Consider the following 288,358-nt stretch of genomic DNA (forward strand, 5'->3'; position numbering starts at 1 on the left):
GCTGCACGTTGTGAGGTTCATACTGCGTATCAGAGGCTTCAGGTTCCTTCCAATTTTCCACGTCGCCATTTAGAGGGACAGTCACCAGCCAGTGCACAACAAAGACACTCACAGCACAGCACAGAGGTGAGACACTCTGTCCAGGGAGATGCACTACAATGGCAGCAGGCCAGCAGACCAACGCAGAACATAAAACTGTGTCATTTTTAAGGTCTTGTTCTAATAGATTCACGCAAGGAGGAGTTTGAAAGTAAGCAAATTACAGACAAAAGAAAATAGTTTTAGTGAACCAACCAACTAGCTTTGGAAGCTGAAATCCAGAAAAAGTTCCAAGTTGTGAGTTGGAAGTGAGGGTGGTGAGACCCTGGCCCAGGCTGCCCAGGGAAGCTGTGGCTGCCCCATCCCTGGCAGTGTTGAAGGGCAGGTTGGATGGGGCTTGGAGCAGCCTGGTCTAGTGGGAGGTGTCCCTGTCCCTACATGGGGGTTGGAACTGGACGATGTTTAAGGTCCCTTCCAACCCAAACCACTCTATAATTCTGTAATATTTATTTCAAGTGTATCATGAGTTGAATGACATGGAATTTTGTCTCAAAATACATGATTACATGGAAAGTCCTAACCCCTTCTCCATAATGACTGACAAAACAGTGTTTTACTAATCTCTAACATGTGCCAGTGCCTGAAGAGTTAATTAGTAAACAAGGAAGTGCAAGGAAGAATGTTAACAGGGATTTTATACCACTTGAGGGGGCCAACAGAAAACAAAACAATTCTGCCCGTGTAAGCAGACTAGATGCAACACAGGCAGAGCTCATATGGATTCTTACACAAACCCCTGTCAAAAATCACTTTTCATACACATAAAGGCGATTTTTCAGGAAATGACAGTGCTGTGTTCTCTGACATAATTATATATCTCTGTCTTATAAGGGTTTCTGCTTCTAATAATGTCAAGTTGCTTGGTTTCAACATACCTCCTTTCTGCAGCTATCTGAGCTGACCAGGTGTTTGTAATAACTATAAGAAGTTCAATGCACAGTGAAAACAAATTGGTCAGGGAAACGGTTCCTTTTACACTTTTAATGTTCTGTCCTGAGTCTCAAGCTTCTAATTTTTTACCTTTACCCCTCCAGCTTTCCCTTCAACCTGTATTTTCTTCTCTCATGCCACTACCACCATGTTAACTTTCACCTTACACTTACTATCATTATCTATCCATCAGAAAACCCTGTTTTTAACTCTCAAGGTACCACACAGCAGTGTTTTTTGATATTTTAAACTTGATGGTTTTATTTTCTCATTCAAAATATGAAATAAACCACAAGCATTCTTGCAAAAAAACCTGACCCTCTTCCTTAATTGTGTCCTTTTCTTCATTTTTTATCATCATTTGCTTAATTTTTTTCAATGAAGCAAAGAGGTTTGATTGACCAGGGAATAAAACCACAACCACAAGATTTTACTTTAAAAGGCATACTTTTTAAGTTTTTCAGAAAACGTTTCAAAAACACCTTCAGAACTTGTTATTTCTCTTCAAAATTAAAAAAACAAACAAACAAACCAAAACAAAAAACCCAAAAACGAATCAAATGTATTTGTTGGGAAAAAAAAAAAATTAAAAATAATCTCAACCTATCTCAACCAGTTCTAGTCAGCCCTCCCTATTGTGTGGTGGTCAAAATTGCTCACGATGACTAGCAGTATTTTAAAGAAGAAATTAAAATTACAGATAGGAAATTAGATGTTCCACTTTAGAAGGTTAGTGTGGAAGAAGAGGGAGAGAACCAGACTGGCAAAAGCTCAGGACAATGACAGGGAGTGGTTCATGTGCAGGAACAGAAAGGAAGAAAAAGAAAAGAATACATATATGCCAATGCCTTTTTTGTAATCTTTTTGGGTTTTTTTTCAGTCTACTTTGATTTCCTTGTGTCATTGCAGTCATGTGACAGGGGGCCTGTGAAGGGCCATCCAGAGCTGCTAGTGACCAGGCAGCAGGTGGGACTGAGCTGTCCCTAAGCAGTCTGTTTGTAGGAGGATATTTAGGTAGATTTACATTACACATCAGGAAGAAACTCTTCCCTGTGAGGGTGGTGAGACCCTGGCCCGGGTTGCCCAGGGAAGCTGTGGCTGCCCCATCCCTGGCAGTGTTGAAGGGCAGGTTGGATGGGGCTTGGAGCAGCCTGGTCTGGTGGGAGGTGTCCCTGCCCATGCAGGGGGGTTGGATCTAGATGATCTTTAAGGTTCCTTCCCACCCAAACCATTCCATGATTCTATGTGGAAAATATTTTCCTTCCTGACTTTGAGGAGGTTGGAATGGAAGGAAGTCTCATTTTTAATCACTTTTATTTTTTCAAAGATTTAATTCCATTTTTACTTGAAGCAGGCAATTCATACTCAGTTTTAGGAATTCTGTGAGTCATCCCATCCTGCTAACTTGAAAATTCACAGGCTGCTCTCAGGGAAGATCCTGATTAAATGTCCTCAGCAGCCCCACAGCTTCCCGGGTAGTTTTGATTACTTTTATACACTTAAGGTGGCATTTTCAGAAACTATGACATGGTCCCAATTTTGCTTCTGTTAAGACTTAATCTATGTAAAGTATCCCTCTGGCTTTTTTGTGTTCAAATCTAAAGAAAATGGTAACTTGCCTAGCATGCATGATGAATGCAGGAAGCATGGTAGAAAATAAAAGGAATTTTAATTTCCACTCCCACCAGACTCTGAACTGTCTCATGAAGACTTTCCAAGCTTTTCATATTCAAGGCAAGAGAATATTTTTTGTCCTCACTTTTGGGGTGTATATAGCAAAACTTATTGTTGGTCCCTTACTATTAATTTTTCCATGCTCTATGCAATCCCTTTCATCCTTGCATATACCCTTTCTGAATGACCTTCCATGTCTTGTTTCAAGAATGTCAGACACTATTTGAATTGACAAAATTCTCAAATGATGGAAAATTAAAACATTTAGATAACAGTTCCTGTATGGTTTGAGCATGCAATCAAGGAAATAACACAAAAATTAAGCCAATCAACTCTATAGAGGTCAAGAAAATTAACAACATAAAAAGCCTTCATGGAAAGTTTAGGGTTCATTTTCAACATCATGGTAATTTTATTCAAGGGAAGAGTAACATCGGATAAGTGCCTCCAAAATAATCTCCAGAATATTATCTTTGTTATAAATATTACTATATAAATCAAATACGTGTTTCTATGGAGAACACATCTGGTGATAACGTGAAATTTAAACTAATTCCAGTAGCCCTACTACCAAAATAATTCAGTCCAGTGATGGGAGGAAATGAGTCATAATCAAAGAGGGAACTGCAAGTAAAAATTCTTCAGATCCTGTTTCTGATCCTGATATTCTGTGTCATCTTCTGGAAAGTCACTTAACTAGTTTGATGGATGATAAAGCAGAGATAAGGATAGTTTCTTCAGGGGGGAGCTGGGAAGATGCTTATGAAGTGCTTTGTATCTGCAGGAAGAAAGTCACCCTGCAAGTACAAAGTATCAACAACTTCTTATTGTTTCTCTTGTAAATAACAGAACTAGTTGCTTCTTCCTATAGGACAGGTAATCACTCATTCCTACTTTATGGAATACAAATTAGTTGCCCTGTTAAGTAATAGTGAAATTTAAATCGTGCAGATGTTTTGAAGAGTATGGATATGGAAAAGGAAGAAGGAAGAAAATCAAACTGCCCCCACCATCAAAGTGTATCCCTTTGCACATTCCTGGCACCACATCAAGGTTAAGTTAAAAGCAGCACTTGGAGGCAGTTGCATGTGGTAGATTGTACAACAAGGCTCATTAGCCAATGGTGAGTCTTAAGTAAAGGTCTTTAATGTGGTACAATGGCATTTTCCAGCCTCCTTTAAATGGGAAAAAGTTAATAATGTGAAAGTTTTATTACTTTTCTTCTTTTAAAGAAGTGGCTTTTTGTAGTGAAACGTTGTGGCTAGTTAGGGCAAAAGCTGAGGGAATTTCCTTCACTCTGGGAATGCCTGTAGTTATACAAGGGGAAGGGACCACAGCAGTAAACTGGCAACATACCAAGGTCTTAACCTTTGAGACAGGAGGTGGAGAAATAGGTGTTAAGCAGTCTTACACAAGTCCTTAAAGCATAAACATATGGTAAATCCATTACCTAAACTACAAAGAATGGAACCTTGCTAATAAACCCATTTACTAGGTTAAATAAATACTGAAAGTGTTTAAAAAAGGTGAGCTGTGTGACTTTTCGAAATCAAACATTTTTCACTTGTCAGGATTTGTTGTTGGGAATCTGTGGAACAGGATGGCCCTTCCAACCCCACGAACACACACAGTCATGTTCTCCCCCTCTCCCCCAGCTCAGTGCTCAGCACCACCACATGAAACCAGCACCATTTACTTGTGAGCTGCCTCTGCCACTCTGCACTGACACTGCTCTCCAGTGCTCAGCTGGGCTGCTGGCACTCACTGATGAAAAACAAAAGGAAGGTGGGATTCCAGCATCATTTTATCACCTTGTTGTCCAGCCCTGGGCTTCATGGCGTGTTTTGATTTTATCCAGCACAAATAAGGTCTAACTTCAGAAGCAATAATATTCAGTAGGAAAAAAAAAAAAAAGACAAGTCTTCTAGTGTCTTTAGAAGTGGCATGCTGCCAGCAGCTCTAGCAGCAGTTCCAGTGAAGATTCTTGCACCACCCTTATTAAAAGAATGTTGTAGGACACTTAATCCAGGACACCAAAGCTCAGGAGAACTGTGTTTTATAGAAGTGCTACCAAACTGGCAATTGCTTTGCCTGTGATTCTACGGAATAATTACCCCTCTGCAAGATGTGGGCATGGGATATCCAGCTGTATGTTTTAAAGCCTCTGGGAGCAGTTTCCTGGATTTGTAGCAAAGAGGCAGCATTGATCTAAAGCCAGCTGGAGTCAGCTGGGCTGCTTCCCTGCCCTTTGAAACTAGGTGGTGCAGGTAGTTATTCGAGGTGGCAGTGTGGGGGTTTTACAGACAAGAGTCTCCCTACCGGGGTGGCTGCTCCTTCTCTCCTGCAGAATTCACCTGAATGTTGCCCTCTCCTTTACCAGCTCATGGTGGCTCATCCTGTCCTGCTGCCAGTGAGTGACATGCTTGTGATCCAGCTTGTGCTGCCTCAGGTTCAAACAAAGTATCAGTAGGGAAAAAAAAAAAAAAAAAAAGGTAAAAAAGGTTTTAAATGCCGTGTGCCTTTGGAAGTCCAGAGATTCTTGGTTGAGTATCCAAGTGTATGCCCAAACACAAGCCACTTGTTGTTCTCAAGCAGTGTTTATGGCTGAGGAGGCAAGGTGGGAGATCTGTTACTTCTGCCCATCAAAGCACCCTCTGTAAATACACAGTCAGACATTAACAATGACCCTCATCTGCTTCAGGTTCATTAGCTGAGATTCCTGTGCCTACATGGAATGCCACTGACACCCAGCATGGAGCCCTGCTGCTAGCACAGTGCAGAGTGTCAGATTTAAAAGCACTGAATCAGTGTAATTTAAAAACATGTTATTGCAGAAGATGGGTAACAAGCTGCAATTTGAAGAAAGTGCTTCAAATTATGTAATTATGACTGTTTCGTTTGGAAAAAAGGTCAGTATAAAGTTGCAGTTGTAACCATTAGTTATGTGATTTTAAAGAGGGGCAATATATAAATAGTTGCCTTGTGGTAGTTTTATGTTAGGAGTAATCTATTGTTTAACCAATGCTGAAGAAAATTGATTTGGTTTTGTAATAAATACCTATCAAAGCAGAAAACAACCCATGTAGATTACAAGGGTCATTCTTTTAAACAATGCCATCACTTCTGATGAACTATTACCCAGCTGCTGATCTGACTTTCTGAATTAACTCACAGCATCAATATCACACTGCACTGAAAAAGAAACAGGTAAATAGAGAAGCCAAGTGCATATTTTAACAAATTTTAACTAATATCTTAACTATTTTAATAGAGCCACTTAAATACTTTACATGTCTGAGCACACCAGAAGCACTACAGACAGCAGCTGGTAGTGGACAAGAAGGTATTTTGTTGCATTTTAAAGTTATGTCAGTATGGCAGAACAGAATAACAGATGCAGAGAAAACTTTGGAGCCATTTGTTGAATATGTCTAGAAAGCTCTTTGACTTTCTCTCTAATTTCTGGTTTTTTTTCAGAATTTGCCACTTTTTTAAACAACACAGATTCTTGATGCACACAAAAACAAACAACCCTGGAACTAAACACAGAATAATCCAGGGCTGTGCAAGGTGATCAGAGATCATCAGGAGTTATAAAGATGCAGATGGCATCAAAGCATCTAAAAGATATAAATGATTCTGCATATTTTTCATACCACACAATAGTTGCAAACGTAGCTGTGCAGGGGCTTGAGAAACCTGACTGGGAGGGCACCACAGCCTTGGCTGGTTTCAAGTGATCCTGAGCAGACAGGGTGTTGATGGAGGGGAAAGGGCACCCTCCTTTTACCACCTTTTACCACCTCTCCCTCCAAACATGCAGGGGCTGGGAGCAGTGGTTTGCTCAGCAGTCATTTGAAGCTGTCACCTCAGTGTGGCACAGAAAGGTGGGAACTCTCTGACCAAACATTAACAGCTGCACCTGAACCAGTCAGGTAATAAAATAGGGTGTGATCGACCCAAACATTAGGAAGAGATGGATGGCTTGCTGGGAATGCCTGTCTCTGTGGAGACACAGCCAGTGTGGGTAGCCCAGAGGTAACCACGAGTATCATGGACTTCTAAAAGTAACATGAATCTTGCTTGGAGTGTGGAACAACAGACCATGTTTCCACGAAGTTTCTTGAAAACTTGGGAGGTAAGAGAAATTAATCTCTTTTCTCTCTTGAGGGATTGTCTGCCACAGGCAATTCCTACACAGGGCTAGGGCCTACCAGCCCAGGAAAGCCCTGCTGGGACAAAAAGTTGAGTAAAAATGGACATGGTAACACATTTAGTTATGGAATTGTTTGTAGGTTATTACAGCTATGCCTAAAAACACTGGCAGAGCTTCTACGAGCTGAATACCCCGTAGCAAAGTGCTGAGAGGGTCTTGTTACCGTGCACAGGAAGCTGGAACCAGATGGACACTACAACAGATTTCTTTCAGGCTCAACAAGTGAAACCTGAAAACAGCTGTTTCAACGAGTGACCCACAGAATCCCCACAGAACCGCTCAATCCCATAGGAATGTAGGTTGGTGGATGAGAAGCTCAACGTGAGCTGGCAATGCGTGCTGGGGCCCAGAAAGCCAGCTGTCCTGGGCTGCAGCAGCAGAAGTGTGGGCAGAAGGTCAAGGGAGGGGATTCTGCCCCTCTGCCCTGCTCTGGTCAGACCCCACCTGGAGAGCTGTGTCCTGCTCTGGAGCCCTCAGCACAGGAGAGACATGGAGCTGTTGGAGAGGGGCCAGAGAAGGGCCAGGAAGGTGATCTGAGGGCTAAAGAAGAGAAGGCTCCAGGGAGACCTCACAGAAACCTCCTACAGACAGGGCTTTGGGAACAGAGGGGGGTTGAGCAAATCCCTTCCCTTTGCACGGGGCCGGGCTGTGCTGTGTCCCAGTCCCTGCTCCCCCTCTGCAGCAGGTTCTCACACCCACCCCGTGGGGACAGGGGCTCCCAGCAGCACAGGGGGCTGCAGGAAAACCTTCCTGGAGGGGTTTTGTGCTCAGCACTTCTGGGGGACTCAGCTACTCAGGTGTCCAAATGCAGATATGAAACTATTCCTGGTGTCTTGGCAAAAGAGTGATTGAGACAAACATCAACAGTCTACATGAGTTTGAGGTTAACCCTAAACTCTGCACTGCAGGAGCCTCTTGTTTATTTTCTCCTCAGATTGTTTTCACAAGCACTTTTTAGGGGGCTACCAGAGGCTCCTTTTTTCAGGTTTCCATACAAAACCCCAAGGCTCATCTCCCTGAATGCCAGGGCTGACAAATCACCAATGTCATCAGCTATTGATGCGTGTAATTTTCTGGGAAGGAAATCATGTTTTTCTAGAATAAGCACTTATGAAAGGATAATTTGTTTAAACAGCTCACATATTTCAGAAGGAACTCTTATATTCAGAAATTCAAATATAGTTGTTTGTATGTTCTGAAGAGTCTGTTCTTTTCTCAAGGCACCTGTGCTGCTATATGTGATCACTTGCAGTGAGACTCAGCAGGTGCTAATGAAGCAGGAATGTTACTGTAGTGTGATCTGAAGCAAAACAGCACAAGTAGAAAATCAAATAATATGCTAGATATTTTGGATGGGTTTTAGGTTTTTAGGATTGCTGTTGGTTTCTACAGCTACACCAGTCTGAAGTCTGGTTACAAAGAAAATCTATAATCAATTTTCTTCCTTGTTTAACTCTCTTAGGGACAGTGAAGTTAAGGCAAAGAATGTATTTATCTGAGAATTCTTATTATTCTGGTATGGATGCCTTCCGTGAAAAAGAATAAAGCATGAATTCAGCTGATGGCAAAGCAACCCTATTGGTAGACATTTTAAACACTTGAAAAATAAATAACTAAAAAGTCTTAGTTCCTAGTTTCTTTGCAAATCATGGAATCATAGAATGATTTGGGTTGGAAGGGACCTTAAAGATCATCCAGTTCCAACCCCCTGCATGGGCAGGGACACCTCCCACCAGCCCAGGCTGCTCCAAGCCCCATCCAATCTGCCCTTCAACACTGCCAGGGATGGGGCAGCCACAGCTTCCCTGGGCAACCTGGGCCAGGGTCTCACCACCCTCACAGGGAAGAATTTCCTCCTCATGTCTCACCTCAATCTCCCCTCTCTCAGTTTAAAACCATCACCCCTTGTCCTGTCACTGCCTTCTCTGGTGAAAAGCCCCTCCCCAGCTTTCCTGGAGCCCCTTCAGGCACTGGAAGGTGCTCTAAGGTCTCCCTGGAGCCTTCTCTTCTCCAGGCTGAACACCCCAACTCTCCCAGCCTGTCTACAAAGCTCTTGCTGATTTTGCTGGGCAGTTCAGATATATGAGGAATGTGTGACTGGATCCTTCAAATCAAAATTATAATCATGTCTGTGGATGTAGGTTTCAAAGAAGGAAGCACACCCCATCAGTCACAGGCAGTGAGACACACGGTCAGTCTAAGGACACTCAGTTTTTCCAGTGGAGGTGCTGGTTTTTAATGGGTAGACTCTCCTGCTCAGTTACATTGTTACTCAGGGATGCCAAGGCAGGTTCAGCTGTTACTTCTTCAAAACAAACACAGCTCTGCGTTTTGCACCTTGGTCTGATCATGTGCTTGGTGAGGGGTGTTTATAAGTAGCTCCCCTCATACCTTGGGTTCAGGGATAGCATCTGGCTCATAGCACGGGTACTGGACTGGAACTGAGACTCAAGGTTCCAGCAAAGGTTCTGTAACACAGGGATGTCAGAGAAGCTGAGGTCAGGCTCTGGGGTTTTAGGTTCTTTGTTCCATTTCCTTACTCGTTGTGCTAGACTGCTTAAGCAATTCAGGCAGAAGACTCTTCTGAGACTGATTGTGATTTTTCTCTTATTTTATAACCTTTCTGGGTGTCTGCTGAAAATCACATTATGCTTCTAGGAGGAAATGAGTAGGTGCTGCAGCAGGAACAAGGCTTAAAATTTTAGTTGCTGTGAGGGGCCACTAACAATATGTGTAAGTAATACAGTTTTTTAACAAGAATAAAATCCACTGGATCTTTGTTACCTGTTCACAAATGACCATACATTCAAATAGCAATTATCAGTCTTCCAGAGAAATTCCTGACTCCCCAGTGAGAACTTTGTGATGCAACTCCACCTGTTTCATTTCTCCATCAACAGGGGTGTCCACACAGCACAAATTACTCCTCAAGGCCTAGATTGCCAGATTTGGCTGCCAATTTTTGGTGCCTCCATAGTGCATTCATAGCTGGAGGTTTGGAAGGGTCCATTTTCAGAGGTGCTGAGGAGTCACTGTCTCTACTGATACTAGTTTATTTAAGAAAGTCTTCTTGGATTCAATCCCAGGTGAGATTTCTGTTCCTTTTCCTTAGGGACAGCTCAGGACTGTGTCCACTTCCTACTTATGACTGGAATATGCAGTGAACTATCCCTACCTAATGTAGAATCATAGAGTAATTGTGGTTGGGAAAGACCTCTCAGATCATCAAGCCCAACCATTAGCCCAGAACTGCCAAGTCCACCACTAAACCATCTCCATGAGCACCATATCTACAAGGCTTTTAAAGGACATCACCAGGGGTAGTGACTCAACCATTTCCCTGGCAGCCTGTTCCAATGCCTGACAACCCTTTTGGTGAAGAAATTTTTCCTAATATCCCACCTAAGCCTCCCCTGGCACAACCTGAGGCCATTTCCTCCTGTCCTGTCATTATTCACTTGGGAGAAGAGCCCAACTCCCAGCTCCCTGCACCCTCCTCTCAGGCAGGTGCAGAGGGCAATGAGGTCTCCCCTCAGCCTCCTCTGCTCCAGACTGAACATCCCAGCTCCCTCAGCTGCTCCCCATCAGACTTGTGCTCCAGCCCCTTCCCCAGCTCCACTGCCCTTCTCTGGACACGCTCCAGCCCCTCCATGTCCTTCCTGCAGTGAGGGGCCCAGAGCTGCACCCAGAGCTGGAGCTGCAGCCTCCCCAGTGCCAGCACAGGGCACCAGCCCTGCCCTGCTCCTGCTGGACACACTGCTCCTGATGCAGGCCAGGGTGCAGGTGGCCTTCTTGGCCCCTGGGCACACACTAGCTCACATACAACCCAGATTCTCCTTGACTTTTGACATGAATGCTTCTCTTGCTGTTTCAGTCTGCTAAAACTGAGCTCAACAACTGAAGGTAACATCATCAAGACTGTATAATAAATAATACCCTTCAGTTTTATGACACAAAGATTTATAGCAAATATAATTTCCACCAAGACATGGAATTGGATCTTGCAGACGAAGGTACAGTAGGTTTTTTGTGCAAATTAGGACCTGTGTGCATTCCTTATAAAATGCCAGTAATTAAAATGAAAAGGCAACATGTATAGCAGCTTGATGGGTTTTCCTAGCAAGCTGGATTACAAGGAGTAGAACATACTTGGCAAAGAAAAAAACTAACCAGCTTCAGCAGACTCTGTAAATCCAATTGCTAATAGATGATTTGTGATTGTTTTCTTGGCATTCCATAAAATACATAAACAGCTTCCACAATAGGCTAAGGGTAAAAAGGAAATAAAAGTATGTTACAGCAGTACACGAAAAGCTATAAATTATGTTAGAAAGGGACAAACCTCAGAACTACCCTGTTGTTACTGAGACTAAGCTTCTGTCAGCTCCAGGATGAAGCTTTGACTCAGTAAGGATCAGGGGGTTTGACTCCAGAAATAGATGATACAATTAGGTTTTATTATTGTGTGAAATGTAAACATATATACATCTACACAAGGGAAAGAACTACTGAATGCATGGAATCAAGTGAGCTTTGAAGTCAATATGGTCTTCAAGAAAGTACTGGTGTTAATTCAGCAGCAGATTTTTCCACCAGAAAGCAGTTGTGCTGCAGAATTCACATTTCTATGTCCTTTTCCAATCCATGCTCTGTAGAACTTTTTCTGCCCTTCTACCAAGCAGTGTCAGATTCACTAGCAAGAAAAAACGACCTCCTGCTGCTACAGAAGAGAAGTGGGAGGGAGGGAATCTGAGGTGGCTGATCAAGAGGAGATGGGTGGACAGAGCTGATGTTGAGTGTCCTGTTGCCACTGTCAGAGGCAGTGTTGGCCATTATTCTGAACAGCATGACATTTCTTGTGTTCCAGTGGCACGTTTCAGGTGTGAGTGGTACACAGTAAGAAAGCTCAACACAGTTAGGGACCGTGTTAAGGATGAACGTGCAAAGTTTAATCTGCTGTTCATGGCACAGGCACCATTTGTTGCCTCAGATTTTGCGTGGAGGAAACTGCCTACAGGAACATCCAGACTCTGCACAAACAAGAATGCTGTGCTTGAGATAGGGAAGATCAACCTGCAGGACCCCCACCAGTTTAAAACAGAGATTCATTTTCAGTGTTTTGGTCAGCTGAGTGTATTATTTTGTCGCTCTTCTACCAGAACTCCGTCTCAGAAAATCCCAAGAGTCTGGGAAAGGTCAGTGGCAAGAGCTCCTTTAGCCACACGTGCAGCAATTGCAAAGGAAACCAGAACCTTCCTCACCCTTCCCAGTTCCTTAACTAGACCCTGAAACTCTGCAATAAGCTTATCAGTGACTCACAGTGCCAAGTGTTACCTCAGACTTCAGCACAGCTTCTAGAAAGGACTGACTTTTCCCTTCAGCCTGCAAAAATGAATGGAACCCTAACCCTAACCTTATGCCTTCAAATACTGATCCCTTTGCATTTGCTTAGAGCCAGTCTCCATTTTTTTCCTTGCAGATATCCCAATATCTGAAACAAACTCACTCAGCAGCAACTGAAATTTTCCATACTCTTTTTCTCTGTTTGATCTTTGCTACTGGGCGTAGGGAAAACATGGACAAAGGGGGGTATTTTGGAAACAATGTTCTTTGCTCTCATAGGTGAGATGTTAGATTGATATGGGAGGTGTGTCCTTTACTTTGATATGTGTTGGAGCCACCCCCATCCAGTCACAGCCTTACCTAGCAACAGAGGAAGTTTACAAACTGTACAAGTTGTTCTTTCAATATCTGCAAATACGAAAAATAAAAAAAAGATTTGCATATTTAGTATCTATAATATATGTAATCTATTTTCTATATTTCCAAAACCTTTGCTGCTGAATACACTACTGCACTGTAAAAGCAGTAGAATTGAACACCTCTATATAATTTTAATAATTAATCAGTAACATAAATTAATAGCAGAGCATTTACACTCTAATCTAGCATAATTAAATGCTCCTCTTCTTGTATCTACACCAACCATAAATAATAGGTTTTAACCAGTCCTGACCAGTTGTAACCAGTGCTTAACATTTTAGCCTGCCTTTTCCTTAATGAACAGCTATCAAGTATTTCTTTGCAATCCTTCCTTTTAGTTGTATTTATTAATTGTTTAGATAATTGCAACTGTAAATTGAATGCTTCACTGATTCTGTAATTAGGGAGTCTGAATTTGAAATAATTTATTAGGTCTTAATTTATGTGCTGTGAAATCTGTTAGATCATTTGCTAGTCAGTGTGTTGTCTAGAATAAAGGCATTTCTACAAAGGGATTTTAGGGTGAGGGTCACCAGCATAATCAGAAACATACCCAGTCTGGCCTCCAGCTAAAGATTATATGCTTTTAAGTGTACTTCTGTCTTGCAAAATGGCCTTTTGAAGACTTAGCCATTTCAACAAAATTCCTTTTTTCCCCCATATAAAAAGAGAAAGAGCAATTATTCTGCACTGCTGTTTGATTTCTCACCACCACCACCCTTTCCCCTAGATGGAGATGACCCAGCTGATCCAGTGTGAGAAGCACACAGCTCTCTGGACTGAATTCTCTGAACTTCTGGAAGGAAATCTTCAAAGTCAGGAGCAAAAGTTTCCATTAAGACTGAGCAGGGGCTTGATTAAAGATTTGGATTTACCCTCACGACAAATGGAGCCGAACCAACTCTTGTCTCACACAAAGGCACACTTATGTTTTCCAGAATGTCAGGGAGGAAGTGACATTGGTTGGCTCTCAATTGTCATTTATTGTATTGTATTCATCCACACGCTTATTAGAACACAGGGGATTTGTTACTGTGTCCATTAGAGAAACAGGACTTTTTTGTTGTTAAACTCAGCTGATACATGTGATATTTGACTGAAGTCTCAAAGCTTTTCTGCTTGCACACACGACTCTGAAATGGCAACCTGATAATTGAATGTCTTCAGAGCTCTGTGTGTGTTGCTTGGGGCAGGATCTCTGACCAGATAAATACGTCCATGTATCAATGTAGGTGTGTGTAGAAGCCTCTGTGATGGACTCAGGTCGATGCCCATGTGTAGATGTCAGTATTTCAATGAGTCGCCTGCCTGCATAACCAAAGCAGAAAAGATGCACAGTTTGGTTTAACCCCAAGAGGTCAATGAGAGAGTGAGGTAAATGGTGCTACAGGCACACCAACAGCACCTGAAGTAAGGGAAGTAAAGCTGACCCAAGTTGCAGTGATCTAAAGTGAGGTGAGATGGATTTCACTCCCATCAGTGTGGCAGACTGGAATGACCTGATATTTGATGCTTTCCAGGTACTTCTTTTATCCTATTCTGGATTTCCCTACCCCCCTCATTGTTAATGACCTTTTAATATTCAAGGGTCTTACTCTTCATTAATCTCATCTACCAATATTCTGTCTCTGGACAAGAATGGAACTTGCCACTTTTGGATCTATGACCATGCTCTTGAAATACGTGTATTCAGCTTCACTGTCTTCCATGTCAATAATAAGCTTAAAATACAGAACAGGGGCAGAGCCTGAGCTGCTCACTCCTTTTTTTTTTCTCTTTCCAAAGCTAGATCTTCATGTACTTCCACTCATGATCCACTCACCCTGCTTTTACTCTATAGCACACATTGAGAGAAAACTCCCAATGAACACCACCTACCCAGGAATATCAATGCTTCAGTCAGAGGTGAGAAGCAGACTATTTTCTCTCAGGAGTCTTTTCCTTCAGCATGGAGAAAGTTAAAAATAGTTGTAGTGGAATATTGGGAAAAGGGGGGAAATGTGCATAATAGTAATACCTTAGAGTAGGAAGCAGAATTCAAGGCACAAAGAAAAATGTGCAGAAACATTTTTAAATGGGAAACATAAAGGATATATTAAAATTCATTAAAAGCATTTAATTTAGTTTTATTTGTGCAGTCATTTGAAATTTCCCTCAAATGCAATTCTACTCTTGGTTAAATGAATAGGTTCTACTGAAACCAGTGAGATAATACTAAAGAGCAGAACTTCTCTGTTAAACTAAATGAGATGCTTTTGATCTCAGTGCAGTCAGCAAGCAGGGAACTCCTCTTCTGTAGGAGCTTTAAGATTAGTTCTTAAAAGGGTATCCGAGAAGGCAGAGCCAGGAAGGACATTAGTAAGTACAAAGACAACTGTTCTTTACATCATCAGGTTCCAAAAATTCACTTTATCAGAATAGCAAACTGGCAGAAATCTGGATTGTGGGTAGCAGTTGTCACAAGTGTCCTTTTGGACCTGCTGAGTCACCAGTGGATTTTATTCCATAATTGTACCAGTCATTCCTGAACTAATTGTGACTCATTCTTCTTCTGCCCTTACATCTCCTAATGTTACCTTCTTTAAAGAAATATGAGCAAAGCCATCACCACCACTCCAGGAGGTCACCCAAGAGTCTGGATTACCTTGGGCCCAAAAAAATCACAGAAGCACAGAATCACAGGATATCAGAGGTTGGAAGGGACCTTCAGTCATCGAGTCCAACCCCCCTGCCAGAGCAGGACCAAAAAAACCCACAAAAACAAAACTGAAAAAAACCCCAAACACACACAACTAGGGCAGGTCACTCAGAAAGGCATCCAGACAGGTCTTGAAAGTCTCCAGAGAAGGAGACTCCACAACCTCTCTGGGCAGCCTGTCCCAGGGCTCTGTCACCCTCACAGGAAAGAAGTTCTTCCTCATGTTGAGGTGGAACTTCCTGGGCTCCAGTTTGAATCCATTGCCCCTTGTCCTGTCACAGGGCACAAGTGAAGAGCTTGTCCCTGCCTTCTTGTGCCCTCATGTATTTATAGACATGAGTTAGATCCCCTCTCAGTCTTCTCCTCTCTAGACTGACAAGCCCGAGGTCTCTCAGCCTTTCCTCATCAGGCAGATGTTCCAGTCCCTCAATCATCCTTGTAGCCTCCGCTGGACTCTCTCCAGTAAATCCCTGTCCCTCTTGAAATGGGGAGCCCAGAACTGGACACAACACTCCAGGTGTAGTCTCACCAGGGCCAAGTAGAGGAGGAGGAGAACCTCCCTTGACCTGCTGGAGATATTCCTCTTAATGCACCCCAAGAATGTTTATCACAAGAAATGTTTATCACAAGACAAAGATCATTATTATTCCTTTTACACGCTTGCTTTTATCCCCCAGCTGACTGGCTCCTTTCTACCCTGTTCCTGCATTGCCTGGATTCCCAGGAGTTTCCTACCTCCCACCCCACAACCCTTCCCAAGGAGGAGGAGGAGGGAGTGTCTGTGAGAACCTTTGCAGGCTGGTGCCACCTAGTGAATGGGAACAATCTCGCTTCGAGGCAGTGCTTGATCCACTCCCACCCGTCCCGCAGAACCTGCTCTGCTAACTCTGTTTGATCTCCGGAGGGTCGAGTAGCTTAGGGAGGGTCTTCACAGGGAGGTTTCATCAACAGCCGGTGGGTTAACCTGGCATGAGACCTGCTTCTGCATTTGGATGCTGCAAAGTGGGGAGAAAAGGGGGGGGGGGGAAAATCTTTAATTGGTTTCCTTATTTCCCAGTTCAGGAAACACCAGTCATGCTGTTAGAGAGAGTTTACTGCCTATTTCCTTCTTGTTTTGTTGTTGTTTTTTTGAAGCCAGTGCAGCAAACAGAATGGAGGGCTGCAGTTGAAGCCACTCAGAACCCCTGATCACAATATTTGAATTCTGGCAGCATGAGGTGGATCAGAAATCAAAGAGAACATGAAATATCCAACCATAAGCCCTCGCAGCTTGGATATTCAATCCAGTTTAGTGGGACAGGGGATGCAGGGCTAGAGGTTGCACTTTTTGAAGACAGCAGATGGGTGGGGGATCTGACCAAGACAAATGGTTGATCCAGTTATAAAGCAAAGATAAAGAGCCAAGTCAGTATCAGATAACAATATGACTATTGTTATCAGTGGGAAATTTTGAGGTATTGGAGGCATATGGTTTTGGAACAGAATAACCAGTTCCAGCAGTGACTTCCCCCAATGCACTGGGGCTCTGAGCTGTACAGAGCAGGGATGTGTTACTGGTGAAGGGATGAAATTCAGTGCTTCATCATATTCTTAGAAACCGAAAGGCTGGTTGCAAACCAGTGAAGTGATCACAGTAGTTTTGCAGTTTATAAACTGATGAAAGTACATAAAAAAATGCTAGTTTCTTACCAGGCTGGAGAAATTGGAATAAAATAAGTATCAGTAATTTCTGGGGAATACATGAAAAAAGTTGAGGGAAGAACTGGGTGTGCTTATTAGTTGTAACAACAACAAGATGGAAACGTTTTGCAGTGGTTATTACTATTTATTTCAATTAAAAAACACAAAGGTCTAATGCTGCCTCAAATACAAGCTATCACAATCTTTGAATCCTTAAAACATTTATCTGTTACTAATGAAAACCAACAGTCCCCTGGCCCTCAGACTTCCTACCTACCATACTCTCTCACCTCCCAGATGTCCAGGAAAACAGATGTGCTCCTTGACATGCCCTGATATTTAAATGATAACAGACTATTTAGTACAAAGTTTTGGAAATTTACTCTCTTTCATATCAGGGTTACAATTCAAGCCTCACTGGCATTTGCAAAGGTGGTGATAACACACAAGAGAGAGGGAAAGAGATTGCTGGAGGGAAGGGCTAGATTTAGAGCTTCATGGATTAAAAGCAGCAACCTGAACTGTATACAGAATGTTACTGGTAGTAAGATGCTTTTCCTGCTGAATTTTTTCCTGTTTCCTTTCCCTTTCATTCCCTTTCTCTTTTAAGCCTTTGCAAGAAACAGACAACAGTCCTGTCACCAGTTTCCCCAAATCAGCAGTGTCTTTTTGTGGTGGCAAGGCTGTGGGCACAGCTGCTGCCTTAGTGACCAAACCACAGCTCCTTCCAATCCAACAGAACCCCAGGAGATGCTGCATCCATCACAATGATTTTGTATCTGTTAACGGTCACATCCCTGGATGTGTCTTCATTCCCCATACACAGATATCCTAATCCATCCATATACTCCTCATGAGATCTGGAATTTTCTTCTGGTTTCTACAGTGACAGATTCCACAATGTCAGCAGCAACAGCCTGAATGCCCCTCTGGAACTAACACTGCTAACACATGCCCCTCTTCCTCTGGTTTTTATCTTCCTTACCTGTTTTCTGCTGTCTTATATTAATCATAGTTACAACAAACCTCTGTGTACCTGGGGCTGACTCTCTGTTCTGGACGGGCACCCTGCCTGGGACAAGAGGCTTTGTCCTTTAGCAGGACACAGAGTTACAGGATGGGCAGTTCATTTTTGGCAAAAGTCATTTGATTCCTGTGTTAGGAGACAGGGAAAGAAAAAGGTCTATATTTAATTTCTATTTCTTTTATAGGTTTGTGTGAGATTGAAAGGCATGCGAGGACAGGGAGTGTAAAATCTTAAAGAGTGATTTTTAACAGCTTTGTAAAAGGAATGTATTTCCTTCATGGGCTCTTTCCCTGCTCACGTTGCTCATTCCTCTTAACATGCTTTGACTTCATGAAAAGCACTACATAAACAGCATTTGTTTCCTGTCTTGAAACAGCTTTCCATGATAATTAACATGAGCAGAAGCTCTGTAAGTAGCTCTGCAAGTAGCTTCTGCTCCAAGTCTTTGGAGATTTTATTGCCAGAACAAGGAATGGCTTCCCTGACCTCTCCTGGCTGTCCCAGGCTTTGAATCTAGCCTCTTAGATAAAGTGCATGGGCAGGAAATAATGGGGTTTGTTTTCATTTGAAGTTACCAAAGTTGGATACTGAATGGTGTGGATTTGGGGTAAAATCTGAAACTTTTGGTGTCTTGTTTGAACCTGACATTTTAGAGTGGTTTGTACAAGGATTACTACTGGGAGCTGAGCAACAGGATGCACTGGCTCCTTAGGTTTCCCTTCAGCTGGAGGTGACTCCACAGGCTTCACAGAAAGGGGCTGGGGAAAAGACTGGAAAAAAGCTGTTAATCCAGCTGGGCAGATGGAGGCAAGAGAGAGAGAAAGTTGTAGTCATCAGAGAGAGAAAGTTGTAGGCATCAGAAAGAGGAAGTTGCTGCCACAAAGTGACACAGGATGCCTGGAGTATCCTGCCTGAAGCTGGGAGCACTCAGCCTGAGCTTTTACTTTGGGAATGAAAACAAAGATTGCATCCACTTTGTATAAAAGGTGGTGTAAGGTTTTGCTTTTTTGGTTTTTCAGAAGACACCCACCTCCATCCCCAGCCAGCTCCCACCGAGCTGGAACAGGGGCTGGTGCAGAGATGGAAACAATCAAGAGGAGCAGGGAACCCTCAGCCCTTCTCAAACACATTCCTTTTCCAGCCCATCGGCTGCAGCAGCAGCACGGGAAGCATTCCCTGATCTGAGCACTGCTGAGGGGCAGCTTGATGGTGTTTGTGGATCGTGGGACCCCACTGGTGAGGAGAGAGACCTGCAGCCCCAGAGCACCAGGAGTGACCTGAAGAGAAATGAGGACCATCGACAATGGAGCTGCTCACAGCAGGAAGGCTGGGATCCCACCAAGCATCCCCCCTATCACCTTTATTGCTCATTACTCAGTTTTAAAGACACTTTTTTGTCCTGGAAAATGTAACTGAAATATTTGCTTTACTGATGTTTTTCTTACTCAGCAAATGAACGTGAGGCTCAGCAGACAGCAGTAGGTTTAAGAGTTCACAGGTTACACTGATCTTACAGCTGTGCTGCAGGGCTTCAGCAGAGCTTCAGGACAGGCTGTCACACTTATTGTCCTCCCCATTGCACTGACACTGATGTGCCACTGGGCACCTTCTGTCCCCTTTTCAGCTCTATTAGGTGTCTCTTATACTTTTATACGCCCCATATCTGAAAATATGCTCCAGGAAAGCTAGGGAGGGGCTATTTACAGGGGCTTGAAGTGAGAGGACAAGGGGGAATGGATTAAAACTGGAGGAGGGGAGATTTGGGTGAGACATCAGGAAGAAATTCTTTGCTGTGAGGGTGGGGAGACCCTGGCCCAGGTTGCCCAGGGAAGCTGTGGCTGCCCCATCCCTGGCAGTGTTGAAGGGCAGGTTGGATGGGGCTTGGAGCAGCCTGGGCTGGTGGGAGGTGTCCCTGCCTGTGCAGGGGGTTGTGACTGGATGAGCTTTAAGGTCCCTTCCAACCCAAACCAGTCTGTGACTCTTTGATGATTCTGCTTTGGCTACATCGTATCTGATGCAGAAACCATACAGAGACTCAAGTCTTGCCTGGGGCCTCCAGGTGAGCACATAACTATGAAGTTTACCTCACAATTTCATCCTCTTTCCCTCTTCTCCTCTGACACTGCAGCTCTGCTGCTAAGCCTGGGCTGGTACAGTGATTTTCATGGCAAATGGATGTCAAACACAGGAACAGGCTTTTGCTTGATTCTGTTAGAGAGTTCTTAAGTTCTTTGAGTCTGGCAGTCAAATTTTTTATCAAAAGATTAAGCAAGTATCTGTAACAGAAATAAATAAATCAATAACAGCAGTGAAAAGGCAGAAGCATTTCCCAAATATTTCCAGAGTACATTAATGAGAAATGCCTCCCAGCATGTTCAACTGATGGGAAGATACTTTCCATTTTCATAGTAGCTTAGAAAGACATTACAAAGTAACCCCTAAACACAGACATCAGCATGTCCAAATAACTTCCATTGAAAGGTTTCAGAGACAGCTCATGAAGGGACTCCCTGGGCCATTAATGTTGATTTGCAATGCACTGTGGAACACTAGGGACCTTGCAGAGAGCTGGAAGACAGCAAATATTTTAAAAAGGGCAAATAAGAAGACCCGGGTAATTATAGGCCTGTCACACTGACATTGATCCTGAGTGAAATCACTGGCTGATACAAGACTTGATTAATAAATTAAAGGAGGGTAATATAATTAATGCCAATCAACATGGGTGTGCATCGGGCTACACTGATATCTTTTGTGATGAAATTACAAGTTCAGTTAAAAAGGGAATAATGGAAAATTCATATATTTAGACCTCTTGGTGGCATTGATTTGGTGCTCCCTGATATATTGATGTATTAACTAAGGAGCCAGGGTGACACAAACAGCAGCACAGCTCACATCAGTGAAGCCATCTGACAGGCAGGTCTCCAAACACAACTGCCAAGGAACAGGCATCACTGAGGATGTGAGGGTTTGGGTGGGGTTGTTTTGATCTCCACAAGTTTTTTGTATCAAAACCTGGAAAAAAAAAACACTAACAAACCCTTTCTCTATAAACATAGACCCACACTCCCATATGTATGTGAATTCTTCAGGGTGAGTACCTAAGAAGAGAATGGCACAGTGGCACAAGCTGGGCAGCTCCAGCCACTCCTCCCCAGACCTGTAGCCTTGCCTGGGGTTGTTGTGACCCAAGTGCAGGACCCAACATTTGGCCTTGTTGAAGCTCATACAACTGTCCTTGGCCCATCCATCCAGCCTGTCCAGGTCCCTCTGCAGACCCTCCTGCCCTCAGGCAGATCCACATTCTCACCCAACTCAGTGTCCTCTGCAAACTTACTGCACATGATTTTCCAAAATCCACCCCCCCCCCCCGCCCCATAATGAAATAAATGCACACTAATGCAATGATCTACAATCCTGCTTCATTACAGAAACAGATCTGAGAAGCAGTTTCCTGTCAAGTTCCAAATGCAAATTTTAAATCTTTCACTTAAAAAAAAACACCCTAAACTTCACCAATGGAACTTACAAATGGTTATTCCCAGGTCAATTCAAGATTAGACAGAGCTCAGTAGTGCTCTTAAAAACCCTAAAGAATACAACACAGACCAGAATTTCCTCTCTGAGCTTTAATTTTCTTTGCTTTTACATTTTAGTCAAGAGTCTTAGCTTTATTTAAATGTTTTATTGATTGCATCTATAAAATATTTAAGTTTTAATATATATAGCATCATTACCCTACACAGTGAGAAGCATAAAAGCAAATGAAAGCAACAGCTTCCTGGGCATGCAGGAGGATTCAGAGGTAGGAGCTGCATTGTTGTGTATTCCATGAACTCACATTTCATGGAGAGACCAAACTTGTAGCTCAGGAAAAACCCTCATCCAGTTTCAACATCACAGGAGCTTACATGGAAAGGTGTGTGGTCCCAGTATCACCTTTGCAAGTTACATTTCAAGATGGAGCTCATTAGGGAGCATTGCTAGCAGGAGGGAGTAGTTTTGTTCACGGGGCAATTTCCTTTCAAACGTGGTTTCCCCTGGACTGCTTCAGCAAGCTGCAGGGCATGGTGCAGAGTAAAGCTTTTTTAAAGAGTTGTTCAGCAATACAGAAAGTAATTTGAGTTAAGGAATGTGCACTTCTGTTCATCAGCTTGTTACTATCTTCCAGACCTCTGTGACTCGAACCTTCCACTACAAAATACCCTGCTCAGGACACAAGCATCTAAAGTTGATTGTCATTGGCATTACTAAAAGATCCTGTGTTTGTGGAAGAACAACAGAACAAACCACCAGAATGACAAAGCCCTTTGGGGTACATCCATGATCCAAATACCCCCCCTGAATAAAATGCAGTGGCACACAAAGACCTTTTAAAAAGTGATCACACAGACCTGGTGTCAGTGCTGTCTGAAGAAGAGTGGTGGCTACGACTCCTCATGAGGATCCTTCTTCCAGGCACTCCTTTTTCCTTAGGAGAACTGACTAAACTATTAGTCAATTCCTGATACATGAATAATAATAGAATCTAGAATAGTTTGCATTGGAAGGGACCTCTAGAGGTCAGCTACTCCAACCCTCCTACAATAAGCAGGGACATCTCCAACCAGACCAGGTTGCTCAGAGCCCCATCAAGCCTAACCTTGAATGCCTCCAGGGATGGGGCCTCCACCACCTCTCTGGGCAACCTGTTCCAGTGCTTCACCACCTTCAATGCAAAAAATGTCCTCCTTATATCTAGTCTAAACCCACCCTGCTTTAGTTACAACCATTACCCCTTGTCCTATCACAACAGGCCCTGCTAACAAGTCTGCCCCCCTTTCTTAAAGCCCCCTTTCAGTACGGAAAGGCCACAATAAAGTCTCCTCAGATTCTTCTCTTCTCCAGGACAACCAGCACCAATTACCTCACCCTTCATCCATAGGAGAGGTGCTCCAGCCCTCTGATCATTTTTGTGTCCCTCCTCCAACAGCTCCACAAATTTCCTGTGCCAAGGACTGCAGAGATGAACACAGTACTCCAGGTGGGGTCTCACCAGAGCAGAGCATCACAGAACCACAGAATGGTGGGGTTTGGAAGGGCCCTCTGGAGATCATCTAGTCCAACTCCCCTGGCAGAGCAGGATCCCCTAGAGCAGAACCCACAGGAACACATCCAGGTGGGTTTGGAATGTCTCCAGAGATGGAGACTCCACAACCTCCCTGGGCAGCCTGTCCCAGGGCTCTGTGACCCTCACAGTAAATAACTTCTTCCCTTGCCCTGCTGGCCACACTTCTTGTGATGCAGCCTAGATAAAGGTTGGTTTTCTGGGCTGTGACAGTTCATGTCCAGCTCTTCATCTGCCAGTAACCCTAAGTCCTCCCCAGAGCTGCTCTCCACCTCTTCACCCCCAGCCTGTACTGGTACCAGGGGTTGCCTGGTATATCCTGCCTTTTGCTATGGATTCTTGGCAGAATAAAGCCTTGCAGAGCCTATCTGGCAACCATCCTGTGAGTGCAACAACAACTACCTTCCCATGTAGCAAAACTGCTCCATGGGACACTTGGAATGCTGGAAATGGTGTCTCATGGCAGCAGCACATGTGGAAATGGACTCATTCTTTGCAAAAACTTTCTTTCTCCACATCCTGTGCTTGTCAGGAGTGCTGCAGCTTCTCTCTTAGCAAAGAGAACCCCCTCTCCAAGACCTAATTTCTCTGCACAGGTTAATCAGTTTAATGCAGGGAATAGCCAGAGTTGGGGATTCCTTCTTCAAACAAATGAGTTAAGAGATTCAAGTTTGGTAAATATTGCCTGGGAAAGCATGACTTTTGGATGAAACACTGCACAGGGTGTCACTGCATGAAAGGAGAGAGAGTAACATCCCAAAAGTTCTACCTGGGTTGGCAATTTGTCAGGCAAACACCCAGGAAAACTGGCACGGCCTCATGTGGGGGGTGGAATTGCTTCCTGCTTCCCTTTGTTACACTCTGTTCTGTTCAGTACAAACCTAATCTGAACCAGAAGAGAGCTGAGGCTGGGGTTTCTGGATGAGTGGCAGGGCCTGACATCTTACTGAGCTACAGATGCTGCAGGGAGAGGATTTCCCATCCTGGCCTATCAAACCACATTACTTTAATGTGCCCTGGACAATGGCAGGAGAGCAACCAGAATCTATATTTGTTGAGTATCAGTTTGCACAGCCAAGATGATCACATACAGTTAAGATTGTAAGACACTGATCTCCAAAGCTCAAAGCCCTGAAAACCACAGCTTATTTGGGCATCACAGACTTAATTACCCCAGACCATGTCACTTATGGAAACACTTATTCAGATTATTCTCAAATTGGCAGGTCAGGCCTCAGGATTTGGTTTCTGTCCCGTCTGTCATTTCAGGGAGTTTACAGTTCTTCCCCCTCCTACCCCAACATTCCCCTCCTCAGCCCCAGCTGGTTTTCAGGAGCTGTAAATTGAAAACTGCCCTGCAAATATTTCTGGTGATAGAGGAGGAAAAGTTGACTCACTTCCCATCAGCAGGGTGACAGGAGAGGCAGCTGGGTACACGCGTGGTCTGACAAGCAGAAGGTCACTTTACTGGATGTCTTCTCAGCAAAAAACAACACAACAAACACCTTTTAAGGTGTTTTCTACAGGCTTGATGAAAACATTTCATACCAGAATTGCCGATTGTTTCTGTAGCCCGTGCAGTGTTTATTTGGGAAGTTTCCCAGGGATCTCCTGCTACGTTAAGGAGATGACATCCCAGGGCACAGCACTTCCATCAGTCACCTACAGGATTACACCAGGGAAGGAAAGCAGCAGAGGCTCCTCCAAACTCATGAATGCATTTGGTGCAGGGCTACTTATAGAATCACAGCATGGTGAAGGTTGGCAGGGACTTTAAAGATCATCAGGTTCCAACCTCCCTGCCATGAGCAGGGACACTTCAATATTTATATTTATATAGATACAAATTAAAAAATACTTAAAGCATAACTGTGTACTAGTGTATGCAAAAAATTTCTTTACTATTTTGAAGCACTTAATTTAAGAGTGCCATTATTGTTCAGAGAAACTGTCATAACCAGAAATCCACAAGAATATTTCAATAGTGTGTTGCTTAAAACCTAAATAACAGAGAGCCATACAGAATAGTGATAATATAATAATATTGAGGATACAATCACAAATGCCAAACCCAGCAGTTTGGACAACATTTTCATTGGCTTTTGTTATCCTTCATGTTACTGCTCCTAACTCATAGAATAATTTGAATTCTAACCCAACCAAAGCTGCAGATAAAAGGGTGCTGGTGCTCAGGCCCAGCTCTGCAGAAGGGTGGCTGTAACTGGCATCCAAACTGCTGGGTCTTGCAGCAATCAGCAGCAAACCAAAGAAAGTGCCCACAGGACAATCCTGCAACACTTGGTTGTTTTTTTACTGAATCAGGAGACAGCAAAGAGAGTGAGGCTGCAGTGGCACCACAGCTTATGAAATATGAGCACTATGGCATTTCCATACATGTTAGAACCTTTGAATGAAACATCACAGAATTGTCATGGTTGGAAAGGACCTCTGAGACCACCGAGTCCAACCAGCCACACAAAAAAAATACCGAAACAAACACAACCAGCCACACACACTCCACCAAAAAACACCCACAACAACCCCACAACCTCAGCCACTAGAGCATGTCCTGAATTGCCACATCTACATGTTTCTTGAATTCCTCCAGAGATGGTGACTCCACCACCTCCCTGGGAAGCTGTTCCACTGTCCAACCACTCTTTCAGCGTAGAAATTCTTCCCAAAATCCAATCTAAACTTCCCCATTTCCTCCTGTCCTGTTGTTATTTGCTTGGGAGAAGAGCCCAACTCCCACCTCCCTGCACCCTCCTCTCAGACAGGTGCAGAGGGCAATGAGGTCTCCCCTCAGCCTCCTCTGCTCCAGACTGAACATCCCAGCTCCCTCAGCTGCTCCCCATCAGACTTGTGCTCCAGCCCCTTCCCCAGCTCCACTGCCCTTCTCTGGACACGCTCCAGCCCCTCCATGTCCTTCCTGCAGTGAGGGGCCCAGAGCTGCACCCAGAGCTGGAGCTGCAGCCTCCCCAGTGCCAGCACAGGGCACCAGTCCTGCCCTGCTCCTGCTGGACACACTGCTCCTGATGCAGGCCAGGGTGCTGGTGCCCTTCTTGGCCCCTTGGCACACTGTTGTCCATACATAGGGTGGCTCAAGTGCCTAAGCATAGACTCTTGATACTGTTCAGATGCTTTAGGCTGCCTGAATTCTCTGTGCAGCAGTGGCAGGTGCTGATTTCCAGCAATCTGCTCTCCATGTATCAGCCAGCTCTTTGTAGTTTTAATTTTTCTGCCAAATAGTAGATTGAGCAAATCTTTTCAGGACATGAGAAACATTCTGGAACACACCTTGGGAAGTGCAGGAAGCAGCAGTGCTCAAGAGACATAAGCTGAGCTTCATGAATGTGCCTTTTGTGTTCTCCAAGAACAACCCCCATTATGAAAAATCATTTTGTTCACAGGTTGAGTATCATCAGACAGTCTTTAACACACACCATTGCTGCAAGGAAATGATGCAAGTTACTGCCAGTCTTGGCTGCCATTCAGGTTCCTACAGCCCTTTACCCTCAGTTTCTCCACCTGTGGATTTGGCCACATTTGTAAGAAACCAGGAGCTACAGCCAAAAAGCTCTGCAAGATGCCAAGTGGTTTTTGAAGACATCTTAAGAAGTGATTAGGAGCCCACTCATCATTCACAGACCAGGTTGGGATCTGCAAGTAGCAGCAACACTGCAAAGTAGCAGCTTTGCTGCCAAGTACCTTGTCCAAGCTATTAGCTTGACTATTGTGAAGAGGATGCCTCACACAAGCCAGAGGGTTTCCTCTCCCTCACCCCTTGCATTTCTTTCTCTGTTTGGCAAGTGTTGGTGTAACTGAACCTGTGCACTGTTCCCACCTCCCAGCTGAGCTGAAGGCAGGAGAGTGCACACTCCTTGGTAAAGCTCCCCCTTTGAACTCTGCTCCATTTCTCCCCTTCCTTCCATGCAGCTCCTCTGCTTGAGTTGCAGCTCTTTTGCTCAGCGGCTTCACCAGCCCCACTTCTCTTACTGCACAGATACTCACATATGGAAGTGACCACAGGCCAATTACCTCCTCAAACAGACCAGGCATGTTTATTTGTGTGCGTGATTCCATAAACATTAGAAGTCTGGAGTAGAAGTTTGTTGCCAGCAACAATTTCATCTGCCTTCACAGTAGCAAAACAGAACCATTCTTAAAGGCTAAGAAATCAGTGAGCTCCTGCCTTTGGAGTGCACTAAAAGGGGGCCCCAGCTCAGCAGTTTGGAGGCTGAGTGGCAAACACCATCTGTATCCTTTTCCCTTCCATAAAAGGAACCTTTATAGGAGTGTAAAGGAAAACAAAGAAAGATTAGTACCAGTAGTTATAAATACTCAAATGAATAATAATTCTCAATACATTGTATTAAAGCAAATTCATTGAAAATACAAAGCTATGGAAAAAGGGTGTTCCAGTAAGTGATAAACTCAGAAAGTCAAACAAAAATCTCCCCCTACCTCAACTTCACAGCTATTAATAAAACTAGGAAAAAAAAGAAAGCTTAAAACTAGAATTTTGAATTCCCCACGTTTTCCCCTTTTGGCCAGAAAAGCTGAAGCACAGTGAACATGCCAACATGGGATTTGCTTGCAGAGTCCCAAAGCCAGCCAAGTGTGACCCATATTGCCAGCACACTTCTGAGAGCCTGGTTTTTTGTGCTGCTTTCCTTTAGCCAGCCCTAGAAATCAACAGTGAGAAGAAAAACAAACAAACTTCTGACATTCACAGCAGTAAGAATTAAGTTTGGATCCAGGCAAGGAACAGGCCATTTAAAACAGAGCTTAGTGGATTAACCATCCCAGCATCTTCAACTGCACCTTTGTTCAAGCTGGGAGAAGTCACCCAGTGAAGCAAGGGCCCTTCCTTCGTTGAGAGTCTGAGTTCCAACAGCTTTAAGTTTTTTTTGTTTGAGAGTTTGTTTGTTTATAAAAGGAAACAAACAAACAAACAAACAAAAGGGTAAGAACACAGCTGACCCAGTTGGAAGCAGTCCGATGTGATTACTGATGGTCTCTGCAGCCGTACGTGAAGCACCAGCACCACCACGAGGCGCTCGGTGGTCAAATCGCCCACAAAAAGCACATGGAATCCTAGAATCATTCAGCTTGGAAGAGACCTTAAAGATCATCAAGTTCCAACCCCCTTGCCATGAGCAGGGAACCCTCCCACTAGACCATGTTGCACAAAACCTCATCCAACCTGGCCTCAAAAACCTCCAGGGATGGGGCATCAACAACCTCCCTGGGCAACCCATTCCAGTTCCTCACAACCCTTAGAGTGAAGAATTTCTTCCTGATGTCTCACCTAAATCTCCCCTCTGTGTTTAAAACCACCACCCCTTCTCCTCTCACTGCCTTCTCTGGTGAAAAGCCCCTCCCCAGCTTTCCTGGAGCCCCTTCAGGCACTGGAAGGTGCTCTAAGGTCTCCCTGGAGCCTTCTCTTCTCCAGGATGAATACTCCAACTCTCCCAGCCTGTCTCCAGAGCAGAACATCATCCCCCCTCAGACACATAATCAGAACAGCCTCTCTGTATATACACACATCTGCATAAAGAGACACAATTAGGTGCTCAATTCCAGTAAGAAAAATACTTTTGCACATCACTGGGAATACTCCTCATGCCACAATGCACATCACCACCAACTCCTGAGGAATGCTGCTCTTACACACCTGTTGACTTCAGCTTCTAATGTGAAAACATCTCCATGTCTTGACTGTGGACACAAGCAAGTGGGTGCTTGGTTGAAGGCAGTGAAAGCTTTTATTGCAGCCATGCCTGTCCAGCACCAGGGGGGCTGTTGCTTAGTGCCACCAGCTGCCAAGGCACCTGCTTTCTGAAAGGAAAATTATAAAAGGCAGTGAACACCCAGGGACATTATGCCAGGGAAAACTGCCTGAACTTAACTTGGTATAATTCCATTTTGCTTTCCATTTATTTCTTTAAGGTTTTTTTTTTTTTAATAACCTTACTTGCTTTCTGAAGAAATGTGATGTTTTCCAGAAAATTCATATTTTTAGTGTTTTAAGACAGCAGCAACTGAAAGTGATATAAAAAACCCAGATCAGATCCTTCAAAAGAACAGCAAGTAGTTTATGTGCCATCTCATCTAACACATCTCCTAGAGGTCACTCATCAGGGCAGTGGGGATTTTCCATTATTTAGCACAAGATCCAGTTAAGTTCTTGACAGCTCAGCCAATCTTTAAAGTTCCTTACCCAGAAACTCTTTCCCCCTGGTGCCTCATGCTGCAGTTTGGAGGCACATCAGCAAAAACCTTCTGAAAGCAAGTGTCCATCAGGCAATGTAGTGTTGCCAGCTCCTACACCAAGGAAACACGCATTTTAAGTATTGGAATGTCTAAGTTTATATGCCTAAGGCAACTTTCATTTTTAGGACTAGATATCTGCTCTTGTAGTTGAAATTTGTAATCATTCCCCAAAGCTTGGATACCCAACAGTTAATCCATCAGCACTTTGAACTGGTAGCAGATTCAGGACAAATATTGCACTCCAACAAAGATCAGTGCTGGTATAATTTTAATTCCATGTACCCACCATTTCCCTCCTGATGTAAAAGTGATCCCAAATTAAATATCTATCTCCACTTTAAACTAGATGGAACTTGTTTCCACTCTCAGCTTCAACTTGCAAACACACATGAGCAGTTTTCAGCTGGCTCTAGAAATATTTTAGGCACTGCAATAAGTTAATTTTGATTGATTTATGGATTTCATGACTGTTGTCTGACAAGTGAAGACCAGTACAGGAAATGCTAAATTTTTCTTCCCAAGTTCTAATGATAAGCGTCCTGTGTGTCCTCCCCATCCCATGCTCCCAAGGTTTAAGGTATGTAGAAGGTATGAAAGGATTCTACAATGACCTATTTCAGCTCAGATAACACCACAAAGTCATAGTACCCTTAATACTTACCTTTGTTGAACTTCATGAGAAATCTGTGTCTTTTGTTCTAACAGTGAGGACCGGCAGTTTCATCTGGTTTTCACCATTTTCTGCAAGGTGACGGGATGTTCTGTGACCAGAAGTCTTAATGAGGAAGGCAAAATGGTACTTTCATTCTGGGTTGTCAGGCATTCCAAGTTTGGTATTTTAGGTGACTAGTTGCAGGCACAGTGACTGAAATGTCTAAGAATCAACAGAGGAGTCAGAAAAGAGAGATAAAGAGAGGAAAAAGGCAGCTAAAAAGAAGGAATTCAAGTCAGGAGCAGGAACTTCATCTGAACACATTCAACCTGCCTGAAGGCAGCAGAAAGGCACTAAACACTTCAGCCCATCCTGCTGCATGAAGCTTTGCCTGAAAATTAACAAGCTGCTTTGATACCAGCGTGTTACTTCCCTACTAACTCCAGAGGATTGTAGGATCCTGTGTACAAAAATAAATTTTGGAGAGTCAAGACACATTAACATTGAGCAGTCCAGTGTCACAGAACTGAAACACAATTACCAGCTCAGATTCAGGGGTTTAGGAAAACCAAGAGCTTCAAACACAAGTGTCAGGAAGGTTTTTTTTTTTTCTCCTTCAGTATCTTGCATACAAACAGCTGGCTGAGTATGGATGCATCTTTAAAAAGCCCAGCATGAAAAACTGCAGCACACAGCTGGTTCAGTAATTTTAACATATATTCTGCAAGGAAAGAATTAAACTCTCCTTCTTCTAGATCTGCTTAACTATATTTGTATTGTGAATAAATCAAAACACTCTGTAAAGAATAATCCTGCAAACTAACCCTCAAGGTAATGCAAAAGAAGAGCCAAGGAAACCATTTCATCTTTGACTTTTTTATTTTATCAAGACAACAGCTCACACAGTTAGTGCTGAACACACTGTTCATCACGCAAGAAGTGTATGAATGTTAATCCTCTTCTAACTACTGCTATTCAGAGATGGGATTCTTGTATTTGCAGGGCAGGGCATTTATTAACTCAAGCCTTGCCTCCGAGTGTGGCACAATCAGAATGTTCTGAACAGCTGGTTAGGGAGATAGCCAAGATGCAGGAAAGATGTCTGAGCCTCCTTTTCAAGGGCAGCCAATTCTTGTACTGTAGGTGCCAGAATATCCACGTGGCCTTTATACAGTCCACCTGCCAAGAAAGACCCAATCTAAGTGATGTGCTCAATGCCACCTTTCAACACCGCTGAGAATGCTCAACCCCAGTCTTTCAGAAAGTTACTTTGTTGACTTGTTAAAAACCACCCCCAGGAACAGAACAAAAGCACAAGCACAACACTTGGGTCACTTGCAACCCACAGACTGCACCTGACAAATGCAGCAGACAGCAAAGAAGGAGCAGGGTTTTAAATCTATCACCCTGCAGTTACAGAGCAGACAAGCAATGCAAGGCAAGAGCAGCTCAGTGCTTACCACCCAGAGCTCTTTTCTGCCCATATGTAACTTTCCCATCAAAATCATCTACAGGTACTTTTATGTCTGGTTCAATTTGGGCAATAGTGCAGTTTAAGTGTTCTTCGATCTCCCCCAGCAACTGAAAAACAAAAAGACAAGTCTCACAGTGCTCCCCTGCTCTGAGGCTTCAGTCAGACTCATGTTCTGAACAGCCCCACTCAGGTGCTTCCACAGCACTGTGCACAGAGCACACCTGTGCCACAGATACCAAAGACCAACATGTCATTTACACAGTTCATTTCCCATCTCAGAATGTTTTCCCCCTATCTAGAGATCTTCATTTTACATACTACCCTCCTTCTGTGAGTGGAGCTGCTTCATTATAAAGAGCTTATTTTCCACAGATGATCTAGCACTCACCCTTCTTCAACGTGGACAGAAGGGAAGCCCTGGGAATTTAACAAGCACTCCTACTTGGTAAACAAATCCCAGTAAACACTACTGAAGTGACACATTATTTCCAGGTTAGAAGAACAATAGTTTTAAATTACTGACCATCTAAACAAAAATGTCTAACTAACATTCTGTAACTCTTAACAGCATTTGATTAGGACTACTGAGAAGCTGAAAGCAAGACTCCAACAGAAGGGGCTGGGAGTATTAAAATTAGCTTTATAATTAGAGAAATAACTTATATAAAGCAAAACTTGCAAAAGTTCACTGCTTTCTTCAAATGATTTCCAAGGTTGTAAATACACCAAGTGTACACCTTTGTATTTCAACCACACAGCTAGAACAAGAACTCTAACCCACAGTTGTTCAGAAGAATGAGAACACTGTGCTTAAGCAAAGTGTTTACCTGCATCTCATTGTACCAGATGGTACAACCTCCTTCTTCCTTCAGCCTAGTATTGTAACACCCTTTTCCACGACTACTGCATACATGGTACCAAACCTACAAGGAAAGGAAAACAACTTCTGAACCTGGTGAAATACAGTTCAGTATATTAATTTTGGTTAATTATAACACGAACAAGAATCCAAATATGTAAATGCCCTTTCAATTAAGCAAGACTAAGCAAGCAGGTTTCCAATACAGGATACTGAAGTCAGCCAACAGCTGTGGTTATAACTTCAGCAACTCATCTCTGTTCAGTTTTGCTCTGGAGTAGTTACCTTTTCTTTCTCTTTGGCCACAAGAGAGATTGCCAAACCCATCCTGAAATATTAGGGGAGAAGAGAAAGAGACAAAGTGTATTTCAGTAACTGTTGGCAATTTACGAAACAACAACAACAACAAAAATCATCAAGAAAACATGGAGCTACTCTGAACCCCCCCACACATACCTCTCAGCTCTGCCTACTCTCCCAATCCGATGAACATAGTTCTGTTTTTCATCAGGGAGTGTGACATTGATAACTGGGTAAGATACAAACAACAGAGGTTTTATTTTTTTTTTTAAATAAATGAGCTAAGTCACATACCTGACACCCAAATTAACTATGATATTGATATCACAATCCTTCTCCTTAGCCCATGCACATACTTTATGCTCTATTACAGCAGTTACAGGTGTCATTACCTGCAGCACTCACACTTAAGACTTCCACTATAAATCTGCTTTCTCCATGATTACTGTTTAACAAGAGTGGGAAAATAAATGAAGAATCCCCATCCATGCTGAAAACCATCAGGTGTTGGAGAAGGTGTGGTGAGCAAGCAAATTAAAAGCTGCCTAGTTCAAGCCTTCAGCATCTACAACTTTTTAGAATAAAGCTGTAAAACAGACACCTCTTTTAACTATTTGACAGTACTGCAAATGCCTTGAAGTTGTATGCAACTCAACAGCTCAGGATGGAAGTTCTGTCTTACCATAAGGAACCCCATGGATATCAATCCCTCTGGCAGCCACATCTGTGCAGATCAGGAAGCGGACGTCTCCTCGCTACCAAAACAGGGTTGGGAAGAAGGTTTGTGCCAGATACACCCAACAGAAACAAATGCAGTGCAACACTTGTCCTTCACATGGACTTCAAGTTGAGGAACACTTCCAATAAAGCTCTTCAACATCAACAGCTTTGTCAGTTTACAATCCTTATTTCTTTTCCCAACAGCACGAGGCAATTATAAAACACTAAACGGCTTAATCAAAATCAAACTCTCTAATATTTAAATACTTTTTAATATTTAAGAAGCAGAGACTTTAAAAACAATGTAATCTGTTACAGACCTTAGATTCAGGTTTTATTTAAAAGTAAGTCCACCTATCCTCTCAAAGAAGACTCAAAAGATCCTGTTAACTGACACCTGCTGAAATGGTGCCTCACAGAATTTTAGGAAGTGGGTCACAGAGCATTTCAATGCAATTTAATTTAAATGGAGAACTAACAGCACATGACATACGATTTCAGGTATCAGGAAGTGAGGGAAAAGCCTTCAAGAATCTGCTGCATCACCTTAAATCTTTCCAGGTTTTGCTTTCTTTCTTGAGGTTTTCTGTCACCATGGAGGCAGACACATGAGAACTGATGCCCCTTCCTATCAGGGCCTGGAAGAGAGGCTACGTATTAATAACATCACATTTAAGGTACATGAAAACACTATACAGAAATGGAACACAGCACATTTTATGGGCCAAAGTCTCAAGTCATGGGAATTTCACTTCATTTCTTACCAGTTAACATACACTTACAATTACTGATACAACCACTGTGGAAAAACAAGACACCAAATACCTTTCCTCTGCCCTCCCCAAAGGAGGTCTGTGCAGACATGTCTCTTCATTCCTTCCTAGTCTAAAGCTTCCCTTGTTCCTCCAAACGTGTCTTCACCTTTCTCCTCACACATCCCCTTTCAGTGTTTTCTCTAATGTCTCTCCCTCTTGTCCCCTTACGTGTGTACTTTTGTGCACACACATTTCTTCCTGTCTTTCTTGCCCCTAGCCATGATCACTTTTTCTTACACGATTTTCAGCAGAGGCACCACACTCTCTTCTCAGTGCTTCAAACTTTGGTGCCCAGTTGGTTGTTTCCAGCCATTTCAGAGCTGTCTAGAACAGGTACAGGGCAGTTTACTGCCTCCTCCCAGAAAGAGCACCCCTGCAGCTCCATGCTACCAAGCCCTGACTTAGGTCCAGTCACTGCAGCAAAAAACTGAAGTGCAATTTTATTTCTGTCTGACTATCAGTGACCTCATTCATACAATTTTGGCTTTGAAATAAACAGGAAAGTGAGTATAATAAGGTTTTTGTGAAAAAAAAAAAGATATTACCTCCACCCTGCTGGATGAAGTACTGCTCCATATTATCACAATCTATTTTAGTCCTGCAGAAAATAATGGCCTGGTCCATCTTGTGTTCTTTGATTGCACGAACGGTGTATTCTCCCTTTAGGATTTTAATAGCTTCAGACCACATTTCTAAGGAAAAATAAAGAAGTGGTTTCACTCAAATTGTTTAAAAAGCCTTTGAACAGCTTACATTTGAAATTTTCTCTAGCCTGCAGTAGACAGTTATGCTTTTATTAGCAGAGCAAGTGAGCTAGACCTTCAGTTTCTTCTTCTGCCATCATGCTCCAATGTAGTATCATACAGAAAGAACAGAACTACTCCAGGTTCCTGATACACACTGACAACTGCCAGTCTGCACAGCTGCAAAATATATATTCAAGTCTTTTTCTCTCCCCCCTCATTACAGAAACATTTCTCCTCACAGTGATAAAAATGTAGAAATACACATGTGGAGGAATGTGACTCAAGGCCAATTCCCACTACACTGCAGCTCCACTTCATAACATAACCAAAGGACTCTTTCACAAGCTGTTACTGAACTGGGGGGCTGGTTACCTGGAGTGTTAGCACCAGGACGGGTGTTGTCTTTTGCATGTACTTCATCAGTCTAGGAAAAACACAAAGAACCCCAAGTCATTAGCTCAGCCTTCACAGAGGGAACACTTAACTCCATTAACTTACAATAAGTGTGAAATTAAATACTCTTTAAAAGCACCCTTAGCATTCTGCTCTCTCGCCAGACAAGCTCATCTAGCTTTATTTAACAAGAAGTCTTGAGTGTAAGCACAGAAAACTTAAAAGGAGAATAAAATTATTTATGTAAACACTGGATAGAAACCACTTTTGAACAAAGTGCTTAGAAAACCAACAAAATGGCAAATCTGAAAACAATGTACTATAAATGTGGATAAATCATACAAACACAGTTGCTCTTTAACTATTTCCCCTTGCTAGGCTGGATCAGACACCAGCCTAAAACCAAAGAGAAGCAGAGACTTAACGAAAAAGCTCTAAAAAGACCTAACAAAGGGAGAGGCTAAAAAAACCCCCTACTGATTGTAGGTTACTGATTTTTTAATTATTTTTTTTTGAGTCGCTGAGAATGAAACAGTCCCAAGTTACTCAGAACACAAAACCTAAAGACTTCAAGAACATCAACCACCACCTTTTCTCACGAATAGGTGTCAGGTTAATGTAGAATTTCAACTAGAGTCTCAAATGTAGTCTGAGATGAAATCCATCCCTCTGAAAATTGCTAGTTTCACATAGGTTAGAGACAAAACTACTTGACAGACTCATCTATGCTAGGAGGTCTACCTCCTACTGACCAATCAGACAGGTACTCACTACAGCTAAGCCACAGACCATGAGCTATGAAAGGAGTGAAAAAGCAGTGCAGTGCCATTATTCTCCAGTACAAATCAGAATGTACAAATCAGAATGTTCACGTTTGCAAGAATGAGCTGTTCAGAAACAGTGTTACCACATCACCAGCTCCATGCTGCTGACTGCCATGGAACAAACCTTTCCAGATACACTTGGCTGCATCAACAGTCAATGATCCTACAACATTAGGTCTCAATTCTGAATGCTAAAGAAGTAAGCATGGGAAAATCATCTCAATTTTCACTTATAGACCACTTACTCTGATATGATTCTTGCCAAGCCTTTCCCAGAGTTTGTCAGCTTTTGGGTTTACAGGCACAACCACATGGTGTACAGTTTCAGGGACAGAATCTTCTCCTTTCAAATCAACCCAAGTGGGAAAATGCATGATCTTTTCAGATAGCTTTTTCACATCAAAAGAATGCAGTGTTGCAGAGCATACAATCACCTGAGAAGAAAAAAAAGCCATGTGGATACCACTGGAGATCAAATTCTCTCAGCAAAAATGGTCAGAGTAGAACTGGAAGTATGGTATGTAGCTGAACAGTGTAATGCAGCACACAGTCCTTGACTGGCTTCACTCAGCACAGGAACCACCCACCTGACAAGAGTCAAACACAATATAAGTTACTTAACTATTCTCTTACAAAAATCCAATCACTTTAAAAGAAGAAAGCAGAATTACTGGGAGCTGATGAATCAAGATTATTACAACATTAGAAATCATAATGCACGTAGTAACTTCTTTTTCAGACGTGTTTATATCTAACTAAATACTGCTGAACACTGCGCTTCAAGATCTAGGGTCCTAAAAATACATGTTGATAGCAATTACTGAACCCAACCACTACATGTTAAGTTTTGGACAAGAGGTGTAACAAACTCTACTTCAAAGAAGCAGGCTCCATGCCATGTAACAGACAACAACTGAAAGAAGCGCACACCACACAACAACCAAAACCCAAAGAAACCCAAACCAACACAAAAAAACAAACCAAAGCCACTAATGAATGGGATACCTGAAGTCTCTTTCCATCTGAAGTTATCTGAGGAATCTGACTGTGGATCCTGTTTATGAAATCTGAATAACCTTGGAGAAGAAGGCCATCCTACATGGGATTGAAATAAAACAAAGCTGCAATACTTATTTCTCAGTCTATACACTTCAGTTAATTAAGCAATACACTTGTAGTCTCAGAAGTTCTCCCTTTTAGCTAGTCAAAGCCTAGTATTATTACTAAGGAGGAAAAAAAGAGTAAAAATGTGGAGTATTTACAAGTACAGTTGCTGTGCTTCCCAAGAAATTGAACATTTGTCTCAGCTGTTTCTCCTAGCTAATACTCCATAGCATTTCAGCTTTGTGGATGTTCAGTTGTACTATAATGCATCAGAGAGAGGGACTCATTTCACAGCATCTTGCCTACAACTTTCATTGCCTCAAAGACCTGCTGGGTAATAAGAAATGCTTATCCTGTCTTTGACATTTCAAGTTCCCTCTACAGAGGCAGGGGAGTCTGTCCCTGCCTTGTGAACAAAGCCTGAAGTGCATTTCTCTGTGAGAAAAAAAGTACATAGCTTTATCAGAGAAGACTACAAGGGAAAAACAATGCAGGTTACTATGGCTACAAAAAACAAGGTGAAGAACCTGGAATAGCCTACAGGTTGTTCCACTGAAATACCAAATGCTACAGAACAATGATGTTTCACCAACTCTTTTAGGAAATGCCATATTGCATTTCAAACAGAACTTCAGTATCATTTAGTTCTCTACGTACAGCTTCATCCAGAACCAGGAATCTAACTTGAGATAAATTCAGCTTTCCTGTTGAGACCAGGTCATCCAGCCTTCCAGGAGTTCCAACGACAATATCCACCTATGAAATACATCAGAGTATGAACTGGTGTCATAAGTAACTAGGCACTACCAGCTTTGTCTAAATTTAAGATTATGAGACTGTTCTCAGTATGATGCTCTATTTTCTATTCATTATAACTTCATAGCAACCTACAGCAATTTGGGTTGGAGGCGATCTGGTCTCCACTCCCACCATCATATGCAAATCAAAGACAATTTTCAAGCTGCTACTGCCCAGTAAAATTTTCAGTACCTTCAAGGAGAGAGATCTCACCACCCCTCTGGGAAACCTGCATTTCAGTTTTACAGCCATTTCATCAGCAAAACCTGCTTTAGTTGTGAAGCCTGCCCTTGTTTTGGGAAGTGCTGTGCCCCTTCTCCCACCACCCCAAGCTGTGTAACCGCTATCTGAAGCCAACAGATTTGTTCTTAAATGGTGGATACAATGAATTGAACTTTTCTCACTGTGGAAACATACATATCAAGTCTATTAGCTACAGAAATGACTACACATTTTGACAGATTCACTGTTGGGAATTTAGCATTCACATGAAAGCCTGGCAATCTTTCAGGTCAAACCTGCTTAGGAGAAAATTTGTATTTTGGCAGCTGGAATCACTGAAAACACTATCAATAGTGATGTTGTCTCACTTCAAAATCAAGTCTTAAAAAAACAGAAGACTATGCTATCCCTGAAGTTTGACTGGATTGACTGTACATCCCATGCTGCTGAAGCTAGAGCTTCCTGTGCAGGACTTGGTCTGTGGTGTAGGTTGACCCTGATAAATGCAGACCAGTTTTATACACATAAAGGTGAGGCAGAAATTAATAAGAAAAATCTCTGCCTTCTTAGTTAAGGACAAATGGCAAAAATGACACCTCTGTTTTAAAATCTTCAGAAGCACTAGGGCTTCAATAGAATTTGACCAAGGGCTACAAGCATTTATACTGACAATTGCCACGGAAGTAAAGCAACCAATACTAGAGCAGTGCAAGATGCACGAGCTATCAACTGCATTATTTTTCAGCAGGTTTACAGGATTTAGAAGCAGCACCATTACCACTCTCTAGCTACATCATCAATTATTCAGAACCCAAACTAAGGACAAAACCACAACTTACTCCTTGTTCCAGTACAGAAAGTTGATCTCTTGCAGCAACCCCACCAATAATCAACAGTTCCCTAAAATTATAACAACATATTTTAACATTTGCATATTTATTGTGTGTAGAACATATATTAAACATCAAGCTGAAGACTGATTATTTTATTAGTATTTAACAATGAACAACTCTGAATAGTAATTTTAAGAATAGGAAATAATGTAAAAATGCATCCCTTCCTATGTAGTGTATTGTGTTTTAATCCAAGAAGTGCTTTGTTACCAAACTGCATTTTGATTACCTTAGCACCTGATGTATTAAACATTAACAGCTTAACCAATATAATCTTAAATAAGAATGTCTTCCTTCAAAATACCAGACATAAGTTAGTTTAATAAGTTTCTGTATTCTTGAAAGCTAGAAATGCAAATACCAGTGACTAACTGAATCTTGCATCGTATCTTGCAGTTCTGCATTGCTACTCTCCTGCAAGTCCAGTACAAGCACCCGTGTAAACTGGCTGCAGCTTAGAATATGGAGACACTCATTCAAGTTTTAAGAGCACAGACAAAAGAGAAACAACTTCAGACAAAAGCAGCTTGCAGACAATTTTTCAGAACTGCCTGCCCATGCTAATCACTGCAACATCTGCCCCGTGGGCACACTCATGTAATTAGAGCAGACCTTGTACAGAACTATTGGTTGGAGATGAAATACAAACAAGATGAGGGCAGGAGGAGGTGAGGGGCAAGGGCAGATGCTCAGAAAAGAAAGGCAGTAAACAAATGTGCTTTGCTTCATTAAAAACATTTGAGTATCATAAACCCTTGATAATCTCAAGAAAAAAAACCCACATAGATTTGTCTAGTCAAAAAGATGTAGGCCATAGATGAAGTCATGAAGTCATGTCCATTCATAAAACTGTAAATACAATTAAAACAGATAAAGTGTTACCTTAATTTGGGATTATCAACATATTTTTTGAACTGCTTCACGTTGTTCAGAGTTTGTTCTGCCAGCTCTCTTGATGGTTCTACAATCAATGCTTTTGGAGCATTTGGCAGGTTCTGTGTTTGAACCACTTGTGCATTTCCTAAATGAAAACATATGCCATTAAAATAAACTACCTTCTTATTCTGGAATTCCTTACTGGAAAAAAAAGGATTTCTAAATTCAAAATATTAGACTATTTGTCATTTAAGACAGAGTAAAAGGCACTAATATTTCTACCAGTAAGATCATTGTAAGACCTTGCACAAGACAGTAATGAAGCAATTAAAGATGTTCTGTAACACTATTTGAATGTAGAACTAAGAGAAGTTAACAAAGCAAACCTACCTGAGTGCTGTGATTTTACCACACTACCATCAGGAGCCTTGCAAAGACCAATATAGCCATCTTTTGGGGGAAACTTGAAATCTTCTTCACCAAAATTGAATTTTAGTTCAGCATTCTAGGTTTCAACAAATTTGTGTCAGAGATAGATTCAGAAGACCTTGTAAAATGTGACAACTCTGTAACTGATTGCCCCATGAGAAACCAGTTAGCCTAGGAGAAGGGGCTGTTTACTCCCATTTTAGTAATTTCCCTTCCCCAAGTCATCTAAAACCTACAACATTTTTGGCATGGTTCTAACTCTTAAAACTATTTTTTTCTACATCAAAATATTCCCACATTTACAGATACATAGAAACCTTATTTGAACTTCTGTGTTCCACTCATTTTCAATGCCAAACCATCACTTAAAAAAAAAAACACAACAAACCACATTTCTTTTGGACTCAGATTTCTATGACTGCCAAAACATTTTGCTAAAACCTTAATTCATTAAGAGATCATCCCAGAAAGACTAACTCCAGAAAGATATAATACTTCACTACTGCAATGTCAAAGCAGAGAATGAACAAAATGGGAAATTTGGCATGTTCAAGTTATTTGCTTGTATCTGATGTATCATAGTACCTTGAAGCACTGGTAGTAGGAAAGAGTTAACCATGCTGTTCTACCCTTCTATTCAAATTTAAGTAGTTCAATTTGAATTTAAACATTGGATATTTAACTGGAATGGTATTGGTCAAAGGTAACAGTGTGGTGGCCACTCCAGTAGTGAAATACTCTTAGATCAAAGGCAACAGAGAGGTACAAGCACAACTGTACTAATTGTAGGTCACTATGTAAATTCTAGATAAGGAGCTAATTACTAAAACTAGAACAATATGCATGACCTTACACATCTGTGATATTCTTAAGTTACCTTCAGTACACAAGCTGCAAAAAGTGCTTGGTTCCTTATGTGTGGTGGGATTTCAAAGGCCAGGCCAAGGTCCTTCCCTGAAAGCAGGGTTAGTTCAGTCAGACTCCATGTGCATGTGCTTTCCTCTCCCTGCCCCTCCCCAGCACAAATTCCAAGAAGAAAGTGAATAAAACTTACCATTTTTGGAAAACTTTATTTGTCCTTTATCTATGTCTAGATAGCACCCAATGGTATCATGCATAGTGAATTCCTGTAACAGAAAGAAGTTTGCAAAGCTAAGTTTCTGCTCCTCACTAAATGCTCATGGGAGAGAAGCAAGTTCAAATTATTGAAGTAATACCCCTGTAAATACTTTGTATATTTTTATTTTATTACTAATCTTCACTAAACTGCCCAATTTATCTTAGACATTTAAACATGTATTGCTGTTTTGAAATTATTTTAAAACCAAATGCTTTCTGGGCTCCAGGAAAGCTGGGGAGGGGCTGATACAGGGGCTTGAAGTGAGAGGACAAGGGGGAATGGATTAAAACTGGAGGAGGGGAGATTTAGGTGAGACATGAACAGGAAATTTTATCCAAAAATGCTTCAGTGTTTCATGGTACCTTTGCTCAGTGACCTTCCCTTGAAAGTTAGCACTATTACAAGAGTTGATTGTTAGAGCACAGAATGAACCAAAACTTCTAATACTGTTTGTACCAATAAGCTTACCTCACCATAGCTGTCAAATTGCTTGTTGTGAGACTTCTTACCAGTGCCACCAAAGCCAAAGCCAAATTTATCAGTGCCTGAAGACAAGACAAAGTGCAGCTTTTTATCTTTTGGTGGACAGGTTATGTTTTTAGCTCTTGGTATCCATAACTGTATTTTTTATCACTACATTTGTTGATTTTACTAGTCTTCAATTATCTTCATTAAAATATTGAATTGAAAGGGAAAAAGTCAAGAGACAAAAACCACTGCTTTCACCTAAGCAGATTTCCTCTCACAGGAAGAGCAACATCTGCACAAGAAGTTTTAAGCTTCCTGATACTGCTTTTCTTCCCAAGGAGCCCATTCTCTGCAAGCCTAGGACTCCAGCTATTCCATGTGAACGTAACAACTGTCTACGGGATTCTTCCTTTGAAGGAAACTCACCCAAATCTAGTGAAGCCTGCATAGTTGACCAACCAACTCTGCACAAGCCTTGGTCGTGACAGGAAACTTCATAGTAGTACTTCCCTTTAAAAGAGAAAGAAAGGATGTAAAACATCACCTAAATTTCAAAGGTGGTTCAGTCTGGCTGCTTCCAAGACCATGCAAGTCTGACATTTTCACCCCTGCTGAAAGCACCATAAAATCCCCTGTTGTGTCAGTGTGAAAAGGACCTGTAGGTACTTTTGTGTGTAATGAAGAAAGAGATGATCAGAGAACAGCAGGCAAAAGACAGACAAGCTGAGAGACAGACTGTGAAAGGCACCAAAGGAGTGATAAGCTACAGACTCCAGTGGTTCTAACGAATCCACACTGACAACACTGCATGAGTAGCTATTTCCTATCAATAACACTTCAATAAAATGTGTTTTAATGAGTATTAGTTAGGATCCTGTCTCCTGACTAAATCCCCTTTCAGGAAAAAGGTAATTCACCACAAAGAAGAGCAAAAGGAGGTATTTGTCCTTCCTAAGCTTTTGGCTGGCAGCAAACTGCACAATGGCACCTTTGCTCAGATGGTTCAGTTTGCTGGTGTAGGTGGTTGCATGTACATGTGTGACAAGCAAGTGCCCCAGCTGGAACTTCTGCCAGTCTCCAAAATCCATCGTTTTATACGTACCTTTAGTCACACCTCTAGTTGCTCTGCATCCATGCCATTCCTTTACCTCTCTGCTCTGACAACACAAACCATCTGATCCAATTGCTGAAAATTACAAGACAATCTTAGTTAAGGACATTGCCTAAGTGCTTTTAAATAAATGTGTATGCATACTTTCTTCTAGTTTATTTTTTTCACCAGGTGAACATTTTCAAAAGAACATGTAAAATAGCACTAGGACAACTCACCAAAAGCTGTTCCTCTATCGTATGGGTTCATTTGCCATTTATTGAGCACTAGGTGTGAAAGACAGCAACAGAAAAAAGAATTAAACCAACAGGGTAAGCATGGAAAACTCAAATCAGAAGTTCACATTGGCCCTAGAGTGTTTGGCACAGCTTTCTGGGGAGACAGCTTTGTTCCAGTCCAATTTGTTGGAGGTCAAAATGAACACTTATAGCTTGAAGGAGGACACAGATTCATAATGCAAAGGTGCTACGTGAAATGTAGATTATTCCATTCAGGTGAGCGCAGATTAAGCTACCTCCTGAGTGTATTTACATTACATTCTTACAAGAAGGATCCCTTTTTTTTCAAGTTGACTGTGCTGTCACCACTGCAGCAGTAGTTACACCAGAGCTGCAAGATGAGAACTTCTGTAACACCTTCAGAGTGTTGTTGGTGCAGCTACTGTGATGTGGATAAATCTCAGCCTGTAAATACCACAGATTGGACATGGTCACTAGCTTTCAAGCTGCAAGTTGATTTAAATGGATGTATAATAGATTCTCAAATACTGTGAGGATGCTGTCATGGTTAGAAGCCATCCCAGATCAGTGGATTCTGGCCCTGTGCACTTCCTGCTCAGTTTAATGTTTACTAGTTCAAATCAAGATGTTGTTATTCAGCTTCCATTTCTAGCCAGGTGTCAAAAGGATTACAGTAACTTTATTCAGCACAGCAGGACTGAATGACACACTGCAGAGCTACCCAAGCCACACAAAATTCAGTTTCAGCCTATAACAGCTTTCAGCTCAAGCTCACTGAAAAGGTCCCAACAACTGTGTGTTCTCACTGCTGATGGTCTGGTCTATCCCTGCAACTGGAATATTTTTTTAACTCCTTTTTTTAAGCTGGACACTACTCCCACTTCACATCTTGCAAGGCACTGAACTAGTACACCTCTAAGAACACTGAAGAGTGTGGTGTGGACCAGCCAGCCTCAAGCTGAAGACAACAAGCACTACTAAGAGACTGCACTTAAATGCACCTCACTTCTTCCCATGACTTCCCAGTATATTTATATCCCCTTTTTTATAAAATCTGAAGTGATATGCCATTTACATTATCCCAAATAACGGAAAAATACTTAATCTAATGGCAAGTTAGGTTAACTTTACTTTGAGAGGTGATGGAATCAACATGAATTAACAGTGTTCCAAACATGAGAAGTGTGATGTTAAAAGCCTTACCTGCCCCACCCGTTTTAATAGTTGTTTTCCCTTTCTTGCCTTCCATCTGGTCCTTCAGTGTTTCATAAACAATCTGGATCACTGGAATGCTGAAAGCCTAAACCAGAAAGTTATCTTCACTTGACAATTTGTTCAGATATTTGCAGATACACAGTCAGCCTAGTTTTCAGGTGCAACATTCAGAAACCCTTTAAAACATGCCAACACAAACATTTGTAAAGACTATGAATATGACTGCTTAAACACATCCACAAACATACACATGCTCTCATTGTATGCACACACATCCCACCTCCCTCCACTTACAGACCTGCACTTTCTGCCAATTATTACTTACACCAGTTTTTCCACTCCCTGTTTCAGCAGCCTGGAGGAAGAAAAATATAAAAGTTTAACCTGCGTTGCAATTCACACTGTATGAATTGTTCCACAGTTCTATTTTAATAAACTATAAATTAAGTTTACTTTTACTTCTATATAATACAGAAAACATCAGAGAGTAATGTCATGGCTTCAAACAAATTAGATGCAAATACAAACAGGGAATAACTGCACAATATACTTCAAAAAATAAAAACCCAAAGCTTACAGAGTCCACTAGAAAAACTTTCTATGTCTGTCAGAATTCTGGAGGTGCTACAGAAGGTTACAGGAAGCATGACTTTGGTTATGGAATCAAGAACAGAAGGATGCACAAAAGACCTGATGAACAAGGCACCCTAATCTGGTATCTTCAAGGTTACTGGTAGTGAAGCACTGGGTCAGGCAGTACCAGTCCTGCCCCATGCAGATCTATGTCAGTGCTTATGACAAAAAGGAGAGCAGGTGAAATCAAACAGCTCTCATGCACACAGAATCACAGAATCATTTTGGTTGGAAAAGACCTTTAAGATCACTGAGTGCAGCTGCTGAGAGTGCCTGTCTAGCAACTAAAAAAAAGCCTAAAAAGAATTACTCCAATTTGCAAGAACAGCTGGAAACACACCAGGAACTCAAAGTGGTTCCCAGATGAAGAAGAAGAACAGAGACCTAGTCTAACTGTGGATCCTTCTGGAAAGAAGGGAATTGAATGCACAAAGGACAAAGACATAAGCTTCCTAGGAACAGAACCATCTTGTATACATACCATCAGTACATCACCACCTCCCAGGATCAGGGGGATAGATTCTGCTTGAATATCTGTAGGAAGACTACAGGAAGGAAAACATTAACACAAATCAACATCATCAGTAGAAAAAAAACACGTTTATGCTTATACGGGAACTCAAAGAAGCCACAGTCATTTGCAAGACAGAACAGCAGGTAAATGTTCTTCTTCCAGGCATGCAGCTAAGGAAGTGAAAAGGATTCCCTGTACAAGGAGAGCTTGGAAACAGAGATGTAACTTTAGAGGAAGTCACTAGTGGCCCACCTTATGAGAAGGCTACATCTCACATCACTGTGCTAAACTAAAAGAGAACAGGTCAATCATATATTCCCCGTTTTCCTTTCTTCAAGAGAGTTTCACATTTAAAGCCACTTGCACAGCCCTGATTTACAGTATTTGTCTGCAAAATGGAGAAGACTGTAAAGATAACTAAATACAATCAGCAATTCCAGACAACCACAGCTAATTAATACCAGCACATGAGAAAAGGACTACATGCACTAAGATTGTTCTGAATGACAATTCAAAACAAACTTTCAAGTGAAATATTTTAGCCAAATTACGAACTAAAACCAGGAAGAATCACTTTTGTAGAAGATGATCACACAAGCATCAGTCTGAAGAACACAAATTCCAACCACAATCTGGAAAACATTTACTACACCAGGGTCAAGTATGTGACGGTATTCCATCCAATAATCCCACAGTACATAATGAACAAACCATAAGCACAGAGGCTTTTATCACCAAATGGCACTGAAGTATAAGCACTCATGATTTGCTTGTCCAAGATTAAATGCTGCCACTACAGTCACCATTTGTGTTCTTCATTCACACTGAAAAGAAGTGCATGAAACGCAATGACAATCAAAGGAAAACATATCTGCTCTCCTCTGATGTGACAGCAGAGGTATTTTAAGAACCGTGTCATGTGTTGCTGAAGAACAAAGCAGATTCTGCCAGGCCCAGACACATTCCTACTTACAGCCAGTCCATCTCCTCCACTGCTTGAGCTATCTCAGGCATAACACCCATTTCTGCAAGACATGAAAAATAAAACAAGCAGTTATTTACCTCAAGACAGCCCAAAAGACTTGAAAGGGACAACACTTCTGACTACAGGCAGCAACAAAGTAGCACTATTCGAGGTGAGAGGCCACACAGCCTCCCCTACAAAGCTCAAGGGACAGATAAGAGGTATCCTCCCTTCCCCACACTGGGCTTTGACAGTTGTCCCCACTTAAAACAGAGCACATCAGACACAGAGGCTGACACAAAAAAGCAAACACACTGAGAACTGAGTCACGTGTCAAGGATAAGGCACTTGGCACGTTTAAGGAAACTGCTTGTTTAAAAAAACAGGGAAGACTGCTCATCACAAATATCCTGACAGAATCCACAGCTGAGACACAGTTTTCTAAAAAAGAAAAAAAACCTGCATCATATAAGGACTCCAGTTTGAGATGGCTACATTTCTTTTCACCACATCTTGCCTTACACACTTCCAACAGGTCTATGAACAAGACAGGGCTTTTATTTTCATTGAGCAACTAATCGCATCACATCCATCTTCAAAAGGGTCTTTCATTAGACTCCCTTCTGGCAAACTCACACCAAGGCTTGGTGGCTGTACCTCAAACACAAACTAAATATGAAGCCACACACTAACATTTGTATGGTGATAAGCAAAATCTATTTAAATAAAAAAATAAAAACCAAATGCAAAACCTGCAGCTATTCAACAAGGACAAGGGGAAAACAAATCTGAACCAACACAAACAATATTATTATACCACCAAAATAACAGCTTAGCTGCTGGTTATGTTTCAGGTGCACAGGCTTATTCCAAATCAATTTGTTTAAAATAGAAATATGCATCTTTCTAAAGAGAATTTCTACACTGTCACACGCTGGGTCCCACATACACCATGCAGATGTACACACACACAGAGCTGGGCTGGCATATATGGATGGATGCAGCCAAAATTTTGCTATAATATAAGCACTGTAAGAAACACATTTTATTCATAACATGATTTCAGAAAGCATTCATCTTTTCAAGCATTACCCAGTTATTCCTACAAAATCAGACAGCTGATAAGTAAAAGGCTTTTTCCATAACAATAAACATAGATATTGATTGCCATTCATACACACATTCCTACAACATTTTTTTTCACTTTTCATGTACTTCCAGTTCACACAATTTAAATGAACAAACAGTGCAAGAGTTTAATCCACGACACGATGCCATTTTCAGCAACTACAACTGCTGTCTTGTATATCAATCTCATCTCTACATGTACAGAAAACATTTTGGCATTTTCCCTCATGATTAGATGTAAGAAATTAGTTAAAAGGAAAAAAAGATGCGTAACTCCACATACTGTAAAACTGGACAATGCCCTGATGTTGGCTGACTGCCTGTAAGCCTTCCTATATGTAGGGGGGGGAGGCAAACAGTGATGCTTCCTCCTTTAGATTACAGTTTACCCCCATATTTCAAACCGTATCACAGAACCGAACTACTCCTACTAAAAAAAAACTGGCTATTATCCACTGCAATCCACAGAAGAGCTACGAGGACGCCTCCTGCCAAGGAAACCAGCCAGCCCGAGGAACAACCCTGACTTTTAAGCAGCCCGCCGGACGCAGACACACCACGTAAGCGCTCGACCCAGCCAACCCGTCTTGAAAACCGCTCCTGAAGGCCGACGAAAAGCCTGGGGAGCCGGGAAGAGCACGAACATCCCCGCAGGCCTCCCCACCCGACGCCAGCTCCGCGGGCTCGCACCCGGGGCAGGCCCGGGGAAGCTGCGGGCAGGCCTGCCCGCCGCTGGGAGCGCGGGGGAGGCCGCCACCCCCGGAGGCCAGAGGCTCCCCCGGAGGCCAGAGGCTCCCCCAGAAGGGAGAGGCTTCCCCGGGGCCGCGCTACCGGCTGAGGCAGCCGAGCCCCCCGCCCGCCCCAGCACCCGCTACCTGAGAACGCCGCCATCTTGGCGCCCCCGCCCGGCAGCGCGGCCCGCCCCGCGCATGCGCGCCACCTCACCGTGCTCAGGCGTGTCCCTCCGCGCTGCGCCTGCGCAGAGAGGCCCGGGCCGCGCGGGGGGTGCGGGGCTGCCCCGGGCAGCCCGGCCTGGGAAGAAACCGCTCCTGGCAACCTGTGCGGGGCTGCCCTGCTGCGCCTTCAGGCCTGCCCTCCTGTCCTGCCCTCCTGTCCTGCTGCAGGCGGCTGTAGAGAGGGCAGAGCGTCTCCCTGAGGAGGGAAGGCTGAGGGAGCTGGGTCTCCTGAGCTCGGAGGAGGCTGAGGGGCAACCTCATCCATGGTTACAAACATGTTCAGGGCAGTGTCAGGAGGGCAGAGCCAGGCTTTGTTCAGTGATGTCCAGTGATAGGACAAGGGGCAGTGGGTGCAAACTGGAACACAGGAGGTTCCACGTAAACATCAGACAAAACTTCTTTACTGTGAGAGTGGCAGAGCCCTGGGACAGGCTGCCCAGAGAGGCTGTGGAGTCTCCTTGGCTGGAGACATTCCAACCCCCCTGGACACGTTCCTGTGTGATGTGCTCTGGGTGACCCTGCTCTGGCAGGGGGGTTGGGCTGGAGGGTCTTTCCAGGTCCCTTCCAACCCCTGAGATCCTGTGACGAGGTCTCCCCTCAGCCTCCTTTTCTCCCAGATGAACACCCCTCACCCGCTCCTCATAAATCATATGCCCCACACAACCCTTCATCAGCCTTGCTCCCCTTCTTTAGGACACGTGGTCAGCTCCCCAGAGCAGACGGCCCAGTTTACACCCCCGGGTAACCCATGTTTTGTGACAAATGACTCGTTCCCAAGTGGGATCTTTATTCAAATTAGTGATTTATTAAGCGAAGGGGAGCAAGCAAACAGCGCTGGGCGCGCCGGGAGTCTGCGCTCCACCCAGACGTGCGCCAGACATTTTCATCTCTCAGTTTTTATCCTTTTTGATATACATATGCATTACTATTTCGAGAGAAGGGTCAGCCTATGTTAATTATTTCCAAGAGTCTGTTTTATACTCTTCTCATTGTTTTACAACAAAGCCGGTCTATGCTAAAAAATAACTTTTAAGATGTTTGCCCCATGTCTGCTACACAATACAAAAATCTCATGCAATGCAAGCAGAAGATACAAATTTTGTTACACTATACAAAAGCAGGCAGCACAAGCAAAGATACTATATACAAAGGATTATTCTTCATTCTATGACTCTAACATTGTTCCATAAAGGATTATTCTTCACCCTGTGATTTTCCATTTTAACATGAATCAGGTGAACACATTCTCCATTTTAACACAAATCAGGTGAACACATCTCACATGTTTTAAACACAAAGACTGTGTTTACAGTGAGAATCTGCATGATGTTTGCACACAGCCTTGTCATCTCTTCATGTCACTGGCGTGATTCACGCTTGCACAAACATACCTGGCAGAAAGTACTCAGGGTTCTACACAGGCAAAAGTACCTTCATGCACAGATAACACACCAGTTTGTTTTTCAGACAGACATGAATGGGGATGCATCCTTTTACATCGGTTTCCCCAATTCCTGCACAATCTTTTTCTAGGGTAGCTTCTAGTAAAGCTAAAGGCAAGGATCTCTGGGGTGCTATTATAAAAATAAAATCAGACTGCAAAAGAAAAAACACAGCTTCTACAGTCATACCATGAATTAATGGTGCATTTGTCTGCTAAGTGAAGGCACAGCATGAAATATTACCTACTGTTTTCTGCTGGGAAACACAGCTTTAATCTTCTCTCAAGCAAACCTTGGATCCAGACACATCTGGTCCAATGGGCAAACAAACAGCAGTTGTCTCTGACAAGGTATTTCTCTTGACTACTGTGTTGCAACTTGAGTCCTGGTTTTATCCTGGAGGTTTATTTCAAAACCTTTTTTAAACCCCCCCACTGAGCCCTACTGACAGATAACTTATGCTGTAGAAACCAGGTGTTACGCAGAGAAAAATACAGCAGGTGTTTTGTATCTCCAGCAGCAGCCTGTTTGCCTGGTGATGGTTTCTCATTTAGCAATAATTTCTTCGGGAGTATCCCCATTTGATGTGCTGCCTTTCATTTACTATCATTCCCTACATCTGCCAATCATTATTTTGCTTGCTTTTTGGATAAATTGACAAATCTGGTAAATATTTTAATAATTTACAGATTCAACTGTGAGCCTGAGAAAATGCGTTTGCAGGCAGACCTCGAGATCAACACATAGTGCTGCCTGTTGGTGTGGAGCCCAGAGTGTGATTTACTCCCACAGGTCTTTGAAACGTAGGGGGTTACACTACTTGTCATTGCTTTACAAGCTACGTTGTCAAATACAGCTAAAGAGAGACACCTAGAAAGCACTTTTTTTCTCAATAGTCATTTCTTCCTGAAGTGTTCCTCAAGTATCCAAACCTAGCTTTTTCCTGTTTCCCTGAATCCCTAGTTTCAGGCATCAGTTGTTATTTTTTTTAACTTAAGTCTAGGCTGCACAGTTGCTCACAAGACTAAGAGGCTACTAAATACAAGCTAAAATTAGGGTACAGGAGCAGAAGTGGCACAGTGTGAGCTAATTTGTCTTTCAATTTTACAAAGGCTTTATGAAGTTGCAGGAAAGAGACAGAAAGCTGCTTTCTTTCTTTCATAATGGTTTATAAATGGGCTCTTTTTTATCTGCTTGCGAGAGCTGAGCTCTATGGCTGCAAACGTTTGTTAGACTGAAATACTTGCAAGTTCTAGAAAGCCTCATCAATGTTGGAAGTTTAATTTGGGAGAAACAGATGACTTTTGCTCGCCCCCCTCCTTTTACCTCCTTCGGTAAGGGTTTAATTCATGCACTCAGGCCTTGCCTCCGTCTGGTATTCCTTACCCTACATTTTATATCAGCTTTCTGGACAGCCCACACCAGGCTGCAGCTGCAGGGATTCCCCTGAGGAATCCTGGCGAGAAGGCCAGGCTGGTGGGGTGGCCTAGTTAGAAATGAAATGTCGTGTTGATTTTGCATTCTAGTGTTAGAAACAGTGTCGGGTTTGGTTCATATATATACATATATATATATACACACACTCTAGGTTGGGAATATATAGTTTGCTTAAGTGAGATATCTGCAGATGCCAATGACACCAAGAGTGATTTACAGCCCAAGAAACTGAGGGACTTAATTGGGCTCCATCTGAGGGATCTGAACATGGAGCAGGATTTGTGGCCCAAGATCAGACCCAACAAAGCCACCTCTATCTTGCTCCTCGGGGCAGGATGACACCAGCAGGTCTAGATCATTTTGTTAATGGGGAAGACAGCCAAGGGGGCAAGAAAGGTCAAAATTTTACCTTAAAAGGTAAAAAGTAACCTGCTAGAATGGAATGTGTAAACAGGGGCGGGAAACTTATAGGATAATTTGAAGCGTGGGATGGACTGTAAGCCCTGGAGTGCCCGGGCAGGGGGGAAACAGGGGAGGGAACTTTGCGTTGGGAATAGGGAAGATCAACCGTTCTTCACCTGGCTATGGGTGTGCCGGCTTGCTCGGGTCACCCGTTCTTGCAAGGATGTCAATAAACTGTGCTTGGCTGAAGGATCCGTGTGGGGCTGTTCATGGGCACCACAGACGCTTCTCACAGCCAGGCAGCTGTGAAGCAACACTGCGGAGCTCCCCGAGCCCCCCGCTTTCCAACACCCCCCCCCACAGCGGGAGGCTGGGTGGGGATCCCGGGGGAAGAGCTGGGGCAGCGAAGCAGCTGTTGCTGAGCAGGGGTCCCTCGCTGCAGCTGTGGCTGAGCAGGGGTTCCTCGCTGCAGCTGTGGCTGAGCAGGGATCCCTCGCTGCAGCTGTGGCTGAGCAGGGGTTCCTCGCTGCAGCTGTGGCTGAGCAGGGATCCCTCGCTGCAGCTGTTGCTGAGCAGGGGTTCCTCGCTGCAGCTGTTGCTGAGCAGGGGTTCCTCGCTGCAGCTGTTGCTGAGCAGGGGTTCCTCGCTGCAGCTGTTGCTGAGCAGGGATCCCTCGCTGCAGCTGTGGCTGAGCAGGGATCCCTCGCTGCAGCTGTGGCTGAGCAGGGGTTCCTCGCTGCAGCTGTGGCTGAGCAGGGGTTCCTCGCTGCAGCTGTTGCTGAGCAGGGATCCCTCGCTGCAGCTGTTGCTGAGCAGGGATCCCTCGCTGCAGCTGTGGCTCAGCAGGGATCCCTCGCTGCAGCGCCGGGGGTTTCTCTGCCAGGGAGCCGTGAGAAACGTGTCGCGCCATTGACAGGCCCACACGGATCCTTCAGCCAAGCACAGTTTATTGACATCCTTGCCAGAACGGGTGACCCGAGCAAGCCAGCACACCCATAGCCAGGTGAAGAACGGTTTATCTTCCCTATTCCCGACGCAAAGTTCCCTCCCCTGTTTCCCCCCTGGCTGGGCACTCCAGGGTTTACAGCCCATCCCACGCTTCAAATTATCCTATAAGTTTCCCACCCCTGTTTACACATTCCATTCTAGCAGTTTACTTTTTACCTTTTAAGGTAAAAATTTTGACCTTTCTTGCCCCCTTGGCTGTCTTCCCCATTAGCAAAATGATCTAGACCTGCTGGTGTCATCCTGCCCCGAGGAGCAAGATAGAGGTGGCTTTGTTGGGTCTGATCTTGGGCCATCAATCCTGCTCCATGTTCAGATCCCCCAGACGGAGCCCAATTAAGTCCCTCAGTTTCCTGGCCCACAAACCACTCTCGGTGTCCTTGGAATGTGCAAGCATCTCACTTCTCTCAAACAATTATATTCCTAACCAAACCAAACACTACGTTTCTAACACTAGAATGCAAAATCAACACTACGTTTCGTTTCTAACGGGAGCGAAACACCCTAACCCGTACACGCCGAAACCAGGCGCGTTCAGTTCCGCGGTCCCGAATTCTTTCGCGTAAGGAATTTTATTCCCAAGAAAACCGGCAGCTGTGGGATCTCCGCGGCCAGCGGAGGGGCGGCACAGGTTTGTCCCCCGCCGGACACCGTCGGCGCGGCGGGTGGGCGTGGCCGGGGCCAGCATGGCGGCCGCCGGCGGGGAGCGCGGCCGAGCGGCGCCGGGAGGGGAGAGGCTGCCCGGGGCCGGCAGGGAGCGGCAGGAGGAGGAGGAGGAGGAGGAAGGCGAGGAGGAGAATATTCTGTACGACCTGCTGGTTAACACCGAGTGGCCTCCCGAGACCGAGGTGCAGGTGCGTGTATGGCCGGGCTGCGGGGGAGGGGAGCGGCCACGTAGGCGCGTTGCCCCGGGAGCCGGGCAGCCCCGGGAGCCGGGCAGCCCCACACGGGCCGCCGGGCCCGTGGGGACAGGCTGCTGCCCTCCAGAGAGGCTCCCCGGGCTGCCCGCTCCCCTGCTGCTGGGCGCGGGAGCGGGGAGCGCAGCCGGGACGGGCACCCGCGGTGTCCCCAACGTTGTCCTGCCCCTGCCGTGCCCTCGCGGCGTTGATTCCCGCGTTGACACCCGTGTTTGTGCCGTCTGGGAGGTCCTGAGGTTTTTCCGGCTCCTACCTGTGGGCAGTGTTCCCACGAGAGGGAAGCTGTGATGAAATCCGGAGCCCGTCCCCAGAAGCAGCTGTGCTGGCAGCCGTGGAAGCGCTGCTGTTGAAAGCCGCGGCTGTGGAGCTTGCCTGGCGTGAGGAAAGCTCGATCCCTCCTTAGACTTGTGTGCCAGAATGGTTGCATTTGTGCTTCCAGGAGCAGGTTCGAAGGGCTGGGTGTATCACCTTGTGCCTACAAGGCACACAAGTGGCTGCCAAAGCTTAAAAGATCGCAGACATGGTTCTTGTGTTTCCAGTGTTTGGCTCTCTCTGATTTACATGGGTCAGAGGAAAAGCTGGGGAGCTCTTTCATCCTTTCTTTTCCATGTTTTCCCCTGCAACGTGCTCAGCTATCTACCTCTGTATCTGCTCTTGTGTGATGTGGAGGTGGAGGGTGCAAGCAGTGTGCGTTTCTTCATTGTAGTGGCAGTCTTGTGCACTGCAGTTGTTAATGCATTTCTCACTAAAAGCTGTTTAGGGAAGCATTTTTACAAAGTTTTATGCTTAATGGGAACACCTGAACGGAGAAGATGTAAGAACATAGTGAGTGTATCTGTTCATAATTGCTAAAGCTGTTCTCATAAAAATATGGTTTTGTTTCTCAGAAATACTGTGTTTCTCTTGATCTGTAAATCCTCAGTTGCAGCAACAGGTGTGAGTGTTTGGAAAAGATGATTGTTGTGTAACCAATTACTGACTTGATAGATGGTTCATGCAGGGGATTAGACAGCTGCACCTGTTTTTATTTAACTGTGTTTTCAGAGGTGGTAAATAGTGTTTGTTTCTAGTACCACATGAAAGCAATGTACCTGTCTGCAAACACTGTGGTGGAGTTAGGTCTGGTGGCATGAGGCTGTGGTTCTACTGCCTCTTCATGTGGACACGTTTCTGACAAGTACCCCTTCTGGTCTGCTGCCATTAGGGTTCTTGAAGTTGTGTGGTAAGTCGATTAGAAACTGATTAGTCTGAGAAACAGTTATGTGTTTTACTTTCTCTTCACTGAGTGATCACCCTAGTACTCAGGTAGGCACCAAGGGGCGTGAATGATGTGTCAGTGGAAGCTGAGTGAAGTGTGAGACCTACCTCCTTTAGTGGCAGTATGGGGTTTGCCACTCTAAAGTGACCTTGGAGCCACAGTCTGAGGTTCCTCCTCTGCCTTGGTAGTTTGAATTTCTGAGCATCATAGAATTCTGCTTGTCACCTTCAGTAAATTAAACTCGCTATTTCTAGCTTATTTGTTGTCAAGATAATTCCCATTCTGAGTGGCAGAAACAGGAAGGCTTGACAATGTTATGCTATGTAGCTTGTTTGGATGTACATCCTTCTTGAAGGCTGTTGGTAGCCAAGGACACTGCTGATGCTCTCTGTACAGTTTTAGGGGGAAACTGGGTTTTACATTGACATAAAGAGGCAACCATTATTTTCTCACTGTGATTCAGTTTTTGCCTTAAGGTGCCTTCATGATGTTTAGGTGAGCATGACTTTCCCTTTAGAGCATCTGTTTCTTTGAGTCCTGGTTTATTCATGGTTTTCAGAAGTCACAAAACACTCTCTGCCTTTCTCCTTGGAGAGCTGAATCGTTTGGAATGAGTGAGGTGAGGGACAGCAGAAAGGAGAAGGAAGCTGAGTGCTGCACTGGGAAATGAAATGTCTTCCTATGCAGTTATATGGGATCTAAATCAACAAAATTAAATTAAAACAAAATTTTCACACATCTCTATTGAGTTAGTTTTTACTTTTCTGTTACCTCATTTGGGATGATTAATTTTTAATTGCTGAGTACTGAGCACTTATGACTGTAATTACAACCATTGGAAGGTATATCCTGTGATAAAGCCTTGCTAATTCAAGACACTGATAAAACTGACATGGATTTTTTAAGGTGGAATGCCAAATGATGATTAATTTTAATTCTTTTTAGTGTTCTCATTCACTTGTATGGAATTTTCCATGAATATATATATTTTTTTGAGGGAAACGAACAGGTATTTGCAAAGGGCAGGTGCAGGGAACTGGCAGTGCCAGCTGAAGGAGTGGTGCAGAAATCAAGCAGTCTGTATTCAGTGTGGTGATGGGACTGTATATAATGCACTTTTTTGGATCCCCCAAATATGTAAAGAGAATAAAAGGAATTACTGAGTGAAAATAGTGAACCAGGCAGTGGTTGTGGAGGAAGGTACAGGGCAGAACTTGTGGCATCATTTATGTAAATACAGGCAGACTGAACTTGTCCTTTTACCCAGTAGACAAGTACTGTCGAATTCTGGAATGTATCACTTGGTTCTTGGGGATTTTTGATTGTCATCTAATATTTTGAGGCTTCCCCAACACTGTCCACCCCCTGTCAGCTTGCTGGGTGTGCAACAAAATCCAAAATTAAGTGGGTGTCTTGTCAGTGAGGAAGTTACTTAGGTTTTATGTTTCTGGAATGCTCTAGCAAAAGAGAACTTGTAAGTTGTTTTTCCGAATGTGAATGAATTAAAATAAGCAATACAGCAGATCTGGTAGCCAGGTGACAGGAATATATTAGAAAAAGTAAATTTCAGGACTTTCTTCAGAGTATAACAGTAGATCAGATTTGTGAAGGGTTTAAGATGTGTGGAATAGGAGCCTGTAGTTTAGGCTCAGGAGTGGATGCTAAGAATATTCAAAAAACTAGAGGTATAAGCAATTTTTGTAAACTTTTGTTTTTACTGGGAGCTTTTCTTAATCCAAAACCCTGAACGAGCTCTGCTTTTAGCCTCCCTAGGAAACTGCAGCTCTCCCCGAGGTACTGTAATAGCTGTAGGAAATAATTGATACTCTCACTTATTTTACTGTCGTGCCTTGTTACTTCCTGGTTCATCATCCTGAATTTGGAACATCAGCTGTTAGCACAGCTGTGTTGGCTTCTTACATGTGTGAGGTGTCAGCCTGATTATCTGAAAGACCATTTCTGGGTTGCAAGCTTTGTACTGAAAACTGCTGATCTTGCCTTCAGTAACTTCAATTTGGGAGGCCAAATGTTTGGGGTTTTTTTTGTTTTTGTTTTGTTTTGTTTTTAAACACAGCCATTCTTCAGAATTTTAATAAATTTGCATGTCTTTCAGTCTCTGCTGCTCAGTAACTTGGAGTGAGAAGTCTGAATATTTCAGTTAACACGTAATGATCTGTGCTGGATACTGAAGGAAGAGGAAATTAATTCCTTGCCTACTCTAATGCTCAGTTTGTGGTGCTCAAGTGTTTTCACTAGAAGAGTTAAGCATGCTTGCTTATTTCAAAGATCTGTGTGGGATGCCTTCCTTACTGGTTAACCTTTCTTCTCAGTTTAATCCCTTTTTACTACTTTCTTATTGTCAAGCAATTTTGCCTCTTCTTATAGCTCAGAATATACATCCTGTGTTGTTTTGTATTCCTTCTTTTCTGTGTTTGGAGGGGGCTTTCATTTGTGTGGTGAGTGTAGTTGTTCAATTCTGCCTTTAGCAGAGCAGGACTGCTGGAAAGGCTTTCTGAGTAGGGGGGTTGATCTGAGTGTTAACTGTTGCCACTGGACACAGAAAGGGGTTTTTCTTCAGCAGTCCTTTATTTTTCTTAATATTTCTAAAACTTTCAAGAGCAGTCCCTACATAGCTCATATGTATTAGTATAAAATGCTGAACTCCAATTGCTTCTGCTTCTTTTGGGCATTACAGATCAACCTGGCATTCATTTTGCAGAGAAAGAAAGATGTATAATACCTTACAGGAGAATGTCAGCACAAGTCAGTGTCTTTTGTTACTACCCAGAGATCAAGGCAAAGCTGAATCAATAGACGATCTGTAGTACGTTTTGTTTATAGCATCTTGGCACTTCGAATATTGGGCTTTATAGCCTCTTTTAGCTTATGCAGTTAAATTGCTCACTATGTGAAGTTGCAAGTAATAGAAAAATACGTGAGGAACTTGTAGGCTGGCAGGCAACTTACATTTAATCAGTGAATATATGTGTGAAAGTTGTTTTAAAGTGAAAATGTGTAACATAGTGTTTGACCATTATTGTTGTAATTGCAGCCAAGAGGCAACAGGAAACATGGTGCATCGTTTATCATCACTAGAGCAATTACAGGTAAGTATGGTTTGTTCCTGTCTTCATAAGAATGATGTGCTTATAAAACTCAAAATTTCTGCACTTTAGCAGTGTAAGTGGTGTGGAACCCCTGCCTAGTGTAATGGAAATGGAGGGGCAGGATGTCTTGTCAGTAAGATGTTTCCTGATTGCTATTACTGCTTTGCTATTTTTATATCTTTTCTGTGAGCTTTCTTGCCTCTGTTAACTTATTGGGACAAGCCAATAAACCTCAGTTGTGCTTTGCAAAATGTTGAGGGTTTTTTCTCTACTAGCTCTTGACATGGGGCTGTTTGCTAGATAGTGTTCTAGGGGAAGCTTTACATTCTGATTATATCACACTCCCATTCAGCACCTAGTTGATGCAGTAACTGACTTGCATTCTCATCCAGTAGGAATTTCTCTTCAAATTTTCAGAATTGTGTAGAGATTATTTGATCTGCCATTTGCATTTACTCTAATCCAAGAATTCATGGGTCAAGGATAGAGGCTTTTTCCCTTAATACCTTTTTTTGTGAAAATTTCTGAAATCCTCTCTTCAGTAAGCAGTATTTTAAAACCTCTAGAGGTGTCATTTTTGCCTCTTTTTCCATTGCAGGTCCTGCATTGTTTTTGCTTCGGTACATCTGGTGCAGGTGGGTTTGATGAAAATGGTGCTTAATCTTTTTATAGCTTTTTGATTTGATGGAAACTTATTTTTAATGAGGGTAAAAATAAACACTTGTTTAGAATATTGTCCAAGCAATGCCTAGAATATCCTCTTTTCAGAAGTTTTAAGTTGTAACCTCTTGAGTTGCAGCTACAGCCTGTCTAGAAAAAGAGCTGGTGTATGCTAGTGTATCTTGTCTCTGATGAGAAGACCAAGGGAACTTGCAGTTGGAACATTATCTTTCTCAAAACACCTCTTTGTCTTCCCCACTGAGATCTTGCTGCTTTGTTTGTTGTTGCTTTTTAAATTTATTTACAGGTATGATGGCATGGTGGGGTTTGTTTCCTTTGCAGTAATCACTGGGATTTTTTATTTCTTGACAATTCAAACTGTCGTTCAAAAAGCTTTATAACTAACTGAGCAACACACATGCATTTATAAATTTAACTTCTGATTCAAAAGGCACTTAAATGGTCCCGGAGACATACTGGAATAAATACAGTGTTGATGGAGAATTTTAACTTTATAGTTATACTGCTCTGTTAATGCACTTGGCAGGTTTGAAGATATCAGTTCTCTCTTTTTAGAATTATTCTGTTGGTTTTGAGATGTATGGAAAGGTACATTGATGTGGCTCTCTGAAAGAATACTGTAATTAAATTCAGCAGGCAATGCTATTTTTCCTATTGCTGGTGTTCTGCTTTAGTTTGTGCCCCTCCCTTCCCCCTTTTTTGGGGGAGGAGGATGGTGTTTATGGGCTCCTTACAATCCTGTAAGTCTAGTTGTAAGGATTCAGCTGCAGACAATTACCTTACTTTTCTTCCCTCCTCCCCAGTAGTAATGTTGCTTGGAGCTTGGAACTCCTCTAAAGAATTAGAGAATCATGGAATCATTGAGGTTGGAAAGCACCTTTAAAATAATAGAGTCCAACTGTTGATGTAATACAGCCAAGTCCACCAAAATATTGATCATGGTTTCTTGTTCTCTTGCCATCCACCTCAATGGCTCCTGTCTTTGTGGTAACATCCCAGGTATCAGAGCTGCTGTTTGGTCCCCCTGAAGGGAGGGACCCTTCTACCCCCTTCCCTTCTCCAGGCTAAACAAGTACAATTCCTTCAACATCTCCTTGTTGGGCAAAGTGCTCCTGTCCTCTCACCATCTTGATGGCCCTTCAGTTTGTGTTCCTCTTGTAATGGATGGGCCCAAAATGGTCTGCTGACCAGAATGTAAAGAATGTTGTGTAAATAAGTGGTTCCCTTAGTATGTGGTTTTATTCTGTTAATACAAACAAGGATGTTAGCCCTCATCATTGGCAGGGTGCAGTGCTGATTCCTGCTTAGTTGCTAAACCTCCCAGGTGGTTGATGGTTGCCTTAGTCTCCTGGCACAAATATCTCAGGTACTGCTTTTTTTTGGGTGTATGTTCTGATTTGGCCTAATGTTTTTGTTGTTTCAGCCCTGCAAAATTTTCTCTGCCCTCTGGCCTGGTTCGTCTAGTTAATAAGCAGATCAACTGGCATCTAGTACTTGCAAGGTAACCAGTTGACATGTTCTTCACTTTCTGGCAGTAGTGAATGTAGTAATGCTTCCTCTGCTCCTCTCCCTGTCCCCATTGGTAGTAATGCTGAATTAATGTTCTGCTGAAGTCTTGTTATTCCTTTTGGCCAAGAGGCTTTCATGGGTAGCCTTGGGAAAGAAGGGTCAGTCTGCTACCTAGGGGCTTCCAGGCTGCTTCCCTTTGCTTCATGCAGCTCTCCCTCAGGTCTGAAAGGCCTCCTGGCTCTTGAGGCAAAGTGAGTGGCTTGCAGTTCTCCAGCTCACATCCTCACCTGATCAGTTAATGACCTATAACTTGCCATTTTGTATGATTAGGGGTTCAGCAAGACCTCTGTGCTTTGGAGAGAGGTGGTGATTCTTTGAGGGAAGTGCTGATCCCTGTGGATTCACCACATGCCAATTGTAGTGGTATATGGTAGGTTCAAAGTCCTAAGGAGACCGTGTGACTTCCTGAAGTATGAGAGTTGTTCATTGCAGATAAAGCCATACCTTTACCTTTAGCCTACCTTTAGATACTGCTGTTAAAGAGTTATCCAAAAGCAACAGCTGATTCTGACCTCCCCTGCAGCAAAATTTTAGGCCTTGTTTCTGTTTTCTTACTGCTAGTAGAGAAGTGTGACAGATACATTTCAGTGATGTGAAGGAAATCTTAATATAGAACTGATGTTTCTCTTTCAGCAATGGCAAATTGTTGGCAGTTGTTCAAGACCAATGTGTGGAAATCAGGTAACTTAGTATTATCTATTGCTTCATGACCACAGTTGTGGAATTCTGGAAAGGTGTTTCTAGCCATTTACTAGCTGTACTCTCAAAGATTGTTCAGTTGTTTTGTTTTTTTTTTCTTTTAACCTTATATATTGTTAAAGTGATCTATGGAATAATCTTAAAATATATGATCACTTAGAAAGCAGAAGCCTTCCATTGCTCCCGAGTTCTTGGCCGTTCCCCATTTAAAAAAAAAACAACAAAAACAAGTGCCCCAACCTTCAAAGCCCCTCACAATTGTAAGTGCTATAGATTTATTTGTCTCCATCTGTAGCTCTCTTTTCTCAAGATGTGAATGAAAAACCATGAAGATGCTTCAAAATGCTAAATGCAAATCTTGGTCTTTCTAACCTTTGCCCTCCTAGTCCCTCTAGGAATTCTCTGCTATTAAGTGGGCCAAGCAGCTAGCATTCTGCTTCTCTTTAGAGCAGCTGGCATGTGTAATACCTCACCTTATTTTACAAGTAACGTGGATTGTAAAGACTAATGCTTTCCCTTTTTCTTCTTTCTAACAACAAGCTCTCCTTTGCCAGTTCAAGAACACATTTAGCTGTAGAAGGGGCCTTGATTGAGTGTGTTTACTTGCTTCAGAAAAATCCATTTGCTAGAAGGTCAGACCTTCTATTTATATGTAAAAGAAGCAAGTGTATGAAAATTGTTGAATCAGAAGTGGTGTGAACACCATAAATGTCAGCTTTATAGACTATAATATAAATCTTGTTTCAACTGTATTAATGTAACCCTGTTCTTGCATTGTTTCTAAAATTGTAACCCAGAGAATACTTAGGACATGTGTTGTTTTTTTTTTCCTCCCTAAAGTTACATGCTGAAGATTTTAACATCATTATTTTGAACAGCACTGCTGAATAATGAGGGATATTAGTATTTGTGCCTTGTGAGGAGGGTTTCTAAAATACTGTTGCTAGTTACTGTAGCTGCCTAAGGGTGAAGGTTCCTACCTGCCTTTTTGAAAAAGTAGTTAAATACTTGCAGGCCTTTGAATTGCATACTTAGTGTTTTTATAGAGTCCTGATTATTCTGGAAAATTTAATAGTGGTTATTTTTCTTCTTTAAATCCATATGAGTCCTTTTCTGCAGGTCTGCAAAAGATGACTTTGGATCCATAGTTGGGAAATGTCAAGGTATGCAGTATGGGGACCTCTGCGTCGTGACTTTGTGCCGTCATTGCTTATACATTGCTGAGTGTTTGGGTCATTTTACTTTAAACATAGTGTTGTAACTTCTTCAAAGCACTGAGAAGAACCTCTTAATCATTTTACTTTGTGAATAGCTCCATTACCCACCTTCCCACTCTTCTTTACATGATGATTAACATGTAAAACCTGAATATGAAATTAAATGATAGTTAAAATTAGTGCATTTGGGAGACAGAGCAGGTGTTGGAGGTAGTGGTTGGTTGTTTTTTATCTCCTCTGAGATAAACTTGTAAGGATGGTAGGCACCTTGCATTTTTTTGATGCCAGTGACATTTTATTCTGTTAGAGGAATGATATTTCCCTTTCCAGTACATTTCTTCTGCTTTCATAGTGCCAAAGGATCCTAACCCCCAGTGGAGGCGAGTGGCATGGAGTCATGATTGCACCTTACTGGCTTATGCTGAAAGCAGTGGAACAGTGAGAGTGTTTGACCTGATGGGGAGTGAGCTCTTGGTCATCTCACCGGTAAGAGCTCTGGGGCTGAGTGTGAGTGCAGCAGAGCTCTCTGTAAGGAGAAAGGGCAGTTTCCGCTCTTTGACTTTACTCATCATGGCTTGCTTTGGTATGAAAGCTTGCAGAGTGAATACCATGCACGTGTGTGCCATGAAGTGTTTGTCATATTACGCATATCTCAAGGTTAGATCACGGGTTGCAGCTGCAAAGCCTGCCCTTTGTGCTGTTGGGTCTAGTCAGAACCTTCATCCATCTTTCCTGTTTCTTGGAGTTGTGGTAGATCTGCAGGTACATCAGATGATGAAAGTATAGAATCACCTGATTAGTATGGCTGCAAATAACAATTTATACAACTAAATTACAAATCTATAGTTCATGTGTAGAGTCACTTATAAAGCAAGAAATATTGCTGATAGAGCGATGTGAGGATTTTTTTCCTTGGTATGAGGACAGATACTTGCTCTTGGCTTGCCCCATGCAATGCATTTTGTATTTTGCGTATTCAAAGGTTGTATTGAACTCATTTGGGAAGGTGACTGAAGTGTGTTTTCTTAGTATTTTGTCATTGCAGACTTTATAGTAATAAATTTTATTTAAAATAAAGGTAAAAGGAAGTATAGTTTGTCAGTAATGGAAACTATGACACTTTATTTGTTAATACGTTTTAATACCATGTAGTAAATTTAACTTCCTAGTTCTTTCAATAACAAAGACTTTGTCTTTTTTTATAATCCCTTTCTCTCAATGCCTGTCTGCGTTTTTGGGTAAAGACAGCGACTTTTCCAGGAGATCTGAGTTATGCTATTGCTGGACTGATCTTTCTAGAATACAAAGCAAGTGCCCAGTGGTCAGCTGAACTGCTTGTTGTTAATTACCGTGGAGAACTGAGAAGTTACCTTGTAAGGTAAGCAGAAATTCTGACTTGCTTTTAGAAGGCACAATTAAAGGAATTCTTTCCATGCTTTAAAGAAAACAAATCTGAAATTATGTGTTTTTCCCCCATATTCAGTGTTGGAACAAATCAAAGCTTTCAAGAAAGTCACAGTTTCAGCTTTAGCAGCCATTATGCCCATGGAATAACTACTGTCATTTATCATCCTGGTCACAGGTAAGAGTTGTATTTGCTGCTTGCCAATTATATGGAAACGATGAACAGAAGTGGCTAAATAACATGGAAGTGTGGTAGGTAGGAGGGGGAGAAAAACCTCCCTATTTTAATATAGGTATTTAGTGAATCAGCCATAACAAGTAGCATATGGTTGTGCCTATGGAAGAAGCCCTAGTTGGTGATCTCACTTTTCTAATGGAATTATGAAAGTCAGGTTATGCCCTTTACTGTTTGACTGCCTCGTATAAGCAGAAAGAATGTCAGGATTAGCTTCTGAAGAGGTGTCTGAATTTGATGGGGGTAAAGGCTGATGTATAAGTGGGGTTGGTCTATTTGGATTTGATTTCTGCACTTGTTGGCCAGCCCTTTTTCCCTGGTGTTCTGACTGGAACTGTCAGGCTTTGGTATTGGGGGTTATCTTGTGATGTGCTTTCTTTAGTAGTAATGCACTGGGTACAGGTACCAGGCTTAAAAGATGGACTAATTGGCTGCCTGCTCTTACGCCAGATGTAGCTGGACTAGGTCCTGGTTAGCCAATTACTTGTGTGAAAAATGTCTTCTTTTTTGATGTCTGCTTGTTATATAGTAAGATAAACTCAGCATTTTATATTTCTATTTCTGATCTTTTATTTCTGTTTCTCTTCAGCTGTAGGAACTAAGCTTCCTTCTAGGTATTTTTCTTCTTTTTGTTCTACTAGGATTGAATTTGTCAGTGCAATATGTTGTATCACTGGATTGTTTAAATGGAATGGCTTGGCTACAGAATACCAGAAGGAACTCACTGTTTAAAAACTTTCTCTCATTCTTCAATCTTAAGTGATCTGCTCTATCAATCTTATTAATGAGAAGTAATGTTATTCTAGCTTACTACTTTGAGAGACTAATTTTGAGTATAGTTTCTTCTTTCTACCTGGTTAATTAATACTAAGTATACTAAATCTAGAGTGTTGGAGGTGATAGGTGTAGGTTAAGGAGCTTTGGTGGTGCTGTCTGAGCAGACAACAGAACCTACTCATCCTTTCCTTTGATCAGAGCAGGGTTAATGGTTCTTCACACATTTCCAAAGTTGTATTTTCTACTCCTGATATTAGGAATTAGATTGATTATAACAGTGAGTGTTGCAAAGGATATTGGTTAATATTCAAAGTGTGGTCAAATAATTATTCTGACAATTCTAATAGATGGGTGTGCTTGCTTTTTATTTTTGTGCATTTCTAAGTAAGTAACATCAGAACTGGTGAACTATTACAATGGAAGAACCCATTAACAAGAAAGTATGTAGAAACTCAAGTGGCATAGTTGTTCACCAACTAGTATGGACATAGCTTTGTCTGTGTTCTTGCCATAGAGGTTTGATAGACAAGAGGGCAACAAAAAGGCAAAATTGCCAGGTTTTGTTTTCCCTCTTTCTTCCCTCCTCCAAGAAAAGTAATAGCTTTGTTTTTCCTACTATTCTTACAAGATCTGAGGTGAACTTTTGAAAACCTTTCTATTAGTGTGAAGTAAAAGAGCAGGAGACAAAACTGGTTTTGTGATTACAACAGTTTATTCAGAATATTACTAATCTTTTTATGGAAGCTTGTGGTTGGCATTTTTGTTGTTGTTGTCTATATTCCATATTTTCTAAGGAGATAAATGTCCTTTCCTTACATGAAAAGATGTGGTTACATCTGCTGCTGAAGTCTGTGTAAAACACACATTCAGGAATTGCTTGTTTTTACCAATAAATACTATGATTTGCTCAATGAAAATAAAAATAGTCAGCTGGAGTGCTCTCTGATCTCAGTATCTCCTGCTATGTGCAGCCAGTTGCCCCACTTAGTAGAGCTGAAAAATGGATCCTTGAAAGAAAACACAATGGAATGGCGTGGACGGGAAGCAGAAAGTACAGGTGCTTTGCCCTTCCTGTTGGCAAGTCTCTTCTCTTGTGGATTAACTCTGTGGTAGAAAGCTTCTAAATTTGACATTGGAGAACTGTGAACTCATGAGCAGAGGAGCCTTGTGCTGAAATTGTCTTCTTATTCAAAAAAACATCCAGGAGGAGCTGAATGGTGGCAATTATCTTAAACTGTGCCTAAATTGTAGATGCATATAAACACTTGGAGGTTTTAATTTTCCATGGTGTGAACTTTGGTCACGTAACTTATGTTCAAGTCTGTCCCTTTGTGCTTTCTTGCATTTCATTTAGTTTCAGGTGGTGAAGTTGTGCTGGTGCATCTCCTTTGCTTCTAAGTCCTGACTTACTGCACTCTATTTTGCATTTGCTTATTACCTAATACAGTGCAATAAAATAGCACTGAAGAACTTAAAAAGCTTAATTTTTTCAACTAAACGTATGATAATTGCAAAGAGAAGATGTCAGTAGGGAATGTGTTTCAATCTGTAGGAAAACTTGAAACAATAGCTTTGGGAAAAAGCCTAATAATGAGTGCCTTCATTGAGGTGCCTAATGTTGATGTTCTTGTGATCGAGTGTTCATCCATGATGGAATTTATAGTGCACTTCAGTTGACAAAACTTAGATTTCTGCAGCAGTGTGAGCTCTCTAGGCTCTAGTGGGAGGCTCAACACCTGCTTCTTGTGAGGGTCTTCATCTGGAGCTGAATGTCTTGCTTCAGGGTTATTTGCAGTCACTACAGAAAATGTTTGATATTAGAACCTGGAACTTCTGATGGCTAAAGGAGACGAAAGGCTTCTAGATTCAAATTGGAATTACCTTGTTGTATCAAAATTGATGAGTGAAGAGTTTTGTAGAATCTCATATTTTTCTTGGATGCCTCAACTAAACTTGCTGTTCTTGAGACCAGTATTATACTAGTTATCTTCAGTGTAGAAACCTTTGAAATATGAGTACAGTTGAGGTATTGTAAGGACAGCTGTTGAGACTGGAGGAACCTCTGCAGATCATCTAATCCGTTTCCCTTCACAGCAGGGTCAACTAGAGTAGGTTGCTTAGAGCCATGTCCCTGGTGTCCAAGACCTGCACATCTGAATCCTCCCTGACGACCATGGTCTGTGTCACAGTCCCTGATGTGCTGGGGTGGCTGCTCCAGTGGGTGCTGGGGACTGAGCCTGGTGGTGCCTCACCAGCATTGCTAAGAACATGGGCAGTTTCTGGCCATAATTTTCTGCAAACTAGCACAAAGTGTTTTATCTGTTGGCTGTGCTCTCGGCTTGGCACTTACATAGGTCTTTTTCTAGGGCTTGTTGAAAGAGTTCCTGATCCTTCCTAATCAGGAGTCAGCTGGAACAAACCTCACAGTACCTGTTGATCAGGAACAGCTGGCTGACCTTGTTAAAAGCTTCTAGAGCTTGCTAGTTAGCTCTTTCTGGCAATGACAGGCATTGTGAGGTTCTTCAAACACCTCCCAGAAGTCCTCTAATGATTGCAGAAGTGGAAGATGAACAGAATCTAGAAAAGAAGCCCAGAAACTGCTACACAAGCTGCTGTGTGCTGGCTGTTCTCTGTGTAGACAGCATATGCAAGAATAGAAATTATTCCAGATTTTATAATTTGAAGTACTAGAGGATGTTGCATTGATCTTGGTCTCTATAACAACATGTTAGACAAAACTTTTTCTTGACTATCAAGTGTCACATATTAAGTTAACATTGCTTTGTGACCCATCTGGAGTGCCACGAAACTGCAGTGGATATGGTGTGATTTAAGAACCCAAGTCTTTGGCCAGGAAAAGCAGTTTTCTCCATTACTGGGACAAAACAAGTTGTTGGCATGGTATCTTCTTCAGGCTGAGACTAACTTAGAAAAAAAAAAACACAACAAAAAAACCCCAGGAAAAAGCCCTCTCCTGTTGCTGCTCCCAGTCTTCCTGTCAGCTTGTTATTTTGGAGTCATCTCCTGTCTAGTCCTGAAAAAATAATTGGTAAACAAGGCCAGATCTTTGCTGAGGCTCTCAGGAGTACTTTTCATTTTCTTTTGATGCCAGTTGTGCTATTCATCTTAATAGTTTCTGCCCCTGCTGTTGCATTTTGCTTTCTGAACGGCTTTTAAGTACGTGCTGCCATGATAAATTCTCTGCAGTCCTGGGAAAAGGCTTTTTTGTCTTGAGGTTGTGTGTTTTGTGTGTGTTTAAACTGATATGACATCTTCATTCCAGCTGTCATTGGGTTCCATTTATCCTAAAAGATACTTCAGAATTATAAATATTGTTGCACTGTATGTGATAGGTTTTCCAAACTTTCTGTGAAAAGATTTATCTTGATGGAGTTTTTGAGAGCTTGTTCAGGCAGTTTTGGAGCTGCTGCTGTCACAAATATTGACAGTTCTTTTGGTCTTGGTGCTACTGTTTGTCTTTTACTCACCTTGGACACAGTGTGGTCAATTGTAATTGGGTTCTAGTCACTGCTGCCAAGATTTTTAATTAAGTGACATGTTGCAATGGAGGCTGGAGCTCAGAATTTAGTTGCCTAGGGATGGACAAGACTGCAGATAAATTAATCTTCCGGAGGATTCTTTGCTGTCTCTTGCTTGTTAAGAGTTGATAGCTGTGTTGTAGCAATTTAATGAAGTTGTTGTTTAATTTTAAATTTTGTATTTTTAAAGCTTTCCTCATGGTCTGTGAAAGAGACACATGAAGCTTGCTTTCGGTGCTGAAACCTTGACAACACCTTTCAGAGTTTGAAGTTGTGATTTCGTGTTCACTGATGTGAACTGACTGTGTGCTCAGATGTGACTACCTAATGTGTTCATTCTTGATCAGCTAAAATGGACATAAACTGCATCGTGTACAGCAGGGTAGAGAAGTGTTTTGCTCTAAGACATCTTTGAGGTATCACAAGCAACTTCATGTGATGTGCTATTTCTCTGCTGGAAGTTCATTTGTTTGGTAGAGGTATGTGCTGCAAGATATTTGCAAAGTTATTACTTCCATGTTTCAAAATGAAGTTCCTCAGAAGAGATGTGTAGAGTGCCCAAAATATGGCTTTTGTAACAGCTGGGTGCAGCTCTTAAGTGCTTCGATCAGAGGCAGCATCAGGCTTCTCCAATAGAGAAGAGGAAAGTTGCAGAATGGAAATGTCAGGAAGAAGGAAACTAAAACATATGTAGCATGGAAACAAACGAATTATTAGGTGTATGATAGTTAATCTGTGAAATTTTTCTCTTGCCAAGTGCACTTTTCACCAGTCATCAGCAGAAAATTTCTTTTTTTTTTTTTTTTTCCCTAAGAACTACATTACTTACTGGTGGCTGTACCTCATGTGTTACTGTTTCCCGTGTTCCTGAAGTGTTTGTGTTCTTGTCTCCAAGCCTTCCTTGGTTAAAGGAATTTTCTTCATGAAAAAAACAAAACAAAAAAACTGTTCAAGTATTTTCTAGTATTTGTTGATGTCCCAAAGTTGAATGAAATTGGACTTACTATGTTGTCCTGCTCATTGCTTCTGGTTTCCTCGGTTGCTTAAGTATGGAATTGCTTAAACATTTTGGTTTTCAATATCTCTATCTCCATTATTGTTATTTTTATCCAACCCCTGTAGTCTTTAAGGCTCCTGGTATCAGAAACATCCTCAGATGGAGCTGATGCTGAGGATGACTTGGAGAACAAAGTACTCCTACTACTGTTTTGGGTTGAAGTGGTATTTTGGTAAGTTCCTCTGAGCTCCTGTCCAAATATTTACTTGAGAATTGTCCAATCAGAATGGAGAGTATCAAAAACAGACAGTTGGTGTTGACTGGAAACTGTTAAAATGTAAAGCAACTTGGATTTGTTGAAGAGGTTTGTCACATAGAAAGCTTAATGCAGTCTGAGAGGACTAACTGGATCAGAAAGGAGGTGTGCACGGCAGGAGTTCTTGGGTGGTTTAACGCTGGGATTGCTGTGCTCACTGAGCAGCAGTCACTTTATCTGAGTTTCTTTCTCTCAGTCACTTTCTCAGTGTGATGCTGAAGTTTCTTCTGCAATCAGCACAGTGCTGAAGTGCAATCCTCCCTTGCTGCTCTGTCTGTGTTGGAGTTCTCTCTCTGGTTGTCAAATACCATCCTGTGCTACTTGTTGTCATCTTCGTAACCCAGTTGCTTTGCTCAGTATCTGCTGGAAAGCTGTCATAGGTGAAATTTTGTCTTATTTTTTTCCTGTCTTATTGCTACCAAAAATGTATGCTCATTACTCAAGAAGTGTGTTTGCTTCCACATGATTCAGGTTACAAGTTTTAAGGAGCCTGAAGTATGAGCTGCACTACTCATGGTAGATTTCCTTGTCTCTGGCAGGAAACAATTTGTTCCTTGAATGTGAACATGCTTTTTTCTTTGTGTACTCCAGCAAGGAGCCACTGTGCCATGCATCCTCAGCCAGAAACTGCATCTTCCAAAGTTAAAGAGCCCTTCCTCATGGAAGAAGTAATTACTTTTAGCTGTGCTGTCCTTTACTTCCTGATCATAAGAACAATGCAAAATTACCCATTTTCTGGTGATGGTATTGCGGGTGTGTTTGGTTTTTTTTTTGTGGGTTTTTTGTGTTTTGTTTTTGTTTGTGGGTTGTTTTTTTTTTGTTGTTGTTGTTGTTTTTAAATTATGAAGGGGATTTCTGTTTTGCCTTAGACAACCCTTTAAAACTCCTGAGAACCTTAGCAGACTATAGGTGTCCATAGTGTAAGTCATCTCACTGTGTGATTTGGAATAGTATGAGACCTGGGAATGTTAAATAAATTTTACTGACCTCTTGAAGGTTATAAAACATGGAAGGAATTTTTTTATTTTTATTTTTTTTTCAATTGGCTCGTGTAGGAAATGCTTTGAAGTACACTCAGATCAGAGCTGAGAGCTATATGATTGTCAGCCACTAGATGGTAGAGCTTTCCAAGAGGAGGTAGTCTTTGAAATTTGACAAAAGAGTTTTTGGGGCTGAAATTCTGGCTTTTCTCATCTGTGCCTTTTTTTGCAGATACTTTACTTTTTGATGGGTTGTTCACTATCATGATGCCTCCAAACACATTAAGACACCTGTTTTCAAAGTTTTCATCAAATAATCAGATAAATACAAAACTGCTTATTAATAAGGTGAAAGGGCTTCAAGGGAAGACATTTTGATACCTTTTAGTGGTAATTGACAATAATTGTAAATTCCCTCAAAGTTCTTAAAACGTCATCTGCTGTGTGCAAAGAAATCATTGTGTGCATATTGGTGATTGGTAGAGTGGCTTTAGAAAAAACAAAATTGGAAAACTTTGAACTGTTCAGGTCCTCAATAAAAGAGAAAGTAGCTTTTGTACCACATCTGAATAAATAGAAACATAATGCTCAAACAGAATTCACAGAACTTTTCATAAACTTAAGCTGTATTTGTCAACATTCTTTGAGGGTAGAGGAGAAACTTAAATTTGGAGCCAGGCATTTTATTTTAAATATTGTAAGTTATGCCTTATTTGTAAAGCTGGAGATGAGAATGGAAGGGGTAAATGCCACAAATAATGAGTGTTGATCAAGTGATATTTAAATCTTCCTGTCTGTGAATAAACACCCTGAAGTTAAAGCTTATTTGGGCTGTTGGGTATGTTCCCCCCCCTTCCAGTGCCTGAGGGGGCTCCAGGGGGCTTTGCAAGGGCTTGTAGTGAGAGGACAAGACGGAATGGATTAAAACTGGAAGAGGGGAGAATTTAGGTGAGACATCAGGAAGCAATTCTGGAGTGTGAGGGTGGTGAGACCCTGGCCCAGGTTGCCCAGGGAAGCTGTGGCTGCCCCATCCCTGGCAGTGTTGAAGGGCAGGTTGGATGGGGCTTGTGCAGCCTGGGCTGGTGGGAGGTGTCCCTGCCCATGCAGGGGGTTTGGATCTGGATGATCTTTAAGGTCCCTTCCAACTCAAACCATTCTGTGGTTCTATGTTCTTAATATATTTAGTCTTTTTTGTTACTGCAAGCAAAGTGCTGTAGCTCTGACTTAATTAAAACAAACCCCATTTGTGTGGCAGTATATGAAACTACAGAATGCCTTCATGTATTTTACAGGCTTCTGCTTGTGGGAGGCTGTGAAACAGATGAAGATGGAGTATCTAAAGCTACTGGTTGTGGGATATCTGCTTGGAGAGTTCTGTCAGGCTCTCCCCATTATAAACAGGTCACTAGTTATGAAGATGACATCAGAACAGTAAGTGTGCTTCCTCATTTTGCTGGATGAATGTTGTCACTGGCAGAATTATTGACTGCAAGGTCACTGTGAGTCTCTTCTTGAAAGAAGTTGTGAATGCAGTGTTTTGCTATTTTGTAAGCTATGATGTAAACTTCTAATAAGTTACCTGTTCCCCTCCCAGCATCTGTCTACTTTTGCTTTCTCTGTAGCATCATCTGAATTTACAAATTCTTGATTATCACTTGTGGCTTTAAAAAACCCCCAAATGACAAGAAACAACAAAGAAATGTATGCAGAAATATAAAAACTCCTTAGTTGTGTACTGGGATATGTGGTCTGTCTTTGGGAAAAAATGTTTTATTTTTGTCTCATTATTATTTCATAACAAAAGGCAGCAAACCTGAAATAAGTGTTTCAAAGTCCAGCTCTTGCTTTCTAGTAGAAGTAAATTCGGTAAGAAATGATCTGCTGTGTGGATATACTGAAATTAATTTATGGTATTCTAGAAGAAATTCCAGTATTTCCTCTTACAGAGTTAAGTGTTAAAAATGGGCTGTTAACTTTATTGCAAATGGGCAGTGCTTTTCTGTTATGTGATACATACCTCATGAGATGGGCCATGATATATAAACTGTGGTTTATTATCTTTACATTATTTTAAAATAGGAAGCCTTATGGAAGCTTATAGAATGCTGCAGAGTTGTTGTAGGACTTTAGAAAGGACTTAGTTTTTGGTGCATAAAACAATGTATGAGGTTGTCTTTCACTGTGTGACGTTTTTGTTCTTACAGGCACAGAGAAGAGCATTATTAAGGATTATGAATTTAAGACTTTACAGCAGACGGGGAACAGAACAGGTAAAAAGGTCTAGATCTACCTCAGAAATATATTTTACTCACATAATTGTCCATTAATTACTGCCTGAGAGACTGACTGAAAGTAGTTTTTAATTTATGCAATTTAAGAATTATCATTTTTGTAAAACTTATAAAAAATAATAAGCTTTTAGTGTTAAATGGAATATCTTGCAATTTATTTGGCTTTTTTAAAAAATCCAGTTAATTAATCTGCTGAATCTTGGATTTTCAGCATACTGATGGGTCTAGAGATGTAGAGTTCAGTATTAAATAAAAACTTGTAATCAAAAAAGGTGTAAGAAGCTACCTAGTTATTTGTTTATGAATGCAATGATCCACAGCATGTTAGGTGATTTATATTCTGCAAGAAGAGAGTAGATTGTGACAATGTTCCTCAAATATTTGCCTGACAGAGAAATAAGAGGAACTCTAAACCCCAGACTTTGCACTACCCCACTCCCACTAGAGAATAAACAAAAAACCCCTTACCTTATAACCCAACATTTTCATGCATTGTGGGGAAGAAAAAATGAGTGAATTCAAACTAGTAATTCATAGCTTAAATAGGACAGACACAAAGACTTAATTTTTATAATCTCTTGTGAATACTATGAAAGCATTTTGCTAAGTAGCTTCAGAGGTTTATTATGGGTGAAACTCCTCCTACCAGGACACGTGCAAACCTAATTCAACTGCTGGTCAGAATCAACTTGTTCAAAACAAATCTTTTACCCTCCTGGTAAAATACCTTTTTTTTCCCTTCTTTGGCTTTTACAAGGGAAGAACAGTAAAGAATCTGCCTGCCACCATCACTGTAATCTCCTGGGAGGAAAAATGGCAGGTCTGAAGATTTCATGGACTTTAGAAACAAATTTAATAGATTTTTGGGATGTGTAGGTGACTGGTTAAAAGAAGAAATTGCATGCTTGATTGGAAGGGGCAAACAGATTTTCTGAATCTCTCTCAAGGGTGGAATGGGGGAAGATTTTATTTCCTCCACTGTAAATATAAAAGAGAAGGCTGAAGTAAACTTTTTTACTGGAGGGCTGGTACTGAGGGTAGCTGTACTGAACTTCATCTTTGCACTTGCTGGTATTAAGTTTACAGAGAAAAGCAGAGATTTTTTTTTTAAATTCATCTTTGAATGCTTTAATCCCATTTTCACAGATTAGGGTTTAAATATGTGTTTTAATTCTTAGTGGGACATTAGCAACAGTGTTAACATCTGACAGGCACAGCAGCTGGAGGACTTGGGTGTTAGAACTGGCTGTACTGGGATTTGATTCTTGGTGTTGCTAACTGAAATGACACTAATAAAACCTGCAGTACCACCCTGCTGAGTTTTTCAGTGTCTTGTTCTGCAGTTCCCTTCAGCTGATGAGCTGTTTACTGAGGCATCACTGCCTGCTTTGCTAAAGACTGATTAATCTCTATAGATAACAATGCTCAGGTGGTAAATTTGAATGTGTTAAGGGCCACCCGACATCTAAATTGAACAGCAGCAGAATTGTTACTGACTACTGAGTAAATGTTTAACCCTCGTTAAGATCTATGATGTGTGCAGCTGAACCTTGTGTATATTTTAGCTATATGTTTCCAAGTCCTTCAGCAGTCTTTTGTTCTTTGTCCTCTGTGTATGCAATTTGATTTGTAAAGAAAGAATTGCCGTTAGTAGATACACACGGTTTCTTGGCAAAGTATAATAGAGATGACAGTACTCTACTTAAGAATACAATCAGAGAGTACTTAAGTATTCTTTATATTAGAAAAAAATCAGAATTGGTTTAAAGTAACCTTAATAATGCTCTCCTTTTCAGTTAGGTGCACATTTTAAGGTTGGGTTTGATCAATGCTCTCAGTAGCTGCAGCCCACTGAACAACAGTAAGCAGATTAATTGATGATCGTTGTGTCTGTGGCATAGCTAGGACTTAAAACAGTCTAAGAAATAAAAGGAATAAAAAACCTCCACAAACCCAAACAAACAAGCCCTAAAGTAGTATATTCAAGGGATACCTATCACTAATTTGCTGTAGAAATGTAATTAGAACTTCTTAATCATATGGACGTCTAATAACTTTTCTGCACTTAATTTGTGTTGGAGTGTTTTCCAAGAGGGAAGGAGGTGGATTAAAAAATGATTAGCTGCAGACCTGGATAGTGCTGACATTACTGTAGTTTGAAGCTTTATTAGAAGGTTTTAAAAAGTGGACTGTACTAACAAAGTAGAATCATAGAATCATAGAATCCTAGGGGTTGGAAGGGACCTCGAAAGATCATCTAGTCCAACCCCCCTGCCAGAGCAGGGTCACCTAGAGTACATCACACAGGAACGTGTCCAGGTGGGTTTTGAATGTCTCCAGCCAAGGAGACTCCACAGCCTCTCTGGGCAGGTAGGATTTTATAAAAAGTATAAATTTTGGGAATCTAAATCCTACTGTCTCTCATTGAAGACTAGACCCTTGAGAACCTAGTGATTTTTCTGAAAACAAGGAAGTTGTGTTGAGGGCAGGAAAAGTAAATAAATATAAATAGTATTATTAGACATGGTTATGCATTGCCAGTGACACTAAGTTTGACTTGAAATTTGAGTGTATATTTAGAGGCTTTTGTCTCGTGGCAATAGTGTGTAGATTCAGTTGTAATTGTGAGGCAGTTCATGAATCCATAAGGAAATATTTTGTTGGGAGCACATTTGCCTCTTGAGATATCCAAGACATGAAGGAAAACATCCCAAAGAATTTTTACAGCCAGTATGAAGTTTATTTACAGATGTTGAATTAATTCTTCTGTGTGGACTTAATCTGATGTTTCCTATATTGCTGCTTAGTGTCTTGTTATCAAGGGGGTTTTGAAATTAAGCTTCAGTGTTCTGCAGTGAACAATGTGCTTCTTCAGGATCTTTTCATCCATGTGTCTCCTGTATCCCCTTTATTTTTGATTGTCTTCGTGCCCATCCAAAAGTTTTTTCCAGCGTGGAGGAGCTGTACTAAGCTGTGTGTGGGGAACTGTCATCCTTGGATAGACCTGAGAGGCAGGAGAGTAAAAAAGCTGAGGTTGCAGGGTGTTTTCTCTGGACAGATGGTGTGAGAACAACCTGCAGTTCGGCCCCCCAGCTCTGCCTTGGGCTTCCAAGTGTTCTACAGCAACGCCACCTCCAGGGTTTGATTGATGTAGCACAGTGTGATACACAAGTTTATGTTCCCAAAGATTTGTTAGTTTTCTGGGAGTGTGCTTCCTTTATACAGGTTGTGTTTACTCTTCCACATTTGATATTTTACCTTTATTCTCACTTTTACTATTCTTTTTATTTATTAAATAATTCAAAGCATGTTGAATTTTCAGGATGTAAGATTGCACTCTTTCCCCCCCCCCCAAGTAGGAAATACAGTCTGAGGTTTTGTTTTGGTGGTGTTTTTTGGTTTTTAGGTTTTTTTGTGTACTTCTTGATGTGTTTGGTTTGTTTATTTGTAGGCTTTTATGTTTTACTTTGCTGACTTCATGTTTGCAGGATGGAGTTTTCAAGATGAATCTTTCTCCTGATGGAGCTCTTCTGGCAGCTATTCATTTCTCAGGAAAACTGACAATCTGGTCTGTTCCATCTCTCAGACAACAAGGAGAATGGGAACAAAGTGATCAGGTAAGAAGGATGTAGATGTTTAGAAAATTGCACTGTATGTTCTAATCCTCTGGAGATACATTTCCCTAGGAGGGATGGGAGTATTTCAGAGAACTATGGTTCAGGTACATACTATCTTACCAGTCAGCTCCATAGTTTTCAAGAGTGCTGTATTTACTTTTGCAATAATCCTTCTAAGTTGAAACTTAAGCTTTAAAAAGTAAGAAAGAAGAACTAATTGTATTTGAATTAATTTTTAAAGAGGCATTTTGATGCCAGATGGTAGGGACAGACTGAAAAGCTATTTTTAAAATGCGACTGGAGGCCAACACAGGTAACTTTTTGAATGCTTAAAACCAAATTCTGCTGTATGTCTGATATGTTCATCTACTCCTTTCTCAAAATCTACCTTACCTTTTGCCTTGTAGCTCTCCAGAATAGTTCGTTCATCAGATTTGGTAGTAATAGATTATAGGCTTTCTACAGGAATTGTTTGCAAATCTGAATTGAAACGCTGTGAATTGAAGCTAACTAGTTCTCAAAGAAAATTGCAGAAGGTTGCAAAAATCCAAATTTTTGTAAACTGTTTTAAATTCTTCAAGCTTATGCATTCATCTGAAACACAGCTTGTCCCACAGTGTGTTGAATTTCTCTGCAGTCTGTACATCGTGCAGTAGGTACTGTAAGGTCCAGAACAAAACTCTTCCTGACAGTACGTACAGGCACAGGTTCCTCTGATGAGGAAGAGGACAAAATGAAGGTGTATCACGATGACATTGAGGTTAAATGAAGGTTTTCAAGAAAAATGACTGAGAAGATTGGCTAAAACCTCGGACAAGAGGAAAGATTTAGATCAATAAATACCTGTAGAGGTAGTGATATGTTGCCACCCTGAGCACCACTGGTGTGCTGCTATCTTTTTGAGCTTGAGTGCAAGAGCGAGGCTGCTGACTTGGAAACCTGGCTGTGGTGGTGTGTAGTTTCAGCTTTGGTTCCTACAAGCAAGCTGGTTAGGCTGGGTTGACTATGGAACTCTTCTGGATCTGCAAGGGCTGGGGTTAATTTTAGTAGGGTTTGTTTTGGGTTTGTGACCAGAACAGTGTTGGTAACACACCAGGGTTTTTAGCTGTTTTCTCAGGAATGCTTACACAGTCTGGAGGCCTTTCCTGTTTCCTTCTCCTCCCCAGTGAGCAGTTTGGGGCTACACACAAGCTGGGAGGGGACACAGCCCGGGCAGCTGACCCTGTCTGGCCACAGCGGTGTTCCATGCCATGTAGCATCATGCTCACCTGTAGAAATGGGACAGGGGGAGGTTTGGGATAGGTAGTTTCAGCTCAGAGACTGAGTGGGCATTGGTCTGCTGGTGGGTGGTGGTGAATTGTATCACTTGGTTTTTCTTTTTTATTCCACTTTGCTTCTTTAAGCTGTCTTTCTCTTGACCCACGACTGTTCTTGCTCTTCCTACAGCCTCCTCTTTTGCACTGGGGAGGGGGCTTGTGCTTAGCTGGGGTCAAACCACCACAGAAGTGTGGTTCCAAGCTTATTTAGGAGAGTGCATTTAGAAAAAAAAACAACAAAAGAACAACCAAACAAACAAAAACCACCACAAAAAGTCCTGCTCCAGTGTTGACAAAAGTGGCATGTGTATGTATGCCTATCCATCTTACCTATCTCTATGTATTCATATTTTAAACATGCATTTCAGATTTTTGTGGGAATACAGGTTTTGCTCAAGGAAGTTTACAGTGAATGGTTTTATTTTTTTCTTCATTATTAATTATACTGAATATGCATACTGGACCAATTTGTGTAACTTTATCATATCGTGGGCGTGAGATAAAGATTATTACAGTACTTGACTGTTTTCAGAATGAGTATTCCAGGTGAAATTGGTGTTAAGGTATAATGAATATTTAATGGTTAACTATTATTTAATTAATTAATTTACACCCAACCTGTTTGTTAAATTAACTTGGCCTCATATTTACTTTTAATTACTAGACCTCTCTCTATTAAAAAAATAAGCCTAAAAATCACCTGCATGACCCAGAACTGCTTTGATTGTCTGAGCTGTGTCATCTCCCTGCAGCCAGGGGCAAGATTCCTGCTGTCTGTGCGTTTCCCATGTATTTAATGGCACCAAAAGAGTTAAAAGAGACAAGGCAGTGAGAGCTCACCAATTCTACACGATGCAGTGCATCATTAAATCCTGCTGCTTCTCTTCCTGCACTAGTCTTGAAAGAGGCTTTGTGATAATGAAAATAACCCCAGTAACTACCACTGTTCTGGGCTGGTGCTCAGGAGCACTATGCAGAGCAAACAGGAGGACTATTTTGGTGATTCTTCTTTTCTACACTTGTAGTTTTATGTATAGATAGGAAGGGCAAACACTTGCTGGGCTTCTGTGTGTTGAAGAGGCTTTATTTCAGAAATCTTTAAGGTATGATTACTTTTTCATGCTGCCTAGGCCAGGTCTGATGGCATTCTTGTTTTCTGATCATGTGTTTTCGGAATCCAGCAGTCTGTTTTGCTTTGGTTTTGGTTAAATTTAACTTTTTAGAGGAAAGCACAGTGTCACCATAGGAGCTGTGTGTTTTATGTTCAGGAAAAGTTAGACTTTACGTAGAAGCACTTTCATTGAAAAATGAGTGGGTCTGCTAGAGATTAAATACACAGATTGTTTGTGTTACTTGCATTTAATCCTTTTTTTCTCTTGCACTTTTTTTTTCAGCCAGGTTATGATGACATCAACCCAGACTGGAGGATTTCTAGTGAAAAAAGAAAGAAAATAAAAGGTACGAGGTACAGTTGGATCATTATTTTATACAACTGTGTAGTTAAAAGCACTTACACAAATATCCAAAGATCTGAAATGGCTTAATTAAATCTTGGGTAGAATAGTTGCTGGAATGGTATGTATGGTTGGGATTTGTAGCATGGCACAGATAATGAATGTCACAATAGGTTTTTAAAAAATCCTCTCTTAGGAATAGTTTTGTAGCCAAAACCATAAATAAGAGGATATTTCAGTACAGGACTTTATGTAGTATTAAACATGTGATTGTGACTCTACAGAATGCTGAAGGTTCAGCAAGTGTCTCAGCTTGTATCAGAAGCCACAACATCGTATCATAGGGAACCCATGGTTGAGTCCACAGTCTAAAACCTAAGCTTTACCTTTTCTTTCTAGGAATGTCTAATAAATCTTGAAAGCTAATGTAAATTAAAGAGATTGGTATAAAAATACTGAAACAAAAGGGGTTTATTTTCTTCGACTGGATTTGCCTCATCCTGTAGGCTGTGTTAGGAGCCTTGTTCATAGCTGTCACTTGTCCTCAAAAGCAGGGTAGCCTTTTCTGATTTTCATCAGTATTATGTTTGTTGACAGGGAGATTTGGTCAAGGATGGCTTGGGAAGTATTGAAGCAGATCTTTATCCAATATCTAGTATTTGTCATGTTTTGTGCAAATAAATCACTTTACCATAAATTCTTTTAACAGTAATAAATAACAATATTTAAAAAATAAGTCCAAGATTAAGTGTTTAACATCTCAACATCTTTAGTTAATGCAGAACTGATTTAGTAACGTACAATTAATCTAAAATGCCAACTTAGTGAACCAAGGATGCATATATGGTAACAAATGTTTGTTAAATTGGGCCATGAGATGAAATGTCTTAAAGTTGCTTCTGTTTTTATTTGAAGTTCATAATGTTTTTTCTTTGTGTGATGCTTTCTTATTTATTTATTTTAGATAAAGAATCCTATTACCCACTGATAGATGTAAATTGGTGGGCAGATAATTCTGTCATCCTGGCTCGCTGCTCTGGTGCATTGACTGTGTCATCAGTCAAGACGTTAAGAAACCTGCTGGGAAAGTCCTGTGAGTGGTTTGAGAGTTCTCCTCAGGTCACTTCAGCTCATGATGGAGGATTTCTGAGCCTGGAGGTGAGAAATGTGCACAGGCAGATACCTGTTTGGAATGCAGCAGGAAGAGTTTGCTTTTCTGTATGTAATCCTAAGGGTGTTGTGTGTGTTTGGGGGGGATGGTTTAAAAGAAATGTAAATTATTGGTACTAATAGGAAAAGTGATTGCCTTTTGTTATCCCTAGGTAGGTATTGCAGGGAGATTCTGAACTTGCTGCAATTCAGATGTCTTAATAAAAACTTAATTGTCAAATAAATCCTGGAGACTAGAGTCAAAACTCCTAGAAGGCCAGATCTTAATGAGAGGAATCTTGCTGCAGGAGTCAGTTTGTGTTGACATGTTTCACTGCTCTGTGTGTTAGTGCATTTGAAGAACACTGCAAGCATCCCTCTCCCGTTTTGAAGCAGAGGCCTCTTACAGAAGGAGTGTTGTTATGATAAATGGGGAACACATTTAAATTAAGACCAAGCCATGAAGGAGATCTTCTTTGATTCATCTTTAGTAGGATTCCAGGAAGGAGTAAAACATAATTTTGATTAAGAAGTTAATCAGGTATTTTTTTTTTTCAACAAAGGACTGTTTCCTAAGGCTTATGCCGAAACAGGTCTTTACTCAGGTCTTGTACGTGGGCCACAACAACCCCCAGCAGCTCTACAGGCTTGGGGAGGAGTGGCTGGAGCTGCCCAGCAGAAAAGGACCTGGGGTGACAGCAGCTGAACATGAGCCAGCAGTGTGCCCAGGTGGCCAAGAAGGCCACCAGCATCCTGGCCTGCATCAGGATTAAGATGATCCTGCCCCTCTGCTCAGCCTTGGTGAGGCTGCACCTTGAGCACTGGGTGCAGTTCTGGGCACCACAGGATAAAAGGACATGGAGGAGCTGGAGAGGGTGCAGAGAACTGGGCTGATGAGGGGTCTGGAGAACAGGTCTGATGAGGAGAGGCTGAGGGAGCTGGGGCTGTTCAGCCTGGAGAAGAGGAGGCTGAGGGGAGACCTCATTGCCCTCTGCACCTGCCTGAAACAAAGGTTGTGGTGAGGTGGGTGTTGGGCTCTTCTCCCTGGTGACCAGCAATAGGACAAGAGGAAGTGGGGTCACGTTGCAGGAGGGGAGGTTCAGATGGGATATTAGGAAACATTTCTTCACAGAAAGGGTGGGGAGGCCTTGGAACAGGCTGCCCAGGGAGGTGGTGGAGGCACCGTCCCTGGAGGTGTTCAGAAACCAGGTGGTTGTGGAGCTTTGGGAGATGGTTTAGTGGTCATGGGGGTTGTAGAGCAGATAGTTGGACTTGATGATCCTGAAGGACTTTTCCAACCTTAATGATTCTATGATTCTATGTAGTAGGTGGACACTTCACGTTCTACCCTTAAGACTTGTTTTCTTTGCAGTGTGAGATAAAACTCGTCCCAAAAAGATTACGCTTGGAGAGCAGGCCTGGTGATGAAGATGAAGGCGAAGATGACTCTGACTCAGATGATGAAACTTCTGCCAAGGACAGGTACTTCAGCTACCTAAAGCAAGGCCTTTACTTTGTGACAGAAATGGAGCGATTCGCTCCCCCACGGAAGCGGCCACGTACCATTTCCAAGAACTTCCGCCTTGTCAGTTTGAGATCCACGACTCCAGAGGAGCTGTACCAGAGAAAGGTGAGTGTGGAAGGACTTTTTAATTCCTTTATTGACACAGGGATTTAGGCACATAATTCTAAGGGTCTCTTGGTTGACAGTGTACTGTGTTAACTCGTCTAAGGCATCACTGTTTAAAACCAGCACTGTAATAATTCAGGTGAGATGATGTTTGCAGGACAGTGAGGAGTCACTGTGCATCATTAGCTTGCTCAGACTTGGAAGTGTCCTCATGTGGGCATTTACAAGTAATGCAAGAACTGGCAAATATATTGAATTAATTTAGTTTAGCTTGTTATTGGCCAGGGAATGGGTTAGCTTCTGCTCTGATCTTAATGTAGTTTACTTAAATGTTTTTTCAGGCATACATACAAAGTAGCCCTTTGGCTGGCTCTTACTGAAGAGCTCAAAAGGCTACTCTGGAGAGTACTTTAGAGAGTATTCTAGGCCATGCCACTTGTTCTGATGGTAAACCAGCCAGTCTGTTAGTTTCCAGGGAGTGCTAATGTCATACCAGTTACCTAAATAACTTCTTCCTTTTTCTTGAGGAAAAATCTCTTATTTTCTGGAGGTTTCTGTTAGATCTGAGTCTCACTCATCCCTGTCTTGAGGTCTTCTCTTTCCTGCCTGCTTAAGCATACCCACAGTAATTATTTACTCAGCACACAGAATTAATAATTGATTGTTTAATATGGAAATCAGTTGCCTTTCATTTTCATGTGTTTGCATTTTAGATTGATAATGAAGACTATGGGGAAGCTTTGTTTTTGGCTCAAGCTTATGGCCTCGATTCTGATCTTGTGTATCAAAGACAGTGGAGGAAGTCAGCTGTTAATGTTGCTTCAATTCAAGACTACTTGGTGGGTTTGGGTTTTGTGACTTGGAGACTTTCTTACCAGAATGGCTGCATTATCTTCACAGGAATCTCAATTGCATTCTAATTTATGCACTAGAAGTTGGTGGCAATTTGGAGAGGTGTCTTGTGAATTCAACTTCATGTCATGTGGAAGAGAGTGTAATCTTGTTAATTTAACTGGTCCTGGTTGGGAGACCTTGGAAGTTCAAGAAAATCTTTCCTTTAGAGTATCTACTAAGTTCTATTAGTAGCAGCATGGTAAATGAATAATAATTGGAAATATAAAGCATTTAAATAACTTTGAAGTATTTTAGAAAATTAAGTGGGAAGGTGAAGTTGGTATCACTAGCTATATAGCCAAGGCTGGATAACAGAGTTTGTAGTATGGATTGCTACCCAGAACTGGAGTTTTGCAGTAGAATACAATGTGGGGCTTTTTTTTGGCTTGGAAGAAAGACTGCAAACCCAGCAGTCAAGCATTGTCAAAGATGCCCAACCTAATGGTGCTCTAGTGTACAGTCTTCCAAAAAATCAAGAGAAGTCTATTTTTTTTCCAAGTCAGATAATAATGTAATGTCAAGTTCAGATTTTACAAATAGCTGTTCTCCATATGCTGTGTAATCTCAGCTGAAGATCAGCAAATGAGGCCAGTAATGTTTTGTGACCCTGCTGTGTTCTTTCTGTCCAAAGAATCCTATTGGCATGTGAATAGGTTGCTATTGAAAATGACTCAAGTGCTATTGTGGAATAAACTCAATTTGTAACAATTGCAATTTGGCCCGAAAGTATCACATTTTCTTTGGTGTAAGGGGGAGTGGTATTAATTAGGGAAAACAAGTAATAACCTGTGTTCCTGTTGTGAAAGTTCTGCAAAATCATTTGTCATTTCTCTTTTCTACCACGTACACTCTGAGGGAAATAAGGGGTTTTTGCCTATGTTGGTTCCCATTCTCTTTTTGGACTGTGAGCTGGGAGCATTCATTACCTTCAGGGTGCAGTTTAGCTTTCTGCAGGTGAGCACTGGACTTCTTTTTTCCTAGTCACCAGAGTAATTTGCAGAGCAATGAGGAGAAGCTTAGTTCCATTATATTAGCTACATAAAGTTAAATTCACGTACTGATAAACAAAACTGTAAACTTAGTGTTCATGGGGTGGTTTTTTCACCTCTTTTGTGTGTTGATGTGGCCAGTCATCAGACTAATTGGACAGTTCCTTAAGTGGAAGAAACACATGAGAAGATTTTAACATCTCTGGTTTCACTGCTTCGGATTGAAGTGTGTAACACTGTGCCTGTGCTCTTGTTCTTGGGCAGAGCAAAATTAGGAAGCGTGCATGGGTTCTTCATGAGTGCTTGGAAAGAGTTCCAGAGAATGTGGATGCTGCCAAGAAGCTGCTTCAGTATGGCTTGAAAGGCACAGACTTGGAGGCTCTTGTGGCCATAGGAAAAGGAGAAGATGGTGGCAGGTTTGGGAAGAGGTTTTTTGTTGTTGTTGTTTCCTTTTTTAAGGAATGATGGATGGAGTATTTTCTAATAATTTGGTAAAGTTTTTGTTTTGTCTTATTTTTTTAATCAACCACTAATGAAAATGTTAAGATTTGAAGGATCTACCTTTGTCCTACCTTTTGAAGGACATAAAGGTAATGCTTTGAATCAAACTATTAGAAAGATTTCCACAAGGTACCTTTTCTCATTTTACCACCTACAAATGTAAAATCATTGGTTGTTTTTTACTGCCTTTTTGCTTTTTTCTGGATACCCTTTATTTTCTCCGTCAGATGGAACTTTTGATGTCAAGAGTTTTCTGTGAGAGTCTTTCTGCTGCCTCTTCTGGAAGTTGCAGCTACTCCTATAATGCATTTTATTGTATTTCTTAATTGTTGTAATGATCTTCTGTTGTTCATTGGAGAGGGGAATGAAACTAAACACAGTGGATCAGTGGGGAAGTGCACGGGTAGACAATTTGCTGCTGTGTTCAGTTCCTGGTGATGTGAGAAGAACATGCTGCTCTTCCTTCCTGCAGTCCGTGTTACCATTGTGTGCTGCAGAGCTCCTGCAAATCCCAGTGCTACCTGTGGGATTTAGAAACTTGTAACAAGCATCATAGCTGTGTGGTTGGTGGGTCCTTTTGTTTTGTTTTTTAATCTTGTTTTAGGAAGGGTTGGAAGTGAGATTATGCCTCTTGTTGGCTTGTGATTAGCGCCTGGTGCTTTACAGCAGCAAAACTCACTGTTACCCTTGCCTGCACAGGTTTAGCTTTTTAGTCAAGACAGAAACAGAAAGCTGTGTTAGTATGTTTATTCAGTAATTAGTTCATTGTATCTTTTTGTTTGTTTGTATCAACATCCATTACATTGTTGGTTTTGTTCTCCAGATTTATTTTACCAGGGGAGGTGGACATTGAAATTCCCTATGAAGACTTTTTGTCATCAGATGAAGAAACGGATACTAGAAAGGAAAAAGAGGCCAAGAAGCATCAAGAACTGCTACTATCAGTAAACTTCTCAAAGTAAATGAAATGTTTGGTCATGCTTTATTGAGAATTATGTTTATTCTAACTACAAAATTGCAAGAAAGTCATTACTCTTGTGTAGGTTATTCCTAATAGGAAAGAGGTTTGAATTTTAATTGTCACTATCATGGAATCACAGAATTGTCAGAGTTGGAAGAAGCTCTAGAGATCATCCAGCCCAACTCCCCTCTAAAGCAGGATCCCCTGGAGCACATCACTCAGGGCTGCATCCAGGGGGGTCTGGAATATCTCCAGAGAAGGGGACTCCACACCCTCCCTGGGCAGCCTGTCCCAGGGCTCTGTCACCCTCAGAGTAAAGAAGTTTTCCCTCATATTTCAGTGGCACTTCCCATGTTCCAGCTTGTGCCCGTTGCCCCTCGTCCTGTCCCTGGGCACTGCTGAGCAGAGTCTGGCTCCATCCTCCTGCACCCACCCTGAGATACTTGTAGGCATTGACAAGGTCTCCCCTCAGCCTTCTCTTCTCCAGGCTGAACAGTCCCAGCTCTCTCAGCCTTTCCTCCTCAGGGAGATGCTCCAATCCCCCAACTATCTTTGTTGCCCTCCCCTGGACTCTCTCCAGCAGTTCCCTGTCTCTCTTGAACTGGGGAGCCCAGAACTGGACCCAGTTCTCCAGAAGGGGCCTTACCAGGGCAGAGTAGAGGGCAATATTGTGTCAAAAGTTCCCGGTTTACTTACTTGATCTATTCCAAGGCAGTGTATGTGTAACCATTGTCTTCATATGCACATGAGGTACAATATCCATCCCAAGGGTGGAAATTCCTGTCTGTAACACAGGCTGACCCTGGAACAGAAGGAACTGTGCCGCAGCAGGCTGAAGCTCCTAACCTACCTTGACCGCCTTGGAACCTATGAGGTGAGCAGGCTGGCTACAGTTCTTTTGAGTTCTCCTTCCATAGGTATTCCTGTAACTTTTTTTGGTCACATCATTGTATCTTCCTTGTAGTATTAATGCTTAGAGTCTTCTTGAAATGCAGGTCTCTCTCCCTGGGGGAAGCTCAGCTTCAGGTTCTCTAATGAATCTCTGACTTCCATGAGCTTACTGAAATGGAAGCTTTTGGAATGTCAGACTGTATTTTGCTTAGCTTTTTAACTTTCCGTTGGGCACTGATCATATAATGACTTTTACCACATGTCTTTGTAACTAATGTTGTCTAAACTCTCACAAAAATAAGGCAGGGAGTTCTCTTTGCTCATCAATAAAAAATGCATCTGTTTTCTTCCTCCTGAAACAAAAACAACGTACTCTTCCAAATATATCTCATACTTGTCCCTGCTAAGATGAAGATATCTGTTGGCTTTTTGATGCTTTTGTAAGTCTTGCATAAAAACCCACCTTTTATAAATTTGGGGGTTTTCTTTTGTTTTTGAAGGAAATCCTTGGAGGGCGTCCTGCAGCTGAACAGCACTACGATGGCGAATTCTTCAAGAAGTTCAGAAGTCAGAACATTGTACTTTCAGCAAGAACTTATGCCCGGGTATGAGTACTTCTTTTGCTGGAATGTAATTTTGTGTTGGTGAATTTTTTCTTCCCTTTGAGCTTGGTTGAATCTCAGTGGGAATGTAACAAGTGGGAGGGATGTGTGTGTGATTGTCATTAAACAAACACCAGGACTCTGAGCTAAATTTCTTTCTTGCTAAGGAAAATTTAAATGTTTGTTCCATGACCTAAGCTAACATATCTTGTTAATTTTCAGCCTAAACCAGTCTCAAGCTAGTTGTGCAACTTGGTGTTTTGCTCTTTAGGAAAGCAATGTCAGAGCCCTGGAAATCTTGTTCACTTTCCATGGATCAGCTTTACTTCCACACAGACAGGCGATTCTCTCCAATTTTCCAGAGACTACTTCACCACATGAATATGCTTTCTTGTTGCCTGAAGCCTGGTAAGGATGCATCAATACATAGTGACTAAAAATAAAAAAGATGATTTTTTTTTTTTTTAGGTTAATACTTAAATTGGTTTCCATGTATGGCAGTCTGCTACTGGTTATTACCTTGAATCAAGAGACCACGTTTGTTTTTGTGTGGTTGACTAGTCTTTATTTTCTGTTTTACTTTCTGCCGTTCATGGGAGCTTTTTGGTCTCTCCTGGTTATTATCAGGAAAGCAGAGACTTTAAATGTTCTTGCCTTCATGACACATAAAAGGAAGCATGGCCTTTTCTGACCTAAACTGCCCAAATTTGTACAGGTCCACGTACAAGTCTGTCATTGTATTGTAGTAACAGCTTAGGAAATGAATAACACAAGTGTTGTAGCTCACTGGAAGCAATTATGTTTTTTCTGAATTTGTTTCATAATGTAATTTGGTACCTAAAAAGTCAGTAACTTCAAAATCATTAATCTTCTCGTTACTGCTTCTTATGCAGCTTGCTAAGGTAAAATTGAGAAAAGCTTAAAATCCAGACTTTCCTACTCATTAATGTCAGCATAAAATGTTAGTTTACTATCAATTTGATATAAATTTTCATAAGAGAGTCTTCCTTGAACATAATAATGTTTTGTGTATTAATGAAAAGAATTTTTTGCTTCTAGAGCAAAAAACGTCAATTATTAAATTAGTTTTGAAGCATGTTCAGTGCCTATAAAGAATTGGGAAGATGCCTTTATTTAATATTTTACAGAAGGACTTTGAAGCTTTACTTGAGAGACATAGCTTTGGAGTAGCTAACAGAATTTTTATTTGTAATCTTTCAGCATTATAGTTAAATTTTTCACTTCAAAGTTTTAACAGTCCCATTTGGATAAGTCTCCATGTCAAAGAGGTTTTTTTTTAATGAATAAAGTTATTCCCCTGACATTTTTCCTACCTTGTAATACTTACCACTTTTGTCCTTTCTGAGCAGAATCTAGTCTTTATTTCATAATAGTTAATACTTAGCAGTGCCCTTTTTATTGTGGTGGTAGTATTAGGAACACATTTAATTGGTTACAATGTCAAAATACTTGCTTTATCATTTTCTTTAAGGTAACAGTTACGACAACGAAGAAAAATATTTGTGGTATTTATAGAAGTGGTTAAATATGTTCTCATTTTTCTCTTTAGTTTTCGTAAGATTTGCAATGTGAGAGGGAGGGTGGAAAGGTCTTCTTCAGTGTGGTTATGATATTTTGTTGGTGTTCATTAACAGGTTCCCCTTCTTTTGGAAGGGTTGGTTCTTGGTTTTGTTCTTTTATTTTGTTGCTATGCTTGGTTGGTTTGTTTAAGAAGCTGACTTATGTCTCAAAAGGCAAAATGACAGTCAAAGTGGTAAAGATGTGAAGTTATGGGTTAAGAACTTAGTTTTGTCTGCTGTTGAAAAATGGAAGGATATAGTTTGAATCTTTATTCCTGTGGCAGACTGAACTTTCCAGTGCTAGAACAAAGTAAGTGCAGGTTCACACTTTTTTTTTCAGGCTGCAGATAATACTGTATGTCTTTGTAATACCTGTCTTTGGACAACTGCAAAATGGGGATGAGAGCAAATCCTACATACTTATAAAAATGTAACATGTATTTTCTTATAAATATAAAAAGTAGTTGTTTTTTTCTTTAATGGGGTGTGGATCCCCCCTACGTCCTTGTAGCTTCAGGTTCTGGCAACTTTTTTGTCACGTGAATCAAAATGAATCCATATGAATGAAAGAGCATTAAAGATTTTTGTTATTTTAAGTGAGTTTATTTGGCCTTTTAATTCTGTAACTTATTTTTTAAATGAGATATGAGTATCAATAGAATTACTAGTTTACTTCTTTATAGAACATGATATGCTGACATAATGAGCCTTAAATTAACTGGTTGAACAAAGTTATTATACAATTTAAGAAATTTTCATTCCCACATAATATTAAAAAGTTGCAAGTACTGACTGTAATTTATAAACTTCTGAACAAAAGGAAAACATTGGAAAAAATCTAAACCCTAGTGTTGCAGTTGGCAGAAAAAATGGCTGTGAGATTAGAACTTGGTTTCTCCCTTCAGCTTGTGCAGGTTGTAGTTACAGAGGTCTTGGGATAAGGGGTGAGAATGGTTCAGTCTGTCCTCGGGAACTTTGACTCTAGACAAATCTTGGAAAGGATTCTGAATCAGGAAACAACTTAGTCTGTTTTTCCTTTTTAAATTTCATGCTTGCAGTTACGAAATATCAGATTTTCTGCTTTCAGCTGCCAAAACAACAGCTCTCTCTCGTGGTTTCTCTGAGTTCACTGTTTTTCTGAAAATTCAAGGCTATCATTGTCTGGACCAAGAGATGCCAGTAGAGTAACTGGATGCTGTGGTGTGTCTGATGAGACCACTAACATGGACCAACTCCATGATGGAGTAGTTATATTTTGGTGTATTTGTATTTTTTCTTATTTATATCTGGCCTTGCTTAAAGGATGCCTTGTTCATGCCCTGTTGATGCTTTCACTCCTTGGCCTCCTGCAGCTTAGACCTCTTGCTGAGCAGTGTGCAGCTCAGAAGGCAGAAGAGATTTTTTTGGGGAGGAAAAAACCCTGTAGTTTGTATTCTAGGTCTTGATATATGGCCCTGTGTGTGTATGTAGGATGAAGCACTGCTGGGAATTGACCATACTGTGGCTATCTATATTGAGCACTTCAAATGGTGAGAGGGTTGGCTCCCAGCTGGAGCTCTCTGAGCTGACACCTATCTTTAAGGAAATTCCCTGCATTGCTCTGTGTTCTCTTAGTTCCTCCATCTCTAGGGGGACCTGGCTGAGGGAAAACTTGAGATTGTGTAGCAGGGGCTGCCTTGGTCATGCACGGAACAGGTGAGGTGGGACAGACAGGCACCTCTGGCAAAAGCATTGAGAGACAAGAGCGTGCTGTGCACCACCACCAACGTGGAAGCACATGGTATTGCTGTGTCTGAAGAATTTCATTACCTGCGAGAAATGGTTTTGTAAGTGTTGCATTATGAATGCCTTTTCCTTTCATCTCCAGTTCAGCTGCAGAGAGTAAATTCTAAGTACTTAGTCAAAGAGAGGCATTTCTGTAGGCATAAAGCAGCTGGTTTTTTTTATTTTTTTGTTACTAGCACATGTCATTCACGTTAGGATAGCATTTAGAGGCCAGTGTCACAAAAGATTTAACATCTTACGAGTCATGGAAAAGCTGGCATAAGAAATGAGGAACAAAAGGTAGAACAATTTGGTTTTTTTCTGTCTTCTGTGCCAGGTTGTTAGAAAATGTATGGGTATTTTTTTTTTCCTGTATCTGCTTGTAAAAAGTTGAAAATGGTAGATATTCTTTTGTTGCTCATTTTTGGCAGATGTTTGGTAGCTTAGCATCTTTAGGGGTCTCTCTCAGAGCTGTTCAGGAGGAGGTTTGTAATGTCTGAGCAGAGGATTGATGTTATCTGTGACTCTTGCAAAGGACTGCGAGTTATACAAACTCAACAGCTCCTGCAGCTGAGAAGGAATCTAAAATACTGAGATGGCATGGGTGGCTCCACCTGCCTGTTGGCTGGAAGTTGGTTTTGTGGTGGACTGACATTACATAGTAACCTGTTCTTGCAGAATTGGGGTTGTAACATTTCCCTACTTCTTTTCATGATAATTCTTAGCTGCTTTGGTAATGGTGGCTTCTCAATCTGGGCTGCCTCTTGGTCACTGGGATTCCTGGTCCTTCTCAAAGACACAGAATTCATATCTTAATACAAACAGAGTGAGGGTGGTAAAAGTTGAGCTATTCATGATGGCTCTTTCTGATCTGTGTTTTAATAGCTGCATCTAGTGTCCCTAGTCTATAGTAAAGGCTCTTGCCCTCAGGTTTTTAAAGGTGATCTCAGAGGAGAATAAAACTTAACACCATTATAAATACTTAACCAGAGTATTTTTCCTTGTCTTTCAATTTTCTTACCCTTTTTACTACATTTAACTGCAACACTGCTGATCACATTTCAAACTCATAGAAGCTGGCTGATTCAAAATTTCCCTCAGCAGCCGTAAGTCTGCTATATTGCACATTACACTAGTTGTAAAAATCTTTCCTCTAAGATAGCAACTTTTAATGTGTTTCTCTTTTTTACTCCTTAACTTTCTCAAATATTAGTTTTCAGTTGTAGCTTAAAGTGATTTTTTTTACTGGAGAGTGTGAATGGACTCCAGTTGCCTGAAGAATTGGGGTGGGAATGGAAATGTCTTTTAAAAACTTGGTGAAAGTTTAAAACCCTAAATATTTCCACATAGCAGACTCTCATCTATGAATAAATACTACACAATTAAGCTAAGAGGTTCATAAGCAGTTAACTTTCATAATGTCTTCTCCTGAACTAGGTTTTTAGTTGCTGCCTGTGGCATTGCAGTTTCCATAAAGCTCTTACAGCTTCATCTCTTTATATTCTTGGTATATGTATGTAAATAGGTTTGACTGAATGTCTGCAAAACTCTCCAATATATAGTCCTCATTTTTGCATAATAGCTTTCTGTCTCCTGAAGATGAACTGCTTATGTTTTCAGTTTAGTTTAGAAGTGTTCATGTTTAAATAAATAGTCCCATGATCAGTTTTTCTTGTTAGAATTCATTTGTATAATGCTACAGTGAAGTAAGAAGGGCATAAGTTTTATACGCATTTCTTTGCATGAAGGGAAAGAAGAGTAGTTTAGAAGGAGAGGGATCAAGGTAGTTAATATTATTTCAAGGATGTGTTTGGAAAAAAAAGAAAAAAAACCCAACCAAACCCAGATGTTATCTTCTACTATGAAGCAGAAGAAATAACTTTTGAGGGAAAGATTAAATTGTCGTGATGCCACTTGAAGGTTCTTGTGGTCCATGTGAGTTGCAAAGCAGTGATTTGGAGGAAGAGCAGCTCTTCTGCAAACTGAGGTATGTGGGGATCTGGGAAAGCAACAGGAGCAGCTCACTGCAGTTGGAAGGCTGCTTGTTGCCTTTTAACAGGGTTTAGAATGAAATGTCTTCCCTGAACATTCACTGTGGTTTATAATTGTACAGTCCTGAAGGAGGATTTTCACTAGATGGTGGCAAACACCTTTGATCTTCCTTGGAGTTCAGCTGTGTCTTTAAAATAGCTCCTTTTGATTTACTGAAAGCTGTTGCCTCTCAATTTTTATACATCAAGAAAAAAAACCCACAGTGAGCTCCTAAACTGCAGTTGTGTAGTGTTAGCTGACTTTTCTGATGTTTAGATCATTCAGTCTAGGTCAGGTTGGGAAAAGAAGCAAGTTCCCCTCAGCCCAAACTCTGTGAAAGGTTAACCACAGCATTAAACCAGCTTCATTTGTTTGTGTGACATCAGGTGTAACTTTTCTCCTCTGGTGGCGGAGTTGCTTCAAAAGACCTGTCACCACAGTGTGCACAGCAGGAATTCTGAAGGGTAGTTTACTGTGGCAGCCAAAAGCAGCTGGGATACCTTTTCCACTAGCTCATGTGGATCAATTTTCCCAAACAGTGTGGTGGTTTTGGCACTCTGGTTTAGGCACCATCTGTACTTCACTCATGATAAATTTGTCGCGTGTCCCGTGGATGATACTGGAAAATGAAAAGCTTTTCTCTCTGCCCACCACTTTTGTATCACAAAGTGTATTGAATAATAGGGAACTTAAAAATACATGTTCTCTATTATATAGTTGTGTTTACTAATTCACTAGTAAACTATTATGATGCTAGAAAAAAATGTTTTAATGCAATGTGAAAAACGCAATGTGTATCATAGCTGGTGAGAACTTCATGTCTGGGATGTGCTTTTTATTATGTTTCATCCTCATTTATGGAAGAATTGTGACATAATAGAACTGGTTCGGAGCCAGAAGACCTGCAGAGCAACATCAACTGGTACCAATTTCCCCACTGCTCTCTGAGAACACGCAGGCTTTGGACAAATGAGTTACTGGATGAAGTTAAGAAAGAATATTCTATAAAACTTCCTTTGCAAATCATGCATTATATACAGGTATATGTATTATATGAGAGAGTTGGGGCTGTCCAGCCTGGAGAAGAGAAGGCTCCAGGGAGACCTTAGAGCACCTTCCAGTGCCTGAAGGGGCTCCAGGAAAGCTGGGGAGGGGCTGTTTACAAGGGCTTGTAGTGAGAGGACAAGAGGGAATGGATTAAAACTGGCAGAGGGGAGATTTAGGTGAGACATGAGGAGGAAATTCTTGAGTGTGAGGGTGGTGAGACCCTGGCCCAGGTTGCCCAGGGAAGCTGTGGCTGCCCCATCCCTGGCAGTGTTGAAGGGCAGGTTGGATGGGGCTTGGAGCAACCTGGGCTGGTGGGAGGTGTCCCTGTCCCTACATGGGGTTTGGAACTGGATGATGTTTAAGGTGCCTTCCAACCTAAACCAGTCTGGGATTCTGTATAGCCTACTTTTAATGCCTCCACATCTTAATGTAGTGGGATTATGGAAGTGCTAATTTGAATGTGAAGTCTAAAATAGTTTACAGTGTACCTCCAGTAAAATACAGAAATAATAAACTCTGGTAAGTGTACAAGTGTCAGCAGGGGGGAAAGAATATTTGAGGATTCCGGATTTTATATAACTCATATCATTAAACATAAATTAGAGATAAATTAAAAAATAAATGTAATACAATTGGAATCATGTACCTTCTTCAAAAGATTTTGAGTGCATAGCAAAACCATTTGATGGAAACACTGGCTTTTCATAAAGTTCAGTATCTTTCATGTATAGCTTTCCCATCTCTAACAGCTAAAAGACTTGGTGTCTCGCTTAAAGGCGGTATATTCAGAACTATTCCAGTATTTAACACACAAGCTTTCAAGTGCAGAAATAGTGTTGATAACAGTATTTTTTCAGACAAATGATACATGATTAAAAAACCCAGCAGTTTCATCTACTCTCACAATATTTTTAGAAAACAAAAAAGACCTACTCTTAAAAATCTGCATGTCTTTCAGCAAGAAGCTGTTGTTTCCTGTGTTTGGGTGAATTGCCTTTTGCCTTGGAGTCTGTATGTGATGTGCACGAGTTTGCAAGAGAAAAGATTTTTAAAATTCCTAATTTTCAAGTAGATGAGCCTTGGAGACAGGCCTGTGGATGACATACTTGGAGGGAAAAAGCCCCATGAGTTGCCATTGGTAATAGAAAGAATTGGATTCTGACCTCAAAACTGAATTAGAGCTGCTTTTTTTTGAAAGCCTGTCCTTGGAGAGGAAAATAATCTGCAGCTTTGAATAAATGCAGTTGGTAGGATACAGAAACTACAATAGCATGGACCTCTTTTGTCGAAGCAAAGAATGGGAAGAATTGTCAAGCCTACATAAACAATGGAATGAAAAGAGCAGTACAGGGAAAGTCTGTTCTTTTTGAAGAAATTGAGTTGAATACCTCTGTAATCTGCCAATTTGCTGGTCTCCAGTCGTATTTATTGTACTGGTGGAAGGAAAGGAGAGAAAGGGGAGAAAGGGTGGGGAGAAGCAGTGTCTTGGGAAAAGAAATAAATTAAAATCCTTCACTAGGAGTTGTGTGGAGCTGTGGTGTGACACGGCTCACAGGGGCTGGGCACTGGAGCAGGAGGCCACCAGTGCCTGCAGTGATCTGGCCTCACAGCTGGAGTTTGTGGGGGCTAAGTCTGTGTTGCTGTCTCTGACCTCGGGGGGGCGAGGTTCAGTTTCCTGAACAAAACTGCAAAGCTGACAGAATCATAGACTCAGAATGTGTTGGGTTAAAAGGAACCTTTAAAGGTCCCCTTGTCCAGCCGCCCTGCAGTGAGCAGGGACCTCTTCAACTGGATCAGGTTGCTCAAAGCCCTGTCCAGCCTGACCTTGAATGTCTCCAGGAATGGGGCCTCCACCACCTCTCTGGGCAACCTGGGCCAGGGTCTCACCACCCTCACACTCAAGAATTTCCTCCTCATGTCTCACCTAAATCTCCCCTCTTCCAGTTTTAATCCATTTCCCCTTGTCCTCTCACTACAAGCCCTTCTAAACAGTCCCTCCCCAGCTTTCCTGGAGCCCCTTCAGGCACTGGAAGGTGCTCTAAGGTCTCCCTGGAGCCTTCTCTTCTCCAGGCTGAACACCCCAACTCTCCCAGCCTGTCTCCAGAGCAGAGCTGCTCCAGCCCTCCCATCATCTTCGTGGCCCTTCTCTGCACCCACTCCAGCAGGTCCATGTCCCTCCTGTGCTGGGGGCTTCAGAGGAGGATACAGCACTCTGGATGGAGTCTCATGAGAGCAGAGGGGCAGAATCCCCTCCCTGGCCCTGCTGGCCACACTCCTTTCGGTGCAGCCCAGGATGTGATTGTCCCTCTGTGCTCGAGTGCATGTTGTTTGCTCAAGTCCAGCTTTTCATCCACCATCACCCCCAAGTCCCTTTTTGCAGGACTGTTCTCCATCACATCATCCCCCAGCCTGTACTGGTAATGAGGATTGCCCCTACCCAGCTGCAGGACCTTGCACTTGGCCTTGTTGAGCCTCATGAGGTTCACACAAGCCCACTTCTCCAGCCTGTGGTTGCAGCAGAAGCAGAGGAGCTGAGGAATGCTGGATGCAGCAGCACAGGGTGTATGTTGCAGCTACAATGAGCTACCTGTGTGTGCCACATTCACCACCTCGAGCCCTCAGAGACTCCTGTGTTGTGTGCAGGGCAAGTGTGGTGGTTCTGACATGCCCCTGTGCAGCTGGGTGTGCTGCATCTGCTGTAAACAAAAGCATGGTAGAACAATGGAAGCCCTACCTCCCTGCATGTTTTCATGTCTGCATCTCTTTTTCTTCCCTGCCTCATATGCATAAAACAAACTGTTTAGTTTCTAATATTTATCAGGATCAGGAAAGTGACTCTTAATGTTAAGATTAATTGGAGGGAAGAAACAGAGAATTCATCCTGATACTTAGGTCAGTTGAGAAAACTTGCAGGCTTTGCCAACTTTAATTATAAACCTTTTCTGCTTCTGAATCAGTTAAGAAACAATTTCTTAACTAGATCTGTAATTCCAGAGTGCAGCTTTGCCATGTCTATGGCAAGTGTGCAGGATGTGGCAGCTTAATTAAGAACATGTTCAATGTAGTATTTGACAGTCCAGCCTTGGATCAGTAAATGGTGTGTGTTTTTTTTTTTTTTCCTTCAGGTCTCATCCTGAAGGTTGGGAACATTAGGAGTGTGTGTGTCTGAGTTCTGGAATATCTTGGTTCCTCATCATTCAGATTACATATCATGCATGGGTAGCTTTAAGTTTGTGTATGACGTTTGAAATATGACCTTATTAATTTAGGTTATGAACCAGTTTTAAATATTAATCTTTAAAGTAATTAAAGTAATTGATAAATTGTGTTTTCGAAGACTTAAATGAAAACACAGCAGCCCCCTGCGGTCCCCAAAATACATGGACTGATGATGAGTCTTTCCAAAATCAGAAAATTACTTTTTTCCTGTTGCTAAATGTTAATTTGGAGTTTTCTTTATTAATTATTTTTCAGTGATGTTACTACAGTGCCTAATTTTAAAGATAATTGTGGAATGTTTTGTCCAACTGAACTGGAATTTAATGCAGATGTTGCTGTAGCTGAGACACAGGGATGAGCAGTTTTCCATCTCTTCCTTCATTTATTTTTTGACTTCTATAGCCTTAAAATCTGTCTCTGCCAATTGATTGCTGGATTTCTACTCCATGTTTCATTTGGAGGGCTGGATTTGCTGTGGATAAAACATGAGGTATTACAGTTGGTACACAGAAGAAGGAAAGGAGGGCTTTGCTGCCCTTATGGGAGAAATGTGTGTGTGTCCAGGGCAGTTGGCATGGACGTGCCTTGCTTTATTCTGTCTGCTTCATGGTTGTTGCTAAATTGGATGGAGTTACTGATTTTTAGTTTGTTTTGACTCTTACTATATCGTGAAATTGATTTCATTGTTGGAATCTTGTTTCTTTTCAAGCTACTGAGTTACAGTGCTGCTCTTCAAGGGATGAAAAGGTTGTGAAAGTTGTTAATTTATGGATAGGGATTGTCCATGTTGTATTGCTATTGCTGTTCATTACCAGGGTCAGTAGAAAATAAATGAGATTTAAAATAGGTTATTGCTCCAGTATGCTGAAACTTTAATGTCTGTGCTTTGTACATGGTTTGTTTATTATTTCTAAAAATGTCCGGATTTCTGTGGCTCTTCTCTTCCCCATTAGTTTGTTCTGCATAGTTTGAAATGGTTTATGCAGCTTAAACAACTAGCCTAAAACAGCAAGCCATAACTAATCATTCTAGTAATAGCCCTTGCTGTTCTTAATTTACACTTCTAACAGATTTATTTTTCCTTCAACCTCAGTATTTAGAGAATGTTTCACTGGGGAAAGTTGTAGTGAGAAAATCACATTAAACCTAATGGAGGAGGTCAGTACAGCAGGGCATCTCTTGGTCAGGTTCAGTACAAAGATTTGTGCTAAAATGTGAAGAATTATGGTGTTTTTCAGCTGTGGAGATCATAGGGTTCTGCTCATTTCAGTCTTCCATGACAGCATATCAAGTCAATACTTACTGTGAAGCAGTAAAAATTCTTAAAGCTTGTAGTGTGTTTCTTCTTCTTTTTTTTTTTTTTAATAATTTATTTATATTAAAGGTATGGTCAGTAAGAAGGTATTTTTTGTAGCAGATCTTTAATAGTAATGGTAGAATATGTGTTTGTACAGATAAAACCACAGGCAAAATCTCTCTTGTACAGCTGCATTAGGAAGTGATAAATCTTAATGAACTGATACTGTAATTGAACTAATGCTTTTTATGAATTCACTGAAATATTTGCATCTGCGTTGTGTTCCATTCATTGAACGCCATCACAATTAAAAATAATACATTGTGTAAAGTTTCCCTTTTCTGTTACACTAGTTACAAGCAGGGGACGCTAAAAATCATTCCTTGGAATGAGCGGAAACATCGTGAAGAGGACTGGTGTGAAAAAGCTGAATGCAGGCAAGTATAGAGAAAAAGCAAGGACGTTTTTTTCTGTATTTCTGTTCTTCTGAAAAAGGCTGATGTGGGGGGGGGGAGTGCAATTGTCTAAACATACACTTTTATTTTTTTTTTTAAAGGATGATTGTTGAACCAACTTTACAAGATGAGGGTGAATTCCTGTATGAAGCACAGCCTGAGTTACTGAAGTACAGGACTACTGACCTCTCAGTAGATCTTGTTACTGACTGGTATTTGAGCAGAGCACAGGAAATTGAAAAATATGCAATGCAGGTGAGAAGAGCAGTGAGAAAATGATGGTATCTGACTCAAGCTGATCTTCAACAGAATCCAGTCCTCAAGCGTGCTGACGGGGTGCTTTTCCCTCAGTAATGCACAGGGTCTCAGTCTTCATTGTAACTTTTGAAATATTTATTTTTTTCTTTGCACTGTACTTAAGTTTGCTCCAAAGTTTACTTGGCCACATCATTCATCCATAGCAATGATAAGGGAACCAGTAGATTTCCTTTCACTTTGCTTATTATAACAGACAGTAGCACTTATGTAGTCCATGGAAAATGTTAACCATCATGTTGTGGCTTCCTCATCCCTGGAAGTGTTGAAGGGCAGGTTGGATGGGGCTTGGAGCAGCCTGGGCTGGTGGGAGGTGTCCCTGCCCATGCAGGGGAGTTGGATCTAAATGATCTTTAAGGTCCCTTCCAACCTTCATCTTTCTGTGGTTTCTGTGTTTTATGTTTCCAACTGAGGGAGATAACATTGTGCACAGGGTATCAGGAAACATGTTTTGTTCAGTCACATGGTGCTGTGCCATGTATATTAACATGTGGCAGTCAGAGGTGTCACTCATATGCCAAAATGTGCTGTCATGATGTCTTCTGGCAGGCTTATCGTGTGTTTGTGTCACTACCAGGGTCACAGGGTGATTGCCTTTGGTCAGTGTTTTTCCCTTGTGACTTTGTCAGGTGATGTTGGCAACTTTCAGAGTGGGCTGTGGTCCAGGCAGGTGGGGTCTTGAGTACATTTCCCAGGCAACAGGAGTCCCAGGTAGGCTTAGGGCATGCCTGATCATCCCAGCTCACTGCAGTTGTACCAGGACAAGAAGGTGCCAGATTGTCTCAACTCACTGCCCTGGTAGGTAACACCAGAAGGTGCCAGATTGTTCCAGCCCACTGCACTTGCAATCAAAACAAGAACAGTGTTGAGCTCACTGCTCTTGTAATTAAAGCAAGACCAGGGTTGTCTGGTGCTGACATCACAGTGTGGCCCAGGGGTGAGGGGTCTGCACCACCACATCCATGCAGTGAGATAAGGTGATGTATCTCTGCTTGTCATCTCCAGAAGGAATAAAAAATAGTGCTCACCTAATTTACATACATCAGTGGGATTCATGAGGGTCAGAAGACATATAATGACACCAGCCACTAAGACTAATAATTTTATTTTGTCTTCAAAAAGCTGAGAAGAGCCACCCATTCAGGAATAGACAGGCCAGAAAAACTTCTAGGAACTTAGAATTTCATATCAAGCAAAAGGAAAAGGGAAAGAAAATAGACGTAAACAGGACATGTATTGGACTTGAAGTTGTCTTTTGGCAAGCAGTTGCACAGCAGGGATCTTTGTGATTTTTCAGGTGGACTGTGCTCTGTCCCTTGTTCGTCTGGGCATGGAGAGGAACATTCCTGGTCTGCAGATGCTTTGTGACAATCTGATCACTCTAGAGACATTGGTTTATGAGACGGATGCTGATAGAACCTTAACTTTGAAGGAACTTCTAGAGATGAAGGACATTGAAAAGCTGAGACTGTTGATGAAGAATGTAAGTAATCTTCATCCCAGGCACAGTACTAAACATTAATACATCTAGTCTTTTGAAAGCTGTGAATTGCTTTTTTCATTGGCCCTTTATAAAGTAACTTTAGCTGTTGATGCTGCAGAATCAACAACATTGAATGTTTTCCTTTAATGTGTTTTGGTGTCCTTAAATACAGGACCTTTTGTAGCACTTTTGTAGCCCATGGAAAATGTTAACCATCATGTTGTGTCTGCCCCATCCCTGAAAGTGTTGAAGGGCAGGTTGGATGGGGCTTGGAGCAACCTGGGCTGGTGGGAGGTGTCCCTGCCCATGCAGGGGGGTTGGATCTAAATGATCTTAAGGTCCCTTCCAACTCAAACCATTCTACGATGAAATATTGGCAAAAAAAAAATTATAAAAAATCTTAATATTTACCTCTGCAGCATATGTGTGTTTCTCATCTTCTCTTTGTTCAACCTGTGCATGGCATTTCAGAATAGAAAAAGACCTGTCAGAAAGGTTGAAGAGTACCTAGAGATTGAGCAGGGCTCTGAAAGGCTATCAAGGCACACCTGAGCACCAGAGGAGGACACTCATGCGTTGAAAGCTCTTCATAATTTTGCTGGGATTTATCTAACCACTCAGCATTTATTGTTCTGTCTTGCATTCTTGCTTAGTGAAAGTAGCGTTACTCTGGCATGAATGCAAGGTGATCTTTCACTCATTGTGGACTTGCAGGAGGAAGACAGTTAGGCTTTCCTCATGGACTGGGCTTTACTGCTCTACTGCTGAGTTTCCCTCAGCCACTGGGTAGCAGGAAGGTGATGGGTTGTTCCGGTGCTTCAAATGTACCCGTGTGCAGTGGTGAATATCAGACTGCAGCTGTGGTTTGTGATAGGTGAAGAGACTCCTTCATTGAGCAAAACATGTTCTGTTTGTTTCTTTGTTTGTTTTGAACAATGAAGTTGAACTTGTTCTTATTTATTTTTTTTTTCCTTCTCTGTAACTCACTGTGCTTCCCAGTCCTCTGATAAAAAATATGTGAAGAATGTTTATCAGTGGATGATCCCGTTTCTCCACCGCTGTGAAAATCATTCCCCTGGTCTGGCAAATGCACTTCTTAAAGAATACTTAGTGACATTAGCAAAGGAAGACCTGACTTTACCTCTGAAGATATTCCAGAATTCAACACCTGCTGTAAGTGTAGAGCTCTGATGATTCTTCTGGCTTCTTTGGCAATTCTTGTCCTGAAGAGGTGAATTTGTGAACAGTTATCTTCTAAATCAGATCATCTCTAGAATCTTTTCCTTCTATTTAGACCCAGTTTTTATGTTTTAGAAAACATTATTTAAAAAGTACTGGAGCATAAATTACGTTGCAACTAAACTGTCCTTCAGGAGGTTGTCAACTAATGTAATTATGATCTTGACTTAGAAGAAAAACAATTATTGTAAAGATTCTTTGCAGTAGTTGTGTTTAAATTCCTGGCATATTTGCTTTTTAAAAAATGGATATGAAAGAGTATCATGATTTCACTATTCTTTTCCTGAGGAATTTTACTACCAGTAATTTCAAGTTACTCCACACACATCCCACCCCTCGGTTCCCACAACAAATCTAGAGAATAAATGGGGGGCCATTAGGGTGGAGTCAAGAGTTCAATGAGTAAGGCTTGAAGTTACCTTCCAGGTGTGTATTTCATGCTGCTTCTGCAGTTTAAATAGTTATTCCAGGACATGTAAGCACATTTTTGCAAACTATTGAACATGTAAGCACATGAGGAGAAACCAAGTGGTAAAGGAAAAACACAGCTGTTTTAAATATATTGATACTGCTGTACACATTGAACAAATCTGACTAATGTTGACAGCAGTTGCACCCAGATTCAAAAGGGTATGCTGGTGTACTGCTGTTCTTTGAAGGGCCGGTCGTGTTGGAAACTACCTGACTTAAGTTTCAGGTTGTAATTTCAACAGGTACTTCACTGAGTTGTTAGCAAGAGATAGTCTGATTAAAACTAAGGACAGTTTACTTACGTGGAGTACACATCTTATATCCAGAATAAACTTAACTGTTGAATTAAAACCAGAAAACTAAGAGTAATGTGCTTTCTGTTCTTGTTAGTGTCAGCAAAAAATCATCCCTGATCAAGACCAGCTGATGGGCACAGCCCTGGAGTGTATTTACAGCTGTGAGCGGGATGACCAGCTGGCTCTCTGTTATGATATTCTGGAATGTCTCCCCCAAAGAGGATATGGGTAAGCATTTTCAGCTAGTTGTTTGTAAATATTTTAGATACGTTAAGTATAGTTGTGAATTGATACTTTAAAGGCAGTCGTTAAGTCAGTGAAGGGTAGATCATGTTACTGGGGTGTTGTGTGTTGCAGTGTTCATGTGTGTACATGTATGTGCTGTATGTGCACTCTAGCAAATAATGCAGCAAAACAGAAAGTCAAGGAGCAGCCCAGACCAGTGCTTCTGTAATAGTTTTTTTTAGACCTTTGTATCTGGTGAGCTGAGACCAAGTGTTCATGCTGTCTTACTGGTCTTGTTGCAGTTGCTGGAGCCTTGCACTTCACTTATAAGCAGCAGTCTTTCAAGGACAAGTACTTGAGAAAGTGAAAGCATGAGGATGAGATGTAAACTATTCCCCTAACATCTTTTACAATTAGGAAGGAGGGAGCCTGAGAAAAGTCTGAGGAAGAAGGGAAAGCTTTCTTTTTGGGAGACTGAGGGACCCTCTCAATTTCAGTTGTACTTCTACCAAGAAGCCAACAGTTTTAATCTTTTTCGAGCAAACACATATTTGATTTTCACCAATAAATGTTTCAAACTGCTTATATCTGTATAACATGAATGACATGAAGAAGTTACAAGATGTATGAATGTGTCTATGTATATTTAATATTAATTGTACAATGTCTTTGCAGGCCGGAAACAGATAGAACTAACGCCCTTCATGACGAAGTAGATGAACTGGAAAAAATTCTTAGGTATTTAATTTTTCTAAAATAAATAATATATTCTTACAGATGCCACTAGGCATAGCCAAGAACTTCTTCATGGCAGGAAAGCAGCAAGAATATTTATCTTGTTTTTAGTGCTATCAACAAGATAATATGTAAGTTTTTTTGTGTTCAGAACTTAGAAATTTTGAATGATTTTAGCTATTTTAACATTAGAAAACTGCACATGTATTTTAATTCTAATAAAAGTTTCGTGTTTGGTTTTTTATTTATTTATTTTTGGGTTTTGTTTTATATTTGAAGGAGAAGGTGGATTTAATCTTGGAACTCTGTAACACTTTGAGTGATGCAAAACTAAAAGTTGTGAAGCTGTGTCATCAGGTTATTGGTGATACGCGTTTACCCAACAGTACTGCTATTAATTATTATTTTTGAGTAAATGAATGTTCCTCTGGCTAATCCAGACTGTTGTGGGCTTTATGGAGACCATTTGCACTTGCAGCGCAGTGTCTGAGACAGCTCTAAGGCTGCCTGCAGCAGGGGTGGCTTTGCAGCTGGGCTGGGTTTCAAAGCAGTGACTTTTCCTTTCCAGCGTGGCGGAGCTGTTGGAGAAGCACGGACTTCAGAAGCCGGTTTCCTTTGTCAAAGACACGAAGGACGACGCTGAGGAGGCCCGGAAGCTGATGGTTAGGCTAACGAGGCACACGGGGCGCAAGTGAGTATTCCCAGGGGGGTGGGAATTCCCGGGGGAAGGGGAGTGAAGGGGAAGGACAGCGTGGTGACTGGAGCCCACCTGCCTGGCTTGTTGCAGTGGGGAACCGCCCTGTGCAAACTGAAAACTGTGTCCATAAAACACATTTAACAACCCGATGGTTGATACAGTTGGTGTTTCGTCTGCTTTCTCCCTGTGCAAAAAAACCCTGTCTTGCTTCAGAGCTGCTCCAGCCTGCTTGTGTTCAAGTGAACAAGCCTAAAAGGTGTGCTGGCTGCCAAAGACTGCAAGGTGATGAACAGTAAAATGATCATATTGTAGATTAGGTCCTTTAAGACCTATTGGATTTTACTGAGTGTGTAGGATTTGTAAATTAAGGCTTTCTTTTTTCTTTTTTTTTTTTTTTTTGCAATTTTTAGGAGTTCTTGTAATAGTGTAATTTATTGATTTTTACTTACTGATTCTACCTCTTATATTGCATGTTTCAGTTTTTCTGTTGAAGAAGAACTTCATTTAACTCATCTTCCAACTGCAGAGGAATTATTACACATTATTACAGCTCTTGGCATAAGTTTTTTTTTTAAAGTAAACATGCACAACATTTTGTCAGTGATGGTGGAGTAGTATTTAGCTTGGCCATGCTGGAAGCTTTTTTAAGACTTATAAAAACCTTTTTTTGAAAGATCAAGTCAATGCCTCTGAAGGAAAAATGCTGATTTTTCTCTTTTTGTAACAAGCTTTTGCTTTGCCAAAACAAAAGCTGGTGCCACATGAAGTAATTGGTATTAGCTGGACTAGCTTGTATGGCTTAAAGAATTTCTTTTTAAATTTATTTTAGCTGAAAGGCTCAAGATAAAGTGAAAAAGCCTTTGTAGTGTTTTTACTAGTAAAAGTTTTGATAGAGCACATGAAGTTGTATAGGAAGCTGTGTGAGTAAACAGAGATCCAAGGATCCAGTTTAAGGAACAAGATAAATTTGCAGCTTTATTCTCCAGTGATTTCATGCAATTGATTAGTCCTTTGATGTCACCTGCAATGAACAGCACTTTAATGATCTTCGGTTGCTGCCAGAAATGTGTGTTACCCAGCTGTTCTTGGATCAGCAGGAAGATAGCATTTCCAACTTCTGGATGTAGTTTTGGAAGTTACCTTGATACAGATCGATAGATACAGATCTTGATACAGAATCTTGATAAAGAATCTTGATAAAGGTTGCTTAAATCCCTGCTTTATACAACGGAAAACAAACCGAAACAACACTTGGATACTGCGTTGTTGCTGTCAAGCAGTTTTATCCCACAGGCACTGTTTTAATGTTAATTGATATTAAAAACATTCTGTTTTTAAATTACTCTGGGTGAAAAGGCCACAATTGAAATAGTGTTTGAAAAAACTTGTATTTTTTGTGATGGGACCTGTAGTGTTATCCATTGTTTTTCTTCAAATGTGTTAAGGAAGCATATGTTTAATTCTAAAAATGTTTGTAGGCAACCACCAGTCAGTGAGACCCAGTGGAAGGAATTGCTGCAGGACATGTTAGACATGCAGCAGAAAGTATATACATGCTTACATTCAGATACTTGCTACGAGGTGAGTTTTATGTGTTCTTACTGATTTCTACCCCAAGTAAGCTACAAATTCTCATTTCATATTGTTGCTCACAAATATCAATACATTTTCATGCTTTATGTTAATTGGTTGCCCACTGGCTCTTTTACGTATTTTCATTAAAATCAGCAACTTCCTGTGTTAATTCTTTTAATCAAAAGCCCTTCTAATAATACCCTGTGTATCTTTCACTGGAATTCAACTTTTTAAAATGGTGTCAATTTCATGAGACTTTGTAATTCAATGTACAAATGTGCCTACTAATAAACACTTAAAGCTAGTGAAAATAAACAGTCTTTTAGCTAAGTGTTATCCCCAGCCAAGCGTGTCTTAGTCGTGAAGTTTTAGTTTGATGATACTATCCAAGATCGTTATAGGATTATGGACTTTCTACAGCTTGTGGTTGGAAGTAGAATAATGTGAGATGGGAAATCTCATTTATTGAAGGAAAAAAACCAACACCCTGCATGTGCATGAACCCCAAAGAGATGTCATTAATATTTGCAAAGGACACCTATTAGACCAGTGCTGTGATACATATTGTTTGTTTATATTTTCACTTCCTTATACTGCAGTTTGTTACAGAAACAGTCTCGTGACCATGACAGTGTTGGAATAGCCACATCTTTTGAAACTTTAAGAGTGTTTTATTACAGTTTGCAAATTTAATTGCTTATGGCTACCAATCTGAATAGTTCTTGGTAGAAGTTTTGAAAACACATTAAGAAAAAAAAAATACGTAAGGGAAAAAAACATTGTTCATATTGTATTCACATTATATCCAACCTATACATTAAAATTCTTTCTCTGTGGTTGTACGATTTGAAGTTGCTCAGAGAGAACTGCAATGACTTAATGTTTGTGGGTTTAGGCCGGGTTAAGGCTTGGTGTGCTTGGAATTCTTTTTAAGTGCATTTAAACAAAAATAGCACTAGAGCACTCTGCAAATAATAGCATTTGCTCTGTTCTGATCTTATTTTTTTAATTAAGGTTATGGGGCTTCTTAACCTCTGTATCATACGGTTAAAAAACCCACCAGAAACCATTTTGGAAAAATGCTTTAGGAATGCTGGAAATGCTGCAGAACGTAGTGCTGTTTAATGAAGTTATACTTGGATAACTGCAAAATTGAAAAATTAATGAGGCAGTAAAAGATTTGCAGTCACATGTTAGAGATCTTCTTTAGCCTGATAGTTGCTGTGTTCTGCTTGCATGCAAAGTGAATCCTGTCTTCTGGAAGGACTTTATGTCCATCTCTTTGGAGAGAGGTAACTTGTATGCATGTGATTTTGAAGGAAGAAGAATTGGTTGATACTTTGCATCTTTCACTGTTCCTTGAGGAGTAGCAGATTGTGAAATGCAAGATGATCCAGTTGTGTGCTTTTTAGTAAGAATCATAGAATGTGTGGGGTTGGAAGGGACCTTCAAAGACCATCTAGTCCAGCCCTCCTGCAGTCACAGGGACCTTTTTATCTAGATCGGGTTGCTCAGAGCCTGGTCAAGCCTGACCTGGAATGTCTCCAGGGATGAGGCCTCCACCACCTCTCTGGGCAACCTGTCCCAGTGCTTCACCACCCTCATTGTACAGAACTTCTTCCTGATGTCTCACCTAAATCTCCCCTCTTCCAATTTTAATCCATCACCCCTTGTCCTCTCCCTCCCTGCCCTTGTCCCAAGTCCCTCCTCAGCTTTCCTGGAGCCCCTTCAGGCACTGGAAGGTGCTCTGAGGTCTCCCTGGAGCCTTCTCTTCTCCAAGCTGAACACCCCAACTCTCCCAGCCTGTCTCCAGAGCAGAGCTGCTCCAGCCCTTGGATAATTTCTGTGGCCCTTCTCTGGATTCTCTCCAGGAGCTCCATGTCCTTCCTTTGTTGGGGGCTCCAGAACTGGACACAGCCCTGCAGGTGGGGTCTTAGGAGAACAGAGTAGAGGGTCAGAATCCCCTCCCTGAACTGTGTTCCTTTCCAGAGCATTAAGTAGTTTGGAGAGGTTCTTCCTAGTGAAGAAATACTGTAATTTCAATATATGCTTGGACAGGGTGCTAGATAATCTCATCTACACTCCCTTTCCCAACAAAGCCTGGACTAGATGATCTTTTGGCGTCACTTCCAGCCTGTGCTCTTCTATGATTCATTGGTTGTAATTTGTTATGAATGTAAAACCTTTGGTAAAGAATGTATAGCTGCACAACTTAATTCTGTAAGGAAATGAGATTGAGTGTCTTACAGTGGGCCAAATGACTTAGACCTGAAAATGTTAGATGTTTTGTGGCAGATGTGGCACTTTGCTACGATGCACTCTTTGAACGTATTCGTGATCGAAACTTAAGTAACTTCTTACATGGTCAGTTCTAAGTATTTTTAGTTTCTTTGGGAATACAAAATTTCTTATAAATTGTTAGTATTTAGGTCTTAATACTGAACTGCCATTTCAGATTCTTACATCCTGTTAACACCTCTGAATGTAGATATAAACAATTTCTGATTGCTAAGTCTCACAGTAAAAAGCTGCTTTTCTACAGTAAGTAGCAATAAATAGCTACTAGTTAATTTTAGCTTAAATAAATTATGAAAATAATTTGCCTGTTAGAAGTTACATTTTCTTCTTGGATTGAATATATCCTTTTGACCTCAAAGGTGTTGTTTTGTTTTGGTTTTGTTTTTTTCACAGAGGTTGGTTCCATACAATGTGGATGACCTTTCTTGAAGCTGCCACTGCAGATTAACATCCTTGTTCTTTCTTTTAGATATTCACAGAAAGCCTGTTATGCTCCAGCAGTATAGACAATATCCACCTGGCTGGGGAAATGATGCATTGCAGCACGTGTGCAGGGGACCTACCAAGTTCATCCAAAGGAAAGCCAGAGTACAGAGTCAGCTATGCCAAAAGTGTTGAGCTGGTTTTGGCTGCTGGCAGAGAGTATTTCAACTCCTCGACCAGTCTGACCGACAGCTGTATGGATCTGGCCAGGTATATTTACAGTTCTCATTATCAATTATCATCTTTCTAGTTATCATCTATAAATACATATTGCTCTTCTGATTGAAACTTGCATTTTGCTTTCCCTGTAAGAGGGGTTGAATCTTATGTAGCTATATTTCTCTTCATGTAAAATTACATGGGAAATGAAAACAATATCTTTGACTTCTGTCTGGGCTGGGTTTCTTTTTGTTTGTGTTTTTTTCCCCTGCCTTGCTTTGTGTGTGTGTACAGGATTGCTATTCCTGGTTGCTGAAATGACCTGTTACAGATTTTTTTTATTGAAAGCAGTTTATTGACTCATATTGCTGCTTACTCTAGGTAAATACTTGCTTTGGAGGTCTGAAAGGCCCAAGGGTCACTGGCTTTTTCATTTTGCTTTATTCTAAAATATATTAATAATTAGATGAAAATATGTATATATATCTTTACATCATAGAATCATAGACTGGTGAAGGTTGGAAGAAATCTTAAGACTGTTAGGTTTCAACCCCCCTGCATGGGCAGGGACACCTCCCACCAGACCAGGCTGGTCCCTGCCCTTCCAAAACTGCCCTTCAACACCTCCAGGACGGGGCAGCCACAGCTTCCCTGGGCAACCTGTTCAGTGCCTTCCTACCCTCATGTCTTGATATCTAACCTGAATCTGCCAGCATCAGTTAAGCTTTTTTATGTTTTGGACAACAGAGCTACTAGTTGCACTGTGTAAAAAAGCTCCAGTCCCAATGAAGCAGGACACCATTAAAATCCCCAAATTACAACTGAATTTTATCTGTATGCATCCAGTTGCCACAGTTAAAATATCTTTGTTAGCTACTTGTTTGGCAGAAGATACTGTAGAGGTGGGATTTCCTCTCTGTGTAGGAGAGGAGCCCTCCTCTGTGCCAAGCCAAGAGGCAGAGACATTGGCTGCTTTTCACAGGTCAGTAGCTGCATTTTGGAGCATGGTTATTTGGGACCAACCTTTTGAGCCAGCAGTGCAGTCCTTTGCTTCCAGCACCGTAATGTAATGTAGCCTTCCCTCTGTGCCTGGGAATACCATAGAACAGACCCTCCTGGAAGCTGTGCTAAGGCAGGTGGACGACAGGGAGGTGGTTCAAAACAGCCAACATGGCTTCACCAAGGCCAAGTCCTGCCTGGTCAACCTGGTAGCCTTTTGTGGTGCAGTTGGAGGTATCAGTGGGCAAGGGAACCACAGTCCCCCACAACATGCTTCTCTCTAAATGGGTGAGATTGGGATTTGATTCCCATATGATTTGTTTTAGGCTGAACATATTTTTTCTTCTCTCTTCTTCCACTCCTGTTTTAATCTCCACTGAACCCTTGAGTGTTTGTCAGTGCTCCTGAAAAATGTGAGGGATTCAGAGGGGAATGTAGCTAATATAGCACTTTAATTTTTATGTAAACATGTCTATTTCTTAATTAAAATTTTGGAATAAAAGCCATGTGAAATACTGCACAAATAAAATAACTTTCCTGATTTAATGAGCGTGATGAATTAAACCATTTTAAATCATTCAGACTCTTTGGATTTTTTGTTGAAAACTGCATAGAACATACTGTACCAGAATGGAAGTTTTGCTTTAAAAATTTATTTAAAAGCTGATTAGATCGATACATTATTAATACTCCATGATGAAGAAGTTTATTTAAAATAGTATTTGATTAATACTTATGTGCATTACTTGATCTTCAGAGCAATTTCATGGAGTTTTCTTTTTATCAGCCTTCCTTCCATTAGCTGAAGCTAGGAGAGGAAACTGCATTTGTGACAACAGGTCTAATATCTTGCTCCCAATCAACTTTTGGCAGAATTTTGCTTTTACCTTCTAGTATATGGCAACACCCAAATCGATAACACTATGGGAGAAATTTCCATAAGTCATTCTGTATTTAAGTACATCTTTAGTGTCTCTTATTAAATTCTTTGCAGATCTAAATTCAAGGGTGTTTAGGTGATGTTCTTCCTGCAGCTGGCTGAAGGAGAGTGTGGCAATCCAAGTATGTAATTTGATTAAAATGTTTAGCCAGCCATAGCAGGAATATAGTGCCAAGCACTCACAATGTGTTGTAGGACTAGTGAGTTTATTGACTTTTCTTAAGCACAGTAAACTACTGTTAGTTTGTTTTTTTTGTTGTTGGGTTGTTCCCCCCCCCCCCCCCTCACTTTTCCCATAAATTTAAATTTATTCAACAGCTTTTAGACAAAGAATGTTTCCTTCCTGCTTAGGTGCTGTCTCCAGCTGATTGTAGACTCTCCAAGTGCTGTTCAGGAGGAGCTTGATCTCATTCGTGCTCTCAGCTACCTTGAAGAGTTTGGTGTGAAAGTGCTACCATTACAAGGTACTGCACATTTCCCTATGTGATTCCTTGGATCACCTGCATAAATATGCATGAGAAATAGTTTACTGTTGCATGGGCAAACTAAAGCATCCCTTCTCTGCCTCCAAACAGCCTACAGACACGTAGCAAGCAATGATTTTTTTAAACCCATTTTTTGGTTTATGAGGGATAGGAAGGATGTCTGTCTATGGATTATGTATTTAGGGACTTATATTTAGCAGGACTTTTTGATAATTGGAGTTCTGAGTGTGTGAAGCTCCTGGTAACTTCAACAGAAATAGTTTATGCTCACCTTTGATTTGAGTCCAGTCATATGGAAGGTGGTTAGACAGAAGTTGGAAATGAAGGATAATTGTGGACAATGAGAAAAAGGGGAAAGTGGAATATATTACAATATATTTTATTGCTTATAGATTGGGACAAACTAACAAAGTACATAGAATCATGGAATGGTTTGGGATGGAAGGGATCTTAAAGCTCATCCAGTCCCAACCCCCCTGCATGGGCAGGGACACCTCCCACCAGCCCAGGTTCCTCCAAGCCCCATCCAACCTGCCCTTCAACACTGCCAGGGATGGGGCAGCCACAGCTTCCCTGGGCAACCTGGGCCAGTGTCTCACCACCCTCACACTGAAGAATTCCTTCTTAAAGTTCATTGTTTAATAACAAAAATCCCACTTTTCTAAGTGAAAGAGGTACAAGAGAGCTCATCTACCTGGCTTCAGTGGAGCTTGGATGTATTGGGCAGCTGTGAAACTGCATGAACACTGGTGTGAAAAGCACCCTAAAATAACTGGCTGAGAAGAGCACTTTGTCCCAAAGACATGTGTTCATGGAAGTGTTTTACCTCTGGCATTGTGCAGTGAAATACTGGGATTTATGGAAAGTGCTTGTGGGTCTATAGAAGTCGAAGCAGGTGTTCCCACTGGCTGTTGTTGCTTTACTTTGGTATTCTTTTGCTTGTTTCTTTTTCTTTTCTAAGTATCCCTTGAGTAGTTGGTCATTTTGCCATTTCTGACTGAGAAGGAGGATGTTTTCTAGATCCTGTATTACACAGTTGGCTTCTAGAGTAAAAATACTTTTCAGGCAGCTCGTTCAGGCTGTTGAAAAGTACATGTTTTTTTCATCTTTTTGAGTGTGGACAGGAAATAGTAGCTCTTGAAAAAAAAAGTGGAAACATAATACTGCATTAACAGTATGTGTAATACAGCTGATCTAGATTAATTAGAATATGTGAAATTGTGCCTGTAATTTCATTAGTGATCCTGAGTTATCCTTTCTTCAGTATCTTTCAAGTAAATTAAATTAATCTAATAAGGCAAAAATTATGTTTTAAAGTTTTAATGAAGCCCTTTAAATGGTCAGTTACTTTGACAGAATGTCATTGAAATAACATTAAGATCAGTTATTCCCACAATGAGAATTAGCAATAAACTTTTATTTGCACCTTTATGTTTAGTTTTATGTAGAGATTCCCCTTCTGCTTATATTTTTAGCTAGTTCAGCAGTTAAGGTTGTGAACTACTCTTACGATGTATTTTGATAAAGTCTGGTTTGAAGACTCCTTATTAACAAAATAGGTGAAGAAAAGTTTATCTTTAATGGAAGCGTTTTACCCATGTTACTATGTCAGATTAGTTTCAGTTATGTTAGATATTAAAAATACTTTGCTTCTGCCATCAGCAAATGGAAAGATTTTCCTGCTATTCACTAATATATGTATGGGGTAGAATCTAAAACATGAAACAAGAGGAATAACATTTTCCTGCTTCTCCACTCTTTATTTAGTTTAGTTTAACTTGATTTCCAGAACTTAAGAGGGTTTTTGTTATGTGAGTGCTTCTTCACTCTTACCCAGAGTCCTAATGTCATATGTTTTAAGCCCAATATGCTAACCCAGAGTTTATCCCTCATGCAGCCGTTAATGTCCAAGCATTGAGTGGAAGATCCACATGCTGCTCCTTGTGTTCTAACAACTGGCATGATATGAAAACTTTTTTTTTAAACAGCAGCCTTAAGTTAGCCACCCTCTAGTTAGCTAAAAAGAGTCCTGCAATTGGTTCATGATATTAAACCATGCAATTAAGTAAATAGCTTAATTTCTACTAAAATCTTTTTGGAAAGACAATGCTAACTATATGCTTCTCAGGGTGTGGCTAACAGCCTGATGATGTTCAGCTCTCCCTCTTGCTCAGACAATATTCATGTAAATTAAAATAGCCTCAAGATTTTTTCTCTGACAGTTCAGTCTGTGTGATGTGTCCTGTCTACCCTGAAATGCACTGTGAAATCAGAGTTATTGACAACATTCTAAATGAAAGTTCATGTCTGTTTTAGCAGGATATTTTAAAAAACCAATAAAGTTATGTGGTAATCACATCTGTTTTATAAGGTTGAGACTGAAAACCTGAAACAAAAATAGGTTTTCATTTCAGTCAGTCTCTCCCTCCTCCCTCCCTTCCCAGCCTGACTGGCTAGTGATTGGGGCTGGGTGCTTTGTCGTGTTATTGAACTGTTTGTAGATACAAGTGAGGATCTGCATGCAAGTAACTTTCGGCTGCTTTTCAGATTGTGTTTGAATTCTTCTGCTCCCTCACACCCTTTCTGTGTTGGCAGCAGGAGGGTTCATTTTGTACAGGCTCTAACAGCAGTTCTTTTCAACAGTGCGTTTGTGTTCAGACCGACTGAGTCTCATCCAGGACTGTCTTGCTCAGACGTCGACAAACTATAAACAGCCTGCTAAGCTCCTGGGACTTGCAAATTTGCTGAGGGTAGCAGGTAAGATGCTAATAAGGCACTGAATGGCCGTGCAAGGTGCGTTTGTGTTATGCTTTAGGACATTTGAGTTGATAATTAGAATGTGTGCTCAAGGAGATCACCAGAAGTCATCTGGAGGAGCAGTCACTGGGGAGGAATGAAATATTTTACCTGTGAAACTGCTGATCTTGTCAACTGCTCTGACCTTCCCCTAATTCCTAAAACAAAACTGGCCCTCTCTAATGGGGATTTTGAGTAAGAGCTGATGTGCAGCATTCATTTGAACCTGAACGCCTGGAAGGATTTTTCCTTAGTTTTTGGAAGGTGAAGAGTAGAGGAAGGAGAGATCCTCAGAACTATTGTGACCAGGGTATATTTTAGATAGCTCTCCAAAAGTTTATGGCAGATCTGATTTTTGAAAAATATTTTATCAGTGCAATTGCAAATCCAATACTGCTGTCTTTTAATGATCTAGAAATATAAATTGGAAGCAGCATGTTGTGTAAAATCAATATATTCCAGCTTTGTCCCTGGTGAATGCCTGGTCGGTTCCTTTCTCTCTCTATTTGTTAAATCATTTACAGATTTTTCTATTATGTTTTCAGGAAGCTTATTAGTGGGAATTTTTTTTTTAATCTTTGCTTGCAAGCCCTTTGGAAAAAAGTCTCTGTATTGGTTCAGAAGACAAGATTGCTGTACAGCTTTTTCCCCTCTCCTGACTTCCTCCCTCTTCTGGTTTGGTTTGGTGGGATTTTTGGTACTGGGGGAAGGGCCCCCAAGTGGCTCTGGTAAGAAGCTGAGAAGCTCCCCCTGCTCCAAAACCAGCCAAGGAGCCATTAGAGGGACAATAGATGAACCTCAGCCATTAACACAGGAAAGAATCAGCACCTGAGCAGAGAAGCACTTGGGGGGGGAAGAGCAGAGCTGGAGGAGGAGAGCAGTGCTGGTGATAGGTGTGGGGAAAGGGGCAGAACTTGCTTTTCTTCTCTTTTTTGCTAAATAAATAACTCAGTCACTTTCAAGATTATCTTTTGGTTATAGAATAAACACTTACTTGAGTAGAAAAAAAATAGCAAAAAACCATTTTCACTAGTGATTTTCTGTGGTAGGTGTCAATGTGGAGTTTTTATGGTGGTGATGTTGAGATTTTTTTGTGTCCAGTTTTTTTTTTTTTTAATAAGTAATTCTAAATTTTGTGATTAAAAACCTTTTCCCTGTCACTGAAGAATGACTAGTCATACTAATATAGAACTAGGATTTCCTGTACTGGATATTAATTTATAAGCAAGATATGGATTCAGGATGAGGATGTCATAGTGGTAAATTTGATCTGAAGTTATTTGTTGCAGGTGATGAGGTCTGTAGAACAGGTTTCTTTCACTTTAAGAACTTCAGTATTTCTTTTATCTTTTTGAGTTTCTCTGGCCTTGAAAGCTATGAACAGCACACCACTATTACTGCAGATTTTTTTTTTGTGCCTGACATTCCATCCCATTCACAGGTAGCCAGAAGAGTATCCAAAAGCACTCAAAGGAAGCTGGGTTGTCATCACTGTTTTAAGTCATGCATGCACATGTAATATATTTCTAATAGATTAAAGGAGGTCTGCAGAGGTTCACTCTTTAATCCTCAGTAACTGCTGTATGTGCTTTTAGTGACTGCTGGAATAGTTAACCTTACACTGAACTGAAAGTTGCATATGATTTCTCGGTTAGTAATAGGTTAATAATAGCTGTAAAAACAGATTTAAGTGAAATACTGGCATAGCCTTAATCATAGTCTGTAAATGAAGAGTCTCATAAAATTTAATAGTAGGTACAAAGAAAAAACATATTAAGGCAAGACATGTAGAAATGTTTTTTTTGGTATCAGTTGAATTGTAATTTAAGTAACTGAATTACAATTATTAATATGGTGAAGTGTTATTTTGGGACTTGGGTAGCCATAAGAATGATAACAAATGCTACTAATATTCCACAAATTGGCTTGTAGCCAAAAGGGCAGCACTCACAGGCAGGTTTTAAGATCAGTGAGTGAGTATATGTTGTTTTAAACTGAATATTAGGAAAGCAAAACCTTCCTCACAGTTTTAGCACAGATAGTCTTTGTTACTGGATTTAAAACTATTGGGAAAGGTTAACTTTGTTTCTAACAGCTTATGATGAAAGGGAATGGTTTTATGGAGATACATTGGGATGAGTCTGGATATCGAAAAACAATCTAGGGATTGAACTTTATGGACTTGCATAATGAACAATTAGATAAAGTGCTGCTGGAAGAAAGAATTGGTTTTCGTCCCTAATTGGTTTTCACTGCTAATGAAATTACCCTGATTTATGAGCCACCTTTGCTGTGAAAGAAGTTCTGATTTTGTCGTGTAGAACGTACTTACTGGTACTGGTTTTGCCTGCTCAAGTTGACAGCCCCTCTGTTCCTGATCCACCGTGTGTACCTACCAGTAGAGTGTTTTCCTGTGCTTATCTTATCTGCTATCTGGAGGAATTCAGTGTTTCCCCTTTTTTCCCCACCCCATCTGATTACTGATTTTGAAAGACCTGCTTGCTGCATCTATCCATACGTAGGGATACAGTAGGACATAGTTGGTTTTCTGGGCTGCAAACAGCTTCTCCTCAACCAACACCCCCAAGTCCTTCTCGTCAAGGCTGTTTTCAGTCCTTTCTTCACTCACCCTGTATTTGTGCTTGGCCTTGCCCCAGCCCGGGTGCTCTTGGCCTTATTGAAGTTGAGCAAGGAGCTTTGGCAACTGTGCTTTCTGAATACAGTTTGTGTAGAGAGGAGCACTGAAAGTGAGTAATGGAATTTGTATTCATCCTGTCAAAGCTAAAATATTGCTTAGGTAATGATATATCAGCTAGCTTCTTAATTGCTTTAAAGTATTTGTTTAATGACAGTAAACTCTACTTAAGTCTCACGTCCCTACCTCTGTAGCACAAGCACAGGAGTGTTTTCCTAATTTCACAGATGGGCAAAGTGAGTGAAGGAGAACGTGCTCAGCATCACAGCCAGAAAACCTGCACCTGCTCAGGGAGCTGGAGCTTCACCTCGTGATTCTCACCTGAATCCACAATCTCTCTTAAGAAAGGGTGTGAAAAAAATCGCTTTAAGTAATTACTTGCTTACAAAACAGGAGAAAAAAAGAGTAAAAAAAAATGCATATGTATCACAAATTAGAAGCGTGTTCTCTATTGTTCATGTGTAACAGAAAGGTCTGGTGAGCATTGCTTTTCATTTCTTGAGTCAAGCTTTCTCAGTGTTTTCTCTTAATTATTCTTTTTTTCTCACAGCTTTCTATGGTAATTTAGTTTTAATATCTATAAGCTAATTTTAGTGACTGTAAGCATTGCTCACATTCCTAAGTCAAACCCAATTTTTGACATCTACCTTGCTCAGCACTGACTGTCTTGCTTAGTGCACGTGGAGGCAACCAGACAGGTGGTCGCTCAACTGCTCAGTGCACATGACGTGGAATTTCTGGAGTGTATGGTTTTGTTGTTTGTATGGTTTTGTTACCATTTGATTTCTAAGTTTCTCCGACATGGTTCCACTCATGATCATGTTGTTTCATCCCCTCACAAATACAGTATGCATCTTAGGGTGTTTAAATAAGCTGCCTTTTTTTTTTTTCCTCATATGAACCAATTTGGAGCTAAACTTTAAAAGTATTGAGCAACCTTTATTTTCCAAGAAAAAAAAAAAATCTGTTATTTCTTAGCTTCCATATTTTTCCTTTCATAATTTTCAATAAAATTGTATAACTGTTTTGGCTGGAAAAGACCTTTAAGATCCTTAAGTCCAGCCATTAACCCAGCAGTGCCAAGTCCACCCCTAGACCATGTCCCTCAGCACAACAACTACAAGTCTTCTAAATACTTCAAGGGATGGTACCTTAACCACTTCCCTGGGCAGTCTGTTCCAGTGCCTGACAGCCCTTTTGGTGAATTAATTTTTCCTAATATCTAGTCCAAGCCTCTGCTGATGCCACTTGTGGCCATTTCCTCTTGCCCTATTGCTTGTTGCTCTGGGAAGAGGGACTAACACCCACCTCGCTACAACCTCCTTTCAGGTATAATGTCGTATCTGCTGTATCAACTTCTCTCTGAATGCTGAACATCATAACAAAAGGAGATGAAAGAATTTTGGAGAATTTTAAATCTTACTGAGTCGAGTAACCCATAGAATATAAAGGCATTTTGGTTAGGAGGGAAGGAGACAATGGTCTGAAGGAGCTCAACACACACAGACTTTCACAAATAAGAAAGGAAACAAAAGCTAAGATATGCCTTACCAGTTTCTGAACTGGGTTTGATTGATTGTTTAAAATACCTTCAAATGAGGCATCAGGAATTGGAAGCAGTCAATTTTTTCATGTTTGAAGAGCAGAACAAGAGGGTGCCGTGGATCTCTGGCAGGCAGTATTTGAAGTGACTGCAGGGCTGAGGAGATGGGAACTGTGTGAAGAAGGGCTGGGGCTGCCTGACAGGGGATTCACCAGGCATGCTGGAGCTTGGGTTTGTTCTGTGGCTTGTCATGAGAATGGAAGTTTGAATGAGTGAACAGTGGAGATACAATGAGAAAAGTATGGCCATGGACTGGAAGGAGAACAATCCTGCTGTTTTATGTGTGCACTTCAGTAAAACATGAGGAGATGTATCCTGCTGCGTCCAAACTAGCTAGCTAAACCGTGGACTGCACAAGCACTGTTAAGAAAACTCGCCCCAATTGTTCCTCCTCTCTTCCCTCCAATCCCCCTGATTTTTAAGTAGTAATAAACAGCAGAAATTATTTTGTCTAGCTGACAATTGTTAGATTATTTCTTTTGCCTTCTATTTGTGTCTCCTACTTAGTGAAATCTCTGTAAGTAGTAAAGCTGTCAGGGTGAAGTGGGCGTAAAGGTGAGTGGCAAGTACAGATCTCCTGCTTATAAGGAATGACAGTTCACATTTAGCCTGTGTAGATGGAAGCACCTCTTTGTCATCTGTAATTGCTTTTGCCTCGAATGAGAAGTTTCTGGGTTCCAGAGGGCGGAATTTTGCAGCAGAAGAGCCTTGGGTGTGATTAATTGGCAACACTGTGTGTTGGCAGTATATAAAGTAGGAGGCCAAAAGAGAAAATGATGGGAAGCCAACCTTTTTTCCCAGCTGAGTTAGTTGCGATGTTCTGGGATTAGGGGAAGCTTGATGGAGTTCAATAATTAGGGTAACTGCACTTCCCTGAATGTCATTCTAGTGAAACTGTTACATCTTTTCTTTTGAGAAAGCTTTAAAATAAATTTGCCTGCGTTGATGCATCTGCAGAGTAGAGTTAAAAATAACAGCTATGCAATTTAAGAGCACGTACTTTTTAAATGGTTTTTGGAGCTGGGATCTGTTTAACCTTCTGAAATACTTGTATTTCACAAGCTGCACTAATACAGTTTCATAAACCAGTGCCCTTTTTGAATAACTATAACAGCAGTGACTGCGTAAAGTGTTTCTTAATAATAGGGGAGAAACAGGAGCAGGAAGCTTGCCTTGAAAAAAAATCTGCTCATTTTTATTAGCTTCTTGCCATCCTTTCCTAAATTAAAATGAATAGCAAAAGGTTATTTTTGCTGTATGTTTAGTCACCTTCTTATAATGCATGGATGTACGCACTGTTTTGAGCACAAGCCTGGACCAGCTGGTGTCAGTGAAGGAAGTAACTTCCATTCTATTGTCTTCATTCTAATTTGGAAAAAGCTTAAAACATTTTTTTTAAAAAAGATGTTTGATAAAGGGTGACAGGTATAAATGCTGTTTGTATTGACTGTAACTGGCTTCAAAAAGGAGATGCATTGTCTGATTACATTTTCATCTGAATGCTGATGTGTTAAAATAAAGGTGAGGACATTTTTCTGCAGACATTCTTGATGTACCTTTAGTTAGAAGAGAACAATGGTATCTGAGCTGTTTCATTAGACTCATAACTGGGGGAAGAGGCATTTTACAGAGGGGCTGGTGACCAAGATGCATGTCTGGTGTGAAAAAAAAATACCTTCAGTTCTACTCGCTAAGCTTATCACAGTAGGCATTTTTAAATACCTGTGTCTTCCACATCTCATTATGAATTGAGAATTTAAACTGGAATTTGTATACTCTAACAAAAAACAAGAATTCAAAATTCTTCTTCTATTACAGTCCACAGAATTTTTCTTTCCATAGTCAGGATTTAGAATCGTGTCACTTACCTTAAATATCAATATTGATCTATGGCTTGGCCATCACATAAATACAGTTTTTAAAACTTGTTTTTTTTCTACCCAGACATAATATGCTGTGTTGTATTTTTTGGCCAGCCAAGATGCCAATGTTTTTTTTAAAATATGCAACTATTTTTATGATTTCCTTCAGGAAGAGCAGATAACTTTGTTTCTGTTCAGTTTCAAGAAAGGCTCTGCATGTCATGGCATTGTTTTCTAAAGAAGTAAAGTAGCAAGGTTAAGCCAACCATTAATTACAATTAACTAATAAAAATTTTGAATTTTTATTATAGGAGATGACCCAATGGAGAGAAAAGGTCAAGTTTTAATCCTTTTAGTGGAACAAGCTCTCAATTTCCAGGACTACAAAGCAGCTAGTATGCATTGCCAGGAGCTCATGGCCACAGGTGAGGTGAAGAAATGGAGGTGGCTTGGGGTGGTGGTGGTGAAAATCTGAGTTTTGACTGTTTGCTTCCTGTGGTACTTCCGATTGGTATGTTTCATTCAAAAATCAGTTATGTTTTGTTTGTGGAAGTCAACTGACATCAGCATGTCAAAACTAGAAGGCGGGTGGTGTGAAATATGACAAACCCTGGTGTGATGGAGAAGGAACTCCATGTTGTGGAACTACAAAATACTTAAACCACTGTGACTTCTGGAGCAATGTTGCTCTTTTTCTAAATCGTTTTAGTTCATTGAAATCTCTCACATTTTCAGGCTGTCATCCAGATAACCCTTTTTTTCATCTGTGTCAGAAGCTCAAAATAAAGCCCAGCAGAGATTACATTTTTAATTGTCTCCTCAGCACTTTTGTCTTGTAAGAGAGCAAAGGAAAATTTTTAATTGGTCATGTTGTGTAAATCCTGTTTACAGTGTTTTGTCATTGTTTCTGCTGAGATTGAGGGTGGGAAATCTGAGAAGAACTGAGGTCCTACTAATTGTATCAAGTGTCATAGTTTACGTTGTTGTTGTTGTTTTTTGTTGGTTTAGTTTCATTTTTGTTACTTTCCTTGTTTGGGTTCCAGCCACTCCGGTAAGGAGTGCAGTGTCATACTGTGAAGTAAATGATGATTTTTTTATTGCACTAGGTAGAAATAGAGTATGTAAACTTACATATTGCCTATTGTACTAAAATATGATGATAATGAATCTTGTGTGCATTTGGGCAGTCTGAAGTCCAGTTACATCTCTGTTTTATGGAACCTTTTCGGTTCCTTTCTCAGGGGATGCTAAGTGCTGGTGGGAATGCCACATTCCCTCCTGTATCTCCCTCAGTAAAAAAATACACAGCATCCTCCTATCACTTGTAAAGCTCACCAGCCTCAGAGGGGTTGTTTTGTGCTCCCTTCTAGGATATTCTAAAAGCTGGGAGGTGTGCAGCCAGCTGGGGCAGTCAGAAGGCTACCACGATCTGGGGATGCGTCAGGAGCTCGTGGCCTTTGCCCTGACCCACTGTCCCCCCGGGGCCATCGAGGCCTTGCTGGGCGTGAGCAGTTCCTTGCAAACCCAGGTGGGTGTTTATGGAACTTCTTTCATGCAGGTTCAATGTTTACCAAAGGAAAGGGGCCTTTTGCTCCTTTTTAAGATTGTTCCTAGAAGTTCCACCCCAAAGAAGTTTGTATTTGTTCTGCTGTATCTTTCTGCTTTCGCTGTTACATTTTAACAATTGAATTCTCTGCATAAGCATTTTTATATGGTGTGTTGGCTACTCAAGTGTAAGTGCAGTTGTATTCTCAGTCTTCAGTACTTCAATTTCCTCGTTTATTGCCTGATTTAAACATTTTGTTTGCAAACATAGTTAAATATTTTTTCAGTGTCTTCCAGGATCTGTCACCCGTTTATGCTTTGTAATGCAACTTCATTGAATTCCCACATAAATATCTATTGAGTGCTTATTCTTACCTTTGTATGATCTCTACCCAGTACACAAATTATTTTCTCACTGGTGTCAACCATGTAATTATTTTAACAACTAAAACAGGCTTCATATCTGAGCCATCTTTATTAGCACTGCAATGACTGACTATATTGAGTCAGATCTGTTCAGCTGATCATATTAGATATGTGAGAACATGTAATTGTGACATTTAAACACAAGTTGTGGCAAGGTGACATACCAAACCTGTTGAAAAGTTTTATTTGAAACTGCAGTGCAGTAATTTAGTTTGTCAACATGTTAAATTTCTGTTCGGTGTAATTGCGGCTTGGCCTGTTACTTGTTTAAAGAGTTCCTAATTGTCGTAGTTGTCTGAGAGTTCTCAGTGTCCACGGATTTGTCTTGGGGTCATAAAAGCAGCTTATAGGGCAGGCAGTCTGGGTCTGAAGGAGGGAGGAGAAGGGAGCAATAGCTGCAGTACATAGGCAGTCCAATTAAGGCAGCTGCAAGTGCATAGTCTTTCTCTTTAGAAAGCTGCTTGGGTAGCAGTGTATAAGAAATACAGGCAATGAATGAAGACTGTTTGTGCTGCTTCAGGAACGGGGTAACATAAGAATAAAACGCTACAAGGGATTTGAAATCAAGTCTAGCTTCTGCAAGCTGTTACTGGGGTTTTTTTTAAATCATGGAAGTGCTCAAACATGAGAGGTAGGTACAATTATAAGCTTAGCCACAAGTGGAATCTTTGCAGAATTGATACGTGTACAGTATAGAAATAAAAACTTATTTCCCCCTTTGTGCTTACACCTGGAATGAGAATTTGAAGTGAAACAAACTTTTGGCACTGTATAAGCCAGAATTTGTTAGGTTTTCTGTCAGTTCACTGCCTCTTTATCACAGTCTTCTTCCTATGCCCCATCCCTGGAAGCGTTCAAGAGGAGGTTGGATGGGGCTTGGAGCAACCTGGGCTGGTGGGAGGTGTCCCTGCCCATGCAGGGGGGTTGGAACTAGATGATCCTTAAGATCCCTTCCAACCCAAACCATTCTGTGATTCTAAAGGCTTCCTGTCCTGTTAGTTGTAGTGCAGTTCAGTTATTCAGCCACTGGTTATCACCCTCTGACATCCCACTTCTCCCAGGGAAACAATTCTTTGTCGTGTCCATTCACACAACTTGGAACGCAATTTGTTGCTAAGGTTTGGTGTTAGTTCAGAGTAATTTGTACCAAAAGTGCAGCGATGATTAATTTTATATTTGCCCCAGGAAGTCAAACTCAGCTAGTGATTTCTGTGAAAGCACATTTAATCAGTTTCTTCTGCAATCAGTTTCTCCCTAAACCAAGCATAAGCTTTTCAGCTCTGTTCATTAATGGTTCTACATGTTTGGTTCCAGCAGTCTGTGTATGTACAGAAATGGATATATGGAAAAACCCTTATCAAAATGTCACACTGATCAGATGATGCATGAAAGCCTCTTCTGTGGATCTTCATCAATTCTATGACCTGTGGAAATTCTTCTCACAGAACTAGTATCTTGTGTAACACTTGCCTTTGTGGAGCTGCCTAGCATCTCAGAGACACACTTCAGTTAATGGATGATTTTGATGGAAGTTTTTTAGCCTACATAGTGCAGCAGGGTGCAGAGAATAAATACCAAAAATAATTTCTTACATAACATGAAAAATATCACACCAAAAAAATCACACAGCAGGGAAGCTAATTCTGTCTAGGGACTATGCCAGTGTGAGGGTGTCAATCATACCTTTGTGTTCTTCTCCCTGTCTTCCCCTTGTTTCTCTGTCATGGAGGTGTTTACATCAGAATTTCTTGGGTTTCCTATGACATTAGTCATAGTTCTTATATTTGACTCCTTGACTGGTTAAGATATTTATTTTGTGTTCATAGATTCTTTATCAGGCTGTGAATTACCAGTTTCTTCGTTCAGATGGTGGTGAGAATATCTCAGGACCTTCCTCCCTCATCAGTAAGGATACAGAGGTAAGCTTTGAAGAGAGGTTTTGAAGTGCTGATGATCTTGTACTGCATCATGCTGAAGAGCTGAATTTGAGTTTTTAGCACTATCTACCTGTTTACTAGATAAAATACACAACATTAAATTTATCTACTACTTTCTAAGTAGTAGATAGTACTACTAAGTTCAAGCTTTTGCTTATGTATTTCTGCTTAGCCTTTCTGATTTTTTGTTCCTTCTTTCTACACAGTCTTAGCATTGTAGGAAAAAAAAATAGACTCAGAGGCAGGAGAGGAGAAAAGTGCAACAGAAGTGAAGACAATAAAAAACATGAATGTTGGTTTGATTTTATTTTTTATGTCCCAATTGCAGAGCAAACCTGAAAATAAACCTGAGTTACATACTGAATTAAAAACATTGAGTGGGAAACAGGAAAGGCAGCAGGAAAAAAGTCTGTTTTTTTCTACTTTTAATGTTTGTTGTTTTAACTGCTGCTTAGGGAAGTGGTGGGAGTCACCACCCCTGGAGGTATTTCAAAGACACATAGATGTGGTGCTGAGGGACATGGTTTACTTGTGGATGAGGCAGTGCTGGCTTAATGGTTGGACTTGATGCCTTTACAGGTCTTTTGCAACAAAAATGATTCTACGAGTCTAACAAATTGTGTACATGTACAATTGCAAGTGCATTTCTCTCCTGAAATAAAATGTAATAACCTTTTTATGAAAGAAGGGAATGTCTTCTTTCATCCTCTCCAGGGTGTAAAATTCTAACTTATGTTTTCTGTGTTTTCTGTTTGATTGAGTTTTTCTATATGTGATAAACAGATCTTGGGAAGGAGATTGTGGCAAAAACCTTAAAAGAAATATAAGAAAGAAAGAAGAATGTGGTTCATAGTCTGGCTTTCTCAAAAAATTATCTGAATTGCAGCCTCCCTAATGTCATTATACCTTTGGGGAATTTTCATCAACGACATCTGTAGATGGAACAGGCTAGTGTATGCCTTGGGTATATTTTAGACACTGTGGGTTAAAAAAACCCTCTCCTTCATCTGATGGGAGTGTATGTCTCTATTTTATTTTTTATATATGTGTAGGTCTAGATGCACACTTAGTATACATACATATTTATATATAAACATACATATACGGAGACTGTTTTAAAAGGTAGGGATAGGACAAGGGGTAACAGTTTCAAACTGCAAGAGAGGAGATTTAAGTGAGATATTAGGAGAAATTCTTCAGTGAGGGTAGGAAGGCACTGGCACAGGTTGCCAAGGGAATTTGGACATGACTTTCCCTTGATAAAACCATGTTGACTGCTCTTAATGACCCTCTCATCCTCGATATGCCTAGAGATAGTGCCAAGAACAAGTTGTTCCATCACCTTTCTGGGGATGGAGGTGAGGCTGACTGGTCTATACTTACCCAGGTCCTCCTTCGTGCCCTTCTTGAACATCTTGCATGAAAGTTCTCAACTAATTTCATTTTTGTTGTTGCAAGTTTCGCCTCCAAAACTTTTATCCCTATGAAACTTGCAGAAATCTTGCTAGCATCTGGCTACACATCTTCACAGATGGCACAGAAGGATGTTACTCAACATTGCTGGCATATTGACTTCAGTGTAACTCTGCTCCAAATTTTTGGTCATCCTAATCTGAGGGGAATTCCTCATTGCTCTGATGAAGATGCAGGTGATGTTTCTGTATTAACTAAGACATTTGCACAAGGATGTACTTAAATGCCTTAGTTGCCAGCTTGTCCCTGTTGGCTGAATTCATGGGATCCATTAGAGAAATTATCCCCTGGAAGCTACAGTGATTCCAACATAGCAGATTATTTTTAAGCAAAATGTTTAATTTCCCAGATCCCCACCCTTTTCTTCTTTTGTATGCTGCAAGTGCTTCAACAACTAATTTGTGCTTTACAAACAAAATGTCTCAGAGGATAAAATAAGGTTTTGATTAATGAAAAGCAATTTAGAATATTATTGCTAATATTAGATTAAAGCATAATGCTTAGTCATGAGATGCTGTGATGTGTATAAACAATAACCACTGAGTGTCTTCTAAATAAGCTCTGAGTTTGTTGGATCTGCATAATCCATAAAACATGCATTATATCTATTAAAATAATTATCTTTAAATACTTGAATGTGAAAACTTAATTATTGAAAAGTGCACATCAGCGCAAGAGAAATTTGAGGTTTCAAGTTTCCTGGAAAACAAGCTCTCTGATAGGAGAGCAGATGTAATTCCTAAAGTAGAGCATCTTCAAATTATAGGAATGATTTTCCTGAACAATGCTTAAAGAAAATTACCAATCAACAGAAGATGAGCATCTTCTTTCCCTTTGCTTTTTCTCCAAGCTCTGAATCTGAGAAAAGACAGGATTTTTTGAAATGTTTGATTACATTAAATTGGTATATCAGGCATTTTTATCACTGCTGGTTCACAGTGGTTAGGGAATGTTGTGTTTACATTGCATGCACTGGGAACTCATCCACCTGGAGTCTGTGTAATCTGAGGGCACAACTAATGCTCCAGCTGCTGTTTCAAATAGTTGTGGGCTTTTATTTTCCATTTTGCAAGGGACTGGAGCTGTGTTTTGTGGTTTAGTGAATGTGCTGGGTTTAATTCTATAACAATGAAATTAGAATTTTTATTACAGGAAGAGGTAGCTGTAATTCCTGAAGGAATCGTTTATTTACAGTGTCACTAAACTCTTGAGCAGGGAAGGAGAAAAACCCCAGCGTGGAGCTCTGTATGTGCACTGGTTCAACTCCTGTTGCTAGTCAGTGGAGATCCAGTCAGTAGTACACAGAGAATAATGCTTCAGTTACTTCATCATAAATATCAACAATTTGAGATGCCTTAAGTTATCCTCTTGCCCTTTAGATACTGACCCAAAAAGTCTAGGTCCTCTGTCGGATGTACAAGTTGTAACGTTTGCTACAAACAGAAAAAAGAAAAACCCCAAAACAAAACCCTCCAAGGCACAAAACTTAAATGTGGAATATACGTGAGTAATTATGTAAAAGTCACTATTTTAAAGTCTTGTTCTCCAAGGGGAGGACCAAAAAGGGAGAAAGGAAAAGGAAAGCTAATATCTGATGTTGTGTGTTAGGAACAGAATCTGTTCCACCTCACTTTGTGTTCTCTCTTCAGTTATACAGGTAGAATTTTTCTATTTCAATACACTTCATTGTATGGAGAAATAAAAAATAGGATTGTTCAGGAGGAACGTTGGATATAAAGCTGTTGAAGTTTGCTGCATGGACAAAAAATATGTATTTTTTCTGCTGCTGAAGGCTGTATTTATTGGCATGCTAATTATGTGTTTGTGTCTAACATTTAAGCTTTGTAAAGTATGTGATTATCACAAAGCTTTCAGGACTATAATAGCACAGATCAACCAACATGGATTTTCAGGGTATTATTTAAATGCTTTTCATGAGGAAGAGCTGGTACAGAAAGCTGCATTTGTGGAATGTTACCTTCTGCTTTTAAGAACTGATTTCCGTGTGAGTTTACTGAGACTGAGTGACGATGTTTTGCAGGATCATGCACAGATGTGTATGTGCAGGTATTGCAGAAGCTGATTGGAATTGAGGATATGCTGGAGTCCTGGTTGTTTTTTTGCAGCCTTTCAGATTTGCTACACTCAGTATCTTGTATGTGCCAACTGCAGAATTTCAGGTCTTGATACTTTTTGACTTGGCATGGAGATGAATGTTTACATCTCTTAATCACTTTCCCTACTGAGACTTCAGCTTTAATTAATGCTGCCTCTGTTCAAATACAAGATAGTCTCTACTATCAGTTTTCTTGGCTTATGGAAGATTAATTTTAGCATGCTCAATCTACTCACTTGTGGAGAGATCATTATTTTAACAGAAGCATTCAACAATAATGTAAGACATTGCCATTATAAACTTTGCAATTAAAGACAGCTTGTGTCTGTGGAAACTAGAGATGGTAGTTGAATAAGGGGGAAACTTCTGCATCACTTCCAACTTGTCTTTTGTTTGTTTTTAAGACAGCTGTTGCTTAAATTAATGATCATTAAAATACCTTATTAACATAGTGTGTGTTTGGCTTTAGGTCGTCAGCCTAACGAGATCAGGAGTCTAACATTTGCTGTTGTGTGTTGAATGTGCTCACAGGATGAAACCAGCGTCTCCTCCTCTAGCCAGTCTGCTGATCTGTTGTACTGGACGACATCCAAAACCATGGAGGTGTTGTCTAACACAACTCTGACTACAAAGGCCGTGCTGCATGCTGTCAGTGATGGGCAGTGGTGGAAGAGATCATTAACTTACCTTCGGCCGTTGCATGTAAGACATTGCTGGTGTCCCTGCAGGTGTTTGCAGACTCTGATACGTGAGTGTAAAAGCTGGGCTCTCCTCCTGGTGTCTGGTGCCTGAAGAGCTCAGATCAGTAAAGGAACTAGAGACAGCGAGGGATTGTTTGCAAGCAGATCCAAATGAAAGAAGGGGGCTGAAGCTGTTTTCTTGTTTTCTACTCTGTTTTCTCCTGCTTTTTTTAGCACTTTGTGAAGGCATAGTTGAAATTTGGCAGAACTTCAGAACTTTGAGAAAGAAAGCACATTGAAGTCCACTCTTTTCTGTAATTTTATATTCAAAGCTGTTCTTTTTCAGTGTCTCTTCTCTGCCTTCTCTACTTCAGTGGATTTTCTAGAATGTTTTAGATACTAGTTTCTCTGATGCCACTTTTGAGCATGATTCTCTTTTTTAGTGTGATTCTCTTTGTTTTTAAGAATACTGGGCCTCATTCAGCAATGGTTTATATATGATGACTCCTGTCTTTCTCCCCACTGAATTAAATGATGTTTTAATTTACAGTTGCTTCTCTTGTGAACAGCAGTTACAGACTTTTAATGAGCATTTTTTTACGACTAGACTCAACCATACATGCTTTTCACAGGGCCAAGAAGTTGGATACCTATCAAAAAGTGGGCCTGGAGAAAATGCCACTGTGGAAAAGCAAGGCTGTCATCCCTTTTATGAGTCTCTGATTCCTAATCCATATGTTGCAGAAGTAAGTTTGTGTGACAGAATTCAGAAGTGTTAGATTTTTTTTTTTTTGTGGAGATCTTATAATTACTTACAAATAATGCAAAACCCATAGTGTTGTGACTTGCAAGGGTTTGAAATTTTGTACCACAGCAAGAACAATCCCAACATGAAACAGAAAGAACAGAAAATGCAGGAGTTGTGGTAGAAAATTGCTTCTGATGCAAGTGAGCTAAATATAACAGCAGCGTGATGGGCACGTGTGTCAATTTTCTTGTTTTACTTCTAGTCTGAAGTCAGCTATGGCACATACCAGAACAATTCATTGGAAAGCTTTGCAGAAGTATTGCTGAGGACAGAGAAACTGACAGAAAGAAGTGAAGGAAAAGACCTGCTTCCAACAACAGAAGGTATGGTTATGAATATATTCACTCCTCTATTTACTATACGTAGTAAATGCAGGAGAATCTGTGGCTGGGTTTAAATAGGGACAATTGCACAGTATGCTCTGAATTACTGTCTGAATATTTTGTGCCAACTGTCACCTAGTTCAGCACCTTATGTGGGTAAGTAGTCTTGAGATAGGATTATCTGCAGCAATTTCAGCAGAAGTGGTATTTTTAGGAGTCATTTAATAAAGGCTAGACATCTGGAAGTTGACTTTAAGCAGAAACTGATACTCAGGATTCCTGAATGCTACCATGTGCAGTTATTTAAATGGAAATTGGCTGTCCACATTAATGTTACTCGTATGTGTGCCTGTATATTCATTTGTCAGATTCTGTGTCATTGCTTATACAGTTTCTAGGGTCGTTACAGTATTTTATTTGCTAATTAATGCTCAACTACACTTTCTGAAATCATTGGAACTTTTAATTTTCTTCTGGAATGTCTACATTTTATAGTTTGTACTTAATAATTTGCCAGCTGAAAGAGTTTCAATTTAAAAAACAACAACCAAGCCACATACAAACCCATCTACAATTGTTTTTCTTTCCTTTTGTCTTTCTCCTGCTGGTTTAAGAAATGAACTGTTTAAATATTTACATGCTGTTACTATCTTTTGAAGTGAGATATCTCTATTGTATTTTACTCCATGGAAAATTCTACCATGAAAAATGAGTGTATTAAATCACTTGAAAGTTTCATGTGAGACATACTTCATAAGCCATGTGGGTTTATTTCAACTGCTTAGGGAAAACCAGTGTGTTTCTCTTACAGATACATGAGTCAGTAGTAGTTTGAGATGTGTGATGTTTCTGCAGATAAGCTGTACAGGTGTAATATAACAACCTGGTGAATTAGAAGAGTTCAGCAACAGCTTGGATAAATGAGGGTGTACTATGATAAAGGAAAAGCAGGCAATTTTTATGTCAGTTTTACTAGCAGTATGTATTTTTTATAATCGGAGAACTATTCTTTGTTGCATTAATTTCAGCTGTGTCCTGTGCTGATGTTCCTGTTTGCAGGATGTGGCAGGACCTGGTTTTGGTGTTTCACTGATCTCATTTAAAACTCACATGACACTAGCTAGTTTTGGTGGGGTTTTTTGTTGTTGTTGTTTTTTAAATTTTTTATTAGTTAAGATAAAGTTTTGAATGTGGCCTGTTGGGTTCATTGGTAAGTGAATTAGAGCTCAGTCTGGAAGAGCAGACATTTTGTACCTCTGGTTGGTGGCTTCTAATGTTTAGAAAATCACGTTGCTGCCTTGATTTTACAAACAAAAGATTTACTAGTTGTAGATCAGTACAGGTGATATTTTAGTGGCTCTGTTTAACATCTGTTACTGCATAGCCTGAACTTGTTTGGTTAATGCATCAAACTCTTTGCCTGGAAGTCAAGGTAAAGCTGTGCTGCAGTTAACTACATATTATCTGTTTCTGGATTGCACTGGTAAGTGTTTAATTAAGTATGTATAGAGTGCTTCAAGCTAGTGTCTACTAAAATACAGTTACAGTGAAAATATTCCATTAGGTAGCTGTCAAGGCTGGGTAGGTCAGTAATCAAAGCTGTCTTTCCCTTCCCTCTATGTTGCAGTTCTGCTACAACTTGCGAGTGATGCTTTACCAAACGATATGGCCTTGGCTCTCGCCTATCTACTTGCACTGCCACAGGTATGTTGATTGGGGTTTGATTAATATGTTTTTGCCAGGGAAGACTTTTAATAACATTTCAGAGTCCCGTAAGGAAAAGTAATTTTCTTAAGGTTTTAAAATCTGAAGTCTTTGAATGAATTGAAATACTCATTTTTATACATTGGGCTGGTGCATTTAAAGGAAACTCAGAACAAATTCCACTGGAGCATGGCACTGGTGAAGGGGCATGTTTTATTACTTGGAATAGGAGTTGGGCCAACTGACTGACAATTCTAATATAGCTCAGAAATATGGGTGGTAATTTTGTGGTAGAGAAGCAGCAAAACTGTAGTTGGAAAATCGTGTTGGTTAGGTCTTTGTGCAGGGGGTCAAAAACATCATTGTGTTGTGTGCGTAGGTTACTCATTTACTTCTGTTTCAGAAAACATGGTCAGAGCTATTCCTAAATCACAGCAAGTAGCTTTTTAGAAAGTTTATGCACTTAATGTTGTATACTTGCTGATTCTTTCATCCAAATTAATGCTCTTTTTCTCCTAGGTGGTAGATGCCAACAAATGCTTTGAAAAGCAATTACATTCTGCGTTATCTCTCCAGCTGGCAAGTTATTACTACAGCCTGCAGATCTATGCTCGTTTGGCACCATGTTTCAAGGACAAATGCCATCCTCTCTACAGGGTTAGTACTCTTTCTGTTTAAAACCATATACATTAATGGGCAGCATTAAAGCTATTCTAAAAAGCCAGTATGTGAGTTAAGCCTGTTAAGGAGCTGATCTGACTTACACAGTGAGCAGCCTGTGAAGTTGCACATAATTATTCTTCTGCAGTGCTGTAAACAGACAAGTACTTCACAATTTGTGGAAGAGTTTTTGAAGCACGATATCAAGTGTCATTTATAGCTAATAGCATCAGTCTTCAAAGTAGCTTATAAACACTGAGCAGTAATGAGCACAGCCTATGTTGTCATCTTGCAATAATGGTACAATACAGCACTTCTAGGAATAGTCAAGTGTCCGTTTAAACAAGAGGGGTGCTATTCAAAAAGCTTTCATAGCCTTCCTTGAGGTGTGTTGTTTTGCATTTTAGTTTGCACATGGTGTTTTGAAAATTCATCTGATGAAATTTGCTTATTTCCTTTGAGAGCTGTCTCTTTCCGAACTGGCACAGCTTTCCTTCCTTTAAGCCTGTGCTTAAAGGAGTTACATGGTAAACTCCAAACTAGATCAAAGAGGTGACATAAAAAAGTTTAGTAAGGCACCAGTTGCCATTCTTACTAAGGTATCTGAGTAAAAACTCTTCTTTGCCACTTCAAGGTGGTGGCACCTGGATCTTCTGTTTCTCGACACTGAAATAGGTCCAGAGGTCCTTTAACTGTAATTCAATGCTGCTCATTATTCTTAGAAGATAACAGAGTGCATTTTTATGGATGAAGATGGATAACCTCTCTTTTCCTCCTTTTCTGAACCTTTACATATTCAGTAAAGATCCAAATCTGGCCCTTCAGCCATTTGCTTAGAAAAGGTGAGTCTTCAAGAGCAGATACTTCTATGCAACAGCATCTGAGTCACAGTTGCTGTGATTTCTTTAGTCCATTCAGTCAAAGTATCCTGTCTTAAAAATCTCTAAACTGAATGTATAAGAAGCTGTGTAGAAGCATGGAAGGAGTCTACACTTCCTACGCCTACTTAAAATAAAATGGTATAAACATTTCAAACCAGTACAAGAGATTCTCTGGCACAGTGGGTGAAAAGTTCTCAAAATGATGACGACAGATATATTATAATGATAATGGGAAGTAGGGGAGAGTCCTTTTCCAAAAGCTAAGGCAGACTTGTAGGACTTGCTAGATTGTAAAGAAAGACATTTTGAAGGATTGATTTGGTTTGTTGCATGAAGACTTGATTTTTTTAACTGGGAGGTGAAATACAGGCAGCTAATACCTGCACATCGAAGCAGAATCATAAATTATCAGAAAGTCTCATGAACTTTTTGTACTGTAGATGTCCAAAAGGAAGTCAGCTTGGTCATTTCTAATTCTGAAGCCATTCACTTAGTTTTAAGGAGAAACAGAGGGATTTGAGTGCAAGATACTGCTTCAGTTCTGCACCCAAGACAGTTTTGAAATGTAGTTGTTAAAATAATATAAACATAATAGTTATAGTTTAGGGCATGTGAGCTGTAATAGTTTCTTATCCTGAGAAGAGTGTTAAAGGAGCACTACAACCAAATAAAACCACAAATAAAGGTCTGTAAGAATAATTCCAGACAGAAGAAGAGAACAAAATTTCCAGCAATGAACTGGTTGTGGAGAGTGTTGGTCTGAGGAGGCATCATTACCCTTGGAGTAGCTGCATTTGTCTGTGATTTAGATTGTAGCTGGGCATGAACTTGTGCTCTCTGCACTTAACCTGCTTCCCTTTCCTGTTGCTTGCTGCTTAGGGAAGCCTCTGTCAGTCTCTGTAGAGAAGCAGAGCTAAGTCTGCTTGCATCTCACATGAATTCACTGTCTACAAAGTAGATTTTTCTGGTTTTGCTTGTGTTTTCTCTCTCTGTTTGAATGACAACCCTTGTGTATTTTAGTTCTTGTGCTGTTTCTTTGTATTGCTGTCATTGCTAGACCTTTGTTCTCTATTCACATCTCCCTTTGCAGGACCATATTTAGGCTCTCTATACCTCCCTCTCAGCAATGGCATCTCTAGGCTCTAAGTGCATGAAGTGCTTTCTTCCCCCACATTTTCAGCAGTGAGGGCTGACACAAAGATCTCACTGATTTCCTCTGCTATGGACTTACCAATAAGTGCCCCTTTCACACCTCATCCCTTAGTGTTCCTGGCACTTCTCTAGCTGGCTTCCCACTTTTGAGTGACTTTTCAAAAATTTTTACCATAAGCTTAACTATTGTTTATAAGACACTTTCCAAGTACTTCTTTAGCCCTTTTAATTTCCTCCTTGGCCTGCCACATTTTGAGAGTTTTCCTTGATTTCCTTATTCCTTTGTGATGTCTTGACAAATAAATTCACATTTTTAAAAATGAATTAATGTCTTAGCTAACAAAAATGGAGAGCTTGCTAAGCTAAGCTTGCTAAGGGTTTGAAGGCTTGATGCTCAAGTAAGCTCTCCTGAGCTAGCAGTCATTGGGGATGATCCCTGAAATAGTAGTCCAACAACAAGTGACATTGCAATGAGATTGTGACAGCTGTGTTCCTTTGCTTGAGCTGTGTTTGATACAGACAAGCCAGAGCTTCACATACCCTCACTTTAATTTCTTAAGCACACAACACTACAAAGCATCACCATTTTCTGTTGGGACCAAATAATAGTCAGGTGACTCAGAAAAAAGCTGTTGTGAAATGGTTGGGGTTTGTGTTGGTTGGTTGTTTTTCTTCCCCTGGTTTTATTTCTTCAAGATAAATTGTGCTTAAGGAAAAGAGATGGTTATGATATTGCTTAATTTGATTTCTCAATGTTTATAGAAGCTGTTCTGCTTAGTCCTTCTGGAGGCAGAGCCAGTGTTCCTGAGGCAGATGTTCAGAAATACTCATTTAGAAGAAAGGATCTTCAACCCAGACTTTTCATTTCAGCAGATGTTTGAGGTCTAGCTTGCCTGCATTCCTCTGGAGACATCTTTGTGGCTTTCATGCAAGAGAGGTAGTTGGGATAAGTACTAATGCTTTCCTTCCTGCAGAGGGTTTTGTTCCTCTCTAGGAAACAGCATAGAGGTGACCACCAGCTTTTTGAAGTGATCTTCCCCATGTCAATTGGCTTTATCCTTTGTTTCCTTTTCTGTGCTTCTGTAACTCTTCAGAAGTCAGTGAACATGATTAACTTTGCAAGCTGCCTTGTAGAAATTTTCTGTAACACGTTTAATCTTAGAACACAAAATATTTACACAAAAATTTATTCATCTGGGTTGTGAGAACAGGTGACTTTCCAGACAATACTGAAGTGTCTGAAATGGGCTGAACTGAGTGAGAGACCTGGCTCCTCCACCTCTTTGATTTTTATTTTGTTTTCTTTTTTCCTTCTTGGAGAGTTAAGGTCAAATGCTACATTGGCCTGAATAAATGTAGCCTAAGTAGCTGTTCATGAAAATGTGTTTCACAGTAAGAGAGGGGAGCACTGAGAATCTCACCCTTCTGAGAAGTGCCCCTGGGTTAGGATGAAAAAGTGTTTGACTTGTGGCATTTTAATACCTGTCAGGGAAGAGGAATTCAGGTGTTTTGTTTTCATGTGTAGCTCATTGAATATTTAGTTTTCAAGCTTTAAGTTAATAAGATATGGAAATATTTGCATGTATCCAGGCAAGTAACTGTACAAATTAAAAGCATCCTGTATTTTGCTAGGGAAACTAACTGAAGTTTGCCAGTAGGAATGTGTGCTTATCCCACAGGCTGTGTATGACTGCAGCTGCTGCCAGATAGATGAAGTTTGAAGACATACTCTGAAAGAATGATCAGTGATATTATTTCTTCAAAACACAAGCATTTCTTTAGAGAAAAAGGGGGTGGACAGAAGCTTAGGATAACTACCTAAACATTATTTACTGAGAGTAATGCTGACTGTAATGAAAACTGATTGTGTACTATTAATTCAGTAGTCACTTTACTCAAAATTAGGTAGTAATTTTCTTTTTTCAAAGGTTGTTCTTTCAGTTAACATTTAGACCTTTTGTTATGTGTTAGTTCCACTAAAACAAGTGTTCAGGTGAAATGATGTGATGAGATTTTCCTACCAAAATCTGACTTTTCAATATCTTACCCAATAAGAGCGAGTCTGTAAGAGAACACAAGGTAGACAAGAAACTATCAAAACATTTTCTCTGGGGACAGATTATTCCTCAGTCTTGCTGGAGGAGCTGATTAAAATCAAAGCAAAAAAGCATTTAAAATGGAGCACGAGAACAATTTGTTCAACTCTGCAGATACAAGTCATTTACCATAACTGTGGAAGGAACTGCCTGGACAACTTTTCAAATCATTTTTATGCTTTATTACTTAACAGAAGCCTCTTGCCTTTTTTTTTTTTTCCTTTTTCCTTTTTTTTCTTTAACTGGTTTCTTTATTGGAAATGATGTTTTAACTTATACCTAGTGATTTTGTTTGGGCTTCAAGTCACTTTCTTGTAATTGTTTCTTTTGCTGCTGGCAGTACTACTTTTGTAACTGTTACATCTGTTAGGAATTTACCTTAAAATATCTTCAGTACAAATTCAAGGCAATTTCTGGAATATGCAGATAGGAACATGCAGAAGACAACAAACACTGCAGATACCCTGGTAAACTATACTTTCATTTTGTGATCAGTGGCTGTTTAATATTAAAGAAAAATGTATTGGTGAAATCAAATTTGTTAACTGTGTTTTTTCCCAGTTTTTCCCAGTCTTTTAAAGAGATTTGTAAGAACAAAGAAATAGCTACCTGCCAGGAAAAAAAAAAATAATTTGAATTTTAAGATGGTTTTCAGATCAGGGTGAAGAAATTCCAAGATCAAAATCTTACCTCTTTTTAAAACCAGTGTTGCTTTTATAAATCACAGTGACACAGGTTCTGAAGGCCTTCTCAGGTGTGTCCCCCAGAGGATGGTCCAAGAGAAATATTCCTTTAAAACATACAGTCAGGTAGACCCTAATCCCCAGCTGGGCTTTACTGGTGTAGCTGGTGTGGCAGTATTGACAGTAACTTGTCCTGATCTATGCTGAGTAAATCACCTCTAGTAGCATGGGATTAAATTAGCTTCATGCTAAAGTGATGGGTGTTTTTTTCTTTTCTCTCTCTCTCTTGTTTTTTTTTTTTTTAATTCTTAAGCAAATTCTGTGTCCCTGTTGTCCATTGGATGAGTAAAACGCATTAGCGGGCAATTTGTGAGGGATTTCCATTGGGAATTCCATGGTGGGACACAAGTTAAGGGTGTCATACCTTCTGAGCAGCTCTTGTGGCTCCTCTGGAAACTTATCCTGACTTTGCTGCTGTGCTGAGGGAAGGGGAGCTGCTCTCACACGTCTGCCTAGCAGTACAGGAGGAGATCCACCTGGCAATGAAGGGAGTTGGGCACCCAGGCTCAGTTCTGGAAAGCCAACAGAGGTAATAGTGTAGTAGCAGGATGGGATGTTTCATGTTCTTTTGGACAGATAACATGAGAAAGAACAAGCTGAGTGTCACCTCTTACTGCTCTTACCTTTCACAAATTACCATAGAGCTTTTTTGGTTTTTAAGTGCCTGTTACAATTCTAAGAAAGTCAGACTCTGTAAACCCCATGAGTGCTGCAGGAAGACTCAGCCTTTCCTCATTTTGCTAATTTTCTTCATTGCCATCTCCTGTCACTAGCTAGTTATTGTGGTCTTTTAAATTAAAAACTTCGAAGACTTTTGTGTACTGGCAATACAGCTGTAATGATCTTTCTGTGTTAGTGCTTGTTAGAACAAGCCTCATGTCTAATTGAACCAGGTGTCTAATGGATGTAGAAATATTTGTGCTTATCTTGTAAAAAAACATGTATTATTCAAAATGTGAAGATGTAAAAGAATACAGAAAATTAAGAAATAGAAATTCTACACAAACTGATACCAAACACTTTTAACTTTTTCCATAGTCTGATTGAGCTTGTGTTGAATGCCTAATGTAGGTATTGCACAAGCAGCACTGTTGCTTAAGGAAACATTTTAAATCTATAGAAGGATAAAAAAAGAACTAGAAGGAAAAGTGTGTGTCATTCCAATAAATAAGTTTTGCAAACAACTGCAACTTGGTAAAGATTTTTTTTTTTTATAGATTAAGAAAACCTAGAAGTTCTCACATCAGATATTATTACAGGCTGGGCTTGAAGCAGGCTGTGGGTTTTCTTTAAACATTTTTGATTTCACATGCTCTGATAGTTTGAAGCAGACGTCTTGTCAGGGATAAAAGAGGACAAGGCTTGACTGTAAGATTTCTGGTGCAGAGTTCAGCACAGTCCTTGGCAGTGCTCGCTGTGAAAACCAACTGGCTGTCAGTGATAAGCTCAGTAGACTCTTGCTTCCCAAGGCATTATTTGTATTTTACTGCAAGATGTTTCTTAAATCCTTCTTGTAATTTTTGTGATACTTTTCAGCCATCCCTTTTATAATATATTTCAGAACTTTGAAATCAGAAAAGAGCCAGTAGTGGGAATTTGTTGTTTTGATGAGAAACATCAGTTTCATTTTTTTGTTTCTGCTTCCTCATATGTACATCCAAGGATCACATTGATTCTTTAAATAAGACATACATCTGATTATCATCCACTTCCTTTTCTTTCACTCCTTGTAACAGTTTGTCATTGTTATTATTTGGTGTGATATTACTTAACATACAGTGGTCCTTGATGAAGATTTTTATTTTTTTTTTTTTTATTATAACCTAATATGGAGAAAAGAGTTAGAAGAGGTTCAGGGAAAGGGTCCAGAGAAGGGCCACAAAGATGATCCTTGGGCTGGAGCAGCTCTGCTCTGGAGACAGGCTGGGAGAGTTGGGGTGTTCAGCCTGGAGAAGAGAAGGCTCCAGGGAGACCTTAGAGCACCTTCCAGTGCCTGAAGGGGCTCCAGGAAAGCTGGGGAGGGGCTTGGGACAAGGGCAGGGAGGGAGAGGACAAGGGGGAATGGTTATAAGCTGTAAGAGGGGAGATTTAGGTTAGACATCAGGAAGAAATTCTTCCCCATGAGGGTAGGAAGACACTGTAATAAGTTGCCCAGGGAAGCTGTAGCTGCCCCATCCCTGGAGGTGTTGAAGACCAGGTTGGATGAGGCTTGTGCAGCCTGGGCTGGTGGGAGGTGTCCCTGCCCATGCAGGGGGGTTGGAACCTGATGATCTTTAAGGTCCCTTCCAATCTTCACCATTCCATGATTCTGTGATTCAGATTAGAAAAACAGTTAAACTGCACTGACCAGCTTCATAGAGAGCATTCCTGGTAGAACTGAACACCTATTACTGCATCTTTGTAGGTATTATTTTGTAAAAATATTACCAGGAAAATTATTAAGATGATTAAGTAGCCTTAAGGTCTTCCTTTGAAGCATAACCAGGGAAGACTGCACACAGATGTGTGTAGGGAAATGTGGGGAGAGAAGTTTGGCCTAGTGACAGATGTCAGTTGAGAGGGTGACAACTTAGAATATTATGGTTGGAAGTAAAGTGGCAGTTTTGGGTTTTTTTAGAAGGAATTTCACATGTCAAGATGATGCCTATCCAATTTATTGAAGACAACAGTGGACCAAATCCAAAATTATTTGAATCTCCCTGTTCTGGTAATTAGTATTTTTTTATGTTTTTTTGTTGTAAATACTCAAGTTTATTTCTGTCTCAAGTTGATCTTGTGGACTTTATGCAGCATCCCCAGAGCTGTGCTCTGGAAGGTGAGTGCTGACCTTGGATTCTACTCTTCACCTGCCAAAGGAGGTGAATTTACCCTCATAGGTTGCCAAATTTACCCTCATAGGTTGTCAGATAGACCTGCCTTTCTCAGTGGACTGTACCAAGGGTTTAGGCAATTATGTTAAACAGTTTTCCTCATCTTGCTCTGACTCCATGCTCACTTTCTAGTGGAGCACCTAAAATGATATATCAGGGCACATAAAAAGCAATGTATTGGTTTCCAGCTGCTTATCTGTATTGTAGAGGCACAGCTCTCCTTGCCTATCTCTTTTCTGAGGTTTTATTATTCTGTTACCAATCTCCTAAGCAACCTTGAAAGAACTACTGATGTTTTTTTAACAAATCAATGAGTTTGCAGTGTTCAGAGGGCTTCAGAAAAATACCATGTGGAGAGGAAAAAGGCTTCCCTGTAGCGTTTAATATGACTCGGTGAGCAGCCTGTCAGCTAAGACTTGAAAAGAAAGGAAGAAAACAATCAATTTAGAATGACCAGAGAGTCATAGAAAAAATCAAGCATGCCTCAAGGTCCAAACATTTGCTGTGTGTTTTACCCTGCTGTGATCTCTAGTTAACGTCCATAGGGTTAGCTTCCAATTTAGCAGAGTCTTGCTGTATTAACAACAAAGTATATTTGACCATGACACCCAATGTTTTCAAGACTGCAGCAGTTAAATCACCTCTTTCTCTTGGAAAACATTTCAACTCCAGTTGGCATCCCCAGTGGTGACACTCCTTTCTCACTGGGTGCTTCACAGAAGTCATGGTGCTTCTTTGTGGGCATTGTGCTGCTGGTGGCCTCCTCATTCATGGGAGAGTAAAATCAAAGCACTGAGTGGGCTGAAGGATTGCATGTCCTGCACAGCTGTGTTCAGGTGGAGGTGCCTGGACGTAGCCCCTGTACAAATCTGGAGATGACTGAGATGATGCTAATCTCATGATGTTCAACCAGGCCAAGCGTAGGATCCTGCATGCGGGTCAGCACAACCTCAGGCACAAATCCAGGCTGTGGGGAGAAGGGCTGGAGAGCAGCCCTGAGGAGAAGGTCCTGGGGGTGGGAGGAGATGAGAAGCTGGACTTGAGCCCCCAGTGAGCGCTGGAGCCCAGAGGGGCAAGTGTGTCCTGGGCTGCATCAACAGAAGTGTGGGCAGCAGGGCCAGGGAGGGGATTCTGCCCCTCTGCTCTGCTCTGGTCAGACCCCACCTGGAGAGCTGTGTCCAGCTCTGGAGCCCTCAGCACAGGAGAGACATGGACCTGTTGGAGAGGGTCCAGAGAAGGGCCATGAAGGTGATGGGAGGGCTGGAGCAGCTCTGCTCTGGAGACAGGCTGGGAGAGTTGGGGTGTTCAGCCTGGAGAAGAGAAGGCTCCAGGGAGACCTTAGAGCACCTTCCAGTGCCTGAAGGGGCTCCAGGAAAGCTGGGGAGGGACTGTTTACCAGCATAGCAATTATGAGGAGCAGTGGTTTTAAGCTGGAAGAGGGGAGATTTAGGTCAGACATCAGGAAGAAATTCGTCACCATGAGGGCAGGAAGGCACTGGCCCAGGTTGCCCAGGGAAGCTGTGGCTGCCCCATCCCTGGCAGTGTTGAAGGGCAGGTTGGATGGGGCTTGTGCAGCCTGGTCTGGTGGGAGGTGTCCCTGCCCATGCAGGAGGGTTGGAACCTGATGATCTTTAGGGTCCCTTCCAACCTTAACCATTCTATGATTAAAGGCTTTACCACAGACATGTTGGTTTTACCCTTACAAACCTGCAGCATGTATTTGTGTCATCTCCCTCCTTGCTTCGCTAGGTGGGGTTTTGACTATTGAATTAGTGGTTGATTAAATGTGCACTTGATGAATCATTTCTAATGCAGGAAAGTAAGCTCTTGTTCTTCGAAATTATCAGTGCTGAACACTTAAAATGCTACGCTGTTCCTTCTATCAGTTCTGTAAAACAGAAGTGTACCAGAAATGCAGTAACAAGCCACCCCAATATTTCTTCTTGCTTCCATTCTTACCTTTGAGGGTTTTACGAGCAAATTTATTTGTAGTGTTTGTAACTGAGGGGAGATTTGCTACTTTTTCTTTGATTTGTTAGTGTTTTACCAGTCAGTTGTCTCATTCAATGTCAATACAAAATGAGGGGTTTAATGACAGATAAATTAATTAATCCTGTAGTACTTGTTATGGTTAATTCGGTTAGGTAAGTTTGTTTGAATTTTTATAGCATATGGAATACCATAAAACATCCCAGTGATGTCCATTGACATCCTAGTCCTTACAGAAAATGGGGAATTCTGTTGTATATAAAGCATTTCAGAAATGGAACAAAAAGTGATAGTTCAGTTCAGAAGACAGATATAAAAGCAGCATGTCAGTAAGTACTGCCAAGTAGTATTTCAGTGCTGAACACCGGGTAAAAGGGTCTATTTTTTTGCAGAGGTTTACAGGGCTTTTTTTGGTTGTCAATAATTTTCCCAGGCTGATCCAAGGGAGCTGATTCAGATGGTGACAAAGCACGTGGCTGAGCGTGGTGACACAGAGTGGCCTGAAGACATCCCAGCCTTGGTGGAGCAGCTGCGCTACTACAACGAGCGGCTGCTGGATTTCACTCAGGCTCAGATCCTGCAAGGACTTGGCAAAGGAGTGGATGTGCAGAGGTTTACAGCAGATGGGCAATACAAGAGAGAAACAATACTAGGACTGGCAGAGTAAGTATTGGCTGTTATGTTTATTTTTTTAAAAACATGGAATTACTTGAAGCTTGAAATCAGGAAAGTAAATGGAAAGTGGTGCTGACCTTTAGAGGGGCTGAGTTACCAGTTGCTTTAGATATTTACACTGTGATGCTGCTACAGTTGGAGCCTTTTCTATTCAGCAGCTCCACTGAAATGTTGCTCAAATGAATGGATCAATAACTTCTACTGGAAGCTATAACACTTGGTTTATTAACTGCTAATATTGAAGTTAATCAGGGATTCATGAAATAAGAGCATAGGTGGATCTGATCCTTTCATTTCATGTAAACCTGCCTTATCAATCTATTAGGGTATGCGCCTGCATCAACGTTTGTAATGAACTGTAACTTAAAGAAAAAAAGCTTAATAAACTGTATTTTGTTTTCAATAATTCAGTAAAAGCTTCTGTATATCACAGTATTTTCCCCCTGTAGTCCTTTGGAAGTACTGAAGCCTTCATTGCCCATGTGCTGATATTTAAAATGCTTTTGTCTCACCTTTCAGTTATCCAGAATAGAAAAAGAAGATCTAGGATAGTGCTGTCTTATCAGTTTGAAAACACCTGTAATTAACAGCTGCATGCAGGTACTTTAAGCTGTGACAAGTCATGAATCTACTTGAACTGTATGTTCTGAAGACAGTCACAGTTGAAGAGCTGCAAAGTTATCAGAGTTCTGAGCAATAAGATGTTTTAATACAATTTTAAACCTAATTTAAAACTAATCTGTGCATACAGCTTTTGAAGAGCATAATTAGATGCTTCCAGGTGTCCACCTCTACAGTCACAGAATCACAGAATCATAATGGTCAGGGTTGGAAGGGACCTCTGGAGACCGTTGAATGCAACCCCCCTGGAGCAGCTCAAACAGGAACGCAGGTGGATCTTGAAAGTCTCCAGAGAAGGAGACTCCACAACCTCTCTGGGCAGCCTGTCCCAGGGCTCTGTCACCCTCACAGTGAAGTAGCTTCTCCTCATGTTGAGGTGGAACTTCCTGTGTTCCAGTTTGTGTCCGTTGCCCCTTGTCCTCTCACAGGGCACCACTGAAGAGCCCGGACCCTTCTTCTTGACACCCACCCTTCAGATGTTTATAGACATTAATAAGATCCCCTCCCAGTTTTCTCTTCTGCAGACTAAACAGCCCCAGGTCACAGCTACAATTCCAAGCCGTTAGTAAAAAAACATTGATAGAAAATGCTGCATAAGAGCAGGGAACTACTAGGGAGAGTCCAGGGGAGGGCAACAAAGGGTTGGAACATCTCCCTGATGAGGAAAGGCTGAGAGAGCTGGGACTGTTCAGCCTGGAGAAGAGAAGGCTGAGGGGAGACCTTGTCAATGCCTACAAGTATCTCAGGGTGGGTGCAGGAGGATGGAGCCAGACTCTGCTCAGCAGTGCCCAGGGACAGGACGAGGGGCAACAGGCACAAGCTGGAACATGGGAAGTGCCACTGAAATATGAGGGAAAAACTTCTTTACTCTGAGGGTGGCAGAGCCCTGGGACAGGCTGCCCAGGGAGGGTGTGAAGTCTCCTTCTCTGGAGATATTCCAGACCCCCCTGGATGCAGCCCTGAGTGATGTGCTCCAGGGGGTCCTGCTTTAGAGGGGAGTTGGGCTGGATGATCTCTAGAGCTCCTTCCGACTCTGCCAGTTCTGTGATTCCATGAACACTAACTAGTTCCTACATCTGTGGAGTCTGTACCTGCATGGAAACAGCCTGTAAGCATCTTTCAGTGTTTCCATTGGAGGTACCTGTTGCGTACCCACTGTTCAGTGAGCACATCTCTTATCAGGACATGTCACTAGGTGACTGTAACATCTTGATGATTATCTACGGCACCTTCAATGGCAAAGTCCTTCTGTTGTTACAGATACTATTTTGGTTGCAGCCTGCTTCCTTCTATTCTCATCTAAGAGTCCTTTAGATACTGTCTTTCATAACAATAAAATAGGAAGCGAAGGTTCCTTACACAAAGTAGAGATTGAAACACAATATGAAAGGATTAGTGAACATCAGGCTTCATAGCATGTGGGTGAGAGTGGTAGTTCTCTATTAGGCATTTGCAAATAACCAATTAATTACTTGTTCAGCTTTCAGCTTCCTTGCTTTAATCTTCTCGTTTGGCTCTTAATCTGCATTTTCTATTGAAAATAATGTGCAAATTCAATATATTTGTGTAGCTCATTTCTTCTTACTTTTGAATTATCGTTAAGTGCTTCATGTTTTGAATCTTTCATGAAGTGCTGTTTGCAGGAACAACACCTGGAAGAGATGGTATCTTACAGAACAGATTTGTACTAGGATGAGCAATTTGTTTGCTAAAACTACTTAACAAATAGTTGTCAATTTTATCTTCTGTATTTGGTGTCTTGTCATTAGACATTATGCATTATTTATCAAATGTTTAAAGATCTGGATGCCTCACAAACTTAATCAAGGTTACTTTTCAAGCAGTTTACAATTTATTAAGTCAAAATTGAACCAGCACATGTCTGGGAAGGAATTAGGGAAACTAGAGTAAGCCTGTATGGGAACTCCTGAATGATTAGCTGAAGTCCCATGGAGCTTCAGGCCAACCATGGTGTATAAGCTTTCTAAATTATTTTTGTTACTTGAGGCCAGCTTTTGGGTGGCTTTTTTTTTTTTTTCTTCAGTAACCTTGTCTGAGGTCTTCAGCCCATCACTGCTTCCATTAAAATGTTGAAATCAGAAGTTTATTTTAGTGATTTAATGCCAATTTCTTGTCTTATGTCACTGATCTAAAATACCTAATTTAGATTTTTAGATAAATCATGCAGTTATCAAGCAATCTGAATTTTATAAGTTAGCTTTTGCTTATTGGGTTCTCAGAATGATTTTGATGCATAGGAACTAGGTCCCTTTCCAGGAGACTAAACCAGAAGGTCCTGTGTAAAACCACTTCAAAGGTTCTTCAGCTGCTCTTAGTGCCATAAGCTTCTGAACCAGGTGTGCTTTTGTGGTGCTGCTCTGTGGCTGCTGCAGCCACAGCCTTTTTGTCCTGCTGCATTGCTGCTGCAGAGCTGGACCAGCAGAGCCTTCCACCTCCTTTTCCTGCTTCAGACAGGAGAGGAAGCTGGGGCACTTGGCTTAAATCTTGGTGTCACTTCTCCAACTTGTATTGTTTTCATCTTTTACTATTTTTGTTGTGAGAATGAGTGACTGGAAAAGTGGATCTAGTTTCCCCTTGCTGTGATTGAATCCAGTGGTGGCTCTAGTGCTGTGTACCTGATTAATGGCAAGAGAAAACGTTGCAGACAACACTTGTGGGTGAACATGTGCACATACATGATACAGCAGAGGATTCAGGGAACAAGAGACAAAAAAACCCAAACCTCTGAGCTGCCCAGTGTGTGTTTCTATGGGATTGGAGATGGCCAGCAAACTCCCAGCTGAGCACTGCTCCACAGCCATGTGTGGAGGAGTGTGCTAGCACACAGGCTGGGTGGCTCAGAACCCTCCTCAAGAGCTGCTTCTGGACTTGCTTTTGCACCACTCCTGGTGCAGCAGCACAGAGGAAACACAGGCTGGCCCTGCACAGCAGCCTTCAGTGGGCATTCCCCTGGCAGTTCTAAGGCTCACAAAGTTAGGCAATTAGGGCTGGGTATGAAAAAGGGTGTGTACAAGAAAGTTAAAGGGTCCTTTACCAGATAATGGCACTTTGGTTTTTTGTTGGTTTGTTTTTTTTTTAACTTTCTGTTGCGTAGCAACTCTTTTTTCTTGTCACTGTTATCTTGACAATGAATAGCTTGTTACTGTTCTTTATCTGTAAGGTATCATTTCCTTAAAATTCCATTGTCTTACGTTGTCACTGCATGTCACTGTTAAGACAGTGAGACTTATAAATTGACAGTGGGGAATGGATCCCACTAGCTCCAAGAGCTGTTCCTGATTTGTGTGATTGACTGAGTTGTGCAACTAGAACAGTATCATCTTTCTCTTTCACTGACTCATAGAATCACGGGTGTTTGAGGTTGGAAGGGACCTCTGGAGGTCACAGAATCATACAACAGTTTAGATGGGAAAGGACCCTTAGAGGTCTAGTCCAAGCCCTCTGCAATGAGCAGGGACATCTTCAGCTACATCAGGCTGGTTAGAGACATCCAACCTGACCTTAATATCTCCAGGCATGGGGCATCTACTACCTCTCTGGGCAACCCATGCCAGTGTTTCACCACTCTCACAGTAAAGAATTTCTCCCTTATGTCCAATCTAAATCTACCCTCTTCCAGTGTGAAACCATTACTTGTCACTACAGGCCCTACTAAAAAGTCTGTCCCTATCTTTATATACTGAAAGACAACAGTGAGGTTTTCCCCGGAACTTTCTCTTCTCCAGGCTCAACAACCCCAACTCTCTCAGCCTCTCCTCATAGCAGAGCTGCTCCAGCCCTTGGATCACCTTCATGGCCCTTCTCTGGCCCCTCTCCAACAGCTCCATGTCTCTCCTGTGCTGAGGGCTCCAGAGCTGGATGCAGGACTCCAGGTGGGGTCTGACCAGAGCAGGGTAGATCACTGATCCACAAAAGTCTAACCCCACTACTCAAGCAAGGCCACCTAGAACCAGTTGCCCAAGACTGGGTCCAGTATGCTTTTGATTATCTCCAAGGATCTAGTGTTTCCTGATGTTCAGAGGAACTGTGTTTCGGTTTGTTTCCGTTTCCTCTGGTCCTGTCACTGGGCACCACTGAAAGAGCCCAGCACCATCCCCTCTGCACCCTCCCTTCAGGTATTTATATACATTGCTGAGATTCCCCTGAGCCTTCTGTCCTCTCAGCTGAGCAGTCCCACTTCTTTCAGCCTCTCCCTCACAGGAGTGATGGTCCAGTCCCCTCATCCTCTCTGTGGCCTTTCGCTGGCCTCTCTCCAGCAGTTCATCGTTCATTTCTGCACTGCTCACCTAATTGCACAAGTTGGCATAGTATTTACTTTTTTTAAGTAGATCATTCCTAAAGATCATATTTTCCTTCTGTCAAGATACTCTGCATGAGTTGATGAGACAAGGAAAGTAATGCATTGCCCTTTTGGATTTTTTTGGTTGCTTTTTTGGGGATTTTTTGCTAATTAATGAAAGTGTTGAGATGAGTGTTGAGGACTTGGCCTGCAGAATGCTGCCATTAACCTCATCACCTCCCGTGTACCTCTTCCCAAATACCCTGCTACTTTCCCCTTAGCCAGTGGCATTACTCTCTGTGCAGTTCTTGCATGGATCTTCACCTTCCCATGAATCAGAAATCCCCTTGGTGACAGCACATCAGGTGGTTTCTGGAAGGTGTGAAGGACTGTCAGTTTACACGTGCTGTGATTTGGCAGCAGCTGCTGTGTGTCCCTGGTTAAAAAAAGAGCTGCTTTTATCTGCTGAATGACAACCTGCACAAACTGGGGCTGCTAATCTGGACCTTACAATGTGCTGTTGTCATGGCACTTCTCCTTCATGTTGGAAAATAGGATAGAGCATCTGCCTCGAAAAGATTCCAGGACTCTTAGTGAATATTTTGGGAAAAGTTTAGATCATCCTCATATCAGACATACATCACTGCTTGCTGGGTTAACAAGGTTGCTTTGTGTACTGAGCCTAGTTACAAGAGGTTGGGTACAGGACACCTTGCTGTTCAGGAAAATCAGAGGGAAAGTGTTGGGGCTATTGGAACAGAGAGACAGGGCATCTGGGATCTTTTGGTTTTTTTTTTTTCCTTCTAATTTTAATGCTTGTGTTCTGCCTCCTTTAATTTGCATACATGTTATTCAGTGTAAAATGCCTAATGTTTTTCAGGGGTTGTTGTAACTAAGAGTGATTACAAGAGGGTTGTGGGTTATTTGCTTTCTTTGTTGTTTTTGTTTGTTTGTGGTGGTTTTTCTCTTGTGTTTTTTTTTATTATTATTATTAGAGCAATAGTTACAATGCAAAGGCTATTCTGACAGCTACTTGTGAAGATTATTTAGCATCATGTTCTTTCTTGGCATTTTGCTTTTCTGCACTGCATAGAATAACAGAATAACAGAAAGGGTTTGAGGTGGAAGGGACCTTAAATGTCCTCTAGATCCAACCCCCCAGCTTGGGCAGGGACACCTCCCACCAGCCCAGGCTGCTCCAAGCCCCATCCAACCTGCCCTTCAACACTGCCAGGGATGGGGCAGCCACAGCTTCCCTGGGCAACCTGGGCCAGGGTCTCACCACCCTCACAGCAAAGAATGTCCTCCTCATGTCTCACCTAAATCTCCCCTCTTCCAGTTTTAATCCATTCCCCCTTGTCCTCTCACTCCCTGCCCTTGTCCCAAGCCCCTCCCCAGCTTTCCTGGAGCCCCTTCAGGCACTGGAAGGTGCTCTACGGTCTCCCTGGAGCCTTCTCTTCTCCAGGCTGAACACCTGGTTGGTTTCTATACCAACCAAAACCCGTGACTCTTGTGTGTCCATATCAGCCATACAAACTGCAGTGGATAGTAAAAATTAATACCAAGTTAACTTCAGGCTTTCATTACTTAACAGATTCCCCATCTATTATGTTAAAGGGAGATACAATAATAGAAAACCAACTTTTAATATTTCTTGGACATTTACAGACTGGACCTAGACATTTTCAACCCTTAATTTAACCTGCAAATACCGAGAGTTTCTGTGAATATCTAGGAAGAGCTTTGAGGATCTCCATCCTGCTTGTGCTGGAAGCAGATGTTGGGGATAAATCCCCTGGATGGGAACTGTGGCACATGACATCCTTCTCCACTTTTAATTGCAATGAAATGAAAACTGAGGGCTTTGCTTTAGCACCACGATTGAGCAGAAATTGTCATTGAGAGCCCAAGTTCCTGTGGAGCAGGTGCCTGTCTGTGGAAGATCTCTGTAGTTTGATATATATTTTTTTTTTTTGCTTTTTTCCATTTTCTATTTTTGCTTCCAGTGCAGCACTGAGGATAAGCAAGTGCAAGAAGAGGCACTTTGTGTACTTGCATTTAACTGTGGTCCAAACTAGTGAATAGAATCTAGCTCCTTGGCTTATGAACATTTCTAATGCAAAGCTTTATTTTCATTGCATGTCTCTAGGGGCTCAGTGTGACTTCTTTCTGTTTTCTTTCCTCTCTGTCTCTCCAAGAACACTGGAAGAACATGTCTACAGGATTGCTGTTTCTTTGGCCCAGCGATACAATGTTCCACTTTGGGAAGTTTATATGACCCATCTGGAATTTTTATTCACAGACAGTGGGTAAGTTGTCTCCTCTGCAAAGACACGTAGGGTTCTGTTACACAGAAACAGGTGCTTATCTGTGAGAAAACTGGAGTGTATTTGGGGTATAGTTCTGCGTTTTCCTACTTCTTGTGTTGTGGTAGTTTGTGATGGTTTTTTTTGGTCTTTTGCATGTGATGCTTTTTTAACCAGCCACCAAAACAGGTGTTACAAGCAATGATAAAAGTCTGTGTGTGACTTATTATTGTAAGTATCCCAGGATTTGGTTTCAGTGTTTAGGTTTTGTGGCTGGGAATGCTAAGTGTTCTTAGCATTCTTTCTTAATAGCAGCTTATTTTGCAGTTATTTTTACAGTCCTGAAGTTGATAGTCTTTATGTAATTATTTATTTTAAAATAAAGTTTTGCTGTTTATTGTTCTCTCTTCTGCGTAACAGGAAAGGAAATAAATCTATTTGTGCTTCCCAATCATCTATTAATCTCAGTTTCAGTTTTTTATAGAGCCTTTTTTTTCTTCTTACAGCATTTCTTTGGTACTGTTGTAGGCTGCAAGATGATGGCAGAACAGACCTGTGGTTGGTGGGGAGCATGAAAGGGAGGGGTGCTTTGCTTTTTTTTTTAAAAAAACAATAACAACAGAACAGAACCCTGGCAAACAGCCACACTTTGACACCTTGTCAGTCAGAGAAGTGCATTTTGCCCACTGAAGGATAAATAAAGCCATTTGATGAAAGACAAAGCTGCTAACCTGGGTAATGCATGTGAGTGACAGTGATGGAGCCCCCTGGGTCATGCAGCAGCTCTAATCTGCTGTTCTGACAGACATGACCAAATGAGTCTAGTTTGTTTCAAACTGTAAATAATGAAAGCAGCTTTGGCTTGCAGCAGTATTTGTACCTCTCTTTGACATTAACTATAAATTAGAAAGCATTATAATGTTTTATAAAACATGAGGCGTAAGAAAAAAAAGCCTGGTAGATGTTGGTGCAAGATCTGAGCAGAAGAAATAACATTCTGAGATTTTCTTTGCTTCCTTCAGGAAACAGAGAAGTCCTGCCCTCTAAATTTTGATATTGCTAAATTTTTTAGTGCTTTAAGCAAAATAGTCAGGGTATAAACATGGCAATGCTGGGGTGAATGTCAAAGAGCCAGTTGGCTTCTCTGGGGACTGGAATATTACCTACAGAATTTTGCTGCAGTTTTCTATCATTTTCTTTGGTCTTGTCCTCCGTGAGTTGGTATTCATAGAATTCTGAAACCACTGAAGTACAAAGTAACAACCTTTTCCCCAGTGAAATTTGGAAAAGTCTTGAAAATTGATGTATAATAGCATAATATGTTTTTGAGATTTTTTTCCTGTCATAATCTCATGTTAAAGTTGATTGACAGCATATGTAATTTCAGTATATTTTATGGCATGAATAATGGATGCCTTGTTGTGCATTCATTCTGAACTGAAAAAATAGTTTATTCTAAGACTTAATCTCTTCAGCCAAATATGCAGTATTTCTATAGGCCACTTTGTGTAGGGAGAAGACAAAGAAATGCTGATGTAGTATATATTAACTATTTCTTTGATTACTTGATGACAATTAAACCTCTTGTTTTTCTTCTCTGCTGTGATTTTAAGTCTGATGAAAATGGTTTAGAATTCATTTTCCTTTTTAATTCTGTGGAACTTCAGTATGATCATAGAATCAGAGAATGCCAGGTTGGAAGGGACCTCAGGGGTCACCTACTTTCTAGGTATTACTGTAGTTTACATGAGGTCAAGCTGAGACTTAAAACTGTCCCATGTGGGGGAATCCACCACTTCCCTTGGGAGACTATTCCTATGACTGTCCTCATGGAGAAAAATGTACCTCTTGTGTCCAGTTGGAATCTCCCCAGGAGCAACCTGTGCCTTTTACCCCTTGATTACCAAAAAATCTGTAAAATACATTTTATTATTTCATTGACAGGAAATATTACCTTTGCCTGTCACAGAATCTCTTATTCCTGGATCTTTCTGAACAGCACAATGAATGTTTCACCTTCTCCACCACTGTGTGCCCCAAAACCACCTGGCAAATCTCTGTAGATCCTATCAATATAGTTTAATGTCCATTTAGCCTTTAGTTTGGACTTCAGGTATGGTCAGAAAAATGTATTCAAATCACAGTCTTGAAATCTATCAGTGCCAGGTGTCTGTTTTATCTTATATAAAGAGTGAGTGATGCTTTTTTTTCCGTTAATATCATACTTATTTCCATTAATATAGTAGAACACTAAACAAGGAACATGAATTTGGAGACTGAAAATGCTTACAAGGCTTATAGTGCAGCAACCTAACTAGGGGAATTCTAGATGTAAAAATAACTCAAAATAACTTCTTTTCCCCCAGAAATCAGAGATTAACTTTAAACTGAGAGAGGATTGTGTTTGTGGTATTTGTTGCAAGAAAGTCATCTTTAGGAATGAAACCGAGACATATTTTACTGGGATATCAAAGAGAAAAACTAACTTACATGTGGCATTTCTGCATAGGGAAAATGGTGTTGAAATTCTAGTCAAATTTTAAAGGTTTAGGGAAATCAAACGGAGTTAGGGGACATCAGATTTCCAAGTGAAATGCACTGTCAAGCATGGTGTATGATTGGAGTATGGGGAGAGCCAGGGTGGTAGGCATCCGTAGGTGACTTCTTCTGTCAGATCTTAGATAAAACTTTCAGTTGAGAAGGGTGCAAACTTGAGGTGACAGTTGCTTCATACTTACCCATTTTTATCCCAGGTGAGGAAAAAAAGAGTGCTCGTGTTCAGCTGTCTTTTATGTAGTCAGCTGGAGGTGTCTGAGTTCATGCTGGATATGGGCTAATGTGTTCTTTTCAAAAGGGTTAAGAAAAAGGTTTCCTGAAGCTGTGAGATTGGCTGGTGTCAACCCAAACCCTGCTGATGTTTCCTTCAGTTCTCAGGGATGACAGTTTGAGAAGCAACGTGACAAAACTGTCAAATGAAATATGTTGAGTGTGGGTAATAGCATCAAATAGATGAACAGGTGGGTAAGAGCCTGTTTTGAGTGATAAAACCTCTATCATTAGACACAGGAAATGCTGCTTTGAATCCCACTGGAGTGTTCATGACCCTTAATCTGCATGTCCAAGTCAACAGATAATAAGATCAGGAAATAGAAGAGCACCTTAGCTTATGTTTTTGGAGGGTAGCAGCTATCTAAGTATTTATGTCTTTCAGAATGTCTTACAAAGTGGAGCCCTGCTTAAAGTATCATCCTGTCTCCCAGGTGTGCAGCTGAAGAGTCTTTCAGTGCACCTCTCAGCCTTTAATGTCAAAGTCCTTTCTCAATGCAGGTTATCAACACTGGAAGTAGAAGAAAGAGCACAAACCCTTGGTCTCTTTGAGACTTTGAAAACAAATCCTGAAGCCTTACATGAGCACATGGTTAAATATGTTTACCCAACTATTGAAGGCAGAGATCACCAGAGGCTGCTTTATTATTTCACACTCCTTGAAGCCGCTGGCTGCTCAGAAGTGGTGAAACATGTTGTCAAACCTGAAACTCATATCCGGCTCCTCAGAAAGTTCAAAGCAGTTGCACCAGGTAGGAGAGTTCCTGTTTCTCCTTTTCATACGTGTATTTATTATTCTGTTATGTGAGTGTTGACATGATTGTGCTCATCTAGTTTATACTTTCAGCAACCATATCAGATGAATGCAAGTAATTCAGCAGGTTATTCATGTCTTTCTCTTTTTACTATTGGAAATTTAGTTTATCACAGAAAACACAAATATTTAAAACCAAGGTTCTGGTGGTAGTGCAAGTTAAAAGTTCATAGTGAATTAAAAAAAAAATGCAGATCTCTGAGAGCTTAATTTTTAGTACTGCAAGTTTAACATGAATATGCTCAAAGAACTTGACAGCTTACCTTTCAAAAGTCTGAATTACAAAATATATCACAAGCCTTAAGTGGTGTCTTTTTATTTCAAAGAGGATAATTCTCCTTTGTGTTTTATCCATGATGTTACCTTTGGTTTTGCAGAACTGCAACATGATTTGTCCTTCTACATTATCAGACAATGCCTCTAAGAGCGAGCTGCTGGGAACCAGACTGATATTTTCAATGCTAGTTTCAATTTGCTTGTTAGTCAATTAGTATTATCAGTATCTTGAATTGCAGTTGAGTAACTCCCAACTCCAGTTTCAGAATGAAAAATATCCGCTGAATGGGATTACCTGCTGGGGGACAGAATTAATTGCTCAATGCTGGAACCTCGTGTTTTAGACACTAAACTTGCTGCAGAATTTGTAGAGATTTTTGCATATGAATTCATGTATTGCAGGAAGAAAAAAGGCGATCATTGTTTTGGAGGGGAGGAATTAACTTCAGTTCTCATTGACATGTTAAACACTCCGGGCTCTGTGGTGCTTGTTGAACAAAAGAGGCAAATGCATGAGGTTTTCTAGGCTTTATATTAAAACAATAGTAGTTTGATTCTATATTCTCCATGTTCTTTTAGAATCTGGGTTTGTTATTTTTTTTAGGTTTTATTGCTATATAATGTTAAAATATGTTCCAGGGACTGAGAGATTTCACACACACAAGGACGTGGTAAAATCCCAGTGTTACATTGGCACAAACCTGTCTTGCTCCCCAGCCTTGTCAGTATGCATGATTGTAAAAGGAGTTGGAGTAGCATCTTTGTAATTCTGCAGACACTGGTTTGGTACTGATTGTTTTACACATAAATGTAGAGTTTGAGCAGATTTAACTATTACAACTTTTCTTCCATTTTCCCCTTTCTGTCAATAGGTCTTAATTACAAAAAGCTGACAGATGAAAATGAAAACCCTCTGGAAATACTGGAGCCCATCCTTACAAGTCAAAATATCTTATCTATTTCCAAATTGGCTCCCAAAATTCCTAAAAAGGATGGCAGCATGCTGTCACCAAGCTCTCTTTATGCTGTCTGGTTACAAAAACTCTTTTGGAATGGTGATCACCAGCTCATTAAAAAAATCCCAGAAACCATGGAGGAGTGGCTACAGGCATATGATACATGTTCGAAGTACTTGGATAGACTCTCTCCAGGGGATATTGTCACTTTTATTGATGAAATTACCTTTTCTTCAAAAGCTGTCACAAAGGTAAGCTGACACATTTGAGGAATTTCAGGCCTCAAGTACAGCTGAATTCAGCAAGTTTTTACATTTTTTTCATTTTACAGCTTTTAAAGATAAATTCATAAACCTACCTTCCTCTGCCTGCCTCTTCTTTTTATGGCTGCCAGTGTAAAGAAAGATTTTTATTCAGCTAGAGGAGTTAGGTCTGTGGATAAGCAACTTTTTGGTGGAACCCTGAAGTCCCTGTATTCTGGTTCAGCAGAGAAGACCCTATTCTGCTTGTGTATTTAGTTATTTGTGCTCAACCCGAGATCAGTTGTGCTGCAGGCTTGTGTTTAGTGCCTGCCATTCTGAACAGGCTGCTCCACAGAGAAGTGTGCTGGGCCAACGCATATGGCTTCTAGGCACTGGGATAATATAAATGATAAACTCTGTCATAATCTCCATCTGGCTGAAAGCCTGTTACTGAAAGAACCTGCTTTCATGCCTCCAACATATATTTACCAGATTTGCAATTTCTTTTTTCCCAGTGAAACTTACTTAAAGGAATATTTCTAACATAAAGTTTTGCCCATTCTCTCTTACCTCTCTTTACAACAAAGCACAAAAAAGAGGTGAGATTTCTTAGGTATTTTCTTATTAAAAGATCTTGAGATGTCTTCACTAACTTAATCTGAAATGAAAAGATAATGAAGAAGAGATGTTTTGTGAGGTTTTTTGTGTCTTTATCAACTCTGTGCTGGATTATTCTCATTTTCCAGAGGTGTTTATTCACCATGTTCAATGAAGTGTCGTTTGTTCCCTCTCTGAGTATTCTTTTGGTGCTTCCATAATATAAACTTACTATAACTCACCTAACCGGAATTTGCTTTAAAAAAATGTTGCTATTCATTGAAATCCTGGGAAAATGAAAAGCTTTGTCATCACCAGATTTATGATTTCATCTGTCATGTCACTTTTTATCACTAGTCCCATCACTTGCTTCCTAAGCCTGTTCAGCAGAACCACTGTTTGTTTAGGTGTTTTCATCCTTTTTATCATGTGAACATACTGAGTGTTTTGTGCTTATCAGTCAAGACTGACACTCATCCTGAGACCTTGATTGCCAGACCTGACCCTGCACTGAAGCAGCCAGGGAGTGACTTGTCTAAGGAGAAGGAAATGCTGCCTTCACATCTGATCCCTGCTAGGGACTACTTGAGATCCTTGCTGTTAATGTGTTTTGGGCTTTGCAAGTTTATTACTCATTTATTCCAGATGAGTGATATGGGGAATAGAATGGGTAGCTTCCACTGCCTGTTTTGAAACACATCATTTATTTCCATTGATTTATTCCCATTCAGGGTTCTAATAGTTCCTCTGCTCTCTTCAGATGAGGAGGAGTAGCAGGAAGGAAATATTGATGGTAGAGTTATTGTGTTTGGTGGCCAAGCAGTACGTTGTACCAGAAATCTTTTAGCTTTTTGGCCATGGCCTGGATAAGAGAAGGCTCCTGGGAGACCTCAGAGCGCCTTCCACTGCCTGAAGGGGCTCCAGGAAAGCTGGGGAGGGGCTTTTCACCAGAGAGGGCAGTGACAGGACAAGGGGTGATGGTTTTAAACTGAGAGAGGGGAGATTTAGGTGAGACATCAGGAAGAAATTCTTCACCATGAGGGCAGGAAGGCACTGGAACAGGTTGCCCAGGGTGGCTGTGGCTGCCCCATCCCTGGAGGTGTTGAAGGGCAGGTTGGATGAGGCTTGGAGCAACCTGGTCTGGTGGGAGGTGTCCCTGCTCATAGCAGGGAGGTTGGAACCTGATGAGCTTTAAGGTCCCTTCCAACCTTAACCCTTCTATAATCTGGTTGTGTGATGTAAGGTGGCAGTCTACAGAAATTATGAGTAGTTGTCGCAAGCCGGTACCAGGGGGCTACCGCCCGCTTGTCGCCCATCCTTTCTGTCCCGGACCACATCTGCTGTTTTGGGTTCAGTTGTCCTTGAGAAGCAAGTCTGTTTTAGTTCGTTAGCTGGGGATAATCAGGAGAGGCTTTCACTGGCTTAAAAGGCATTTTGTTTAGACTGATGTGGGGAAGAAAAGAACAGTTTCCCACAGTAGTATTAGAGAAGATAAGTTCCATGTGGTTTAATATGAGCCCGATTCAGCATCAATAAAAGAAATTACAACAGAAGGAAGTAATGCAATACTGATCCTTTTTATATAAATAAGAAAGGATTTTTTTTCTCATAAAGTACTTCATGTAGTTTTATGATGTGTTGTAGAGCTGTGGAGCCACCTGACCTCTAGGCATTGCTGTAATGCAAACAGCAGTGTACAGATGGTGAATGATTAAATATCAAGTAATATTTTTCAGCTGCCAGTTGAAGCCAGGATAGAATTGACTAAGAAGGCTATTAAGGCAGTCAAACATCTTTCTGAGAAATCAAGAAAAAGAACTTCTGAGAATGCCATGGAAGATGCTGAAAATCCATCTGTTGCTTATGAAGAAACTCTGAATCACTTGCAGCAGTCTCTTGCTCATCTGGAAACTCTCACTCATAGTTTTATCACCTACTTGAAAAACAATGACCAGGTAATGATTATTGATCAAATGCTTCTTTTGAGTGTTGCAGTGATGGACACAAATCTTCAGTCATATTTTTTCATAGCTTTGTTTTTGTTGACCTGATGTTTGAAAACTCACTTCTCTCCATCTTTTCCTTATTGTAGTGTTGTTAAATTTGGTAGAAATAAAGACTCTGAATCATACACCCCTGTAAATAAAGAGTAGACTGATTCATGTTCAAAAATTCTCTCTTTACAGGATACACTACAGAAGTATGGCTATTTGTATGATTTGTCAAGGTCAGAGAAAGAAAAAATCCATGACCAAGCAGTAGCTATGTGTCTGGATGGTCAGCCCCTTGACATGATACAACAGTTGTTACAAGTGGCTGTTGGAGATCTAGGACTTTCTCCCAAGGACATTGTTCAATGTGCTATTAAAAAAATTGTAGGTACATTAAGGTAAGCTCACTGCCAGAATTAAGCCCAAAAACCTTTCTTCTGTTTTCTGGGCTTTTTGTTGTTGGCTCTGGTTTAGTTTTGTGGGTCATTTGTGTTGTATTGAGTTTTGTTTGTTTGTTACATTAGTTGTTTTTTTTTTGCAGTGAGTACCTGTTTGCTTTGAATGTGTGTCATTTTCAGAAAATGGGGCAGTAACAAGAAATTAGTTCTGGGCTCATTTATGCTTCTGTTTACCTATAATTTCATACTCAGATAAGGCAGGTATGTTCCTCTGAGTCTGGGAAGCCTGGGCAGTCTGAGCAAAGCAAGCCACAGAACATCCTAATCACCAGAGGGTGTTTTTCAGTTCAAAATCTTGTCTTGATAATTTTGTTCCATTACGTGTGTGCCCTTGCGAATTTTTGGCAAATGTACAATTGCACATAATTCTTCCCTCTTAAAAAAGTCCAAAGGCATGTTTGTTGGAGGTGGTGGGTACCTGATGCAGATGTGTGGGCAGTAGAGGCCTAGCAGTGATTGCTGCCACAACAGCTGGTCCTACAGGAAGAAGTACAATTTCTGTTTTTAGAATAACTTGCTGGGGCATTTTTGGGAGCTGCTTTTTTGGGTTGTTTTTTTTCATTATTATTATTATTTTTATTTTTTTTATTTGCAAGGTTTTGAAAAATGTATCTGTTTGTCATTAAAATATAGGCTGTGCATTTTTCTTCTGTGTTCTTGTATGAATGCTTGGAGATTTTGCTCTTCTTGTCCCAGCCTGCCTCCAAATTTTAATCAGCAGGTGTGAGTGGTTTGTGCTTCCTGGAGCACTTAAAAGCAACATGATATGCTAAAAAACCCTTGACCTGCTAACTTCTTGAAGACAGACAGGTTTCTAGTGTGAGGAGGGGGATTGTTTTGCTCAGGTCTTTCAGTGTTGTCATTGTTACTGTTTCTTGCTGGTAGCAATCCCAGACATGGTACCAGAAGAAGGGCTTTTTCTTCACCTCTTTCTGGGGTGACACAAGCCAAATAACCAACCTGATTGTGCAAGCCCAGCAAACTGAGTTGTTTCTTATTATAGAATTATGAAGAAATAGGCTAGGAGAATAGAAGACACAAACTAACAGTGAATTTAAAGTTTGCATTATCTTCAATACCACGATCTTTTAGTTGAGTATGTTCTTTACAGTCAGGCTTCCCAACCATAGTTCTGACACTTGTGAGAAGCCTTTAAAACTACTCATGGTGTGTTTCTTCAGTGCTCGTCATGTCTTGGGCAAGGGAGAAGAGTCCTGCTTGTTTGGCGTGGCAGAGCACTCATGCTCCTCTCTGCCCCCGGTGCCAGGGGTGGTTATGTTATCTGTTAAGCTCCCTGGAGAGGGCAGAAGAAGCCCTGATGGGCCCACTTTTGTTAGGTCAGACTGGGTGGTGCTGAGACTGATTTCTGGTCTTACCCCCTGCTGGGCTGGGATGGAGTCAGGCTCTTCTCAGTGATGTCCAATGATAGGACAAGGGGCAATAGGTGTACCCTGGAGCACAGGAGGTTCCACCTCAACATGAGGAGAAACTTCTTCACTGTGAGGGTGACAGAGCTCTGGGACAGGCTGCCCAGAGAGGTTATGGAGTCTCTTTCTGTGGAGACATTCAAAATCCTCCTGGACATGTTCTTGTGTGACCTACTCTAGGGATCCTGCTGTAGCAGGGGGTTTGGATTAGATGATCTCCAGAGGTCCCTTCCAACCCTGACCATTCTGTTTGGGGGCTGCAAGGGGGGCCGCTCTGACAATGAACAGAATCCCCAGCTAATGGGGTGTCTTGGCCCAGGTAGAACAATGAAGGAATGACCACAGGTCTGAGCTGACAGAATCCATAAAAAAGGAGTTCCCCACTGGGAAGCTGGTTGGGTTTTCCCTTGGAGCAGCGGGTCTGTGAGGTGGGACACCACCTCAGGAAACTTCTCGGGATTGAGTGACCACATCCTTGGTGAGTGATGTATTTCTTCTAGGTATATCTTTGAGTGACCCTTGTTCCTGTTAGGCAAGTGATTCCAGGTGCCTGAGGGGGAGGCTTTCCCTTTGCCTGAGTGAGGTGCACATGTGGTATTATTATCATTATCCATGTTAAGATTGCCTATGTTAAGACTAGCCAAAAAAAGCTTAGGAATTCTAAAGTAGTTGTGGTTCATTAATATTTCTGACTGACATCCAAATCTGTATTTTGTATGTATCCAAGGGCTAAGTAGTGTTGCCTGGAATAAATATTTGTTCTTAGATAGCTTCTGTGTGGTTTTGGGTGTCCTTGTCACATGTGGTTAGAAGCAGCCTCTATGCTTTGTGTCTTATAGCCCAGGAGGGACATGACTTCTCTCCACAAGTTTGAGGTTGAAATTGCTGTAGTTTGTTTGGCATGGGGAAGAATGTGGTCACCTCTAGGACTACAGAAATGTTAAAAATACCTGTTGTGGACCTATTTACAGACATGGTGAAGATGTGGACACAGATGAGGGACAGATAAGCAGGCTGTGTGGAAAACCTTTCAGAAGTCAAAGATTTTGTTCACTGCTCAGTTGGAGCTCTCCTTGCCATTTGTAACATGCTCTCTTGAGATTTGGTAGGAGATCTGTCCTCTTTTGTAGCTGTTGTGATGATAGAATTCCTTTTGCATGTCATGTGAGACTTCAGGCTATCCTTTGAGTTTCACCCTTTTTCCCCCCACAGTGAAAATGTAGGTATTTTATCAGAGTGGTGAACTGATGGAGGATGTGGTCTGGGGGCTGTAATGACAATCCATGAGGCAGGTGTACATTAAAAATTATTTGCTAGGGTTGAATGAGTCTGTGAAGGTGCCCTTGTTCCTTAGCAGGGTTTAGGATGTTTGGAAATCCACAGATGTTTGTAGCCAGATGCGAGCATCGTGTCGTCTCTCCTACCAAGGAATTGGCAGCATTCTGAGCCATCCTTGGTGTGATGGAATCCCTGGGTCTGCCTTCACATTCTCAGTCAGAACGACTTTACTGAAGAGCACCCTCACTCCCTGTTGCTGCTGGACTAGGGCTGAGATATGAAATTCTCAAGGCAGCCAGCAAAGAATGAAGTTCTGGGGTTTTACATTCACGTCCCTGTCAATATTTGTGTTCCCAGGATGAAGAAAGCCTGAGATTTTTTTTTTTTTTTCCCCATCACTGTTGACAGAATATCAATGAGCTCTTAATCCTTTTGTCTGCAATGCTTTTTCCTTCAGAGCAGTATGAAAGCCTTCACTTTGGCTTTTTTTCTGCAGTCAGGGGAAATTAATTCATCAGGGATTATTTTTCATTTGAGGAAGCTCTCTTGGATTTAATGTTGCTTAGTGCTACCTGTTGCCTCTTCCTGATGGGGCTTGGGTGCACTGAGTATTCCAAATGAAGTATCATTGTGTCTGTAACATCTTGGTTGCAGTAGAAATGTTTTCTTCTTTATTTTGGTGGGAGGGTGGTGGGTAGAAAATAGTTTATATCAACCACAGTAAATGAACAGATACTTCTCATTTAACTATTCACACATAACTCTCTTCTGAAATATTTCTATTCCAAAGAGATGCATTCAACAAGGCTGGAAGAGTATTCTGCTGTTAGATGGCTCTTAGCCTCTGTTTAACACTTCTAAGACCAGTTTAGATAAATACAGCTTTGAGAATTTATCTTGTTCTTCTGTACCCAGAAAAATGATGTGGGCAGGATGATCTGGATGTACACACCAGAAATACAGAAACAGGTCTAGTGTGGAACATAATCTATGGCTGTGCCTTTTCTTCAGCATGTGTGTGTGTGTTACAGCTGACTGAAGTGCCATGGGTGAAAAGGCAGCCTGTCAAAGTGTCTGCAGTCCTCTTCGGCAGAGGATTGATTTCTCCTGTCACTCAGTTTAAGAGTGTTCATTGCATCCTCGATGGTGGTAGAGCCTCTGCACAGCAACATCACTGATACTGTCTTTCTTTGGGTTTTTCCATTCGATGAAGAATAATTTGACTTAAGATAATCACTGACTTGCTATTTGACTGGAGTAAAACTGTGTGATGCATCTGGATATAAAGCTCACAGAGTCCAGTTATTTCAACTGTAATGAGTCTTGTTCATATGCAGAGGATGAGAAACTTACCTAAATTCTCTTTTTTACTCTGTTTCTTACCAACATTTTCCTGTGAACTGAATTATTCTTTATAAGCATTGCAAGGTTGAGATGCCTGCAAGTTGCTTTCAAGCTCTGGGGCAGAGCCCATGACCAGTAACTCCTGTGCAGCACTTGATTAGAAAGAACCAGATGCCATTCTGTCTAGTAGAGGAGGCTGTAGTGGCAAAGCTGGGAAGATTATCTGGAGGCTTCAGATAAACTCAGGAATTCATTCATTTGGTGTGTGATGTGACCTGATGTGATCAGTAGAAATGTATTTTATTTTTTTTTTTCTTTCTCTGTGGGGAAGGGGAGTATCATTTCTTGTCATCCCTTTTAAACAAACAGTGACCTGTGGAAAGTTTGTCCACTACAGCAATAAAGAGCATGAAGTGAAAAATCTAGCATAAAATAAAATAGAAAATACTTGAAATCATGCACTCCCTATTATGAATTTCAGTAAGAGGATAATATTATAAAGTAGCATCACACTAAATATAGGGAGCAATTAAAAGAAAAGTTGTTCCTTGGCATCTCTTAAGCCTTTTGATATTAATGTTGTTGCTGTGAATACAATTGGTTGCATCTCTGTCCTACATTCAGCTGTTAGCTTTGAAGCCAGACCATAACATAAACTAATATGTATTAATCACAGTTTGTGCAGGACTTGCATTTCAGGGTTAATGGGCAAAAAGTACAATTAAATAAGTAGTCTTGCCTGTGAACCTTTGATTTTCCCCCCCCCACCACCTTTGAATGGTAACACCAACAATATATTATTTTCTAATTTCCCTCATACTTACAGGTTGCAAAGAGAGGAAAATAAGGCTGGAGAAATAAGGAGATATCACGTTATCACGTATTTTAAATTAATACCATAATTAGGTTAAAAGATTTAGATAAAGTTAATTTATTCACCTTTCAAGCATTCTTTGTACTTTATTGTGTTTGAGGAACTTGATTAAATATGCATCACTTTTTCTGAAGCTGAACTGAAATAAAAATAAGCCTTTATCTGTGTAATTACACCAGGCTCAGGTTCTGAGGTGAACATTGAATCCTGTTCCATAGTTTAGAACATGCATAAAAATAGCATATAATCCGTGTGAAAGAATAATCCTTCATTAATTGTATTTGTTTCTGTTAGTAGCTGCTTACTTTTAATCATGAACTATTAAGAAAAGAACAAGGCAACAATCTGTGGAAACTTGACATGATGATTTGTCTCATGAGCTGTAATCTCTTTTCTCTAAGCATTAGGCAGTAAAGGCAATATTCAGCTTAAAATTGCCAGCTTTCAATCTTTCTAGATTTGTTTTTAAAATTCTTATTGTAGATAACTGGAATTTACTGCTGAGGTTCACCTTTCTTCTCCTTTCATCCTGCTTAGTAGAATAGTACCTGTCTGTGTATGACAAACTGAAAGCTTTCTGGAAGTGTTCCTACCCCTGCTGTATCTGACAGCTGGCACCACTGCTCTGTTGTCTGCAACACTGGTTTTCAGAAATGCTCATGAACTTCTGGTTCTGTCTCTGGTTTTGTCCCAGGTTTTTTTTAGGTGCTCAGAGCTTGGTTAAGAGAAAGACTTTAATTTCTAATTAAAGACATGGAGCTGTTGGAGAGGGGCCAGAGACAGGCCATGAAGATGATCCTTGGGCTGGAGCAGCTCTGCTCTGGAGACAGGCTGGGAGAGTTGGGGTGTTCAGCCTGGAGAAGAGAAGGCTCCAGGGAGACCTGAGAGCACCTTCCAGTGCCTGAAGGGGCTCCAGAAAAGCTGGGGAGGGACTTGGGACAAGGGCAGGGAGTGAGAGGACAAGGGGGAATGGTTTTGAACTGAAAGAGGGGAGATTTAGGTCAGACATCAGGAAGAAATTCTTCATCACGAGGGCAGGAAGGTACTGGCCCAGGTTGCCCAGAGAAGCTGTGGCTGCCCCATCCCTGGCAGTGTTGAAGGGCAGGTTGGATGGGGCTTGGAGCAACCTGGGCTGGTGGGAGATGTCCCTGCCCATGCAGGGGGTTGGAACTAGATGATCTTTAAGGTCCCTTAACCTTCTGTGATTCTATGATTCTGATCAGAGAGATGAAGGGTGTTTGAAGAGCACGTGCTAGGACTGTTCAGAGCCGGTTCAGAAGCCTCAGGTTTGCTGTCACTTTGATGTGACAGTTGCTTGTGTACACTAAGTTAGAGTGAGTAGATCTGTTTTTTGATGAAACTAGATTTTATCTTTTGAACAGACATCTCTTTTTGGGAGTCTAAAATTTGTGGACTATAAATTATTATTTAATTGTTTCCAAATATACTGGAGAGGCTAAGGACAATATCTAGATTTAAACTTCAGTCTTCTTAACTGTATTTAGCTGCCATATGGTAGCATTGATATCAACAGTGGCATTTCTGTCACAGTCCTATGTAACAGTATTTTTTGAGAAAAAGGCCAGTGTTCTGAGCTTTCTGCTCATGCTTGGAGCTTATGTTTGCAACATAAAATGCAAATACTGAGGTAAACTGAGATTACAGCATGCAACAAATTATCTTACATCTGTTCTGAGTGGAGTCACCTGTTGTTTATAAATGTGTTGATGTTCACTGAAGTGCTGGTCACCTATTAACATAAAAATAAAACTAGAAAAGAAGTTAGTTCTGAATGCAGGAAGATACTAAGGGTGACAACAATTCATTTCTCTTTGCCATATTGTATAATCATTTTACAGGCAATATATTTATCTTGCTGAAGTAATAAATGGCAAATTTATAAACACTCTCATAACTCTTGACAAAATAATTGTGAAATATAGCAGTTATTTTTACACATTATAGTCAGCCATTCAGTGTGTTTTGGCTTCAGACAGAAGAGTCAGGGTAGTCTGGACATGTATTAATTTTTATAGAGGTCATCTAGGAAGCGGCTGACATTTTCAGTAGCAGAAAATACACTTTATCTCCAGGGTTTTGAGTCGTCTCTAATGAAGTAACTTGGAAAATTTGCCTTCCTTTCTCTTTCTTTAATGGACTGTTGGCAAACTCTTAAGAAAGAAAAACTGTTGCTTTTGTAGTTCATCCAGGCATCTTCGTCCTTGCAGTGGTTTCCAGAAACAGACACTGTGTGCTTTGTCTTTGTTTTTAGGTCTGTTTTGCTCTTAGCAGAGAATGTCACTTTCCTTGCATTAGGAGTGAAGCATTTTGGTGTTTTTCTACCAGAGTGATTTTTTGGGGGGGCAGCATTTACTACCTTTTAAGCTGTGGAAGAACATTATTGTGTAACTGGGATGTCTGATGGGCATCATGATCCATATATTTCTGTTCCTACTCGTGGTTAGTGGATGTCATTTGATGGCTGCCTTAATCTTCCCCTTTCCCATGTGCTGTTCTTGGCCACATGTTCCCTCCTTTTTAAATTTGTTGGTTCTGGTAGACATCAACCTGGTTGATCCCACTGAAAATGAATCTCAGAAGAAACCTGCTGACTCAGCAGGTAGGATTCTTTTGAGTCAGGTTACAGTCAAGTCTGTTAAAACTAGTAGTGATCCTGCAGGATGGTGTTTGCATAGAGCAGTTGGTGACATTTGTGTGTAACCATTAATCTGTTTGGTTGATACTGATGAACTCTGTATGGTAATGAGACTACATGTGGATAGTTTGCTGACCTAACCTTTTCCTTTTGTGTTTCACTTAAGTTTTGAGTGTTTCTCTTTCTCACTCTCTTCCTGTTGCTCCTTGCATTGCTTTGATGTGAAAACAAAGGTACCAGTTAAGCAGGGAAGTGGAAAATTACTACTTGATTGCACTATTCATGTTAATCCAAGGGGCAGAGAGAATTAGATACAATATTAGGGGCCATGTTTATCATAATGTTATGTCTTCCTTTAACAGTGGAAGCAGTGGCTCATCTACATCAGTGAAAGATCCACTTCGAGTCCTAGAAGGCATCGTTTCTGCAGTGCATGCAAGTGTTGAGAATGGGTAAGAGTGTGCTGTGTAGATTATTTGGTTAAGCCTTTGAAAAATACTTCTCATTAAAGCATTGAAGGCACGGTGCTGAATATGGCTGATTTTTCTTAATGGATTTATCTAATAGGTTTGCAGTTGATTTTCTAAGACTTTATTCTGGAACAGGCTATAATTTATCTCATTTGAGTCCTGACAGAAGCCTTTACTTGATCATTTGGAAGAAACCAAGTGACTGAACCAAAGACTGAGATAACTGTGTGTGATGATGATCTGGGAAAATGTTTTTCCTGCTGTGACTACTGCAGATTGTTTATCTACCAGGAGCACCTCACTGCTTTTGTTTTAGTTCAGTAGAGAAACTGCAAATAATAACGGCTCACTTCCACTGTCTGTATTTAGGTACCTAAATTTGTCACTATTTGTGTGTAGTGCAGGGTGTAGTGCAGAAACAATTTCACAAACACTGTGTAATACTTCACCATATGTTTTTTTCTCCTCTTTTGGGGTGGTCCTTATTTCCAGTCACATAACAGCCTGTATGTCTCACTGACAGCTTCCAGTGCATTTCTAGTAAAGACAAGAAAAAAAACCCAACAACAACTAGCAAACAAGAGCTATAACTCCAAATGTACAAAGTAGGAACTCATGTATGATAATATTAATAAAACTCCATGCTGCCTGGTAGACAACAAAGCCAAGGCACTGTTGTGTGGAGGATTCTCCACTGATGTTGAATTTGTTAAATACTGGATACTGAGGCTGAATGGTTGTCATCATCTACAGTAAATTTCATGTGCAATATAATAAGGTAGAATGGGAGAACTGATACTGTTATATTCTGAGATGCACTTTCTGGAGTCATTTTCTGATGGATACTTCATCAACATTTAACTGAAACAATGAGTTGGAGTGGAAGCCATCGTGATTATAGGAGACTGCTTACATCCATTTAAGTACTTGTTCTCCTTTAGTTCCTTAAACCCCAGCTATTGTTTACAAAATATAAAACTTTCCCTCAGGAAAACATACATAAACATCAGATGTGAGCTCCACAAAATTCATGAAGTTTTCCAGCAGGTCCTCTTAATACCCAAACTTCTAATTTACACTTTGAATGCCACCTGTTCGACAGAGGTATCTCTGATTTAGCTGAAGTTCTGAGCTAATAACAGCATCATTCAGACAATATAAAGCCTAAGTAGAACTGAAATCCTTGTAATATGAAAACCTAAGCTGCCAATGTTTATTATTTCAGAGCTGCAAGACAGGTTAAATTGGTGTTTTCTGTCTGGTATTACTTTCCCATCTGTCTTGTTAAGACAAATAAGGGACATTAGTTATAAATCCCACTGCACCTGAAACCACTTTCTTGATTTTTTTTTTTTTTTTAGAAAAAAACATGTATTTAGTGTAAAATATTTCTGAAAGACAGCAGAATAGCATTTACTGATTAGTTACAAGCTAGTTAATAGCTTCTAAGGGATGAAACAGATTAATGTCTGCAACTGCTAGCTTGTTGGTTGAGTTCATGGTAGTCTGTGTGCTGAAAATGCTTTCACACAGAATGTATTCAGTATAATATAATACACTTTTTGAATATAATACACTTTTGAAGAGGTTTTTTCTAATTAGCCAAGTCAGGAACACTCAGAACCTTAGCTTTTTAACACCTTTTTGCTTTGTAGGGATTATGAGCATTCTGTAATCATTGTCACTCCAGAATATGCAATAATCAAGGTTGCTAGAGGTGATACAGACAGAAAATTATTAGAGCTACAATCAGGAGAAACTACTTTGTTAGTCGGAGTGTAAAGAAGGGATTTGTAAGGAAAGAAAGAGAATATAGGACAGTATGAATAAGCATCAGATATAAGAATGTTGTATTTGAAATGCAAGCAGTCATGCTATTTCCCATGAAGCCAGCTGGGGTGGAGGTGCAGGCAGCAGTCAGGAGCAGCCGTGGTAGAGAGGCTTGGATTCTCTCAGGTGCTGAGATTCAGCACCATTGCCACACAGATGGCAGTCAAGGTAGGATGTGGGAGAATGTGTCACTGTATAGATGTGTTTCTGTGGTGGTACATGGTTATTGCAAGTTCGGGAAAGTTCTCACAGCTCTTAGCTTTAGATACCTGGCCTGCAGGGGCTGGTTTCTCTGCAGCCTCACAGAGGTGGGCTCTTCCCTTTCCTCTGTTAGGTGGTTGTGATGTATTGACTGTACTTCTTAACAGCTTTCAAAGTACATGTTGTACTTTCATTGGGATTACCAAAATCTGTTTAACACAGTATTGTTCAATTACAGGGAGAAAGTCGTGTCTTCAGATGACCTTCTGGAGTGGCTGAGACCTTTCTGTGGTGATGACTCCGTAGCAGTGAAGCCTCGCATCAGAGTCTTGCAAATTCTGGAGCAAGCCTTCCATCTCAGTGATGAGGACAGCAAGCTGCTGGTGTACTTCAGGACACAAGCTGTTCTCAGAGCTTGCTGGCCTGAAACTAAGGTGATAATATTGATTGCTATAAATGCTGGCCTGAGGCTGATTTTGTAGACAGATTATATGATGAAATGCTATTTACAAATATGGTTGCAATAATCCTGCCTGCCTTTTGAGCCAGGGTTCTAATACGTTGTGTTTCTTTGAAAAAGAAAGTTGAGTAGAGTTAATGGGCTCCTCAGCTTTTCCTTGGGATGAGGAGTACTAAATACCAGACATGATTAGACACTAATGATTTGCCTCCAGGTCAAACATTGACTGAAGGTTTTCTATATTCTTTCTTTTCTAAAGGTGGGACTGAACTGATGGGCAATTCATTAGGTCATGGTTGGTGTGCTGGTGTCTCTTAAGAGGCAGCACCTAACAACTGAAAGACAGCAGCTGCCTAAAAACTGATCATACCTTTTAACTGTCCAAGTGATAATTTTAAGTCTTTTCTGGTATAAAGTCAGGGGAAAAAAAAAAGGTGAAATCACTGCTGAAAGAAGTTACTATGTTGATATGTTTCCAACTAATATTTTTACTGCTTTATTTCATTAGTCATTTTGATGAAGTGCTAAAAATCAACACATGTATTTTTAGAGGCTCTGCATTTATAAGTACAATGAAAATACATTAAAGGCTTAGCAGGAAGAAGCAGTCTTGTCTCTGAAGCTTGTGCTGTGGTGAAATCTGCTGAGTATCACTCCCTGCATGCAGAATTGCTTAGAAGCAAAGTTACTTCTCATCCATTTTCTAAATGTCTTCCTCCCATGCCAAGACCTTATGGAACAAAAATAGAATATTTCTAATATGTCCTCAAATGTCTATGCAAATAAGAATTTAATATGAATATAAAACCAAAGCAGTATCTCAGTTTTGGCTCAGTGTGCTAAGATCATTTGAGGAAATAATTATCATAAAAATCTTAAGAGAAAAAAAAAAAGTCATCTCTTTCTGTAAATATTACATTCTCTGTTGCACTCACAGTAACACCAGCCCTTCAGGTGTCTCTGTGATTGAATACTTCATCTTCAGTTCACTCCTTTGCCAATATTTGTTGCCTTTGACCTACTTTCCAATCCAAAAGCATTTCAAGTCTAAAAGGTTGAACTAGAATATGCTTTAAGGGAAAAGCTAAAGGATAATAAGCCATGTCTGTAGAAGACAGCAAAAGAACCTGTATTTGACAGAATCCTTGTGGAACTCATTGCACTTGTTTGAGAAGTGCATAAGATCACTGTTTTTTTTTTCCTTCCATTATCTGGTAAATCTATATCTATATATATATATATATAACTTTACAGCATGAAACTGGCATCTATTTGCTTTTGTCTGATGATGTTTTAGGAGCACATTGAAGCCAGTGCCTATCCTGCTGGCTCCTGCCCAGCTCCCTGCCCACCAGGGCTCCCTCAGCAGAGCTGCTTCCCAGCATGGCTGTCCCCACCTGTGCTGTCCTGGGTGCAGCATGGCTGTGAAACCTCCTCGTTGCTGCCATCTTCCAGTCTGTTTCCATCTCTCCGTAGAATCTCTGGATAGTTTCTGTTTCCTGGTATGGCAGACTTTTACAATACTCCTAGTTTCACTCCAGAAGACATACCAACTAGAGGAGTCTTGGTGGAACACAAAAATTATTCCGATTTTCATGTCAGTTCGTGCCAATAGATGAGATAGATGAAAACCCTTTGGTTTTCACTTTGTTTTTCTTTACCCAAAGAGTGGTTGGACAGTGGAACAGGCTGCCCAGAGAGGTGGTGGAGTCACCATCCCTAGAAGTGTTTAAAAGAAATGTAAATGTGGTACTGAGAGACATGATTTAAGCACTGAACGGGTAGATTAGGTTATGGTTGGTGGATTTAGGTTATGGTTGGACTTGGTGATCTTCAAGGTCTTTTCCAACCAGGATGATTCTGTGATATTTTGTGCTTGGTAACTAATGTGTTATTTAAACACAAGAGTCATATTGGTTTGTCTGTTAGGTACTAGTCATTGAAATTCAGAGTTCTCCACAACTGTCCAAGAGAACACCTGAATGATCCACTACTTAGACTATTGCTTCCTTTTCTTCTAGTCAGCTGGTGTCAAATGCTAGTCTACAGTTTGATATTAGAAGAAGCAAGTGATGACCTCATTTGAGGATTAAGTTTGCTTCTTTTGTGTCTTAGTAAACAGGGGAAAAAATACCCTAATAAAACAGCATATTGAAAGCTGTTCATGTTTCCTTCGTGGTGTGGGAGTGGAAGAGGAATGCTGCAGAATTCAGCAGCTCCATGACGGCTGGAAAGCCAAGAGAGAGATTCGTGTGTGAGCTTTTGGCAAAGCATTAATTAAGCAAGTCTCTCATGCAAGTCAGTGCTGCAGGTGCAGAGCCATTCCAAAGCAGCCCCGTTCTGCAGAAGGGGATGTTGAAACCCTATCTAAAAGTTTGGGTGCAGCAGGGTCAAAAAGGCGACAGGAGGAATTACATTTTTCAGACGTGTGCTCAGACTCTGTCAGTCTGCCTGGCTTCTCTGGGGGAATCCATTTCTCTAGCATCACTACACCTGTATTTATTTGGTCATCCTTCCTCCTCTAGCAAAGTAGGAAAAAAATATAAACCACATCTATAAAAAAAAGGGTGTGTGTGTGGATTGAATGCTGGTTTTAGGTTGTAGAAGAGTATGTTGAAAGGTTGTTGGTTTGGCATTTTTTTAAATGACCTTTAAATTGCAAACAGGAAAAAAAACCACCTCCTTATCTTAATTACAGATTGTTTTATCCTGCCTTCCTTGCTATTCTGTGCATACTTTTAGGGGATCCTTCTTTTCCTTTCCCACTGTTTGGTACAAAAAGGGTCAGCAGATATTTTAAAGGATGAAGGTGGATTTCTAGTGAGTAAAGATAAGTTTAATGATATTGCAGTGTTCAATTATCAGAAAATGTGTGAAAGCCACCCTCAGTGTGTTTGCTAATCCTCTTAATCAGACTTTGCATACGTCAAGGAGGGACTTAATATTTAATTATGCTCTAGGTGCTCTAAGTAGTGGTCCCACAAATCAATGTGCTGCTGGGAAACAGGCCAGTTTTTACCAAATTAAAAAAGTACTTTGTGCAAGCAACTACCTATCAAACAGTCAGAAACGCAGCAATTTCCAGTTCTCTAATGATTAGTTAACAAAATTAAAAATTCAAGGGTCCTCATTTTTCAAACCCTTGAGAGTCTTTAATTCACATTCCAGTAGCATCCCACGCTACTGGAGGGAGGAGGCATGCGTTGTTTTAATCCTCCTGATGAATTTTATCTGAGCTCTTCACATTCTACAATTTTCTAGTTAACTGGCGCATGAAAAAATATGGGTCAAAATACTGACTTTTTTATATATTAAAAAAATGTTGATGAAGGGGAGAAAAGCATGGTTTAGAATGTTCTTGTTAAATTTTAGCTTTATCCATATAAGTTGGGAAGTCAATTTGTTTTCATGTACTATATAAAAATATAGGATGCAATGACTCACAGCACTAACCTATGTCAGGTACCAATTACCAGGTTATGTGCATGTTGATAGTTGTTCAGCTCAGTGACCAGTTACAAGGCACAAGTTAGAGTAACAAAGGTCAGGGATTTGCCCCAGGATGTTACAGCAGCACTAACAAAGTTTCTGTAGGTAAACCAAGGATTAGTTTAAGATAAGAAGTTAATAATTGTGAAGCTTCTACAATGCACACCTCGCCTTAAAAGGATTGTTTTACTATTATGCAAATGCAAAATGTAATTACTATTTGCATGCTACTTAAATGCAAATAGCTTTGTCATTTAGAGAAGGTAATCTCATTTAGCCTTTCCCCTCATATTGTTATATCATGTTTTTTTCATGATCTTGGGGTGTACAAAGCTGCTGAGAGCTAAGCAGTTTCTATAATTGGAAGGGATATACAATAGGAATTCAAGATTTTATCTGTAGGCACCTCTCTTATATTATCTGGGTTTTTTCCCCTAAAGTTTAGCTTTGAAAAATTCTTAGAATTTTCAAATAGTTTGGGTTGGAAGGAGCCCTATCAATCATTTAGTTCCAAATCTCCCACCAGACCAGACTGCTCCAAGCCCCATCCAACCTGCCCTTCAACACTGCCAGGGATGGGGCAGCCACAGTGTCCCTGGGCAACCTGGGCCAGGGTCTCACCACCCTCACACTAAAGAATTTCTTCCTGATGTCTCATCTAAATCTTCCCTCTTCCAGTTTTAATACATTCCCCCTTCTCTCACCACAAGCCCTTCTGAACAGCCCCTCCCCAGCTTTCCTGGAGCCCCTTCAGGCACTGGAAGGTGCTCTCAGGTCTCCCTGGAGCCTTCTCTTCTCCAGGCTGAACACCCCAACTCTCCCAGCCTGCCTTTGTAGGAGAGCTGCTCCAGCCCTTGGATCATCTTTGTGCCCCCCCGCTGGACTCCCTCCAACAGCTCCATGTCCTTCCTGTGCTCCAGAGCTGGACACAGCTCTCCAGGTGGGGTCTGACCAGAGCAGAGCAGAGGGGCAGAATCACCTCCCTGGCCCTGCTGGCTGTGTTTCATTTAATGCAGCCCAGGACACAGTTGGCTTTCTGGGCTGCCCAGGGCACATCACCTGCTCATGTCAAGCTTCTCTTCAAGCAGCACTCCCAAGTCCTTTTCCTTAGGGCAGTTCTCCAGCCATTCTCCCCCCAGCCTGTATTATCTATCCCGAAGGCTTGGGATTGCCCCAGCCCAGATGCAGGACCCTGCACTTGGCCATGTTTAACTTGATGAGGTTGTCCTTGGCCCACCTCTCAAGTCTTCCAGGGCCCCTCTGGATGGCATCCCTTCCCTCCAGCTTTTTGACCACACCACACAGCTTGATGTCATCAGCAGACCTGCTAAGGGTACACTCATGTTGCCAACTAATTGCCAGATTAGTTGGTGTTTGTGTCATGTACATATCACACATCTGCCCTTCTTTCTTACATACGATTTGTGTGTGCCACAGGCAAGTGTTGTGTGTCTCAGCAGCTTTAGTTGTGTCTACATTAAGATAATGACTTTCTGAGAACTTGTGTGTGGCCGTGAAGCTTCCATTACTCCTTTGTTCCTCTTCCCAGAGTGTATGAAAAATGTGTATCTGTCTACAGGACTTTTCTTCATTGGACTCCATAAAGAAAGCTTCAAAGGCAGTGAGTGAGTGTCCAGGGATTTTCATCTTTGTCCCATTGCCTCTACTTGCCTCAGAGAGATTTAAGCAAAAGATCTGGAAAGCACAGGGAGGCTTAGGAATTCCCCAGTCACTTAGCTGAAGTAATTTATCAGGTGACAATGGCCTGTATTTAGTTTGATCTAGCAAAGGATGAGTGAAGAAGCTGCATTTGTTGAATCTTCAGCAATTTGTTATTTGTGAAAAATGCTTAATTAGAAGAAAGATTTATGGTCATATCAACTTTCAATAAATTTGTTCTGATGTTGTTTATAATTCTAGAGACACTGTTTCTCTGCTGCTAATGCATAAAAATTAAGTTTAAGAAATTTAATTTTAGTTTTAATTAATATTTTAAAGCACTAATTTCCATTCCTTGAGGATGCAATTCATCCATACGAGAGCACGTGAAATGTATTTTATTCTGGGAACATAAATTGTAGCCTGTATGATTAATTAAATACTTCAAGATGCAAATGAAATATTTTCCATTAACTACACAAGTGAAACGGGTGAGCCAAAGTGGGGAGAAAAGCAATGTAGCTTGAGTGAAGGTGCAAGCCCTGGATACTGCAGGATTCTGTGACCAACAGCAGTTGCTGCAGAGGGAGAGAAGGGTGCTCAGGAGTGGATTCATGGGGAATAATTCCCTTTCTGTCATAGGCCTTTGGTACTGAAGGTGTAAGTGGAGAAGGGTTTAAACGCTGCATATTCTGCTTTTATCTCAGTTTAGAATAATGAACAGCTCCTGAGTGATGTATGCAGAGTTCTGCTCTAGCCCAAAGAAATGGGTGGATGAACTGTGATCCAGCCTTGGCCTTGGTCCCTCATCATCCAGCACTGAGTCCAAAGCATGCTGAGACTGTGTAGCATTTTATTTTGGTTTTTTTTAACCTCTTTAGTGATTTGGTGTGTGGTTTTATTCTGTGTTTTGCAAGGCAGAAAAATGCAGGAACTCCAAGTCCCTGCTCTATTTTATGCACGCCATCACTTATTTTCTGATTCTGTTACTTACTTAGTCTGAGTAAGCCATGCCAGCCATGCCACCTCATCTGCAGTGCTTCCTCTGTCTCAGAACTCAGAGCCCCCTGTGATGTGCAGTGTGTTCCTGAAAGGAGGTAGATGGAGAAGGGAATGGGTTGTCCTTGTGAAATCCCAATAGTCCAGCACCCTCATTGCTCTCTTGACTTCAGCTGTACCACAGACCTCTGAATTTTGTTCATTGAGGCTCAGGTTCCTGTTTAACTTGATGAGGCTAATTTAGCATATATTAAAATGTGATGGCTTTACCCTTGTTACATTTTATTTGCCATCATATGGTCATTTGCTTACCCTGGACTTTTAAAGTCCATTGGAGATTTCTTTCTGTAATATCCCTGATTAACAGAAGCTAGTTCACTTGTGTGCAGTATTATCTGCTCAATGCTTGCAGTCCTCCAAAAACATAATTTAATTGATATAAGCAAAACAGCAGTCCTAAAATAATGAGAATTTTTACTGTATAGCTTTATTCTTTGATTGTAAAATGGTTTTTTGTTTGTTTGTAGGTTTTGTTATTGTTCTTGTAAGCAGATTGAGTTATTCATTGGTTTCTGGACAGGACTGTTGTTAAGTCTTTAAAAAAATAAGTAAATTGTAAAACTGTTTAGGCATTATTTTGTTAATATCTTAAATGTGTATTTTGAATTAGTAACTGTGACTTTCAGTTGAGACCATGCCTTTTTTTCAGTCTTATCTCATTCCCTCGACCATCTTGCTAGGTGACACTTGTTATTTAGAGGTCTGCAAAGCCTGTATCATCTGAGGAACCCCTGGCAGGTATTCTCAAAGTAATTCCTACTCCAAAGTAATTTCTGATAGCTCGTGTTCACTGAGAGAGTGGGGGTTTTATCCCATATTGCTCCTGTAATTACACAGGGACTCAGCTGTGGTGACTGTGGGATTTTCACTGCATCAACTCAAGAAGGACACCACCAATGGCAGTGCTTCCAAAGTGCCACTTGGTGGGACACTTACTTGGTGTGACACTTGCATGGTGCTGCCTGCCTTCTTCTGGCTGTTTGTCTGCAACTGAGACACTAAGTCATTTCAGTTTTTACAGTTTAAATAGTGTTGTGGTACCACTTGGTACTTTAAGCATTCCTGGTGTAGGTCATAACTGTGGCTAAACAATGGAGGAATTTGGCATTAAAAAAAAAAGTCTTTCTTTTCTTTTACTGAAAATAGTAGGACTGAAATACTGTTTAAAATCAGAGTCAGCATCAACAACCTGTTGTTCCCTAATGACAGTGTCTCAGTTTATTGTGGGTTTTTCTGTCTACAAATGCATATTTTTGTAAGTTTAGGCTATCTGAAAGATGACATTTTGGAAAGGTTAATTTTGACTGTTTAATTTACATCAAAACTGCTTTTAAAATCATTTTTCCTCTGTTAGCAAGAATTGAAGACTTTTCTTACCAAGACAGTAGCTATAGGTGCAGTTGGGTGCTGTGAGCTGGTGCATGCACTGCTGCTGCCTGGTGGGACTGATGGTCAGAAGAGGTACATTGAATAATGTACCTGCATAAGGTGTGAACAGAAATGACTGGCACTAATTTAACAGCTTAAAGTTAATGTAATATTTAAGGATGAAGATCTTGTACTTTCTAGGCTGCATCTTCCAACACTCTGGTTCTAAGTGCAGGCTGTTACACATAGATGATGAAGCAGGAAGCAGTGACAAGTAGCTGGTGCATACAAGTAAAATGGGTGGGTTTAAGTCCCTTGTTGCACAGATGTTACTTTTAGGCATGATTTACACAGATCCAATTGGTTACATCTCAGCTGACACCCAGTCAATGTGCAGTTCACATTACATCTACACTAATCCTGTTTCAGTTCTAGCTAGCTAGATCTAAGCATCTTTCAAGTGTGTATTTTTTTTTTTATTTGCTCTTATCTCTCTCGATATCTGTGTACAGTCTTAAGAGATTTTCTCTACGCTGAAATATATTTGCAGATGAGGACACAGTCTCCTGCAGAATTCAAATGAATGGATTTTATTTGCTGCACGAGTTACACATTTTTCTGCATGAGGCGACGTCTTTGTGTTTGTGGAGTCTGTAGGCACGTCCTTGGGTTGGTGAGCTGCATAGCAAGCAGATAAGGAATTAAGCAATACATGAAGTGGTTCAGAAGAAAAAAGATCTTGGTATTTCTACAAGACAGGCAGCTCAGCATTTGACTGAGCCTTTGTTTAATTAATAGAATCATGTAATCACTTAGGTTGGAAAAGACCTTCAAGATTATTGAGTCTAACCATTAACCCTGGTCTCCAGCACTGAGCCATGTCCCCAAGTGCCACATCTAGATGACTTTTAAACACATACAGGGATGGTGACTCTTGCTCTATCTTGTTCTGTTTCCTTTTGTTCTATCAGTGGATACTTGTGAGAAGAGACCAGCACTTTCCTCTTTACAATGTCCTTTCAGGCAATTGTAGAGGGTGATGAGGTCTCCCTGCAACCTCCTTTACTTCAGACCAAGCAGCCCCAGTTCCTTCAGCTGCTCATCATCAGACATTTTCTCAAAGCCCTTCACCAGCTTCACTTCCCTTCTCTGGACACGCTTCAGCCCCTCCATGTCCTTCTTGTATTGAGGGGCCCAAACACAGTACTCGAGGTGTGGCCTGACCATTGCCCAGTACAGAGGGACAGTCACCTCCCTTGTCCTGCTGGCCACACAATTCCTAATACAAGCCAGGATGCCATTGGCCTTCTTGGCCACCTGGGCACACTGCTGGCTCATATTCAGCTGCCTATCCATCAGAACTCCCAGGTCCCTTTCTGCTGGGCAGCTGCATGGGGTTATTGTGGCCCAGGTGCAGAACCTGGCATTTGGCCTTGTTGAAGCTCATACAGCTGACGTCAGCCCATCAATCTAGTCTATCCAAGTCTCTCTGTAGAGCCTCCCTACCTTCAGGCAGATCAACACTCCCATCCCAGCTTGGTGTTGTCTGCAGGTAGGCTTCATCACCAGTTGTCTTCTGGTTCACTTGTTTTGTAAACTTGAATCCTGTAACTGTCTTCTGTTCACTGGCTTCAGTGTGAGCAGGATTGTGAGATTATGCTCATCCCTTTAGTATCTGTGTGCAGCAGGCTTTCAAAAAGGGTCAGCACTCATTTTCATAGTAATGCTGAATATGGGAAGTCAAGCTTTGGGAAGAGTGCAATAAAGGCTGACCTTGGAGTTCTCCCTCCCTTGGGGCAGAAGGTACACATTGCAAACACTCAGTCTGTAACACAGCACCCTTGACTTCAGTGAGCAGGGTGCACTGATTGCTCTAAGTTTTTTGTTTTGATAGCAGATGCTTCCTTCTGGTCTGCTAGGTAGTGGTTGGTTTTTCCAAAGTCTAGGCTCTCTTTCTGAGTTCAGAACTTGGACTGTACCTCACCATGAACTCCTTTCTACTTGTTGGTTTTAACCTGTGGTGTTGGCTTTGGTTTGTTGTTGGTTATTCAAGTGGATGTTCCTTAATAGAGCTGTTGCTTTTTATTAAGTGGCATAACTCTGTAAGCACAGTTTCAAAAATGCTTCTTTCAAGCAAGGGAATTTGCCTGCAGCACTGGTCCAGGCTACAAACCAGATCATATTTTGCCTTTTTTTTTTTTTTTTTCATAAAATAGAACTGAATTCCATCATTACACAGGAGAGCATTTGTGAGCTCAGTAGAAGAGTTTTTTACAAGTTACATCTCTCTGCTGTGACTTGCTACCATGTAAGTTTCTCTTTAGCAAGATCCAAAGTGGGCTGGAAGTAGGATTTATCTGCACATGAGCTTGGGCAGGTGGAGTAAGGAATATGGAAAAGTCTCATTTAAAACTCTATCCTTCTGCCATGAGGGGAACGTATCTGGAATACATTTCTGAGAAAGTAAAACTTACCTGATGGACTTTTCAAATGACACGTTGGCATAAAAGTTCTTTGTTATGCAACTTTAGTGCACAGGAAATGGTGTGAAATAGTTGTGTGTGCGTGCTCTTCAAATTGTACTTTTCTTATCCGATAGGGCGTGAAGTAAACTAACACTTTAATAATCTTGGCCACAATTTTCCGAGGGCTTTCTCAAGAGTAAAAGTTCTTATCAGCTGTACAAAAAAGGTTTTCCAAAGCTAGGAAACAAGTGCCATAGTGAGACAGAATGCTCAGTAAGGAAGCAGATTATTTCAGTGCCTCGTCATAGTCATTTGGCAGCACTGCTTTTTCTATGAAATCTTTTGAATTTAATTCTAAAATAGTATGGATATTTAGAGTATAGGAAGCCTAGGGCTGTATAAATGTGTTCTTGAAACTATTTCTTAACTGCCTTGAACTCTGTGCATGGCAATATACTGCTAGGACGTAGAGTGATGGGTGCTATATCACATTGAAGCTTAAAACTTTTAATAAATACTGGGGAAAGGACTTTAAGGAGCTATTAAGTTTAAGGTGAAGTCTGTAAAATACATCTTTGGGAAGCAACTTTCCCTTCGTCTGATTGACTCCTATTTAGCCACCTTGTGAGAGCACACATTTCTCAGATGGAAAATTACAAGTTTTCTTGAGTCCCTTGGTTTCCTCAATTCCACTTGGAAACTGCATATAAAGTATTGTGGGCCCAGTGTGTTATCCTCATATATATGTATAAATTAATGTGTGAGTATACAAAAATGTTAATGCTGGTTCAGACCAAGTTCCAATCCAGCCCAGTATCTAGTTTTCAACAATGGCCAAAAAACCAGACATGGAAGGAAGAACAGGAGACCAAACAGTCTGTATGACATTTACTCCAATATTGTCCTCATTTCTGGATAATCAGAGGGATTTAGTTAAGAAAGGGAACTGGCAACAACTCTGTGTAGACAAACTGTAAATTCAGATGTTACCTTGGCAAGATCTGGTAAGTGTAATTTCAATAAAGTCAAGTTAGGAAGAGTTCCCTTTTGAGTGACAGGTGGGACTAATTTACCAGAAAGATACTAAACTTGTTTAGACCTTAAATTTGTTTGCTTAAATAAACATCTGTCTAATTAGCATTGTAGCTCAGAAGTTATTATTTTAGTGCAAAATGATTGCATGAATCTGTACCTAGAGATCTGTAGATAATCAGTGCTGGCCTCCTTCAGCACTAAAAGCTGCTAAGCTTTGGAGACAGAGACTTGTAAGTATAGTGAGGAAAACCAGTGAGGAGTGAAAGTATTAATTCCCCACTTTTCCTCCTTCTAGAGATCTCTGACTTCCAGTGCATGTCTCATGAAAGAGGTGGTTAGATCCCTGATTTTTAACCTCCTTTGATTCCTTCTTCCAAGCCTGTTACTACTCTCCTCAGCCTGACTGTTACGTTTTTGAGGATGTCCCTCTCAATCACAACTTAAAAGAGTTCTTTTTAGCAACACCTTGGTTCAGCAGCAGTGGGATGCTGGTGGTGTGTTGGGGAGTTAACAGCACTTGTGGTTTTGCCTCTAAAACCAGTTTATTGTTGCTCTGGGAGGTCAAGGTCTTGACTAAGATTATTCCAATGTGTGCTTGTGGTTTTGCTCTGTTTCACATGTATATATCGTATGTCTAACATTAAGGTTGATAGGATGTCTTAGCATCTCAAAACAGTTTGAAGAAAATGAAACCAATAATAGCCTTGAAAATCTCCTCACCTTACCTTGGCAGGGTCAGGAGCTGCACAATTTCTGGAAGAGTTGTGCACTTTTGCAGTTTGTTTTTAGTGGCGATTTTTCACATTTGTGTTCATATTGTAATTAAATTGTTCATTTCTGTTTAACTGATTTTGTAATTTTGCCCTTTCTAACAAGCCTTAGCTTGTTAGCTTGTTTAGCTGTTAGCTTTGCAGCCTTGTTTCTGCAGACTTTTCAGTAGCTGCATGGATACCAGCAGGACAGGGAACAAAAGCCTACAGGTTGACTCACAAAATGGGAAGATTGATTTCCTCAGGGGCCAGCCCTGTTTGTGTAGGAAGGGCAGTATTTTCTTTGCTGATTTACCTAATTAGAGTGTAAACCCCTTAAGGCAAGACTGTTGTATTTTTGTGCTGTGCACAGCACTCCAAGATGGCAATTACAGAAATCCTATCAAATTGTTATCAGTCCTTTCAGTCATTGTTTATAAAGCACATTAAGCCCTGTCTGACAAGTGGAAGCAAATTTTAGCATTAGCTTTTCCTGTCTCAAATCTGAGTAAAATGTCTGATCTGCCTGTTATTTTAAAATGCAGCATTGTTGAATTCTCTAGCAGGAGGGCTTGGGAACAGAGCAGGGAGGAGGGAGGTAAGGAAAAACCTGGTGCATTTGCCAGGGGAGGCCTGATGAACTGAGAATGCATCATAGCAGTAAGGGGCTACTCAGATGCCTGCTTAGTGTTTCTACTTACAATGCCATATTAATTCAAATTCATGCTGCAGTGAGGAACATGAACATATTTTGAATTATTTACATTTACAATCTGGTGGATATAATAAAATGAATTTTATTATCATGTAAATCAGTAGGGTCTTGGTTGCAGCTCATGGAAAACACAAATGTCTCTGCCTTAAATATAGGTAGTTGGTTTTAAACACAGATGTAGATTTTCTCAATAAAGAAGCAATTATAATGAAGGAAAATATTTTTCTGACTTTCATATCTTGGTTCTCTGGTTACAGACACCTTTATCAATGGTGTTGTTAGAACATCAGTAGTGAACAGAATCTGTTGATGAGAGCTATGGCTCTGCAGTGCTCACAGGGAGTGAGCATGTCATTTACAGACCAGATTTCAGTGGGCAGAGAGAGGTGTGGAGGTCTGTCTGCATTAGTTTTCCTGCTCACCATTCTCATATGCAAATAGGCAGCATTCTGTATTTTATCTCAGGGGAAGGAGAGGGTTGGATTGGCTGTACCTTTTAATTGGCATTTCCATTTCTTAAACAAAACTCTCTCTAGGTTAATCAGCTGAGTTGGTCAGTGCCAGATTCTCAAATCACAGCTTAAGCAAGAAAACATTTACAATTCTATCATATGCCTCTGTCCTTTAGGATTAGCAGAACATTATACAGTGGATAGCTATGCCTCAGGGACACAAGTGAGATACAGCAACATTCCACTGGTGTTGTAAATGCTGATTTTGAACTAACTTCAAGAGTGAGATAATGTACTGAACTAGCTGCTCCTGTGGGCTGCCGTGCCAAAGTTCTCCTTTATTGGTCATGTGTGATGGCCACAGCTTGGTTTTACCTCATCATCCTTCAAGTGCATCATCTTAGAGTTTTTATAAAATACCAGGTTTCTAAAAGCTTCAGAACAAACTTTTGAGGGATCTTTCCCTATTTTGACTCTTTCATGTGTGTCAGGTGTGATGCATCTATACAGCAACTACAAATCTGTGGAATAAGATGATGAGTCAAAACTTTGTGCATTGAGAGTGGATAAAGCATGTTGAGCAGTCTGAACATTTTAGGCATCTAACAGGATCTAATCTGTAAGGGAGGAGAACTATATAAATCTTTGAAAAATGTTATCAGGCAGAACATTTGGGTGTTTTATTTGGAGAGGGATTGTAGGTGTGTTATGTTTCTATTTCAGCCCTGGATACAAAGAACATGCCTTCAAAGCTGGCTCATAGAAAGGGTATTTTTGTGCTCAGCTAATGTACTGCTGAAGAGATTACAAGTATCTCAACCAGCTGCCAGATCCTTCTTATCATTTACACTTTAGTCACAAAAGCACCTATACCACGTGGGTTTTATATGAAACCAAATATTGTGAAAAGCTTGCGGGAATCTTTTCTGATGTAGCTTCCAACAAGCAAAACTATGTCAGAACTGAGATATTTTTTGCTTGATAAACAAGTGGACCCTGGCAGTGTATTTTTCAGCAACGTTTTAGTTTTCTGAAGATTAGCAGGTTGCAGCAAGTTGGTGACTGTCTCTGTAAGAGAATGGATGACTGAACATTTGCTGTGTCAAGTCTCTGCTGCTGATAAGCAGACCATGACTACTTGAGGAAAAACAGCTGTTTTGCTGCTAAAATAGTGTAATTCAGTGAGGTGTTGTTTGTGGCTGTGCTCAAAAACATGCAAAATAATGTATCTTCTATACAAAGAAAATCTGGCTCTTGTGGCATGTCAGAGCTGCTACCAGCTGCAGCCTGCACTCCCGTTCAGAAATGTGGGTAATTCTTCCTCTTGATCAATGTTTGAGAAAGTGGAACTGATTTTTGCCTCTATTAAGCAGAGATAATAAGGGGTGAGTCAGAACTCACTTATGAGCCCTCCTACCTGCTGCTACCTAGTAACAGGAGAGAAGGAGTAAAAACAAAGCTCTCAGGAGGTGATCATTTGATCAAGAGGAGCTTGTGCTGGTTCAGACAGCTGGTAGTATCTAATGCACTTTTAAGCAGCACTCAGGGCCATTTGTGTAGCCTCTAATTTCCTAGATATATTTTAAAAGAAATATCAGCATATGCAGATGTTTACATATTCTTGATTTTTTTTTTAAACATACATAGTCCCCTGTTGATCATGAAATTGGGTCTTTTAGCAGCTTAATATAAGGTTTGGTTTTATTTAATTTGTATTGCATTTCATAATCTATCATGAGTATAATTCCTAAAATTAATTCCCCTAATTGACTCTCCCATTGTGGTAAATATTTGTGCAGCCTTTTATATTTTAATGAAAAACGTGAAGCCAGCTGTGTTCTACTGCCAAAGAGAAGGCATGAAACGAGGGGAAATCAAGACAAAAGGAGCAAATCTGTTGTTAAAACTGAAAGTTGTTACTTTCCTTGCTTTGGGACCCTTTGGGATCATGTGCAGTTCAAGCATACACCCTGCTGCCCTGCTCTAGGCCTCATTATTCTGTTCAAGGCTCCCAGCAGGTCGTGCCAGGCTATCCTTGCATGGCCTTTGAGGATTTTGTAAGGATGGTTTTGGTTTTTGTTTATTAAAAAGGAGAAAAGAAGCTGGGGAAGGCTGAGTTTAGTATATCATGACAGGGGAAAGCCAAGTTAAATATAGCATTACCATGGATTAAAGATATTATCCTGGTAAATATGCAGAGCCTTGTTGCATTACAGTGTCCAGAGTCATGACCATTCGGAGTCACTGCAAAGAGAGTTTTGGGATAAAAGTGGAATTTCTTATCTTTTTGCCACGTTATTACAACAAAAGAGGCTTAACTGGCTCTGGTGACTTGGTCTCAGCTAAGTTTCACCTCTGCTAAGATGCAGTTTCTGCCTTGAACACAGAACGTGCTGTGTTTGTGCTGCATGAGGTGGTTGCTTCCTCAGCCCAGGAAGCAGGAAAACCCATGGGAGGTGTGGGGTGTGCATCTGTACACACACACACACAGAGCTCATTCCAAGGTGCTGCTTCAAGGTTTTGCTGCTTCTAGCAAGGAAGTATCACTTTTTTCACAGTTTGATTGTAACTTCTATTTCTGGACAATTATAAGGAAAGAATTAGAGACAGGGCAAGTTACCTTGTCATTCAAACTGCAGAGCAGTGCAGAAGCTATTTAAGGGAAGTGTCTTGATTTACTGCATATCTATACTGATGTTTAACTTAAACAGATCTTTGATTTATAGGAATAGCAATGAAGATTTCAAATATTTTGTTGTTGTCTGTGTTTCTGGTACATATTGTTGATCTGCTCATTAGGATTTCTCTAATGATGCTACTGGGTAAATTGTGTGTGGATTTCAGTCATCTTGATTGTGTCAAGGCATATATACACAAGTTAAGTACAGCTGTTTCTAAGGAGGTACAATGTTAGACACTGTGCAATCTTATTTAAACCAGTGGGACCACTTATCAACATGTAATGTGAAGTGTGGACACACTCTTTGCAGAATCAGCCTGTGTTTGATGATGTTTTCAACTCAGAAGAGTCCAACATTTGAAGAATCTTCCTGAAGCAGCTGACTGTGTGAGCACTGTCACCCACAAGCAGGCATTCTCCATGTTAAAGCATGGCTTTATGGCTGAACCTCGGCCTTTTGAAAAGAGTTATTTTAACAGCCACGTTGTCACAGGAGTGAAATACTGCTTAAAACACTTGACATGCATATTTTTGTGGAGTATAAGGGTGACTGAGAGATGCAGTGGAAGTGTTGGACACATTGAAGAAGGGAAAATCATAGAATCAATCCTAGAATGCCAGGTTGGAAGGGACCTCAAGGATCATCTGGTCCAACCTTTCCAGGTACTCTAGTTGATATGAAGTGGCTCAGCACCCTGTCAAGCTGAGACTTCAAACTGTCCCATGTGGGGGAATCCACCACTTCCCTTGGGAGAATAATCCAGTGTTTGACTAGGACATTAATAGCTGGGACTTAAAAGATGGAGAGGTGGGGAGTTTAAGGTAGGGTAATGCTAAGCATATTTTTGGAAAGTAATCATACTGCTCATCTAGTCATCAGTAGTTAAGTTTTTTCCATTTGTTCCTCTTTCCTTAACCTTCCATTTCCTCTATCCTTAGTGCTCCAATTTTAGTTCACCTTAAAGATATGCATGCTGTAGATGGCTGCTTCCTAATCTCACCTGTTTCACAGGACATGGAAGTGACATGCATTTAAAAGGCCACATAAAAAGTGAATTGTCAATATGTTTCTTAAAAACTATAAATAATGTTGTAGAAAGTTGACTTTTTATTACTCTTAGTAGGAAATGTGGGTGACTTGGAAAAAGGCCATTGCAGAAAGAAGCCTTGCAGAAATGCACACCATGTTTGAGAATAAAAAGTTAATTTGTCATATTTACTTTGATCTTATTCATGTGTTTTGTTATGAGCAATCATGTTGCAAGGATCCAGATGTCCAAAACACAACATTATGAGTTTAGGTTAATTAACCTCATAACGAAGATGTAAACCCGAGTCTGTGAGGATGCATTCTGAGGCAGAAACATTGGAATTCAGTTCATGGTGAACAGGATGTCTGATCTAGTGTCATCCATTTCTGGTACTAACGCCTCAATTTCTGTGACAGCTCTTTCATCTCTTAATCTCTGGTGTTTCTTGCCATTTTTGCAGTTATCAGTAGAGAGATCTGAACATTTAGGCTGTGTTTTGCAGTAAACGTGCTGTTTATGCAGGTGTACTAAGGTGTACCCAATGGACCATCCAGAATGCTACTGACTTGATTTCAATATTTAAAGAGCTGGTTGTCTGACAAAGGAGTCTGGGGACAGACAAAGCAATGTAAGAGCTTCTAAAAAAAAAATGCTGAATAGCTAAATATTTTTGATCTTTAGGGGTTAGCATGTCTTATGTTCCTTTCACCCTTTTCTCTTCTTATCCCTTCTCTTGTGAGCCTTGTGATTTAAATATTGAAGAACATATATTAAGAAGCATAAATAGAATTTAAGGATATTACACGTGGGGGAATGATGTCTGCTAGTTACATTTGCAGTACAAAAAAGTATTTTAAAAGGACAGATTTTGGAACCATTTCTTCACTGTCTTAAAATGTTTTTGTATACTGTGCTCTCAGATGTTCCCTGGAGACAGAAGCGACCAGTTTTTCAACACTGAATATCTCAGAGTCACAAATTATGTAGGCAACTCAACAAATGCATCTGTAATCCTTAGTTTCCAACCTCTTTTCAAAAATTTGCCCTTGATACATCAGAGTCGCTTTGAAAAGATGGAAATTCAATCTTTGATCTTCTAGAGCAGCTGTAGAACTAAGGAGAACTGCCCCTATTTGATGTCTTAGAACTACTTGGGCTGAAAGAGGGAAGTTAATACTGGGAATCTTCAGTGGAATTATGAAATGAAACTGAAATGTTTGATACGCTGGAATTTTTCAAACTATGAAAGACAAATTCAGTGTTAAAGTATGTTAAGCTTAGAGGAAGCTTCCTCGTTATTGTAAGAAATTATTTTTAAACTCCAGGAGCTTTTTGTATGTCAGGTAGACAGGAATAGCTGTTTCATTTGTGAAGCTGCAGAAGCTGCAGGTTTTAAACTCAGATGGACACTTTTCCTGAGATGGAGTTGTCTGGGGGCTGGCTGATGGCGTGTGGGGTTCTCCCTTACAGGGAAATATTGCAGTACTTGTCAGCAAATGGTTTTCATCAGGTAAAATAACTTAGAATAATCTTTCAGAGCTCTTTTCTATGGGAGACAAGATTAGGTGCTGTAAACTCATGTAAAACTATTGAATATTCACAGGGGAGTGAGAGTGGTATATATTAGGCAAGCACTAGACGTGCCCGTTCTTTAAACATAAGTGTGTGTGTATATGTCTCTTTATATAAAAAAGAAAGGGAAACTTCTGGCATTTTTCATTGTTTGAAGAACACAGAGATAAGATCCTCTGAGTTAAGCAATTAATGGACTTGTGTGGGATTGCACTGTTTTAGGAGCATACACCTTAGTCCTTCCCCACCCCCATTTGCATGTGATTGCTAATGAGAGGTAAGAAAAGGAGTCTGTGGGGAAGTGGCATTCACTGCATTCCTGCACTGCTTTGTAACAGGGGTGTCCTTTGCTTTTACATCAGTGATTTCTTAAAAGCAAATGTGTTATGGGGTTTCTTTGTTTTTCAGGTTGAGATAACAGATGTTGAAAATGAAGAGAAAAGATGTGCTCTCTTCTTGGGGCTTCTGGAGTCCAGTCACAGCCTGTCTGAGTTTCAGCACTTGGTTTTACTACTTCAAGCTTGGCCACCAATGGACATAAGCAATGGGTGAGCATTTCTTTAACCAGTCATGTAACAAAAGAGTTTGTAAAGTCTAACCCAGAACTGGAAGAGGGGAGATTTAGGTTAGACATTGGAAGGAAATTTTTCAGTGTGAGAGTGCTGAGACATTGGAACAAGTTGCCCAGGAAAGCTGTGGAAGCCCCATCCCTAGAAGTGTTTTATCTGACAGTCATTAGGATAGAGACATGAAATGCTGCTGACATTGGATTTCTTTAGGTCATTGATTACAATGGAGGTCATCAGAAAACAATTGAAAGCAGAGAATGTCATTGAGAGAAGTCAGCATGGATTCACCCAAGGGAAATCGTGATGGACCAATCTGACTGGACGTTGTAACTGGCTGCTGGATGAGGGGAAAGCAGTGGATGTGTCTACCTTGGCTTCAGCAAGGCTTTTGTCATGGTCTCCCGTAACATCCTCGTTAGGAAACTCAGGAGGAGTGGGCAGTGAGGTGGATGGAGAGCTGGTCTGTGACAGAGCTCAGAGGGTGGTGATCAATGGATCAGGGTCAAGTTGGAGGCCAGAAACCAGTGGTGTCCACCATGGGTCAACACTCAGTCCAGTCTTGCTCAACAACCTGTTTCAAGCTGGGGCAGCACAAAAGTGTTTCTGTGTGTTACTGATTTGTCAGTCATGGGTAACAGGAGAGGTGCCTGAGGACTGGAGGGTAGCAAATGTCACTCCAGTCTACAAGAAGGGCAAGAAGGAGGACCCGGGTAACTATAGACCAGTCAGCCTCACCTCCATCCCTGGAAAGGTGATGGAACAACTTGTCCGTGGCACTATCTCTAGACATATCAAGGAGATAGGGGTCATCAAGAGCAGTCAACATGGTTTTACCAAGGGTAAGTCATGTTTGACTAACCTCATAGCCTTCTATGAGGAAATTACTAGGTGGATAGATGATGGTAGAGCGGTAGATGTGGTCTATCTTGATTTCAGTAAAGCATTTGACACCGTCTCCCACAGCATCCTTGTAGATAAGTTGATCAGGTATGGGCTTGATGATCAGGCAGTGAGATGGATCAAGAACTGGTTGAAAGGAAGAAGTCAGAGAGTTGTAGTCAATGGGGCAAAATCTAGTTGGAGGCCTGTGACTAGTGGAGTCCCTCAGGGGTCGGTACTGGGACCGGTGTTGTTCAACATCTTCATCAATGACCTGGATGAGGGTACAGAATGTACCCTCAGCAAGTTTGCTGATGACACCAAGCTGGGAGGAGTGGCTGACACACCAGAAGGCTGTGCTGCCATTCAGAGAGACTTAGACAGGCTGGAGACTTGGGCGGGGAAAAACCTGATGAAGTTTAACAAGGGCAAGTGTAGAGTTTTGCATTTGGGGAAGAAAAACGCCATGCACCAGTACAGGTTGGGGGCTGACCTGCTGGAGAGCAGTGTAGGTGAAAGGGATCTGGGGGTCCTGGTAGACAGGAGGATGACCATGAGCCAGCAATGTGCCCTTGTGGCTAAGAAGGCCAATGGCATCCTGGGGTGCATTAGAAAGGGTGTGGTTAGTAGGTCAAGAGAGGTTCTCCTCCCCCTCTATTCTGCATTGGTGAGGCCACATCTGGAATATTGTGTCCAGTTCTGGGCCCCTCAGTTCAAGAAGGACAGGGAAGTGCTGGAAAGAGTCTAGCGCAGAGCCACAAGGATGATTAAGGGAGTGGAACATCTCCCTGATGAGGAAAGGCTGAGGGAGCTGGGTCTCTTGAGCTTGGAGAAAAGGAGACTGAGGGGTGACCTCATCAATGTTTACAAATACGTAAAGGGTGAGTGTCAAGAAGATGGACATAAGCTTTTTTCAGTGATGACCAGTGATAGGACAAGGAGTAATGGATACAAATTGGAGCATAGGAGGTTTAAGGTGAATATCAGAAAAAATTTTTTTACTGTGAGAGTGACAGAGCACTGGAACAGGCTGCCCAGAGAGGCTGGGGAGTCTCCTTCACTGGAGACATTCAAAACCCACCTGGATGCCTTCCTGTGTGATGTACTCTAGGTGACCCTGCTCTGGCAGGGGGGGTTGGACTAGATGATCTCTCGAGGTCCCTTCCAACCCCTAGGATTCTATGATTCTATGATTCTATGAAAAGTTAAGGCTTGTGTTTTCATGGTAACACTTGTGTGTGTGTAGAGAACTGGTCCTTTGGAAAGTAATCTGTATGAGTTACTCACCTTCAAGCCTGCAGTATTTTCACAATTCCTGGGTGAGCATTAACCTAAATTATTTATGACAGTTCTATAAGCCAAAAATGGTCTTCAGTGCATTAAGAAGCACAAGGGTGTGATCTGTCACAAATTAGCATTCCAACTTGCCTTTTAAGTTTTTGTTCTAATTGTAATTGAAAATTAGATGTCCCAGAGTGTGTGGGAGCTGTCAGACTATGCTTAAGGTAGTGTTTAGATGGAAAAAATAATAAAGTGTCAAACTTCTGGAACAAAGGGTCAAGTGAAATCCTGCTGCAGACAGCAAAATTCTTTTTCCTTAGCTTGAAGAGAAAGACTAATGATTTTGTGAAAGGCAAACTCTTCTGGTGTATAGACAGTTCTTGTCTACTGCTCTGTAACAAAGGGCATGAAAATGATTTAATCTTCTCTCCCACTCAGTGCTCTGATCCTTCAGGCTGGCTTCCTAAAGGGAGGAAGAGAAAACAAAGTAATGATTAAATGTGATTTGTAGTCACAACTGACAGTGGATTACATTTCAGAGGTGTATCCCATCTCTTAGTTCCAAGACCTGTGAAGTCTGAGTATTTGCACAAACTACTTAGATCACCTATATCATAACTTACTTAGGGTCTGAAGTAGTTATCACAGCTTCTAGGCCTTTACACAGTCACAATTTTAACATAAAAAGGTAAGGGGCAAGAGAACAAGATCATTTAAATCACAGCCTTACATGGGATTCTGTGATTTTCATGTATTTAGCAATAGTTGAAGTCAGAAGGGATCCCTGTAGATGTCTGCTCCATGCAGAGCCAGCCAGAGCAGGCTGCTCAAGTCTGTTGTGAAAACGTCCAAGATTGGGAACTCCACAGCTACAAGAAAAAGGTTTACTCATGTTTTAGTAAAAAGTTCTGTGTTTGTGCCCACTGCCTCTCATGCTGTCCTTGGGCATCACTGAGAAGAGTCACTCTCCTCCTTTACTTTCCCCATTAGGTATTTATATAATTGTTAAAGTTCCCCCAGTTCTTCCTCAATGAAGATGATAGAGTATTGGCCTCAGTATAGAAGCCTGGGGTCCACCAGTGATTACTGATCTCCAGCTGGAGTTTGCACTGCTGATCACAACCATTGGAACTTGGCAGTTCAACCCATTTTCAGTCCATTGACCTGGCCCAGACTTCATCAGTTTGGCAGGGAGGATGTTGCAGAAGACAGCATGGAAAAAACATTGCTGAATTAATTGGGTTGTTCAGCCTGGAGAAGAGAAGGCTCCAGGGAGACCTTAGAGCACCTTCCAGGGCCTGAAGGGGCTCCAGGAAAGCTGGGGAGGGACTTGGGACAAGGGCAGAGGGTGAGAGGAGAAGGCGGAATGGAATAAAACTGGAGGAGGGGAGATTTAGGTGAGACATGAGGAGGAAATTCTGTGCTGTGAGGGTGGGGAGAGCCTGGCCCAGGTTGCCCAGGGAAGCTGTGGCTGCCCCATCCCTGGCAGTGTTGAAGGGCAGGTTGGATGGGGCTTGGAGCAACCTGGGCTGGTGGGAGGTGTCCCTGCCCATGCAGGGGCTTGGAACTAGATGATCTTTAAGGTCACTTCTAACTCAAAGCATTCTATGGTGATGATATCAGGTGTCATCTACCACGCCAGCCATTCCGTCTAGAAGGCTGTCAGGTTGGTGAGGCATCATTTCCCCTTTTAAGTCCATGCTGACTATTATCCGTCTATTCCTTGTCCTTTATTTTGCTTGGAAATGCTTCCAGGAGGATTTTCTTCCTATTCCCAGGAACTGAGGGGAGGCTGACCAGCCCATGTCTTGAGACATTACGCAGAGAACAAACCACAGATTTAATCCTGTGATTAAATTTATTATTTGTTTAATAATTCTGTTGTTAGTAGAACTTCAGTACCTCTCTTCACTGCTTTGGCTTTGCCAGGAGGCTTTTGAAAGCCTTCAGGAGAAAATTGCCCCCTTCTCTTTCACTAGTCATACCACCTCTACTGGTTTCATGGAGAACCTCTGACTCTTACCATTCCCAGTGGGATCCACAGTGCAGATTCCCAACTAGTGCAGTTCAGCACTAAATTCATAGTCGTTGTCTCTAGGGAGATAAACAGTAGTTCAGATATTCCAGATTTTCTTGAGGTTTGCCTGAAACTGAACAACCAAAATAAGAAAATAAGTGTAATTAGTGGAGCAAGTCGTGTTCCTTGTATAGGAAACAGATTTTTTTGTTTTAATCTTTGGGTTTTTTTTCTGTTTTTAGAGGATGTTGAGCACAGGCTGTAGTTACCTCTGTTGTTCTGTTCTTCAGTTCTCTCTGCTGGCTTGAAAGAACACCTAGTCTGTTCTGTTCTCTGCCCCAGCAGTGCTTTAGAGAAGGGTACTGAGGCTGCCCCTTGAGAGACCTGAGGGGATGTAGTTCTCCTGCCCCCTTCCCTTCATTTTCAGTTGTTCCTTTTCTCAGTGGGAATGTTACATTTCAGCTTTCCTTTAATATTTGTTTATTTAATGAGTAAGTCAAGAATGGTTCACTTTTCCCCTTCTCTACTAAGAGTTGTCCTGCTAGAAAAATACATCAGAGAGGGGCATTTGTCACTCCCTGGGCTCTCTCTGTGTTTATATTCCCATCGCTCTCCTTTTATTCTGGCTTTGGTTTCTGTTACTAACAATACTTGCAAGACTGATGAAGTGCTTTATAAATCCCGAGTCAGCAGGGATACTCGTGTCTTCAACATCCTTCTTTCTAGCTCATTTCTAGTGCTTTCAAAAAACATCTGTGATGTTTTAATACTAGACAGCATGATCATAGTTACGAGCCCTTTTTGTAAATTATCTTTCCCTCCCTTTAGCTTTGTTGTCTCTGGCAAGTATGTTTTGGAGTTCTGGGATTTTTTGGAGGTTGCTTTGGTTTTTTGTTCTGTCTTTTAACTGGCCTAGGAGACAAACATTAAGTACTTGCTATAAGGACTTAACCTAAATCTAGATCTAAGGCATGTCACTACACAGTTTGTATAAAACTAAAAGATGTACATTTTTAATTCTTGTCTACAGAAATGAAGTATTTGGTGTACAGAAATGTCCTCAGACTGAATTTTGGCTTTTATAATCAGTGTGCTGTAATTAAACTGAATTTGAGTGAACTCAAACATTTGTCTTAACAGCCAACAGTGCTCACAAAATTAAGTTTGTCCTCCCTCAGTCCCACAGGTTATAAAAAGTCAGGGCCAGCTCTCTTTAATGTTTCCTAACATGGCATGGCCTTAATTTTGTAAATTCTTGTTAAGTAGTTATTTAGTTTTTGTTTTTTTCAACTGCCTCTTGTTAGAGTGGGCTGAGAATAGTTTATAATTTAAAAAAAAATATTTTCAGTTGTATTAATTTGCATTATTTTCCTTTGCAAATGTTGGGATTATCCAGCCAGAAGCAGAGGCTGTTCTGTAAGTAGGAGGCCCAGCAACAATAACAAAAAAATCTTGGGTGTTTTCTGCCTTCTTTATCTGAACCTTCTCACCCATCTCTCTCTCTATGTTCCTGAAATGGTGTTTCTGAAAAAACCTGCCTTGATGGCTGGGTTGGAGGAAGGAGCAGGAATTACTTTGTTAGTGAGGTTTTCAGCAATCCCGTTTTAAAGCAAGTTGTGTTAAGAAATTCTTGAGGAAAACTGTGAGCAGTGAGATTTTTGTTGACTCTTTAATTTTACTTTTCTCCTCTGCTTCAGAAAATGGTTGTTGTTGGTAACTGATTGTTTACTGCCAAGGTAATGATTTGTGCAGGAACTGGGGAGTTTCAGTCATCTGAATACTTAGAATTTTGGCCTTCAGCATAACAGCAAATATCTAACACTTATAATTGAATATAAAGCTAGAAAATACAATTTACATTTTATAAAGACTCACACTAGACCAGGTTGCCCAGAGCCCCATCAAGCCTGACCCTGGATGTCTCCAGGGATGGGGCCTCCACCACCTCGCCAGGCAACCTGTTCCAATGATCCACCACCCTCATATTAAAGATTTTTTTCCCTAATGTCCAACCTCAGACTACCCTTTTTTAGGTTAAAACCACCACCCCTTGTCCTATCATTACATGCCCTTGTGGACAGGTCTTCCCCAGCCTTCTTACAGGCCCCTTTCAGATACTGGACAGGCTCAGTTAATTGTCAGAAGGAATAAAGATGGCTTCTCTTTAGTTTGCATTCAGAGCTGCCCACTCTGAGCATCTCTGTCTGGATTGGGTGTGATCATACCATGTCAGCTTCATTGGGATCTGATTTTGTTTGGTTACAGTATGTACTTCTGAAAGTAGAAGGTGAGCAGGAGAAAGCTTTTAGGTATGAAATAGTAGATCTTGGTGTTTTTCCTCTCCAGAGTGGTCACACCTGCTCCTTGGTGCATGTCAGGCCCACAGACTCTCTTAACAGACTCCATTTACAGTGATATTAATCTGTTACTTTGAACAATTGCTGCTTAATAATATATTTGAAAAGCAGCACTTTGACAGCGCTTTACTTCTTCCCACGTGTGGAGGTCGAGTATCTTAATTTACACTGAATTGCAAGACCAACCTGTCAGATTTGGTCATGCTGTGGTTTTTTTTTCCCCCCCACTTTCTTCCTTCAAGCTAAAATTGAAAGTTTCTCGTGTCTGGTTTGCTGAGTAATAGCTGGAGAGATTGATGGGGTGATTTTTAAACCACCTTTAGTGCCCTCCTAAGTTTGTGCACAGATTAACTTTGTGGTTGTATATAATAACATAATATACAATCATGATCTAAGCGGTGATTGTGCATGATTCTAGCCCATTGTGGATGGAAATGGAAGTGCATTAGCTCAATTCACATTAGGAAAGGGCAGTGAAGATCTGTTCCAGTGTTACATTTCCTGCTGTCATGTAAAAGCTCCACTTTGCTACCCAGTCCTATCCACTTTGTCAGCATACCCAGTCCTAGCAAGTACCTAGGAACAGGTGAGTACAGATGCATGTGCTTACACTTTCCTTCCCTGACTGGATGGGCTATAAAAAAAAAAAGTTTGTATTTGTTTGTGCTTGTTGGATCTGAAAATGAAAATGTGAATCTTGGAACTATTTCCTCCACTCAGAAGCAAGAGACAGATACTTGATAGATGCTGTTAGGAAGTGATCAAAGCAGATGAAATGAGGAATGCTGGATTCTTCTCACCCCTCCCTTGATAACATTCTGCTGGGGAAATTAGCTGGTACCAAGCCAGGAGAAGCTGTTCATGTGCTATTCCAGTTGGATCAATCTCTGTCGGATGCAGGATTCGTCAGGGACTGTAACAGCATGCCATAATTCTGACCACTTTAAGCTTCTTTGTTGCACTGAAAGAATAATGGCATCAGGATAGAAACTTGTCTCAAAATGTTTTCCTCTCTCTTTCGTGAGATTATACTGTGTTTTTTATTAAAAAGGAAAAAATACACCTGCAGAAAGTGGTGGTGGTGTGTGTGTGTAAATTTATATTCCACAGACATCTCTCTCTCTTCTGGGCAGATCGTGTGCAGCTGATAATCCCTGGGTGAAACTTGGGGCTGCTATGCTGCAGAGGTGCCCACCTGAGGAAAAGGAGATCACAGGAAATGAAATTCTGAAATTCTGCCGCTCTCTGTATGACACAAAGCACAGGCTCCCTGCCCAGGTGAGTTTTAACTTTGGCTGTCATGGGTGTGAGTCCTCTTTTGAGGTTCCAAGTCAAGAAAGATTGGCTCCACTGGATCAAGTCTGATGGAGAGCTAACAAGATGCTTAGGGGACTGCAGCACAATAAATGCAGAGAAGCTGAGAGAATTGGGTTCATTCTGTCTTAAGAAGAGGTGACTGAGGGGGATGTTGTTATCTTCTAAATGTGGGGATGAGGAAAAAAAGTAGAGATGTCCTGTGATAGGACAAGAGGCAGTAGGGACAAGTTACATCACCAAAAACTCTCATTACATACAAGGAAAATGGTTTTCACCATTACAGTGGGTGAAACCTTGGATGCCTAGAAGAGACATGGAGCCTCTGTCCTTGCAGGTGTTCAGATCTCGACCAGGTCACGTCACAGGCAGTTTGATCTTGTTGGTCCTGCTTTGAGTGGGGGGGGCTAGTTGGATTAGTTGACCTTCAGAGGGCTGTTCCAGCATCAATTTCCTTTCAAGTATTTATAGAAAGTCTTTAATAGTGCATTGTTAGTGTGGCAAAAGATGTTAATTAAATAATCAGTCATTTTCTCACTAATAAATGCATGAAGATTCAGTGAGGAATCCTTCAAAAACATGTTGGTCATGGAAAAAAAACCTAATAAGTAATTGCTTTGTAATAAACATGATGTTTTGTTAATTATGGATGCAAACTTCAATACAAGTATCTTTCAGTATAAAGTTATTGGGAGTGTTGTTGTACGTAAATATTGTGCACTAATGAGGGCAGATTTGAGAAATGCTTAAGAAACGTCACAACTTTAATCATCTGCATATTTTTAGTAGGCTCATTAATTCCTTGTAATCATCTTCATGCAGTCACAGTCTGTTCTAGACAACAGCTGATATTAAGGCTAGAAGCTGATAGAAACATCACATTCTGTTTAAAATACAGACAGGTGGGGTGTGTTTTTTATAAAATAGTCCAGCAGACTGATTGAAGTCAAGTTCAAAGTCTGTGTAAAACATGATTCCAGAAGGTGTTGGTAAGCTGGAATTACAAATACACTTATTAATAGAATCACAGAATAGTTAAGGAACCTTAAAGCTCATCCAGTCCCAAGCCCCTGCATGGGCAGGGACACCTCCCACCAGACCAGGCTGCTCCAAGCCCCATCCAACCTGCCCTTCAACACTGCCAGGGATGGGGCAGCCACAGTCTTCCTGGGCAACCTGTTCCGGTGCCTTCCTGCCCTCATGGGGAAGAATTTCTTCCTGATGTCTCACCTAAATCTCCCCTCTTTCAGTTTAAAACCATCAGCCCTTGTCCTGTCACTGCCCTTTCTGGTGAAAAGCCCCTCCCCAGCTTTCCTGGAGCCCCTTCAGGCACTGGAAGGTGCTCTAAGTTCTCCCTGGAGCCTTCTCTTCTCCAGGCTGAACACCCCAACTCTCCCAGCCTGTCTCCAGAGCAGAGCTGCTCCAGCCCTCCCATCACCTTCATGGCCCTTCTCTGGCCCCTCTCCAACAGCTCCATGTCTCTCCTGTGCTGGGGGCTCCAGAGCAGGACACAGCTCTCCAGGTGGGGCCTCTATTTCCACCAAAAATTTTACTGGAAGGCAGGTCTCCCTGTGCCTGGGGCTGACATTAGTGTATGAACTTCTCTTGATAAGGTGCTCAGTGGCACATAATCGCTTGTAAACTCATGACCTTGCTCTTGCACAGGAGTAGTCAAAGTTGGTCAAAGTTGGAGTAGAATTTCTCATTTGCCTCAGTGAACCAGGAAGACACATCCCAGCAAAGGCCACTTTCATCCCCCCATCAGTTTGCCAAGACCTCTGTGCAAGAATGGGTCGTGGTTTGCTCAGCTCTCTGCATTGAGTGAACTTTTAATTGAATTCCAGACCAAGCTCTTATTTACACACAGTTTTGTATTGGTTGGCAGCTTTGGTTGGAGGAGCCTTCCTTTTTAATGGTGCAGAATGCTGGACTAGCCCTCTGTGTAGCTGTAAATATACATAATATTAAGACATTCTGGTATTTAAGGATGAAGTATCAAGGTAAAATACCTTTTTTTGTGAGTAGAATGCTGCCCAGGAACAGGAATTGCACTAAAATGGGTAGGTGTTCAGTTACCTACAAGCACAGGTTGTATTGTTTTAAGTCTGTACTTGGGAGGAGGGGATCAATCTAATTAACTTATTGTTATGCACGGCTACTTTACTCAAGTACACAAATTAGAGAGCATGGCTGAATAAGGTGAAAATCTGATTAGTGACAATTAACCTGTTTAAATGGCTTCACATTTCAATAAATACAATCATTAAGAAGACAGACCAGGAGCGATGGAGCTCTAAAATCTGTGTGATGAATTTATCACCATGAATAACATTCACCCTTCTGAAGTCCAGAGGTTGTGGTGGAAAAAAACATTTAACTTCAAGTTGTGATGATTTAGAAGTTAGAAAAACTGTTTCTTTGGATGTAATGAGAAAGGTTTCTGACTTCCTTTACTCCACCTCCTGCTGGTCTTTCTGTTTTTATACAACCAAGTTCTTTTTTAATGGTTTTTTTTGTGTAGTTGCATAGCTTGAATCTTTATATGGATGTGTTTGTTCTGGGTTTTTTTTGTTTGGTTTGGGGTTTTTTTGCCTTATAAACTTGGGAGATTTTTCTCTTAGTTGACATGAGCATTGTTTATTTGCTATGAATTCACATGTGTTTGGACTGTCTGACACCTCCTGCAATGCCTGATTTGTCTCTTTAGAAGGGTGTAAATCCTTCTCCCACAGTAAGTGTTAAAGTGTCACTCTAAATATCTCACATTTTTCACTTCGTCTGTGGTTCATGTATCAGTTAAATTAAACACCTACATGGGAGAATGCCTCTCCTCTCTTATTTGTGGTCCTCATGGCCATGGGGTACTTATCTCCAAGAGTAACCCAGCGGCCAGATGGTGTCCTTTCTCCCGTTTTTGTAGCTATTTGTGGAACAGGCTGCCCAGGGAGGTGGTGGAGTCACCATCCCTGGAAGCATTGAAAAGAAATGTAAATATTGCTTAGGGACATGATTTAAGCACTGAATGGGTAAATTAGGTTATGGGAGAGGGATTTAGGTTGTGGTTGGACTTGTTGATCTTCAAGGTCCCTTCCAACCAGGATGATTCTATTATTGTAAGGGTTTGCAAGTTGGACCACACCATCCTACACCTTATTTCCCTGGTGGCTCTGACAGTGTTTCAAAGTGCTGTAAACAAAATATGCCCTAGTGATGATGTCCTTATTCTTCCCTACAGCACCTGTTGCAGGTCCCTGTCATCTGAGTGGTGCCTACCTGAAAGCTAATGACCTTCTAGCATCAGAATCTGCTAGTGTAAAATAAACAGAATTTAACTGGGTGGCTAAGCTTGGGTGTTCTTATGTGGAGGCCTTTATGTGGTGAGCAAAGGTTATGTTAAAACTCATCCCATTAGAATGTGTAACCAGTACCAGAGTATAATTGTGAAGCATCTAAGAAGAGAACAAAATGCTCATTGGAGTTAAATGTTATTGCTTTGCAAAGAGCAGTGTTAATATCTGTATTATTGCATTTGATTGCTGAGAGGTTTCATTTTTCTTTATTTCAAAGCAGCAAACTTTGATTCAACACCTGCATCTTTTCTCTCCCTGACCTGTTGCTTTAAAAACATATAGCACCTGGTTACATTTCACAATTTGCTTAATTTCCTTTTCTTCCATCTACAACCTAAAAATACTAGTTTGAGGTTGTTATAGACAGGCTTTTTATACTTAGGGGTTATTTCTTATGGCACTGCTGCTCCATTTAATTTTGAGAGGCTTTCAGACACAAGAAGCAAACATGGTAAAATCAGTGTTTTGTTCAAGTTATGTGTGTTCTGATTCTCAGAATTTATTTTCCTGAACATAAGCTGCATTTCTTGCCATGGAGACACCTTTTCAAGGAAAAGGGACATGGAATGTGAATCTCCAACTTGGCATTCAGTAAGTTTGTTGGTATGGCAGATATGCTTCTCCAAAGAAATGCCATGGAATAGAAAATTATCAGAAGTTTGAATGAGCATACAGGTGATAAGACAAAGCTTAATGTATTTATTTGATCTTCATCTATCATGTCCTTCACTGCAGACATCATCAGTAGCAGAATGCAAGTGTAGAGGAACAAGTCATTCTAGGTGGTGTTTCTTGAAGGATATTAATTTAGAAAAGACTGAGCAAGGTGCAGCCAGAGAGCTCCCTGTGCCAGGCAAGGCCAGATGTCTGCAGGGTGCTACAGCTGGAGCAGAAACATCTCTTCATCTTCAAATAGTTGTTTAGGCTTTTAGGTTCACAGCTGCTAGACACGTGTTTCTGCTAAAAGTATCCTTGCATTTTGGTCATCAAATGATTACATTTGTCATTAAACTTCAAAACATGTAGAAAGAGAAGTCCATGATTTGCATTCTCCCTGGACTATTCATGTATAAATGAATAAATCACTGCAACGTTGAGGGGGAAAAAAAACAACCCACAGGTTACATGTTGGATGTTTTGTTTGTGGGAAGGTCAGGTAAAGATTTGGAAATGCACGTGAGGTTTGCTGGGGCTTTTGGTTTGGTTTTGTTTGTGTGGGGCTTTTTTTAATAAAAAAAGGTATTTCTCTGGGCAGCTCTCTTGCAGATTTATGATGCTAAATGTGTGCTATACTATGAAATAGGCCAAATTAGATGAATGATGGAAAGTTACTTGGCTACACTTTATCATGTATAACTTTTGTCTAAAATTTGGAAAGATTTTGCAACAGAACTTGATGATGTTGACCTCTGGTACGTCCTCTTGTTTCCTCTTGATTTTGTTCCACTGTTATGATGGCATAATTGAGTTACAGGATTGTCACAGGTGTCTGTTCCTTAGTGCTCTGCAGCATTTCAGTGGGCACAAACAGGGTAGTACCACAGAGAGCTGTGATTGCTCTTTTGTTCTGGCTTGCAATGGTGATTTAGTACCTGCTTTGTCTTACTAAAACAAATGGTTCACTTCTAACCCCATATCCCACACTTTTAAAAAATGTGTCCTTTCAAATTTCTGAGGAGTTATTTCCAACAGGGAGTTTGTTGGTTTTAAAAGTTTTGTTTTCATTTTGCATGTGACATAGAATTTTCATAAGTTGTGCTGTGAATGATGGTGTTAGTATCTCCAGAGATCTCACGGAGTGAGTTTGCTTTTATTTCCAGTGTATAAAGGAGTTATGTTTACTGCTGCTTAACCAGTCCCTCCTGCTGCCGTCCCTGAAACTCCTGGTGGAGAGCAGAGATGAAGAACTTCACGCTGTGGCACTGGAGCAGATAACAGCTGTTGCCAAGGTATGAGTAGTTGAATTGCCCATCTTTCAGAGTTTGAGGTAATAAATTAGCTCTTTTATTCAACACAGTAAGCAGAGACTATTGAGACCCTTATCATTATTGTCTTTCCACAGATACTGTGTCTACAGTGAGCAATAATACAGGCTTAGTAAGACCTTTTATATCTACTTGAGGTGATTAAAACTCATAGCACTTCCTTCCAATTATCTAGTATGCTGTTTTAAGTCAGTGTGGTGGAAAAGAAACTGTTCTGTTCCATAAAGTAGATTGTCACCTGCTTCATATTCTCTGCCTTTGGGGTTGGCTTTATGTGGTAGTAGGGCATCAGATGATGGTTTGGTCTTGGCAGTCTGTTACACACGGGTGGGGAGTTGTTACCTCCCTGGTTTTGTTGCAGAAGGGTTAAAATGCCAGATGGTATGTTTGAGGACATTCATGCAATGCCAGAAAGGTTTTACTCGATACTGCAGCAAAGCTTCTGGAGAAAAAAACCCAACCCTAAATACTGCCTTTTTTTTTTTCTTTGACCAAGAATTGGAAAACATTGCTCTGTATTTTTCAGTTGTTACATGGGGTTCCATTACTCTTTTTCATTTTCTTTTCCTGCTTTTCAGTAAAGAGAAAACACCAAAAAAGATGCATTCTATTCTCCTAGGACAAGTGTTGTATTGTCTTTTATCCTTTTCCTTTTTTTTTTTTCTTTTCCTGAAAACTGAGGTGGGTTTAAGACTTCTTCAAGCTCTTAATTGAGCTTGTGTGTGTGCAGCCTGACTTGCTTGGATTTATGCTCTACAATCTACCACTTTACCAGAAAAGATAAGGGAGCTGTTGTCTCAGACCTTTATATGAAAGGGAGTGGCTTTCCTGTCTGGCTGAATTAACTGCATTGAACATTTCCAGAATTATAACCTTTAGGTAGTAAAACCACATCTCTAATATTGCCAAATTCTGGACCAAATCTTAGGGAGCTCTTTGTTGTGTATTACAATCTACAATAATAGTTGATGGTAAATTTCCTGTATGCTGCTTCAAAATGAAACTGCCCATGTGGAAGCAGAAATCGAGCTTCCGTGTGGAGAAATGTGTATTTATTTTCAAAATAAGCATCCACAGAACCCAAAAGCTTTAAAAATATGATTTATAGGAATTCAGATTGATTCTGAAACACACAAAGCAGGCAAAAGTGCCTGCGTTCCTGCAGGAGCCTTCTGGGGCCTCTGCTCTGGTTCTCTTAATTGCAACAGATTTTTCAGATTCCTTGGTTGAACAAATGATGCAGCCCTGTATCCTCCTTTCACACCATCCTTTGTTCCCTTGGAAAGACATTCTGCATCCTTCTCTTCCCAGGTTTTTCCCTTCAGGCTCTTCTCCTCACTTACTCCCCTCATGTGCTGTGTCTTTCCTTCTTACACTGCTTGTTACATTCCAGAACTTTTCTCTTTTTACATCCCTTAGGTAGCTTGAGAAAGGATTTATCTCCCCCTTTTTCAGGAGGACTGCAGAACACAGAGGGGAAGACCAGTCAGAAGCAATAGATCAGGGAGCAGAGGCTCTATCATAGAATCATGGAATGGTTTGGGTTGGAAGGGACCTTAAAGATCATCCAGTCCCACCCCTGCACGGGCAGGGACACCTCCCAGCAGCCCAGGCTGCTCCAAGCCCCATCCAACCTGCCCTTCAACACTGCCAGGGATGGGGCAGCCACAGCTTCCCTGGGCAACCTGGGCCAGGGTCTCACCACCCTCACACTCAAGAATTTCCTCCTCATGTCTCACCTCAATCTCCCCTCCTCCAGTTTTGATCCATTCCCCCTTGTCCTCTCACTCCCTGCCCTTGTCCCAAGTCCCTCCCCAGCTTTCCTGGAGCCCCTTCAGGCAGTAGCATTAGTTGCTGTTGTACTAAAAGTGAATATATTGCTTAGTTTTGTCAATGTTGTTCATTCAGTGTAATTCTGTAGGTGTATTTTGTTTTTTTAAAAACAGTGTTTGGTCTGTTAATGCTTTTTGTAGAACTAATAATGAATGTTCATAGGAAGGCCACTCCTGCTTGCATGGAACAGGGAAAGGACAAAGAACACCTGAGAAAGGGAAATCGGAGCTCTTGGTTCCCTGACAGAGCTAACACAGCTCACAGACGTGGCTGAGGGAAATAAAGCAGCCCCTGCTTGCTGAAGGGAGGTGTTTCTTGGCCATTTGTTGTGTGCTCTGACAGCTTTATGGATGTTTACAGTAAAGGATGATGCTGAAGTGCTGATACAAGAAGTTGTAGAGCTTTTGCCTGTAATAAAACCACCAAGATTTTGTGTAAGCTCTTTTTGAAATTGCAAACCTCTTTTTTTCCTTATTATTATTATTATTTATCTTTTTATAAAACTGCCACTTGTGTGGGGTTTGGTTTTTTGTAGGTTTGTTGTTGTTGTTTTTTTTTATAACAGAAATAACTGTTCTTCCTCTGTGTTGGGTGGTGTCTGAATATTGTTAAAAATCATTTTACTGAAATACTTCCAAAAGGGCTCAGAGTTTGTCCTTAGAAGTCAGATTGTTTTTGAGAATGGCTTCAGTGTTGTCTGTTGATTTGGTTATCTCTCAAAGATTAAGACTGACTTTCATTCTCCTGACAGAATAAGTAAATATTCTTTTACCTGTTGCTAGTCACATTGTCTAAACACCCAATAAGTGAGAATTGATATAATCAATGCAAGTCCATCTTCAACCAAGGCTTTATTAGAAGCTGAAACTAGAAAATGTTTTGAGTTAATCTAAAATAATCATAGAATAGTTTGGATTGGAAGGTACTCTAAAGATCATCTAGTTCCAACCCCCTGCATGGGCAGGGACACCTCCCACCAGCCCAGGCTGCTCCAAGCCCCATCCAACCTGCCCTTCTACACTTCAGGGATGGGGCAGCCACAGCTTCTCTGGGCAACCTGGGCCAGGGTCTCACCACCCTCACAGCAAAGCATTTCTTCCTGATGTCTCACCTAAATCTCCCCTCTTCCAGTTTTGATCCATTTCCCCTGTCCTCTCACCACAAGATCCGTGTCTAAATTCTGCATCAAACAGACAGTGGATAAAGGACAGAAGGTCTGTGTGGAGCAGGTGTAGCCCTGCTTCCCTGGAAGTTCTGAGTGCACCTGTGGCAGTTCTGTTTGTCCTCTCTCTCACTTCCTAGGCAAGTGCACATGTCCCTAGCAGGGACTGATCCTCACAGTCTGAAGGAGTAAGCTAGTCATCAGAGATACCGCTTGAATGATTTCAGCCATACACAAGTAGGTATGTAAGTCATGGAAAAAAGGTCAGGATTTCCTCTCCTTAGCGTAATTATCTCCCTTGTTTTACTTGTACATGTGTGCACGGTGTGTGGGCACCACACTAGATCTGCTCTGTCAAATCCTGCTGAAGGAGAGAGAGAGATGAAAAAGCTCTCGTTTAAGCTTCCAGAAGTAACAGGTTTTAGCCTAATGAAAAATTCAGCACCCTCAGAGTGGCAGTCGAGACAGACATCATGGGTTTTCTCCACCATAAATACTCTCCTTGTTGTGGTTTTATAAGTGTGTTCACACGTTCAGGCAATATGGAAAGTGGCTGTGTATTTATTTGTTCAGAAGATTCCTGCACCTCTGAAGCTTGCAGAGGCTGCAGCCAGCTGCATCTCCAATTCCTGGAACAGTGTTCCTGGGATCAGCCATAAACTCTGCTGGAACCAGTGTCCTGAGCTCAGCTGGGATCTTGGGGCAGCCAGGGCTGTGCACGTGCAGGCAGATCAGAACAGGCTCATTGACACCATCCTGCTTTCTGCCCAGAAGCTGCAGCTCCACAGCAGTGGGGGTGATGGCAGGGCTGCTGCTTAGGAATTTTCCTAGTTGCCTTTTCCTCTCTTGTTTACCAGTCTTGTCAAAAAGAGTGGTTTATGAAAACCAAAATGTAGTGCCACGTGGAGAGTCCGTGTCTGCTGCAGCCTGATGCCTGGCATGGATGCCTCAAGTCTGTCCCTGCAGCCACTCAGTGCTGCGCTAAACATGTGTTGTTCTGACAAAGCAACGTAAGGGTATTTTGAATTAATATTTTTAAGGAGGTACAATTTTGAGGATCAAAAGCCTGCCTGGAATGGTGTCCTGGCTCCAAGAGAGGGAAGAATTCCAAGTCTAGGCAAGAGTAAGAACAGGGCTGATATTTAGGCTCTTTTCTGCGACACTGCTCTCCCACCTTCAGCCCTTTCCAGCTGTTTGTGTGCAAGGTGACTGATAGTGCTTTTCTTCCTGTTTTGTCCTTAAACTTGGATAAGGTTTTGGATTCTGCAGTATCATTTGTTCAACAGTGAAAAAGAAAATATTCCTTTTATTTCTTGTGAATCTGATCCTCCTAGATTTATTCGATGCTTTGTAATTAGATATTTTTAATGACAGGGTGTGTTTAATGGATCCCTCCATAGTCTAATGATGTGGCTGTCTGCTTTGTACCCTCTAAGCTGCCTCTGAGAGACTGAGGAGTCCTAGTTTTACTGAGACATTTACTCCACTTGCATCATAATATACTCTCTGTGGTATATTTTTACTTTTAAGTACGTGCTGTGTGTGTTTATCTTTATGGTGGGTTAGTAATTTTTTGCTTTCATGCTTGGCATAACTTAAAATGAATCTTAAATAGTTGTAGTCTTAAGGTATGTGTAAACTGATTTAATTTTTAAAAATCTGACAGATTGTTCACTGAGCAGCAATGCTTAAATGAAGCATTGCACCTTAAATAATTAAGGTTTTGAAATATACATTAATTTCTTACGTTACACATTATACACATCAAATATATTAGTTTATTAGAAGAGAATCAGATCTTTCAGTTGAAAGGGACCAACTGCCTGACCAGCTTGTAGAACCTGGTAAACTGGACCTAAAACTACTACACACTGTCCCATTGCTCTGCAGTCCATAAGAGGTTTGTGTAACTTAGTGGGAAAATGTTGAAGACTTGGAGAAAATCAAGTTTATTTTTAATATTTCAGTGGAAAGAAAGATACAAATATTGAAATGAATGGAAGAAGTAGCATCAGGGTGAAACAGGAAGATCTCTTCCTGATTGACATGATAAAGCCTTTCTGGTTTTCTGGAAAGCTTCTCAAGTTCCAGAGGAAATGAAAATAGTAAATTGAAAGTAATCATAATTTGTTATTAATGGTAAATTGAAGGTGATAAAAAGAGTTATCTGGAGAGTAACTTCACCTGGAGTCTTTTATCTAAGGATCCAAGCTTGATAAAGTATAGCAGCTTTTCATGCTACAATATTATATGGTCTATTTTTCCTTTTTAAATTATATTTTATATTATAGAGTACACCTTCCAAAATACAGCAACAAATTATTCTGTTTCTGCTGCTTATCAAATACATTATTTCAGTCATCATGCCAACTTCAGCTTTATCACAGGAGAGAAACTTACATTCATTAGCCTAAAATTATTTACATACAATAAAGACCTTTCTTCTAAAATAGTTTGTCATTACTTCAACAGAAGTTCTTTCTTGTGGCAGGTTTCTCTGTATTGAACTGGTCCTCAAGGGCACCAGATCACTGGTGCTTGCTGGTGCCAGCCATGTAGGGTAGGACATCATTTTTACAGCAAAAGAACTGAGGTAGCCAGACGGACTTTTTTTGTTTTAGACTGATAAGTTGTTTTCTAAATGTAGCATAATTTAGTTTGCAATGTAACATCATAGTAGTTTATTTATAACTTGCTTAAAACGCAGTCACTGCAAACTGGCTGTTTTCTGCTCCTCCTGTGGACCTTTTTTATGGCACTTCTTGAAGCAGGAAAGACACCCACGTTGATACGAACAACATTGCGTTTGAAGGAGCTCAGGAAAGACACGTCAACATTAACTGAAATGGAATTTGAGGTTTTCTGTAGTGTTGTTTGTAAAGCAACAGACAAGATTTCCAAGAGAGTATCTGCTCTTGTGTGTCAAGTAGCCAGTTTTCTGAGGCATCTGGGGTGTCTCCAAGAGGTAGCAGCTGTATGCCCCAAATCTTTTCAAATGCAAGTTGGATTCTTTTGAAAAGTCTGGTCCTTGCTGGGAGTGCTGAAAGTCTGGAGTATCTGGTTGAGTCTGCAAATGTTGCCTGTCATTAATACCTGGAGTGTTATGTGTTATATTAATATAAAGTGACACAAATTTCAAATATTCTGACAAGAGTTTTAATCATAGAACCATTCAGGTTGGAAAAGCCCCCTGGGATCATAGAGTCCAACCATCATCCCTGCTTTACAGAGTTCTCCCTTAAACCATCTCCACCAACACCACATCCAAACCACCCTTCAACACACCCAGGGATGGTGACTCCACCACCTCCCTGGGCAGCCTGTTCCAGTGTCTGACCACTCTCTCTGTGAAGAAATTGTTCCTAATGTCCAGTCTGAACCTGCCCTGGTGCAGCTTGAAGCCCTTCCCTCTTGTTCTGTCACTGATCACCTGTGAGAAGAGACCAGCACCAACCTCTCTACAGTCACCTTCCAGGTAGTTGTAGAGACTGATGAGGTCTCCCCTCAGCCTCCTCTTCCTCAGACTAAACATTCCCAGCTCCTTCAAGTGTTCTTCATCAGATTTACTCTCCAAGCCCTTCCCCAGCTTCGTTGCCCTCCTCTGTCCTCACTCCAGCACCTCGAGATCTCTCTGGAATTGAGGTGCCCAAAACTGGGCACAACACTCCAGGTGTGTCATTCGTGACCTGGAGGTCAGTGCTATGGTCTGCTCTGTGCTGAGGTTGAGAACCTGTGATCAGCCTGTCGCGCTGCTCGTGTCCCAGCCAGGTTGTTGAGCTTCCTCATTCGTGAACGTCCTGCAGGTCCAATACTTCTGCTAATGAGACAGAGACCGTTAATGACGTGTAGCATCCCTGTGTGTATCCATGTGTGTGTCCCTGTTGTTAACCCACACAGAACACTCATCTCACTTTCAAGGTCCCACTGGGCAGTCAGAACAGCCATGACATGTTCTACCTCAGGGGTGTGTCTAGTAATTCATGTTTAATTACTTTGGGTTTTACTTCCTTTCTAGGTTGATGCTGACAGTTGTGACGCTGAGATACTCTCCTTGCTTCTCGATGCCCAGCTGGTGGTGCAGTGTGTGTCGACTGCCTTCTACCCTCCCCTCACTGACCACCTGCTGTCCCACCAGGGAGAGGGAGGCTGGGATGTGGAGGAAGTAGCCAAGCAACTGAAAGAGGCAGGGTTCAAGGCAGAGGCTGGATCCCTCTTGATGTCCCATCGCGGGACTCATCCTGCACTCCGGACTTTTACTGCTGCTCTCCAGGCTGTTCAGCATTGGATCTGAAACCAGGGGATTTCTGCATTTCACTGCCTTTTTGCTGGAGATCTCACACAAAAAGGGAGAAGTCGTTGTTCTAGTGAAGTAACAAAAGTAATTGTCTGTGTTTTGTAGGAGGTACAAACAGCAAGTTCCAGTGAATTCCCACATTCTTCTAATTGTTTAAAAACCCTGCAGTGGTAGGATTCTGTTCTGGGAGGAGCACAGCATTGCCTCCCATCACCCTCTCCAGATCAGATCCAACTGTTAATGATGACACTCTGTGACACGTAACTGAGACATTAGCAAGCTGGCAGGTTATATACAATTTGTCTTAATTTCTGTATGTAATTTACTCTTGTGATGATGTAAAACTGATGTAAAAATATAAAGATATATGGAGCTAAAAAATGAAGAGTAATTTCTGAGAATTTCAAAACTGGCATTTGGTATTGTGCAATGCTGCTACCACAGCTTTTGGTTGCTATAAGTAAAATATTTTTAATTTACTGCAGTCTATTTTTTCCTGCTGTTAGATAAATATTGTCTTTCTTCAGCTACTTCTTCTGAAACTCCTGTCTCTCCTCAGTGATCTTTATTCATAAGAACTACCTAAACTCTTCTGTGCTTGCAGACAGTCCTGATCTTTGAGGTATTTTTCTCTTCAGCTTCTGCATCTCAAATCCTCATCATTTGTTGATACCTTTTGTGAATGCACTTTCAAAGTATTTTGTCTTCTTCCTGAGTTCTGAAAATGTACCTGTTTACATTTCCAAATGCCTTTCTGTCTTAATAAGGCAAAGTATTTCTGATTGTTTTCTTAACAAGGGGACTCTCTGTTTATTACACAGAAGGTTTTTATGTTTCCTTGTGTTTATAGGAATCTGTTGTTAAAATTAATCTGTAAATGCCTTGCCTAATCTTGTGTTCAGATCTATTTTTGATGTAATACTGTACAGAAGCATTATACAAGAGGTTTCATAGGATAATGCAGATGGGGGGCAATCTCCAGAGGTAATGTAATCTAACCTCCCCCTCAAGGCAGGGTCCCTCTGTTGTTGCTCAGGGTTGTATTCAGTTGGTCTTGAAAACCTCCAAGGGTGGATCTCACACTGCCTGACAGTTCCCATATTGAAAAGTTTTTCAGTCTTGTTGACTCTTGTTTGAACCAGTGTCATTTCAGCTTCTTCCAGTTGTCTCTTATCCTCCCACCATGCACTCTTGTGAAGAGTCTGGCTCCATCATCTTAGACCTTCTTGTAGGTACCAGATTCCCCAGGGTCTTCCCAAAGGCTGAAAACAACAAAACCCAAAAGAAGAGCACAAGTACAGCTGGAGTGCAGTGTCTGCAACTCATGAGTGGCTCAGCTGCCTGGGCCTTACCCACAGCACAGACCCTGGGCATGGATTCCATTCCCACTGCTTGTACTCAGCACAAATTTGGCAGCAGAGGGATCCAGTTGAGGTGCAGTCACTCTGTGCTTTGTAGTAACACTCTGACCTGAGCTGTCTGCTACTTGGGATGGCCAGCCCTGAGTTGTACCACAGAGCAGCAAGCTGGCTATTCCTCAGACAGTGCTTCCTAAAATTTTTCCTAAATGTCAGCCTAAGCCATAATGAAGGAAGAGTGGATTAAAATTTTTTAAAAAAGAAGAAAGTGTGAAGAATTATTGTATTACTGAATTATTTCCTAGACTTCAGGGTTTAGAAACGGGTGATGACATTTGTGGGACCAAAACCAGCTCTTCACTGGCCTCATTTTTGGCTTTGCTGTAACTGTGAACAGGGCTCAGGTTTTAGCCTTGCTTCCCACCTTGTGTGGAATTCTGTGGAATTCCTAGCCATTTTTTTTAGAATGCTTACATTCTTCAGATTAACTTTTTTTTTGTGCTTGCAGGGCCCTGCTGTCCCTCCAGGGTTGATGGAAGGTTCTCAACAGTCAAACTGTGACATTGTCTCCTCCCTGTTCCTGGCACACACGCCAAGTTCAAGCTGACACCACTCAGCTGTGTTGCCTTGACTGGGTTCTGTTGGCAGTCCTCAAAGCCCCAGACTGGTACAGCAAGGGATTCTGGAATTGCAGAGGGAAGGAAGGAAAAATGTTGACAAGGTCATGGTGCTGGGAATCAGCAGGTGCAGGCAAAACCACAAGGCACATCTCCAACAGCTAAACTTGGGAGTATTCTGTAGAAGACTCTTCTGTGCTTTTGCAGGGGAGCATTTCAGTCTGTCTGCATGTTTTGTTCTCAGTAAGTTCAGTGCTAGATTTTCTGACAGTTCTCAGGCAGGATCATGAAAAGTTTGTGTTCAGTGTCACTTCAGAGCTGAGCTGAGATAAAGCTTTAATGAGTGCAATTGATCTTGTGTCCATTTTTGGTTCTGCTGGCATTACAAACCCATGATAAGTGTTTTCCTTGCAGCCAGGACTGCTCCAGATTTATTCTATAACCAAAACTTTCAGCTATCAGAAACAGTTTTAGTAGATACATCCAAAATGAGCAGCCTACCTTAGTGTATGTTCCAAACAAAACTGAAGGAAAAATAAGTGAAGAGCACAGAGCAAGGATAGGTGTATCCCAGTGTCAGCCTGTGAGTATCTTCTGCTTGGCAGAATAACATCTGGGGCTCTTGCACTGACCAGGACACATTAGCAAATGCTGTTGGGTTGGTTCTGGATTTGGTTTTGTTTTTAAATGTTAAGGAACACCTTGTCATGAAGAAGATGCTAACCTGGAACTCGAGACAGTTCAGTTTTGTCAATTGGTTTGATCTGCAGTTGGGATCCATTCAGGTCACAAGGTGAGCTGACTTTTTTGACCCAAAACAAGCCAATGCTCTGGAGGTGCCCAAAAGCAAAAGAATAGAGAGCTCAGTTATGTCTCCAGGTGAGATGCTTCCTGGGGTATTTGATCCTCTTTAGCCTGAGAAACATTTATAGTGTTTACATCTTTGAGGAGCTTTTTGCTGCCTGATAGATACACCAAAGCAGCAAAATATATCACCTTTCTTTTGGATAAGTGGAACCAGAGATTAGGGAAGAAAAATCATAACTCACAATTTCTTTCTCTGCTGCAAATTGTCTGTGGAGACAGTACATCACTGCAAGCAGGTGCAGGGGAAACACTTCTGTGTTTCTAAGCAAAACTCCAATTCCATGAGTGGGGTGGCTGCCTGATTCAGGTATTTTCCTTGTATAATGATCCTTTCTATGATTTTTTTATTCTTGACATTCTGCACTGTGAGAGAGAGGAGGGCCACAGAATATGGATACTTGCGTTAAAGGGATAAGAATTCTTACACTTGCAAAAACACAGTCATTTTTCAATTCTATTTTCTTTACTTTCCCTTCAAACCCCAGCAAAGCAGGCAGGTATTGTGTGCAAGATCAGACTTCACACAGCAGTGCTCAGGCAGGCACTGTGCAGTTGTTACCCACAAACTGAGGGGTGCTCAGATGCAACCTTGGGCCATATGCTCCTGAGAAGGATTTGGGGGTTGCCACCCAGCCAGCTCCTCTCCCAAAGCGTGTGTTGCTGCCTTGAAGCACAGGATGAGAACAGACCAGGGGAGCTGAGGATTTTACCTTTCAGCTGTCATCAGGTGAGTACCTGAACAAGAAAGCTCTAGCTGGAGAGCAAACCAGGGGCAGGGCAACATCCAAAGAGCTGCAGCAGTGGATGTAAGTGAAAAAGGGGGTGAAGGCAAGAATTTTTCCAGTGTTCTATTTCACTGCAAAACACTCAGCACGTGGCACCCAACACCGTGCTCGTGTATCGTTCTGATTGATCAGAGACTGAGAGGTTCTGAAGGAGGGGATGAACATAAAAATGTTCCACCTTCAGGATGGATTTATTGTTGCAGTCTCGCCCACCATGTCTGCCACATTTCTTCATTAAAAATGTACAGGTTCCTAAATTCAACTGTTTTTAAAAGGGACAACTTCTCAGTAAAGCTCTTGAGGCTTGTCTCACTTCCAAGGTTGTGTGACTTGATCGGTATGCCCAACTTGTCATAAACTTGTCTATCAGAAGAGCCACCTCCATTGCTCCACTACTGGTCCCCTTTTGTAGACACAGAAGAGAGTAAACTTGAGTCTCTTCAGCAACTGCCAGCTCTTGCAAACAGCTAGCTCATTTTGCTGAAGATGGGGCAGAGAAATAAAAGCAAAAGAGCAGATAAAGGCCCTGCAGATGGTCAGGAACAGGCTCTCTTAGCTTGGCTGGGTCAGCTGCTGCCAGGGTTCCATTCTCCCCAAGCTCTCGGTACCTTAATCCTTCCTGTGTTGGTCCTCAGGGTTGTTCTGCTACACTAAAGGGAGATGGAGCTTCCAGAAGCCCATCATAGAGCAGGAAGACTCAAGCAACACAAGAATGGAGCCTCGTCCTGCTCAGGAGGATTGGTTTTTAACTACAGTGTTTTCAGTAGGTAATTGTGACAGCAAAGACTTCATAGAAAAAAAAAAATAAATCAATCCCTCTTTAAACCTCTCTGACTACAGTGACATTCAAAACCATGAAAATCTTGTTTACTTTGATTTCTTCTGATAAATTGTACCAGTCATTTTTCTTCTCTTGCTTTGGGACTGGCTCCCTGGGGCTGGCTGGGTGCTTGTGCTAAGGACTCTGCTATTTGAACAAGGTATTTTATCATGTTGACTGAACCTTTATGGGATATACTGAGCTGTGCAAACAGAAGATAAAGTCTGAGGTGATGTCTAGCACAGTCATAGCTGGATCTGACAACCTGGTCATCACTTCTACCTAACAACAGAGCCTCTGCTTCCTGAAGCTGCCTGGGAGTGGGTTGCACAAACCCCAGCAGCTTCCCTGCTGTATTGCCATGGCATTCCCAAGCCCCAGCTTCCTGGATCACTTACCAACACCAGACACACGTCAGTAACAAATTGTTAGATGTGATTGTTACTGGAATAGCTGTAGAAGCTGACATAGCTGATGTGGTCACTGGTCAGGAAAGGCTAACCCCAGCAAAGCTGAGCATTAAACCGAGGTTCACTCTTCGGAAGAAGATGAAACATTTCTGATAGCAGCTTGTGCATGTCAGCCTCTTTTCTCAAGGCACCAAGGGAATAAAATACTGGAGCTGGTGCACTATGTATGAGGAAAAAGAAGGAAAGGGTAAGTAGTGACAGCCAAGCTGATGGTGAAACCAGTATATAGAAATCTTAGCAGAAAAAATTAACGTTAAACCTGAATTGTCTACTTGTCATGTGTTCCTCTCCCTCTGAAATATTCTGTCAAGTTGTTCTCACACCCTGCCACTAAATGTCCTCTCAGGCTGCCCTCTGAGGCTTCCTTTGGTGGCAAGAACAGAGCACCCAGGTTGCTGCAGAACTGTGGCTTCTCATCCAGTGTCCTTTGCAGCTGAGATACAGGCCCCGCGCCAGGACCTTCCCTGGGAGGACCCTGCTCTACATCGTGTGTGTGTGAAATGTTTACTCTAATGAGCCAAGCAGATGTATGCTGTTCAAAAATAAAAAGTAAGGCTTGAAAACAAATAAGCAGAAGGAGTTTAGCCTAAATGGGAGAACAATACAGAACACAAACTGTGAATGAACGCGGGAGGTGATTTTAATTAATCTGGTGCTACCATCTGTGCTTGTTCTGCCTAGAGAGGAAAAAAGACACAGCAGTGTCTAAACTTTGATTAGGATCTGTCTGAAATATAGACAGTATCCTAGATCATCTCAGAAAGGGAATGGTAGTGCAGTCTAAGGTTTTGGCCTGGCAGTTGTTGGTTTTCTCTGTGCCTTCTTCCATTCATTTAAGCACTTCATGAATGTTTGTCATAGTGTTGCTTTGAATGTTATTTCTGGTGAAGAACAGTGGAGCAAAAACTAGTCTAGGCCACTTTGGAGCTATAAATATAAATATAAAAATATATATAATATATATATATAAATATATATATATATAATAATATATAAATAATATATAATAATATATAATATATATATAATATATATATATATATAATATATAATATATAAATAAAATATAATAATATATATAAAAATATATAAAAACAGCTGTTCTGTAACAAAAATGCTCTTAAAATGGGATTATTTTCAGTCTTTGGCATTTTCTTACTTCACAGTTGTTGAGGTGCTTCCAGATTCAAGATATTTAAAGGTTTAAGTTTTTGGTTGTTAGCTTCATATCCAGGTATGATCTGTGTCTCCTCTATGACTTGATAGATCTCCAGGGAAGGAAACTCCTAGGTAAGAATTTAAGTGGTGTGGTTAGGTTTTTTTTTCTTGTTCTTAATGATGGAAAAACAAGTGGCATGAGCACACTAAACAGCTCGGGCTGATTGTGGGATTTCCTAAAATATTTAAAACATATGATTCAGGAGTCTGAGTTCTAGTCTGTAGAGGAATGAAAGTACTTCATCTTGCTTATAGAGATGAGCAGTGAGCAAAGGGAAATAAATGAGGAGGACTGCAAGACACTGGGTTTAATTAGAGCTCCAGGTTTTTTAATTAGCCGTTGATTCCGTCAGATCATTTTGCTTTTAGAGAGCAGTATTTATTAGGGTGGCAGTCCCTGGAGGCCCCAGTAAAGACTCTACTGTGAAAGCTGTACACCTGTGTGCAACAGAATGTTTACAGTCCCTGTACTTAGAGAAAATAAACAGTGAAGACATCATGATGATCTTTGCATGGATTCTGCTCAACACCTGCTTGGCCTTCCCAACATGAACAATTTGAAGATGTCTTTTTCATTTTCTTCACCAAATCGGGTTTTGTTTCTTTCACCACCTCTATCTAGTGATACTTCACTCAGACATAAGATTAGTCGTAAATTCCAGTTAGCAGAGAAAAATACGAGAGGACACAGGTGAAATGGCAGTGCTCTGTTCATGCCCTGAATCTGGACAATCTGAGTCCTTTCAAAGTGTGCTGGTTGGGTTCTGGCTTGGTTTTGAGAGCTGGGGAGGGCCCAGGGGTGGCTCCTGGAGCTGCTATAAGCTCCCCTGGCTCAGGTGTCCAAGGCCAGACCGTTAGAGAGACAATAGATGTGCCTTTGCATATGAAAGAACCGAGATAGGACCTGAGCAGAGCTGAGCTGCAAAGGCAGAGCGGTGCTGGTGGTGGGTGAGGAAGAAGGGGCAGAAGGTGCCCAAGCAGAAGTTTCCCTGCAGCCCATGGCGAGATGGCAGCTGTGCCCCTGCATCCATGGAGGAACGTGGTGGGACATTCCCTGAAGGAGCCAGGAGGGGTGACCTTGGCCACTGGACTTGGATGTTGTGGCCAGAGGATTTGCTGCCTGTGGACTCTGACTGTGCAGCTTTGGAAGCCCCTGGGCCAGGGGAGTTTGTTCCCGAAGCAGCCGTGACTCTGTGGGAAGCCCAGGCTGGAGCAGCTCCAGACCTGGTGGGAAGGACTCATGGAGGAGAGGCTGGTGGAGGACTCTGCCATGGGAGGGACCCTGTGGGGAAGCAGGGCAGGACTGTGAGGAATCCTTCTTCCTGAGGAGGAAGGAGCAGCAGGAACCACCAGCCTGTGACCTGACTCTAAACCCCATCCTCACCCCCTGTGCCGCTGGGGGAAGGAGGGAGAGAACCCGGGAGCAGAGGGATCTGGGGGGGAAGAAGGGAGGGTGGGGTGAGGTGTGTGAGCCCTGCTCTGGGTGTCTGTGTCCTGTGGGCACTGATTGGTGTGACATTAAACTGTGGTTTTCCCCAAGCTGAGTCTGTTTTGCCCGGGACCTCAATGGGTGAAGATCCCTCCTTGTCCTTGTCTGGACCCAGGAGCTTCTGGTTGGGTTTGTCCTCCCCATCCCAGGGTGTGTGGGGGGAGCTGAGCGAGCGGCCCCGGGGCTGGTTCTTTCTTGTCCTGTTGGGCCCAAGCCAGGACACACAGGCAATGAAGGAATATCAGTGACATCTCTGAGAGCATCTCTTCCTTAGAAATGAAGAGGAAGTTATTTTGGAACTTCTTTTCTCAGTGACTTCCAGGAGAGGATGTGGAAAATAGGCTATTGCTTCAGATTTCAGGAAACATGAAGCAACATTTTTGGACTGAAAATGGAGGAAAAGATTTTGACTCATAAAATAGTTTGCAGAAGCCATAGTGAAGCCATCAGTTCTCTCTGAAGCCAGAAAGAGTAGTTTCTTCTTTTTATTATCATTCCATAATCATATTTCTTTATAAAATTGATAGTTTTTTGTATAAAACTGAAAAATGCAAGCGTAAAGGAAAAACAACTTTTTGCACTTAGCACTTTGCTAGCTGCAGGAGCTTTTTAACACATTTACATCTAATTTCATGAAATGTCAATAAAATACTTTTCCATTGCCCACGAAGCCTCTAAAAATAGTTTGCATTTTTGAAAACTTCTCTGTACTGCAAGATCCTGCTTCAAATGTGGTGAGTTATCATTGACTTCCAAAGTTGTTGGTTCTTTTCCATCCAGTAAGCTGAAAAGTCAGAGGGGGAAGGAAGGAGAGCACAGGTGGTTTATGCCAATGTCTTAGTTTTGACTTTATTGTGAAGTAAGGCCTCTGGAAATGGGTTTATGTACACAGCAAAGTACAAGTGTCAGCAGCTCAGCCTGTGAGACTTCACACCTGAAATGCAGGGAGCACCTTCTGAGGTGTTTTCTTGTTGGCTCAGATGCTCACTGGTCGCAGTGTATCCACCACCCATTGGAAGAGGCTCAGGGTCCTTAGGTTTATCAACAGAGGAACAAAAGGAGGGGCAGAGTCACCTCTCTCTGTTAAATTCCCTGATGTCCTTCTTGTTTGTTTGTTTTTTTCATGGCATTTTGTGGCATTTGAGATTTTTACCAAGGGTTTAATGCTGCTCTGTGTTGTTGGGAGAGGCCTCTGATGGGATGGAGTGAAGACTCGTCCTGGCTTGCAATACCAGTCCAATCCGTTGTCCTAGGGCTGTAATCTGTCCCAAAAGAAAACCAATTGGTACCAACAACTAACTTAGTTGGGAAGATCTCCTTTCATTGCCATGTTACTTCTTGCAGTTGCTAGTTTCAGCTTCTGCTTTTAATCACAGCTCAGTAAATAAGGATTAATCTGCTGGTGCACAGAAATCAGCAAGCTGGATTTTGTGATCCTAAAGCACCTCTGTGCTCCACCAAATTTGAAACCTACCAAGGCTTAACCAGAGGGATATCCACAGACATCACAGTTGTGGGGAAAAGTGTGGTGTAGTTCCTGGCATCCCTAGGAGAAGTTTGAATAACTCAACCTCCAGTGTTTACAGAGCTGCCACTGAAGATTACTGAGAAGTGTCACACAACTGTGTGTGAGAGATGGTGGTTGACAGCCTGCACCTCAAACCCTCCTTTACTGATGAGATTGGCTTGACCCTAGGCCTGGGAGCTCTCCCCTCTATTTACCATTTCTGTGGAAAATAACATTTTGAGGGTGTTTGATGTCAGGAGTGTTAGCATCAGTCCTCAGAGCTGGCAGCTTTTCCAGCTCCTGAGAGCTGCAGATCCGTTTGCATTCCTCAACGCATTTGTAACTCTAAGACACTGACCTTACAAGATGAAATTTCCCTTTCCTGTTCTTTGCAGTTTGTGTGGTGAACAAGAGAGAGCAAACTCTGGGGCAGGGGAAGGAGGACTCAGTGGTTGCTCGTTCTCCTGCAGCCTGCCAAGAGTTTTCCCGATCAGCCTGGAGAACTTTTAACAGTTGCCATTACTCCCATAGCCCCAGGGATCTGCAGTCACAGCTTCTGACAGCACCAAAACCGAAGCAATCTGAGGTGAGCCAAAAATCTTGGTATCGAAACTGTAAGGTTAATAATGTGGTTTTGGAAGTTAATTTTGGGAACATCCTCTTAGGAGTCACATAATCGTGCAGCCTAGTGAAGAGGGTATGTGGCTCTAAGACTGGCTGCACAAACCAGGGCTTGAATCGTGTCCTCTCTTCCCGGTGGCTCTAAGGACACCTCCTTGATGCCATTTTTACTAAGACTGCACCGTGTGCAGCTGCTTCTTGGTAGAGTATAGGAGTGAAAAGAAAGCAGTAATGCAGAGGTGTCCAGAGACTTCTGCTGCTTGGCCAGCCTGCTCCTCCCTTTTGGAGCAGCCCCTAGGAAACATACCCCCAGCCAGAGCAGGGGTGCTCCAGAGATGTGCCAGAAGAAGAAGCAGGCCCTTTTGCTCACCTGTTTGCCTCTTTTTTCAAGTTAGAGCACAAAGCAGAGAGAAGATGGATTAGAGAGAGGTCCATTATTTTTGTGTAAACAGTTCTGTTAATTCCAGAGTGGTCCCATGCTTGCCCCATTTCTGGGTCCCCATCCCAGATGTTCTCCTGTGCTGTTCAACCACAGCATCCGTGTGAACTCTTTGAGGGCTTTGAACGTTACAGGCCTGAAAGAATGGCAGGAGGTTGCTCTTTTTAGAGCTCATCCAGCCATTTGTGATGGAAAATCAAATGAACAAATGTAGCCCAGTTTTCCCACGTCAATTACTTGCAGACAAGCCTAGATTTTTACTGATTTTTCTTATTTCAAATATTTCTGTGGCTATTTTCACATAAATTTTATTCTCCAGGCTGTTTACCAACACCTCTTACTTTTCTAAGTTTCTAGTATTTTTAATTCATCTGATGATTTGGCTAATAGGATTTAAAAACCAAATATATGCTTTTGTTTTACTTCAGGATTACTTAGCTGGAGGCCTTTTAATTTCATGTACGATGGTGATAGAAGTGCACAGAATCTGTGACATGTAAATTACATATCCCTGTGGAGAGCAGCAAAAAAAAAATCTCCTTTACAGATGTTTACAGTCAAAAAACTGAGAGGAGCTTCAGAGCTCAGTGATGTGGCTTCATGGCTTGTCTCCTAAAGTGTGTTTGCCAGTCGTTTATGGCTCGGCCTGGGAGAACACCGTGGATCATCTGTCTGCCAATAATTAGATAATGTTTCACAGATGCATTAGTTCTGTGCTCTGAGTGGGCAGTGCTTTCTGTCTGGCCTGGAACTAACTCCATATGGTGCTTTTTCTTAACATGTTTGAAGCTATAGGGCTTGTCCAGCCTTCTGGTGGTTGGTGCCAGTGTGAGAGAAGATGAGTTAAAGCTCCTTCTCTTAAAAAGCTGGACATGATGCCTGATATTCCTGTGGGAAGGGAGTGGTCAACAAAGCACTGTCCTGACTTGTGGAGACCCACCTAGACCTGGGGATTCAGGAGGTCTGAAGTTGCAGCTCTGAATGGTCCCAGACAGAGAGCTGAGCCTCAGCAAGAGAGAAGAGAGGGTCAGGTCCCAGAGGGGGTAGCCCAGCCTGGAAATGCCTCCTTTCTTTTTCACATGGAGCCTGGAGCTGAGGAGAGGCTGCCTGGGGAAGAGGTAGGCACAGAGACACTATTCCTGGAGAGCATTTTCATTTTGGACCCCCTGAGGATCCCTGGCTAAGGCTCAGCCAGGAGAGAGAGACAGCCTGGGGCTTCCCAAGGGCTTCTTGACTGTTGTGAGATTTCTACCCTGTGATTTTTCATCTGGGCCAGTTGGGGCTCTTCGAACAGAGGATCAGCCCGTGCCTCAGGTTTAGAATTTTCTTGCTGGGCAACTCATGGTTTATCAGTTAATAGCCTTTCAATTTAGCCTCAGGCTGTTATGGTCAGGCAGATTCCAAGCTAGTTGGTTTCCCAAAATGCAGCCAAAAGGGGTAGCCAGGGTCAGTTTGTGCCCTGATATAAAATATTATAAAATCCTCTACTCTCTGGAAGCCAAAATGGACATGCCTGATTAAATTGTTTTGTTTTAAAACCAATTCTCTTTTTGCAGGCAACAGGTAGAGAGGCTTATCCCTAACTGGGAATAAAGCTACATAGGAAGATTTATTAAAGAACCTTGATAATGAACATACAAGTCCATGATACAGTCCTGTCGTGTTTCTGGAATGCAAAATTGCATTCTCTTCTGGAGAAGGCTCCAGGGAGACCTTAGAGCACCTTCCAGTGCCTGAAGGGGCTCCAGGAAAGCTGGGGAGGGGCTGTTACAAGGGCTTGTAGTGAGAGGACAAGGGGGAATGGATCAAAACTGGAAGAGGGGAGATTTAGGTGAGACATGAGGAGGAAATTCTTTGCTGTCAGGGAGGTGAGACCCTGGCCCAGGCTGGCTGGGGAAGCTGTGGCTGCCCCATCCCTGGCAGTGTTGAAGGGCAGGTTGGATGGGGCTTGGAGCAACCTGGGCTGGTGGGAGGTGTCCCTGCTCATGCAGGGGGTTGGAACTGGATGATCTTGAAGGTCCCTTCCAACCCAAACCAGTCTATGATGCCATGGAAATGTGAAGCCCCCTGAGCTGTAGGCAGGCAGTTCCCTGGGCTTTGCCTTGCTTCAGATGTGAATCTTTCCATTTTTGTGTTCCTGTTCACTGTCCTGACTCTGCTCCCATAGTCGTCATCATCAGCATCTTGCTAGCAAGTCTGTAGCTCAATTTCCAGTTCAAAGCAGTTTCCTATTTTTTGCTTCATTTGTTTTAGCAAAATGTAAGAAAAACTTTTCCTATCAAAAAAAGAAAAGTTAAAAATTCTAGCTCAAAGTTTTGACAAGTATCACTTTATCACATCATGAAGTCTCAGATGCCTCTGTCTCTGCCAACAGAGCCTTTTCTTCAGAGCCACACCTGGACTTGGAGATACTATTTTACTTCAGATCTAAGTTTTCATGGATATTCTGATATCTTATTGGACATAAAAGTATAAAGTGCTTAGTTAAGTTAATGAAATCTGCTACCTGGAATGCAAAACCTTGGAAAAACAATGTCCTCCTTACTTCTGGAGGGAGTGGCACAGTATCTGCTACCCCTCCACTCACTCCAAAGTGTAACAGAGAAATATCCCTTTCTCAAATGAACTGTTATCATCTTGGACAATACCTCAGTGTTGCCTCCTGCATTATTATGACCTTTAATATTTTGAAAGGCTCAAAAAATACATATTCTCTACTCTAACCCAATGAAACTCTGTTTTTTTCTACTTCCCACCCCCTTGCTTTTTAGAACACCTCCTTGGCTTTCTTCTTCCTTTGTCAAATTCCATTTAAAATCTGGTACCATCATTGCAGCCTTGTCAGTCCTTGGCAGAATGGAATAGCTACCTTTCCTTGCCCCCAGGCAAAGCTCCTCTGCCTTCATTGCAGTATTACTTTGCTCTGTATTCATGTCATGTTGTGTTTCTGCATGGTGTTGTGTAAACTGTTATTCTCATGTCTTTTATTCACACCTTTAATTCTTTTTTCTCAGGTGTACCATCTTTTTTAGTTAAATTTCATGGCATTTTTTTGAGAAGAGGCTTTAACCATGTCCTTGGGAATCTTTAAGGCATTTTCAGCATCCACAGATTGTTTCTGCTCTCTCTGTCAGCACTGGAAGTTCAGAATATAATTCAAAACCTATGTCAGATCTTCCATTTCATCTCCCACCTTTCTAGGCTCAAAGTAACTATTCATAATTATTCTGTTTTTCTCATTGTTTTCAAGTGGTTGTGCAGGCACTTAATGATACATTTATTAAATGGTATGTCCTTAATTTTCCTATGCAAATGTCAAATGTCACTGGCTTTACTAAAGACCCCTCCTCCTCTTTTGTGTCAGTATTGGGAGCCTGGGGGGAGATCACTCTGTGTCCCCTCTGGACAGCTTTTTTTCCTTTTTACTCATGAACTGCCAGCAGGAAGCTGCACAGCTGAGTATGTCTTAATAAAACACCCTTGAAAACACATCTGTCACTTGAGAAGAGAGAAACCAACTCAAACCTTGGTTAGTTCAGTCAATCTTAGAGCTGCACATCCCCCTCACTTGACTGTAGAGAAGTTTTAGGGTGCCAGCAGTCTTCAGGCAGGCAAGGTGAGCATGAGGTGCCTCAGTTCCGGGGATGGGAATGGGAATGAAGGGCTCAGCCTGCCTGGGAGCTGAGCAGATCCCACCAGCTACAGTTTCAAGACTCTTAAATACCTTTGAAAATCAGATCCATCAGACCTATATATTGTGCTGTACATAGATGGATGAGCTCTTATGCTGGGAAAGGCTGGTCCCTGTGTTACTTGAGTGGGAGACTTGATGTTCAAATTATTCTTGGCACAGGAGAACTAGAAATATGTGAGGCAATCCAAGAGATCCTGATTCCCACATCAATTTCTGAACTGTTCTTTTTCTTCTGTTGTTTCATCTGAACTCAGTGACCTGTAATACATTTTGTTTCTGTTTCAGTGCCCTCTGGTGTTTGTATTTCTCTTTTGTTTAGTTCTGTTTTCTTCTCTCTTTTTCTGGCATACTTAGACACTGAGATATCTTCTGGCCAAATCCCTTTGTCCCCTGCTATGTTCTTTCTGACAGTACTGTTGTGTCCTCCTTGCAAAAGTGTTTTGCACTGCCCTTGGTTTGTGATTTTTATTTCACTGTCTTCTTTTCCTTTTTTTTTTTTTTTTTTTTCCTTCCCTTTCTTTCTTTCTTTTGTATAAACCCTCAAAATCTGGGGCTTATTATTCCTTGGACCACGCACCTGCAGTCATTTCCATGGCAACCCAATCCTGCAGCCCCCAGCTGTTTCACTCCTGATTCTTACTAGCAGGTTGCTGGATGCTGGTAACAGTGCTGGGTGTGGGAGAGGGAACCTTGCAGCTGATACCACAAGTGTTTAATTACTTGGAAGCAGCTTGTCTGGTTGCAAGTCCAGTCCCTTTGCCGGGGATGAGAACAGAACTCAGCTCTGACTAGTAATCTCATCTCAGTAGTTGTGCTTTCTTGCTGTCTTTGCAATTACATGCTTAAATTGCTCAGTCCAATTATTTCTTGTGATCTAGGCACATTCAGGTTTCTCTGGCTCTGAAGAATAACTGCATTCCTTTAAACAAAATGCTTAAACAACTTCCTGCAGACAAGTGGAAGCTGGGCTGTCAAACTTTCACAAAAACACCCCCATCCTGTCCCTGAAAGTCAAGGCCATGTGACGTTGAGGTGAGGATTTGAGCAGAGATTGTACTGAGCTAATGGAGTGGTCTTTCTGTCTGCAGATCTTAGGTTTTTATGCCCATCATCACAGTGGAATCTGAATGTCTAACAAAGAGAAACGGCTGGTGAGGACTCAAGGAGAAAACCAGCCTCCTGCTTAGGCCATGCCTAGTTTCTCCTGCTGAAAGTCCGAGAGATTAACCCCTGCCTCAGTGCTGCTAAAAGCTACGGCATCACGGGGACAGTGGCTTTGGTGTGGCTGTGGTATTTGTTTTATGGCTCCCACAGAATGAAGAGCCAAATCCATGACACTATGGAAACGATAAAGAAGCGATTCCGCTTTATTTGTAACTAATTTTGTAAAGCGGTTTATCTAGACAATTATGTGGGTAAAAAACCATAAAAGTGCCCACACAATGTGCAGTACCAGTGGCATGAAGTGCTGGTTACAGCTCAGAGAGGAGTATTTTTTGCCAAACAAAAAGGGAAAAAAAAAAGCCCAAACTATTACTGAAAAAACTCTGGGGTCAGACTTTGGAGAATCAAGTCACAAGAGGAAGCAACAGAGAGGAGCAGTCTGGGAAACTGGGAATTTGAAGAGAGTGTTTTGAAATCTAGAGAGATGCCAGACAAAACCGGCTGGCTGGACCACACGTTTACCTGAGCATGAAATACTAACTCATTGAAACAGAAACTTTTCATTAAAAAGGCTTGTTTTGACAACTGTTTCAAATTATCTTTTCAAATGCTTTAAAGATACGCTTTCGTTCAAAATTGCTGCACAAAATGGATTGTTTTGGGTGCTTTTAGCTCAACAGCAAATTATAAGTATCCAAAAGAGAGATTTTTTTTCGATGATACCGGTCACTTTATTACAGTTAGGGTTTCGTTTTGGTTAGAATTTGTTTCTGCTCAGCTCCACAAAACTATGTGAGGTAGGGCAGCCCTGGTGAGAGCGGTTCCTTTGGATTACTGGGAGAGGTTTTGGGTCCGGGCTTCCCGGAGCCGGCGAGGCCGGGGCAGAGCAGGGAGACCCGGGAGTGAGCGGGAATCCTGCCGGGAAGCGAGGGCTGAGGCGGCGGGGCCATGTCAGAAGCTCTGGGCAGCTGCTCGGGTCGGGGCAGCAGAGCCCCAGAGCCCCGTGGGGATGGAGGTGGGAGCTGAGAGGCAGCGCTGGGGCTGCAGCGAGGGGCTGAGTGCACCTGCTGGGCAGGTGGGCGAGCGGAGGCAGGAGGCGGGAAGGTGCAGGGGCACCCGGGAACGCGGAGGAGAAACAGGTCGGTGGAGCCACAGGCTGAAGGGCAGCAGGAAGAGGTTCTGGAACGAGCGGGGGGTCCCTCCTGTCATCAGGCAGAAGGAGGGAACTGGCGGGACAGGGGGGAACGAGGGAGGTCCCTCCTGGGAGAGGCGAGTGAAAAGCCTCACAGCCCCCTGCCCTCCCAGCTGCCCTCGGACAAGAGGGATGAGGCCCCGGAACTTCGTGGCCAGGCAGGTGAAGATGGAGAGGCAGATCCATCCCGTGGGTCACCAGGGGCTTGTCGCTCACCCCCACGCCTTAGGGCTTCTTCAGCTAAGAAGAAAAGGAGAGCAGTTGTGGTGGGTGACTCTTCTGAGGGGAACAGAAGGAGCCAGACCCATCCCACAGGGAATTCTGCTGCCTCCTGGGGCTGGATTAGGGATGTTGAAAGGAAACTCTCTGCTCTGGTGCAGCCCTCTGACTGCTGCCCACTGCTGGTTTTGCAGGTTGGCTGTGATGAAATCGTTACCAGGGCAATGAGGAGAGACTTCAGGGCCCTGGGATGGCTGGTCAGGGGGTCTGGAGCACAGGTAGTGTTTGCCTCCATCCCTGTTGCAGGAAAGGATGAAGAGATGAACAGGAGGAGTCTGCAGATCAATGCATGGCTGCGTGAACTGGTGCCACAGGCAGGGCTTTGGGTTTTTGGATTGTGGGCTGCTACACGGGACACCTGGCCTGCTGGTGGCAGGTGGGATGCACCTGTCCCAGAGGGGCAAAAGGGTTTTGGGGCAGGCGTTAGCAGGGCTCATTGGTGCTGGAGCAAGTACAGAGGAGGGCAATGAAGCTGGAGAGGGGCCTAGAGAATAAATCTGATGAAGAAGGCTTGAAGGAGCTGGGAATGTTTAGTCTGAGGAAGAGGAGGCTGAGGGGAGACCTCATCAGTCTCTACAACTACCTGAAAGGTCATTGTGGAGAGGTTGGTGCTGGTCTCTTCTCACAGGTGATCAGTGACAGAACAAGAGGGAAGGGCTTCAAGTTGCAACAAGGCAGGTTCAGACTGGACATTAGGAACAATTTCTTCACAGAGAGAGAGGTCAGACACTGGAACAGGCTGCCCTGGGAGGTGGTGGAATCGCCATCCCTGGGTGTGTTAACGGTTGTTTGGATGTGGTGTTGGTGGAGATGGTTTAGGGGAGAACTTTGCAGAGCAGGGATGATGGTTGGACTCGGTGATCCCAAGGGGCTTTTCCAACCTGAATGGTTCTGTGATTCTAGGGCAGAACTCCAGCCTCCTGGTTTTGGATATGTTTTTAAATGTGTTGATTTTTATTTTTTCTTATGGACTGTAAAATAGATGGATTTATTTTGAATTTACATGAAGAAATTGCATTCTGTGGACTCTAAAGGAGGTAGTCTGAGGGATCAGTTTCCATCGTTCTAATGTGAAGGCAAGACTTGGTAAAGTTTTTGGTATTATCCTGTTTGCTTTTCTCCACTGGAATGATATGATTTTGGATTAAGGATTTTTCCTTCCCTGTTTTTAGTGAGCTTCCTAATGGCTTTTAACACAGTAAAGTTGTTTCATTAGGTCAGATAAAATAATGTAAAATTCTTCTCTAAAATTGCCCACACATTTAATTTTCTGTTCCGTCACGCCTTGGGCTTTCAGTTGAAAAAAACCTTTGCATCCACTGGCTGGTGCAGAGATGAGCTCTGGTGTTTCTGAACATCCAGGGTGTTGTTAGTTGCTATTTATAGCGACGTGTATTTCTGGATTCCTGTAAACATTGAACCAAGTGGCTGGAACTGGCTGAGATGTGGGTGGTGTTAACAGCTTCAGCAGCACTCACTGTGTCCAGGTCTGCAAGGGCAAACATCTCCAGTTTCCAACTTAGTTTCCACTAAGCAAACAGGAAAAATGGTACTGCCCTCTTCTGACCCACAAACCAACCTGGGTCTGCAAGTCCAGCTTGAGTTTCCTCTCATGTTTCCTGGCAACCTGTAAAAAGATTCAGCACCTCAAGAGCACAACACTGCAGGTTTTTACCTTTTTGGGTGTTTCATGCCTCAGAGGCACAGGTTTGTAGTCACAGTCTCTTCACATGGATCCTCAGGTGCATCAGTGTAATCCAACAGACAGAAAGTGTTCTGAACGAGTCTCTCTGAAGATACCCTGTCAACTTTTTTGTGGGGAGGAGTTTAAAAAAGAACACCTGGAAGTTATTCACTTTCTAGGCTTTTGGTACACAACTGGGGTTTAGGAATGACTGGAAATCTCTATTCTGTGTTTTGTATACACCCCTATATATACAGTTAGAATAGAATTAAAGATCCATTTTTGACAAATCAGTTTTATTGGCTTTGGGAGTCTACTGCAAAAGCCAGACAGTGATCTTGGATGAGAGGCATCCACTGGATGGATCTATCTGGGGCCAGACTCTGCTCAGGGGTGTCCAGGGACAGGACAAGGGGCAATGGGCACAAACTGGAGCACAGGAGGTTTCACCTGAATATGAGAAACTCCTTCTTTACTCTGAGGGTACCAGAGCCTTGGGACAGGCTGCCCAGGGATGTTGTGGGGTCTCCATCCCTGGAGACATTCCAGCCCCACCTGTATGTGTTCCTGTGGGATCTGCTCATGGGGATCCTGCTCTAGCAGCGCGGCTGGACTAGATGATCTCCAGAGGGCCCTTCCAACCCCCACCATTCTGTGATTTCTGTGATCTCACTGCTTTTTGAATCAATATTTATTAACCAAAATTAATTTTATTTTCAGGAAGATGCAGTGTATGATTTGCTTCGCCTCTGGCAACAGGGCTAAACAGTGTCCACTTGCATCCACTGGAAATTTCTCTGCTTCACCCACATTTTCTTTTTAAGGATTGTCCAGGAGAGCGGACACAAGACCTGGACAAGTAATTAATTATCCTAGAATTAATTCAGGAGAAGCAATGCAAGGTTTCTGCCCAGAAATACTGAATAGTATAGTTGGAGTGTGTTGCAAACCATTTAGTTAATGTTGGTGGACTTTCTTGAGACCAAACTGAAGCCCTTACTGCATGTGGAGTCTTGCAATTTGTGTATATGTGGAATATGATGGTTCTTCTATCCGAGCAGCTTCACACCAGGTGGAAATCACAGGATTCAGAAGTGCAGCAGCTGCAAAAGAAAGAAAAAGGGTATTTCTGTTAGGGTATTTCTGTTGCCTTTTGCATCCTCAAAACCCAGAAAGGTTAGATTAGCAGGTATTGCAGGGCAGCTTTGCTGTGGTTTTGTTTTGTCTGCCAGCAGATTGGAGAGCCCCAGATGCCAGAGAAGAGGGCTGCAGGTAAATACCAGCACCTCCCCTGCTGCTGGTGGTGAATGAATTACCTCCTGCAAGAAGAAGCCACTAGCATCTGGGTGGCAGAGAAGTCACAGTTCAGCATTTGGCTTCTTCCTGGTGCATTGCTGTTAAATGGAAAGTGGTGCTATCAGCAGCACTGGCAGCATTCAGGCCTTCTGCTGGGAAAGAGAGAAACAGTAGTTTGATGCCAGCAGAGCAGGCTCTGAAACAGTCACACTGTTATTTTTACTCAACAGATTATTGTTTTTTAAAGATATGTACATGTGGAAGCATAGAGGAATGTGGCAAAAATGACTTTGTTCCTGATGTTAGGGCTGAGCTAAAAAAGGCCCGTGGCATCTTCATGGATCTTTGTGACTGTCTCTAATGCACTCTGAAGTCAACTGTGCTACAACGTTTTCTGTGGCTATTTTGTGTGTGTGTTCCTGATGCTGCTGTCAGTGCCTGCTGCTGTGTGCTCAGTGCATCAGGTTTATCTGCCCAGGGGTGGGTGCTGTTCTGGATGCAACGCTCATCTTTCACACAACATGGAGAGATCCCGTGGCTCATGTGCTGCTGATGGGTCTCATCACAGGCAGGCCCTGACAGAGCCATCAAACCAACCTACAGAAAACCCCGGAGACTCACCGAGCCTTGTGGAATAGATGTAGAACCATATGTAGGATGGGAGAGGAACAAAAGCATGGTTTGAAAATGAATTGGTTTAGTGAAAGAGGAGAAGAATGCAGAGCAGCATGCTGAGAAGCTGCTAGCCATGTGTGCACAGCTGGGCTGAGGAGGGGGTGACTCCAGCTGGCCACAGCTCTCTGTCACCTTGAGCTGACACCCTGCAGCTTTTCTCCCCCATCAGCTGGGCACCTCAGCACAACAAGCTACTTGGGGTTTGCACCTCTTTCCTGCAAAGCCACTGAGCCTGAGCAGAAGCCATGAACATTTCCAGAAACGTCCAGCAGGGGTGGAAATAGGAAAAGATAGCTGCACAGGGAGAGCCCACGCTGCCGGAGGCTGCTCTGGTAGAAACAAGGGGTTTGCATGGCTTAGCTGTGGGAGCACAGAAACACACTCTTGACACCTCTTCCCGGTCGTGGTTGTGACACAAATTTGTTCCCATTCACACAAATTCTGCAGACTGAGCAGGACAGCCTGCCTGTCCCAACAGATAGGAGTGCTGCATTAAGCAGGTGCTGCTTGTCTTGATTTCAGACTTGGGTGAGGGTTAGATTTATAAAAATATGTGCTGTCCTGATGGGAGTGCTTTTAAAACCAGAGCTTCTAATAGCTGGAGCCTGCCTGTCCCCAGGCACAGGGCTACGTCCCATGCAGAGGAAAAACCTCTCAGGGCTCTTGTGAATACAGAGCTGGCAGCTCCGTTTCTCACCCCATTGCTGGGGCTGTGATTTACATCAGCCTGGACAGGTTTGTAGGGAACTCAAGAACAGTCATGAGAAACGTGTTTAGTTTCATAAACTAGTTAGAAGTGCTGATGCTTCTGGAAAGAAAGTTCCTCTTTATTGACCATTGAACACTTAGTGAGAGTCAAGGTAACAGCTACCCTTGTGAAACAGAGGATGAAATAAAAGATGAGTTTATTACCTGAGAAACAGCCTCACTTCAGTCTTACCTTTCCATAGTGGAGTATAAACCTGCTGTGTGTCTTGGCACTAGAAACTTATAAGAATGGATAGTTGTTGTTGTTGTGTCTTTTGGAGAGACCATCTGTGCAACGCAGTGTGGATCTGCAGGAAAGCTTAGGTTGTGGAAGATGGAGCTGGGAAATGGAGTTGAACTTTACAAACAGTTGGGTTTCATCTACATAGAGCAATTACTAAATTTACCAGTTCAGAAAGGTTTAAGTGAATCAGGTTTCCTAAGATGAAAAGCCACATGTATGGGAGGCTGTGCTGCCCAAAAGCTCCCCTTTGGATCCACCATGTAAGACAGGCTTGCAGGAACTTGATTACCTTGCAGGAATTCTTCATTACCTGGCTGTGGTGGGAGGTTCCAGCAGAGCCCAAAGGTCCATTCTGCTAGCTTTGTGCACAGACACATCATCTGCTGCTGTCTGTGCAACGAGGACATGATCCAAGGCAGGCAGGAGAGATGAAAAAGTCGGTCCTAAGGATTCTTTTGCAGGAGGATAAAAATTTCAGCTGGGGATGTAGAACTGCACACGTGCAGTTCCCTGCTTCGTGGTGTGTGCTAGTGATGGCATCCAGTGTGCTTGGCTGATAAACCAAGTCAGAAGGAGAAGGGTGGGACAACACCCTCACCAACTCAAGGTGGCAATGTGCCCATGGAAAGTGTTCAAGGTCCACTCTGGATCTGGACAAGATCTGGGCCTCAAGATTTAAAATTCATTCAATTGCCACGAAGCACATAGCTCTTCAATAAAAGGTCAGCATGACTTTACCACAAATGGTGTACGAGACAGTGAATTTTGCACTGTTCATGTCTTGAATGCACAATACATGCATAATGATAGAAACCCCTCAGACCTCTGACATCATTCTAAACTACAGCTGAGTGTGCCTAAAAAATGCATCACTGATATTTCTGTAAAGTTGAGCCAACACAGACATATTTAAGTAAAGTATCTCTTGGAAGAGCAAGAGGGGAATATCTATTTCCTGTAAAGAGGAACCCAGTGGAGAAGTGTGCATCAAGAATCTGATTTGCTGTTGTATTGAGCATTTTTCTTAAGTGTAGTGTAAGTGAAATTGTGCAACCTTTGAAGGTGAAGTTGCCACCTGTAGTAAGACAAAAAAATCTTATGCTGGGAATGTTTAGTCTGAGAAAGAGGAGGAGACCTCATCAGTCTCTACAACTACCTGGAAGGTGATTGTAGAGAGGTTGGTGCTGGTCTCTTCTCGCAGGTCATTAGCAACAGAACAAGAGGGAAGGGCTTCAAGCTGCACCAGGGCAGGTTCAGACTGGACATTAGGAACAATTTCTTCACAGAGAGAGTGGTCAGACACTGGAACAGGCTGCCCAGAGAGTTGGTGGAGTCACCATCCCTGTGTGTGTAAGGGTTGTTTGGATGTGGTGTTGGTGGATGTGGTTTAGGGGAGCACTTTGTAGAGTAGGGATGATGGTTGGACTCTATGATCCCAAGGGGCTTTTCCAACCTGAATAGTTCTATGATTCTAACTAATTACATGGCTTCAGGGATCTTGCAAAATGAATATCCAGGGGATCTTCTTAGTGATGCATTCTTTCCCACAAATCAAAGAAGATCAAGAGAAGAAAAACCTGGAGCCAAGCCAGCGGTGATGTGAATGATTTAAAACTAAAAGTCTTGTTTCTGAAAAAAAGCAGTGTCCTCGTCTGGTGCTTGAGCCAAAAATGGTTGTAAAATTGGAATTGTTCACTAGTTCACTAATTATGCACTCAGTCAGCCAGCAACTAACTATCTGGGATAGCCACAAGTGTCTTAAAATACAAGCATGAAAGGAAGCACAGCAAGTGTTAGACAAAACTCAGTCTTCAATGAATCAGTTGAACAAAGAATTATTTGGCTGGAAGTTCCTGTTTCCAGGGCTGAGGAGTTGATTTCATGGAATACAGACAAGTGAGGCAGCAGTGTTTTCCTCTGCATAGCTAGAATGTATATTTGCTATGGATATAAAAAATGTGAAAAATATTTACAAGTCTTCCATTTTTCAAGCTTCTAATAACACTTTTTATCACATGAAATGTTTGGTTTTTGAGTAGATGAAGTGTTTCTAGTTCTCCTCAGGCACTTCCAAGAGCAACAGCTGAAATGAAGCATTTGATTCACAGAGCAGAGCTGCTCCCCAGCCTTCAGCCAACAGTGAAATGGTGATAGGACTCTGCTGGAGGGAGCCACCTGGTGTAATCCACACCTTCCTCTTTCTAGGCTGTTTCACCACAGACTACTCTGAAATGGCCTTTAAAAGAAGGCGTAGAGGGAAGTCATCTCCATCATCAGTCATTCATTTGGAGGGATTTTTCAGGTAAATCCAGTGCTGCTTTTCTGTTTCCAGACAAAATAATTTGAAAACTTGGTCTCAAATTTTACATGCTTTGAGGATCTGACTGGCATCTTTCAGTACACATGATCCTTGCTGAATCAGCTTTCTAGTGCTGCTTTGCACCTCTGTGTGCTGGCATCTCAGTGTAGATATCTTCTTGTTGAACCAAAGCATGATTCCAGTGTGGGTAAAAATCTCTATGGACAGAGCAATGTTTGGGTGTCATAACCTAGGTCTAAAACCCACCAGTAAGCTCACACTTCAAGAAGATGTTCTTAGAAAGCAGAGCTGAAGAAGGGGCAGCAGTTCATTAGCACCTTGGCAGGACCTTGCTGTGCAATGTACTGTGGTGGAAAAGGCTAACTTGATCCTGGGGTGCTGGGTAAGGACAGCAGTGAGTAGGATAAGAAGACAAATTTTGTCTGGGATTGCTGAGTCAGTGGATTCATCACTTAGGTTTTCACAAATGCAGTAAAGTTTGGCAGAATGCGGGAGAGATTCTTAACTATAAAAAATGTCTAATGGTGAGAGACTTAAAGCAGCTGAAAGCTCTGCAAAAGAAGACTGATTTGGTTGCTGGGAACAGGACTTGACTAGAAAACAGGGAGTGCTGAAGAGGTTTTGTTTTTGCAAAGAAGAGTAGAAATACAAATACTTCAAAGTGTCTGGCTTAGTCATGAAGATTTCACTTTTAACAGTAACTATAATGAACTACTTGAACAAATATTTTGAAAAAGGTGATTTCTTTGACCATTTAATATTTTTATTGGTCTTCTCTTAGATGGCAAACCTTTGGTAATACTCAGATACAGGTCTCTGTAGTAAATGTAAAGAGTAACCAGTAACATCTTGTCAGACGAGCTGATCTCCAAAATTCTTTCCTCTAGATCCTAAATCGAATTTAATGTCACATTAGACTCAATGCTTTTCTAGGCACACAGACATAATTCAACAACACCAGGCACTGTTACTCACATGTAGAGTCATTGTTGAACCACAGTATCTTCCCTGTCTTAATTTATATGAATGATTTTCAAAGCTACTTTTTGAATTATTTTGGCTACTTGCTATGGTTTTCAGCTGAAATAAAAACAATGATGCTTTCAGGTTATACTACCTGTACTCATGCAATTTATTTACACACTTGTTTCCATTTAGAGATTTCATTGCTCACTAAAATCAGGCTGTGTTATTGCATTTTTATAACCAAGAGAGGTCCAGAATAGAAGATTTACTTTGGGATGTGAGCTAAGGCACAGAAACAGACTGTTACCACTATAACCTCAAGAAATGTGTTTATTCATATTTATTCAGAATGGCCCTTCGATACAGCAGCAATTCAGCAGCACCAAACTAATGCCATTCTGCCTGTTCATGGAGACCCCCCCCATATTGGAGGTCTACTTAGAAAAGGCTTTTCTGTCCCTTGGGGCTGAATTCAGTTTGGTTCTTCACAGCTGTGACCCTGCAGTCACCCAGGGAGGCAGTCCTGCAGGAAAAGCCCCTGCCCCTAATGGGAGAGCGGAGCTGTGAGCATTGTCAGTCACCCCTGGGAAGGGGAGAAGGGAGGAATAATGAAAGCCCTGGCTCCTCTCCTTTCATGCTCTTGGGGTCCAGACCCATCGTGTAACGTGGCTTGAAAGTCACAGAAAGCAATCATTGATCCAGAGGTTAAGGAGACGAGAGAGGAGAAGGATGTAATTACAAGATTAAATGATTCTCCTGCTCTGCAACCTGACGGAGGAGGGACACTGCCTTTCCTCTGCTGCCAAGACCTCTCCAGGGGCTGAGGCTGGGGGCTTGGAAGTGCTGGACTGGCATCTGTGTGGGAGTGAGAAGATATGTCTGTTTTGATTTGCATGTCTGGTTTATAAGATCGTGGTGTGTTTCTGTCGATGGTAGCTGTGTTGTAAGGGTGAGTTGTAATAGTTACAAACATGTTGGGAGAAGCTTTTAAAACCCAGCTAGTTTGTGGAAATGTGGCTGCCTAGCAAGGCAGGAACCTTGGAGGGGAGGAGCACACAGGCAAGAAAGATGCAGACCGTTCCAAAAGGAAGAGAAGGAATCTACCTGGAAATGTGCTTTTTTTTTGGTGGCATTCACTGTGTGAATCTTCTAGGTAATTTCATGCTTTCTAAAAGAATTAAAGCTGTTGCTGGGCTTGTGCGAGAGGAGGCAGAGCAGCCTGGAGCCCAGATGGCTGCAGAGCAAGCTGGCTGACAGAGCACAGCAGCAGGCTGGTCTGCAGCAGGGGCTTAAGCCTCCAGCCCCTTACCAAGCATTGACATGAGCATTATTTAAACTGGTCAGAGACATCCACTTTAGAGTAACAAACTGAGCTGGGGAAATCCACGCTGTTATGTCAATAAACATGACGAGGAACAGGAGGTGGACTTGGTCAATGTTGTGTGATTGCCTTTGCCTCTTGAATTGTTTTGGATTTCCAGTTTGCTGTGGTGCTGTGCTGTCATTTTTCTCTCCTCTTCCTTTCCTAAGTTTTTAAATACTTGCTTGTGAAATTCAGGAGACAGCATGTCCAGACAACCCCCTCCTTTTCTGTTTGCTTATTTTAAAGTAAGGACTCCTAGAAATGTAAGCTGGGAATTGTTACCACTGGCTGTATGTCAGCATGGAGGCTGACCATCTGGAAGGCAACCTTGCAGAAAAGGACCTGGGGGTCCTGGTGAACAGCAGGTTGAACATGAGCCAGCAGTGTGCCTGGCTGCAAGGAAGGCAAGTGACATCCTGGAGTGCAGGCAGTAGGCTGAGGGAGGTGACCCTTCCCCTCCCCTCAGCACTGCTAAGGCCACAGCTGGAGCTCTGGCCAGTTATGGGCTCCACAAAGGACATAGTGGAGAGAGTCCAACAAAAGGTGATCAAGGGAAGGCCTGAGGGGATTTTTTCCATGTGTATAAATACCCAAAGCGCGAGCGCAAAGCTGACAGAGCCAGGCTCTTTTCAGGGGTGCCCGGTGGCAGAACAAAAGTGAACGGGCACGAACTGAAGCACAGGAGGGTCCATCTGAACATCAGGAAACACTTTTCCACTGTGAGAGTGACACTATAGCACAGGCTGCCCAGGGAGGTGGTGGAATCTCCATCCTTTGCTATATCCAAAAGCCATCTGGACATGGATCTGAGCAACTGGCTTTAGATAAGTCTCCTTGGACAAAATGACCTCCAGGCATCCCTTCCAACTTCAGCAATTCTGTGATTCAGTGACACAACTTAGGTACACGTAACAATTCCCTGTCCTCTTGCTGACACCTCTCATCTGTTGCACAGCTACCAAGAGCAAGGCCATCACAGCCAGAGGTGCAGGCACACACGTTCTCCCCCAGGGGCACACACAGACATGGAACAGCTCACCCTCCAGCCTGCCCAGACTCCTCTGCAGGTTGGCTGTGCAAGCCCTGTGGTGGGTTCTGCACCAACACTTGGGTTGATCCTTCAGACTCTTGGTGGGGTGTTGATGGCTCTGTGCCCTGCTACCTGGAGCAGTCTAGGAAATGGGTGGAGTTCAGGCAGAGGAAGAACACAGACCTACCAGACTAGGTAAGCTCTTGATCTTCTTGATCCGTGTTTTAACTTTCAATGGTAACTAGTTGTGTGATGGATCTTAGTTGTGTGTGCAATTTGTTCATTGCTGAGGTAGGAAATGTCTTCATAGAACCTTCAAAACTAGTGTTGTGATTTTAAAAACCTTAGAAGCACTAAAGAAGAAAAAAAAAAAAGATAGTCATGAGGATTCTGCATTTGGAAGCTTTTTCTGGGGCTGGAAGGTTAAGCAGACGTGTTTAACCAAGGCTGTAGGAGCCTCCTGAAAAGAAAGTAAAATGCCCTTTTTCTGTAGGAAAAGCATTTCAGCAAAGCCAGTTAGTGTAACTATTATGATTTTATTTGGATTCAAGCAAAGTCTTTTCATGCTAAAGAAATTATTTTTGGCAGTTTTTGAAAAATGACAGAGGAGATAGTGCTTAAAATGCAGCACCAGAGGAGAGGACAATTTGGAAGGAAGAGCAGTTGGTGTTCTCCTCTCCTTTGCTTGTCTCGTGCTGTTGTGTTCCATGTAATTAACAACATTTGCTCCCTGGTGAAATGACTGTATTCAAGTTTGTGGATCAATAACAAACAATACAGTATATATCAAATGTGTGATATCAGAGTTGTGTAAGCATTATTTAGACTCAGGCAAATTAAATTCAAGGTCTTGGTTCTAGCAAGTTGCTTGATGAATTGAAGCTGTTTAAAAGCATCTTTTTAAATATGTTAAGAACTATGGATGAGAAGTGCTATAAGTACTACTAAGTAGTTTTATTGTGATTATTTACATTTCATCTTTAAACTTTTGCTTAAGATGGCCTTGAAAAAAACAATAAATGCTGTAGCCAGTTCATTCCACTTTGCAGTGGAATAATTTTTAATCTGCAGATTTCTGAAAAAAAACCCTGTTTTTAAGGATTCTGCAGGCAGTGATGAACTTTTTTATTCTTAATATGACAAATATTTTTAATATATTTTTTTAAAAACAAAATTGCTATCTAAAAAATTCTTTTCCTACAAACTTGCCCTTGTGACAGATACTACCTGGGTTAGCATAGCAGATCAATACCAATTATACAGGAATATAAAAACAAAATACCAGTAACTTGTTTTTCTTTTTAACTGGAACCAGTGCTCAAAGAGGGTGTTATAATTGCAGTTTCACTTACCTGGCTTCCTAGCCTGAATTTTGATCTGTTGAACACAGTCTTAATCCTGTTGTGGGTTTTTATTTTCAGAGCATGTTCCACTGGAACCTCTCAGGGAGGTTTTCTACTTTTTTAGAATGAAATGAGTTCTCCTTATGCTGTGAAATGTAGCAGAGCTAGATGCTCATAGCTGAACCAGCTGGAGAAGAAAAGATAGAAATCTTAAAACTCTAATGTTGTCATAAATCACTGAAGTTAAGGAAAATTACCAGCAAAACTAGAAAATACTAGCAGGTGTTTCCTAAAATGTTAACTACCCATGAATCTGAAATATTGAATGCTGAGCATTTTAGAATTAAACAATTTATGCTTGAAATAATGCCCTCATTCTTTGAGAGCAGGACTTGGGCAAATTGAAACCTCTTCTGTACTAGGTAATCTTGCATTAAAATTGTTCTTGATTATACCTTATACACACATATCCTTAACAATATAATTCCAAAGGGATCAATGTGGTGGCAGAACAGTGACTACCTTCTTGTCTCATGTACTCATTGCAATGCTTGTTTCTATTTTTGGTTGTGTTCTTGTTGTAGCAAGAATATCAAAGAATAAAACTAAACCTGCTGCTGATGTGAGAATATGTTTAAGACCCTCAGGCCATGGAAGCTAAGTCCTAGGCTTACCTGTTTCAGAGGTGAACGTGGTAGGTTTGCTTCTGACTCTAACCTTAAATGGAAGGATATAAAAAGGGTGGGACAGATTGTGACTACAGGAGAAGTCTGCAAGTACTGTAAAAGCACACTCCTGAGCAATGTTGTTGGACTTCCCCAAATGGTTGAATCTATTTTCCCTCTGCCATTTCCTTGGAAGAGAAGCCATGAATGACCCTGGGGCTGTGTACAATCCATGGCTGCCAGTTCATGTACCTTCCCAAGTGTGTGATCATGATTTATTTTAATGTCATCATAGGGTAAAAGTAGCGATTCATGGCTGCCAAAAGTGTTTGCAAATGACAGTTCCTTATTCTTGTTTATTTGCAGTTTGGTGGTCTCCGGGTGTGCTTTTTATCTTCCCACCCAAACCTGTGGACTGCAGTCGTGTGAGCTGAGCTGAGGCCACCTGAGGGGGACAGCACCATGGAGAACAGCACGTTCAGCTGGGACAGATACACCCCCTCGTGCAACAGGCAGGGATGCACTGTGTGCAAACCACCACCTGTGGAAGCTGGGAGCACAGAGCAGCTCGGTGAGGCAGGGAGGCCCTGCAGAGCCCCAGCCAGCTGCACCCCCCACCTCTCCCCAGCCAAGAGCACAACTCCCTGCACTCAGCCTCAGCTCTGCCTGCCTTCCTCTCAGGGCTCCCTCTGCCACCTCCTTGCTTCACGCAGGCATTGCACCTGGGGGGCTTTGATCCTGCTTTATTGTGGTGCAAAGTATTGGCAATGCCAGGTTCAGGTGCGTTTTTTAAAAATGAGTATTTATAAAAGCTTATCTTGGCATTATGAAGCTGCAAAATTAATTTTCTCCTGCTCCATTCACTCTGGCACCTCTTCAGTTTCCCTCCCAGTCCCTGCCTCTTGCCCTAAGAGTCAGGCCATGCTTTTCCTTTAAGGGAGAGAGAAAGTGTGAATTCTGGAAGGTTTTTATAATTTAGCAGGCTTCTAGTAACCTCTGGCTGTGGGGGGAATGCTGTAATATTACACATTTTTATTTTATAATAATGGCAGTCAGGCAACAATTTTTAATCTAGCACACTGTGTTACTTCTGAGATTGTTATTTTTCCTGTGATAAGCTGGGATCATTGGAATGCTTCCTTGTTCTTAGGGCTCTCATCTGCCTATAGTAATTATTTAGTAGCTATGGTCATCGCTTGTCCTTTTATTTAAAAACATCTTTTTACTGCCTGAGCTTCTATGTGATTGGGGAAATTTTGGGCTTCAGGAGCAAGGTCTTTCCTTTGTCAGTGTGCACACATGTGCAGGATATTCACCCTTGCCATCTCTTTGAACAAAAATGATATTCAAGACAAAAAAAATTCTGCTGAAGGCAACTTTGAAATGCCATAGCCTTCTTCAGTCTTTCACCATAGCCTTCCAGTTGCAGCTGGTCCCTACATGCCATAACTGAACACAGACTGCTTCAAAGGAGGTCACGAAGCCATTGGCACCAGCACAAATATGGTTTTCAGTATGAACCCTGGTAGAAAGAGCCCAATATTTTCAGAATATTTTCTCTTTTTTTTTTTTTTTTGCATTAATTCAGTTTTTCTTGGGCACCTCAGCGTGGCTGCTCTTCACTTCTTGCAGCCTCAGGGCACAGTGAACAAACCAGCAGAGGTGACTGAGCTCACTGGGGAAAGTGAAGGGCTTCTGTCTTCCAGGCAGCAGTGCCTGGCTGGGGCAAGGGAGCATCACTGCCACCTCTCAATCCTTAACAAAGACCTGATTTCACATCATAGATCTTTTTACTTTGGTAAACATGACTGCTTAACAGTGTGTACCACCTGCACCAGGCTGATGGAGGGGAGCAGCTCTCTGCTCCCTGGGCTGCAGGCACAGTCTTACCCAGCTCCTGCTGCAGCCTGAGCTCTCGAGAGCTGCTGGGTCAGGGTGGGAAGAGCTCCCTCCAAAAGCAGTTCAGAGGGTCACTTTGAAGATCACTGCACCCACACTCAAGTCATAGCTCTGTCCCTCTCATGCTTGCACAATAGGGATTTATTCTTCTGTGGGAAGAGGAATGAGAAACTCTGTCCAGGCAATTGACATAGTTTTATTTTCTGTGCACACAGGGATCTTTCATTCCTTAGGTTACCATAGAATCATTGAGTGGTTTGGGTCAGAAGGGACTTTTAAAGATCATCTAGTCCAACCCCTCCCTGCAGTGAGCAGGGACATCTTCAGCTGGATCAGGTTGCTCAGAGCCCTGTTCAACCTGAGCTTCAGTGTTTCCAGGGATGGGGCATCTCCCACCTCCCTGGGCAACCATTTTCCAGTGCTTCACCACCCTTGTAAAACATTTCTACCTTCTATCTAGTCTGAATCTACCCTCTTTTAGTTTAAAACCTTTGCCCCTTGTTATATGGGGAACCTTTGTTTAATCTATAAACTCTGGGGCATATTTTGGGTTTTGGTTGGTTTTCCCTTTTTTTGGAATGCACATCAGAACTCTTGTTTTCACCTTACGCTACAGGCTGGCTAGATCAGCTTCCCTCTTGTTCTTCAGAAGCTTTAAGAGGTGCAAATTAAACATGGAGTCTGTCAGGCAAATTCTGGAAGAAAACCCCTGGAAATTAAAAGCTTTAAATGGAAGATGTTGCTAATTTTTATGTGTAGCAATCAACAGTTGGCTCCATTCGTTTTGCACCTTTTAAGGGCAATTTCCCTGGAGAATATTAAGACAAACCAATTTGACTAAAAGAGGAAAAAAAAAAAATCCACCTTGGCTGAAAATATCCAGGAGTAAATTCCAACAACAGAAAAGGAAAAGAACAGCTTCCAAAACCAGAACACCTCTGTCCCTCCAATGGAACAAGACTCCATTTAATACAAATTCAGTGAAGAATTTTCTTCACAAAACAAGATCTGTGTTGAGTTCCCTTTTTGTATTTGTGATGCAGGAACTGAAATAAAATGTCAGCTACTAAAAAAAGCCTTGAACAATCTAAGAATTTGGCTCAAGCACAGTGCAATTCCCACTCCCATGAGACTTCAAGGAGTTAAGCCTAGTTTAATAGGATTCCTATATATGTAGTAGAGTGAAATAGGGAAGAAACTGAAAGGATGATATAGTCTAACTTGATGTAATGTTAATGTAATTGAGGCCCCAAAACAAGAAGGATGTGAGGCTCCTGGAGCAAGTCCAGAGGAGGTTTATGAAGATGATCCTTGGGCTGGAGCAGCTCTGCTCTGGAGCCAGGCTGGGAGAGTTGGGGTGTTCAGCCTGGAGAAGAGAAGGCTCCAGGGAGACCTTAGAGCACCTTCCAGTGCCTGAAGGGGCTCCAGGAAAGCTGGGGAGGGGCTTGGGACAAGAGCAGGGAGGGAGAGGACAAGGGGCAATGGATTAAAACTGGAAGAGGGGAGATTGAGGTGAGACATGAGGAGGAAATTCTTTCCTGTGAGACCCTGGCCCAGGTTGCCCAGGGAAGCTGTGGCTGCCCCATCCCTGGAAGTGTTGAAGGGCAGGTTGGATGGGGCTTGGAGCAGCCTGGGCTGGTGGGAGGTGTCCCTGCCCATGCAGGGGGTTGGAACTGGATGATCCTCAAGATCCCTTCCAACCTAAACCATTCCATGAAAATATGAATGTTGCTTCTAGAGCACAATCTGCTGTTTCTAGCCAGCATCTGCTTTACTTTTAGCATATGTAGATCATCTGGTCACAGATCTGTTGATGGACACTGAATCTATTGCAACAGTCTTGGCAAGGACTGGGTGTAATTTGCAGGTAAGTACATATGAAATATGTCCTTCTCATCACAGAGGATAGATATCATCCACATATTCTGCATGTGCAGCCTGATTTGTTAGCTCAGACTGCTCATGCTCTCACCTTTCAAAGACTCTTCTGTCAGAGAAGCAGGCAATCATCATCTGAACAATATACTTTACTAGTATTTAAGAGGATTTAATCTTTCTTTTCTCTGCAGGTTTCTTGCTACTTGCTGAGCAATAATCCACCAGCCTGGCTTTTGCCAAGAGGATTAATATTTGTTTGAAAGATCAATATTAAACTGGAAAGAAGTAATTCCTGCCCATGTTATGTACAGCACTCCTAATTTAGCTTTTTTTTTTTCTGCTGTTCAAGCAGTTGAAAATTAAAAGATATTTCTGAGTCTAATTTCAGAGAATTTGCATGATACATATAGAAACATACGTACTGAATAATGGAAAATACTCTCAAATTGTCTCTTGCTTGTTTTAAAGGCTGATCTCTATAAACTACTGGTTTTAATTTTACAGTAAATTAGAAGCTATTTTCTTCATACTTGCTTTACATATTCTCCTAATGAAGGCAGAATAAAATGCATTTTGAACCTGAAATAGGCTATTTCTTTTCTGCAATCTGGATTTATAAGTCAAATTAGTTCACGTCAATCAGCTGCACGCTATAATTTAAAACTGTCAGCATAAAGCATAATAACAAAAGATACCTCAATAAGAGGGCTCAGACGATCTAATTCCTAAGGTGACATTTCAGAGCTTACATACTTTGTTTCACTATATATATATATTTTTTTTTTCAAGAAATGCTTGAAAGAAAGAAGGAGAGGAGCAATGCCAGAAAGAAGATGAAATGGAGAAAAATAAGGGTGGTATGTTCTTGTTCTATGGAACCATAAAATAGATGGATGCTTGATTTCATAAGCAGATGGTTCCAGTTTTTGTAGAATGTTCTGTAACAAATGAGCAGTGCTTTAAGATACAGCCAGATAATTTTAAAACATAAACCCAAAGAGTGTATCATTGCCATTCTTTAAATATGTTACTTTGAAATGTTGATTCTGCCAGATCTGAGAAATGGAAATCTTCATGCAGTGTGTCATGTTATGATCCAAATATTTTGACTAAAGTGGGATTTGTGCCTCTCTCCTCTTGCTGCAGTGTCAAGTGAATGTGCTGCTAAGACAGACTGTGCTGCTGTTTGACTTTCGTCCTGGCCAGTCCCTACTACAGTTTTCCACTAGTTTGTAGCACCACCCTTTGTAGTTCCTGTCAGGAATGCATTTGAAGCTGGTGCAGCCAAGCAGCTCCCTGCAGCTGGGAAGGGAAATAGAAGGCAGACTTTGTTCATGATAATTTGGATTTAGCAGTCAGCCAGTGATGCTAAGATAGAGAAAAATATTGGAAACAGAGTTTCAGAATGAAGTTTATGATAATCCTGTGAAGGTGATGAAATTTCCATACTCTTATTTAAAAAAAAAAACAAACCCAGTGTTTTCCATAAACGCATTTTCATGTTTTATCTCTCAGTTATAGCAATGGAAAATGGAGCAAACTGTGAGGTGAAGAAAACTAGAGATAGATTTGGTTTTAAAACAGGACACTTCCAATTTTAAAGGAAACAGTGAGAAAAAAGAAAAGGGTATTAGTATCTTTTTCCAGATTAAATAGCATAACCTTGACTCTATCTAAATATTTTTTAACATTGTTATGGATTAATAATTGTTTTGCCACATCATAGTTTAAAAGTGACAATGTTAAAATAACTCCCTCAGCTGTTGAAAAATTATATATATTTCAATATGAACTTGTTTTTAAACTACTACACTTATTAATTCTAGCAGAAACTTAGTGAATTTGTCTTTGGAGGCAAAGTGACTTCTTAGCCAAATCTTTACTGACTAAGCAAAATTTAAAGGATTTTTTTGTTGCTGTTGTTATTTCTATCAGTGCTTGAAATGTTGGAAATGCTCTTCATTTACCCTTTCCTTATAATGTTAAAGCAGGTACATGAATATATAAAACAGAACACGAGATGCTCATCAGCTCTTCTGAAGAGGGTTGTTGTGTTCTTAAAATCTTTCTATTATTCTGTACCACCTTTAGTTTCACTATTCCCCGACAAAGACCTGATGTGGAAAGTTTGGGACTTCAGGTGCCTGGCTTTCCTTTGGTTGTGGGATGTGGGTTTTTTTCAGTCCAGGACAAGACAGCAAGAGAGGAGAGATGATGCAGAGATGTATCTGAAGGAAGAGTGGCTGTAGCACCTGGAAGAAGCACATCATGTTTATTGATGGCAACGATTCCCAGGGTTATTTATAGTGAAAGGTGTTAAGTGGCAGCTGGATACACAGGAAGCAGCTTGCAAAAATTTGTAGCACTTTGAGGAAGAATATGTGGGAGAAGCAGCTCTGCAGACATCAAGGTCAGTGAAGGAGAGGAGATGCTCCAGGCACCAGGCAGAGATCCCCCTTGCAGCCTGTGGTATACACCATGGTGAGGCAGCCTGTGCCCCCATGGTGGAGCAGATACCCACCTGCAGCACGTGGAGAGCTCCACACTGGAGCAGGTGGATGTGCCCAAAGGAAGCTGTGACCCTGTGGGAAGCCTGTCCTGGAGTAGGTCCATGGCAGGATCTGTGGCCCCATGGAGAGAGGGGACCATGCTGGAGCAGGATTGCTGGCAGGATTTGTGAGCCCTGGGACTCACACTGGAGCTGCCTGTTCCTGAGGGGCTGCACCCCATGGAAGGGACCCACGCTGGAGTAGGTGGAGAGTGTCAGGAGTTCTTCCCCTCTGATTTGATGGAGGAAGAGCTGAGGGGGGGAGTGACAAAGTGGCTTTGGTGGGTACCTGGCATCCAGCCAGGGTCAACCCACAACAAGAGTCTAAAATGTTTGTAAGAAAATTCCAAAAAAAAATAATAATAAAAAAATAAAATTAAACATTTCACTGTGCAAATTAATAAAAGGTCCCTTCTGGAGTCCAGGACAAATTTCATGTGCAGCTTAAGGCTGTGTAATTCTCATCCTCTGCATCAGTGCACACACCAGTGTGTTTGCATATCTCCTGCTTCCCTGTGCACTTCCCTCATGAAGCTTTGCTGTTGCACTTGGAACTGCCTGTGCTCAGCTTCAAAGCTGCTGTTGACCAGGTGGGCTTTGCTTCAGCTTTAACATTTTTAGGTTCTCAGGCAAATAGAGTGTATAAGATCTGTAAATCTAAAAACAAATCTCCAGATTCATAGAATCACAGACTGGTTTGGGTTGGAAGGGACCTTAAAGCTCATCCAGTCCCCACCCCCTGCATGGGCAGGGACACCTCCCACCAGACCAGGTTGCTCCAAGCCCCATCCAACCTGCCCTTCAACACTGCCAGGGATGGGGCAGCCACAGCTTCCCTGGGCAACCTGGGCCAGGGTCTCACCACCCTCACACTCAAGAATTTCTTCCTGATGTCTCACCTAAATCTCCCCTCCTTCAGTTTTCATCCATTCCCCCTTGTCCTCTCACCACAAGCCCTTGTAAACAGCCCCTCCCCAGCTTTCCTGGAGCCCCTTCAGGCACTGGAAGGTGCTCTAAGGTCTCCCTGGAGCCTTTAGCTGCTTCTTGTCACTTCTGCCTGGGCTCTTCCTCCCGCTAGGAAACACGGGGGTCCTTCAGATGTTGGGAAGTCCCATGGATGGAGCTCCCAGAAGTTTCCAGGAGCTGTTGGTGCCTCTGGCTGCTGTTCCGTGCTGGCTGCTCAGCTGCAGGTCATAGTTAGATGAGCTGTTCTTTTGCTTTTTAACAGTGTTGTTAGTAGCTTTACAGTATTACTGCTGTGTCATAAAATGTAATAAAAATTTACATTGATTCAGTCCCAGCTAGAGGGTTAAATATATAGGAGTTTTAGTAATTTATTTTTATTTCAGCATAATTTGTCTTCCTCCCTAGTATTTTATGACAAAATAACCCCACCAAACACAACCCTTCCCCCAAAAAAAGCCTCAACCAACCTGTTCCCAGCCACTCAGCAGAAACAAGAAACTCCTAGCATGGCTCAGCAGTTCTCCCTGCCAATTAGTCCACTGCAGGGTGGCTTCAACTAAAGGGTGCATTTAAGTTCAATGTAACTTGCCTTCTTCCTGCTCCCAGGGAGAAGAGCAGCTACATGTTTCTGAATTAGACTTGGGAAAAATAATCTAGCTCTGTTGCCTGGCTGTCTGTGTGATTGAGCTGTCTGTGTGATTGAAAGCCAGTCCTGAAGAGGCTGATGCAAAGAGAGTGCCTGTGATTGTGTGTGTGTCTGAGCAGAGAGATGGAAATCAGCAGAAGAAACAGTAATTAGCTCTTACCAATGTTTTTGGTTTTAAATTACCTCTCAAGCAAAAAAAAAAGTAGAGTTTTCCCTAGATTATAATTGAGCTAAAGAATAAACACATCTGATTTCAGATGTTAAGGAATTTGTAGAATTTCTCTTGATGTTGCATATAGAGAAAATGAATATTTGTGTGATAAGGAAGTATCAGTCCTGTGCCTGTGTGTATGCACACAGACTGGAGCACTCCCACTTTCAGGGTAGTTGGTTATATGACACAGCGTGTAGATGATGTAATTTAGGTTTTCTCCAGTATGTCAGGCAGGTTAGAAATGTAAAATGTAATATGTCCCTACCCACATTTACAGCTGTAAAACAGAACTGAAGAGGAAATAAAGGGAAAAAACTCCCGTGGCTTTAATGTTATTTTCTACATGCCTACCCGTTTTTGAGCTTAAATATTAATAAAGCCATTTTACACTAGTAAATTATTAAAGCCTTCAGACCTAGCCAGAACAAAGACATGTCAAAATGAGGTTTTGATTTCAAGCTTTGTCAGTTTTGAATGTAGCACTCAGGTTTTGTTCTGTGCCATTAGTCAATTTTATCATAGATTTGCAGTCAGAAAATTCAGTGGTGTTACTTATCTCTTGTGAAACAGATTTTGGGCCTCGTTCCCTGGGCTGAGGCTTGTTTAAAAGTAAAATGAGTGTACAGGAAGGTAGGCTTTGCAATCAGGAGATCCAGCCAGTCTGCATTATCTCCCCATCAAGCTCTACCTGGATCTGTAGCAGCAAACCAAGCATCATCAGGGGACAGACCTCGAGCACTGATGTGGGATCTTGTTGGTGAGCTGCAGTCATGGCCTTGGTTTGGTTTTGGCCAGTGCTAATCAGAAATGTTCCAAACCAGGTTATGATTTAGGAGTTTGTGGAGGAGAAGGGCAATTCTCATTGTTTGTCTGTTCATGGCCCCTCATTTAAGTGGGAGCTCTGCCCTGCCATCCTCACAGCGTAAGAATGGAGACTCGTTGTTTTTTTTTAAATTACCTTGTGCACGTGTTTTCTCACTCCCCACTAAATGTGAGCTACCTTCCTCCACTTTTAAAGTAAAATAATGTATTTAATAACATTTTTTATAGGTTGTTTTGTTTTTTTTTTTTCCATAAAAACTTTTAGGCATGGGATGTGTTTGCAGGAGGGAGCTGTGCAGTGCAGCAGCTCTGCTCTAAAAAACACATTCCAAATTGCTGCCAAAGAACTGCTGGGAGAAGACAAGCCCTCGACAGTTAAAAGCCATGGGTCAGTTTCTTAAATGTAAAAAGGCTGTTTGATTAGCCAGGTAAAAAGGATAAGATCATTTATTTACTTTCTAATTGGAGTGTTTTGTCTTGTAGGCAGCACAAATGCTGTGTTTCTCTATTTAATTGTGACTTTTCTTTCATTTATTTTTTAAACTCAGCAGAAGGTGGGGTCTGTCTCAGTTCCCCATTTTTATTATGCATGTGGTTTTTTGCTGAGTTTCTATTTCTGGGATAATCAAGCAGAGATCCTATTTCCCATGAACAAGAATCAGAGTTTTCCTTTCACACATGATATCCTGCAGCTGCTTGTGAGCTCCCAGCTGATTTTCTAACCCTGTCTTGCATTTCTGAGTCTCTTATTCACTAACAAAATCTGCTGCATATGCTGTCTTGCTGTGCTAGCTCACTGCTGTGTTACCTGTCTGCAAAACTTTGTTCCTGGTAGTTCCCACAGTCCTTGTTATTACCTCACAGAAGGAACTGATCAAATTCAGTTTGAAGATTTTGAGCTGACAAGTCCTCAAGTGTCCATGTCTTTTCTTTCTCTCTCTGTGTTTCCTTACCCTGAAGGTGAAAGCTAGGGCAAGAAAATAAATCTCTGCTAGGATGTGATATTTTCACTTTTTAGTCAATTTTTGAGTCAGGAAGATTTTTCCAATTAAACTGCACTTGATGATGAAGGGAGAAAAACTGAAGATGGTTCAGAAACTATTAAATTGTCCTGATACATTATATTCTAAAGGTGGGATCATCTCACCTGACTTAAGTCATTTTATTGCAGGATTCACTCTCTCTGGGTTTCCTTTTTAGTTATTGAGAGCAAGATGATCAGTTTTAGACTTTTAGCAGGAAGAGAATTCCTGAAGGATGAAGAAAAGGTGCCAAAGAATCTTGTCTTCTGCAGAGACTGCTCTGTAGTTGTCTTTGGTGGTGGGCAGTAGAGAATTGAGGGGCAAGATAGCCCTTTTTAACTGGTCCCAGATTTGAGGAAAGAAACAATCATGGCATCAGTCACCAAGAGGCATGAGTCCAGACAAACCAGGCTCCATCAGCTCTGGTGACCATGGAACTACTTGTTCGATAGAGCAAAGTCTGTGATTCAGAAGAACAGAAAATGAAATGTAAATTAAACAAAGTGCTTTAAAATGTACTTATTCAGTCCTGCTCTCAGGTTTGGAATAGAGCAGGATGCAATTTTACAAATACAATATTTTATTTTGCAAAACTGTTTTTCCTCTCTTCCATCCCATTTCCTGTGTAGCCCTTGTTGCAAGTGGAGAGTTCTGGACGAGCCACTGTGGTCCTGACATGCTGTGATCAGCAGCACCCACCTGTGACAAGCAGGAATTAAGCCCATCTGTCCTGGAATGTAGTGATACAGAACTGGGGCACATACTGTTGGAGTTTTGTGTGTGTTCGCTTGGGGGGTTTCTGTGATTTTCTTTTTTTCCTTAAAATGTAGTTTTTCAGATTAACCATAATAAAACAATTAGGAACTTGGAGAACTCTTTCATTTTAGGATTTGTGAAGCACTGGAAAGAGTTCTCACTGGCAATTACTGACAGGCAGATGAAATACAAGAAGGTCAATAACAGGGAAATATGGTGTGCATCTCTGAAGAGGCAGGAAAGGGAAAAGGATTTAGGATTTATAAACCAGACACTTATCTTCAATTTCCTTATAACACCAGAAGGTAAAAGATCTCTCTACAGAAATTAATTGTAGCTGTCATATATATCTAAGCTTCGAGAAAGGCTTCTGGCACTGTTTCACCCAGCTTACTTATAAACAAGTTATTGAGACCTGTTCTTGAGAAAAAGTACTATAGCATGGGTGCAAAACACAGATGTGTTTCAAAATGGAAATCTGAGGCATTTGGACCTTGTGTTACTGAAAGCTTTTTTATTAACCACTTGAATTATTGCTGTTTCAGACTACCTGAAACCAGGAGAGAATGGAATTATTTCTGGAGGAAAGATTAGAATTCAGCAGGCCTTAAGAGGCTGGAGATATGACAGGAAAATAATGCAAAGCTCTTCAAGACAGCACAAGGTACTTTAATTTAGCAGGTGCAACTGGCTACAGATATGGATGGATCTGCAACATGGAATGAATGTGCTGTCTAGGACTGGGAAGCTTTTCACAGGAATGCTGTGTTCTCTTCTGGGCACTGAATGAACCTCAGGAAAGATACAGACCAAGAGGAGATGGTTGAGAGACACACACACAAACAACTGTGAATGCTTCTTGTACTTAAGAGATATTTAACAGGGACATGAGCACTGCTCAGAGTTACACCATTTTGTTGTAAAGAAGTGGCCTTTTCTACAGGTTCAGGGAAGAAAAGACAAGAAGAAATCTGTTTGAGTGGCAGCAAAAAATAATTTAGTCTGCACATTTGGCAAAAACATTTGAACTATAAGCATAATGTAGTGCTGGAATAAATCTCCTGGGAACATTGTAGATTCCCTGCCACTATCTTTAATAAGAGAAAACACTGAGAATTGTCAGCTTATAACAGTTTTTGAGGTCCATTTTTGCATCATTTTTTGTGAATTTGGTGCATTCTGTTTTCTGTGGGAAGCATAATATGAATATTTGCTGACTGTGTGTGAATTGCTTGGCTTCATTACTGGCTGATTGTAACTTTCAGCACTGGCCAATTTTCTTTACATATTTGTCTGTAGAACAGACAAGATAGCAATAACTGCAGGTATGCTTTTCCTTCAAAAATGTTTACTTTTTTTTTTTTTTTAAATCTATTATTTTGCTGCATAATATTGAAAAAAAACCTACACAGAGTGGATGTAAAATCCCGTGTGATAGTTCTTAATTGGAATATGTTTCTTGGTCCAAGCCAATGATTTACATTAGCTGAATAACAAGCTGGGTTTTGAAAATACTCATTTGTTGAGCACAAGGTAGCAAGTGGTTGACTTCTTACCAGTCTGTTCCTTCACTTTAAATTCATTGCTTATATCCTGCTACCTTCCCTCATACAGTGGGTTTTTATCAGCTGCTTGTATACAGTCTTGAAGTACCCAGTGGCTCAGAATTATCTTCAGAGAAAGTAAATGTTCCTGTTTATTCGGGTTCTTTTGACTTAGGAAAGTTTTTATTGCTTCACAAGTACAGGAAGAACACAAGGTGGAATATGAAGAATGCACAGTAGAAGAAATACAGCTAAAAAATAAGAAAATAAATGATAATGTGGCACACATTTGATGGGGTAAGAAGCATCTGTGAAGAGTTAAAGCTCGTTTTGTGGAACAGTTCACAAGTGTTCCTTTGCTCACAGAGAGATCCTTCCTCAGGCTTTGCACAGATCCTCAGCTACAGACCTTTGTTCCCATGCAGGACACTCCTGTTATTTATTGCAGCTGAGGCTGTTTGGCTCCCTGTATCACAGCAGGATGGTTGGGATTTTTGTGAAGGCTAGGGCAAAGCTGACATGTGCTTTTTAGGCACTTGAGAAATCAAAAGCTGATTTTCATTAACATCAGCTGTAGGTATGTAAACAAGCACGTGCTTGTAAGCAAAAAAGTAACTGTGCAGTGAGAGGTCTCAAGAGGGGACATATTAATGAGCAGGGGATTTATGTCACCTGTGGTGGCTGCTGCAGGCTTCTCCCTGACCTCTTGTGTGGGTGTTCCCGAGGTGAAACACACTTTTCTCTCCTGCTTCTCTGTTTGTTTACCCTGTTCCCAGAGAATAAAACTGCATCCTGCACCTGGGATACAAGGAAGGCTTCACCATGCTGAGGTTTTCTGTTCCTTTGCCTTGAGGCTGTACAGCTTTGGGCCTTGATTTTTCTTTCTGTCTCATGTTCAGTGTAAACAAACAGCAGAAAGAAGCAAATTGGGGACTCCGTGTGAATCATAAGATAAATATTTCTGTCTCTAATAAACAATCTAGCTTTGGGTTCCTCACACCTCACCCGTAACTAGGTGAAAGGATGAAGTGAAACACAATAAGCTACAGATGGAAGAAGAGGATCTGTTTAAAAAGCAACAGTTTAGAAAGGTATGAGATGTGCTTTTGGGTGAGAGAGAGAGAGAGAGAATCCCACCTGCTTTTTAATACATATTTTCTAGGTATTTTCATTAGGGAATTAACTGAGACTTCAACCCTCCTCACATAGGTAATCGAATTTTTTAATGAAGATTTTCAGTTGCTTTTAGATGGCCTAGCTCTGAAACAGAGATGTCAGAGACAAAGGCTTCATCACCCATTAATTTCCTGATATTATATGCATCCTGTAGCACAATGGGAGTTTCATTCAGTTTTTAGGAGAGTATTTGGTTAGTCTTGTTCTCTCTCTTTTTTTTTTTCTTTTTTCTTTTTTTTTTTTTTTCTCTCCTCCCCCCTCCCTTTTATAATTTTTTTTTTTCTAGGCTTGGTTTGGAAAATATAATGAGGTGCAGGAGGGAGAGTTATTAATCTGTTTAAGAGGAAATTAATTTGACATGAAGTGCTTTTGTTTAGAAGACCACAAGTGCATTGTCCTGTATGCTGTGTGCATTGAAAATTTATTCTTTTAACAAGATTTAATTAAAATCAGTTCCACATACAGCTGGAATGCTTTACAAATTCATAAGAAACAGTATCATTACTAGTGGCTGCAATTCTTGTCATGTAGCTGCCTCTATGGTGTTATAAACAGGAGCCTATGGCTTCCTATTATAAGCCACAAGTAGGAGGTAAAGACTTGATGAGATGACAGAGAGGAAGCTTTATGCCTTGAAACTGCCATCCTAGGACCTAACAAACTGTGGGCAAGAAGAACCTGAAAACCTGTTCACAAAATATTTGGATGAATATGAGATCAATACTTTCTTTGATGCTTTTATCTCTTTTAAGAGCAAAATGTAACTGTTTGCAGTGAGTGTCAGCTGCTGAAGACATGAATCTTGAAACATCTGTGAACATTTACACATTGATATTTCAAAATATCCAGTCTGCTTTGTTTATGACCACAACAGAATGTGTCTTCCCAGCAGAACTGAACCTATACTAGATCCCCATGGTGACAAAAGTACAATGTTACTGAATAGATTCAGGGCTAGATGAATAATTTGTCATGGATATTAATGACTTTCTGACATGGTTGCTTCAGCTGTAACTTAACATCTCCAGGAGCTATTGTTCTCCAATGTTATTGTTGTCCCCCTTTTTTATGTTATTGCCTGGGTCATCCAGCTGCCAGTGCTGCTCCCTGAGCCCCCAGCACTGCTGCTGTGCCAACACCAGCCTGCTCTGGAGTGAGATCCATTGCTCCCTCTGCCCTTGCAGAACTCACCTGGGCCTGAGCTCCAGCAAAGCTGGCTCTCTCCTCAGTGCAGGACACTCCCCTTACAAAGGGCATGGCCCAACTTCCAATATTTCCTGGTATTTTTTTACTGATGATGTTACTTGCTGCTTTCCCTTCCAAATTTCTCCCATAGAGCATCCAGTCCTGGTTTGGAGAGGACCAACACTTCTCCAGCCATTGCCTACATGCACCTCCTCTGCAGCCCTGCTTCCTGCAATTCCCCCAGTTCCTGCAGTTTCTTGCATTCTTGCCCCAAAACTCTTTTCCTCTAGCCAGTGAGCCTGGACTGAACACACCAGAAGAGGAGAAGGAACCTTTCTACGTCTTGTCATCTCACCATGACAGAAGGTGGATGGAGGAGCAGGTGGTGAACCAGAGCTGCTTTTCTCCCTCCTCACATCCTTGCCCTGGTGCCCATTGACTCCAGGTAAGTACCTGGCCCTTCCTGGGGCAGGGTAGAGAGCTTGCAGTGAATGGAGTGATGAAGTGAGAGGGAGGTGACAGAAAAGAGCAGAGATGAGTCTTGGGTGAAGTTCTCTTGGGGTTTCTCACAGTTTGGAGAAGAATCACCTCTCACTTTGAGGACATGGAAATATCCCTATGGAAAGAAGGTCTGTCTAAATGACAGCTGTCATGGTTCAGGAGAATCAGGACTGTTTCAGGTACATGGAGCTCAAACTGGGGAGTGATTTTTTCAGGCATGCTACATTTCTTTTCCCCTGTTTTAAAAAATAAGAGACCTGGAGTTTAACATGAGCATTTGAGATAATTACCTGTGTAATGAGCACACTAGGATGAACAAGGTGACTTATGATGTCTACCAGCCTGCAGTGGCCTGGTGTGCAATCAGGAAGTCTATGTCAGAATGAAATCATCACAGTGAGCTAAAGTCAAGAAAGAAAATGTTTTTTTTCATTTCAATTAGTGATTAAACCACTTCAAACCTTCTGGTTAGTATGTGAGTCCCCATTTAAAGATAACTGCAATTTTTAAATTAGTTCAGTATTTATCACAATGACAAATTACAGTCTTTGTTAAGATATATGGATATAAAAGGTGTTTCTTATTAGTTGATAGTTGTTCATAACAACTTCGTATTAAGTGTCCCTGAAGAGACTACAAAAAGAGGAACAAAAAAGAATATATTTGTGGGTGTCACAGCCTAACAATCTGTTTCACGTTTCTAAGTCCCAAAAGCACTTGAGAAAATACTAGGTGTTATTTTTCTTCCTTTTATACCTGCAGAAAATAAGCTGCAGTGAATCCCACACAGTTTTCACAAACTGTCAAGACAAGGCTGAGATGAGAATCCAGCTTTCCAGTCCAGTGGTCTGTGCCTTGGCCTCTGGATCCTTCTTTCCGAAGACGTGGTGGCTTAACCCTGCAGGCAGGTGGACACACACAGCTGCACCCTCACTTCCCCCCAGTGGGATGGGGCAGAGAATTGAAAAAAAGGGTAAAAGTCATTTTCAGTATGAGGCTGGAAAGTCCTTGACCTGCTCAGTGTGAGGACCACTAGGTAAGAACTAAAGCATCTGTGTGTTAGCAACATTCTTCTCACCCTAAATCACAGTTGTTATACCACCCACACCATAACTCATTTGCTCAACATCAACTTAAATGAATTAACTGGGATTCAACAAAAGAAATAAAAACAAAGCTATAGTTACCCTTCAGCTGAAGGGAAGGTATTCTTTTCTATTAGCATGATCACTGCCTTGCAGGACAATTTGCTATGCCTCATATGCATTAATTCCTAGAAAAACAAGCACTTGAAAGTATGATGTATCAGTCTTTCAAGGAGACTATCTGCATTGAAAGTACAATCCAAATAGTTTCGAATGATAGTTTTGTAGCCTACATTGTCCATTTTATAAAACAGGAATTGCATATATAAAATCATCTTTTAAGAAGTTGCAATTATCCATGTATTGGAGTATTTGAAGAACTTGTACCATTGTTTGGTGCTGAGAAGGAAGAGGCTAGATTTGTCAAAACCATGACTGATATTGTAGGAACACGGATCTTTACAATTCAAGGCAGTGCAGCCAGGAGGAAGGCAAAGAATCATAAAACATCCACAGACTAAAACATAGAGTTGAGCTAATTTCCTTTGACTAATGTGAGAATTACAAATCTCTGCCTTAAACCCCACAAAGCTTTTGTTTTTGCCCAGCATTTCTGGTATTGCTCATAGCTAATCATAATGTGCATTTCCCTTTAATCAGTGATGCATAATGTGTCTCGTCGTGCTGATAAATGTGCTTTCCAGGAGTGTTCACTGAAATACATACAAAACATCTTCCTATACAACAAACTAGAATTCAAGCAAAACCAGTTATAACTTTGTTAACAGTATTTTCAATTTTTGATAGTGGGCCTCAAAAGGACAGTAGAAAGATTTTAAATCCTTACATTTAATGTATGAAAAAAAATTTCCATAGAAGCAACATAAAACTTCACAGATTTTTTTTCCCTATATGCATTTAGAGATGTAAATCTGGTGCCTAGAAGGAAAAAATCCATATCTTTTTTCTAATTTTCCTTGACTGTATTGGTTGCCTCTCACACAAAAGACAGAGTAGTAAACAGACAATCCTATATCATTTAAATCTTGGTTAGGTATCAAACCAAGGGCATCATTAGAGGCTTTAGAGCTGAAAATGGTGTTGCTAAGGAAATTACTGCTAAACATTAATAGAGTGAAATTAAGGCTATATATATATTCCTTTATTTTGTTATAAATATAAAAGCTGCACCTATATCACTGAACTAAAGAAGGCCAGAAGAGGCTTTTGAATACCTCCAAGGATGGAGACTCCACATCTCCCCTGGGTAACCTGTGCCAATTACCCTATAATGAAAAGGTGTTTCCTGAGGTTCAGATGATCCCTCTTGTATTTCAGTTTGGGCCTCTGGTCCTGTCTCTGGGCACCACTCAGAGCCTGGCTCCATCTCCTAGAACTCTTACTTAAGGTATTTATACCTATTGATGAGCTCCCCCCTGAGCCTCCTCCAGGCTTAAAAAGCAGTTGCTCTGCTAGCCTTTCCTCACAAGAGAGATGCACCAGTCCCTTAAACACCTCAGAAACCCTTCATTGGACCCTCTCCAGTGTGTCTGTGTCCCTCTTGTACTGGGAAGCCCAGAAGTGGACCCAGTATTCCAGGTCTGGCATCATCAGTGCTGAGGGAAGGATGCGTTGCCTGTCTCCCCTTGAGCTCCACCCTCTACAGAACAGCTGATGTGCTCTCACAAAGCCCTGCCTGCCTGATCATGAAATGTCTTTGTCTGCACCTCCATTCTGAAGAACTATAAGGTAGGTTTTGGCATTTATCTAATTCCAGATTCAGCCAAAAAGATAGAGAGGTAGTATTTTCTGAGCGAGTCTCCTGCTGGCTGGTTCTGGTCTCTGTCACTGTCACAGCAGTTTCACCAGGACAACCCTGACATCTCACTTGGGTGCTGCTCTGTCTGCCTTCTCACTTGCCTGTCTCAGCACTGCAATTCACACCTGGGTCAAACTGCTTGTTTTCCTGATCCACAGACATGAAAAAGCAGCAGACTGAGCAAGCAGCCTGCTGAGCAGGAAGATGAATCCCAACTCTTGCTCCTTTTCACATTCAGATGCCTTGGTCATTGCTTCTTTCCCCTTTCTTTCCAGTTATGACCTGCTGCCTGACATCTTTTCTTTAAATGTATTTCAGACAATCAGCCTATGCTAGAAAATGCAACAAGGGGGATGATGCTGTTCTCCTGGGATTATAGTGTATGAAAGGAGACATTTCTAGTCTTTCTGAAGAAGCAGGGGCATTAGCCACGTGGGTATTGCCAGTCTCCTGCTGGACCTCAGGTAGCCCACCTGAAGCAGGCCTGGCTCTGCACTGTCTTCGTGGAGCCACCTCAATGTCAAGCAGATGTCTGAACTTGTCATCTGGACCTAACGGTCTGTGCAGGGGGAAAAGTCACCTCTGGAGAGCAATTGTCTCCTCATTGACAAGGAAATATAGATGGCTAGCTTAATTTAGACCTTAATTAACAACCTTGCTGAGTTCTATGTTTCCCACTGGGGAAAGCACCAGGTATATTTACAGTCCAATTTAACCAAACAGCAGATATTTAAAGTGATCCCTATTCAGGCTGTTAAGCACATCCTTAAGCCACACAATATGAAATCTGTAGATGTGTATGTAGCAAATGTTTAAAGATGCTTTTGAAGAGGGACTCAGTCAGCAACCTGATGAGATTCAGCTCACTGCTTTTCTAGCCATATATAGAAAAATGAGCTGAAGAGACACAGGATTTTGTCAGGAGTCCTGCTGTATTTCATCTCACTTTACCTGCCTAGGACATTATCATTACATAATATGCTGGTTTTCCTTTTCAAGTGCAGATTTTTATTTTATATTTTGTAAACTATTTTCTTCCTGTAAGTGTTACAATCAGTAATAACTTTTAACTTCCTATTCAAATTTTGCCTCGCACAAGTATCCAGACTTCACCAGAATGCTCCTTCACATCTGTTCTTTTAGGTGAAGTTGCTTCAAACAGTTTCAGATCAGAAACTTCTTTTTCTGACTGCTTTTCCATTGACCTGTACTTTATCTGAAGTGCAGTCATCTTGAACTTCAATGCTGGCAATGAGTGAGGTAAACTGGTTCCTCCTAATTCTGCTCTTTCTCCACATTAGATGCTGCCAGCAATCATTTTATATATAGTTATACTATTATCCTCACAGTCCATCTTCCTTCTTGCTTCTCAAGCAAATCAATTTACTAATATATTTCTGTAAATGCCAGCTCAGAATTGCTCAGTTCAAGACTGCTCATGAGCCAAACTCATTAAATGGATCAATCTTTTAATTTTCTTCTTATTACAATAATTTGGTCTATATTTGGGTCAGAAAGTTTAAAGGAAACTGTCATTTCTGTGGCTGCCAGGACTACTTCTGCTGTCAGTAGAAACCTAAGAGAATATTATAGATTTTGGCTTAGATCTCAGCCAAAGGAGTTATTTCACAATTCCTGGTCTCAGTCTGCCCTTCCCAGAAAGTGCCAGAAATTCCAGAAGACATATTATGAAGCTTTGATAATTTTGTCCAAAAAATTTGTTCACACTTAACCAAGTTTCCCATTTTCGGAGGCTGGAACAGATTCCTTAAATTTGAGCAACAGACAGAAAAATGTGGAAAACATTGTGCTGTTTTGTGTTTTCATTTTTTATTTTTTAATTTTATTATTATTATTATTATTATTATTATTATTATTATTATTATTATTATTATTATTATTATTATTATTATTTAAGAAAAGGCACACATCACTTAAGTGTGCAAGTTCTCAACATTTGGAAATCTTCAGTTTTCGCCACTTACAAAAACCTAAAGGTGAAGATGAAGTTATGACAGTGATTCACTGCATTTCACAGGCAACAACAGTGTAATATCCTGAGAGACCAGCAGGTGCCTGAGCAAAGGAGCAGGATGGTCACAGCACTGAGTGTTAATTATGTCTATGGTAAGTGCAGCGAGCTCAGTCCATGAAGAGGCAGGACTGGATCCTCTAGCAGATGTTTCCTTAAAGCAAGATCTTAGAATCACAGAATGCCAGGTTGGAAGGGACCTCAAGGATCATCTGCTCCAACCTTTCCAGGTACCACTGTAGTTGATATGAGGGGGCTCAGCACCCTGTCCAGCTGAGACTTCAAACTGTCCAATGTGGGGGAATCCACAACTTCCCTTGGGAGACTGTTCCAATGTTGGACTGTCCTGATGGGGAAACATTTACCTCTTGTGTGCAGTTGAAACCTCCCCAGGAGCAACCTGTGCCCATCACCCCTTGTCTTTTCCATGTGACTCCTTGTAAATAGGGAGTCTCCATCTTCTTGGCAGCCACCCTTGAAGTCCTGGAAGGTGGTGATAAGGTCTCCCTGAAGCCTTCTCTTCTCCAGGCTGAACAAACCCAGTTTTCTCAGCCTCTCCTCAATGGCAGGTCCTCCAGTCCTCTGATCATCATGATTTTGCAGACAGTAGGAAATAAAAAATATTTTACCTCTAATTTCTCTTTCCATAGCATTAGATTTGGTCAATATATGGATGATCACAGAAAAAGGGTAGTTATTGATCTAACAACAGCTCTCAAAATGATCTTGTACTTTGGCATCTTCAGCAGGCTGTGCTAAGCAGGCCAGGAATGGTGCTGGTAAAGACAGAGAATAGTTTCTTAAAGAGGAAAAGAAAGCTTTCTGGGTTGTCCCCTGCTTTCCTATGTTGCAGTACACTGCCCAAGCACAGGGAATGAGATAACAAGCTTTCACTAGAGGACACTGAGAACGAGTCCATCTTTTTGTTCGCAAACTCGTAAAGAAGATCTTACCTTTGTGTGCTCCCCTTTCCCTTGGAAAAAGCTAAAGGACAATGCAGTAACCAGCTTACCTGAGAAAGCTAAACCAGCGTTCATTTTAAGTTGAGAAAGAACAGCCAGGGAGGAGGAGAGACAGAAGATCATTAAGACATGAAGATGCAACATGAAGTTTTCCCAATTTTTCCGTTTTTGTTATTTTCCAAATGGTAACAGCCTGCTTCCAGAGCAGCCTGGTCTGCACCTGCTAGTTTGCAAGGTGGTACTGAAGGCACCAGGAGAGAAAAGGATGTCCAGCTCCTCTGAAAAAAGGTGCTCACTGGGGATAAAAAAGAGCTAGGAATGTTATACTTGTGATTTTTATTTTGTGAAGTACTTGTCCCTTTCTTTACACCAAACAGAATATTCTCTTAGAAATGCTGTGATGTTTTATTCCATGCTTTGCTGACCAGCTGTTGCTACATTAGAAATGTGCTTCAGTACTTTAAATATCTTCCTTTTGGGGGAGGTCTCTTTCCTGGAAAAAGAAAAAATGCTAAAGAAAATGATCTTTATTTCAAATAGTACTTGTGAAGTGAGATTAGACATGATCTGCAAGTCTTTCCTCTGAGTCTAAAGGAAAATAGCATTTGCTTGTACTCATCTTAGGGAAAATAAAGGAAATAATGTATAGAGAATCCAAGATATTAACTGTGCAAAGATTCAGTTGTGGTGTTTTCCTTAAAATTAGTCCACTAATTTATGTGCAGAAGCTCTTCCTGAAATAGAGGGACAAGCAGCCAACCTCACCATTCAGCACTGAACATTGGAGAGAGAGGCCAGAAGACAAGTTAGAGTTTTCAGGCAAAGGTTAAATATGGCACTGGTGATAATACAGAACCTTTTTATCCCTTCCCCTCACTGCTAATATTTGACTGGGATTTTCTGATACTTTCTTTCAGTCCTGGAAACAATTCTTTATGCACAAGAGTTCTTAACTTATTCATTTTCTTTAACAATGAGGAATATTGCCAGTAATTAACCGGAAGTTCAAAGAAGTAATAAATGAAGGTTCAAGCAATTCCCCCTGTATCTTTTTTGAAACCTATAGAAACCACAATTTATCAGAGAAGCAGGATTTTCCATTTTGGAGGCCAGGCTGGTTATTCCTGTTACACCATGTTCATTTAGAAATCTTTTTGCTTTTAATGATCTCTTTAATAAATGCTCCTGATAGATGGGATTGGCAGATCAGCTATGTCCCCTCACCTTGAAAACTTTTTCCCCTTGAAGTTAAAGTGCTGCCTCTGGTTTGGATAGCTACAAACTATCATGACCTTCACAAGTGCTTTTGGGGTTATGTTTCTACTCCCTCTAAACTTTGAAAGTTAGAGGTTTTTAGCTTGTTACCTCATGTGGGTTTACACAAAAGCTGCAACAGTGGATTCTGCTTGGCCCTGAAACTCTCCCATTTGAGGGATGACAATTCTTCATTAGAATGAGATGCTCTGAGGAAGTGTTATGAGGTTTACTGCTCTAGTCAGCACTGATGATGGTGATGATCAGCATTAATTAGTTTTAATTTTGTTTACATATGTAGGATCATAGAAAGGTTTGAGTTGGAAGGGACCTTAAAGATTGTCTAGTTCCAACTCCTCTGCCAGTTCTGGTTCCTTGCCTGTCAGTGCATGCAATTTTGAGGCTGTATGTTACTTTGATATAATTACAAAGATGTTACTTTGATAATCATTATCAGACTATCATAAGGCCAATTCATATCACTGGGAAATAAAACACTGGGTGTCAGGATTTCTCACAAATAATGTGCAACACTGGACCTTGAAGGTTATTCACTTATGTACTCTTGTGTAGTATTAAGAGAGTTTATAGTTATGGAATATTTTTTTTTTTAATTTTATGATGATTTTATTCCCAATTAAAAACATAAAATGGGACTATTTTTCATAAAAATGTAATATGAAAAAAAACCCAAACACACACTGGAGAAGACTCACCATCTGAATTGTTTCAGAATTTTATGAACAGTGATACACACATATTCTTTTGAGCAACTAATCCTGAATGTTGAGCAGTTAATTCAGTGAGAGCCTACAATAGTGGGAGGCAGGAATTTGATAATGCCAAATCCAGAAGGGAAGAAACAGTGCCAGGAAACACCAGTGAAGCTGTCTCCTCTCAGACGTCCTCTGGGGAAGTTATTTTAAACAGAGACAAATTGTTTCCTGAATGACAAAACAATGCCTTTAAAAAAAAAGCAAAAAAGCAAAAAAGCAAAAAAGAATGGATTTGTGAAGTACAAGACAAAGAAAACCAGTTGTCTTCTGGCACCATCTGTTAATACAAAGTGTCTCCATTCTCACTGGAGAATGTGGGGCACTAGATGTGCTGCCTTAACAGTTGTTTGGAGCAGCACCCAGCCCTGTCTGGAGCCTTCAACAACTCCCTCAGCCTGTCTTCATAGCTCCAGCCCTGGGATCATCTTTGTGGCCTCCTCTGGGCCCTCTCCAGCTGCTCCATGTCCCTCCAGTGCTGAGGGCTCCAGAGTTGGATGCAGGGTTACAAGTAGTAAAGTTGGAAGAGAGTCCACTTCCCTATGTCTGTTGGGTACTACAGTGGCCAGGTTAATAGAAATAAGATTAAGTAAAGATTTGCTTTTCTCTCTTAAAATCAGGGAGTCTGATTCCTAAAGTAAATAAGGTATATTTTGTGTTGGCCACGTTTTTAGCATCTCTGAGCTTCAAGGACCATGATCTTCAGGGGTACAGCTTCTCAAAATTAAACATGTATTCAGAAACATTCTTGAATTCAGGTTGAAATCTTTGATCTTGTCAGTCTATTCCTGTAGAGATAAATTGATTTTTGTTGAGGTACTGAATTCTTGAGATACTGATTTTTATTGAGATACCATTATTTTTTTTAAATTTAAAAAGAAAAAAAATATTAAAAAAACCCAAACATAGTTAATTTTTGCAGGACTAGATTTCTGTCACTTAACCATTATTTCTCTGTTTTATCCAATCAATGTCTCATTCCAAAAAAGATCTTGCCCTGGTCTGTTGTTGAATGACATAATCTATAATATAATAGATTCCACTGATGTGATAGTTCATGTGTTGCTGGTGTCCTGGTCTCACTGCAAGGGGCTGGGGAAGGTCCCTTCTGTTCAGAGCTCTAGCTCGCTGGCATAGACCTGCTTTCCCCTGGGAAACAGGGAATTGGAATTCCCTTATGCTGATGAGTGGGCTAACCACAAGAACAGGTACCTCTCTCTGTTTCTGGATGGTACCAGCAAGGTGCTGTGCTCTTGCATGGGTCTGGTGCTGTTCCTGGGGTTTGGCACATTCCCAGTGTGCTGCCAGGTCCAGGATCCCTGTTTGCCTGTGGGTTACACTGGGGTCTGGAAGAGAGGGGACATGTATCAGCTCTTTGCCTGAGAATTAGCAGACCATGAGAACAGCAATTTCAAAGTCTCTCTCCTAAATTTGATAGGCACAACAAATGGGATTATTTGGATTTTTTTTTTTTTTTACTATCTTGTATTTATATTTGTTTCTCATCCATTTCCTTTTCATCTGCACTGAAAACCACAGTAGGGATTGCAGCTTTAGCAGTGGATCACAGCTCAGAGATCTGAGACATTTCTGGAAAAAAAAAAGGAGGAAAAAGAAACTTATTCAAGTGAATTGAGAGGCCTTCTGACATTGAATAGATGGGGAGAAGAGGGGTGAAGAAAGAGGGAAGAAAAGTGCTTTTTATGGGGCTGCAGAAAACCTGCCTCAAATACAGGTGACTTGGCCAGTTTGGACAAAGTGTTTCTGCCAAGCACTGGGGCTGCAAAGCTACTGTAGGGGGTTCTGCAGTTGCTGCAGTAAGCACTGTGGCAATTAAATGTCTGAAGGAATTAATTCTGAACGCTCCAGCAGTTCTGTCAATGATGGTAAATAAGAACTCCTCTGCATAAGACTGACAGTCTTACACATTTACCCAGGATTGATTTAATGGTCTATAATTAAGTGTAAAATTGGAAAAGAGAAAAATGTAATGATGAGCTGAATTTCATAGCGAAGTTTCTGAGTTGCCAAATGCTTCAGAAGGCTGCAATTTCACAGCAGGAGTGGTTCCAGAAGTGAAAATTGGACATAAATATTTCCAGAGAGTGGAAATCTAAATTTAAAAATAATAATTAAGAAACACATGTTATTGTAATACATTCTTGATTAATAATTAGAAACTAATCACAGAGCTATGGTTTAGAAATCAACTTATTAAAAAGATCTTTAATGAATTAACTTCAGTTGTAAATCTGTGTCTAAGAATATTTCAAACAGTTGGTCAATTTTGTTGCATTATTTCATGATAATTACACAGAGAATGCTCTGGGTGTGTTGGCTGCTGAACTAGAAATATTATGGCTATTACAAATCAGGTTTTTTTCCCAGTATTGTGTTAATATTCTAGCAGCCTATTGTCACTGACTAATAGTGCATTAACTTATTATTCTTTGTTTTAATTGTTTTTGACCAATGGTCTGTATTTTCCATTAGGGAACTTGTTATCACTAGATATCAGAAGAAGCTGAGGGACAGAAAGACTCTTTGTTCCCAAACTGGCTGTACCTGGGGGGTAGAACTGATGCTATGACAACAAAAAGAAATAGCTGCTCTACACACATGCAATTGCCTTGGAGACATATTTAAGTCTTTGGACTGGCTTTGGGCTAGATTTATTACAGTGCCAAGTCAGCACGATGTGTTTACATGGATGTATTTTTGTTACAAGATGTGAGCAGCAGAGACTTTAAGACAGGCAGCAACCTGAGTAGTGGTGCTGGAGGTGCACAAATCAGGCAATTGTTAGAGCCAGGGACAGACTTGAGATAAAAACCTGAGCTCTTTCTTAAGGGACTTGGTGTTGATGCCAGGTGTGCCATGAATTTGTAACTCCTGGATGGGGCTTGGAGCAACCTGGTCTGGTGGGAGGTGTCCCTGCCCATGCAGGGGGTTGGGACTAGAGGATCCTTCAGGTTCCTTCCAGCTCAAACCATTCTATGACTAAAACTCTGTATTGAGCATGTCTGAGATTGGAAGCACACAAGAATGACAACAGGACCTTGGAACATGCCCTCATGAAAAAGAAGTGCAGAAAGCTATCAATTAAACCATTACAGTTAGAAAAGCTTATCCTAAATTTTAGAAAAAAACAGCTCATGAAATCTCACTGCAAATGAGTGTCCTGATATTTTGTTTGCTTTGTTTTGTTTCAGCACTTAGTCTTTCAGCACAGGTCGTGGATAAATCTTGATCACCCGGGCGTGTGTCCCTGCGTGTCTTGCGACAGGCACATGGACAGGTAGATGGGTCCTGTTTCAGTAGGAGCTTCTCAGTTCAGGCATCTTCACTTACTTTCCTAATTCTGTAGGTGCTCCATGAAAAAAAACCACCACGTAAAAAAAAATCTAGATAATATACTGAGGAAAAATGACTGTGTGCATCATAATGACTGTCTGAGTAGTTAATCATAGCAGCTTCTGTCTTACATTACCTACTGTATATTTCTAAATTCAAAGTGGCAGCAGTTACTGTAATTAATATAATTGATGTTTTGTTTGATAAGCACAACTGGACATACCATTCAGTTGTTGCAACACTATGTCTACCAAATACAAACTGAATTCTTCTTTGCTACCTTATTTGACAGGAATCAACATCTACCCTCTTGAACAGGGGAAAGAGAACAGTTCTCAGACTGTGACATGAAGGGGAAGAATTCAAAGCCATGTAGTGAATTGGATTTCACAACTGAACTAGTAGAACAAGCTTAAGATGAAAACTCTTTGCAGGTATTTACAAAGTCTACAGGAAACCAGCTGGCTGTGTTTTTGTGCTTCAAGAATGGTAGATTTTACCAAGACCAGCACCATCAAAAGTCCCACAAGAGCATGCTGGCCTGGGAGAAAATTAGAAGGTAAGAGAAAAACTTCTTTATTTATTCATCTTACCTTGACTTTTTCTGCCACCAGGTTGGCTTACAGTGAAATACTTCAGAAGGGAAGGCTCCTTAGTCCTTAGAAATAATTTTGTTCTGTGTAATTTTCCCAATATTTTCTGCTGAAAGGAAAATGTACTAACACTTGCCAATAACTGTTGTCAGTTCACATTCAATGTGCTTGGGCTGTGGGAAGTGATCTCATTTAAAAAAATCCGCAAATTTATAACAGATTACTGATGGTATTTCTTGCTTTCCAAAGGGATGTGTATAGGCTAGAGGCTGGAGACCATCAGTTACTGTAGGGAGATCATAACAGAATCCAAAATCCATCCTACCCTTCCCTTCAGTGCACTTTCTGTATGCCCCCTGTTCCCCAACTTTTCAACTCCCTGTCCTACAAGCAGAGCTCCTGTAGCTACAGGCAGAGCCTGGCTCACAGCACCCAGCTCTCAGCTGGGCACTGCACAACACAGACAAAACATCTGAAGCTGTAATGCTCCAGTTCCAGGAAGCATCAAGTCATCAAAGTCAAATTCAGGCATCCCATTCTAGATCTAAATACAGTAACTGAAGAGGTTTTTTGCCTTGGGGTGTTGCTTACTGGCTAGAGATGGCTGCTCCCTTCTCTTTGCTGGTGTTAGGGCTGTTTGAGCTCTCCAGATTCTCCCAGTTGTCTGTTTATGCTCAGCTGGCTGATGTTGGAAGGCATGGAACAGGCTGTGCTTGCACTGCACCAGGATGGCAGCCCAATAAAGTGATAACACAGGGCTGTGGGAGGATGCCATCTATGACAGACACTGTTGTTAGAATCATAAAGTGGTCGGGGTTGGAAGGGACCTCTGGAGATCACCCAGTCCAACCCCCCTGCCAGGGCAGATCACACAGGAACGTGTCCAGACAGGTCTTGAAAGTCTCCAGAGAAGGAGACTCCACAGCCTCTCTGGGCAGCCTGTCCCAGGGCTCTGCCACCCTCACAGGAAAGAAGTTTCTCCTCATGTTGAGGTGGAACTTCCCATGTTCCAGTTTGAATCCACTGCCCCTCGTCCTGCCACAGGACTCAGCTGAAAAGAGAGTGGCCCCTCCTTCTTGGGACTTTGTTTACAAAGTAAATGCTTTGAAATTCCAAGGAATTTTAAATTTGATTCAAAATTTGGTCTTTTTTTTTTTTTTTTTTGTACTTAAAAAGAAACACTTTGGACATGGGGTTCAATCCACTCACAACTCATCAGTTTCCAATTCACGTCAGGGGTACCAACCTCTTTAAAGGCCAGTATTTCCTCTTCATTCCTCAGCCCAATTATTCTGACTGAAATGTAAAATAAATTAGTAAATACCTGCTTGAGGCAGAAATTTGGAACCAGAGCTTTCACCTTCACTGGCTGTCAGCAGTGATAGCAAAGGAGATCAGCAAGTGAAAACTTGGACTGCAATTGGAAGTGAGAGGTGACCAGCAATAGTCTGAGTAGCCTTTGATAATTAGGTAGAGCTAGAATAGGATTTGGATATGCTTGTCCTCTGGAGATCTGTTTAAATTAATTATCTATTTTTCTATGCCTAGATTGAGACAAAAGGATGAAATAAGTAATTCCATCTGATGCCTGCTGTGAAAGCTATTGAGAGAAATATTAAAACAAAAATAATAAAAAAAAATCTGGAACATTTGGGCTGATCATCAGAAAAATATTTTCTGACAGTGAAATGTATTGGGATATGCTTTGGGATTGTCCCAGAAGGCACATAAGCTGAGGCCTAGCTGCTGGGGTCATGCTGCTGAGAGGGTGGAGGTCAAGAAAATTAATTCTGTTAAACAGCCCTGCAAAGCAGGAATAGGGGAGGACAATCTGAGAATCTCGTTCATCTGTAAATGCTGGGATTCTGTGATCCACTGCTACTTCACTAAGGAATGTTCAGTGCTGCAGGGAGAAGTTTCTGCATTATCAAGGCAGAATGAGAGGTTCTAACACAAAGAAACAGAGTAGTGTCAAGAAAAAACTTCTCCTGTGACTAATGAATCATGGTGTGAGTTTTCTTCCAATGCCACCTCCTTTCCAACTGCTGACATATGGTGCTCTTGCAACCAGCTGATCTGCAGAATCACATCCATACATCTGCACATCAGATGGATGTTTTGCTTTTCTAAGCTGGTGGCCAGGTCACCCAGAGGTACCACACAGGTTCAGGTGAGGGAAGAGAGCAAGTGTTCACTTAATCCTCTCTTCTCCTATTCAGTCCATTATTTGCACGTTTTAGGGGCAGATGTGCGATCTGGGAAGTTTTCCAAATTCATTTTTCAGAACATTAGGTGCTCTCAACATTAGGCACACAGAGCAAATCCCTTTTGTAACTATTTTGCCACCAGCATTGAGGATAAGCTGCTCTCAGGATGAAAATAGATGGCTGAGAGCTTGGGCCAAAGCAAGTAATTTGGGGATAAAATTACTTAGAATAGTTTCTAGCTGGTTTTCACATACCCTGTCTGTTCTACTTAGAGTTCTTCAAGCCTTTGAGCACTTACATAAAAGCATTCTTACATGGAGCATTTCGGACAGGAGAGGGAGAGGAAAGAGGAAAGAGAGGAAAAGAAAGAAACATAGGGGAAAAGAAAGGAAAAGAAAGGAAAAGAAAAAAAGCACATGACAAGAGGCTGAGAAATGTTTCCAGAATAATTCTATGTAGAGGACAATGAATCACCTACCCCAGCTATTAATCTGATCCAAGATCCAAGATCCAAATATCTAAACTTGTTGCTACTTCAGTTGTTTTGTTTTTGGTGTTTTGTTTTCTATTTAATTGGAGTTCTTTCTGCAGTTCTGTTTTGTCTTATTTATTGTTACATATGTCTACAGGGGAGCAGTATGGATGACAGTCTATCATAGAATCATAGAAGGGTTCAGGTTGGAAGATCATCAGGTTCCAATGCCCTTCATGGGCAGGGACACCTCCCACCAGCCCAGGTTGCTCCAAGCCCCATCCAACCTGCCCTTCAACACTGCCAGGGGTGGGGCTAGTTAGATGGTTAACTTTTTGTTAGCTTTTTTTTTTCCTTTTCTTTAAATTTGGAAAAAAATTTAAAAGAATGTGAGCATGCCCAGGTGGATGACAGATTGTGAATGTCTTGTCTTTTATAGGTTAGCAGAGTGTTGACTCGCTTGATTCCAGTACTAGTTGTACACATCTTTTGCTCCCAATACAACTGATCTTCCACATCTTTCTGGGAAAGTTAACTATAAAAAAATGAACCATGAACATCAGCAATTTCATAGATGTGATCAGTTCTGGTATTTCTGAAGGGCCAGATGGAGGCTCTAAATCATCATGATCATAAATCACACTTCCAATGATGGGACATCCACAACTTCTCTGGGCAACCTGATCCAGTGTCTCACCACCCTCATTGTAAAAAATTTTTTCCCTATGTCTAATCAAAGTCTGCCTTCTTTCAGTTTAAAACCATTGCCCTTTCCCCTGCCAGTGCAGGTCCTGGTAATAAACCCTCTATTTCTGTCTGTCTTATAAGCCCCCTTTATATATTGACAAGCTGCAATAAAGTCTCCCCTGAGCTTTCTCCTGGCTTAACAGCCCCAGCTCTCTCAGTCTTACTTCATAGGAGAGGTGTCTCATCCCTCTGATCATTTTTGTGGCCTTCTGGACCTGCTCAAACAGGTCCATGTCTTTCTTGTACTGGAGACACCGGAACTAGGTGCAGTAGAGGAGGAGAATCAATCACCTCCTTGATCTGCTGTCCAAGTGCCTTTAGATGCAGCGAAAACGAGTGAAGGTTTTGCTGAATGTGCAGTCTTTTCTTGGCTGTTGCTTCTGTGCTAATGTCCAATGTGATGAATTGCTAGCATATTCATGATACAAGTCACAGCACTGGATCAAGTGGCAGTTAAATAAGAAGATGGCCTATAAGCATACCCAGAGGAGAGGTGTTTCCATGCATGGTTCGAGAACCCTGCCAGTTTAGTAAAGAAGCTAAGTGTCCTTAAATCAATAACCCCAGGAACACCCAGAAGTTGTTGATTTAATCATGTGCTTTCAAGCTAAGCACATGAATAAACATTGCTCAAATTGGAGCTGCTCAGCAGAGGGAACAAGAGTATTCAAATATTTCTCTGTAATGTATTTTAGCCCATATTGGCCTCTTAATACTGCCCACTGTAGAGCAGAAGTAAGACAGGATTCACCAGAGGTCTCAACAGTAATGAAAAAGGTTCCCTGTGTTTTATAAAAGGATCACATTAATTACTTGTGCTCACAGCATCTCTAATAATTCCCAGAGCAGAACCAACATGTTCATTCTAATAACTCTGAGGGGGATTCTATGTTTACACCACTGTATGTACAGAAAAGCTACATATTCCTCCAAGGTCCTGCAGCTCTAAGTAATTAAACAGTGACTTTGCTGCTTGTGTCAGAAAATGACTGGGGTCTCATGGACACGAGCAGCTATGGAAAGGCTTCTAACTGTGCAACTGCCTTTGGGCACCATGGCACTGAGCAAAAGAAAAGAGAAAGGGAGGTGGGGAATTGAGTTGGAGAGACCCCAGTCCCAAACTGTAGAATTAATTCCCCTAGGACACCAGCAGAGCCTCAAACCTCATTGCTTACTACTTCTAGCTTGTGGCACACTTCTTTGACCTTATAATTTCTAATACAATAGTACAGAAATATGCATGTAGATATTATTAAAAAAACACAACACCACAAAACCACAACAAAACCAAACAAGAAACAAATGAAATGAAAACTTTATGCATCCCTTTTTTTCCCCCCTGGGAAGATGGTACAAGGAGAAGAGAGCCATGCACAGCAGATAATTAGAAACCTTGCTTTCATGCTGTAGTGGAATGCACAGCTGAAGCTGCTCCACTTGCTATAAAGAATGTAAGGGAATCCAGCTTCAGTGTGTTGAGTGTTCCAACACTCTGTGCAGTTCTCATGTTGCCATAATCATAGAATCACAGAATGGTTTGGGTTGGAAAGGACCTTAAAGATCATCCAGTTCCAACCCCCTGCATGGGCAGGGACACCTCCCACCAGCCCAGGCTGCTCCAAGCCCCATCCAACCTGCCCTTCAACACTGCCAGGGATGGGGCAGCCACAGCTTCCCTGGGCAACCTGGGCCAGGGTCTTCCTACCCTCACAATAAGAATTTCTTCCTAATGTTCAACCTAAATCTCCCCTCTTCCAGTTTTAATCCATTCCCCCTTGTCCTCTCATTACAAGCCCTTGTCCCAAGTCCCTCCCCAGCTTTCCTGGAGCCCCTTCAGGCACTGGAAGGTGCTCTAAGGTCTCCCTGGAGCCTTCTCTTCTTCAGGCTGAACACCCCAACTCTCCCAGCCTGTCTCCAGGGCAGAGCTGCTCCAGCCCTTGGAACACCTTTGTGGCCTCCTCTGGACTCTCTGCAACAGCTCCATGTCTCTCTTGTGTTGGGGGCATGTACAGTAAAATAACTTCCAGTTGTTTCAGTACTGACACACAATAATTATCACAGATCTATCACATTGAGAGATTTTCTTCCTTGGTATTCTGATTAGGTAAGATTTAATAACTAAGATACCTTTTCCATATCTGAGAGTTCTTGTTACTTTCTCCTACAAAGCAATTAATTCAGACTGAAATAAAAATAACAATAAAAATTGATGTTTAAAAACAAAGGAGAAAAGAGAATGGTGCTGATTCTACGTTATGTACAGTGTTCATATTCAATGTAGAAAGGTATAATTTCTTCAAGAGTGAGGAGTAAAAATGATTACTGAAAATGTGTTTACACTTCTAAAGACATCCAAGAATAGATTTAGTAGAAATTCTCATGATTATCTTTTGTAAGATATTTCTTTCTTTGATGACATACAGAACATTGTTATTTTACTTTTTTGAATTATGTTGAATGTAAATACATTTGAGGAGTGGATTTTGATCACATTTCCAGCTTAATGCCACTATAACTTACGATTTGAAGGAATCAGAAACCTGAGTGAAAATTGTGTATTGCTCCCTCTGAGCCATGAAAGAAAATAAGCTGGATGAAAAGAAACATGTTGAGCAGTTAAAGCTGGATATAGTTTGGTATTGTAGTTGTCTGAAAAGGCCAGATTTATTTCAGATCTGTTTAAAATTTAAATCAGCGAGGGAGAATTTTTGTTGCTGTTGTTAATTTCTTGTGGTGGAAGCTTCTGCTTTTGCACAGAAAATCCACAGTTTTCAGATTTTTTTTTTGAGTCTTAAAACCTGTTGTCAAGTGAAGTTGAGCAACAGCCTTACAGGCTTCCCATTCTTGTTTTGAACACAGGAAAAAATCAAACATACTTGTTTTTCTGCAAGGCTGGTTTTCCATGAAGCTGATAAATACGTTGGTTAGCATCTCTGAAAAGCAGGACAGAGATTCTGTGATTGCCTTTCTTTACAGAAAAGCTACAGAAGAGTTTACAGCAGGCAACTATGGGTTGAAGTCTCATCTCTTTGGCTCAGCTCTTGATTCATCTGCTTCCTGAGTGGCTTAGGGGACCTAGAACAGTTCTTTAGTCACTTAAAGAGTTTTATGTGGCCTCCTAATTAAGATCCAAGGTAAAGAAGAGCACTACAGAATTGCAGAGGTCTGTTATCATCATAATGAAACAGATAAATATTGCTCCAGGAATCCTGTGCTCCCTGCTCCTCTGTTTCTGGGTAAGCCTGCACAAGCCACTCCAAACTCTGGAAATCTGTTGCTGCAGGGCTGGCCTTGCACACCAAGAAATGTCTTGTCAGGAACTGCCTTCAGTGTATGATTGTTGACTTTTCCTGGATCTCTTTGCTAATGTTTGGTGTTTATGCTTTTATTTTTAATAGATGGTAATTTTTTGCTACCTTTTATAGGAAGAAATGGTGCCCTTTCAGGCATGCTGACAAGTTCTAGAGAATTAAAGTGGTTTTATTGCTTGCAGTCTGTCATGGGTTAAGGGCTCAAACCAGGACACCATCCAACTGTTTTCAATTCCCTGAGCAGCCAAAAAGGGTGAAAAGGAGCTCCAAAGATCTGTGCTGCTACTTTGGGAGCATCTTTCCAAGTGTTGCAGATCCTTCTACTAAGGATCCTTTGAATGGGAGATCCTTATTGGCTTCAAAAATTTCTGGCAGCTGCATTTAAGCAGTATGTTTGAGATGTGAGTTTCACGTACATGTCTTGCATAAATTCTGTTAGATACACAGTCTTCTGCTAGCAAGAAAGTTTGTGGGTTTTTATTTTTATTATTTTTAACATCAGAGAAAGATTGTGATTTTATTCAGGTTTTGATCTTGGAGCTGGTTATCATGACAGGAGGTTTTTAGAGAGATATTCAGGAAAATGAGGAAGAGTTATGGATAGATCCTAATTAGCCACAAGGGCTCCACGCCAGAGAGCAGACTAGAGGATCCCCTTGTATGCAAGCTATGAAGAGAGACAGACAGACAGACAGACAGACAGACAGACAGACAGACAGACAGACAGACAGATAGATAGATAGATAGATAGATAGATAGATAGATAGATGATAGGTAGAGGGAGCTGCGTTGCGGGGCACAAGACTGGTCCAGTTCTCCCAGTTATATTTCAATCAGCAGATGAGGTGAGTCACTGCTGTGAAGAGAACACATCAATATCACCACACGTGCCCACATATATAGGATTTAAACTGTCATTTAATTTGCTCACCATAAAGGCTTATGTAGTTGCTCAGCAATGGTAAAAGTGTCTAAGGGCCAGGGAAGAAGTTCTATCTAATACCATTTTGCCTGCTTTTTATTGACCTGTTTGTTCTTCCCATCCTGTTTTATAATTTCAGAGAGCTTTAAAATACTAATGCACCTTAGGAAAGGAAATCTTGCACAGCACACATCAGTTTAGGCTGTTACAGAGATTTCGAGTTAGGAGGAGAGATTTGTGTCTCTCCTGCCTTTTAAACTTGATGAACCTGAATAAATTGCAGGGTCGTGGTCAGCCTGTTGTCCACCAGGACTCCCAAGTCTTTTCCCCCAGAGCTGCTTTCCAGAAGGTCACCCCCTAACTTGTACTGGTGCATGGGGTTGTTCTTCCCCAGATGCAGCACTCTGTACTTGGCTGTACTGAACTTCATGAGGTTCTCCCTGCCCAGCTCTCCAGCCTGTGCAGGTCACATTGGATGGCAGCACAGCCCTCCAGCCTGTCAGACAATCCACCTAGTTTTGTATCATGGGCAAATTTGCTGAGGGCACATTCTGTCCCTTAAATGATCCTGATAAGGTCTGTCTACCTTATGTCCTTGTTGGTCCTGGGTGAAATACCTGCACACCTCTCCTGTGCTCTGATGTGTTGGACCGGTGACAATGGACTCGATTTGCACAGTGAAGGTTCACAGAGACATTTTGGGGCAGGAATGATAACTCCCTACAAACTATAATGACCAAAAAGAGTTTTAAAAAGGCTTTTTTGTTTCCTATTTCCTTCTCCCAATTCTTCAACTGGAAGATTTTCCTCTCAGGGTAAAGTCTCCAGAAAAGAGACACAAATTACAAACACTTATCAAAGACACCGAAAGACTTTTAAATTAATTAAGAAGAAAGAATACATTAGAGAAATTTCCTCCTGGAGACATAAAAGGATCTGCATTATCTATGTTAAAAACCAGTAGCCTTTCAAAAGATCTAAGTTATTTACTTTTTTCAAAGTGCTCAGTCTTTCTAATGCCCAAAGGAGAGCAAAAAAAGCAAAATCCATCAGAGACAATTAGATGTGAAGTGTCTGCCTCCAATTCCAGGGGTGGTTGTTTCCCAATTCCCTGGTTGTTCTTAAGAATATCCTTATTCTGAAGAAATGCTGTTGTTTGCTTGCTGGTGCACTCATCCTCCCAGCATCCATGCTTGGATCTGTCCTGAGAGGATGATGGAGTAGGTGCCACCAGCCATTTATTGCTGTGGTTTGCCACCTTGTGATAAATAAGGAAGATAATTGTCTTGTGACAGATACTCTGGAAAAACCCCAGCGCGTGTCAGAAGCTGAAGCACAGTTTAACATTTTTAGGGTGCTGAAAGCTTGCTTTCCTCATTCCCACAACTGCCTGCTTCTCCCTGGGTGGAGTTGGAGAATATCCCCTCCATGTGAAGGGCTAGGCCACCCCTCAGTGACCTGGTGCAGCTGGGAGACAGGTTGGTGTCAGGCTGCATGTTTGGCTCAGGTTGCAGCACGAGTGAAGCCACAGTCAGCTCTCTGCAGAGTGCTTGGAATGCTGTAATTCTTATAAAAAGACTTTTGTTTTGTTTTGTTTTGTTTTTCTGTCTTATGGCTGCATTTACACAACCCCCCATAGGTTTTGTAAATGAACAAACAAACCAACCCCAAAAAACAAAAGCTTTGACAGCTATGGTGTGAGAGAGCTTCTCCCCCTGTGGCTCAGCCTCAGAAAATTCTAGTCTCCCCAGCCAGGTGGGAGGAAGATTATAACATATTTCAGTCTCTTGAGTAGTGTAACTTTACAAAAATACCCACTGCCAGGCTTCTTCCACACAAATCCACCTGAATAAAAGCTAGAGCATTTAATCTCCTTGTTGTACATTATATTAATATCTACAGTAAAACAGATCTTTGCCTGAAGGAGATGATACAAATATAGCAGAAACTAATGAGTGAAATATTGCCTTGCTTAAAGCAAGTTTTTTCTTACTCATTCCAGGCTACAAACATTTAAAAAATTTCAAGCAAATAAAATTCATATCAACTTCTGTAAGGAAGATTTTAAAAATACCTTGGTTGGCTCTATTTAAACTTCCTTGGCTATATTTAAATGATCAGCCTCATTAATTTTATTTTTTGGGAAAGAAACCTGTAACTCCACCAGTTCCCTGGTTTCAGAGGGACCTCATGGAAATGTTTTGAAGTAATTCTGCATTAATTATATGAATAATAGCAAGTTCTCAGCCTATAGAACATTCCTGTTGGTAATCTTGATCAAAATGTCCTGCAGCCAGTAGAAAAGGAATAGTTTCAGCATCTTAGAAACAGGTTTACAGAATCACAGAGTTGCTGGAGTTGAAGGGAGCTCTAGAGACCATCCAGCCCAACTCTCCTCTAAAGCAGGATCTCCTGGAGCACATCACCCAGGGCTGCATCCAGGGGGGTCTGGAATATCTCCAGAGAAGGGGACTCCACACCCTCCCTGGGCAGCCTGTCAGGGCTCTGTCACCCTCAGAGTAAAGAAGTTTTCCCTCATCTTTCAGTGGCACTTCCCATGTTCCAGCCTGTGCCCGTTGCCCCTCGTCCTGTCCCTGGGCACTGCTGAGCAGAGTCTGGCTCCATCCTCCTGCACCCACCCTGAGATACTTGTAGGCATTGACAAGGTCTCCCCTCAGCCTTCTCCTCTCCAGGCTGAGCAGTCCCAGCTCGCCCAGCCTTTCCTCCTCAGGGAGATGCTCCAATCCCCCAACCATCTTTGTTGCCCTCCCTGGACTCTCTCCAGCAGTTCCCTGTCTCTCTTGACCTGGGGAGCCCAGAACTGGACCCAGTTCTCCAGCTGTGGCCTCACCAGGGCAGAGCAGAGGGGCAGAACGACCTCCCTGGATGTACTGGCCACACTCTTCCTTATGCAGCCCAGGATCCCACTGGCCTCCTGGGCAGCGAGGGCACCCTGCTGGCTCATGGATCCTCTCAGGACTCCTAGGTCCTTCTCCATTTAGTTTGTGTGATCTGGGCAAAATATTCCTAGTTCAGCTTGTTTTTAAATCGACACAGTTTGATCACCTCTGGAGAACTGGTAAAATTATATCTAAAAAGACAAATGCAGATCTATTTTTCAACTGCCAAACCTTTTATCTTTGTTTTCAATGTGATAGAAAAAAACCCATGACACTGACTTTGATCTTAAGAAGTCCTGCCACACGAAGCTATAACCTTGAACTTGAAGTAGTTTTACTGTAGTAGATTGTGCAGATTTAATAATAATAAGTTTAATAAAATATTTTTATGAAGCATTATATTTCTAGATGCAGAATTATTTTCAGCTGATTAAGATACTATATTACAAATTATTATAGCTATATTATACGGTAAATATTATAAATATAGCATATAAAGTGTATTGTTTAATGTTTATCATGGTGACTGATTGACAAGCCTTACATTATGCTCAGTTCTACTCCTTTCATTACTAAGAGTCTCTAACATTCTAGGAATGAAGTAAAGAGTGTAACTAACTGTTAAGAACTATAAAAGGTACAGGCTTCAGAAAAAAAATCAGGTTTAATATTTATTTAAACACAGAACACAATAATCTGGAGAGCTTCAGCCAGCTGGCTGTAAGCAGGAGGACAAAATAGCTATTTTACTTCCCTTCAGAAGAAGGGAACATTTGCTCTGTCATATCCATTGCAATAATCAACATCCTTTAACCTGAGACACTTTAAAAATTCAGTCTCTGCTGTGCATAGACTAATGCCCTTAGGAATAGTTCTCAGGGATTCATGTTGCCCAAGTTTATTGTTTGCTTGTCATGGGGGGAGCGAAAGGTTCTGGCTATAAATAAAAAATCTGTTTTATCACAGATTATCACAGTTGAATCCCAGCTGAAGTGATTAGGCCCTGGGAATAACAGTTCATGCTTCTGAACCTTGCTGTTTAGCGTCTCATGAGAGTAAAATTCAAAAGACAACTTGAAACTGAAGCACATCCATTGTGAAGACTGCAGAGCTCTTGGAGAGAACCCAGAGACTATGAATATTCAGAGCCGGAGGAGAGGTGACCTATTAAAGCTGTTACCTGGGAGAGACAGGCATGGATGAGGAATGGTGATGGGCTTGGAGTGCAGCAACGCTGGCTGCAGATGGAAAGAGGATGAAGTGGTCTTGGTCATTACCAAGCATAGTACAAGAAGTAATGAGATCATATTTCAACAAAGGACTGTTAATTTAGAGATTAAAAAAACCTTTCTCCTTGCAGGAATAGCTAAGCAGTGGAACAGACTGCTGGAGCAGACAGTAGGGTCCCCATCACTGGAGGGTGTTATGAACAGCCCAAGGAAACATATTGCTCTGAGGTTACTACAGGTGATCTTCCAGGAGAGCTGATGTCTGTGTTCCTTGGCTTTATGGGATAGTTCAGATATATCTCAAGAGGCCAGATGGTGCTCGTTGTCTCCTAGCAGGCTGCAGCCGGGACAGGAAAGCAGCATACCCTACATGGAACACCCATGGCACTGTCCTGCATCCTTCCATCCTGTGCAGATCTGAGCATCAAAAGGAAGATACTAAAGAAGACTCTCAGATCCTACAAATTCTCAAGGACTGTCTCAGAACACACCTCTGTGTTGTGAACCTTTTCAAAGAGAGTCGTTTCTGGCAGCAGTTGGTGGATGAAGAGGTGAACTGGCAAAAGGTCTGTCTAGCAGAAGAAGACAGAGTTCCTGTTTTGTTTTGGTTTGGTTTGGTTTGGTTTTTTCCTCTACACGTGGTATGTATAACCAGGTTGTCAATTTTCTCATGCAAATAAGACAAATCATTACCCAGACTGAAAAAAACCATCCCTCACATGAAGCTTGTCCCTCTGGGTTTTTAGCAAGGGGGAGAAAATAGCCTGAGAGTATTTGTATTGAATTGATCAAGCTTAGTTTTATTGACTTATTTGCACTAAATAGTAATCTATTTATCTTGGATAACCTGATTTCTTTATTCAGCTAAAAAACATAACTTGACTGGAAGCACAAACCATTCAAACTAACAACTCTAAGAAATTAACTGGTTTCTAAATACCAAGGTCCTCTTTTAGAATACACTGCTGAAAAGCAGCAGGTTCTATTAGATAGAAAAATAATATTATTATAAACTTCCACCATAAGAGATAGGAGGTTCTTTGGAAAGAAAAAGACTGTACTGGTACTCTGTATGCATGAGGGTACTGGTGAAAACTATACCCAGCATACTCCACAATCTGTATACTGAAGCAAAAAAAGAAGTAGGAGAGAGAAAAAAAAGAGACCAAAAGTTGGATTCCAGCTCTCATACTGTGGGATGCAAAGTGTACAAATGTTTCTGAAGCTCCTGCACACACAGGAGCACTGAGGTACTTCCAGATGTGAGAAATGCTCTACAGGTCTGACATCAATGGAAGAAGGAAGCTTGTAGTGCCTTGGCTGAAACCTGCTTTCTGGTGAAAAGGCTTTGGTGATTTGTCAAAAAAGTGAGACTTTCTGGGGGAACATGCCAGTTTCCTTGGGACTTTCTCTGTGGATCTGCACTGCTCAGGGGCAGCGTGAAGCTGGAGCAAAAGGAGCAGAGCAGGGAATGGGCAGCCTTGCCCTGCTGGACCTGCTGTGAGATTTGCATTTCCAGCCTGGATCACAGAGCTAAGGGAACGGGATGGATGTCCTCCAGCTTTCTCAACCACAGAGCTATTTATCCACCCAGAAAGAGGATTTCTTTGTCTGCATTGTTTTGTTTTGCTTTTAAAAATGAATTAGTCTTAGTTTTTGCCTTGGCTGAAATTTTCAAGTACTTGGATACCTATTCATCCTCATCCTTCTTACCAGGTCTCTTTATCCCAGAATCATGTTTCTGGGATAAAATTAAACCAGCATCAGACCATGATACCAGTCACCAAGAGAGTATATATTCAGACATGCCTGCTTGCAGGCACACACTCTGGAGCAAGTTGGATTGAGCAACCTGGTCTAGAGGAAAGTGCCCCTGCCCATGCAGGGGAGCTGGAACTAGGTCATCTTTAAGTCCCTTCCAACCCAAACCATTCTATGATTCTAGGAATTGCTTTCCACAGTTTGAAACAGATGAATCTATTATTCTGTTTTTTTAAATTCTTTCCACAGTTTGTGAAGAAAGTTAAAAAACAAGGCCTTTGGGAGAAGGATAATTGCAGAGTTCAAAGCTAAATAAATAGATGATAACATCTTTTTATTCTCAAGCTCATTCTCTTTCTGGAGGTTGTATTTATAAGGCCTAAAGTATCTCTTTTTATTATGGATTGTTTTGCATTTCCTGCCTAGAGCAGAACCATTTCTTGTGCTTTCAGAAAATGAAAAATGTAGCTCCAAGTTTGATGTTGTTTATCCTGGAATACCTAGTCTGAAGAAACACGTTGTTACAACACATGGTCTGAGGGAGACTTCAGAAGTGATTAAAATGAGAGACAGGTCAAGTAAATTGAGATTTTAGGTAGATAAAGTTCAGTGATTCAGATGCCTTGTTCTGAAGGGGCAACACTTCTGAATGCTCTTGAAAGGAGAGAAGGAGCTAACACCCCATTGTGGTTCCCAAGTTCCATCTGTGACCAAGCAGAGCCCAGGAGCCTCTGTTGTGAAGTGCTGCCTTTGCCAGGTAGCTGATGTCAGGCAGGGTGTCTGAACACAGGTAAGTATTGCAGACAACGAAGGGTGAGTGAGAGGCAAAATCCAAATGAGCACCGAGTACTTTGGATCTGAGGTGGAAGGCAGTGATTACTGTGAAGTCCTGAGTCAGACATGGCCTGGTGCACCCATTTGGGGAGGGTCTAGGATGCTCCTCAGTCTGTGTCCAGGCATGGTAATTTGCTTTTTCCATATTGCTGTAAGAGGGACTTTTGGGTCTCCAGGACTTTTCAGAGACACCTAATTCTCTCCATTGACCACCCCTGGGCCTCAAAGTCCTGTGATCTAATTTGGTCTTTGAATGACAATATCTCATTTTTAATCAGATTTAGAATAAATCTGGGAGACTTCAGAGACATTTGAGTGTGCTCTTTCCTTTCTAATTAGATATCAGTAACTGGCTGATATTAAAACCAAAAAAGATGAGTGTTGCACCACCATTCCCTCTCCCCCCCACCATACTAACATCATTTATGTTTTGGGTGCTTTTATCTTTTGAGTCACTTATTGATATGAACTAAGTATCACCTTTAAGTCACCATTTTTCTGAAGCCTTGGCTTGACTCAAGGTAACACATTTTTTCTTCAAGCCACTAGTAGGTGCAATTTGAATGGTGCTTAAAAGACAATGATGAGATTGACACGATGCTCTGATAGCGCCAAGGAACAATTTTTGGTAGAGATTTGTGAATCCTTCCCTAGGACTTCAGTAAAGAGGCAAGAGCTGGAAATTATACTTACCTGAACACAGGGTAAGAAGCACCAGAGTCAGAAGAGCTTTTTCACACTTGAAAGGGAACACAGACATCAAAGTTCAACATGCTCTTTTACCTCGTATGGCCTTACCTTGAAAATGATGATTTTAGAAATTTACCTTTTTTACTCTCCTCCTTTTAATGTATCTCTCTAAATATACCTAGAGCTGTGCTTTTATGTTCCCCACCACTCCACTTCTTGCTTAGTTTCTGGAAGCTCTCTCTGGTTTGATTTCTCTTGTGCATAATTAGATAACTACTTTCACATTTCAGCCTTAGCAACAGGGAGGATGAAGAAGGATAATTCGGATTTCTCTTTATTTTGAACAGTTGCCCATTTTCAAGCAGTGGTTAACCTTGAGGCCCCCAGGCATCATTCAGGTTTGACTAAAATTGTCTAGTAGCGTCAAAAATTGCCATGGGTGGCAATTCACCTTTGTTGCCCTCCCCTGGGTCTCCCTGCAGCAGTTCCCTGTCTCTCTTGAACTGGGGAGCCCAGAACTGGAGGCAGTAATGACAGTCATAACTATGGTGAAGGTTAAGGGTTTGGGTTTTTTGCTGTTGGTTTTTTTTTTTGGCTTGCCTTTTTTTTTTGTTTCTTTGTTTTTTTGGCTTTTGAAATGAGCACTAGGAATTCCTAATCATCCAGTTAACTTTCCAGTAGATGAAGTATCCCAATAATATGCCTGTGGGGAAAGAAGAAATCTATGAAAGAACAAAATTTGTAGGATCATGCTGTTTCTGTTGACTACAGTGTGCACAGAGACACTGCAGAAGGAGTTCTGATGGAAAAGATCCCCAAAAAATTATGGTAGAAGGTGAGATCACGATCTCAAGGTACATACATAATTAAAAAATGCTTTAGTAAATAGGCTTAAAGTAAGCTGTGGATAAACATGATCATTGATAAACGTGATCTGTAAGAAGGGGTTACAGGCTTTTGTCTCTATTGCATTATACTGTTCATGAAATGACAATATTTTTGCACAGTTATAGTTCAGTTTAAGAATAGTGTTTTTTATTTCTTCCTTAACAAGGATTTGAACTATAAAATATCCAAAACTAATCCTAGCATTAATTTAGACCTTAGTTATCAGCTTCAATATCTCAAAATCACCCAAAAAGTGGTAGTTCACTTTTCAGTCATTCTCAGTATCAATTAGATGGAATTAACATCCTTGAAAATTAAGTTGCTTTCCAAGGATCTGAGCAGAAGTTACTGATTTTTGCAAATTGCAGTTAAAAATATACAAAGTAAAAAAGAGTGAAAAGATTACAAAGGCAAAAATGACAAGAGGTTTAGAAAAAGTGACTGCATGAGAAGGCAGTGAAGGACTTGGACTCCTTTGGTCTGGGAAAGAGCAAAGAAAGGTGCAGTAAGGATCTTGCAGGAAAAGCTGTGCTCCTTGTCTGCTGCAACACAGCAATGCAGAAAGTTTCATTTGCCCCAGAGAAGATTTGGTCTGAATAGTGTGAAAAGCTTTCTCGTTACAGAGGTGGTGAAACATTGCAGCAGATCAAGGAGACTATGCAGTCCCTTCACTGGGAATTCTTACTACTGGGTGAACACTGGTCTCTCCAGAAATCATCTAACTATATTCATCCTGCTTCAATGCAGGTAACTGGGGCACATTATCTCCTGCAGTCCCTTCCAGGTCTTTGTGTGTGGTTCTTTATTCAAGATGAAGCTTGCACTACATTCTCTTTGAACTGAAAAATTTTATGTCCCTCTTATTTCCAAACCTGCTGGTGTGAGGGAGGAGATCCTTCTCCTAGGAAAGTTTTAGCCGTACAGAAATCCCTCTTCTTTGCTCGATTCTCCCTTGTTTAATTTGACAGCTAAATTGCAGTGTTAGCAGAACAAAACCCGTGATCAGAAAATTAGCTTTGCAGTTTTCAAACTGTTCTTCCATAGTTGCAGGATGAGCAAAACCAGACTCCCTCCAGCCCCCCCAACCCCAACTCACTGGAGTTGCAAGACAAATAGAGCACTGCAGCAAGAAAACAACCCTTACAAGTGTTGCCAGTCTTCCCCTGCTCCAGTGCTTCTTCAGAAGGCCAGCAGCCTTAGGACGTGCTCAAAAGGGATTTGGCTTGAAACCTGCCTGTCTTGGAGCCATTTAGGAAGTTGGATGCCACCAGCAGCCTCGGGTGGTGGCACATGAGCCTGATGCAGTTCCCTGTGCACACTCGTGATGCTGAACCTGAAGTGTGAGTATTTTGTTGGTTATATGAGAATGAAAAAGGGTAAATGAGGTTAATGAACCAGGGCAAATTTAAATGGGAAATGTACTCAACTGCAACACTTTTTACAGTCTTAGAGCACTGTGAAGGGGCTTTACTAGAGAAGAAAACCAGAACCACATGACATGTAGAGTGTTGTTATTTTAAAAGGTCTTATATCACCCACCACTGTTTCTTAAGAGGTTTTCATTATTTCCTTATCTTCTCTCTTTGTATCTGAGCCCTCTGGTTAAAAACAGATTCTACTGTCTTTTATGTGAGTATAAATTTAAATTACTACTGGAATAATTGTTTTAAAATATGATCTGCTGAATTTTGTAAGGGAATCACTTAGCTTGTGGGGAGTTGCTGCTGCACCTACAAATGGATGAAATCTGTTACCTCTCCAAAGAAATTCAACATCTCATAAAATGAGGACTTTGTGCTGGCACAAAATCTAACATATTAAGGTTTCCGGTTTGGGTTTTTATGTTCTTATTGTTTGTTTTTTTTTTTCCTTAGATAAAAATAGTGTGTGTATTTGGCATACTATTAAAACCTCAATTGAACTTCGATTTATGCATCTGGGACAGCTATGACAGGATGACCTTCAAGAAACTGATTTATCCTACTGGTAGTGAGTATATTTTATTGCTATTAAACTGTAGCTGAGTCACAGATTATTACCTTTCTTAGTGAGTGACTAGCTATGAGTTCTAGCCTCTGATTTCTATTTAGCAGCCCCAGTGGTTACAAGATAAATATTTTCAGAAGGTAAAATCAGCAGACTGCAAATGTGAGCTCTGGAAGTGATAACTTATTCTTCTCTGTTTTCTCCTTGTTATACTTCTTAAATAAAATCTAGAAATGAGTCCATAAAACTTTCAGGAAGGTTCTAACACAACACAAATATGTAGCTAAAGCTGAAACTGGTATTGGTATTTACTACTTTTTGTTGTTTGGGCTGATTAACTGTGCCCTCACAACTTTGTTTACTCATTCAGTTTATAGATGGAATAAAGTATGTGATAGAAAACTTTTATCTGTCCTTCTACATGACCAGAAACAAAAATAATAAGTCTGAGTTGATGCATCCTTATCCTTAGTGGCCTGTTAGCTATACAAAGACCTTACGTTTTGCAGAATGTGTGTCTCATCTGAAGGGTTTGTGACTAAGAAATAACACACTTGGTTGTTAACTGTTACATGTTTGATGTGGAAATTGTTGTGATCATTGCTATTGAACTATTCATTCTCTTTTTTACAGAAGCAAATCTCAGTCTACATATAACAGCAGGGTAAAAGCACCCAGAATAAAGTATATTTGCAAACGTGTGAAACGTTCTAAATACAATATTTAAATAGTTGAACATGTTCATTATCCTCTGTTCAAGTGCCATTACTCTTTATCAGTTGGTGTTGGGAATGTTTTGTGTTGTTACTTGATCTCCAAGGGTCTGGGTAATCATCTCACCAACCCTGACATCTAAACCATAGAATTTTGTTTAACACACCTTGACACACCTTTCTGGTCTGTGGAAGGAGGTGAACAGAGTCTCCATCTAGCACTCTGGGGAGTAGATACAAATCAGGTTCCTGATTCTGGCCATAGGTATTTCATAGAAGTTGGATGAAATGACCCTTGGAAGTGTCTGTCTCTCCTAGATGGTGAGAGAGAAGGGATACCTCCCAGTTTAGATAAATCTGAGCTATGTTGCTAAATGTTGTTCTGTGTTCTTTGTAAGCCTTCTCTCTCCTCGACAGTTTCCTTAAATAGCTTCTGTATATATCTCTTGGCACAGTAACAACTCTCTAAGATTTCAAGTCAATTACTCTCAATCTTTAAAGTTCATTTGCTTTCTCATGTTGTCCCTGCCTTGCAATTAGGTAGGTTCCTCACAGGCCCTGCATCAGCAAACATCTTCTACATTCCTTTCTGGAATGAAAGACATCTATTAGGCAGAGAGAAAGGCACAGCTATTAGTCTGTCTTCCATCTTTCCTCCAAACTCACAGGCAACTGGGAGTCAAACACTCTTCAGCAAATAATTAGGAACTCTATTATGCCTTCTCACGAAATCCAGGCAGGGTTTAGTAAAATGACATTCCAAATAAATTGAAAATACCTTCATGTGTAATCAAAAAGGGAGCTTTTAAGTGGTGAGGTAGAGAAAGTGAAAGGTTGGTGTGCAATTGAGATAATTCTTGAAGATTAGACACACTGCACATCAGAAATCTGCAATATTCTAACATCAGCCTTCTTAGGCCTGTGCTGAAAATGACACCTCCATGGATCCCTAGTATTAATTCTAATCCCAGCTGATTTTGCTCACAAATTGTATTTCAACACAATATTATCTGATGGTATTTCACAGCTATATTGGTCTCATTTTACCAACATGACTATAAATGCACAGGTGTAAAGCAAATTAGGTGCTTTGGCTGGAATGTTTCATTTCACTTAGTCCCTATCTAATAAATTTAAAACACTTTATATTACATCTAATAGGAGAACTCCCTGCTGCCAGAGTTTAGGTAATATTAGTTGCATATTATGCAAAAGCAAATGATCTAAACCTGTCAACTCAGCGAAGATGTCTTCAGAAGGACTTGGCACAAGTTCTTTAAACAGAAAATTCTACTCCCAGTTGCATTTACTTCATAGGTCTTGTTGCCTCCTTCAGGAATGTTCGCCTTGTAGTATTTCTTATTCAGCTCTGTTTATTTTTGCCAGATAAGGGAATTTCAGCTATCAAGCTCATCAACAGATTGTTCAGTCACTGAATGGAATGATAAGCATTCCATAACTTGTACCAGAAAACAGTCCAAGAGAAAAAAAAAAAAGATTGCACAGGGTGTATAGAAGGTTGACATTCTTTCTTCTTCATCTCACATTGTCAAAGCGTTCATACTTTCCCTGCTGCTGGAAGCTGTGTCCCTTCCACCACCTCAGAAACTCAGTGTTGACACAGAGACTGTCAGTGGCCATCACCATAGGATCATGGAATGGTTTGGGTTGGAAGGGACCTTAACGACCATCTAGTCCCAACCCCCTGCATGGGCAGGGACACCTCCCACCAGCCCAGGCTGCTCCAAGCCCCATCCAACCTGCCCTTCAACACTGCCAGGGATGGGGCAGCCACAGCTTCCCTGGGCAACCTGGGCCAGGGTCTCACCAGCCTCACAGGGAAGAATTTCCTCCTCACGTCTCACCTAAATCTCCCTCTTCTAGTTTTGATCCATTCCCCCTTGCCCTGTCACTGCTGGACTTGCTAAAACAGATTCCCTCCTTTGTGTGGCATGGATGTGAGTCAGTGGATTGCCTGGGTGCAAGCTGGCAGCTCCCTGTAACAGTCTACAAATCCTTTATGTAAACAAATACATACTTTCCTCTTCTTTCCTCCTTGATTATACTAAATCCATGCAAAAAATATCATTTAGCCTTGTTTTTCTTGAGGAGGCGGTTTCCTTTCCCACCTTCCCCTCTCTTCTTTTATTTTTTTCTTCTTTGTTTTTTTCCTCCTGGTAGTTCTAGGTTGTTCATTTAGAAATTCTCAATATCTGTAAGCTGGCATGAAGGCTCTTAGTTCCAGGTTTATGAGTGCATCAAGTGTTTCCTCCTGGTCCCTCAGATCAGCCCAGAGGGGTGGAAATCCTCATAGGTAGGTACACCAGCTGAAGGTGTGTCCTGCTCTCCTGCTGCTGCCTACTGACTTTCAGGCTGTGCCCCAGGAAGGTGACCTTCTCTGTCCCCTTTTTGCACAGGTAAGGCATTTAGATCTTAGATGTCTGAATTAGCTACTGTAGGATATAGTCTGAATAGCTACGCAAGAATTCATCAAGTCAGAACCCGTGTCACTGAAGCTGTACATTAATGTCCTGTTTTCTAAGTGTTGAGGAATGTCTTGTGGTTATTTCTGTACATGGACCCTTACCAGCTCTGATGGGGTATGTTTTGCACTTTCTTGTCTCTGTGGAAGTGTTAAGGGTGACAGTGAGGCTTTGTGGAATTTAAATTACATCTCAGTTTAAGTACTGCTGTTTTGAATCAAGATGTACCTGTGTACTGCTGTACTTACAGCAGTCAATTTCAAGAGGCAGTTGCTAGTTCAGTTTCTGGGTTTTAAGTATTTTATTCTACTTTTACTTCTGACAAATGAAATGGGATCCCAAAGAATGTCTGCTCTTTGGTCAAGAAAATGTCTCAAGTTTTATTTTTCTTAGTCCTTGTGAAGAGGGTCAAGTTCCTGCACTGTCCAGAGAGTAACAAAATTCTGATGCCGTGGATTTGGTTTCTAACCTTAATTTGGTACCCTTCTGAAAGCCTGTCTTCTGGCCTGAATAACATGGGTCAGAGAATTTAACAAGCCAGTGAGGTATTAAAACCATTGCTACTTCTTCTGGTTCTGCTACTTTTATGATCCTGTACTTTAGCAGTATATGTACTCTAAAGATTTCAAAACTCTTATTTCAGGATGACACGTACTGGATTTTTGTAAAAATGTCACTAATAACCCTAAGTCCTATTTAGCAAAACTAGGTAGTGGAGCAAAGAAGTCCCTTTAAGTCTCTTTTTGTTGCTGAGAACAATAAAAACCAGAATTAGAAATAAATTGTCAGCTGAGAGTAATACTGTTTTCCATTGACTATGTTTATATCTCCCTGGCCTTTCAACCTAAATTTAGCTTGTTTATTCCCAGGGTAGATTAGTTGCACCTTATTTTAAATGAGGCTGTTCAGATAAATGATATTACATTTTAATATCACAATAGATTAAAAAAATAAATGCTTTTGAAAGAAAAAGCAATTCATCCTGATGCAGAGTGGCACTCTCTGTAGTTTACCTCCTCTCATGAATCCACAGTAAACAAATGCTCATGGTCTTTGTTATGATTCTATCATATCTGTGCTCCTAATTATTTATACAACCTAGATCTGGCTCTCCTTCAGACAGCTGAGATGTGGGAAACATAAATCTTTGCTGGAAATTACACATTGTTACCTCCTCTGACAGTCAGTAAGGATTCCTAAATATGATAAATTTTGAAACAGGTGTTTTACTGTTGGTTAAAATAAGAAAAGGTAGAAGCTAGAAGATATGAACCAGAATTTTTGTTATGCTCAGCTAATTACACATGGTGTTGAGTTTTCAAGAGCACACAGAGCTTATAGTTTTAAACATATCTTAGCTATCTGGTTTTGGCACTGTATTATCTAATGGATGTGGGGAACTAACTGCTTTAGCATACATTTCAATATGTAAAGATAATGCCTTCAGCTTCCTGTGACTCCAGGATCTGTGGAAACTCTTTGGCACTGAATGATGCCAGCTACATATACCCGTAAGGACTCTGAGGAGATGTATGTCTGCAAGAGCTGAGATTATCTGGGGCTGGCTTAGTTTGAAGGGCTGTATTTTGATAGATTTCTCCTATCTTGCTGTGGTAGAGAATTGTTACTGGTATAGACGAAGTTTCTACACATACCAACAAATCAAAACTCACCCCATTATTGTTTTTGTTACTGTATGTTGATTTCCACTTACGTCCCATTAGAAATGTATAATAGTTCATTCATATAGCTCATAGCTACAAGAAAACTGTCTGTAAAATTATCATTTATGATCATTTATGAGGTCACATTTATGATATTTCTATGATTCTATGATTTACATATAATAAAGACTTTATATGGAGGACTGAAAAGATTTCTGCTTCTCTCTTACACGTTAATGCACTCATGGGGACACTTTCTCTGTCCTATACACACATAAAGCTAGGACAGACCAGCTAATGGTCTTGTGCATGGATGCTTTCTTGACTCTGTTTGGGTCTTTTCACAGTCCCTCTTTCAAGGCATTAAGACTTGTTTGCAAGATTTTTTTCCCGTGGTATCTTCAGATTTTTAGCTCACTGGGTTCAGAGGAGAGATGTGCTTCACTTTCAGAATGGTGTTTGGAGGGTCATTCCTTTTTCTCTAACTAAAATTCATCATGGAGCAATTTTCCATTGGACTGCACTGCATTTACACAGTCACTTAGTCACTGTGAAGACTGACTTTTCATATAGTATCTGTTGCTGATGCTTTACTTCTGAAACATATCAAAAGGGTTTTCTTTATCAGGCTCATTATCCTCAGGATTTTTTAATGTGCATGCATTTTGCATCTACCATTACTAAGGCATTCAAGCCTAAAAAGTGATTCCAGACTCAATGATATACAGCAAAAATCCCAACACTTCTTTGATTGCCTGGACTGAAAACTCTGGACAGTGCTCTGTGTGGAGCATACTTTATTCTCTTGACTAACTCATTAAGGCTTGATTATAAAATTATTCTTATGAATCATATTTATCTGTAACATCACACTTGCTATCTGAGTCTGTGAAAATTAGTGGATTTGACATGTAAGAGCAAGAAACAATAGTACTTATTTTATCATCCAACCATACTTAATCATAGCTCACACTGAATGTAATTTTAGTGTTCTGTTGCTCATTAGCTGTTCTTTTTCTGAGTGGTGAAAAATGTTAGCTTTTCAGAAAAGACTTCTGAGTCCCACCTGCATTATTTCTGTGACTTAACATTTCAGGCTTATCTTTTGTCTCCGTTACTCATGACTGGAAGGGCTTGTTAACAAACTGTTTTGATGATGATCCCTGAGAAGTAAGTTGTGTTTTGGACATAAGTGCAGGTGCTCACAACATCACGTTGCCATTACAATTGCCAACCCTTCTGGCAGGTGTAAAGGAAAGGCTCTCAAACATCCCAGTAACAAGTAATCTCAGCTAGAGGTGCATGGCCATGCAGCCTGAACTACGTTTTAGGCCTTAAATTAAATCTCTCCATTACTAGAATGAGTCATCTTGGTGAATCTAAGTGGAGAATTATACTGTTGCATTTCTAGTGTTGTATTTTGTTCTGTAATAATTAAAAAGTTCTTTCTCCGTTCCTGTTCATATCTAGCACTTTACATAAATTTCCTGCTCATTTAACAAAGACTAAAACCTCCATGACTCTTGTTAATAGCCACTTTATTCTATAGTTAACAGAACAATGGCTCCTCATCTGACTACTCTGAAAGGACCTAAAGCACCTCTATAATGACATGCATTTTTCCTCCCATACAGATCATATGAGGCATTTGTGGAAAGCTCTTTTCTGGCTAGAAATTATCTTTAAGGTCCCTTCCAACTCAAACCATTCTATGATTCAATGATATTGCTTGGAAATTACCATCACGATTAGTAACTTATAACTCAATACTTAGTACTGCTTTTATACAGTGACCTTATTTGTATTGTATTTAGAAGAAATATCTCTGATTGTTTCAATTTTGCAAACCTAAGTTTCTCCTGCTTTGATTTTAAAAGCCACGTACCTAGCAGTGTTCTGGACTTTCTCAGCTGTGGCTGCTGTGTGCATGTCTATTCATAATGCTCCAGATGCTCAGCTGGGCTCTAGTAGAGCTCATTATACTCTGGTGAAGACATCTAAATAGCTTGGTGCTGTCTTGCTAGCTGGTGACCTGGTTGTTGCAGCAGCTTCCAAACTGTTTCAGTGTTTGTCTACATGAGTATCTGTGCTTCTATTCCATTTCCCTCCTGATGTACTTGCTCCCCATCGTGACTGAGCTCTACAGCAGAGCAAAGAATGAGTATGAATGTTATGGCAAACTCCCAGAGACCATAAGATCATGGAATGGTTTGGGTTGGAAGGGACCTTAAAGATCATCCAACCCCCTGCATGGGCAGGGACACCTCCCACCAGCCCAGGTTGCTCCAAGCCCCATCCAACCTGCCCTTCAACACTGCCAGGGATGGGGCAGCCACAGCTTCCCTGGGCAACCTGGGCCAGGCTCTCACCACCCTCACACTCAAGAATTTCTTC

At 41.3% G+C, this 288,358-nt stretch overlaps 2 protein-coding genes across 3 annotated transcripts; one reads left to right on the forward strand and one right to left on the reverse strand.

The window, feature by feature from the left end:
- Positions 1 to 30,988: 30,988 nt before the first annotated feature.
- DDX1 (DEAD-box helicase 1) lies at positions 30,989 to 48,910 on the reverse strand. The gene is made up of 26 exons (XM_051615964.1): positions 48,849 to 48,910; positions 46,855 to 46,906; positions 45,849 to 45,912; positions 45,060 to 45,089; positions 44,723 to 44,819; positions 43,499 to 43,546; positions 43,272 to 43,355; positions 42,596 to 42,679; positions 42,170 to 42,246; positions 41,636 to 41,708; positions 41,459 to 41,535; positions 40,543 to 40,657; positions 40,159 to 40,297; positions 39,223 to 39,283; positions 38,021 to 38,119; positions 37,265 to 37,354; positions 36,505 to 36,693; positions 35,415 to 35,466; positions 34,842 to 34,988; positions 34,028 to 34,119; positions 33,444 to 33,516; positions 32,918 to 32,990; positions 32,747 to 32,789; positions 32,430 to 32,525; positions 31,589 to 31,709; positions 30,989 to 31,307 (listed from the first exon to the last, which is right to left on the reverse strand). Exons 1-26 carry the CDS (start codon positions 48,862 to 48,864, stop codon positions 31,177 to 31,179), a joined length of 2,223 nt encoding a protein of 740 aa, XP_051471924.1. The 5' UTR covers positions 48,865 to 48,910; the 3' UTR covers positions 30,989 to 31,176.
- Positions 48,911 to 53,901: 4,991 nt separating this feature from the next.
- Positions 53,902 to 207,754, forward strand: NBAS (NBAS subunit of NRZ tethering complex). Of its 2 annotated transcripts, XM_051615948.1 has the most exons (52): positions 53,902 to 54,069; positions 58,443 to 58,497; positions 59,096 to 59,132; positions 60,602 to 60,679; positions 61,381 to 61,428; positions 62,566 to 62,609; positions 63,016 to 63,149; positions 63,908 to 64,041; positions 64,147 to 64,245; positions 72,204 to 72,342; positions 73,116 to 73,181; positions 76,691 to 76,819; positions 79,530 to 79,593; positions 80,554 to 80,747; positions 82,111 to 82,368; positions 83,082 to 83,207; positions 84,516 to 84,667; positions 85,576 to 85,710; positions 86,509 to 86,587; positions 87,105 to 87,209; positions 87,478 to 87,614; positions 98,498 to 98,581; positions 98,701 to 98,854; positions 100,212 to 100,397; positions 101,397 to 101,570; positions 102,498 to 102,631; positions 103,304 to 103,366; positions 103,932 to 104,054; positions 105,539 to 105,641; positions 108,403 to 108,626; positions 110,866 to 110,978; positions 113,643 to 113,756; positions 120,267 to 120,380; positions 121,326 to 121,483; positions 123,753 to 123,845; positions 127,984 to 128,154; positions 128,765 to 128,878; positions 129,143 to 129,263; positions 130,891 to 130,967; positions 131,487 to 131,624; positions 141,792 to 142,021; positions 149,153 to 149,263; positions 152,588 to 152,838; positions 154,049 to 154,383; positions 156,708 to 156,926; positions 157,158 to 157,360; positions 165,362 to 165,451; positions 167,739 to 167,934; positions 186,643 to 186,782; positions 194,471 to 194,615; positions 199,822 to 199,950; positions 206,997 to 207,754. In XM_051615948.1, exons 1-52 carry the CDS (start codon positions 53,902 to 53,904, stop codon positions 207,270 to 207,272), a joined length of 7,164 nt encoding a protein of 2,387 aa, XP_051471908.1. In that variant the 3' UTR covers positions 207,273 to 207,754. The 2 variants fall into 2 exon arrangements, with proteins under 2 accessions (XP_051471908.1, XP_051471909.1); XM_051615949.1 differs by lacking the exon at positions 127,984 to 128,154.
- The last annotated feature ends 80,604 nt before the right edge of the window (positions 207,755 to 288,358 follow it).

This window comes from Apus apus, chromosome 3 (assembly GCF_020740795.1).
Source record: "Apus apus isolate bApuApu2 chromosome 3, bApuApu2.pri.cur, whole genome shotgun sequence".
Classification (NCBI taxonomy): domain Eukaryota; kingdom Metazoa; phylum Chordata; class Aves; order Apodiformes; family Apodidae; genus Apus; species Apus apus.

Excerpts from the sequence above, each read along its gene's own strand:
- NBAS (XM_051615948.1), top strand. The coding sequence starts at position 53,902 with ATGGCGGCCGCCGGCGGGGAGCGCGGCCGAGCGGCGCCGGGAGGGGAG. Across the intron at positions 60,680-61,380 it reads TGGCATCTAGTACTTGCAAG|CAATGGCAAATTGTTGGCAG; the intron begins GTAACCAGTTGA and ends TTTCTCTTTCAG. Across the intron at positions 186,783-194,470 it reads CCAATGGACATAAGCAATGG|ATCGTGTGCAGCTGATAATC; the intron begins GTGAGCATTTCT and ends TCTTCTGGGCAG.
- DDX1 (XM_051615964.1), bottom strand. Across the intron at positions 42,247-42,595 it reads GCAGGCTTCACTAGATTTGG|GCACTGATAAATTTGGCTTT; the intron begins GTGAGTTTCCTT and ends TCTTGTCTTCAG. Across the intron at positions 34,120-34,841 it reads CTTCATCCAGCAGGGTGGAG|GCCCTGATAGGAAGGGGCAT; the intron begins GTAATATCTTTT and ends CCTCTCTTCCAG.